General features: G+C 45.5%; 5 protein-coding genes, 1 long non-coding RNA gene and 1 pseudogene across 6 annotated transcripts; 3 read left to right on the forward strand and 4 right to left on the reverse strand.

The window, feature by feature from the left end:
* Positions 1-20,806: 20,806 nt before the first annotated feature.
* On the forward strand, positions 20,807-138,547 carry PPFIBP2 (PPFIA binding protein 2). The gene is made up of 27 exons (XM_060018439.1): positions 20,807-20,827; positions 23,491-23,588; positions 42,054-42,268; positions 74,404-74,496; positions 78,359-78,472; positions 90,531-90,662; positions 102,295-102,387; positions 107,079-107,190; positions 109,648-109,709; positions 110,811-110,886; positions 112,003-112,106; positions 113,990-114,057; positions 115,620-115,677; positions 116,604-116,645; positions 120,453-120,591; positions 121,773-121,805; positions 122,235-122,376; positions 123,048-123,176; positions 130,144-130,294; positions 130,573-130,684; positions 130,892-130,980; positions 131,293-131,415; positions 132,620-132,745; positions 133,411-133,599; positions 134,581-134,757; positions 136,921-136,986; positions 138,144-138,547. The coding sequence occupies exons 1-27, from the start codon at positions 20,808-20,810 to the stop codon at positions 138,210-138,212; spliced, it is 2,832 nt and encodes a 943-aa protein (XP_059874422.1). The 5' UTR covers position 20,807; the 3' UTR covers positions 138,213-138,547.
* On the reverse strand, positions 53,307-55,566 carry LOC132429099 (uncharacterized). Its single transcript, XR_009520285.1, has 3 exons — positions 55,205-55,566; positions 54,268-54,360; positions 53,307-53,568 (listed from the first exon to the last, which is right to left on the reverse strand). It is a non-coding gene; the product is annotated as an uncharacterized lncRNA (long non-coding RNA).
* A 9,618-nt stretch (positions 138,548-148,165) lies between the features above and the next one.
* CYB5R2 (cytochrome b5 reductase 2) lies at positions 148,166-157,422 on the reverse strand. Its single transcript, XM_060019676.1, is given in 10 exon segments — positions 148,166-148,326; positions 148,329-148,337; positions 149,220-149,319; positions 150,440-150,525; positions 151,242-151,325; positions 151,944-152,073; positions 152,348-152,454; positions 155,193-155,265; positions 155,516-155,596; positions 157,408-157,422. Coding segments are annotated over 10 exon segments (846 nt in total).
* A 17,739-nt stretch (positions 157,423-175,161) lies between these two features.
* OVCH2 (ovochymase 2) lies at positions 175,162-205,387 on the reverse strand. The gene is given in 15 exon segments (XM_060019677.2): positions 175,162-175,327; positions 189,676-189,862; positions 190,388-190,481; positions 193,228-193,358; positions 193,731-193,871; positions 194,643-194,767; positions 194,894-194,984; positions 196,689-196,712; positions 197,819-198,008; positions 198,649-198,800; positions 199,027-199,122; positions 199,473-199,645; positions 201,336-201,427; positions 203,081-203,190; positions 205,300-205,387. Coding segments are annotated over 15 exon segments (1,860 nt in total).
* Positions 205,388-210,798: 5,411 nt separating this feature from the next.
* LOC132429100 (olfactory receptor 5P4-like) lies at positions 210,799-214,739 on the forward strand. The gene is made up of 2 exons (XM_060017303.2): positions 210,799-210,809; positions 213,806-214,739. Exons 1-2 carry the CDS (start codon positions 210,799-210,801, stop codon positions 214,737-214,739), a joined length of 945 nt encoding a protein of 314 aa, XP_059873286.2.
* Positions 214,740-238,816: 24,077 nt separating this feature from the next.
* Positions 238,817-239,755, forward strand: LOC132429101 (olfactory receptor 5P4-like; annotated as a pseudogene).
* Positions 239,756-250,388: 10,633 nt separating this feature from the next.
* On the reverse strand, positions 250,389-251,329 carry LOC132430272 (olfactory receptor 10T2-like). Its single transcript, XM_060019679.1, is given in 2 exon segments — positions 250,389-251,053; positions 251,056-251,329. Coding segments are annotated over 2 exon segments (939 nt in total).
* Positions 251,330-267,389: the final 16,060 nt, after the last annotated feature.

Genomic DNA, 267,389 nt, shown 5'->3' on the forward strand with positions numbered 1-267,389 from the left:
GAGGGGTCATCCCACTCTTCCCTGCAGTGGCCAAACCTGGCCGCACCTGGAGGTGGCACCCTGGGCACCACACCTGGGGAGCAGGTGGAGGAGGGCCCGTTACCGCATCAAAGCTGGAGTCCCTGTCCTGTAAGCTCCGGGAGGTCCTGGGGCAGACAGGAAGACACAGGGTTGGAACTGTGATCTTTAGGTGGGCAAGGGGAGCTGCCATGTTGTGCCTTTGCTCAGAGGACAGAACTGAGGGGCCTTGGTGGTAACGGTACAGAGGATTAAAGAAGAGGCCGGTTTCAGTTTGGCATGATGTAAGAAATTCCACATAACTCAAGCTTCCCTCTAGGGCCGGGTGGCTGTTTAGCGCGTGTTATTGGAGTCTACCTGAAGAGGGTATTGTGCAGACAATACTGACTAGAGAGGAGTTTGTGAAATAACTGAGGAAGCAGACTTTGCCGAAAGGGTGTAGGTCTCACTAAAAGTACTGTAGGATTTGGGGAGGTGATTGGTGGCTTCTCAGCAGAGAGGTGACTGGCAGCAAATGTCGGGGGGAATGAAAGTGGAACGCTAGGGTAGGGCGGCCATGAAGCTGTGCAGAAGCTTCTCTATCCCAGGTCCTAGGCCAAAGTCCCACCCAGTACAGGCGTTGGGAGAGAGGAAAGACTCTGAGGAAGTGCCTTTGTGGGCGGGAACTTTGAGGTCATGACCCCAAAGCGATTGTACTGTGTGTATTCTCTGCTGATGCCTACCTTGGCCTGACCACCTGACTGGGGCATGAAGGCTCTTATGGACACATGGGCCCTCCCTTGAAGATCTCGAGAACACAGAGTCCTGGTACCTGCGGGACCAGGGCCATGTGGTCTGAGACAATGAGCTCACAACATCCAAGAGGTAATAGCGGGTGTAGGAGGGAGCGATCCGGGAGGGAGGTGGGCACGACACTGGGACTTCTGACCGACTGTCTGCAGCCCGGGTCACAGAACAAGCTTCCAGACCCGAGAGGGGACAGGGAAGGGCTGTGGGCAGCAGGGCCTTATTCAAGTGAGCTGAGGTTTTGGGTGGGGTGAGTGCTGGAGGATGGAGAGTGCTGCGGTTAAGCAACGTGGATGCCTGACGGGCACACAGTCCTGGCTGGGGTGGCAGGGAGGAGAGCCCGCCAAGGCTGGTAGGAGGGAGGCCAGGGAAGCCCCTAAATGAGAATTGGCCCACTGGATCTAGGAAATTCTTTTAGCAGCAGAGGTGGGGCATAATTCCTAAGTATTCTGGAGTCAATAGACTTGTGACCTCATTTATTATTTCAGTCGCCATTATTTTTTTAATTTTTTTTGTTTTAGCATCCTCCGTGCCAAGAACCGTTATGGTGGGAACACAAGATGAGTAAGACATGTCCCCTGCCTGGATGGAATTTAAGGAATGTACCCCTCATTCAAAATAGGCAGTAATAACTGCAGAGAAAACACAGTGAACGTTCAGAGAAAGGAGAGGTTGGGGCACCTGGCTTGCCGAGGAGGGGGCATTTGAGATATGTCTTGAAGGAAAGATGGACCAGAGACACCCCGTTCTATGGGGGTGAAGGAGGGCATTTCTAGCAGAGGGAACAGCAATGTACAAAGAAAGGCATAGGGCGGTAAGTTAAGGGGCACGGGTGGCAAACAGCCAGTGGTTTGGTTTGGCAAGAGCTGGAGGAGGAAGGGAGGCTAGACAGGGAACCAGGGACTGGAAATCATCATTTATGAAGCGCGCACCATGCGTCAGGCACTGAGCACAGACTCGTCGGTGCTCACTTACATCTCGCAGGAGCCTTTCAGGGCTTTAGCGGAGGAGGAAACTGACTCAGGATAAGTGACTTTCCCAAGGTTCCCTAGCTGGCAAGTGGTTGAAATAAAATCGATGCCCCATCTATCTGATCCCCAAACCCATGTTCCTTCCACTCTATCTTGCCGCCACCTTGACAGTCCAGATGATTCGGTCTTAAGTTTGCCACGAAGATCAGCTCTTCACGTTGAGGCAGGAAGATGGTCAGACGACATTAGCCTGTGAGAAGCACTTGGTGGACGTGGCCAGGTTGCCATGATGCACACCCGGCCCCAATGTGATATATACACGCGTGCACACACACGTATTTATAAGTAAATCTCTAAAAAATAGTAGGAAGTTGCACAGTTGTTCATGGTGTCACAGAAACTGACGTTTCCTGAGCGCTATAGGCAATTGCTGACTTCCTGGCCGAATTCCTCTATTTTCTCTCCCACTCAAAGTATATTAGAATGGGGCAAGATAACAGAATCTTCTCTAATTTATACAAAATAATTCCTTTTTAAAATTTTTTTTATTTATTTATTTTTGGTTGCGTTGGGTCTTCGTTGCTGCATGCGGGCTTTCTCTAGTTGCAGCGAGCGGGGGCTACTCTTCTTTGCAGAGCATGCTCTTTAGGTGTGCGGACTCAGTAGCTGTGGTGCACGGGCTTAGTTGCTCCGCAGCATGTGGGATCTTCCTGGACCAGGGCTTGAACCCGTGTCCCCTGCATTGGCAGGCAGATTCTTATCCACTGCGCCACCAGGGAAGTCCCTAAAGATTCCTGACTTTAGCTACCTTATCATTAGTAACAAGTTCCTTACATCCCACCTGTTGGAGCCCCCAGGGTGTCAGCCGTCGAAGGATGTTAAGCAAGATGGGGGATTGGGAGGGTGGGGGTGAGGATGAGAGAGAAACCTGGGCCATAACCCAGGTGGAGCTGTCAGGGTGGAGAGGAGGGGCTGACCTGTCTGGAAGTGTTTGCTGGGAGCCTGTCTGTGCAGGGGCATGGAGTGGGTGCTGAGAGCCTGCGTGAAGGGAGAGCATTGTTTCCACGGTGTCATGTTCAGGGTCTGAGCAGGTGGGCGCTGCTGGTGGCTGCCTGCCAAAGCTGAGGTACTTTCTTATCCTGTGTCCTGTGGAGCCAGCCGGTCCTCATTGCTGACCAGGTCTGCACAGGGCCACTCCCTCTGTCCAGCTCGGCCTGCCTCCTGGAGCTCGGAACCCAGACCCAGCTCTGCCAGCCACACCTGGCTTTCGTCCTCAGGGTGGACCTAGGATCTTTCAGGCTTCCTGATGGGAAGGTCTCCCTCAGCCTAGGGAGGAAGCCCCGAGAAGACCACCTAGGGAGGCCGGGGTGCTGAGGAGGGTGTATCTGGGCTGCAGTGTCTTGGGATCTTGTGTTACAGGGCGCTTGGGGGACAGAGCTGTACCCCCATGTCCCGCCTTTGAAAACGTAAAGGGCTACTCCAGGGTCACAAATCCAGTCTTCACATGTCGTGATTACTTACATTTGACAGAAAATTTTATTTTTTATCTTTTTCACCCCACCATGCAGCTTGCAGGATCCCAGTTCCCCGACCAGGGATTGAACCCGCACCACATCAGTGAGAGCCCGGAATCCTAACCACTAGGCCACCGGGGCACTCCTGAAAGAGAATTTTAAATAAAGCTGGTGACAGTCGAGTGAGGGATGGCAGTTGTGAGAGGGAGCCTGCAGGGTGTGTGAGAGACGCGTCCTGTTGCATCCCTGTCACACGCCCGTGCGGAGCCCATTCCTGAGTGACTTGGGGGTGCTCGCCTGTTTGGTTCTAGGTGTCTGAGAGTGAGACGCCCACTGGGCACAATTGGGGGCCTCTCTGGGACACCAGTACCACTCGGCCGTCCTCTCTCAAGGCCACCTCTGAGTTACTAAGGGTTCTCCCGACGCCAGTGCCTGGGGTCTGGGCCTTCCTGCTCCACAGATGTGGTCAGAATTTGGCCCTTCATCCTCCCAAGCCCTGGAGCCCAGCTTCAGCTTTAGCCGCCATGTTTGGGGCCCCCAAATCCATCTCCACAGCTGTGACTTCTCTGCCCGGTACCTGCCTTCAGATGGCCCGAGAACATCATAAACTCTGCCTGCTCACTGCCCCTAAGCTGGGTGCCTGGTGGGACTGGCAGAATGACTGAGCGAGGCACCCAGGGGCTGTAAGAGCACGCATGTCATCAATTCCCTTACCATTCTGCAAGGCCCTGCTAGAGAGACGCAGAAAGCACAGAGCAAGTGCGCTGCGCGGTACCCTAGGGTTCCCCTAATTGCAGGCTGGCCTCAAGAGATCTGGCAATTTCTCAAAGGGAGCCAGTGTTGCATATTTTTTTCCTGATCCCAACATTTAGGCCCTGATAAGAGGTCCATCTTCTGGAATAGTGCAGTGGGGACACGGTCTCTGAGAAGGGCCAGGCACTGAGCTGGGTGGTTGACTCTGCCCCCCTAACCCTCTGACCAGCCCTGTGTGAGGCAGGTGGTAACATCTTCATTACACAGTAACCTGAGAGGTTAATCTATGTTACCCAAGGTCAGAAACTAACGCAGCTCTAAGCAGTAGAGTCAGGATTTAAACCCAAGTCGGTCTTGACTCCCAAGCCTGGACTCTCTCTGTTGTATCTTGCTCGTCTCCTTCTTCAGGGGAGTGAGGAAGGAGCTGCAAAGACTCAGGGGTCCAGGTTGGGCTGGGCTCTGGGCCTCTGGTGTAGGTACTGCCTTCCCCTTCTGTGGTCCTTTTGCATCACACAGGCTTCTACACCTTTCACTTTGAGACTAAGGAACTGTTCAGGTGTCTCCCATGGGAAAATAATGGCCCTGCTTTGTGGAAAAGACGAGGTGAGAATGATGGGAGAGAGGCCTCTAGGAGCTGTCGCAGTTGCTCCCACTCCCCTGGGGTCAGAATGACAGACTTCCGGGAGCCAGACCTCATGGATCCCTAGGGAGGGGAGACCTCTTGCAGTGCAGTCCCCAGCCGGCTTGTCTGTGGTCTGTGAGTATGTGTGCAGATGGGGGATTCCTGGATCACTTTTCTTAGGAAAGTCCCTGGGCCACTCTCTGGCCTAAGTACTCTTAGCGGAGGGAAGTGATCTGAGTGGCAAGTGTCTTGTGACTGGTGAGCTGAGGTTAGGGGACCGGCTTTGCCCCTCCCTCCCCCCGTCATATGCTGGATTGTTGAATTGCCTTGAAGAGAAGAGGGCTGGGCCCAGGGCTCATGGCTCCTTGAATGCAGCGTGACAGCTGGTCAGGCTGCGGGGTCTTCAGGTTTCCTCCTTACAACATACCAACATCTGGTCTCACTAAATGGTCATGGTCCCCAGGCATGACCTGACTCGGAGCTGACTTACAAAGACGGTAGATAAAGGACTGTCAGGAACTGTCCTTACGTGGATGTTGTATAAGGTCTGGAGATGCAAAGCCATCTCCCTTAGACTGAGAGGGAAGAGGAACACCAGTGGATGAGAACAGAGACCCACGTCTCTGGAGAGGAGGCTGCCTTCTTCCCGTAGGTTTGTCCAGCGTGTATCCGAGATCAGATGGGGGCATGTGTCAGTTTGCTATGGCTGCCATAACAAAAATACCACAGACTAGGGGGATTAAGCAAGAGCAATTTATCGTCTCACGATTCTGGAGGCTAGAAGTCCAAGATCAAGGAGTCGGCAAGGTTGGTTTCTTCAGAGGCCCCTCTCTTTGGCTGTGGACGGTCATCTCCTCCCTGTGTCTTCACGAGGTCTTCCCTCTGTACCTGTCTGTGTCTTTATAAGGATACCAGTCGTGTCGGATTAGGGCTCACCCTAATGGTGTCATTTTTAACTTAATTACGTCTTTAAAGATCTTATTTCTAAATACATTCACATTCTGAGGTACTGGGGGTTAGGACTTCAACATCTGAATTTGGGAGAGGGGGATACAGTTCAGCTCATAACAGGATGTTTCCAAAAGCCTCAGTGAACAAGACTCGGTGTCATGATGAGGCACGGAGAGGCATTCACTGCTGGTCCTGCCAAGGGAACCAGGAGAGGCAGGTAGACTCAGCCCAGCCAGCGGAGGAAGTTTGATTGGCTTTGTCCAAAGGCTCAGCCCAGAAAGCCCTATTCCCTGTAGTCTGGGCTCTCTGGCAGCAGTGGGTTCTGCCTGGTGTCTTCACCTGGCTTCCATGTGGCCCTCAGCCCTCCAGTGAAGACAGAGCTGCTAATCTTCCACTAATACCCTCCAGCCAGGCCTGCAGAGGGAGCCCCCTTCTCCTCTGGCAGAGGCAGGAGCCAGACTGTTGATGCACACAGCCCATCTTTAAGGAAATTCTTTGGTCTCCTAATAATTTAAACTTTTTTTTTTTTTTTAGTGCAGAAGGAAAGCTATTGCATTGATTCAAAATTAAACTGTTTAACACTTGTTGAAATGAAGGTTCAAAATACAGAATAAATGTTGATTAATTCAATTAGTACTTACCAGGGGCCTGCGCTCCTCCCCAGGCAGCTTGGGAGGCTCGTAGGAGGTAGCTGGCTGCAGGCTAAAGTTATGCACGAGGCCCCTGAACACTCTAGATGATAGAGAAAACTTGCCAATTCAGATCCGTTTTTTATTTTTCTTGTTGCTTAGCATTCGAAAATAATAGAATGAGGAGAAATGCCTGGTTTTGTCATCCATTAGGGGAAGTTACATCTTCTCCCATCGATGCTTTGGGAATATAATTGCATTCATCAGTTAGCTCATGCCAGGCCCAAGCACGGTCAGGTTCCCCTTGTGGCAGAGCTGCCTTCACCTCTGAGCATAAGACCACAAAGAGAGGGGGCCTCGGGTATGGAGAAAGTAAGAAAGTGGATACTGGTTGCTGTTCCCTGAGGATGGACAAGTGAATAGCACATCCTCCTTGCTCTCAAGCATCTTAATTTGGAAGGGGAGACAGACGTATTGAGGAATCATATAAACAGAGCTGGAAAGGAGATGATGAACGTGAGTGCAAGTGTGGCAGGAGCAGAGTGGAGGCATCCACCACCTTTGGGCCCTGGGGGTAGCGGTGTCAGGAAAGGCTTCCTTGGGTTGGTGCATTTGGATAAGTTCTTAGAATGGGTGAGATTTGAAAATATAGGTGGAGAAAAGCATCCTAAAAAGAGAAATTAGAGAAAACAGGAAAAGTTTTCTGTATTTAGAGAGTAGCAAGTGGCTTGACCGAGAGCACGGTGAGTACCACGGGGAAGTGAATCTTTTTGGAGGACTTGGATGGCTGAGCTACAGAATGCAGCTTTGTTCCCGAAACAGTGAGGAACCACAGAGGCTTTGAGAGCAGAGGAGTAATGTCATGAGCTTTCTGAAACATACCCTGCCTTCTCTGGGAAAGAAGCGTTGAAGAAGAGTCAGCTAGAAGTAGGAAGTCTAGGAGAGGCAGCTTTGGAAATCCAGGTGAGAGATGGTGAGGGTCTGGACGGTGGTGGGATGAGAGTTTGGTCAGATGTTAGGACCTTCAGGGAGTCTGAATGGCACCGCAGAAAGAGCACCGTCTGAGTCGTCAGGAACTTAGGTTCAAACCTCAGTTCTGGCGGTCCTCAGCAAGGGAAGGTAGAATCTGGTATTGCCCTCTGGAAAAGCCCAGATCCCTGAGTGGTGGATTAAAAAAAAACAAAACAAAACTTTCGTTATTAAAAAAAATTCAAACATACAAAAAAGTAGAAGGAATAGTTTAGTGAATCTCCTTATCCATCACCCAGCTTCAACAGTAACCCCTCGCTGGTTCTGTGTTTTTAGGAGGCGTTTTTTGAGATGAAGCTTGGGAAGTATTCAAGCTGAGTTTGCATTGGAAGCATTTCTCTGAATCTGTCTACCATCAGGTCGAGGTGGTGGAACGACTTGATGGTCATTTGTTCCTCCCTGGGGCTAAATTTGTGTGCACATGCGTGCCTGTTCTCTGCTGTGACCGAGGCAGTGAGGGTAGCTGTCTTTGAAGGGTGTGTTCTGGGGCTGAGGAAACACACCGCCGGAGGCTCCTGTCAGTGGGGCAGGGTTCTGTCTGCCGCGGGGGGCAGGTGGGTGTGGATAGGGGAGAGGATAGAGGTGAGGATGGCGTGGGAGGCCAGCCTGCTGGGTCAGACACCCTCATCATCCATTCATCGGAGGCTGTTTGTGGCCTGGGGTCTGATTCACGCTGACCAGACCGACAAGGCTGGGCTATACACCAGACACCAATGGGCTCATTTGCTTTGGCAGGTGTCATCCAGAGGCTACAACAAATGCCTGCCTTCCTGGCGGGACCCTACCTGGGAAAGTGAATTACAGGGTCATCTGCAGGTGGCTGGGGAGCCAGGCTCCCAGACAGCACCATGTGGATGGTGGCGGGGTCACCCCAGGCTGCTCTGGGGCACCCTTGTTAGTGACGCTACTCATCCCCCCAGAGATGTAGTATCAGTTAGTTGCCAGTGGGCCACACAGACCAACTCTGACCAGTCATCCTTCACTGAGGGTGACCCAGGTAGGCAGAGCAGGGGTGTGTGTGGTAAGTGTACCACTTAAATGCCCTCTGAGTTTGGCATCAACTGAAAAATAAGACCACGAGTCAGACAAGTGGAGACCAAGATATCAGCTCCAGGGCTAATAAAGGTGCTTAGAGAATGTGGCTAATGGGATTCCCAGTGGATCCCTTTGCTGAGTCCACAGACCCACCTCTGTCTGGGACCCAGCTGGCTGCAGTCTTCCTCACGGGACAGGCCTCTTCCCTCTGGCGAGGCGGCCCTGGAAACAGAGGGAAGGATGGGGCTGGGCCCCTCGGCTCAGTTCCCTCTCTCATTCCCACCAATCAGATACTCAGCTTCCCCCCACAGCCACACCGTGAGAAGGTCCGGGAAGGAGAGACCGCCAGTGTCCTCCCTGTGGCTATCCCCGTGGCAACACGAAACAGAAACTAAATGAAGGCTTGAGCGTGTGTTGTGGGTCTCAGCAGAAGTTCTCTTGCACAGGTAGGGGTGGGAATGCTGTCATAGAGGAAGGAGAATCACCTGGGCCTTGAAAAATTAGTTCTGATGGCCAGAGACTGGACCTTCAGCTTGAGGAGACAGCATGGAAAGGGCACGGCAAAATGAGAATGCTCTCCTGTGGCTGGAGTGTCAGGAACTCAGAAGGATGTGGTTGGAAGGGACCAGGCTTGGTGAGGTAGTACAGAGTGGTTAAGAACATGACCTTGGGGTCAGACTGCCTGGGTTCAGATGCCACCTCTGCTGCTCCCTGGATGTGTGGTTTGACCAGCTTAACCTCTCAAAGCTTCAGTTTCCTCGTCTGTAAAATGTGGACAGTAATGGTTATGACTCTTGAGATATGAGATGCGTATAAATGCTTAACTCAAAGCAGAGTGAGTGCTTTATACATGACAGCCGTTATTATTACTGTCACATGTCCAGGATAATTTGTGGTTAGCCTTGGATGCCAGACTCCTGAGTTTGGACTGCTGTGGGAGAGGCCGGGTACCGTTCAGGTGAGAGGAGGCCCTCCAATACCTAGTTCTGGACACCTGAACCCATGCTGGGCCAGCTGGAGTGGGAAGGTTGAGATGGAGAAGCACGTCCCTGCACAGAGTGATGCCCAGGGATGTGGCCGCTGTTTGAAGGAGAGGGAGGGGGCAGGGAAGAGTCCCAGGGCAGTGCAGGGTGTACAGTTCCAGGAGGCTAGGAGCTTCCAAGCGAGGGCAGGGCCATGCTGAGAGTTTCTGAACATGCAGAATCTCAGGGGCTGCTAAGACGTAGCCATAAAGCTGATGCGTATTTGGGTGTTTGGGTCTGGAGTTTACAGGAGCGATCTAGCGTTATGAGTCATAACCATGGAAATGACGTATGGATTATCCAGGGAGAGACTGTAGAAGGAAACCAGAATCGGCCCCGGGGCAGTGAGTGGAGCTGAGATATAGGACATTTAGTGAAGGAAGGACCCAGAGAGCACTTTGTCCCAAATGCCAGAAGAGGAGAGTCCCGGGTTTGCCAAGGAAAGTGATCCCAGCTGACACTGACTGATTGCCGGTCTCATGTTACCTTCACAGCCGCTCTTGAGGAAGTACTTTTATTATTCTCATCTTATAGATGAGGGAGCGGAGGCGCTGAGGGTGAGCGTCCTGCCTTAGGACACGTGCATGGCGAGTGAGAGTCTGCAGCAGGGATTCTGAACCCAGGCGGTCCGGTTCTCCAGCTTGTGCTTTAACCTCACCCTGCACGTACCGCCTCTCAAGAAAATAACCAAAGTAGCTCGATGGACGAGAGAGCACATCAGGCACATAAGTGGAAATCTCATAGCGGTGGGCGTCGGAGAGAATGGGAGGTGAGCCCTTTGGCAGTGAAGCAGAGGAAGAGCATGAAATGGTAGCTGGGGGATGCGGGCCAGAGGACGTGTTCTAAGGTAGCAGAGGCTTTGATGTCCGTGGGGGCTGGGAGGAAGGAGCAGAAGAGGGGGAGATGTGGATTCAGCCTAGAGAGGGAGTAATGGAGAGGTTCCGGCCTCAGTGATGATAGGTTAGGGGATCAAAGGGCGGAGGGGAGGTTTGAGGTGGAGAGAAAGGGAACTGAGGGATTCCGTTTCTCATCAAAGAAAGATGCACGGCCGTTTGCCGAGGAGTCTGAGAGGAAGGAAGTACGAGCCTACAGATCCGGGTGCACGAGGGTCTGATGGAGCTGGACGCATTGCTCAGCGTCTGTCCGCGAGTCTGTCCGCGAGCGCAGAAGGAAGAAGCACTGCTCCCCGGCTCACTCTGCCTCTCCAGTCCTGACTTGCCCTGCCCCTCCCTCAGTCGGGGAGGCGGGGAGGCAGAGCCAGCTGGGGAAGTGGCAGGAGAGAGGTAGGCGGAGTTTCAGGGGATGGTCCTGCATGCTGACTGCTGACGCAGTAGAAAGACCTCCATCTTCACTGTCCAGAATGTTGGGGTGGTGAAAGGGGATACTGCGTCAGAGGAGTGGGGGAGGGTGTTGGAGAGCTCCTGAGGTGGGGGGGGTGGACAGGCTGCCATAGCCTGGTTGTACTTGGGGAGGGGCACCCAGAGAGCCCTGCAGGTTCCTCTGAGAAGGATCCTTCCCTCAGGTCCTTGGCTGCTTCTGCACTATTGCTAGAGAAGAATGGGCAGCTCCCTTCAGTGGTTTCCCTTGCCTAACGGGTAAAGGCCAAGCTCTAGAGGGTGAAATGCTGTGAGAGGACCTTCACAAGCTGGTCCCGGCCTCATTTGCTGCCACTCTTCCCCTGTTGTTCTCTGGCCACACAGAGCTACATGCATACCCCACCCTTCCCCATACCTTGGGGTATGCTCTTTACTCCTCTTGCAATGCCTTTGCATTAGTGCCTGCTGCCCACCTGGAGAAATCTCACTTCCTCTGTGAAGCCTTCTGAGACTGCCCACACTGTGCTGGTGTCTCGTTCCTCCTGCTGCTGCTGTGCCCCGAGCCTGCCGAGCTTCCCTCTCCTGGGAGCACACCTCCTGGTTTGTTGTTGCCCTGTGTGTGTGTGTCTTTCTCCCTGGGAATCCCCAGGGCCTCTATGGTGCCAGGCACCCGAGAGCTTCCCCTGGGATGTTCAGCAACTGAAACAAATGGATGACAAGGTGAACCTCGTTGTCCATAAGATGCTCAGGAAATGGTTGATTTTTGAAACTCAGCCTGTCTTTGAAACTAACTTCCATGTGATGTTTTCCAAGTTACTTGCCTGTTGATCTAGTCACATCGGAGAACTGACCCTCGCAGTTAATTGCCATCCGAACTTAATTTTAGAGAGGATGGGAATTTCAGGGAAATGATGTTTTTCTTCTCACAAAAGAATACCATGGCTGCTTTAAAATTAGACCATTAGGGGCTTCCCTGGTGGTGCAGTGGCTGAGAGTCCGCCTGCCAACGCAAGGGACGCAGGTTCGTGCCCCGGTCTGGGAAGATCCCACATGCTGCGGAGCGGCTAGGCCCGTGAGCCATGGCCGCTGAGCCTGCGCGTCCGGAGCCTGTGCTCCGCAACGGGAGAGGTCACAACAGTGAGAGGCCCGTGTACCGCAAAAAAAAAAAAAAAAGACCATTAATTTATGAATTTCTGAAGTCTACGTTGGCAAAAGCCAAAGTTTGTTGGCTTTGGCTCACAGATCCCAGATAGAGGCCCAATTCTAATGCAACCTTCACAGTCTAATCGACATGGATGAGAGATGAAAGATTTTTGGTCCTTGGTAGGTAAATAACATAGTCTTAAATTCATTTCCTTTTCCCCTCATAGCAGCTACCACAGGGTTTCACACATGATAGAGGGGCAAATAGTATTTGTTAAATAGATAAACCAATCTAAAAAAAATAATATATTGATTTTTGTGGGTTACGCATCTTTATGAGAATTGTTCTCCGTTCCGTGTATCTTTTTTCAGATAAGATACTGTCTTGTTAACAGTTGAAGCGGTGCAGCAGGCAGAGTCCCCATGAAGATACGCAGGGCAGCCATTAGCAGAGAGTCTCATGGCCCCACGTGTTTGAGCTCTTTTGGTTTGGACTTGGAAACCAGCTTCGTCGTCTCCCAGCTCTTTACTGCATCGAGCAAATCTGCAGGACAGGGCAGTGTGGCAGGGAGAGCAGGCGGAGACTTAGATGACAGACAGGCGGGACTCTGGGAACACTTCAGAGTCCGTGGGACCTCGGCACAGTCTTAATATCTTGTGTCTCAGCTGCCTCTTTTGTACATGGGGCTGATAATTGTACTATATCCCTCACAGGGCACTGTGTCACCAGGAAGATTAAGTGAGATAATGAAGGCAAAGGCTTTTTACTGGGGCTGCCGCGTCTGTTCACCCTCTGTGAACTTGCAGGCAGGCGGCTCTTACAGACAGGTGGAGACTGCGTGGCCCTGGAGGGAGCTGCTGTCATTCGATGGACTGCGGCCAGCCAGCTGTGGGGCTGGGGCAGGCCACCAGATCTCAGCTAGATCTTCCAGCGGGCGAGGTGTGTCGTCCGGCCTGGTCCTTCACATCCCAGCCCCAAAGGGGACTCTCTCGTTTATGTTTGCTCCTCAGAGCAACTCGTTCTGAGACTCTCAGAAGGAAGGAAAAGAACCTCCCAGCCCAGGTTCTCTGGGCACCTACAGGGAGTCCCACCGCAGTGAAGACACGGATGTACTTGTCTTCGGCACAGTTTTGAGGGGCAAACTGGTGGGAGGACTGGTGATGAGCTGTGCCCCCGGACGCTGTCTGGCTCCCCATCTCACTCTTCCCAAAGGCACAGGTCCCTGCCTGGAGCCACTCCCCCCGCCCCCCATCCCTCTCCTTGTCGGAGCACCTGTATCCTTTGTCTTTTGAGACAAAATATCCCTAAGAATACTTAGGGCAGCCCAACAGGGAGTGGCTGGGAATGCCCAGTGCACGCAGCTCACTCATCTGCCCAAACTGTTCCTTGGCAGGCGGGTCTATTTTAAGGCCCACGGCCTTGGTCACTGAGATTGCTGTGGCCTCTTTACCACAGTAATAAATCCTTGAATTGGGGAAAAAGACCAGCTTGGGGACAGAATGTCAAGAGCAGAAAATGGGAGGTGAGCACAGTCAGGAAGGTGAAGCAGGTGTTTAAAAATCTTGAGCAAAGGCATTGAGAGAAACTCGACATCGCCTCTCCTGGCTCCTTCAGCCTAGAGGGTCAGCTGAGCGGTTTGGGTGTGGGTGTGACAACCTTGCACTCTCTCATACCGGTTTCCCGGCCAGAGCCCGTGTCCCTCCTTGTGGGCTGGGCTCGAGGTGTCTCATGCTCATGTCTTTGGGGTGGTGTTTCTCTGAAGAAGACTGCCCTTTCAAGGAAGAGGAGGATGCCACTCCTGTGTCTGGGGGAACAGCTAAGCCAGGAGGGGTCCAGCTCACGGTGCCTAGAGGTGAGGTTCAGTACCTGGTGCTCACTGAATTCCTTAGAGAACGCTGTTCAGCTTTGGGACTGAGTCCCCTATTACATGTTGGTGGAAGAGCTGTTTGGGATCACGGGGCCCTGTTTAAAGGGCGGTGGTTTGGTGAGAAGGGCGAGTGCTTTTTAGGTAAGTGCTTAAATGGAAGCATCTGGGTTCAGGCGTGCCAAAGAAGGCTGCCGCAGGAGCGGTGACGTATGACAGGAGCAGGGCTGGGCTTCAGATGGAAGGGCCAGAAAGCCGAAGCTCTCCTTCCTGTGGGCTCGAGAGAGCCAGGCCCCAGCACAAGCGTTCTTAGGGATCTTTTGGAACTCGCCCAACAGGGAGTGGCTGGGAATGCCCAGTGCTCGCAGCTCACTAATCTGGTCCAGCGGGAAGAAGACACTAAGCAAGAAATATTGCATCTGTCCCCTGTCGCCAGCCAGCACCGCCAGCCTGCACCTAGGCTTAGGGCCCTTCAGGGATTCTGACTTATCTTGGCACCCACTGGGCTCAGCTTAACTGGCCCACTAATCAGAGCAGCTTGATCTGGGATGTTTAGGTGGGAATGAGAAGCCTTAGGTGTGAAAAACATTTCTGAAGCCAAGAGCTTTAAACGAATGCTTGTTATTAGGAGTTGCTGATACCACGATTCAACGGGGACAAGTTAAGTGTGCTTGTTCACCTTAAGTAGCATCCTTTTATTTTCTCCTGTGCAGTTTTTCTTAGGCTATTTAAGCTTCTATTCACTGACAAAAGAAACCGTCTCCACCTCTTCACTTTTATTAGACTCAGATATTCACGAAAGGCGGTCACCGGCTCTGACAGCTGCTTTCTCAGCAACCTGGCCCCTCTGCTCAGCTCTGACTCCCCTTCGTAGTGACAGGGTGTCTCTGTGTCTGGCTCCCCTGTCCTGATGGGAAGTTAATGCCCGTGGCCTTGTCCTTCAATCCTGATACAGTGTTGGTGTCTATAGGCCCTGCCGTGGCCCTGAGGCCAGGTGTGCTGCTTTTCTGCACTGTCAGGCCCGTCCCCGTGGGATCAAAGACCTCAGGGCTGGACAGGACCTCAGTCGGGCCTCGGGGTCCATGCAGACTTGCAGACTTGCCTGCCACCCCTAGGAGCCTCTCAGCTTCCAGTTAAGACCAGTGGCCTTTAGAAGGGAAGGCCAGGGATGACCCCCAGGTTTCTGGCTTGGCGACTGTGGTGGCATCACTGAGGTGAGATGGGGAGCAGTTTTGGGAAGGCCATCAATTGGGGTCCACTGAAAGTGAGGGCATGGAGAGGGAGGAGGGTGTCAGGTTGTAGGAAGGGGGATGGGCCACCTGCTGCTACTCCTTCTCCAAGCCCCCACTATCTCCCAGGCTTTAGTTTCCCACTGTTTGTTTGTTTTATTTTTTTTTTTTGCGGTACACGGGCCTCTCACTGTTGCGGCCTCTGCCGTTGCGGAGCACAGGCTCCGGACGCGCAGGCTCAGCGGCCATGGCTTACGGGCCCAGCCGCTCCGCGGCATGTGGAATCTTCCCGGACCGGGGCACGAACCCGCGTCCCCTGCATTGGCAGGCGGACTCTCAACCACTGAGCCACCAGGGAAGCCCCCCACTGTTTTATTTTATCAGTAATTAAAAGTTTCTTTGGGGCTTACAGAAGGGGGGATGCTCTCGGGGGCCCAGACCCGTGGAAGGCTCGCAGAGAAGATGGCTGTGCACAGCTTCTCTCACCCTTTTCCTGCAAGGTCAAAGAGATGCGGAGATCACATTTAGGTGGGCAGGGTCAAGCATGGTGTTGGGCTGAATCCTGCAGGCCTACAAGGCCTGTGCTTGCCCAGCTTCAAGACCAAAGAAATAGCCCAGAGTCAACAGCAGAGACATCGGTGGTTTAATGGACTGGGGAGCTCACATGTCTGAAGCAAGGTCCTGGAGCGACACCCCACCACGTGCAGCAGACGGCGGGCAGGACATGGTGGCAGTCTACGATCCTTGGGGAAGGGGAGATTGCCAGTTACGGGGGAAACTGACCTCAGATGGGCTTATTAGTTACCAGGGAAACCAGTAGAGGGGCACGCCCCTCACCACCCCTCTGGCAAGCTGTCATTAGCGGGGGCCTGAGGCAAGTATGTAGGAAGGTCAGTCATGTGCATAAGTTATGGGTAAAGCAGGCACTGGTTGGGCAGGGGATGTACAGAGAACAAGAGAGCATCCATCTTGAGTGGCCTAATCATACACATGGTTTTCTGGGAGAATTGGCTCGAAGAGAAAGTGGGAAGTTAGTAGGGAAAGCCTCTGGCATGGACATAAAAGCAGGAAAGCCACTGGTTCAGGCAGTTAACACCTAGAATCTGTCCCCGGATGATAAGACATTTGGCTGGGATGGGGCAGAGGTTTGCCAAGGCATATGATGAGAGTTAGAGTTGCAGCTGAGAAGATTGAGTGGGCGCGGTAAGAAGCATAATTCTGCCCCGGCTGGTGGTGAGCCCGCGAGACTCCTGACCAAGCAGAAGAGTGCCCAGCTGGGAGCTGCGTTTGCATTCCGTCAGTGGCTCGACTTCGGTCAGCCTCAGAATCACCTGGCGCGCTTCTCCTTCGATGAGCCTGGGCCTCGTGCTCCATTGGCTCTCCAGGTGATTCTGACAAACTCCAAGACTCGAGGGGCACTGAGTAGGTGAGCCCCTCATGCAGGTGAGTGAAGAGGCTGCCTGAGGCAGGGCAACCAGTCAGGCCCTTGCAGTCGAGGGGGAGGTAAGGCAGGGGCAGGTGGGGCTATGAAGCAGGTGAGATCACCTCCAGTGAGCCTTTGGGGAGAAGATGGCCTCTGGTCTGACTCGGTAGCACTCGGCGCCCCGATTTTGTCCTCTACACTGAACGCTTCATTGGTTTCTAGGGCACCCCTGTCTCGGTTCTCCTCTTCAGCCTCTTTCGTTGGTTCTCCTCCCTGACTGCGCGTTGGAGTGTTTCAAAGAGTCCTGGGGCCTCTTTTCTTTTTTTTTTTGGTCTTACACTACTTAACTTACTTCACACAGTTGTTTTAAATACCACCTTTATGCAAACGGCTCCCAGATTATCTCCAGCCCAGATTTCTCTCTGAATATCAGACTTGAATTTCCAAATGCCTACTCAGCATATCTCTCTAGGTATCCCGGGCATCTTAAACTGAATATTTCCAAAACCAACCTCCTGATTTTACCCATCCCTCCCTTCCCCACCCCCCACCCCCCGACTGTTGCTCCTGCAGTTCTCCCCGCTCTCCCAGGGGCTCAGGGCAAAAGCCTTGTAATCATGTTTCACCCATCTCTCTCATGCCCACGCCCAATCTATCAGTAGAACTTACTGGCTTCGCCCTCATAGAACATCTACGATAATCATTGTGGTCCAAGCTGCCTTTATCTCTTGCCTGGTTTTCTTGTGTTCACTGCTGCACCGCCCCACCTTCCCCACCCGCAGTTCAAGCAGCAGCCAAAATGATCCTTTTAAAGGGTAAGTTAGACCCTCCTGTGCTCAAAACCCTCCACTGGGCTCCTGTCTCAGAAGAAATTTGGAAGGGAGGAAGAACAGTGCCCATCCTCAGGCACATTGCTTAATCTGTTTGCTCCTCTGTAAAGGGGGAGAATAACTCCTAAGTGGCACGCGGGATTAAGTGAGATAATGTTGGATAAACTCTTAGTAGATAGCTAACAGACACCTGCCCAATAATACAGTAGCTGCGAGGAGAAAGGAGCGCACGTTAATCAAATCTCGACTCTGTGCCAGGCACACCACACATTTTATCTCTTTTAATCTTTTTGATTGTTTTTATTTTTATCACTACTATATATCTGCACAATTTAAAGGCTCAAATAATTGTATATGATTTGTTAAAGTAGTCGTCTCCCCATCTACCCACCCCATTGCCCTTCCTCAGGTGCAGCCACTTCAAACTCTTAGTATTTTTATCCATATGACTGGGAAAATGCTTGTTCTGCTACTTTATTACTTTTTTTCAGTTGTCGTTATCTAGTGACTTCTGAGTTCCCACCCTAGAAGATAAGGAATCAGCTCTCTCTCCAACCTTGTTCCCACCACTCACGAGGACTTTTCCATCTCCCCATCCTGCCAGTGCAATTTCTGTTAAATCCACACGTTTGTGATGTTTTATTGTAAGGACGAAGATTATTTTTACTTTTTGGTTTCCTCAGAGTTCTTTTGTCATTTGCTTGGTTTGCTATTTTCTTATCATGGAATTAAACAAATTCTTCACCAACTGTATAGATCTCTTAAGATGTTCAGAGGCATCAGGTGTTCTGTTAATTTCCTATTACTAAAGAAATCTCTCCCAGAGCCTTTGGAAGCCCTCCAACATGGACCAACTGCCCTCTTCTGCTTGCTGCATAGCTGTCGCCCCAGCATCACCCTTATGTCTCTTATCACATTCTCCATGTCCTTGTGGGTTTATGTCTTTCAAAATAAATTCCTCTTGTTTCAGTGGGTAGCTAAAGTAGATGTTTGACTTCAATCTCCTATATTTATCTGAGCTCTACCTCTTGTTTACTTTTGCCCATAATGAGATTGGTTTTATACTGATTTTACAGATGAGACAGTTGAGGCTCAGAGAGATTAAGTAATCTCTTTCAAGACCCACAGCCATTATGCAGCAGAGCCAGGTTTTAACTCAAGACAGTCTGGCTGTAAACCCTATGTTCTTACTTGTCCTTTAAAAAGAAAGTTAATGTTGGTCGATATGGGATGTGATTGAGAATGTAGGCACTGCCGTCAATTTTCTTTGTATGTCTTCCCCATCTTTATTATTGTTTTTGTAATGCTGAAAATGGCTTCTTGCTCTACTACCCCAAAGAGGTAAGTTTCCTATATCCTTTTTTTTTTTTTCCCTATATCCTTTTAAGAGGCCATCTCCTCAGCTTAGGAATAAAAACAAGTATTCCTTTAAATAACCATTTGAAGAAGGAGCCCCTGTGGTTTATGGGTGACCAGTAAATTGTGGGGAAGAGTCTTCGGTTTGTTGTGATGTGGTGATACTTCTTTACCACCTGTTGACCATTTGGGGCCAGGAGAGGTCTGAGATGAGTCTGAGTTTGGTGGTGGTGGGTTCCTGGCTGAGGGCTCCTTCCCCAGTTCTTGCTTTCCATGCAGGAATGCGGGCGCCCATCTGGCTGCAGCTGTGAGGAGTTGAGGTGCAGCCCTGGCAGGAGACCCTGGAGGGTACCAGGGACTCTAGATCTGTTCCTGATTCCTTCCTCCATCCAGGACAGTCCGAGCCTGCCCAAAACACTTGCATCCCTAACCACTTTTAGTGAGAGAAAAGTGGTTTATAAAATGGAATGGAAGCTTGCATTTCAGCATGGGTGGGACAAGTTAAGATTTAGTTGCCCAAGACTTACTTAGTCAGCCATTCCTGCCTCCTTCTGAGTCTCTGTTGCTGAGCATGGGGGTAGTTAATACCGTATCTAAGTTACCGCCTTAGAGTCCACCAGGTGATGGGTGACTAATTGTGGCTCACTTTCTAAACTTCACCTAACCGTGCCTCCTATTCAGATTCAAAGTGCCAAACCAGCCTCTGTGTGACGCAGATCATGTGACTCTGACACCTCTCACAGACGCTGTCGTAAAACGTGGCTGTTCCTTCCTCGCTGGCTGGTCTCACAGCTGCAGGGTTGTTTCCTCCCTGGCTGGTAGCAAAGAGGAGGGTCAAGCCCTGTGTTAGGGGGGCCCAGCATCAGGTACCTTCACAGGTGGGCAGATGACAGCCTCTAGAGAGCCCTGTGGGGGAGGGGAAGGATGCATGAGGAATGGACCACACCTTTTCTTTCCTTAAACAACATTCCCTACCTTATCTTTGCAGCTCAGGGTGAGCCAGTTTCTTGGTTTGAGAAGGCTACCTGCTCGTCAGGGTCAAATGCAGGGCTGTGTTAATAGTCCAAGTGTCCAGAGAGAATGAAAACCGCTTTCGGCCAATACAGCAACCGTCACTGGACTGAGCGTGTTAAGAGCGCCGCGTCCTCCTCTGCCTGCTCCTCTCCTTCCTGGGCTGGTGGGGCGCCCCCCTTCAAGTCTCTCAGCTCCTCTGCTGTCCAGCCTGGGTGGCTGCCGCAGCTCCCCTCTCATGGGTGAAGAACCTGGTTTCACCTCCATTCCCCACCACCTGCTTAGAGGCTGCCCTGCCTTTCGCGCGCCCCTTTGGAGTTTGCCCTGGATCCTGCTCTCTTTCCCAGCCCTTGGGTTGCTGCCTCTTGCAGATGTGCCCCCAGCCTCTTCACCTCACTCCTCTGCGGGGGGCCTCCTCGCACGCAGCTTCTGGCGCTTTGTGCACTTAAGCCCCACATCCCAGATGAACCTAGGCTCCCAAGGGAGGTGCCGTGTCTCTGTGGGGATGAACAGATACACTGAGCGCAGCCGGATCCCACGTTTGCCTCTGGGACCCACAGTTCCTTGAAAGCAGGGGTGCGTTACTGATGGGGAGCCCTAACCTTGTGAGGGAAGGAAATGGCTGTAGCTGCCAGCATGGGAATGGTCGGTGAATGGAATCGTGGCTTCCCTATTGCAGAGTGTCCGTGTTCACAGATGCGCCTGGAGGCCTGGCTCCTACGGCACATTTGGCCTTCAGCGGTCCCCCTTGTACCCCACACCACTGACCCCTCATAGCCGCTCTGCATCAGAGGCTGGCAGAGCCCGTTCTCCCTGCATCCTGCCGTCATCTCAGACCCAGAGCTGAGGTCGTCAGCCACCCAAAGCAGGTTCTGGCTCCCGAGCGCTTGCAGTCTTACTGGCCCAGGTCCTGGGCCATAAAGATGATATACCTTTGACTCATATTTCCCTTCACTCATATTTCACCAGCTCCTACGGATCCACCCAACTTGCTATCTGCCAGGTACAAACTCATCCTCGGGCAGAGGGCCCATGGGTCATCTGTCATGGCCCTTCTGTTGCAGGGGGCCTAGCTGGGCCCTCTGGGCTCAGCACCTTCTGACTGCTCTCTTACCTTTCACCCAGGTACTAAGGCCCCCAATGGAGCCAGTTTGCTGAAATATGAGGTCTTTTTAAAAATCTCTATCAAGTTTACATCTGAGGCCACTTGAGTTGCCAAGCACGGGCGTCCAGATCCCTGAAGCCGTGGGTGTAATTCCCAAGCTCCTCTCATTAATTGCCCTTATCACGCTGAAGTGAATTCCATGGAGGGTTTTGACTCATGGTGAGCAGCCGGATGTTCCTGTATAATTTCGTCAACCGTTCTGACATTTGCCAACTACATCCTGTCTTTACATGTTTTCCTGCCTTTCATGCACTGCCCCCTCTGCCTGGAATCGCCCTTGTCTACTGAGAAAGTTCCTACCCATCCTTTAAGGCCCAGGGAAACTACGTACCCGCCTCTATCCGCATACCTCACGCTGTGTCATCATTATTTGTTCATACTTCTGTCGTCTCCACTAGACTGCATGGTCCATGGGAGCAGGGATTAGGCCTGATTTATCAATATTCCCTCCAGTGTCCAGGACAACAGGGTTCAGGCCGTGTTGGCCACATGGATCCGTCTTTTATTCACAAATATTTACTCATAAACTCCCTTGTGCCGGTCACTCTGCTACGCGCCGGGCACGTTGGGGTGAGCAAGGCCAGTTAGCAAGGAAATGTAGATGGACGAGATTCTTCGGAGCCGCTGTGCTGTCAAGGGGCTTGCTTTAGATGCAGGTGTGCAAGGAAGGCGTCTCTGAGAAGAGACTTCAGAGCTGAGGCCCGAAGGCTGAGGACTGATGAGCCGTCCAGAGAGCTGGGGACGTGAGCTCAGGACAGAGGGACGGCAGGTGCACACTTGCAGAGGAGGAAAGGAGGCTTGGAGTCCTGGGGGAGCGGACAGGGACGGAGGCTGCCGAAGCACGGGGATCGAGGGGGAGGGCCGTGTGGGGCTGGCCTGGCCGGATCCTGCCGAGCTGCTTCCGTTAGGTCACAGTATGGACTTTGGATTTTTTTTTGCTGGGAGCGGTTGGGAAGTCCTCAGAGGGTAGGACATGTTTGAGACTTTTAATATCCCATATGGCCAAGCAGATGTGCCTGTGCTGAATGCTGCCCCACTTCTGCTACCTCCCCTTGTCCTGCTGCCTCTTCTCCACCCACATCCCCTCCCCGGCTTGCTTCTGTTCAGACCCTGAGATATGCGCCCACACTTGCTCCGTAGCGGTCTGGGCTGCTCCTTTTTGTAGGCCTGCCTGGTTCCTGCCACAGCTCTGAGGTGCCAGTGAGGTTCCACCCCCGCCGAAGCTCCTTTTCTCACTCCCCTGAGCTGGTAGCCTGACGGTTCTTGCACTGCTGAGGCTCAGCGCCCATTTCTGACCATTTCTGGGCCTTTGCACCTGTGAGTCACGCCCTCCCCTTCCACACACATAGCTTATCTTTGCGTGCTTATCTCCTCCAAAGGACCAGCCTCTTGGGCTTCTTTGGGTTCTCCCTCCCTGAACCTACCCCATTTTAGTTTAAAGTCCCTCATCTGGTGAGCTATCCTGGCACAAATACATCCTGAGATTATCTCCTCACTTTAAAAAGCAAAAAAAAAAGGCTGAAGTTTATTGAGCCCTTACTAACATGCAAGACATGCATTTTCAGTGAAATATTAATTACTCATTTAACCATGACATCAGCCCTGTGAGTTAGGTGCTGTTATCATCCCTATTTTACAGATGAGGATACTGAGGTTTGGAGATCACACAGTAGATGGCAGAGCTGGCTTTGAACCCAGGGTATTTAACTGTTCCTACCTGGTGCTGTCCAGTATGGTTCTTTGTGGTCCTGACATTCTTATCCACAGCATCTCCAAAGCCACTTTCCAGTGGTTGCTCACTTTCCTCTCTTCACTCCAAAGGTCTAACTTCATGGGTAAGATGAGCAGCAGAACCCCTTGTTCCCTGACCTGTGCCACCCTTGGGTCCAGGAGCTCTGCCTCTTTCCTCCGTCGCACTTAGGCCTATTGGGCACACCTGCCTCCAGTTGACAGACGTGAGCTAAACCTCTTCTTAGGATTACAAATGCTGTGGTGTCAGTCTCTCCCTGCCACCCAGGAAGGGGGCGGGAAGCAAGAAAAATGAGAAGAGGCTGTAAGAAGACAGTTGAGCCGAAAGGCCTTTCTAAGAGGCAGAGCTGCCCGGAGATGGGGCCAACTGCCGCCTCTGCCATTAGAAGGGAGACTCAGCGTTAGGGGAGTGGCTACACTGTACTTTTGGAGAAATTCTCCAGCCCTGGGAAGATGGGATTATGTACCTTGAATGGTGCTGGGTGGAGTAGAACTAAAATGGTAAGAGACAGTGCTCCTGGGTCCAGGGACAGTACTCTCCCCACAACAGCGCACCTGCAGCCTTCCCAGATGGGGCCCGTTGGCCCACTTGAGATGAAAGCGGCAGTTGAGGCCTCTCAGCCTGGGTCACACCTGCCCAAGGAGAGCATTGCAGGTGTGAGACAAATGCAGATAGAAGACCGCCCATGCCTGCTGCGACCCACGGCTGCAGGGCACAGCCCGGCTTTCTTTTCCCCAACCTTAGGGGAGCCTTGAGCCTCCCCCAGGGGCGGCTGGAGCTTCTGGAGCCGTGACTGTAACGATGGCAGGAGTGACAATCGCTGTCTCGCTGCTGCAGGTCGCTCCGGAGAGCCCTAGTGGCTTTTCATGACACAAGCACATGCGGAAGATTCATGGATTAGGAACACGTGTGCCTGGAGGGCGAAGCCATGGCGATGGCAGAAACCACACGTGGGCTGCCAAGATTCCTATGAGAGTGCGGTTGTGATGGTGGAATTGAGAGGGCTTGGCGGTCTTGGGTACGTAATGTGGAACCCTGTAATTTTTCCTTTGTTCTGTATTTGAATTTTCAGTGAGAAGGAGGAGACTAAGCAGGGAAAAGGACTCATGGCTTCTGATGCGAGTCACGTGCTGGAAGCTGCCCTGGAGCAGATGGACGGGATCATTGCAGGTATGGTCAGGGGTCCTGGCAACCCACAGCTCATCCTCCGCACTGAGAAACCGTTTCCTCTCATTGGACTTTTTTTTGGGTGCAGAGACAAGGCCCCTGTTGGATTTCTTTTATTTTACTGTGTGCGCCACCTCTTTTTTAACAGTGCAAACTTGGACTCTTTGATATCTGGTGTGAGTCTAGGGCTCTGTTGAGAGTACAGAGGCACCATCTTTTAGCATCTGTATAACTGTATCGCAGTTTGGATCCTGGCTGCAACAGGTGCAGTGAGATTGATTTTATTGTCAAGTTTTCAGAGCACATCATGGCTTATTACAGTCGAGCTGAAACTTGCAATCTCGCAGACTTTGCCCCGAACGCTGGTGTCAGCTCCCTTTCCCGGCTGGTCTCCAGTTTGTTTGAGAGTCAGGAAGCAGTTTTGTATTGATTCACCTAATCACCTGAAGAAGGTTCTATATGTTTTTTATCCATCGTAACTGTTTGGCTTCATGTTTGCCTTAGCCAGTTAGGATTATTCTCTAGACGAGATCCAGCAAAACTGGTTAATTGGAAAGGACTGCCAGTGGGCTGTTGAGCTGATTAACTCCTTGATGGGGACAACTGAAGCCCATACTGGTTAGAATAAGCCTGTCATTGTTGGAAATCTTTCCCTGCAGGCCCCAGGCCTTCTCTCTGTCCTTACCTGATACAGGTCAGTGGCCTTATTTGTTGACTGGGTGTGTTTCTTTGGGACTTTGCTCCTCATTGTATGGAGCTAGGGCTGCGGGAAGAAGGTTTGGGCTGAGTGTGGCTAGAGCCCAGGGCATGCACAGAGCACCGGGCATTGCCCCCTTGCCTTTCCTTCTGTCCTGCAGATACACCTGACACACTGAGGGCTCTGGGTGTTTGCACCTGGGATAGAGGACGTGTTCTACCTGTCATCTGTCAGGCTCTTAATTTCTCAGTGGACAGAAGGGTCCTTGGGAGGCCGTAACTAACATCCCACTTTTCAGAGGCTCCAGAGGTTGGAATGTCCTGCTCTAGATGAGGGTCCCTGAAGCCCTACTGAGAGGAAATGGCCAAGAGCATGGGTTTCCTAGCGGTCCTTTCAGAGAGTCGCATCTGGAAGCTTCCGGGGCCTCCTGTGCATTGAGATCAGAGCCACAGGGTCAGACTCTCAGACCATCTCAGGCTGTCAGCACTGCTGAGCCCCCAGCCAAGGGGCAAGGAAGAGACTTTGAGAGCCCCTGGAGTGAGCAGAGCTCTTGGATGGCTAGGACGGATAAATGGGACACCGCCTAGAGAAGGTAGCCTTGTGTGAGGTCAGTTCCTCCTCCTGCCTCCTAATTTCCCCACACAGGCATTCCTGAAATGACAAAATCTCTGGCAAAATCCCCTCTGTCTGTGGGAGAGGACTGCATGTCTGGATCCTCGGGGCCTTGCCTTGGTTGGGGCTCTGCAGTGGGTGTGGAGGGTGGGCCCTGGTGTGGGTCGTGTGGATCCCGGAACACCCATCCTTCTTGCCTTCCAGTACTACGTGCTCCCTCCTTCTCCCATTTCCTTAGGCCTCCACCCTGGCAGGCTTCTTCTGGAAGGGTTCCACGGACTTCTCTGGAACAGACATGAGAGTTTGCAGCGAGGTGGTCTAAGATGTCCCAAGGCATCCTTTGTGGGTTAGTCGGGGGAGCATCTGTAGCCAGACTGCTTGGTTCAGATCCTAGCTCTGCGTCAAGTTACCTGCATGAACCACGCCTCCGTTTCCTCACATTAAAATGGGAATAATAATAGAACCCACCTAAGAAGTTTGCTGTGCTTATACGTGTAAGGTGCTTAAAACAAAGCTTGGCATATAGTAAGACTATAAAATATTAGCTCTTGATAAATTAATGAGGGACAAAAAGTCTTTACCATGCTAAGTCTTCTCTAGGGACACAGCGGAGTTCTCATTTATTCAGGTCCTTATTTCACCCATCTGTGTTTTGTAGTTTTCATTGTCTAGCTAAGGCTTGTGCATGCCTCCTAGACTTGCCTGGGGTCTTCAAGATTAATGCATGGTCTCTGAGCAGTCTCTGCTCTGCTCTTGCCCCCTTGTAGCCTGCCTTCCACAGAGCAGCAGAATAATCAAATCACATCACTCTCCCCACAACTCTTCAATGGCTTCCCATCTCAGGATAAAAATCTGAAGTCCCGGGCTTCCCTGGTGGCGCAGTGGTTGAGAATCTGCCTGCTAATGCAGAGGACACGGGTTCGAGCCCTGGTCTGGGAGGATCCCACATGCCACGGAGCAACTAGGCCCGTGAGCCACAACTACTGAGCCTGTGCTCCGCAACAAGAGAGGCCACGATAGTGAGAGGCCCGTGCACCGCGATGAAGAGTGGCCCCCGCTCGCGGCAACTAGAGAAAGCCCTTGTACAGAAACGAAGACCCAACACAGCAAAAATTAATTAATTAATTAATTAACTCCTACCCCCAACATCTGGGAAAAAAAATCTGAAGTCAACACTCTATACGATTTGGCCTTTGGCTGCCTTTGTGGCTGCACCCCCTACACTTTCCATCTGGCTCATCTCCCTTTAGCACTGGCTGTCTCAGGGCCTTTGTGCTTGCTGTCCCCTCTGCTGGAATGTTCTCCTCCAAGTACACTCAGGTCAGATCTGTACTGAAATATCACTGTGTCTGAGGCCTTCCCTGACACTCTCTAATATAGCATCCCCACATCAGCCCCATCCTTTCATCCTTTTTTTATTTCTTTATAGCACATATCACCATCTGACCCATTACGTTCATATTTGTCTCTTTTTTTATTATGTGCCTCATGCATCAGAATGTAAGCTCTATGATGACAGGGGCTTTGTTGCTGCATCTTCAGTGCAACGCACAATAGGGGTTTAATAGATATCTGTCACGTGTACTTTATTTACTTTTGTGACTCAGCTCCCCTGTTCATTGATTAGGAGGCAGTTACTGGTTTCCGTGCCTGTGTTTTATCTGGCTGCATGCTGAACTTCGCTGATTATTTTCTCTACTTGTACCTTTGTTTGGCTGATCCTTTTGGAACAATCACTAATTTTCTCCAAGAGTCGGTGGTTGGTACCTCCCGTGAGCCATCTCTTCCGTAGTAATTGGCTCACACAGACGTTTGACGGGAGCTATTTGACAGAGAATGCAACACTGAGGTTATTAGCGAGTGTCTGGAGGGCATATGTGCTGTGCCATTTGCAATAAAAAGAATGATAATTACTGAATGCTTTTGTGTGGGATACTTTTCCTCAAGATTATTAAAACCATCCTCATTTTCAAGTTGGCTGGGCCAAATTGGGCCACAGAGCTTAGGGATTTTTGTAATTAATTAATGTAGACTGCAGAGTTAGATGGGCTGTGGGGATTTGAATCCCAGCTCAGCCACTCGCTACTAGCTGTGGAATCTTTGCGCGAATCGCTTAATCCCTCTCTGAGCCTCAGTTTCCTCATATATAAAACCGTGGCAATAACAGTACCCATCTCCTATTATTGGGAGGATTAAATGAAGGCAAAGAAGGCACTTAGCACAATGCCTGGCACTTAGCAAGTGCTCAGCTGCTCTAGGTTACTCTTGGTTTTGTTGATATTAGTACTGACGTTAGTTTTGCTGCCCAAGCTATAGTGCTGGTAAGTGACAGAACTAAAATTTGAGTCCAGGGCCATCTGAGCCTCTTCTGGGCTCCATTCATTCCTGGGTTGGTTTTATGGTGAAGTGTAGCCAAGCCCTGGGGTTCTGTGGGGCCATCTACAGGAGAGGAGAGTTAACTGGGTGGAGGGTCCGGTCCTGTTCTTGCCCATCCCCACCCCCACCCCCGCCCCCTCCCCTTCTCTTGGCCACAGTGGCTTTGCTGTCTTCTCTTACACATTCGACTTCCAAGTGAGGGCTCCTTTGCTTAAGGGTGGAGCAGCTGAAAGAAAGTTTGAAGATTGTGGCAGCAAATCATGATACACAGATCCTGCAGAAGTGACGTTTTTGTGTTAACATTAAAGTCGTCCTTTTTAAATTTCTATTCTCTCGTTCAGTTGAAATGGAAGGATGTCAAGTAGCACCACCAACACTTTCAACACTCAGTTGCTTTTGCATCTGTTAAAGTACTCAAGCAAGTGCGCGAGGACTGTATTCTCTCACTTTATGAAAACACAATTACACTTATTTCAGTGGAAGAAATTTTTATGGGCTTCCTGCATGCCCGAAATAGCAAGCACTTATGCAGAAACAAGAGGGATTCCTACTAAAATAGACACAATTCCTTCAATAATGATTATTAATAATCATAACACTATATAACAAGGACTTTCCCTTTATTAATTACTCTATAGTATGATAGGCTACTCTTCACTTTCCAAAACTCTTTCCTTAGGGCATGTGATACCGCTCTTGATGTAATTAAGACTTTAATGCAAAAAATGTGCCCCCGTCCTCCAATGAATGTAAACAGTGTAAATAGTGCAAGAGATTATCGCTCGTAGAAGCAACCGGGCCGGGAACACTTGGAGGACATCCTGATACACAAGTGCCAAGTACACCCCTGCAGGGCCACACATGGTGACCCTCATCATCTCAAGGCATTCATCTGCTCTGGAGGTATGAGAGAAGGAAATGCCTTCTAAGCAGAAGTAGGAAATGAAGCAGAAATGTGAAGTGAAACTCCTTGCTAAGATGGATTTTAGAAACCTGAATAAGTGTATCCCAGGTGTGGCTGTACTTAATTAGAACCCAAGAATTTTATAGCAGAAAGTTGGGAAGAGGTGACTGTTAAAAAACCCAGGACTCTTGTCAAAATGATTTGTTTCTAATACAAAAGACCATTGTTGTAAGTTCCAGTATGATGTTAACCTTTGATCTGGTCTTCCTCTTTATTAGTCCCTGTGATTCAGCCTACAAATAACACCATAATTGAATTACACTGTTGATGATCGAAATTGGACACTATACTGCTTAATTACACCCCTCTGGATAGCCCAGAGCAACTGCCGCATAAGCTAATTTTGCATAGGGCTTCATCTGTGGGCTAATGGGGTCAGCGGCTGCGTCTGTAATAGGACCAGAGAACCCCTGGTCAGGACCCAGGAGACCACTTACTCCTCTTTGCTGGGGCAGCAGGTTACTCCTGCAGTTATCTATGAGCTATACGTATTGATGAGGAATAGTTAGGAGGAATGTGTTTTATAACAGTTAAACAAAGAGGTTGCTCTGCCCTGGCCTTTCTGCCAGCTCTGATTAGTGTCTGCTTTTTTTTTTTTTTTAAAGACTGTGAGGGCAGAGAAAGTTCTGATCAAGACTGTGATTATTCACTTTGGCCCATGAATGATTTCAGCTGTGGTGTTAAAGGCTGATGATTGAGTCCAAGCTCTGAACATTTAGTTGGTCTTGTTGTACCCTCTCCGAGGCGGATCAGCATAGAGTGGTCATTGGCAACAAAGCCACCTGTTTCCCAGTCAGGACTCAGGTGCAGAGTCCTCTGCTATGAAACTGACCTGAGGAGAGTCAGGGTGGAATTTTAGAGGTGCCTAGCGGGCTGAGATGTCAAAGACTGCCCTTCGTGTGAAGAGGTCGGAATGGCCCACAGTGGGGCTGCGAGCCCTACTCAACAGCCATCATTCTGTTTTCTTCCCTTGCTGACAGAGCCCACCTCTCACTCCTTCATGGCTCTGTAGCCTCATTTTCTAATCTCTGAAAGAATGTGAGTAAAGTTGGAATTATCATTTGTTCCTTAAATCCTTGCTTATAGTTGTAATTATAGGAACTGACCTGTAGAACCATCTGGACCTTGTATTTTCTCATTGGAAGATTGTCTTTTTGTAACGGTTAGGGACAGTCAGGTTTTAATTTTTTCTCTGTTGAGTTTTGGCACATTATATTTTTCTAGATATTTGTGTATTTTACCAATGTTTTCCATTTTTTTAGCATATGGTTGCTTATCGTATTTTATCTTTTTAAGACCTGCTGCTTGTTATATCTGTTTTTTAATCCTAGTATTGCTTATTTGTGCCTTCTCTTTATTTTTTGATCAATCTTGCCAGAGACTTTTTTTTTTTACTACTTTTTTCAAAGAATTGACTTGTTTTTGCTGATCAGTCACCATAGTAGGTGTGTATATTATCTATTCTGTAAATAGTTAAATGTGTATATGTATCAGCCCAGGTTCTTCAGAGAAACAGAACCAATAGGGTGTGTGTGTGTGTGTGTGTGTGTGTGTGTGTGTGTGTGTGTGTGTGTGTATAGAGAGAGACACATAGAGCAAGAGACAGAGAGAGAGAGAGAGATTTATTTTAAGGCATTGGCTCACATGAATGTGGAAGCTGGCAAGTACGAAAATCTACAGGATAAGCCAGCAGCCTGGAGTGCCAGCGAAGAGCCAGTGTTGCAGTTCAAATCCGAAAGCCATCTGTTGGAAGATCCCCACTTCTTCTAGAGCAGGGATCCCCAACCCCCGGAAACCCCTGTTAGGAACCAGGCCACAAAGCAGGAGGTAAGCAGTGAGCGAGCAAAGCTTCATCTGCTGCTCCCCATGGCTCGCGTTACCGCCTGAACACCCGCCCCCACTCCTGCCACCGCTGGTCTGTAGCAAAATTGCCTTACACAAAACCGACCCCTGGTGCCACAAAGGTTGGGGACCACTGTTCTAGAGAGGTCAGTCTTTTTCTATTAAGATCTTCCACTGATTGGGTGAGGCCCACCCACACTATGGAGGGCAGTCTGCTTTGGTCAAACTCTACTGATTTAAATGTTAATCTCATCAAAAAAATACCTTCACAGAAACATGTAGAATAATGTTGACTTAATATCTGAGTACCACGGCCTAGCCAAGTTGACACATACAATTAACCATCACAGTATGTATAGATATATAGGCATTATGTATCTATGCTTAATATATATACATATTTAACTTCTTTGAACATCTGTTCTTTATTGTTTATCATTTTCTGCTCTACTTACTTGAATGTATCTGTTCAACTTAACAAATCAACCAATAATATATAACAATATGTATTTAAAATTGATTGCTAACTTAATTCTGTTGTGGTTAAAGTGTTTTCTGATACTTTCTGGAATTTATTGATACTTGCTTTGTAGCCTTGACGAGAACATTGCCAGTTTTCATTAATGTTCTATGTGTGCTTGCAAGGTGTGTGCATTTTCCAGTTATTATGTGCCATGTTCTATAATTGTCCATTACATCCAACTTATTTGAATCTTCTCTACCAATACTGTTTTTTTTTTTTTTGGTCTGCTTGATCTTACCAGTTTCTGAGAAATACTTATTAAAATCACTCTGCTAGATGGTGTATTTGATCCCCTATACTCGTGGACATTTTGCCTTCTATTTTGAAGGTGTTTTAAAATTTTTTATTTATTTATTTTTAAAAATTGAAGTATATTTGATTTACAATGTTGTGTTGTTTCTGGTGTACAGCAAAGTGATTCAGATATATATATATTCTTTTCCATTATAGGTTATTACAAGATATTGAATGTAGTTCCCTGTGCTATACACTAGGGAACTCAGTCCCTGAGTTCCCTCAAATTATACCTTGCTGTTTATCTATTTTATATTTATATATAGTGGTGTGTATCTGTTAACCCAAACTCCTAATTTGTCCCTCCCCACAGCTTTCCCCTTTGGTAACCATAAATTTGTTTTCGATGTCTGTGAGTCTGTTTTTGTTTTGTAAATAAGTTTATTTGTATCATATTTTAGATTCCACATATAAGTGATATCATATGGTATTTGTCTTTCTCTTTCCAACTTGCTTCACTTAGTATGATCATCTCCAGGTCCATCCATGTTGCTGCAAATGGCATTACTTCATTCTTTTTAATGGCTGAGTAATATTCCATTGTGTGTGTATGTGTATATATATCATATCTTCTTTATCCATTCACCTATTGATGGATACTTAGGTTGCTTCTATGTCTTGGTTATTGTAAATAGTGCTGCTGTGAACATTGGGGTGCCTGTATCTTTTTGAGTTACAGTTTTCATCTTTTCCAGATATATGCCCAGTTGTGGGATTGCTTGACCATACAGTAACTCTATTTTTAGTTTCTTAAGGAACCTCCATACTGCTCTCCATAGTGGCTGCACCAATTCACATTCCCACCAACAGTGTAGGAGGGTTCTCTTTTCTCCATACCCTCTCCAGCATTTATTATTTGTAGGCTTTTTGATGATGGTCATTCTGACTGTTGTGAGATGATACCTCATGTAATTTTGATTTGCATTTCTCTAATAATTAGTGGTGATATTGAGCATCTTTTCATGTGCCTGTTTGTCATCTGTCTTCCTTGGAGAAATGTCTAGGTCTTTCGCCTTTTTTTAATTGGGTTGTTTGTTTTTTTGTTATTGAGTTGTGTGAGCTGTTTGTATATTTTGGAAATTAATCCATGGTCGGTAGCATCATTTGCAAATATTTTCTCCCATTCCATAGGTTGTCTTTTCATTTTGTTTATGGTTTCCTTTGCTGTGTGAAAAGCTTATAAGTTTGATTAGGTCCCATTTGTTTATCAACTATTTTATTTTTTGATTTCTACTTGTCCCACTCTTTCTACACTTCCCTTACCCCCTTTTTTTTTTTTTTTTTTTTTTTTGTGGTACACGGCCTCCCACTGTTGTGGCCTCTCCCGTTGCGGAACACAGGCTCTGGACGCGCAGGCTCAGCGGCCATGGCTCACGGGCCCAGCCGCTCCGCGGCATGTGGGATCTTCCCCGACCGGGGCACGAACCCACGTCCCCTGCATCGGCAGGCGGACTCTCAACCACTGCGCCACCAGGGAAGCCCCCCTTACCCCTTTTTAATGTTTGGAAACATCAAATTGTTTATGTGTGTTCTTATTCCAGAATCGAGGCCGAATTTCCTTCTGTGGGGTGACTTTTTTCTAGTTGGTAGACTGAGGATATTGCCCTTTTGCATCCTGGCTTTATGCAGAGGTCTTCCATCTGACCTCTCCCTTTGCTCAGGCCCTAAGCTTTGTCTCCTGTCCTCAAGTGGCCCATTCAAGCTGAGGTGTTAAGCCACCAGGGAATTGGCCTGCAGGGCAAAAACACCAGCTCACATGCTCTCTTTCTCCTGAGCTACTGAGCTCTGAAAATTTCCTTCAGTTCAGTTGCTTTAAAAAGTGTATGTATGAAAAAAAAAAAAAGTGTATGTATGTGTGTTTTTTAATTTGGGGTGTCCTTTGGGATTTTTCTGAGCACAACTAGTCTGTTACCTGCCCTGTTGCAGCTATAATGCAGTTACCTTCCTTGCCTCATGGCCCCTTCCTCCATCTTCAAAGCCAGCAAGGTCAGGGCAAGTCCTCATGTCACATCTCTCTGACCCATTCTTCTGCCTCCCTTTTATGATTTAAGAGCTCATGTGATTAAAACTCCAGGATAATATCTCCATCTCATGATTCTTAATCACATCTGTAAAGTCCCTTTTGCCATATTAGGTAACAAACACATTCATAGTTTCCAGGGATTAGGATGTGGGCATCTTTGGGAGGGTCATTATTCTGTCTACCACAAAGATTAATAAATAACATTCCTTACAACACTGTAAATCAACTATACTTCAATAAAATATTTAAAAAGAATAACAGCCCATTATTCCCCTCCTATTTGGTTCCAGTCAAGGAACAGACAAAGGAGTCAGCCAGAAAGAGATCAAAATATCAGCTTTATCATGAGTTTCACTGATTAGGAAACTTAGCTTGACCTGAAGCCACAGTCAGGAAGGACCTTGAATCCACTCATCCTACACACATACCCCAAACTGAACTCAATCCCAGGCCACAGACTTCCACCTTCTGGGGCAGAGCTTGTCTCAGAAAAAGCTTCCTCAGAAGCTAATGCTTGCATACGGGGACGGGCAGCTCCAGAGAGAATTCCATCTTTTAGTTCTGTCATCAGAAGAGGCCTTCCGCCATTGAGGAAAAATTGAGTAAGGGGAGGCAGGTAGAAACCACTCTCCCCTCCCACAGAAATATGGAGACTGGAATAGTACCCATGATAGCGATTCTTGATTTTTTTTTTTTTTTAGTATTTATTTTTGCTGTGTTTGGTCTCCGTTTCTGTGCGAGGGCTTTCTCTAGTTGCGGCAAGCGGGGGCCACTCTTCATCGCGGTGCGCGGGCCTCTCACTGTCGCGGCCTCTCGTTGCGGAGCACAGGCTCCAGACGCGCAGGCTCAGTAGTTGTGGCGCACGGGCTTACTTGCTCCGCTGCATGTGGTATCTTCCCGGACCAGGGCTCTAACCCATGTCCCCTACATTAGCAGGCGGACTCTCAACCACTGCGCCACCAGGGAAGCCCGCGATTCTTGATTTTTGTCGAGACTTTGTGTATGGCCTAGTCTATAGTCAGTTTTGAAGAAATGCTTTATATGTGCTTGAGTACAACGTGCCACCTCTAGTTGTTTGGGGTATAGTTCTTTATGTGCCTTTTGCTGTTTTGATAATCGCCACTTTATTTTTTAATTTTCTTTTTAGGTCTGCTTGACCCGTCATTTCCCAAAGGAGAGGGTCTTTTTTACACACCATGGGATTTAGTTTTGTAAATTTGTGTTTAGGATTTGATATGTGAGTTCATCAGTGAGAAGACTCGTAATTTGCCTTTGTAGTACTCAGAACTTCTAAATTGTTCAGTTCCAGGGGCGCCTTTCACACTCTGGTCTACAAGTTGTACTGGCTGGCTCTCCTTATCGAGACAGCTGGGAGCAGTCCATCCTCTTCTCTACTGAACACCAGTTAGATTAGAATTATTCACTTCCTGAACATTGGCTAGAGCTAACTTGTAAAAGCATTTGGCCTGGTATTTTCTCTGTGGAAAAATATTAAATTATGGCTCAATTATTTATAGGTCTATTCAGATGATTTTTTTTGTTGTTTTTTATCATTTTATCCAGTGATTGTGTGTGTGTGTGAGACTGGTTTTAATATTTTGATCAAAAATACCTACTCCAACGCATGAAGTCCTGAGTTTCATTTTTTGAACACGTTAAATTTCACTCATTCATTGTCATAATTTTTTGTAGGTCTCTCTTAATAACATCAAAGAACTGGATTACTTTTTCTCCATTATTCATATTTTTGCGTTTAAATAGGTGTTTAGTACAAAATGGCTGACTAATAAGAAAAATAAATAAATAAAAAATAAACATAAATAAGTAAATAAATAGGTGTTTAGTGCATTTATAATTATTATAGTTACTAGTATATAGGTATGTGTGTACGTATTTCTCTGTTTTATGCTGTTGTTCCTTTTTAACTTTTTTTTTACTTGTTTTTGGTTTTGCCTTGCTGGCTTCTGTAATATTGATCAAGTTGTTTTTAAATCTCTTTTAAGAAGTTAAACATCTATTTCTACTTTTTTTTTTTTTTGCGGTACGTGGGCCTCCCACTGTTGTGGCTTCTCCCGTTGCGGAGCACAGGCTCTGGAAGCACAGGCTCAGCGGCCATGGCTCACGGGCCCAGCCGCTCTGCGGCATGTGGGATCTTCCCGGACTGGGGCACGAACCCGTGTCCCCTGCATCGGCAGGCGGACTCTCAAGCACTGCGCCACCAGGGAAGCCCTATTTCTACATTTTTCATGCTCATCCTTGCATTTTTTTAATGCTCACGTTTTAAACATACATCCTTAACACAAAGGCTAAAGATAAGTATCTTTATAGAATAATAATTCTGTCTTCCTCTTCAGTAATACCTGACTCTTAGAATGCTTTAATTCCCATCACTGCCCCATCTTCCACATTATTTTAGTTTTGTGTTCTGGTTTCATCTTGATTTATAGACCCCAAAATATTGTGCTATTTATTTATTCATTTATTTATTATTCATTGAACATTTATTTTTATTGGGTATCATAATGCATTATTTTACCTAATCCTTGTGAAACTTGTGAAAGATGAACAGTATTGCACCCCCCTTTTTTAAAAAAAAAAATTTATTTATTTGTTTGTTTGTTTATTTTTGCCTGCATTGGGTCTTTGATGCTGCGTGCCAGCTTTCTCTAGTTGTGGCCAGCAGGGGCTACTCTTCACTGTGGTGCACGGGCTTCAGGCTTCTCATTGCAGTGGCTTCTCTTGTTGTGGAGCACAGGCTCTAGGTGTGCGGGCTTCAATAGTTGTGGCTCGCGGGCTCTAGAGCACAAGCTCAGTAGTTACGGTGCACAGGCTTAGCTGCTCCGCGGCATGTGGGATCTTCCTGGACCAGGGATTGAACCCGTGTCCCCTGCACTGGCAGGTGGATTCTTAACCACTGCGCCACCAGGGAAGCCCCGCCACCCCCTTTTTACAGACAGGAAATTGAAGCATAGAGAGCTTAACTAGAAAGATTAATTAGGAAAAAATACAAGATCCATCAGATCTCAAAATCTAAGTTCTTTCATCGTCCCATATTATATAAACTAGTCTTAGCTCTCAAAGGAAGGTGTTGAAACAAAGACCTTAGGTCTAAGTAGTTGTTAGAGAATGTTCAGGACATATGGTCCAATGGTCTCCATTCTGGGTCTTCAGTGGAGGTGTCTGATGGTGCCCAGGACGCTGCAGATCTGTGTCTTGAGGGTGAAGCTGCAGCTCCTCTGGGATTCAAAGGCTCTGCCTGGGTAACAACTTGCTATAAATATTCTTGTCTCATGCATTTTGTCATACTGTGTACCCCTGAAGAGCTTCAAGAAGTAGAAAATAGTCCTAGAGGCCAGAAAGTCTGAGATCAAGGTGCCAACAGGGTTGATTTCTGGTGCGACATCTCTTCCCAGCTTGTGGGCTATCTTCTTCTCACTGTGTTCTCACATGGCCTTTCTTCTGCTGGTTTTGGAAGAGTCTTGCAGAGAGGCAGGAGGTGGCTGCAGCTGACCCTGGGAAACAGACCCTGGCTGCAGCCACTCTTGGGTGCTCCCCCCGCCCCCCCCCCGGATGTGTTTTTCATCCCACTCCTTTTTGGTTGGTGCAGTTTTTCCTGCTTCATGAAGTAGATCCTTTAAAATCCCTTCAGGAATAGCCTGCCAGTAATAAGTTGCACGAGTCATTATGTGAAAAATGACCTTACTTTAGTCTTAACCTTGAGTGGTAGTTTATCTTGTACAGGTTATAGGTTGGTAGCTACCTGTAGATATTATTTTGTGGTCATCGGGACTTTGCTGATGAGAAGTCTCTTGACAGTCTGTCTTTTATCTCTGGTTGCTTTTAAATTTCCTCTGTCCTTGGTGTTCTTCAGTTTCACTGCGTTGTTTCTAGGATGGGTTTGTTTTGATGTATCGTTTTTGGGACTCAGTGTGTGTCTTTTAAACTGAGAAGACTCCAGATTTTATTTGTGACAAATCCATAGCCATTTTCTCTTTGTTGCTTCTGCTTCACTCTATATACTTCCTTCCACTTTCCATTCCAGTAATTTTCTTATCTGTTATTTAACCTGTGCACTTAATTTCTCACTTGAATAATTGCATTCTTCATTTTGGTTTCCACGTGGTTCTTTTTCAAATTGTTCTGTGCTTTTCTCGCTCCTTCTTATTCTTTCATTAAAGTTTCTATTTCTCTCATTTTTTTCCTTCAATTATGTAAAACATATCATATATGTCCAAATAGATTCCCAAATAGACAAGTACTCATAATATTAATTTATTGATTAAGTTACTTGTATATTTATAAGCATTATGTAAAATAATTATGGATTTCTTATCTCACTGGCACATTTTTAATAATGATTTTATTCAAGCGTTTTACATTTATCTCCAACATACTGTGTTTATTATTATGAGAGCTGCTTGTTGAATAATTTTAGCATCCCAGAACAGTTGAAGAGCATGTGGGGATGTTGATAAAATGTAGAGGTGGGGTCTGAGAGTCTGCATTTCCACCAAGCTCCCAGGTAATGCTAGTGCAGCTGACGTGCACAGCACTTTTGATGTGCAGAGTTTTAGAGCAGCGGTCCCCAACCTTTTTGGCACCAGGGACCGGTTTCGTGGAAGACAATTTTTCCATGGATGGTGGCAGTGGGGAGGGGTGGGGGGAGGTGTTGGTTCAGGCGGTAATGCGAGCGATAGGGAGTGACGGGGAGCGGCAGAAGAAGCTTCGCTCGCTCGCTCACCCGCCGCTCACCTCCTGCTGTGCAGTCCGGTTCCTAACAGGCCACGGACCAGTACTGGTCTGCGGCCTGGGGGTTCGGGACCCCCATTTTCAGGCCCATCATCTTCACTTTTCAGTTGCTGTAAATACAGCACTTTAAAAATTCACATATGATGCTCTCAATAGATATTTCATCTTATGCCAGAGAACCCCCATCTGCATGATAAAGGATCTTTTTTTTTAACATCCACAAATAAAATATTTTATTTATTTTTCAACCAATGGTGTTGGAACAATTGAATAGCCATAGTTAAAAGAAAAAAGAACCCTGACCTAATCCTCATACTTTGTACAAAATTAACTCTGGATCAATCTTAAATCAAAATGCAAAATATGAAGCTACAGAACATTTAGAATAAAGCGTAGGAGAAAGTCTCTGTGACCTTGAGTAATACACACAAGTGTATATTAGACGTAAACAATAACGAATTTAATACAGTTTGGATGCAGGGTAAGGTCATAAAATCCTGTTGTACTTGCCAGGGAAGAAGGGAAAGCTTCACAGTGGGTAGTGGTCAGTGGAGGAGAAGCAAGTGGAGGGTCCCTTTGCAAGGGACATTTTTTTTTTTCTTGTGCCATTTTTCATTAAGTGTTTATTAGCCTTTGGGGGGCTCGTGATAATCTTAATTCAAATTTCATTGCATAATAAAGCGACAGGGACATCCTGCTCTCAGCATGACAGCCAAGGGAGCTCTACAGATCCGCTCAAATGTGAAGCTGGAGAAAATCAGTTTTTACAGAATGCAAAGAGCCTTTCCCTGGAAATGATCCTGAGCCATTTCACTGAAGAAACATTTATTCCATAGAATCTACCAGAACTTGGTAAGAACTATGAGCGTCTGTGGTCTTTGAACCAAGGTGTGTGCCCTCCCTCCCTGCTCTGGCTCAGCAGGGCAGAAGCCCACCCCAGGCTGGGGGAGCCACGCACACGGGGACCCCCGCTCCTGGCATCCAGCTGCTGGACTATCTTCCCGGGAGGGCAGCATGTCAGCGTTTCTCATCCTGCCCCCCAGAGATCTGTGTTTGGGGCTAAACACTGAGTGAATGTGGCTGAGAGGTGGGGGGGGGGGTCCCTTCTCCGGCTCAGACCCCCTCGTGGGACCAGACCGCACATTGGGCTCAGAGCACTGAGAATGCTGGTTCCCTGTTACCCTTGCTGTGGCTTGTGGCAGGTGGAGTGGTCCACGCAGTAAAAGATCATTTTTTAGAAGTTTATCTTGTATGTATATATTTCTAAATTGTTCAACATATATACTTTGTGTAAGTGAAGACGGGTTAAGTTATGCTGCAATAACAAACAGTCCCAGAATGTCAGCAGCTTGAAACAGCTCATACAGGTTCCCCCCGGGTCTACTTAGAGCTCTGGTCCACATCATCTTCCCTTTGGAACACGGGCTGATTCAGTCCCCACCGTTGCCAGAGACCAGAGCAAGTGAAAGAGATATGAGGAATTGTGCTCTGGTTCCTAAAGACTTTCTCCCAGAAGTGACACATATCACTTTTCATGTTTATTACCCAGAAAAGTCATGTGGCTGTGAGTAACTTCAAGGGGCAGAGTGTTATCCTACTATGAACTTAAGTAGAGGAGAACCAAAACATTTCTGAATAACCCTAATTACTACTACACACATACTTAGTTGCTTTTGAAAGCGATCATTAAAAGACCTTCAGTGAAATCCTATATTTGCATTTTATGTTGTCTTGCCTTCCCCTAACAATTACTGAATCTGTATTAAATTTTGGTTGTGGGTGCTTAAAATAAAAATTCTCAGGTTGTCCTCTCTAAACATCAAAATTTGACATTGATCAACGTTGATTTGCTAGTCAATGATTTCCACTTAGGCTGCACATTAGAATCACCTGGGGAGCTTTTTGTTATCCCAGGTCAGCCTTAGACCGATCAAATTAGAACCTCTGGAGGTTGGGACCCTGGCATCTGTAGTTTGTAAAACTCCCCAAGTGATTTCAGTCTGCATGTAAAATTGAAGTCCCCTGTGTTAATCTGTCTTCCCTAAAGAGTGCTTTGTTGTTCAAGATAAAGTAATTGAGAGATTGCCCCCAAAGAGAAACTTTATTTGGGTGTGAACATGAGGTGAGCTGCTGTTTTCTGAGACGTAATTTAGGGGTCCACGCCTTGCCTTATGTTATTGTCTCTTTTGTATTGTTTTGTTAAACCCAGGTATGAAGGCATGCATTTTCTTATTTGTTGCATCTGATAGTCCGATTTTGATGTATTTTCCTCTGTGATTGTAGTTTTTCCATAGGAACTGATCATCTGTAGGGAATGTATGTGGAGTATGGAACTGAGTCTTCTGGGTGACTGGTTTTTTGTTGTTGTTATTTCGGTCGCGCCACAAGGCTTGTGGGATCTTAGTTCCCCGAACCCAGGTCACAGCAGTGAAAGCTCTGAGTCCTAACCACTGGACCACCAGGGAATTCCCTGGGTGATTGTTGCCTTTGCTAATGCTGGGCCTTAGGAGTTTCACCATTCTGGACCATTTTCTGAGCCTGTGTGTTGATGAAATTGCCAAGAAATAGAAATTAAAGTCTTTTACGTGTGTATACATGTGGAAAAATAGACACAGATACACATGTACTCATACACATTTACACACATACACAATATTTGAATAGTAAGGAAGAATCCCGAGGATTTAGGGCAGGGAGGGGCCCAGAGAATGGAAGGAACTTGTCCAAGGCCAAGGAGTGATACAAAGTGAATGAAAATCTCAGTCTTCCCACCTACTCCTGGCCTGACTTATCCTCCATTTATAGATGTGTGTGTGTGTGTGTGTGTGTGTCTGTGTGTGTGTGTGTGTGTGTGTGTGAAGTGTGTCCGGGATGCAGAGGGATTACTTAGCATTTATTTGGAGATTGGGGGGGTCTCGCCCTGCTTCTGTTCACTTTCTTTCCTGACGTTGTTGGCTGTGGCCTCTCCTGGTCAACTCTAAATTGTATTTGCAGGAGCCAGAAAGCGCTGAGCACACATCAGAGTGTGGGTAGTAGGGCCGTTTCCTAGTTCCCCGGAGCCGTGGACTTGTTTGTGGATCGTGAGCCTCGACTCCCTCTATCCCACCCTTTCAGAAAGCAAACCGGCAATCAAACAGTAATTGTTTCCTTCTGTGTGGATTTCTCATTCCAAAGACTGCCATGGCAAGTAGGAAGTCGGCTTTTAAAAGAGCAGAGGAACCTGGAATTAGACGTCAGGCCTGCAGTGCAACCGTGGATGTGGTAGCCCTACAGCCCACATTTTCCAGCAAGAGTCCTGACTTCAAATATTTTATTCTGTTGGTTTTATAAACAATCCAAATGCCCTAGAACTTCCACTATGAACCATATTTTCTAAAGTGTTTCTTACTGATGAAAGAAGCACAGAAATCCTTTGTTAGACTCTGTTGCCCCAGTTCTGGTTTGAAAAATATATCACTGTACACATTATGCAAAGAAGACTTTTTTTTTTTTTAATGGTGGGGTTTAGAAAGGCAAAAACAGTCCTATTTGGGACATACCAGTTTAGAAAAAGACCCAGTATCCCAGATCTCTGGGGAAATCCAGGTACTCTTCCTCTTAGCTATTCATCCAAGCATATGTACAGACATTCAGTCCAGTTCCCCCTCACCATCTACTGGTCAGGGGGCGTGATAACTATGTTAGCTAACTGTGACAGGGGCTCTGCCCTCAGAGACTTCACAGCCCATAAAGGGAGATGAGATATGGATACACACAGTAATAGATACAAGTCAAAAGTATACCCTCTATATTCTATACCCTCTGAGTATGTCAGAGGGTATAGAATCTCCCAACTGGGAAGATCTAGAAAGATCTCGATTCACTCAACCTCACCAGACCCCACACAGCACCCCTTCCTCTGCATCCTTTGATCAGAGCGAGTCACTAGACCAGCCCGGAGTCAGCGTCCCCCTCAGGACGAGGGGAGTAGGATGCCCGCACGAGGATGGGATGGACTTTTGGTGGCCATCTGTGCAGTCTACCACATTAACGTAGAAGAGGACAAATTTATTAATATCAGAGCTGAAGACTGGCATCTCACCATTTTAGCGCACATGTCCTTGGTCGTGGGTGAGGTCTAGCTGTGCTTCCCCAGTTGTCTGAAGTTGCGAGCTTCCCTAAGCCAGTCCCAGTGGGCACAGTCATGTGCCTCTCTCATGCCCAAGCCAGGATGAAAGGTGATTTCTGCAAAGTTCACGTTGTGAGTGATTCTGCTGAGGCAGAAGTGGTTCCTCTAGGCTTCTTATCCATCCCTTTCCTCTCCCCTTTCACTAACTTTGCTGTTTATCAGTTCCTTGCCCGTGGCGTCCACCCTTCTTACCAAGGTTCCCGCCTCTCTCTTGTTCCAGGCACTAACACGGGGGGAGATATTAGCGATGGTGCCTGTGAGCCTGGACTGGCCTCCGCGGCTTCCTACATGAACCCCTTCCCGTTGCTCCGTCTCGTCGAGGACTTGAGGCTGGCCCTGGAGACGCTGGAGCATTCTCAGGAGAGAGCAGCCCTCCTGAGCCAGATCCCCAGCCCCACAGCTGCCTACCTAAAGGAGTGGTTCGAGGAGAGCTTGGTGAGTAGGCCCATGGCCTGGGTGGGGAACACGGTCACGGAGCCCCTGGCATGCCACCACCACCTGGGGCTGTTACTTCATCTGTGGACTGTCCAGTCTTTTCTTGCTTCCTGTCCAGATTTGGCCAACCCGCAGTGGGTGGTGGTCCTTCCCAGCAGAAGGGTAGGGCCTGGTCAAGCAGCTTAAGCTCCACAGTCAGCTTGCTTGGGCCCCTCCCGTTGTTCTCCTGAGAAGGGGAAATCCAGGGCCAGAGAAGAGCGAACATGGAAGGTTTTTCCCCCCAGACAGTACATGCACAATTTGCTGTGTTATAATCCCTAGCTGGGGTCTCTATTTTCAGCTGAACCCACCATGCCCCTCGTTTCTTACAACAGACTAGAACCTTGTTTCCTCATCCATCCCGTTATTGCTGCCCCTACTCTTCAGACCACCCTGCCCTAGAAGTCCTTCCTGCCCCTAGAGTGGAACGCAGGTTTCCTGACTCTCCTCCTGCCCTCTCTAGATCAATCCTGCACACCTGCTGGTCTCTAAGGGAAGCAGATGAGTAACCAAAGCTGTAAATTTTGGGCTTTTGTTACCCATCTCCTTCCCTGTGGAGACCAGCCAGTCAGCTTTAAAAGACGAGTAATATCTGGGAATGGGTAAGGCAAGGAACCAGTCCATTCCGGAAATGAGCTGGATTGGCACCCAGTCCAGGGCTGGGAAGCCAGAGGGAGCGTGTGATCATTACCTAAGCTGAGTCTGAGGATGAAAGCTGGGCTGCAGTCTTCTAAAGCTAGAACCCAGTGGCTCTGATTCAAACTTGGGAAGTATGCACAGAGATAGGATGACAGGAACAGGACCACTAAATTGGGAGGAGCAGGTTGATGTTGAAAACCACAGACGAAGGAGGTTGAGATCCTCTTTTCTGGAGGCCAAGTCATTTGTGATTAGACGGGTTATATCCCAGATGTCCTAGCTACTCCTGTTCAGGAGTCTGTCAATACAGTCTTATCCCCATGCCTTCCTCTGAGCACCGAAGAATTCTTTATTATATTCATTATATGTGTTGTTCAACATTTTCATTACATAGGTTGTCTGCCTGGAGTTCTGTAGTATACCCATGGGTAGGGAGAATAACAGCCTTTCAAAGATGTCTACATCCTAATGGCCAGAACCTGTGAATAAGTTACTGTATGTGGCAAAGGGGAAGGAAGCAGGTGGAATTAAGGTTGCTAATCAGTTGAGTTTAAAATGGGGAGAGCAGCCTGGATTCTCCAGGTGAGCCCAGTGTAATCACTGGCGTCCTTATAAGTGGAAGGGGCGGCAGAAGACTCAGTGGCTGATGGATGTGGTGGGGGAAGGAGTCGTCTGCCGCTGCTGCTGGCTTTGAAGGCGGAAGGGCCGAGAACTGAAGGATGCAGGCAGCCGCCAGGAGCTGGAAAACTGGGCTCTCCCCTGGAGCCTCCAGAAGGGAGAGCAGCCCTGCCGGCAGCTTGATTTTAGCCCAGTGAGATTCATTTCAGACTTCTGACCTCCAGAACTATAAGGTAATGACTTTGTGCTTTTGCAAGTCACTAAGTTTGTGGTAATTCGTTACAGTAGCAACCGATAATGCCCAGAGAGGAAGGTGAAGGTTGCCGGATGGGTCTCGGGTAGGCCTGTTACAGGTCAGGTTTGCAAGCTGGCTCCTCATTCCTCCCCCACATGAAGGCGGTTCTTGGGGGTCCTCTCAGACTTGTGCCGATAATGGGACAGAAGTCCCCACCTGCTCCTCCACTCACGCTTTTAACCAGATTGGGAGTTGCTGGGGGATAACTTCGGTAGTTTAGTTCTCCTTCCCACAGCAGAAGGATCCCCCTTTGCTTCGCTAGAGAGGAACTCTCTGGCTGTTACCGTACTTGCAGCTTCATGATGTTGATCCCGGCTTCTCCCCTGTCATGTCTCAGCATCTTCTGCCCACCTCTCTTTGCAGCTGCGGCTTTCTAGCTCACTTTACACCTGGCATGGGCGCCCGTCCCTCCCTGCAGTCCTGCTAAGTACTACTGACTCAGGCTGTAGTGTTTACAGAAAATTTTATAAAGCTTCAAGAAAATGATAGGTCCATAATTCCTCAGTCTGAAACCCTTGGGTCCACATGCATTTTAGAACTCAGAGCTTATTAAACTTTAGAAAGGTGAGACAGTGCATGTGTACTGCACAGCATGCGCCATCTCTAGCAGATACAGGGCAGGAAACGCGTGAACATTTCTTCAGCAAAACTTGTGAATATCTGCATGAAGTGGGATAAAGAAAGACTACAAATACATAATTTACAGTGACTGTATTTTTACCTTGTATAGATGTGCTTGAATTTATGGAACCATTTCTCTAATGTTGAATTGAAATTACTTTTAATCTTTCACTAATGATACGGCATTGCTGCACAGACTGTCTAGAAATATTTGTTGTTATATCGAAATATTTTCAGATAGAATCGTGAAAGTAGAATAATAGAGTTAAAGCAGGGTTAACGGACAAAATACAGAATGCTCAGTTAAGTTGGAATTTTAGATAAACAATGAATTTTTAATAAGTATGTTTCATACAGTTTGCTAAGCCTGGCAACTCTGATCAAAGATATTAATCTTTAAGCCTTGTGACACATTTTTCCAAACCACTTTTCAAAAAGGTTTTACTCATTTATATTTTCATTGGCAGGGTTTGAGGTATATCCTGATCAACAAGCACTAAGACTGAAAAAATAGCTTTACTAATTTCATAGGAAAAACGGCTTCATTTTATCTTTGCATTTCTTTGTTTAGTAGGAAGGCTAAATTTTTTTTATTAGCTAATTAGTATTCCGTATTGTCTCCAAACTTTTGGTCTCTTACCCCAATATGAAAAAAATTCCTTCTCCAAATACACATATTCGTATATGGAGAATTGTCCTAATATATGTAAATTATAAAACATAGTCCCAGATAGAAAATCCTTTTTAAAGGACAGGTTAAGGAAATAGCTCTAGAGACTTCCCTGGCAGTCCAGTGGTTAAGACTTCACCTTCCAGTGCATGGGGTGCAGGTTTGATCCCTGGTCTGGAAGCTAAGATCCCACATGCTTGGCAGCCAAAAAACAAAACATAAAAACAGAAGCAATATTGTAACGAATTCAATGAAGACTTTAAAAATGGTCCACATCAAAAAAACTTTAAAAAAGAAAATAGCTCGAATATTTTCTTCACACACCTCCCCACCCCCACCCCTCCAGAGATCACCTTGAGTCCCTTGGGTGTGCCTGCCCTAGTCTGGTCTGTTAATATTTTGTGTTCTCTCACCCCCCACCCCTATTAGGATTTTAGTGTTTTTCTTATGTTTAAATGACTTTTTACTAACCCTTTTCTTTGCGGCATTTCTTTTCCTCACTTTATTTTAAAACGTTATTTATGGTGGTTTTTTGAGGCAAAGACTTTAAAAGGATTGTAACTAATTTTATCGGTCTTTCCTGTTTGAATTTCTTCTTTTCTTTCTAGAAAGGCCCTGCCTGACCTCAGATCAAATAATATTCACCTGTATTCTCTCTCAGTAGGTTTAGTTTGATTTGTATCACATGGTTTACTTGAATTCATCAATCTTTTTAGTGTGTGGCATGAAGTATGGATCTAACTTCTATAATTTACCAAAAGAGATTCTTAAAAAATATTTTTGATCCCAAAGTAGTCGATGTGGTGTTTGGTTTTTGCAAGATGCATGGCAGGAAACAGCTTGTATTCAGACTTGCAGATCTGTTTTGGGGGCTATTTACAGTGGTTGGGGGAATGCTTGCCTTGGAGAGATTTTTCTAAAAGTTGTTGCATTCATAAAACTTTTGGAGTGGTTATGGCCATCAGCAACCTATGAATGGTGTACTTTTAGAGAGGTCAGAAGTTCATATAAACATTCCAAGAAACCAGGGCTGGATGTTTAAGGTTTTGATTCTAGACAGAGACCACCTGTGTGTATTTTAGGTCTCAGAGACCTAAAGTCATTTTACAAGGCACGCACATTCCATAGCAGGTCTTATCTGTGTGGAGATAGAAGCCAAGGCCGTGAAGAAACCCACTGCTGCTCTTTAGATTGGTTTTAGATTGCCTTAGGTTGGTACTTGTAGTTAGAAGATGTTGCTGTACAAGTTCTGGTCTATGGACCAGCAGTTTTGGTATCACTAGATAGCTTGTCTTCAAGAAAAAAAAAAAGAATTTGCCCCATCCACTGAACCATTTCCAGGTGATTCGTATTCACATTAAAGTTTGAAGCACTGCTTTAAACCAGAGACTCGCTTGAATTATTACCAAAAAAAAATCCCATGTGACTTAAAATTGGAGCTAACGAGGTAGCTCGAGGGCTCAGGCAGGTAGTCCTAATTCATGGTATCTGTACGTCCCTTGGGTGTTTGTGCTGTTCTCTTTCGTCGTAAACCTCAGTTACTGCTTTGTCATATGCTGGCCTGGCGTGATCCATCCCTGCCTTATGACACCTGTCAGTTGGGATTCTTTCTCAGAAAGTGGCATAAGCAGTAAGGAGTTTTAAATGTCGCTAACGAGATGTCCAGAGGATGGGCGGTCCCAGGGTTAAATCAGTGACTCTGGGATGACCTCAAGGGCTCCAGCTTTTCTTATCTTTCTCCCCACCATCCTCAGGTGTTGGTTCTTTCTCAGGTGTGTCCCCTAACAGTTGCAAGAAGGCTACTGCAGCTCCGGGCAGCCTGTCCTCACACACACACAGCTGTGTCCAGAGGTAGAATATGTCCTCTTTTTATAAAACTGGGAAAGATTTCTCTGAACCCCCCCCCAGCTTCTCATATGGTCCCAATGGTCAGGATTTGTTCGCATGCCCTAGCTGCCAGGGAGGCTGGGGAACCAGTGTTGGTGCTTTCACTGATCATAGTGGAAGGGGGGGGCGTCTGTCGGGAAGGAACCATGATGGAGGGGGGGAAATAAATGTCCCTTAGGCAGACAGCTCAGGGCGACTGTCACATGTCCTTTAGGTGTGATTTTATTCTTGTTGACTGACAAGTTCTTATTTGCTGTGTGTGTGTGTGTGTGTGTGTGTGTGTGTGTGTGTGTGTGTGTGTGTGTGTTAACCCCTGAAGGAAAGAATCTCATTGGCTTAACTCATAATTTTTGAGCCAAGCCCTCCAGGTCTATGAAGAAATGTTAATTGCAAAAGAAACAGAAATTCAAGATTTTCATTTATGCTCAGCTGTGTTTGGTTTTGGAAGATGCATTGCAGAAAACAGCTTGCTTTAGATTTGCAGATCTGTTTCGGGGTCTGTTTACAATGGTTGGGGGAATGCTTGCCTTGGAGAGATTTTTCTAAAGGTTGTTGCATCGGATTAGCTGCCCTTGGGTCAGGTCTCCACCCAAGGGCCAATAATTAGCTGGCGTGAGAGGGCAGGAATCGTGGTCTCCTGTTACTGTTCAACAGTAACTGTAACTGGGATGTTCAGTCACAGATACTGGTAGCTGTAGCACACAGAAATAGGGGCTGCTGAAGAGGCCGCAGTGGATGTGGGGAAGCGGTTGGCGGTTCGAGCACACAGCGGACTAGTCCTGGGCCCCCGCCCTTATGTCTTGAACGGTGAGGGAGCTGTGGTCCTAGTGCACCGTGGTCAGAAAGCCCGTGTGCGGGCAGCTGTTTCTTTACAGTGGGGCTGGTTCCTCCTTGCTGGGTGCTGGCCGGGCTGGACACAGATTGGCTGGCAGCAGCAGGGATTCTCGGCCTGGGAATAGTTACAAACAAGCCAGGCTCATCCTAAAGACAAGTGTCCGTGGAACAGAACTGCCCAGGATTCAGTGGTGCTAGGTGGTGGGCAAGCTTCCAGGGCTTTGGGGCCTAAAACAGGGTCCTCCCTTCCTTGGCCCCTAATAGAATGAGGAAAGGTGGGCTTCAGGCCTGGAAGGCATGTGCGGGGCTCTCTAAGCTGGGGTCCCTCTGGGACTTCAATGAAGAAAGGAACAAAGGGCCTTGATTCCCGTTACCCAACCAGGTCTGTTTGCCTGATGCACAGCAGGCCAAATGCTGCGATGCTGTGGTTTACAGCCAAGAGTTTATTCACAAGGCAGCCAAGGGAGAAGACAGGAGAATGTCTCAGATCTGCCTCGCTGAAGGCGAGGGGGTTGGAGTGTTTATGGGATAAGAGGGTGGTCTTAGGGGAGAGGTGATTGGAAGTAGGGAAGAAGTGAGGAAATCGGTGTTCTGCGCAGGTGCATCTGGGTTAATGCTTCTGCATATTCCAGATGGAGGCCCTTAGCATCATCTGAGGGTGGAGTTTTCCAGTCCTTTGATGTCAAAAGGCCATTCATTAGACATCTGCGCAGGCCCAGTTTTAGGGAGACATCTGCGCAGCCCCAGTTTTAGGGTGATGCCATCCAGTCCCTGGCCGGCTCACACTGGGCAGGAGCTGACTCCAAGTTCCTGTAAAACAGCTGGGCTGCATGAAGCTGGGCTGGAATGCAATTAAAGGGAGGAAAACAGAAAAAAACAAGTGAACTTAATGAAGGCAATTTACAAGCAAAGGGGTTTTAGCAAGCTGTTTTCTTATCTGTTGTTCTATAAGACAAGTTCAATCATTTCTATTATCAGCTTCTGTTACTCTATGGGGCACAGTTTCAGTATCTGAACTCTGGGCTTAGCCTCAGAAAGTTGGTGGAGTGCCAAGGCGCTTCGGATGGGGCTCCTGTATAGGAAAAGTTCCTGGAGACCAAGGCGAGCAGGGATCACGGAGCCTGGCCTGCAGAGAAGCATCAGTGAGGCTGTCCTGTGATAGCAGAAGAGTGTGAGCCGCTTTCATGGTTGGCAGACGGGGCCGAGCTCAGGGTCAGGACTTGTAGACGGTGAAGCTGAGGCCCGGGCTGGAAGGCTGCAGCATCTCTGCTGTGATGGGAATGGAGCTGAGTTCCAGAAAGGGGCCACCTTGTTCCTCTCCCTGCAGGTGCCCCCTAGGCCTGTGGTGACCTGGGGGATGAAGCCCTCAGGGAGAGTGGAGTCCGTAAAGGGCTGGTCAGCCAGCTTCCAATGGGCCCTGCAGGGCTGGGGGAAGTGGGCGGGTGACCCAGGTTCCTGGGAGATGCCCAAGCGATACCAGAGCCGGCAGGGTCTGCAGATGGAGCAGCTCCAGGGCCTGCTCTAATAGTCGGGCGCACACACTCATCATCTGCAAGGCATCAGTCTGTTCCACTGTTTCATTACTTCGGATGTGGGTCAGGGAGATTTTTGGTGAAGACCTGAGGCTTCGGGGGCTGAAGGTGAAGTCTGAAGAAAGGCAGGTAAACCCAGCAGCCGTGGAGCGTGGGCACGTCAGGGCAGAGCCCGGGCTCCAGGGCGGGGGGGCTTGGCAGAGACGCTCCAGAGGGGCTGTTCTCTGTGCCGCCCTCTGGGAGCAGCGTTCGTGGAGTCGGTGTGGCCTCCCAGAGGGCCCATGCTCTCCTCAGCCAGGGTGCAGGTGTCCTGGTCAGCGTGCTTGGGCAGGTGGAGGGGAGCAAACCAGGGTGAGGCGATGTGGAATGAGGCAAAAAGCCGGCTGTCTGCCACTCGCATGTGGCCACGGGTGAACCTCTTTTCCCTCTGGGACTCAGTTTCCCTACTGGAAATGAGAGCTGGTCTGACAGTCCGTCTGCAGGATCCGGCCACGCATTCCAGTCCTGCAGTTTACAGGCTATAGAGCGGCCCCCTGGTAGCCACCAGCCCCTGCCTTCCTCAGTCTAGACATTTAGGTTTGCAAAGGGGAGACAGGTTAGGGAGCCCCTCTAGGCACAGCTGCCCCGTGTCGGGGCTCGGCCGAGGCCGCCATCTCCGGAGCCGTGAAATGGGAGACCCTGAATCGGCAGCTTCCTCTGGGCCTGGCTGTAAGGGAAGTAAGGCCCCTCTGGGGTGTGTGCTGACCTGTGTCAGTCTGTCCGTCAGATGTTCGCGTGCTCTCAGCTACCTTCTTAACCAGTCTCTCCAGAAACAAAAAGCCCAGCCCAGGAGGGTGCACGGCCACCCCCGTTGTCAGCGCAGCCGCCGTGTCACAGATGGCGGCTCCTTCAGCTCCCGGCGCTCCGACGTTCCCGCTAGGTTCAGCCTGCAGTCTTTCATTCCGGCCAGAGAAGCAAATCTGCTCACCGTATTAAAAAGCCAGAGGAGTTACAAAAAAAAAAAAAAGGTGGGGGGGTGGGGAGAAGCTGTTTTACGAATTATAAACCGTGAGCTTGAGTTTCTTGTGCCCTGCGATTCGTCTCTGTTCTCCGCTCAGGGCCAGGAGCAAGAGATGGGTGGGGTATTTATGTGGCAAACATGTTCATTTTGAAAAGTCACAGACGGGAGTTTTATAGGAAAATCTTGGCTTTCTGGATGTTAGAAAAGGGGAAATTTGGTGATTGTTTTTCAAAAAAAGAGATAAGTGAAGCCTATGTGAGCCCATTTCCAGTGCGTGTTTCTTGCCCTCCCCACTATAGGTGTGAACTTGAGAGCTCAAGAGTTGTAGGTGTCAGCGCGCTCTTTCCTGTGCTTCTCTCCCAAGGGACTCCTGCTAGGCTGGTGTGCTGGTTGTGGGGAGGCTCTTTGTCCCTGTGCAATACTGGAAGAAGCCACTAGGTGGGAGTCAGGGACAAATGCTGGAAAGTCTAAAAGCCCAAGGAAGAAGGTATGGGCTTTTTGTGAGAAAATAGCTGCCTCCCCCGACCCCCTCCCAACGCTTAGAGGACATAAGTTCCTCTCATTAATGAGGCCGCTGGACAGTGTACCTGAGTCAGCTGGCAAAAAGAATTATTTTCCTTGGAACCCAGTGGATAAAGGGTAGGCCCGGGAGGCCTCAACTGTTTGTGGTGGGGGAAGGAGACCAGAGGGATGAGGGCCCATCCTGGGAGTGTAGACTTGACCTTCTATTGTCAAAGACGAGAAGATCTCTCCAAACACTTTTTTTTTTTTTTTTTTTTTTTGCGGTATGTGGCCTCTCACTGTCGTGGCCTCTCCCGTTGTGGAGCACAGGCTCTGGACGCTCAGGCTCAGCGGCCATGGCTCACGGGCCCAGCCGCTCCGCGGCATGTGGGATCTTCCCGGACCAGTGCACGAACCCGTGTCCCCTGCATCGGCAGGCAGAGTCTCAACCACTGCGCCACCAGGGAAGCCCTCCAAACACCTTTTAATTCCAGTGCCTTTTGCTGGTGCGCTATTAATTAGGGTGGCCTCCATTTCCTGACCCTGCGTCTGTCAGGCCCTGCCCTAGAGAAGTCTCCTGTACCTTGGGGGATTTTGAATACGTTTTTTTCCTGTCACAGCACCGCAGATTGGGGGCTTTCAGCCACTGCAAACTTAGCAGTTTTAATTTTCCTGGATTTTGGGTTTCTCTCCCTGCCGTCCAAGTAAATTGTACCTTACTAAATTCCAGAGATCTGGCTTCTTTCAGACTTGACTTGAGACTGTTTCAGTCCCTCAGAACCAATGTTTATAAATGATCAAGAATGTGCAAACACTGGTGAAAGAGCAGATAAATCCTTCCCCACTAAATCTCCTGCTTCAGGCCCAGGGGGCGTGGTGGGCAATGTTGCCTGGTTAGCATGATCTGAGGTCTGAGCATGTGGACACCCCCTCAACCCTCCGCCCGCAAAGAGGGCTTGCCGGCACACCACCGGGCCTCCTTCCCTTTCAGGCACCCGCTAGCAGGTAGGGAGGCTCCAGAGGAGTCCCACCTCCAGGCAGGACTGCTCAGTACACTGGGCTGCAAGACCTTCCGAAAGTAGTCTCCTAACCTCTTACTCCTCAGATATGGTCCTGAGACCAGCAAGATGAGCATCGCTTGGAAGCCTGTTCGCGATGCACAGTCTCGGGCCCCATTCCCAACCTGCTGGGTCCGAATCTGCATTTTCACAAGAAAGCCCTCTAGCCCTGGCGATGCACTAAAGATAGAGAAGCAGCATCCTCCCCCCGGGGTCAGCAGTCTATGGCCTGTACCTGGCCTGCTGCCTATTTCTTATTCCTTGTGAGCTAAGCATAATTTTTCTGTGTTTCAGTGATTGAGAAATCCCAAGAAGACAATTTTTTGATGTGAACATGATATAAAACTTGAATCTTAGCGTTCACCAAAAAAAGTGGAGCTGGAACACAGCTACCCTTACTGCTTTCCACATTGGCCGTGGCCGCTTTTGCGCTACGAATGGGAGTCGACTGTCACAAACCATATGGCCCACAAAGCCTAAATCATTTGCCATCTGGCCCTTTACGGGGACTGTGCTAACTCGTTTTGGAGGTGGGTCTTCGTGCTTGGACACCCTGGGGACCTGGGCTGTGGTGGCCAGGATGCCTGTTTCACAAGCAGGACTTACTTGCCAGCCCCGAGGAGCAGTGACCTCAGGCTAGCTCTTCCCTCTCCTCCCCTTCCTCTTCCAAGAGGCAGGCCCACGGTGCAGCGCACCTGTTGAAGGGCACAAGCCCGTCTGACTTACTAGGTCCGTCCTGACACCTGTCACCGTGGCCCAGAGGCCAAGGCTCAGGGCTGCACTGGAGCTCAGGATGCCAGTGAGAGGTCAGCGGAATAGCACGTGACCCCTTCTCGGTCCACAGTGGTGCCCAGTTAGATGCTGCTGACTCCTGGCCGCTGGCAGGAGGAGGAGAATCTCAGGAACTCCATCCCCAGTCATTCCCACGCATACATGGGATTCCGGCCAGATAAGTGACTTTCTTGGGTTCCCCTCCTGGACCCAGGGATAAGGAGGAGGGCAGTCTATATGAGTTCCCCTGGCCACTCTGGCCTCTTAGCTGTGCCTTTGCTCCCCAAATGCTCAGTTGCCTGCCCTTTGCCGTCAGCTGGCTGCCTCGTGTTCCAGTAGTGAGTTGAGTCTGGTCGACGTGAGTTGCTTTGGGGAAGGCTCCGAGGGCCACAGGGTCACTGTAATGACTCCTATTGATGTATACTATGTGGTTCCTGAAAACGTCTCTCCTTAGTGATGGATCCAGGGAGTCCCCGAGAGTCTCTCTACCTCACAGGGTGGTGCTATAGAAGTAGGACCGCCCCCATCCTGCCTTAATAAGGGCAGCCTGAATCTTTCTGAGTAACTACTTAGACCAGATAAAATCCAGGCTTTCCATCTTTTGGGAGTCATGGATCATTTTGATGACCTGAGGAAAATTATTTCAGAGAAATAGTGCTTTCTGTACATTTTATGAACGTACTCAAGGGCCTGTCTGACCCTCCGAAGCCCGTCTGTGGCCCGCGGTGAGGAGCCCCTGGCTGGGGTGGCCTTCGGAGTGAGGGGCTGCAGCCATGGCTTTGCTTCTAGACCTTTGGAGTGCTGTCTCGTGGATTCCGAGTTGAAGTGCAGTATACTTAGGGGTTTCAGGAAAAAAAAAGCCTGAGGTAAGAATTGCTACTTGAGGATACGGTAAAAATATGCCAAGAATTTAGCTGCAGCTTGTCTCCATTCCCTCCCTCCCTCCCTCCCTCCTTTGCCTTTCTCCCCTCCTCGCTCCCCACCCCCGTTCATCACACAGGAGTTGAGCTAATAGATGAAGCTGGCTCTGTCTTGTCTTCTCTGAGTCGAGCATCTTTACCCTGGGGAAGCTCGTTTTCTCCACATAGTTTCAGGTTTATCTTTCCAGTCTCACCATTTGAGCCTCACTCTTTCACGCGGAGAACGTTCAGGTTCTTACGGTGTGCTAGGAATCGTGCTAGGCGTGGAGATCAGAGCTGTGAATCAGGGCTCACACATGTGCTCCCGTCTGGTGAAGTGGTCAGACGTGTAAACAGGTGTGGTTCAGTGCCGCAGGGCAGGTGGTGACACGGGGCGGGGGGGGGGGGGGGGGTGGTGCCGGGAAGCCAGCTTCCCCAGAGGCAGGTCGGAGTCAGCGAGGCTGAGAGGCAGCCATGTTGCCGCCTGGTCCCCCTCTTTCCTCCTCTCACACCAGAACCTACCAGCGGACACTGATCCCCCCGCCAAGGGTGGGCAGACCTCTCCCCATACAGCCCCCAGATCAGCTGTCTTGCCTCTTCCTCCCCAGAGCCCCAGGAACACCTTTATCACGTACCGTGTGGAGGTTCTTTACCCAGGGCGAGAAGTTGGTTTCAGTTGCCTTGGATGCTGGGCAGATGTGTGCTGACCAAATGAATTCTTCATTGGACTTTCCCAGGTTTTTAGACAGAAAAAAGTAAAATGGCCTACCCACCCCTGCAGCCTTAGAGACCTTGACTAACGCATCCTATCCTAGTTCTGGGCAGGGAACCTTGGCGGGTGAGGCCCGGGCTGTACTCTGGAACTGGGCCAGAGACCAGAAGAAGGCTCTAGAGCTCAGGGCATGGGCAGCTGAGCCTGCTTTTCCTTTCTGGCCTCTGATCTGGGTGTGTCTCCAGGAATTTACTCCTCCCCTCGTGCCAGCTGCTGGCCACAGCCCTCCTCCTGCCGCCTCTGTGTTCTGTGTGGGCTGGGCCAGCCTGCCGGGGACTGTGTGTTTTCTGCCTTGTCCTCGGGCCCTGCTTCTGGGCTATGGACAGCGTAGATGCCGTGCTGAGCAGCATGCCAACACCCAGCAGAGCCCTCTCTTCAGGTGGGAGCTCCAGGAAACCCCCTGGTGACCCCCAAGGGCGCCGGGAAGGCCCACGCAGTCACAAGATGTGTGTCTGCAAGTCATTTCGGGCAGCAGAGCTCAGAGCCCTTGCGTGTAACCACAGTTCCCATTGCACCCACATCAAAGACTGCTTTCATAACCAGTCAGAGCCGAGGGCCACACGTTGAGGGCTGGGCAAGGGAGAAAAGCTGTTTTTAGGGGAGCTCTCAGGGGAGGCGGGAATGTGAGGAAGTGGGGGGCAGCCTGTGGGGAATGCTGGACAGACCACCCTGGCAAGCCAGCATGTGACCTGCCAGGAAGAAGGCAGATGCAGCTCCCCATCTCCTCAGCCTGCTGCCTTCCCGAGGCTCCCACCCAGAGTGCTCCCTAGATCTCACGGACACACGTGAGGTGGCCTCACCTGGCTTGTGAAGCAGCTAGTCTGGGCTGGGGACAGCCAGCGAGGTGGGCGCTTGACAGAAGCTCTGCCCCGTCTGTTCCCGTGCAGAATGCGGCCCTGGGGAGCCCTGTGGTGACGGCTGGCAGCAGAGGTCTCCCAGGCTGCAGCACCGGACGGCGCCCCCAGTGCCCAGGACGGCAAACCCCCAGCAGGGCCAAGAACGCAGACTGGAGCTGCTTCTGAATTTGTTCTTATTTGGAAACGACTGGCTTCCCTCAGGGCACAGCCCGACACCAGCCTGGAGGAAGAGGGGTAGGCGTGGGCTGCTGGGTGGGAGTCAGGCTGTGTGTGGGAACCAGCAGTTCCTCCAAGAGCAGCGCTTATTTTTAGTCTCTCCCCAGTCCCAAATAAACTGAGAGCAGCTGGGAGCCTGTGGGTAAATGCAGAGTGGAGCTGAGACAGGAAACCGGGGTCTCTCCCTAATGAGTTCCAGCCACTCCAGAAGGGGGAAGCCAGACGAGGAATTTTCTTCGGGACTGCTTCCCTCTGGCAGGCTCTGGTATTATCACCGAAAAGAATGTTCCTGTGTGTGTGTGTGTGTGTGTGTGTGTGTTTACAATTCCTGGCCAAGTCTGTCTCCCCCCGCCACCCTTCTGCTAGGTTCCCCTGCTCTACAAGCTCTGTGTCCCTGAGCTGGTGCCTGTGTGTGTCCGGGGGGGTGGGAGGTGGATACAGGAGCAGCACGGTCTGGTCTGAGCCACTGTGTCTCTGAAACTGTTTAGGGAAAGGCTGCCGGACGCAGGCCAGGGGACTTGGGGAAATTTGAACACAGCTTGACGTTCCTGAGGGCGGGGGGGGCAGAAGCAAGGAAGAGGAGAGAATTTGGTCTCTGGCCAGAAAAAGGGCTTTTTCAACCAAGGAATCTAACTGCTGACATGGGTACCCAGCATGGATGGGGACATTGATGTTTACAAGCATTTCGCGTGGCTGAAGAGGGTAAGTGACTGGCTGCTTTGTCTGGGTCTCCGTGGAGATGAGTGAGGGGAGAGACACTGTGTGTGTGTGTGCGGGCGCGCGCGTGCGTGTGCGTGTGTGGAGGGGGGAGGTGTTTGTCCGGCGAAGCCCTGTCGTGGCCAAGTTCTCCATGAGAATCTAATTATAGACACTAGGGGAGAAAACAGTCAGCTGTCTTTGTTTCTCCTCTGACATTCTAGTGAATGAGCCTCTGTGCAGAAAGGCAAGAATGAAGTGAGGAGAGTTCGTTATTTTAACTTGAGCACGTGAACGGTTGGAAGCTGCAGACACCGTGACCAGAAGAAGGTGCCCAGCACTTCTGGTGTGAGGATGCGGAGAGGCCGCTGCCTTTCAAACGCACTGGGTTCAGAAGTTGCTGGGCTTCTGCTCTGCTCGGAAGTCATCTGGTGTGGAGATTAGTCAGTGTGCTGTCAGCCAAAAGAGCCGCTGCGTTGCGGGGGGGAGGCTCTCGGAAGTCCTCTTCTGCGTGTTTCTCAGAGGCCAAGGGCTGGCGTTGCAAGTCGTTCCTGCCGACTCTGTAGGGGTTGAGCGTGAGAGTGTGGGGTGAGTGCTGGGGGCTGGAGTAGCGTCCGCACTCACAGAACCCAGGCTCACTCTTCTGTCACCATCTTTGAACTGCAAGGATGGGTATCCATCTATTTTCACACTGAGGCTGAATGTTTTCAGGGGGAGGAAGGGCAAAAGCAGCTGACAGATAAGAGACCTGACCTTGTAACTGTAGAACAGGAGGGACAGGAAGTGTCCGGCTCAGAAGGTCCCCGACCCCAGCGCCCCAACCCTGGGCCTGCTTTGGCATGTGCCCTCTGCACTTCTCACTCTGCAAATATTTATCAAGTTCTGGGTACTGGGTGTCCAGTGGTGAGCACAAAGTAGAACCAGTCTCTGCTCTTGTGGATCTCCCATCTACCGCTTGGGAGATGCCAGTTAAATAGTCCCAGGAAATAAGCCTGAAATTTACAAGTTGATAAATACAGCCAAGAAGGGGAACTGTTGGTAGCTATCATCAAGGGCTGTTACTGATTGAGAAGGAGTAGTCAGGGGCCCTCTTTGAGGAAGTAACACTTCATTGAAAACTGAAGAAGTAGGAGTGAGTCAGGTGGAAAATGGGGTGAAGAACACGTCTGAGCGTGGTGATGGTTAGGAGCTAGGGGTGGGTTCCGGATCACACAGGACACGGAAGTCCACAGTGAGGGTTGTGGGTGACGTCGTTTGTATAATGGGAGACTTGTAGTAGGGAAGTGGCATGAGATACGTTGGGGGATCTAATTTGTGTTTTATGAAAATTACTCTAGCTGTGATATGGTGTATGGTAAGCTGTGTCACGAAAAGTGAGGCAAATTGAACCAAATTAGAGAGCTCGAGGGCTTGTTGGGATCAACTAGTACAAACCCCTCATTTAAAAAAGCCCAAGAGGGGGGCTTCCCTGGTGGCGCAGTGGTTGAGAGTCCGCCTGCCGATGCAGGGGACACGGGTTCGTGCCCCGGTCCGGGAAGATCCCACATGCCGCGGAGCGGCTGGGCCCGTGAGCCATGCGCGTCCGGAGCCTGTGCTCCACAATGGGAAAGGCCACAGCAGTGAGAGGCCCACGTACCGCAAAAAAAAGAGAAAAAAAGCCCAAGAAAGGCTAGGAACCTCGTGGCTATTAGTGTTATGGCTATAAGTGGTGCAGCCTGATCTTGAGCCCTGCTCTCTGTCTCCCAGTCCAGTTCTCTTTCCTCATTTCTATGGCCAAGTAGGTAGAAAATTATGGGTTTGGAACCCAGCAGAAATCCTGTTTGTGCTCAGCCCCATCCCAGCTTTGGGATGGGGGCATTGCAGTCACCAGAGAGCATGCTGAGGTGACCAGACATTTTGGTAAAGGTTCACATCCATTGTCTTAAGAATTGAAAAAGCCTCATTGAAAAGGTTTTGGAGGAAATAGGTGAGAAGTGCAGTTCCCATCACTTACTCTTTATTTTCTTGTATCCAACTGAAGCTTTTTAACCAGGAGGTCTTAACAGCCGCGATGTGCCTGGGATTGTAGGTGCCATGTCCCAGCCGCTGGGACAGAGGTTGTACCTTTGTACCTTGTGCAGAAGTTCTGTCTGTGGAGGAATTAATTCTGCATGCGAGGCAATGTGAGGAGGTTCTTTCAGTCCTGAGACCCAGGCTGTGAGCTCTGACTCTTGGATGGTGGGAAGTCTGCTGGGCGAAGCTCGAAGTGAGGAGACTTCAAACCCCCTGGGAAAGACTCATAGCAAAACATTTTTCTTCTACTTTTAAGGAGCATTAAACACACACACACACACACACACACACACACAGTATTGGATATGTCATAGGCAGTATAATCAGTATCTTTCCTATTCTCTACCTGAAACACAACTGCCAGACTCTTCTTTTTAAAATCCCCTTTAAAAAAAAAAATTCCGGGCTTCCCTGGTGGTACAGTGGTTGAGAGTCCGCCTGCTGATGCAGGGGACATGGGTTCGTGCCCCGGTCGGGGAAGATCCCACGTGCTGCAGAGCGACTGGGCCATTGAGCCATGGCCGCTGAGCCTGCGCGTCTGGAGCCTGTGCTCCGCAACGGGAGAGGCCACAACAGTGAGAGGCCCGTGTACCACAAGTAAATAAATAAATAAAAATCCCTTTTCATCCTTTGACCCTGGTCGTAAGCCCCAGGATTTGCCCTTAGTCTGGACGAGAAAGCGGAGGCTTTTCTGCCTGCTTGGCTTTTAAGACTTTTTTTTTTTTTTTTTTTTTTTTTGGTGGTACGCGGGCCTCTCACTGTCATGGCCTCTCCCGTTGCGGAGCACAGGCTCCGGACGCGCAGGCTCAGCAGCCATGGCTCACGGGCCCAGCTAACCCGCGGCATGTGGGATCTTCACGGACTGGGGCACGAACCCGCATCCCCTGCATCGGCAGGCAGACTCTCAACCACTGCGCCACCAGGGAAGCCCTAAGACATTTTTTTAACCTGGCCTCAACTTACCTTTTTAGTTTCATCATTTATATCTATTTATATTTGTTTTAATTTCATCTCTTTATCTCTGACGAGCTCCCACATGTAGTCCCTGCCTTTTCTGAGCTTCTACCTCCATGTCCTCCTCCTAATTCCCACCCACTTCATCTGACTCCATCCGGGCTCTCCTTTTCCATCAGTCCTTTGCTGACCTCCTCCCTCTATTGCATGCAGTGGACTCCAGCCTGGGTGCCCAGCACTTTCCATCTGCCTGGCTCACCCACCCCCTTCCCACGTGCTTCCTCAAGCTGGGGTGGCTTGGAGAGCAGGTTTCTCTTAGCCCAGGTTTTTGAAGGTGGAAACATGCTGTTTCTTTCATGTTCCCACACACGGGGTGGTTCCAGCAGAAGAGGTGCCTGGATGAGGTGTGACCTGGTAGGAGGCTGGGAGCCCTTGTCCTTGGACCAGTCCAAGAGGTCAATGCCTCGGAGCAAGACAGTTTTTGAATTTTGGGACAGTAAGGGGAGATGCCTATGGCTAAGAAGGCCCAAAGCTAGAGGGGAAGCATTTGGTGAGAAAAGAGACATTGTCTTGTGGCCTTTGGAGGACGGGATACTGCGTACTGTTTTAGCTAAGAACATGCAGTTTGAAGTAAAGCCTGGGTTGGGCTCTTGGCTTTGCCACACTTACTAGCTATGTGATCGTAGGCATATTATCTCAAATCCTGGATTTCTTCATCTATAAAATAAGGTAATAGTGCCAGCCACATACAGGTTTTATGAGGATCAAGTAAGATAATGTATGTTAAATGCTTAGCAGAGAACCATGCACGTAGGAACATTCAATAAAAGTTAACTGCTCTTGGCCATTACCAGGAAGGAGGATATTGAAAGAGGAACAGATGGGACCAGTTTGCTTCTCTCCTAGGAGTGCATCTTAGGCCGTCATTCCTTCAGCTGAGGCCCCTTTCCACATTCCAGGTCAAGATCTCAAAGTAAAGACCGGCAGGAGACAGCTGGGACCTGGCCCACCATGAGTAGCGAGAGGCCCCAGGGGCTGCTGAGAGAAGGCTGACCAGGGCTGGTCCTCCAATGCCTTCCCCGACAGACAGATCCCTGGGACAAGGTAATCTCCTACCACAAGCATCCAGAGGGTCTCCGCCCCTCAGCTCTTTGGTTCCTGACTGACTCACAAACAGCTCACACCTGCCCTGCTTTGAGATCAGTGGCTCCAACCCACATAGTCCTGAAAGAGCCTCTCAAAATAGCAACAAAGCAGGGTCTGTGGAGTCCGCCCGCTGCCCTCTGAGCAGGAGTTTATTTTCCCAGGAACAGAAGTCCCAGCACTGTCAGCATCTTCACACTGCTGCTGGCTTCTAGGACTCTGCATCGGAGCCAAACTCCAAACCGAAGTCACAACCCCGTCCACCCCACCCCCGGCCCCTAAGAAAAAAACAAAAACGGAATCATCATGGCTCCCCCATGCAATTGGCTTGGGTTCTGTAGTACACAGTATGGGATGAACTCAAACTGCTAATGTGAGACTTTATTCTGTGTCATCTGGTGCTCAAACGGTTGATCCAGTAGCCTGGCCACTTGGGCCAAGAGAGCTGCAAAGACATCCTGGCCCCAGACATTGACTTGCCTTGTACTCAAGTCAGAGTGCAGTTAAAGTTGAAGTAGGCAGCGGCTTCTGTGAAAGCTGCTCCCACTGGCTGAGAACGCGGATCCTGTATCCAACTCCTTGGGTTCGTATCTCAGCTCTGTGTGACCTTGGACAATTGATTTACTCTCCCTGGGGCTCAATTTTCTTGATTGTAAAATATGGATAAATAATTCAGTGTATGTAAAGTGCTTAGAAAACGCTTCATAGATGTTATGGTGACGATGACCTCGGTCACAACTGACAGCCTCTGGTTACTCTAGAGCCATGCGCCCAAACTTGATTCTGGGCACAGAGATTTTTCAAGACCAGGAGGAGGATGATAGTGGGTATGGTTACTCAAGGGTTCTAGCTGTCCGCATTTTCCTAAGGGTACATCCCATCTTTAGCCAATGCACCCAAAATGTCCACCCATCATATTCCCCAGCATAATTTAGGAGCTAGAATTTTGCCATCTGTGACTCCTGTCTGCCAGCTATTCGGAGAGGCCCTCACGCCTCTTTCCCAGCAGGGTTTAGCAAAGGGGCATCATACCAGGGTCATTTGCTGAATAGCTTGGGCGGGTGCTCCGGAGCAGCACAGCCATTGGTAGTTCCATGAACTGGCATCGGCACTTGGGGGGCGGGGGTGTCCCTTGACTCATCCCTGCATTCTTCCCTCCCCCATCCCTGTATCAGCTCTTTCACACTTTTCCATTTGTCTCCAACCTTGTACTCCCCTCTCAACTGATGTCACCACCTACTTCATTGAAAAAAATTAGCCACACATAGATGAACTTCTCATCTTCCCTCCCCACCACCACAAAAGGTAACAGTGTTCACAGCCATCATTTCTCTTTTTTTAAAAGGAATATGAAAAGCATATTTTTTATATATAAATTTATTTTTGGCTGCTTTAAGTCTTCATTGCTGCATGTGGGCTCTCTCTAGTTGCTGCGAGCGGGGGCTACTCTTTGCTGCGGTGCGTGGGTTTCTCATTGCGGTGGCTTCTTTTGTTGCGGAGCACAGGCTCTAGGCGCGTGGGCTTCAGTAGTTGTGGCACGCGGGCTCAGTAGTTGTGGCTCATGGGCTCTAGAGCACAGGCTCAGTAGTTGTGGCGCACAGGCTTAGTTGCTCCGTGGCATGTGGGATCTTCCCAGACCAGGGCTCGAACCCATGTCCCCTGCATTGGCAGGAGGATTCTTATCCACTGCGCCCCCAGGGAAGTCCCCACAGCCATCATTTTTCAACTTCCTTTGGTTTCATGGGTCAGGAGTCCCTTCTCTCCACCAAGGCTATCCCAGTATCCTGTCCTCCTGATCCAGTGCTATTCCACGTCCTGGTGTTCTCCGATTGTTTCTTCTCTTTACTCTGCCCTGCCTCCTTGTCCCATGTCCTTGGCAGAAAACGCTTCTCCTTGATTCTTAGAGAAAAACAAAACTGTCTCTGACTATGTACTTTGTCTCTCCATGCTGCCTTATAGAACTTACCCTCCTTTCACCATCAGGAATCTTGAAATCAAGAGCAGGCTAAAAACAACATCTCTACTCCTTCCTGGTCACTCCCAAACCCACTTCACATTGGCTTTGTCCCTAAGAAAGCTTTCGAAGTCCTTCTATAATGTTCTTATTGCCTCTACTTCCCAAGCAACGTTTCCCATCCATTTTCCGTGGAATTCATTCCCATTTGGGCATCTTGTAGGTTTAATGAAATTCTTGTGACCAAAGGACCAGCTCCTCTCTTTGGCCCTTACCTAATCCCACATTTTCCACCTGTGGATCTTTCTCTTATGCTATTTGATTGATGAAATGCCTGGACCTTCTATCTCAGGAGCCAAGATGCATCAGGCCGTTTACTTCTAATGCCTCCAGGTGAGCTGAAACAGTCACAGTTGCTCCCCCATCCCCAACTCTGGCACCTGATGCTGCCCCTCTGTCTCCGACAGGTATTTTTAAGAATCATGAGTCAGTGTGTCTCTTGGAGTTGGCAAGATGAGGAAAGAGCACCACTCAAAGAGCCTCCTGTGTTTCCTCTGCTCCTGGCTTTAATATGCTCCCTTCACAAGATGCTAGCACACGTGTAAATACCACTTCTCCTACAGTCAAGTGCTGTAGGTTCCTTACGCATCCAGCCACCTGATCCAGAGAATTCAGCAAGGACTAAGCTTATGCAAGGCTCTGATCTTGGAACAAGATCTTGGTGAATCCAGTGCATTTCTCTCACCTCCAAATCCTGCTTCCCAGGATGATCAGTTAGGAGCCTTCATGTGCATCACACCAGCCCCTTGGTTGGAAAGCTTACAGATAGACTGTCAAGATATTTGTTTTCTGTGTTAGTTCTGGGAAACCAGAATATCTGAAGGGTGGCGATCGTGGCTTCATGGATAGCTTATCTGTATCAGGAGGACTCTTTCCAAAGATGCTGTTCTCTATTCTTCTGGGGGAATTCCTTCATAGCTTTCAAGACTCAGTCTTTCAAGTGGGGACTCCACTGTAAAGCCTCTCCTCTCCCTTGAAGGCATAATCGATTCGTCCCTCCCCTATGCCACTGCTGCTGGCTTACACACAACTAACTCTATTACTCAGCCATAAAAAGAAACGAAACTGAGCTATTTGTAATGAGGTGGATGGACCTAGAGTCTGTCATACAGAGTGAAGTAAGTCAGAACGAGAAAGACAAATACTGTATGCTAACAAATATATATATGGAATTTAAGAAAAAAATGTCATGAAGAACCTAGGGGTAAGACAGGAGTGGAGACACAGACCTACTGGAGAATGGACTTGAGGATAAGGGGATGGGGAGGGGTGAGCTGTGACAAAGCGAGAGAGAGGCATGGACATATAATACACTACCAAATGTAAGGTAGATAGCTAGTGGGAAGCAGCCGCATGGCACAGGGAGATCAGCTCGGTGACCGCCTGGAGGGGTGGGATAGGAGGGTGGGAGGGAGGGAGACGCAAGAGGGAAGAGACATGGGAACTATATGTACGTGTATAACTGATTCACTTTGTTATAAAGCAGAAACTAACACACCATTGTAAAGCAATTATACTCCAATAAAGATGTAAAAAAAACAAAACAAAACTAACTCTATTACAGTACTTATCACGTCTCGGTGTAAGACTACAGAGCTCTTTCAAGGCAGGGACTGCCTAGCACAGGGAGTGGCACCTAGTAGGTGTTCAGGAATAGGTAACTAAATGAAGCATAATTATGTGAACATTGGTTGACCAAGCTATTTAATTTGCTATTCATGAAATTTGCTTTGCTCGTCCCTGATAGTGATCATTTGATAGTGACAACCCCACCAGTGACACTTAGCCTCCCCTTATATATAATTGCAAGTAAGAGAGGTGGAGGGCATAAGGAGGTCAAGGTCAGGATAGGATCTCTCTCTTGTTGGGCTCCTGGTAGCTGAGGACCTGACTGTACTCTACTCACGCTGCATTTTGAAGAAACTTCTTTAACTCTGTGCCAGAGGTAGTGGATGGGCTTGGCTATTTCTTGTTGGGAAAAAGTGGTTTTATAATAACTGCCAGAAAGGCCTTAAATTCCTTAACCAAAACATCTAGGAGAAGTTTTCCTTTTTACAAGCACCTGCTTGCATTCATTCTGCTTGATTCCTTTGGTGATGGGTAACCTGAGCCATGTAATAGAAATTGTAGCTTCTATGATCCACTTCTTTAGTTTTTTGGTCCTTATTTTTTCAGGTCTACATTTTCCAAGTTTCTCAAAAGCTTGTTGTGTGAGTGGTGGTCCTGAGCTTGAAGTATAGCCTTAGTGACTTTGACATCTCCCCTGTGCTTGGCAGCTATGGCTCTCTTGAGGTGGGTTTTCTGGATTTGATATGATCCCCTTGACGGGGAGCTGCCTCACAGGGGAGCTGACTTCCTTAGGCTTTTCCCACACTCCGTGCTCGCATACCAACTGACACCGCCACGCGACCTCTCCTCCACACCACTTGTTTGTTCTGGAACCAGCTCTTTCCCCGTGTTCAGTGTAGTGCCATGCTGTCAGCAGGTCCCGTGGGACATTGCCCTCACCCAGCATCCCCGAGAGTGTACCAGAGCACACCTGGGGGGCACACAGAGGCCGGCAGAGGCCAGCCAGGCTGTGAAGGAGTCAGACTCCTGGGGATTCTGCACGGCCCCCATCCGTGCCACCAAGCACCCCCTCCAGAACTCTGCGGAGACCTAATGTGGCCGTCCCTTTGCCAAGCTACAGTGGAAGGACCAGGCCAAGAGCGAGCAAGCATCGTGGAAGCTGACCAGCCACTAGAGTCAGAGGGTGATGGCTCTGAGGGGGCTGCTGGGGGCGCGGGCACAGCTCAGCTGCAAAGCTCATGTTTAACCTAAATTTGATCTGACTTTCAGATTGGAACAGAAAGAAAAATGCAAGTGTTTATGATTAGTCATTATTAGCTATTGAAATTTTCACTGTGCTCATTATAAACTGTGTTCCTGTAGATGCAACTCCAAACATGGGCATCTTTTCAGAGACGATGGAAAGTGAACAGGTTCGAAGCTGTGCACCGCAGGCATGATTCCAGGGCTCTTAGCTAACAATGGGTTCTGTGTTGTCCCTTAGGCACTTTTTTTCTTTCCAGCCCGAAAGTATTTTGGTTATTGTTCCTTTGGGTTGTTTGTTCAGATCTTTAGATACTTCATAGGTGTCCTAATGAGAAATGTTGCCTTCTTTTGTTTTGCACAAAAAGAATGAGTTCATTAAAGCTGTCGGTGCAAGGGAAGAGCTGTGTCTTAACTGCATTTTGGTCTTTTAGTTTAAACAAACCCATTTCAATGAGTTCCGTGTTTCCACGATCATTCAAAAACTGTTTATATTACATGGAGGAAATATTAGAGCATCCTGCTCTAAAGAGCTTTCTGCACTTTTGTTCCCACACGTCTTTGTTTTTAATGACCTAACTGATCATCTGTGTCACTCTGTGAGGTATGATCTCCTCTATTGAAAGGATGGGAAGCTTGAGATGAGGTGACCTACTTGAGCTTGTGCGTGGCCAGTGCAGCCTCACCTCTTAATCGTTCCCAGCCGTCATTCTGCGCAGGAGGTCCTACCTTGTAGAGGAGAAGGCTGCCGGAATTCTGTACGTGAATATGGAAGCCCCCAACAAAGTCCCCAGGGATCCCCTGCCTTGAAATCCAGCTGAGCAAAGGGTGGGAACAGGGAAGCTGCAGCTCTCAGACCTGGCATTTGTACGGCTATACAGCACGTGTTAATTCTTTCAACGTAGCTTCTTAAACAGTTGTTAGGTGTTTCTATGTTCTTACAGCCCTTCATTTATTCATTTCCCATCCACCCTTATATCTTTAGCTTCCTGTTTATTTCTTCCTGTTTATTTCCATTTTTGTTTATTTCATCTCTCCCCGCCCCACACACACACCCAGTTGATGCCATGGGCCTGTTGCATCTTGTATCATTCCCTGAATTAACCTTCTTGTTCTGCTTGGGAAATAAGAATGGAGGCCCACAGGTGGTGGATAGAAAGTCATCCATTTCACACACAAAGGAGAATGGGTTCCTTTTTTATCCGCATGCATCCCACACAGACACGCCCTGTGCCACAAAGTAGATCCCTATTAGCCCTTGATGATAATCTTGGTTTTAACTATAGTTGGCTCAGAACTGACAATTCTGTCTTTAAATTTACCAGTTCAAGCAAATCAAGCAATGGTAGGTAGAATCCCTTTGTAATTCAGTGCTATATCCAAATAGCAGGAATGCTGTCTTGTAAATCTGTTTCCAGAGGAGTAAATTTCAGTCAATTGACTGATCACCATTTGAGACAAATGCATTAGCCAGGACTTTTGGTTGCAAGTAACAGAAACTCGGTTTGAACCAGTGTAGGCCAAGAGGGGACCAACAGGAAGGGCAGGGATGTATCATTGCCTTTGGACAGCATGAACCAGGGGTGAGAATGCCACCAGTCAGTCTCTCTCTCTTGGCTTTCATTTGTGTTTCCATGTGTGTTGGCTTCATAGCTTACTCCTGCTGCAAACCAACTTCCTCCACCTGGAAGAAGACATGTCCACTGACAACCTTTGAACCTTGTAGCACAACTACTACCATTTTCTGTTTCCAAGTTTAAAAATACAGAGGAAAGATTCCAACCATCTAAGCTTTGCATCAGGAGGTTGGAAGGGGTGAGAATATCTCTAAGGAGATGGCAGCCCTCACTCGTGCCACATAGTTATAGCAAAGGTAATGACCCCAGCCTGTTCCTTTCTCTTAGCAAGAGAGCGAGAGGGAAATTGACTAGTCTGGGGTTTTTGCAGCTAATGATAAGGGTTTTTAAGGTGATAAAGGTTTTTAAGGTGATTATCCTCTGATAATCACGTCCCTGATAAAAATGCAATGTCCCCCAAGATATGGAAAATCTATTTTATTTCTTGAGCCTGCTAGCATTCAGCTTGTGGTGCATGAGGAACTTAACCGAGAGTAAACTCCTTATTCACTGACCCGTGGAAGAGGTGGAGGCAGGACTCAGATTAGTCTAGTGTCTTTGTGTAGCCCCAAATGCCCTTTATATAGAGACTCTGTCCATACTGGAATCTTGGTGGTCAGTCCTGTGCTTCCTGGACCCACACGGTCCTTTCTCCATCCTCCCACTTCTCTCCTAATCACTGAGTCTGATTAACTGTCATGGTCAACTCCATGACCCCCAACCGAGGATCAGCCTGCACAGCTGCTACATCATCCTGAAGCCTCTCTCTTCCATTTAGAGATGGCTTAGAAGATAGCGCCACTGTAGGCTGTTGATAGCTGGAGCTGTATATTAGGCCTGCCCAGTCTCAGCATCAACAGTATTTTGGGTCTTCTAGAAAGAGGGCCACAGTCTGTAAGAGTCAAGGTGCTGTGTTGTCTCTGTTCCAGGGGACTCTCAGCAACGTCACCCCCAAGGCCTGGGGAAGACCTTTTTTTTTTTAATTGAAGTATAGTTGATTTATAATGTTGTGTTAGTTTCTGTTGTATAGCGAAGTGATTCAGTTATATAGATATAGACACATATTCTTTTTCAGATTCTTTTCCATTATAGGTTATTACAAGATGTTGAACATAGTTCCCTGTGCTATACAGTAGGACCTTGTTGTTTATCTATTTTATATACAGTACTGTGTATATGTTAATACCCAACTTCTTTTTTTTTTAATTTATTATTTTTGGCTGCTTTGGGTCTTCGTTGCTGCACGCGGGCTTTCTCTAGTTGCGGCGAGCGGGGGCTACTCTTTGTTGCCGTGTGCAAGCTTCTCATTGCGGTGGCTTCTCTTGTTGCGGAGCACAGGCTCTAGGCGCGTGGGCTTCATTAGTTGTGGCATGTGGGCTCAGTAGTTGTGGCTCACGGGCTCTAGAGCAAGGCTCAGTAGTTGTGGCGCACGGGCTTTGTTGCTCCACAACATGTGGGATCTTCCCGGACCAGGGCTCGAACCCGTGTCCCCTGCATTGGCAGGCAGATTCTTAACCACCGCACCACCAGGGAAGTCCCCCAGCTTCTAATTTATCCCTCCCCCATACCCCCTTTCCCCTTCGGTAACCATAAGTTTGTTTTCTATGTCTGTGAGTCTGTTTCTGTTTTGTGAATAAGTTCGTTTTTATCATATTTTAGATCCACATGTAAGTGACATCATATGATATTTGTCTTTCTCTGTCTGACTTCACTTAGTATAATAATCTCTAGGTCTATCCGTGTTGCTGCAAATGGCATTATTTCATTCTTTTTTTTAATGGCCGAGTAATATACCATTGTATATATACACCACATCTTCTTTATCTATGGACATTTAGGTTGTTTCCATGTCTTGGCTATTGTAAATAGTGCTTCTATGAACATTGGTGTGCGTGTATATTTTTGAATCAGAGTTTTCTCTGGATATATGCCCAGGAGTGGGATTGCTGGATCATGTGGTAACTCTATTTTTAGTTTTTTGTGTTTTTTTTAAAGAAAGGTATTTTAAATTTATTTTTATTCTTATTTATTTTTGGCTGCGTTGGGTCTTCGTTGCTGCGTGCAGGCTGTCTCTAGTTGCTGCGAGCAGGGCCTACTCTTCGTTGCAGTGCACGGGCTTCTCGTTGCGGTGGCTTCTCTTTGTTGCAGAGCATGGGCTCTAGGCACACGGGCTTCAGTAGTTGCAGCATGTGGGCTTCAGTAGTTGTGGCTCGCAGGCTCAGTAGTTGTGGCACACGGACTTAGTTGCTCCACGGTATGTGGGATCTTCCCAGACCAGGGCTTGAACCCGTGTCCCCTGCATTGGCAGGCAGATTCTTAACCACTGCGCCACCAGGGAAGTCCCTATTTTTAATTTGTTAAGGAACCTCCATACTGTTTTCCATAGTGGCTGTAGCAATTTATATTCCCACCAACAGTATAGGTGGGTTCCTTTTTCTCCACAGCCTCTCTAGCATTTATTATTTGTGGACTTTTGCAGATGGTCATTCTGACCAGTGTGAGGTGGTACCTCATTGTAGTTTTGATTTGCATTTCTCTAATAGTTATCTTGAGCATCTGGGGAAGACCTTGATGTGACGTTTCTGAGCTGTGTGTTATATTTGCCTCCAAGAGATCTGGGTTTTAGAAGATGGATTCCTTTATTCAAGACTTTGTCCAGCCTCTTGAGGGTAAAATTTTGATAGAAGCAAAGGGGGTTTAACTTCAGTAGTCTTGGCTAAAGTTTCTGAGTTATTGACAATATACACACACAAAGAACTCCCCGTGCTGATTTAGTTCTGTGACATAAGAGAGAGGGAGTATGTTTCCCTGTGGCGTTCTTCAATTAGCGCTGCAAGAGGACGTGGAAATGTCGATCTGTAGTTGCCATTTCACCTCCATAGGGTACGCAGATCCCTGGCCTTCACAATATCTCTTGGTCCCACGCAATATTATATCAGGTAACTAACGTGAATTATAGTTTCAGGCATAGCTTTGACGATGGAAAGTTTGGATGAGAAGATTCATTTTTCCCTCTGTCACATTTGTAGAACTAACCATCAAAACAGAAGAGAAAAACTTGATCAAATGTATGTATATCACACCTTAGTACATCAGAAGTCCACTGTACAGGTCTAGCCTAGGGGCTTAACATCATTAGTTGAGTAAAAATGACCTCTTTTTAATTTATATTTATCAGTGGGTTGAGCATCCTTAACAGGGTAGAACAGTATAGAACTCTCCTTTAGATCACTTGCCATCCCAGAGCGGGGAGGAATCAAAACTTAGCATGTAGCATCCTTCGGAATTCGGTGTGACTTTCTCCTCCTCAGTGGAATGCTGGCATGGTTCTCTCCATCTGACTTTATGCATGGAGAGCTGGGCAACTGCTCTATCACCAAGTTACCTAATAGAGAATACGGACAAGACTTTTCAGAGACTCCCAAACCTGGAATCACTCAAGGACCCAGTTGATGATCTCAGTATTGATCCCAGACTTCTACTACAATTCCACTGTTAGAATTAAGGAAGCAGGTGTAGCCTGTGAGAAAGCAAGCTCTTCTGAAAGTCAGGCAAAACAGAGCTGTGTCCCGACTCTGTCTTTTTAAACATGTTTATCAATCATTTTCATAACCTTCTGGCCTTTTATGCCCTGATGATGCAGCCATTTTATAATCCAAGAATGATGCCCCAAAGTGACTGAACCTGTTGCCCAATTACTGGAATAAGGAGTATGCGTTTATTCACTCAAAACTCAAATCCTCACCTTTGGCTAATAAATGTTGGCATTCAACAAGATGTTCTTCTTGGCCCTGTTCTCAGTTGCCTTCCAAGTTCTTCAAGCAGAGGTGTGTTTTATCCTGGTCTGTGCCCAGCTAAGGCTTGAGTGCAGTTTTCTTGAGAGCTGTCCATCTTCTGTAGAATGTGAAAACACAGCACTCTGAACCTCACCAAAAGCAAGGGATAACGATGTGGCAGACTTCTTTCTGGGACATTGCTTCCATCTTACTGTTGTTTAATACCTTTCAAAAGCTCGCTAGAGAACAGTGATTTTGGCCAACTGTATGAGAGGAAGATGCCCTGCTCGTCTACAATGGTGATTTGGGTCAAGGGAGGCACTTTTCTGCCACATGCAGCACTGCCACATGGGCCAGTGTGACTGCTGGGGAAGGATGTGCCCCTCAAGTCTGTTAGGGGAGGAAAAAAGCACCAAGAACTGTTCTAGCTACACAAACGGTGCTTCTAGATTTTAAAATATATTTTAATTACTCAAGTAAATAAACTTTTTTTTTTTTTTTTTTTTGCGGTACGCGGGCCTCTCACTGCTGTGGCCTCTCCCATTGTGGAGCACAGGCTCCGGACACGCAGGCTCAGCGGCCATGGCTCACAGGCCCAGCCGCTCTGCAGCATGTGGGATCCTCCCGGACCGGGGCACGAACCCACGTCCCCTGCATCGGCAGGTGGACTCTCAACCACTGTGCCACCAGGGAAGCACAAACATTTTTATAAGAAGCTCAAATATTAAAGCCCCTCTTGACCAAACCTCCCACTCCCAACTTTTCGTAGCCCAGAAACTTCCCCAAAAGAGAGCACTGTTGAGGGTTGTTCTGTAGCCTTCCAGACACTGGATCTATTTACCTTCATAGATACATCAGTACTTGCGGAGCTGGATGGTACTGTTTTCTAGTATCACACCGCGTGATTCTCTGCATCTTGCTGCTTTCACTATCCAATATGTCTTGTATTTCTATGATGGTTCATAAAAATCCGCCTCATGTTAAAATGCTACAAATTGTCCATAATACGGGTGAGCCACAGTTTATCCACTCCTCTATTAATGGATATTTAGGTTCAGACAGCATTTTTACACCCTATTTTAAGTGAACTTTCATACAATCACAATGTATAAAACAAAATTTATACTGATCTGTTCCTCAAGCTGTAACAGAGAGCCTACTGGTTTCGTACATGGTAACGTGGGCAAATAATCCATTTGTGCCTTGTTCGTATACTTTGTGTCTCAGTTCCTTTAAGTATAAAAATAGAATAAAAATAGTACCTATCCAGCAGAGTTGTGGGAAGGATTAAATGAATTAATATACGTAAAGTGCTCTCGACAGCGCTTGGCACATGGTGAGCGCTGCCTAAGTGCCCACTTTGTGTCTAGAGCACAGTACTTGGACCACATTGTATTGGTCTCCATAGAATTGCTTTGGTTTTTGGCCCACGTTATCCACTAACCTTTGACCTATTTTGAGAACATCACAGGAAAGCAGTGAGCTCTGCTGGGCTCTGTTTACTGTGAGGGTATCATCCCGAATGTTGTTTATCCCACTACGCGAAGTCTCTCTGTGGAAACAAGGGATGGTTCTCCCTTCCTTAGGAAGAGCTGTGCTTCTCCTAGGCAGTTAGCTTGACTTTGTCATACGGATCTGTGCATCTTTTAACTCAGCTGTGCTTCCCTTTTTCCATTGGCTGCTAGAGTAGATTCAGTTTTTATTTTAATCTACTTCTAGCATGTGTTATAGACTCTATGGCACGTAAGTTAACTGAACTTACGATATCAACTTCCTTCCTTCCTCTTTTTTCTTTTTTGGTCAACTAGCTGCCTCTCTGGGTGATTGCGTGGGTAGGTCTTTTATCGTACGAACACACTGCCCTCCATTTGACTGAGGCCCAGGTGGTGCGGTAGCTGGCCGGAGTCTTGTGGAAAGAGCCTTCCCTTCGCCTCCTGCTGGAGAAGTACCAGCTGCCAGCGGTGGGCGGCCCTGTGCATGTGCTGACTTTGGCACTGGCGCTGGATCCACACAGCTTCACTTGGGTGCCCGGGTCCTTTCTGTTCTCAGTCTCTCTCCTCTGAAAGTCACCATCATGTGAGTTCTTGGACAGAGAAGCAATTGACCTGCTGCTTAAGAGCTATTTCCTTTCCTTTCTTGTTAGGCTCTGAGAAATGTAGGTTCTAATTATATCTTTGGATACTAGTCAGTGTTTGACCGTGTGATGACTGGAATATTAATTAATGGAACAATAATAAACCACCATCAACACAAAGAAGCCATTAGTGATTGCTAAGGCCCTTTGTTTATGGTATGAAAGAGCTTCCCTAACACTGAACAAGATGCAGACTGGAGAGGGGCTAGACGAAAAGGCAGGGGAATGGCAGGGGTGCCCTGTCCGTCTGGCCTGTGCCTGGCACAGCTGCCCTGGGAAGTGGCCCCTGGGCTCACCCTCCCGCTGCACCTTCGACAGACAGCCAGTGCTTCCCTCACAGGTGACACTCCACAGCTTGAACGCAGATTTCTTGCTCCCTGTTTCTTTTTGGAACTAGGCCTGGCTCTGCCACCTGCCCTCACCTAGGCAGTGCACTGGGGAAGGGATGGGACGAGGGAAGGCAGGAGGTATCTTTTCCTAATGGGGCAGGTGGGGTGTGGTTGGAAAGCCCATTCTGAAGGTTGGAATGTGGCGAAATGGGCTCGGGAGAAGGGGACCACCTCTGGGCCCTTCTCTGTGCCTGGTGTCCTCTCTGGCATTCTCCTTTTACAATCGTGACTTTCCTTTGGGATATAGGATACCCGCCTTACGAACATTGGAACATTGACTCCTCTGGACCAGCCCAGGTGTCAAGGAGTGTCATTTCCCCGTTTAGCAATAAGATCTGCTTTTTCAGACCGCTGAGCCCCTGGATGGCCTACTGTGCGCCTCTGGTTTGGGCCCTTAAATTCCTCGTGGAAGAAGGGTGTAGTCGTAGCACTGGGCCAGTTCAGTTCCATTAGCAGCTACCTCCCTCCTCCCTGCCTACAGCCAGGGCAGACACACCCAGGAAGTGACTGCAGCTCCTGTCTCTAGCTCAGGGCATTTTATAAGCTTTGCCTCTCGACTGCCATCTCAAATCTCCCTTTCCTCTGTTTTCCATGGTTTCCGACTACTTGGTATTTCCTGTGTTTTCCCTCTGCTTGGCCCTTGAGATCCCTCTGGCTGTCATTTGGGTTCTTCTCAAGGCGTTTCATCTTAGCTTATTCCTCTCAGCTCTAACACTGCAGCAACTCCACGTGCCACCCTGGCTGCCAGAGCCCTTATTGAGGGGTGCGATCGGCCACTTCTGAAAGGGATGTGCGAGTAGATGAAGGGCCTTCCGTTTGGCATCCCTCATCCTCCAGGCTCCCTGCGATGTTCAGGATGGGCCTCCACGCCGTGAGGTGTGCCTCGGCTCTGGAGAACTTTGGCGTGAGAGTCAGGAGACAAGATCTGTGCAGGAGTTGTTCCCATATAGTTCCTCAGTGCATGGTACCAGCTCCCTGGTCTCAAAGAGTAGACCCTTATTGCTACTGGTGCTTCTGGCCGGCTGTGCCTCTAGCTAAACCAGACCCAACACGCCCCGTCACGCCAAGCACCGCCGGGTCTGGAGTTCCACCAAGGCCTTTCTAGCCAAAGGTGAGGTCACCCAGGGGGTGGTTTTTGCCACCTTTTATGGCATGCCTATCAGTGGCATCTGATCTGGTCCTCCTTGTAGTAGTTTTGAAATCCTGTGGTTTCCTGTTTAGGTGGGTGGTTTTGCATAGATAATGAGCGAAACTGACCTCACCAATTGCATACTTCATTTGGAAGTTGGTAAGATGTTTTTCCAGCCTTTTAAGTGTGTGTTTTTTTCCTCTTCCCTTTAGTCCCAGGTAAATCACCACAGTGCTGCTAGTAATGAAACGTACCAGGAACGCTTAGCACGTCTAGAAGGAGATAAGGAGTCCCTCATATTACAGGTGGGTCCTTTTTGGTGGGAACCAGCTTTTTCTGTTACCTCCAGCTCTGTAGCTGCCTTAAGTAGGAGGGAAGTCCAAAGGGTTTTCTCTGTTGGATGTTTCCTGCTCCCAAAGTGTATGTTTTTCAAAAGACTTTTCCTGAAACAAAGGAGAAAGTAACTGGGGGCACAGTTTAACTCTGGCCTTGGCTTTTGGGGGGCTGTGAATGGATTCATTTATTTATCACGGACTACAAGAGTATCTGCATCTATACACTGGAAGCTCTGTGGCCAGGCTGATTAATGGGGCCCTGTCTTCCAGAAGTCTTGCAAAGGAGATGTGTCCTCCTGTCACTAATACAGCAAAGCCTCTTAAAAAGCCCCAGGGTGGATGCTAACAGGATCAGGCCCAGTTCATCCGGAGCTGGATCGAGACTGATCACTTTGAGGCCAACCCCCCTGGAGCTGTTAACATGGGTTAATAAGCCTTTGATGACTCTCTTACTTTGAAGAAAGGAACTCCAAAACTTGTCAAAGACGTAGTTTCAGGTCTGAAAACTTGCATTGCATTCTGAAAAGTTGATCTTTCTCGTGGGATGCTTTTTGCTGAGGTAGGAGCCCTTTGCTGTGTTAGTTCTCAAACACATGAACCAAGCCTCAAGGTCTGGTATGCCTCAGACACTGTGATTGACAATTTAGAGAATAATAAGACTAATGTCCTAATCCCAGCTCCTTAAAAAGCTTGAAGGGTGGTGATTAAGACTGGTAAGTGGGATGGAAGCGAGGGGGCAGGGAGGGTTCTGGGATCCTCCCTAGACTATGGGCCTTAGCTTAGAGCACTAGAGTTAAGAGGCTGCAGTATGTTTGGCTTTTTTCCTTCTGTTTTACCTTATTTCTTTTATTCATTTCACTTCATTTTATGAATGTAGGTATAATATCTGATTATTTTAGAAACTTTGGAAAGTCAAAAAGAATTTAACATGTTAGCCCTTTCTTCCAGTCCTTTTCTTTTTTTCTGTCCTGCCCCTATTTTAAAAAATTAAGCTCAGACCAAATATACAATTACACAATTTTGTATCCTAGGTTTTTTTTTTTTCTTCACTTCATTGATTTGTTCATTAAAAACTATTTGCATGCCCACAACTCAGTGGATACTGGTTTTAGGTGCTGGGTTGTAGCAGTGAAGAAAATAGACTAAGTCCCTGTTCTCAAGCTTCCATTCGTGTGTGTGTGTGTGTGCACGCGCGTGTGTGTGCGCGCGCACGCGCGCACGTACATGTATGATAAACCAATTCACAAAATATTTCCAGTGATGATAAATGCTATGGAAAAAAATAAAGCAGGATAGGACTGTGTGGTCAGGGAAGACCTCCCCGATAGGAGGAGACTTAAGGAGCTGGGGAGGGAGCCCCATAGAGACTGGGAGAAGCACGTGCCAGGCAGAGGAGGTGGCTGGTCCAGCGAGCACCTTGAGGTAGGCATGTGCTTGGCGTGTGGGAAGAACAGGAAGGGGCTGTGTGGTTGGAGCTGGTGACCCTGAGAAGCCTGGGAACTGCCTACTGAGAGGTAGCAGGGGCCAGGTTATATAGCACGTTACAGTGCAGACACTTTGCGGGATGTGTAATTGGAACCTCCATCCCAATGACACAACTGATGGAAGAGCGTCCAGTTTAGAATTTTGCCACAAACAGTATCAAGCTACAGACGAATGAACCCGGAACCTTCATGGCTGAAATGAGACATTTCTATTTAGAGGGTTACAATTTAATAAAGAATTCCTGTGTGATAATCTCTCTGATATTGTAAAAATTCTGAATTCTTGAATAATCCTTAATGATTCCAGCACAACTGGAGAGCTGCTTATCAGTAAAGTCAGAAGTGGATCCTAATGGTTTCTGTCCCTCCAGGAGCTTGTGGACAGACTCTCAGAGCTGCTCTTACGTGCTCACTGCTGTCTCTAGAGGCTCCACGGAGCAGGTTAGACAGATCCTCAGAGTGGGGGGGCCACTTACTTGATTAATTCACAAGACAGCTCAGCCAGACCGAATTCATTGGAGCCCTTGGCCCAGAATGTTCTCCTGGGTTTACTTGTGGAAGAACAAGGGAAATCACACAGGGCAAAATACTGTTTTCAGGATTAAACAATAAATAAAACCAAAATCTTGTATTTCTTCATTAGAATGTGACTTCTTAATGCAAGGATTTTCATCTTTTTCTTTTTCCCCCACTTCTGTATCCCCTCGGTTTTTAAAATTATGCCTAGCATGTGGTAGGGGCTCAGAAAATATTTTTTCTTGAATAAAGGTCACATTTAGAACCTTTATACATTTTCTCCCAATTTTCTATACCTCTACATTCATAACCTAGACTGAGTATTCACGTTCATAAGGACCCCATAACCCGGTGTATCTCGAGTCTTAAGAGCAGCTGGGCTATGAGCTATAGAATGCCGGAGACCACGTTATTCGTCTGGGGTCTGGGTACCTATTCCGCTGGGTATCGCCAGCCCATGGCCCCAAGGCGTGGCGCAGACTCTCTAAGTGTTAATCATCCCAGTAAGATTAACCATGACACATCCCCAACAGAAACTCTGGAACCCAGGCAGCAAAGGCCACCCCTGGCATCCTACTCTTTTGAGATTAGAGTTAGTAGTTGAAAAGGCCAGGACGGCTGATCATGTTAGGCAGCGAGGATAAGACGCCCATTTTTGGATTATAATTGAAATGTTAGCACACCATGCATCAGCTCCAGGAGTATGTTTCAATAATTCATTAATCACTTAGGAACATAAAAATGGAAAGCTTAAAGCAGCCATATTCATTAAGATTAGTGCCTCTGTAAAAGGGAGCTTTATAATTCATAACTTTATTTAAGCATGCATAAGTGAATTCACATTAACTCATGCTCCAGCTATCATTCCTTTACAGACTGAGAAATAATTTATGATCATCTATATGTAAATGGTGATGAGTCAACCATTGGTTAGAAACCAAAAGGCTATAAGGGATCTCAATTTACCAGTCCTTGATTTCTTTATTTTGGGGGAGGTCACTCATGCTTTCTTCCTCTTCCTGCTCTGAGGCACCTTTTAATAATAATTATTTAATAGTAATATGGAAAAGGATTAATAATAAGGAAAAGGCTGTTTGCTGATAGGCTTTGAAAATTTCTCAGTCTGTATTTAGGGTATAATTTAAATGATTTATCGTAAATGGATTTTTATTTGCTAACAATTCCAAGAGATAGTCTCGATGTTCTTCAGAAAGACGACTGTTTTCCTGCCACTGTATGTGCAGCGTGGCTTGTGTATATTTATGACTTAGTCATGTTTTGGCCTGTGAAGCACAAAAACCTTCCTGCAGCCAAGTTTTGTCAGTGCTAATACATGCCCTTTACGTCCCGCATTCCTTAATTGCTTCAGAACCCTCGCCCGATAGGTGAGCTGTCCTCACACCCTGATGAGAGGGGTAAGGTCATTGGCTACTCTGCACAGAAGTTTGGATCGCGCTTCCACATGAGGTGGCAGGAGCCCTGGCGAGCCAGCTGAGTTATTCCTTGAGGTCGGGCTGCCCAAGGGAGCTCTGTGAGAGGCACAAGGAGCCAGAGGCCAGCCCAGAGGCTGCTCTCGTGGCTGCTGGGTGTTTTTCTCCTGAGTCTGTCAAGAGCAGGAAATGTGACCAACCTGGTCCAGGTGGTGGCTGGGACTTCCCGGCCAGGTGAGAAAACAACCGGGGTTCCCTTCATCCAGGACACTTTCCCCACTTACCACCCACCAAAACCAGCAGCCACTCTTCTCCCATCAAGAATCAGTGGCGTGGCTTCACGGCTCCCCTCCAGCGGGGAGCCGGTCCCAGCCTCCACCCTTGCTTTATTTCCTGGGACAGGTGAGCGTCCTCACAGACCAAGTGGAAGCCCAAGGAGAGAAGATTCGGGACCTGGAAGTGTGTCTGGAAGGACACCAGGTGAAACTCAATGCTGCTGAAGAGATGCTTCAACAGGTAAGGGTGGGTGGGACCCAGGGCCTTGGGTCCTGCAGCCGCTCACGCGGGCAAGCCCCTTTCTGGGTCCACGTTACAGAGCTCGCTGCTTCCATTCCCGTCCTGCCTGGAGGGGAGGGTTGGCTGCTTAGCCTGTGGTGTTTACACAGCAGGTGAAACCGGAGGGGGGGAGGGCAGGGAAGGGCTGGCCTGGGAGGAATAACTTGTTGGGCTGGTTTGACAGATTCCCAGGGCACTTTCTCCTGGCCTGGTTCAGTGCAGAGCTCTCTGCTGGCCATGTCCCCCTCATCTTATCACACCAACCACACCGGACACACTTAACCGGCTAACGCCTCATAACCAAGTAACCCACGGTTCGGGCATGGCACTGTTGTCGCCTTTGCCCTGTAAGTGGCATCTGGGGTTTTCGAAAGTCGATTAACTTATTTTGTGCCTCTTTCCTTCCCTCACTCTTTCCCCTCTCACTCTGTGTGGCTTTCTTTGATAAAATTGATCACATATTACATAAAATTTTAATATAATTTAATACATATTAAAATGAAAAAAATTAGCTGCTCTTCTACCATTCAGAAACATCTCTTAAATGTCTCCTTGTTTCTCTTTGGGCCTTTTTGTTATAGGTACATATAATATACAAAACACTATTTGCACCAGAGATATGATTTAGTCCTCAGCTTTTCTATGCTTAACGTCATAGAGTGAGTTTTTTTCCCACTTTTAAATTTTGCTGTATCGTTGTCTTTAATATCACTTAGACCTTTTTTACTTTTTTTTTTAGCAAAAGTATTATAATTGAACTGACTCTTCTTGAACAGTCTGACCCCACTGTAAATAACGAGCTGCAATTTTTAGGAAGTGGTGTTGACTTTTTATCAAGTCTTTTCAGAATCTGTTGAGATGCTAATTAGAAATTTTATTTTATGAACTCTAGTCATATATCTAATTTCCTTAACTTGCATCATTTTTGCACTTCAGTTATTTTGAAAAATAAACCATGACTGAAGTTTATGGGTGTATGCTTTGTAGGTCCTGGCATAGTACTTGGCACATAAAAGGTGCTCACTAATTATTTAAGGAATGAAAGTCCATTTCTTAAAATGAGTGGGTTCAATTAGAAGACTGCTTATAATCTCCCTCCCCCATCCCCCAAGCTCTAACTTTTTTTTTAATTGCTTTGGTCAGCATAAAATTCAAATTGTTTCTCCATAGCATAGTAATGAACAGAAGCTTTGAATATGACCTTTGGTCTTAGGGGTAAATATCTTAGTTTCTAGGTGCTTCTTAGCTTTGAGTGCATTTGAAGAACTTCTTTTAAAATCAATATTTTTATGCAAATGTCTTTGTAGAAACTAGTTCTGACAGCTTGGAAGCTGTTATTAGTTTATCCTTTCATTGCTGATTAATAAGTTACCACGTTCTTGGCCCCATTTGATTTTCTGTTTAAATGGTATGCCGTTTCTCTTGCTTATCGTATTCCCTGGAAATCCGAGTAGCAACAGCAGTGAATCTTTCTTTTTATTTACTCTTAAAAGTTGAATCTTTCTTTTGAAGACCCAGGAAAGAAAATAGCCTGATGGAAAAAATCTCAAATGGCACAAGAGCATTTTCACAAGAGTGCATGGGACAACCTACTAGATTATATTTTCAAGACAGCAAAAGATGCAGTTCTGGGGTGGGGACCAGGGAGGAAGATGACGGAGGGGCTGTTAAAAAAAAAAAAAAAAAAAGAAAAAACCTAGACAGAGACCAAGAAAATTTGCATGTGGAAGGGAACATGTCAGAAAAACGGCAGAAGACTGATGTTTCAGGAAGGCAGTGCCTGGTGAGTAACCACACGATCGGAGGTCAGAAAATGGCCCCATCGTGGTGCCTGAGCTCTCTGAGGTTGTCTTATCCTTCTAAGCATTATCTCATAGACTGGATTTTAGACTTTTAAAAAAGTCTTAAGCTCAACTGCCCCTTATATCCTGTTTATTCTAAATCTTCTTTCTTGTGTGCTGTGGCCGAGGTCGCGGTCGTGTGGTCTGCATGTACCGTAGAGGTGAACGTGTTGGCTTGCTATCTTCTGGAGTGCAGTAGCTCTTATTTGCTACCTCTGGGGTTGAAAGATCTTCCTGAACTTAACCAAGTTATTGTTATGCCCATAACTTTGACTGTATTCTCTCAGCCTTTCAAGGGTAAAATGAAAGGAGTGTGCAGTACTTTCCTGGAGAATTCTGAGTTCATGTCATAGGCATTTGAGGCTCCGCTCCCACTCATGTGTTCTCTGGGCTTGGTGGTGCCTGAACTGGAGATCATTGGGTTGCCAGCTCTAAAGGCCACATTGAATGTTCTGCACATGGTAATGCTTTCCGGAAATCTGCTTGATACTGTTTGAAAAGACGCTTAATTCTTGCATCACAATGCTGATGTGATGCCATCTATATATAGCGTGGAGTACATACGTAAGTGTCCTCTGAACTGGGGATAGGCAGAGACTTGCCTGGTTAGACTGTGATATCCTGGGCCCCAGGGCTCATGGTAGGAGCAAGCATGACTCACGTCCTTAAGGCAGAGAATGGAGGCAAACAATCACCTCTTTCTTTTTTTTTTTTTTTTTTAATTAATTTACTTTATTTTTGACTCCATCGGGTCTTTATTTTTGGCTCCGTCGGGTCTTTATTTTTGGCTCCGTCGGGTCTTTGTTGCTATGCACGGGCTTTCTCTAGTTGCGGTGAGTGGGGACTACTCTTGTTGCAGTGAGCGGGCTTCTCATTGCGGGGGGTTCTCTTGCTGCAGAGCATGGGCTCTAGTAGTTGTGGCTCATGGGCTCTAGAGCGCAGGCTCAGTAGTTGTGCACGGGCTTAGCTGCTCCGCGGCATGTGGGATCTTCATGGACCAGGGCTCAAACCCGTGTCCCCTGCCCTGGCAGGAGGACTCCCAACCACTGCGCCACCAGGGAAGTCCACAATTGCCTCTTTCTGCCAGCCCTGAGCCAAGCCTGGCCTCCTGTTAAAGGCCTGAGGAGCTCTGAAGGAGATGCTTTCACTGTCACAGCGTGGGGCCTCCTGACTGCCTATTGACACTGCTTCCCGTGGGGAGGCAGCTCCTGCTAGCCCTTACACACTGAAAACATCCTTTCTAAAGGAGCCAGCAATTCTAGCTGACCACCCGTGGAGGCCCATTACTGCTTTTCACAAGAAGCTGGAAATCCAGATGTAAAAATTTAAAGATCAGTCTTTCTATTTTAAAAACATTGGCAACTAATTTAAATGAAAAAGAAGTATTGTGTGAACCACACAATATTTATTGTACCTCTAGGCCAAGCCTGGCCCACAGATCCAGTCTGCAACCTCTATTCCAGACTCGCCCCCTTGGCTGGCTAGAAGACCTCTGGGGGGACTTAAGGAAACCCAGACCCAGCCAGTATCGTCCAAACCCTGTGCGTCCATGGGTTCCAAACCCCACTGCGCTGTCTCTCCCGACAGCTGTTCTGAGCAATGTTCCCCACCCGACTCACGAGCCATGGACCCCTCAGCCTGGCTTGGCCTGGTCCCCTGCTAAGTGCTGATCTCTTAGCTCTCATCTGTTTTCTTCTACACATTAACCCATCTGGCCTCTAGAAAGGGAGAGCATGAAGATCCATGGGGTTAGACAGGCAAACCAGGACCAAACAGAATCAGCACAGAGGCAGGGCCACATGAGCCACGCATAGATTATAGACACATTTGAGGGCAAAATATTTCTTGTCTGCAGCCTGTTGCAGGACACAGGGTGGGAACGGGGTAGCTGCAAGCGTCTCTTGGAGCTGCCTGTGGAAACACCTACTCTGATATGGTCTCTGACTCACTGAGCTATCTAGATTCCCCAGGGAGCCTTCCCCATTAGGAAGAGACATCTACCAGGAAGTGTTCAAGTGGGTCTTCAAAGGCCCACAGCCTGAGTCCATTTTCACCTCCATTTTTTTTTTTTTTTTTTTTTTTTGCGGTACGCGGGCCTCTCACTGTTGTGGCCTCTCCTGTGGCGGAGCACAGGCTCTGGACGCACAGGCTCAGCGGCCGTGGCTCACGGGCCCAGCCACTCCACGGCACGTGGAATCTTCCTGGACTGGGGCACGAACCCATGTCCCCTGCATCGGCAGGCGGACTCTCGACCACTGCGCCACCAGGGAAGCCCTTCATCTCCATTTTAAGCAGGTCAAGGCGTTGCCCAGCTGCATCTTTGAGGGCTGCACACTGAACTATCCGAGCCCAGATCCCAGAATAACACCCCAGGAACACACGTGTGGACCAGCGCCCTCCCCATTGTGATTGGCCTAGACCATGTTGGCAAAAAAATCTATCACAGAGAGAGTTCCTTATGCTCTGTGATGTATTTGAAGTCCCTGGTGACTTTTTCTAAAGTGGCCTCCATGGGTTCTCTGGGGTTCTGTCAGTTCCTGCACAACAAGCTCCTCTGCCTCTGATCACTGACCCTTCTCCAGCGGGTGATGATTTCAGGGAGGGAAGCCAATGCTGTCCAGTGGAGAAGAGGCCTTATACAGAGCTGGCAGCCAAATGGAACACTTTCCAGAGGCTGGCCCTTGACAGGTGTGATCAGTGCCAAGAGCAGCAGCCATGTTTAGTGCCAGAAAGAAGACAGGGTAGCGAACCCAAGCGGGGAGGAAGAAAGGATGCAAAGCTCCTTGTGAGGACACAGCCCAGCTTTGGGGAAACATGGAAGGACACCAGGCTCTATCTCAGTCCTCCAACCTGACCCAGAGCCCCAGGTGTCAGGCAACCTCATTGTGTTGGCTGCCTTTTAGGTGAGGTGTGGAGTGACAAATTTAGGGGATTTGGAGTCCATGGATGTGACTTTCTGCAGATTCACCGCTTGTGGTTGATCTGGGGAAGTCAGTGAACCTGTGTTCTTATTTATAGAGAACAGAGATGACAGTGTGGACTCTGCACTGCCCACCTCCTAGAGCTGTAGTACAGTTGTTCCGGTTTTGTTAAAGCTGGACTATTGGGCTTCCCTGGTGGCGCAGTGGTTGAGAGTCCGCCTGCCGATGCAGGGGACACGGGTTCGTGCCCCGGTCCGGGAAGATCCCACATGCCGCGGAGCGGCTGGGCCCGTGAGCCATGGCCGCTGAGCCTGCGCGTCCGGAGCCTGTGCTCCGAAACAGGAGAGACCCGTGTACTGTAAAAAAAAAAAAAAAAAAAAAAAAAAAAAAAAAAGAATGTATAAAACTGGACAAAACTGGACTATCACACAATGGCCAGGGGGTTACGGGACCCAGGACACAGGCCCAGTCCCTGCCCTTGAGTCGAGTGAGGGAACAGTGTGCCCAGGCGTGTGAACTCAGCAAAGCGTTGTCAGCACCCAGCTCATAAATTCCCGGAGAGCACCTTTAGGGAGGTGTTTCTACCTCAGGAAGGATATTAAACAGAGCTATGCACCTGACCCTGTGGGAGCACAAATCTGTCCGAGGAGACAGGACACTTGAGCGAAGAAAAAGGGGATTTGCTACTTATTCCCTAAAACTCCCCCTGGGAGATTTGTGAGGCAGAGATAACTGCTTTCCTCAACTTATCTCATTTGATGTTGGATCTCCAGACCATAGTGTGAGGTAGGTGCTTTACCTTTTTTTTTTGTTTCTTGTTTTTTTTTTTTTTTTAACAGATAAGGGGACTGAGGTTCAGAGAGACGATTTAGTTAGTGGGGACTGAGACTGGACTCAAACCCAGGTTGACTACGAGCCCCTCTCCCTGAAAGGCTTCCCGGCAAGGCCTAGGCCTCTTACTTCAAAGGACAGAGGGACATACTTTTCCTTTCAAGTCGTTCCATGGCCTGTTCTTTCATTCTGGTTTCAGGTTGCCAGTCTGGCTCCAGTCCCCTGTCATTGGTCAGAAACTCCCTGGGTCAGGTTCCACACTTAAAGTTGGAAGTAATCGCTTCAAGATGTGGCCCTTTAAGGAGAGCAAAGTTGAAAGGCAAATTCTCTTTATCAGCTCCAGTCAGACACTGAGCTTTGGGAAAAGGAAATGATGGTTTGCTCTGAGATGGAGGCTCTTTTTCACCTCCCAGAAAGGAGATGTATTTGTCCTTCTGGAAGAGGTTATTGGTAGTGGTGAAGTGAGGGGGTGAGTGATAATTTTATTAATTGGTTTTCTTCATTACCCAGTTTCATGGTCCTGCCTAGTAAGAAACACAAACCACCGTCCTCCCATACCACCCCGCTCATCCCTTGCCCTCTCTCATTTACACAGGCAGCCTTGAACCAATGAGGAGAGCAGACACTCCTGCTGCTTATGAAACCTCTGGCCCTTATCTCCAGCCCCCTGCCTCCCCATTCCCCCCCGACCCCATTACAGTAGCTCTGTGATTCCAAGAGATCCCAGCAGGATCCCACCCTGCAGGTCTCAGTAGGTGCCAAGCTTCGTGCTCTGGACAAACAGGCTGGACCAGATCACTGCGGTCTTGGGGATGGGAGCTGAGGATCCAAGAATGTTACTCTTAAGGGGTAGACAGAATAAAAGATGCCAGCAGCGAAGACAAAGGAGAAAAAAGAAAGGTCAGGAAAAGGGGACTTCCCAGGTGGTCCAGTGGCTAAGACTCCGTGCTCCCAATGCAGGGGGGCCGGGTTCGATCCCTGGTCGGGGAGCTAGATCCCGTATGCTGCAACTAAAGATCCCACACGCTGCAACTAAGACCCTGTGCAGCCAAAATAAAGACAGAAAGAAAGAGGTCAGGAAAATGGAAAGGGAGGGTGGGCTCGCACTAATGAGGGGAGGCAGGGTGAGTCAGTGGGTTGAGAGCTGAGAGGTGAAAGTTGCCTCGGAAAGTGGGGACGCTGGTCCCAGAGGCAGGGCTGTTTCTGTGCTCTGGGGAAGGCAGAAGCTGGGTTGCAGACATGCAGACGTTTTCCTGAGTAAGCGACAGGAAGATGAGGAAGAAGAGGCAGCAAAGAGTGGATTATGCTTTTCAGAGCTTGGCTGTGAGGGGGAGAGGGGAGGGAGGAGAAGAAGCTGGCGTTCACGCTCACATCACACTCGGAGTGCGTTTGCCTAGCCTGAGCACTAGGGAGCTGATGGTGGTCCCTGGAGGGGAAGGAAGGTCAAGAGGGAAGGTTCTTTCGAATGTCAGAAATTTGATCATGTTTATAGCCTGAGGGATGGAAGCTGATGGTGAGGGAGAGATTAAATGCCTGTCAGAGCAGATGATTAATGGGCCTACCCCAGAGTAGTGTAGACTTGGTGAGAACTTCCTCAAAGGCAGTACAGAGGGGAGGGAGGGCCCAGGTCCCTGTGAGCAGGCGGCGTTCTGCACTACCGGCTAGAGGGAGAAACAGGACCAGGACTCGGAGAACAAAGCCAAAAGCTACTGGTTAACCAGGGAGTTACCTGAATCTTCATTCAAGCTGCATGAGGATGGCATGGAAGACTGGTCAGCAACAGGAAGGTGGGTCAGGTGGAGCAACTCAGCAGCAAACTCTGGAATCTTTGTGTCCTTTAACATGTGCTTTTAATGTGCAACCTGGAAACTTATTGGGTTGGGAACAGTTTTTAAAGACAGAAGAACCTGACAGAGAAGTCGGCTGTGTGCAGTTATGTCAGACTAACCTCGGAAAGGAGGTGCAGGCTTGCCTTCTGTAAGACACGGATTCAGGAGAGAGGAATGAGAGACGATTCTGGGAAACTTTGAAATAGGAAGGATGTAAGTTCAGTGACTGATCAGATGATATCTTCAGTAAATAGGTTATTTAAGGAGAAGAAGGGGATAGGGTGGGGTTTAGGGCTCGAGGAGAATGGAAAAGATCTGGAACAATCTCTGAAAGGAACCAGCCAGAGATGAATATAAGTTTTGCCAGGCAGTGTTGGAAGATCGGCTGTAATTAGATAGCGTGAATTTGTGTGGAAACCAATTGGCATCATTAAGTGACTTACCAGCAATTCTCAGGCCGTGGGGAGTGGAAACATAGAAGTCTTTGAGGTTTGGCATGGAGTGGGTGCTGGTGAAGCGAGTACACTTCAGATCTAGGGGCAAGGATGAGTCAGGAAGAATTTTCTGATGCAGAAATGATACAACTGAAATGATAAGCCTTAAGGTACAGGGTGGGTAAGGAGGCAAATACTACTTAAAGGAAGTTGATAAACTAGGAAAATAGGGAGTTGTTAAGTAACTGGTAGCCACAGAAGAAGAAATTGAAGATGATTTGAGTGACTAAATGGGCCAGTTGAAAAGTCAGAGGATTGTGGCCAGAGGAGAGAATTTCAGAGTTGAAGATTTTAGAAGTGAAGGACACATGTTCCGGATCAAGACGAGGGTCAGGCTGTGGCCATACTACTGAGAAGCTGAACTGAGGTGGAAGCAAAGCCTGTCGGTGTCAAGGTCAAGAAATGTGAAACCAGGGTGAACCCTGAGTGAAAGATTGATTAACAAGGATAATCAGTGGAAATGGGGGACTATCTTGGGGTCTGGGTATTTGGGGAAAACGTGACTTAACTGAATGGTGCTGCCTTAGAGGAGGAGGAGGGCAGAGGTAGGAGATCTGGAAGAAGCAGTGTTGAACTGGGAGAAAGGTGTTCTGTAAGTTGGGTTGCTGGAGCAGAACGGCCTCTACTTGAGAGGACTGGGAAGGACGTGTCATGTCATGCAAATGTCAGGGTTCGGTTTCTGCTGGAAGTAGAAAGAGCAGTTTAGAATGTAGGGTATTTAAATCCTATTAAGACAACTAGGATAGAGGTCACAGTACATAACAGTGGCTGGAGGCCTTGCCGGGCCTGGAGATGGGGAAGTGGGGCTGGGCTGGGATAAGGCTGTCAAAGGCTGATTTTGAGTTCAGGGAGTAGGACAGTACTTGTTGATGACAAGGACCAGGGGTGATGATAATGAAAGGGGGAAGCACATGCTAATAGAATCTAGGAGACAGTAAGGAGAAGTTTTGTTATCAGTGGACTGTGTGCAATTAAGCAGCCCCAGGCTTCTCATTAAAACTTTGGTGTGTCTAATTGAAATGTCCACTTGGAATGTTAGTGTGACCAATCAGAACCCTGGCATGACCAATTGGAATGGCCATTGGAATTTTAATGCAACCAATTAGAATATTATCCTCATTAACTGGAACATTGGTATGACCAATTACAACCTGGCAGTTAAAACAGCCAGAGGGATTCTGGAAATCATGAAAGCAGAGTAGATTCTTAGCTTTCAAGAGAGATGCCTTCTGAGGCATTTTTACATTCCACCGAGGCAGTATCTTGAATGCTGGTCAGTAGACAACTGCATTAAATACCTTTTTAAGAGACTCAGGAGCTCAACAGGGGCTGTACTTTTAACTCTCCTATCCCTAGGCCTTGGCATCTGGTAGTTGAACAAATGATGGAAGTCTCATGGAAGAAGATTTTCTGAGTTCTTAGCACTCCAAAGCAATTGTTATTATCCCATGGACCTTGAGTTCTAGAATCGTCCCTTTTTCCCTTTGCACTGCTGGCTGGGAAGCTCACAAACACATTGTACTCCATCTCCAGCTGTGAATAGAACCTTAGGGTATGAGTTTTATGCCGACAGTCACTCTGGCTTCACCTTCTTTCCTTACCCGCTTTAATTTTTACGGTTTATTCTATTTATTTATTTTTCGGTACGTGGGCCTCTCACTGTTGTGGCCTCTCCTGTTGCGGAGCACAGGCTCCGGACGCGCAGGCCAAGCGGCCATGGCTCACGGGCCCAGCCGCTCCGCGGCATGTGGGATCTTCCCAGACCGGGGCACGAACCCGCGTCCCCTGCATCGGCAGGCGGACTCGCAACACTGCGCCACCAGGGAAGCCCTATTTTTTAACTTGAGTTGTCTATTTTGCAAACTACCTCAAATCATTTCTGGAACAAAACAGCTAAATGAAAGGATGGAGAGAAAGACACAGAATGAGGTGGTGGAGGCAAAGGGGAAGGTGGGGAAGAGGGAGAAGGATGTTCATAACGAGCAGGCGGCATTAGGAAGGATTATATCTTAAGATACTCAAGACCCAGAAATCCCATCTTCCTCACCCAGGGAAGAACATTTTTGGGCCTTTTATGGCCTGCGTAGCCTTAGCACCAGGCCCTAGTAGACAGTATGTGTTCAACAAATTCTTAACAGTTTGAGCAGCTCTTTCCTGGGCTCAGTGAATATTTGTTGATTGGCTTTTTTCAACACTTTTTTTTTTTTTTTTTTTTTTTTTTTTGCGGTACGTGGGCCTCTCACTGTTGTGGCCTCTCCCATTGCGGAGCACAGGCTCCGGACACGCAGGCTCAGCGGCCATGGCTCACGGGCCCAGCCGCTCCGCGGCATGTGGGGTCTTCCCGGACCGGGGCACGAACCCGTGTCCCCTGCATCGGCAGGTGGACTCTCAACCACTGCGCCACCAGGGAAGCCCCAGCATGTATTTTTTTATTTCCCTTGAAATTCTTGGACTTCTTTCTCTGTTTGGGAAACAATGGGATACATTAAACAGAAATGAGTTTTGAAGCCAAACAGACTTCGGTTTTAAAACTAACTCTGCTGTTGATTGGTGTGTGCCCTTGGCCAAGACAGGCCAGTCTCTGGGCCCGTTTCTTCATCTGTAAAATAGGGATAGTAATGTTGACTGCCACATCCCTGGGAGGGTTTACTGAGAGGATGTATGTAAAGTACCCAACAGTGTCTAGCACAGGGGAGGCACTCAGCGCATCTCTGTCCACCCACCCCCAGTCCCAACACTGGACATACTTAGCTGGCTAAGTCCTCCTGACCAAGCAGCCCGCAGTTCTGGCATGGCACTGCTGCTGCCTTTGCCCTGTAAGCCAGCTTCACGTCTGGCTGGCCCAGGAAGAGCTGGGCTCCTCAGCCCAGTACTAAGCTCATTTTGCTGAATTCCTTGGCTTCTGGATGCTCTCCCTCAGGTTAGCAGACGGACAGTTTGTAGCCCACCTTTCTGAGGTACTGATGGCCTTTTGCCCAGGGAGTCATGTTTTCCAAGTTAAAATCTCTGACCCATGCGGTTTGGTTTTATGAGTTGAGGACAGTTCAGAACGTGAAAGCATGGCTGTAGGGTCAGATTGTTGAAATGACTGTTCTTGTACTAGGGTTGGGTTGCCCAAGATGATAAGGAAATTTCAGACCTTGGCGGGATGTTGTGTCCTTTCCATCAGCTCATTTGGCCGGTTACCCTCCTAGCATCATATCATGGTCTCCTTGCCAGGACCTGTGTATCCAATGTCTCCAGGTGCCAAGATTTGGGATCTCACACAACATCGCCTTTTGCCAATGGAGAAATGTTACCCCAGGACTTTGGGAAGTGCTCCTGGCTTTTGAGGTCCTTCATAATTCCTAGTAGTGCTGAGCAGGTGTTTCACCTATCACCTTTGTTTTGTCTTATTTATGCTTATTAAGTGTATATATTAATGACAGGTTGTTGTCTGCTACTGTTTTAGGCTTGGCAGGACTACTAATAACCTCCCCAGTCTGTCCTCAAAATAAGCAAAGAACAATTTTCTTATTTACATTCTAGGAAAGATACATATCACATAAATAAGATTCTACTATAACCATTCAATAAATACTCATTGAATATCTACTTTATGTCCTAGCTCCCTTCTAGGTTCCTTGCAGTAAGGTCTTCCAATGACATGTGTGGAAGACTGGGCTGAATATTGACTGAGCCCAGGAGGTGACATGGAAACTTTGGTTTTGAAAAATGTAATGTTAACCTAAGCTGGTCCTTTGTTTGTTTTGGTGGAGAGGATCTGCTGCTTTGCCTTAAAAATAGACATGGAGAAATTTCATTCGTTGAGCAGACCCATCCGTTTTTCTCTACCTGGAAAGAATGAATGATGGTTTCTATGGACAAATGTGCTTTTTGAGAAATGTAGCTCACATTGACTCCCAGAGCACAGTGGGTAGCATCGGGCCATGCTACCCTTGAGTGACCCAGCATCAGCCCAGGTCTGTCCCCTATAGGACCGTGGCTCAGATGTAGCGGTTTCATCGTACAATGTAGAGATTGCCTTATGTCCTATGGATGGAGGTAGAGTCGTTCTTATTGCCATGGAGGTTTATGATTTTGAGGTCTGTTTTTGCCTGCAGGAGCTGCTAAGTCGTACATCTCTTGAGACTCAGAAGCTCGATCTGATGACTGAAGTGTCTGAGCTGAAGCTCAAGCTGGTGGGCATGGAGAAGGAGCAGAGAGAGCAGGAAGAGAAGCAGAAAAAAGCAGAGGTGAGTGTGATACACCACCTTCTAGGGGTACCCATACTGTCCAAAGCTCAGATCAGGGGAAGCTAGCCTAATGTGGCTTCGGCCCATCTGGTCAACCCCAAGCCTGGCAGCCACTGGGTGCCAGAAACATCTATGCACCAGAGACACAATGATCTGTTAATACCAAGTTATCAGGTTTTGCTGTGGCTGCAGATTTCAGCAGTGCCCAAACCACCCAGTTTTGGCTCTAAGGCTGTATCCTCCCTCAAGCTGCTGACAAGGATGGAAAGGGAAGCAGTAGTGGGGGAAGGATCAGACAAGACTTGGAGAGACCAAGATGTCTTCTGTGAGAGCCAAGGTAATGACCGCGTATTGGGATGAAGTCAGCTGCTCAGTAAGCCAGCATCGTTGTCCATGGAGTCTAGAGACATTCTTTGATGTGCATTTCACAGACCCAGATGCAACCCTTAGATTATGTGTTTCTTTCCTCCTGATGGCTCCTATGGGTGAGCCCATGCACAGGCTTTCTCTTAGAATGTTTTCCTGTATCTCGTTTTTGTTTTCTCAGGCTCCATATGCCATTGACTACAGCATGCCAGACTCTTTTTTTGGATAAATGTTTTGGATAAATTCTAGGCTCAGAGCTCAGAACAGTCCATTTTAACCTTAGATAACCACCTTCCGTGTGCCTCTACCTACAAGTTCCCTGTATTTGTACACTGTGCATTGTGAGCTGTGGAAAGAATAGCCTTTAGGTTTAGAAACACCTTGGCTCAATTACGGACCTAAATGCTTAATAGCTCTTTGAACTTCAGCAAGTGAACTACTTAATCTCTCTGAACTTCAATTTCTTTATCTGTAAAATGGGTAACTGTGTGATGAAGTCGAAAAAAAAATCACCAAAGCTAAGTCTCTATCATAGGATCTGGCATCCTCTCTTCCATTCAGGCACCTCTAACATCTAAAGGTGGACATTGTTCCATTCAGTTAAGCACCAACACCATCATGCCCGGAAACCTGGCACATTTCTGTGTTTACTGGGTAAACACTGGTGATTGAGACACTTCTAATATGTGGGGCATATTCCTTGCATTGCTTTTGAGAACATGCTCATTAGGAAGAAGTATAGTTGCCAAAAGAAAATTTATCTCCGTTACGCTGAGGACACTATCTTCTAGTGATGAAGAATGCAGGCTTTTGAATCCGACCTCTTGGCTGGAATCCAAACTCAGCTACTCAGTAGGTTTGCGATCTTAGGCAAGTAATTTAACCTCCCAAACCTCTATTTCTTCTTCTGTAAAATGGAGATAGCGGTACTTCCTGTTTGCTCAGTTGTTCCGAGGAAGGAATGAGATAATGTATGTGTGTCGTCCTTAGCGTAGTGCTGGATAACTAGCTTTTATCAGTTACTTACTGATTGTGTTTTTAAGCATGCGAGAAATGTAAATGTCGACCTAGCTACATTATTGACTTCTACGTTCACGCAGAGTCAAAGCTTATCTGTGTGAAGTGTTAGTTAAATAGACTGTGCTTCTTAAATGTTCAGGGAGAAGCAATTAGATTTTCTACAGGTTTAGAATTATTTTACCAATGTTTCAAAATGTGTGATCACGTGGGGATATACATTCAGGCTTGGGGGCAGAATTGAATAAACTCTGTAAGAAGGCTTAGAGTGGCAGAGACAACTCAAAACCGAGGGAGGGAGGGAGGGGAGGGAGCGAGGGAAACAAGGAAAAGAAAGAAAGGAAAGAGGGAGAGGGTTATTAGGTCACACAACTGGAATAGTCTAGGGTTTAAAAAGCTGATATCACTAGATCCAGCTGGCTTTACCGTGTCTTAGAAATCAGGCTTAGTGTCTCATTCGGTTCTGTTTTAGCCTTATTCTCAGGAAGGCTCTCTGTATGTGGTGACAAAGATGGCCGTCAGCAGCTTTAGATCCTACTAGCCTGGCAACCTCGGCAGAGAGAGACATTCTCTCTCTCTCAAAGATTCCAGCAAAACCCCAGGATTGCATATCAGTGGGCCAATTTGGGTCACGTGCCTGGTTCTGAACCAGTCACTGTAGGGGACATGGACCCACGCATGGGTGTGTGTGGGCACGAGAGTCAGTCCATGGTGGCAGAATGCTGAGTTAGTACCGAGCTGGAGCAGCTCAGTTCCTTTCTAGGGAAGGAAGGGGAGCTCCCACTTCTGGGCCAAGCACAGCTAAGGCAGTCATTCTACTGTTTGCTTTATTTTTTCTTTTCTGAAGGATTATTTTTCAATCCGAATCTTTGCTTTTGTTTTCCATTAGACTATTCGTGCATGAGGCACCATAGACCCTGAGCTGCTGGCCTCAGTCCTACCCGATAACAGCCCTTCCCAGTTGCTAGTACAAACATTAGGTTTCCACGTGGAGGAGTTTTTCAGGCTGTTCAAACTTGTGATAATCAGGGAACAACGGCCATATGACCTGAAGCAACATTCTCATTCTTGTCATTAAACATAATCTTTACTGGTATGCTCAGACTCTCTACCACTGTTTGTAACTGTCTGGAACACCCTAGACTTACAACCATGGACAGGGCTGCTGAAGCTAGCTGCACTACTGTCATGTGCGTGGTGGAGCTGTTTATTTTGAGGGAGACGTTTGGCTAGCTGGGGTCATCAAGGTTGTAGTTGTATGAATAAAGGGAATGTTGCTTCCCGTCCTACACTGCTGCTGTTTTTCCAGTGAATGTGCTTAGCCTAAAGCCTGATTGCTTGTGGTTTAAAAGAGGCAGGACTTTTCTGAGGTAGCCAGATCTGAAATAAACTTTCTCTGTGTGGCTCAGGCTTTATCCTAAGCAGGTATCCTGCCGCCCTGTAGTCAGCTGTGGAAGTGATTACAAATGTTTGTCTATAAACCCAAGGACTTTGAGGTGTAGGTTTCTTGTTAAATGGAGACAATCCTGATAGCCAGCCTCGCTCAGGAGTCCGTGGTGACCCTTATGAGATGTGGGTGAATACTGGACTTCCTGTTTACCTTTTCTCCTGAGCCTTTCGCAGTGGTCCTGGGTCATTTCAGGAGACCCAAGATTGGACCAATTGGGTTCACTCCTGAAAAGCAGGACTGCAGGAAAAGTGACCAACATGGAAAGTAAATACCACAGTTAGGGTGGCACATGAAGGAAAGAGATCCAGGGCAAAGGAAAACCTCGGGGTGGCCCACCTATCAAAGGCATGTCCCTTGGAGAGATCTTCCTTGGAGAAGGGCATGTGGCTTCCCTAAGCACTGGGGGTGCAGGGAGGCCTGCAGCTGGATCCCTCTGTGAGATCCAAAGGGTTATGCGTGTAGTAGCAGAGCAGCCTTTCTAGAGGGGAACAGGGATCCAGCATGTGCTTGGAAATGAAGTCAGCCCAATTGATCAGGGACATACATAAGCCTGAAGAGAACTGGAAACGAGCTCTAGGATTTGCTGGCAGAAAATGGAATGTCTTACAGCACAGGTGTCCTGCTTCCTTTCTTCCTATGGGTGGGACCTTGGAAGGGGAGGGATTCTGATTTCTGAACTGTTGCAATGGGAATGATGAACATGGAGTACAGAGCAAAGGCTGGGAAGATTGTGTTTGCTCAGAGAACAGCTGGCCTGACTTAGGAGAGTTTTATTATTCTTGTTTTTATTTACTCATTTTTGTTTGTACAGGAAATGTACTCCAACAATTCAGAAATTAAGAGTTCAAAAAGGTATATGCAGCAAAACCTCTCCTTCCCCAGCCAGCAGTCAGACACCCATGTTGTCAGTTTGTTTTGTATCCTTCGGAGTTATCTTATGCATGGACAAGCACATTTATATGGATAAATTCTTTCCCTCATATTTGCACAGATACACATTATTCTAGACCTTTTTTTTAATTGAGCAGTCATAGAGCTTGTTTCATATCAAGTACGTTAAAAAAAAACTTTCTCATTCATGTTTATGTTTACATATTATTTTACGCTCTGACTATGCCCTCATTTATTTAACCAGTTCTCTCTTGGGTGGACATTTAAGTTGTTTCCAAGTGTTTGCCCTTACAAATAATGCTATTGTGAGTAAATGTGTGAGGATATTGAAGTGGAATGGAAGGGTCAAAGGGTCCAACACACTTGACATTTTGACAGATGTGGAGGTGGTATTCCCACCTGCTATGTGTCAGAGTGCAGGACAGTATTAAACTGAGCATGAAGGAAGCGGGAGAGAAACAACTAAGTAAAGTTGTGAACAAGTTTAACAGGTAGGATGGGGTGGGAAAGACTATGATTATGGGAAGTGCCCAGTAGTTAGTTTCACATCGAAAAGAACCATCAAACAAACAAAAACTTTTTTTTTTTTTTTTTTTTTTTTGCGGGTACGCGGGCCTCTCCCGCTGCGGAGCACAGGCTCCAGAGGCGCAGGCTCAGCGGCCATGGCTCATGGGACCAGCCGCTCCGCGGCACGTGGGATCTTCCCGGACCGGGGCACGAACCCGCATCCCCTGCATCGGCAGGCAGACTCTCAACCACTGCGCCACCAGGGAAGACCCGAAACAAAAACTGTGACGGTTGGCAAAGCAAGAGTAATAAAGTGAGTTGAGATTACAGAACAGGGATTAGAACCTCATAAGTGTCACTTGGACTTTATGATGTGGGACCCAAGATTGAAAACACCACTACAAAAGGCTCGGCCCTATGGGAGAGAAAAGACCTATTAAGAGAGGAGAGGGGGGCTTCCCTGGTGGCACAGTGGTTGGGAGTCCACCTGCCGATTCAGGGGACACGGGTTCGTGCCCCGGTCCGGGGGGATCCCACATGCTGTGGAGCAACTAGACCCGTGAGCCATGGCCACTGAGCCTGCGCGTCCGGAGCCTGTGCTTCGCAACAAGAGAGGCCGCGGTAGCGAGAGGCCCGCGCACCGCAATGAAGAATGGCCCCCGCTTGCCGCAACTAGAGAAAGCCCTCGCACAGAAACGAAGACCCAACGCAGCCAAATAAATACATAAATAAATAAATAAACTCCTACCCAACACCTAGGTATTGAAGGGTTGGTTTTTGTTTTTGCCTTCCACCCCCCCCCCCCCATTTATAGTTTCTGCCCTGAATGTAGATAAAGAAACCAGGCAATCTGCCACTCTGGCTCTAATGCTGAAGCAAAGCTAGAAACTAGTTTATGAAGTGAAAGTGATGGGTCTCTTGAGAGAGTGGCCATTGTTATTTTGAGAGTTCATGACAGGGAGGGAGGGGAGAACGCGGCATAGCCAGACATGCACTGTGGACCTTGGAAATCATACCTTTGAAAGTTCAGAAATAGAAGCGATGACTCAAGGATATTGAACTACATAAAAATATACTTATTTCTGACTGTGCAACCTCACAAATAATATACCAATAAAAAGGAAAAGGTAGAGGTACCTTGCGAGGAACCAGTTTTCAAAGGGGCTTGTACAAAAGGTAGGAAGGACGGAGAAAAGTGCACGAACAGCATCAGGAAGCTCAAACCCCACTGAAAGGGACAGTTCTGAGGACAATGGGAAGATTTTCCTTTAAAGTTATGTTCTCAAGAAGATCAAAGAAAGAATGGGCTTGGTTCCACTGATACCTCTGACAGGTGCACAGAACTTAGGACAGCAGTCCCCAGGCTGCTTGTTTATAAGTGAATTTTAAGGAATCGGAGAAATCAAGTGAGTTGCTGAAAAACTGGAAGTAACCATTTTCTTCTCCTCCTCCTCCTTCTCTTTTTTCAAAATGGCAAAGAAAGTTAGAAGGGTTCTATAAAATTCAGTCTACTGAGTTTGAGGTCAACCCTATGATGGTTTGTGAGAAGACAAAGTAGGGATCTGTGTCCATTAAGAGTAAGTTACGTCTAATTGGCCTCATTGGTTTGGCCAGGAGTGCATCTTGTAGTGGTAGGCTGGGTAAATCCTCACTTCAGTGAGGCACTGCGAAAACATTGCTTGGGATAGTCTTGTGGATAATATAGAGGAATATAGGATGAATGCTAAAACAGGCATATCGGTACCCAAGTGATAATGAATAATATCTTAAGACTACCTCTAGGAAGATTTTTTTTGCAGAGGGTCATGTCATCTGCCTTTGGTCCTCCTGCCTGGTGTGCATTTTTAGTCCATAATTTAGCTGCTGATATTAGAAGGCCTTCAAGTTGTGATGACAGGAAGCCAAAGGAAACTAAGTGGATCGGTTGACATTGGGATTCATGAAGACCTACACAGACTGGAGCAATCCATAAGTTGGCAGGAAAAGAGTAAAAGAGAGGCCAGGAGAACCTGAGTAGTGCAGAGCTGCCGAAGGTAAGGAGTAAGACGAGGGAGCCACGCAGCCTGAGGACAGAGGATGCGTGTGTGGATCTGACCGCGAGGAGGGTGCTGACCCCTTTTGTGCTGGAGATAGAGCTCGAGCTCATCTGCCTGGAGAGTGGGGGTGGGGATGAGGTGATGAAAATCAGGGCCAACGGGTCTAGACCCCTCACTTGAGAGAGACAACAATGAAGGGAACAGGAGAAGAGTGAGGGCCGTGACGTTCTTGAAACTTACATAAGAGAGAGAAGAGCAGGTGTGAAGACTGGCAGGGCCAGTGACCAGGAGAGACTAAAGGTTCTGAGAGAGTGGCCAGTAAGGGAAGCATGCTGGAGGGTGCAGAGCCACTGGGCTTTTGTTGTCAGCGATCAATGTCACGTGGGCCTTAACTGTGTTGCATGACCTTGAGGTGTTTTCTGTTGCTCTCCCGGTTTCTCTCCTTCATTTCTTATGGCTCAAACACTTGGTGGCAAAAGGAGAAGCAGTGGGGAAAGTGAACTCACATTTATCGAAGGCCTCCGTGTGCCAGGGCACCGTGTGAGGTGTTTACCAAAGTCAGATGAGCAGGTGAAGCCAACCCTCTGACGACTGACTCTGGGGAAAGACAACGTGGGGCTGTCTCTGGGCTAACTCAGGTGCGCTAGCTCCAGGAGAGAGTGGCTGGGAGGCCAGGAGCCCGCTTATGACGGCGATGCCTGCATCTGCAGCTCTCCCAGTTCAAGTGGCATCGCTGGAGGGAGAGCAGGCTGGCGTAGGGGCCCTAGCAGTGCTCTCTCAGACCCAAGCTGCCATCCGGACCCTCAGTTTTCCTTCTACATTTCCTTCTACATTCTTCTTTTAGGAAACACTGTTTCTGTGGGGGATGGAAAACCTCTTTCTAGCATGCCTGGACAGTTCTCATGGTGCCAGGCGGCAAACCTCCCAGTACCAGGTGCCAGGGCTCAGAATGTCAGTAAAGGTGGGCAGAGACGGGCTAAACACTTTAAATGGCTGCCACCCACCCTAGGCTCTGTCGGGATCTGTTGCCAACTGTCTCCTTAACTCCATGCCCCGGCCCCGTCAGCTGCCCGCAGTCTTCCCCAGGCTCTTGGGTTTCTCGTTGCCATGAGTGGCACCATCCTCCACCCTGCCAGCCAGGCCCATGACTCCTCGTCCCCTTTACTTCCCCACACAGGCAAGGGATCTAGAACGCGCCTACTTCACGTCACTTAGACTCGTCCCATCTCTCTGTCTCGACCCAGGCGGAATTAGTCACTCACCGCTCCCGGGAAGCCCCATGGTCCTCTTGGTGTAGCACTTACAGCCTGTTGTGATTGCTATTTGCGTGTTTCTCCTCACTCACCTGCGAGCGCCATTGCTCACTGTGGCCTTGGGTCTCTGTGGAGTGACGCTAGATGTCTGTGGAGTAGATAAAGGAAAGCCCAGCAGAGCTGCTAGCGCAAGGGATTCAGAACCGAGTAGGTATGAATTCCAAGGGTTGCAGTTATTTTCCAAAGTTGCCATAAAAGGTCAAAATGTTCTTGAGGCTACAGAGGAGTCAGGTCTGGTGTCGGGTGTGAGGGAGCGTTTAGGGCTGGGGACGTAGTAGCGTGCGTGCGCGTGTTGTGCGCCGTATGTCCCCTGTGCACAGGTGTTGGCACGTTTGGGGAGGGCGTCGGCGAGTGTAGAAGGGATGCATCCGTATGTGATCCCATCTCCGCTCTTGCTAGACTCTGCGCCTCAGACGCTGTCACGCAAGGACGGCCCCCAGTATGGTACGAAGGCCATACTGCAGATGGGCCCACGGATGGGGCAGGTCAGGGAAAATGCCACGTCTTTTGGTTCCTGTGAAGAGAGCATATGGTCACGGACAGCGACCGCTGTGTGCCCCCTGCCGTACACTTCCATCCTTCTGTTCTGCTCTCCTAAGGAGTTCCGTGTCTGAGCGCTGACTGACCCTGCGTGCTTTTCTTCTCCTCTCTCTTCCTTCCTACAGTCGGTTCTGAATGTGATCGGTGAGCTGCAGCAGCAGATGTGTAGGCTGCAGCTGGACATCCACAGGCAGATTCAAGAGCGCCTCTCACTCAGTAGGGACCACCCTGAGGAGGTGGCAGCCGACGACGGTGCGGCCCGGCCCCAGCCCTGCGGCCAGGAGTGTGCCCGTTGGGAGGGGTCACCTGTAGGAACCACACTTAAGTATATCAGAGCATGCGTGTGTGTGGCATCTCGCTGGCGGAGGGGCTGGGGCTTCTCCTACCTGGAACAGCGTGTGCTGGCTTAACATGGATCCGTGGTCACCTCTGGGCAGAGCTTGGGACTTGCTCCCCTCGGGATGTGAGCTGAGCTCCGTGACCCTCGCTGAACGGGGTCTGAGCCGGCGAGGCCAACCCTCTGACCGGTGGCAGTACTCGTCTCTCTCAGGGCTGGGAATGAGGTGTGTCAGGTGCCCTGAGTGACGGGGCGTCGGTGTAAAAGCAAGCTTCGGGTCCCCTTCCCAGGTACGACTCAGACACTGGTTCTCCCTCCTGGGCTGGGAGATTAAATGAAGTTTCAGCTCCCATGATTTTTTTTTTTTTAATTTAAGAAAAAATGGCATCATAAAATAATCCTCTCAAGTTTATTTTTAAAGAGGTTTATCCCCAGTGAGAAAATAGAACACAAGTGTCCACAGGCTGTGACAACTCTCATCATCTGAATTTCCGGGAAAAGCTCTCCCGTGTGATCACATTTGAGGCCCTATGGGGTGTATCTGCCTGGGATTCTGGACTTGGCCCCTTGCGCTGGTGTCACCAGGTCCTTTGTGGTGGCAGCTGCACAGAGATGAGCCTGTGCTTCCAAGGCCCGCTATCGAAGAGGACTTGGAAGCCCAAGGGAAAGTCAAGGGCGTAGTAGCCATGTCTGTAGGAAGTTGCCATGGTCCATACTCAACTATGGGACATGTTGGAAATCTCCACCCAGACTTGGGCATGAGGGGAGGAGGCCTCGGTGGGGAAAAAATTGAGAGTCAAGATATAGGTGTAGATTTGGAAAGGGAAGCTCTGAGAGGGGTGCTGGGCATGCCCCCTGGTGAGTGGGTTACCCCAGAAAGACTTGTAAAAGAAGTTACACTGTGCACCAGTGTTTATAGCCCACGATGGGCAACAAATAGCTTAGAAGGAAGGGGATGTGCCAGAGAGGTCACAGAGCCTGGAGGTCATCATGCTCTGTGTCCCCACAGTGGCAGCTCCTCAGCAGGAACCTGCACACTTTCAGTTTTGCCATCAGCAGGCCTGGCGTCCCCTCAGGCAGGGCCAGAAATGTTCTCAGAAAATGATCCTGGATCTGCCACAAGTCACAACAGGCCTTAAAGTCTAATGTTGCAGATCACAGAGGCAGTAACCTTAGCTTGGAAGATACGTTTCTAAAAGGGCATCAACAAATGTTCACCTCATTTATAAGAAAATCTTAGCGAATCTCCCTGCACAATGCAAGTGTAAGCAATGGAACTTTCTGGTGGATTGTCTCAGGATTCAAAGGTCCGTTAAATGATGGCTTGAATTGCAAGTGTTCGTTCATCAAGAAATAACACATACCTAACTATGTGCCAGAGGTTAGCAAAGCTCACGGAGTTCACAGTGTAGGAGAACTAGCCATCAGCCATCACACCAGTAACTGTTTAATTGCAAATGATATAAGATTATACAGATGCCACAAGAGAGTATAGCAGAGGGACCTGATGAAGTGTAGAGGTTGGAATAGCTTTGCTCGTGGCGTCCTGAAGGATGGGCAGGGGTTAACCTGGCAGAAAGTTCCAGACAGAGGGAGGGAGAGGCATGTGTGAGGGCCCAAGTCAGAAAGAGGAACTAAAAAGTATCCAGCGTGGCTGGAGCATAACTGGGGAGAGACAGTAGCACAAGAGGCAGGCAGGGTGCTGGGTTAGGCCGGGCCGTACTGGTCGTGGGTTAAAGTTCATGGGCTTTTGAGGAGCAGGGAAGGGCCAGGATCAGATCTGTGCTGTAATTGTATCGTTCCCCTGGATGCCATGGGGGTCGATGGCTTCAAGAAGGGCAAGATGACAGAAGACCAACCAGTGGAGAGGCTGTCCAGGCTCTCAGCAGTAACTGCTAGTGATGCTAGAGTTGAGATAAAAGAGAGATTCAGGTGATTTCCTTGAAGGTGGAATTTAGAAGGCTTGGGGGGTGAGTTACGTATGTAGGGGGGGGAAGACAGAAGGAGGTGCCAAGGATGGAGCCCAGGTTTCTGGCACAGGATGGAGATGCCATTTAGTGAGACAGGGATGTCTGTGAGGGGGAATTAAGGGTTACACTTGGGTCATGACAGTCGTAAGATGCCTCTGTGCCATCCACGTGGAGATGTTGTGGGAAGTTTGTTATGTGAATCTGGAGTTCAGAAAGTCTATGGGAAGTAATCGCTTTTATGCTAATTTTTCTGATAGAAACCAGTCAGCAGGACCCTTTGTCCATTAAAGGAACCTAGGTTTGGGATAAGGGTGCTCAGCGGTGTCTTTACTAAAAAGGGGTACTTTAGAAAGCAGGGGCCCTGGGGTCAGAAGATACAGCCCTGATTTCCAGCTCCACCACCGGCAAGTTGTTTAAATGTCACTTCCCCACTCAGCAACCTTCAGAGGCTCCCTACTTTCTAAAGAATGGCATCAGATCGCCTCATATTCTCATCCCAAAGCCTTTACAGTAAGGCCCCACCGTTTCCCACTGAATGCTGCCCATCCTGTGCTCCAGCCCAGCAGGCTGTCTGCCCTCTCCCTGGACGCCGCCTCCCTCCCTCCTTTCTTCAAGCCAACCCCTCCTCTGAACTGGAACACCCAGACCGGCTTCTGCATTTCACACTTAGCATTTGTCCTTTTAGCGTTTTGTTTCTATCCTCCTGGCTGTCACTTCCTCTGTGAAGCCTTGCAGGAACACCGGCCTCCTCCCCTGGGTTCCTCGACCCCCAGCACAGACAGATGCTCCCTGTTAGCCTGCTTCCTGCTACTTTGTCTGTAACAAGCTGCCTCATTTCTGCATCTCTGTTTCTCTTGCTCCCAACTCCTACCTGTCCTTCCCCCTACACATACGTGCATGATTTGGGCATACCCCGCGGGGAACACAGATGTCAGAAAGGAGCGGGGAGAACAAGTTCTGCAAAGAAGAAGCAAGTTTTCTCTTCCTTTTGTCTGGAACTCCCTGGCCTTTGTTTTGTAACGGGCACATAGCTTTTCCTGAAACGAGGACCGTGTTTAAAGATTGGAGCCAGCCACGGCGTGGAGCCTGACGCGGTCGCTCCTGCCTTGGTATCCACTGTGCATGTGTTACCCAGGGTTGTAGATCCCAGGAGCAATCCTGTTCTTTAACCATCAGAACTCTGTCTTTCTTCGTCACCCCCCTAGGAGTTACTGCAGGAGCTCCGGCACCTCAAAATCAAGGTGGAAGAGCTGGAAAATGAACGGAACCAGTATGAATGGAAACTGAAGGCCACCAAGGTAAAAGGCGGTTCTGATGCCCAGTGGGGAGGGTCTGGGGTGTGCCATAGCCTAAGGCTGAGGAATGGGAATTGATCCCACTGTGTGTACACGCAACAGTGCCCAGATTGTGCGAGCAGACAGATTTAATCCAGGAGGGCTCTTTTCCTGGGGAAAGCCCATGAGATTATGAGCTGCTGAGGCTGCCAAGTCTCCTTCCTCTCTCTGTGTCCCATGGCACCCCCCCACCCCCCCACCCAGGCTGACACTGGGCCAAGCAGGGCCTCTACGAGTGAGTGATGAGTCCTAGGACAGATGAATGCCAACATTGTCTTAGCTGCATCATTTTAAATTTAGCAGCCCCTCTAATAATCAGTTTCTAGAAAGAGGTATGCTTTTATTTTTAGCAATTCCTCAGAATATATACTTGTCATATTTTTGTAACCAGATCATGTTTCTATTGAACTGGGGAGCTTGCTATCTAGAGGACACCCACGATACATTCTTTCGTGAAATAAATTTTATCCCTCCCTCCTTTGTTTTCGCTAATAGTTTCCTCCTTCATTTCCTCTAATAGTTGGAATGGATTCAGCCCACACATTTATTGTTTTGGCCAGAACGTTGTATTTTAAAACGTCGAATTAGCTGTCGCTTAGGCATTAGGAAATTTCACATATACAGTTAGGCTTCCATGCAGGCAGAAGCGTAACGCTTTGGGGTTGGGGGCGGGAAGCTCTAAAACCCTGAAGCAGTTTTTCCGCCTGAGGAGCTGGCCAGGCTCCCTCTGGTGGGTGGGTGCACGCCTGCCTTTCCACTGAGAGCTCTGCAGCGCCACCCACAGGTGTTACCACATGGTCCTGTAGGCATCTTCATCTTTACTTCTTAGAGTTTTCTTAACATCTAGTTTGTACTTTCAGTTTTATTTTTTCTATACCTTTAAATGATTCTAAAAACAATAACCGTTATAGATAATTTTAAACCACAAAAATTTAAAAGAATAAAAATCATTCGTAAACTGCCCAGGAGCTACCACTATTAATATTTCCTTCCAGGCATTTCTCTTTTTGGGGTCTCTCTCTCTCTTAATTTTGATGTTGATAATTTATACACAATTTTATACCATGCTATTAGAAAACTCCGAACATGATGTTGATGTCTGTATAATATTCTATTGCATAAATGTAATTTTCTCAACTGTTTTACAGATGAGGAAACTGAGGCACAGAGTAGTTAGGCAACTTTCCCAAGATCTTACAGCTAGTCAGCTCCAGCGCTAGACAATCTGCTTGATCATCTACTGCTCTGTTCTTATCTACGTGTCCCCTTGTGTGCACTGCGCTTCACACCCCCCAGTTCTAGGAGCACCATTTCTCTAAAAGCTCAGAACCTTCCATCCCCACGGTCCCCTCAAGCGAGTCCTGTCTTGGTGAAACCTTTGAAGTTGTACACTCCACCTTCTATTATAAAACCAAACAACTCATTTGAATCACCTAAGCGCTTCGCCTTGGCATGTAGACCTTTGAGATACTGTGGATTATTTAATAACCACCACGTCTGGAGACCCTCCTGTGTGCCAGAATGTGTCCAGCCCTTTGTACACATTTTCTCATTTGGTCCATAAAATAGCCCAGCGAGGTCTATTGATTTATTGTCCTCGTTTTCCTGGTGGGGAAACTGAGGCTCAGAGTGGCCAAGGTGAGGTTCTGGTCTGGATCTGTGTCATTCCAAAACTCATGCCCTTTTCCCTCTGTCATCCTAATTCCCTGCAGTTGAAACCTGCCTTGTTTTTGAAAGTTCTTCCATTTTCTGTGTAAAGCTTCTCAGTCCGTCAGTGTGCTTCATCTTTCGGTGCAGCGGCGGTAGGGCGGGGTCCCTGGGTTTAATAAGGCCCAGGATCTGCAGGGAGGCAGAGCCCCCATCTCTGCCTGGCTTTGTCCCAGGCCTCTCACCACACAGCTCCAGCCTCAGTGGCCATGGCAGTAGCATACTTTTCCCCATGGTCAGGTGCACGGCCTCTGGGCTGTGGTAGACTTCCCAGCTTAGGGACAGATACCTTTCTCAGCGTAAGAGAGGACCTGTCATTTCTGGCCTATTCTGTGAAAATGGGCACATGGGAGATTGGGCCCAGCCACTTGGTCTGTAGAGTTGTAAATAAATGACTTCACCCAGAGGCAGGCCTCAGAAGAAGAGCCTGGGCTCTGCCTTGATAGCATCTCATCACTGGTGTCCACTGTGGGGCCCGCAGACAAGAATCAGGCATCCGGATTCCTAACAGAGACCAGCTCTCACCCTGTCTACAAGGAAGGGGAGAAATGGGTGTGGAAGGTACAAGAAAAGTTAAGAGAATATCTTCCAAGAATATTCTGGCCCTTGTAGAAATGAGAGGCATTTGGATTGAGTCCCAAGGCTAATATTTTCAGAAGCCACTGTCGCCATCAATCGTAAGCCCATGGGCTCCAAGGCCCTGGGTTAGCTGTGCAAAGCTGCCCGTGGCCGCGAGTCTCTGCAAGCCGTTTGGTACAGCAGGACCCAGCTCTCTGTCCTCTGTGGGTGGAAACCAAGCAAAGGGACAGTGCTCTGTAGGGACTTTGGGTAAGGAAACCCACCCCTTTGCCACCTCTTTGTTTTTACATGGGCCCATTTTGGGGATGTTAGGGAAGGTTTGTCCAGAACCTTGAGGTGGGCTCAGGGAGCCCTCTCCCCATACGAGGAGCCCTCATCTGTGCTATTAACTCAGCTGCAGACAGCCTAGGCTGGGTGGAGCCCTGGCTTTCGAGCAGGCAGGGTTCACGTCCTGGCCTGGTCGCTGAATAGCTCTGTGACTTGGGAGTCGAATCCTTCCCTACTCCTGTTTTCTCCCCGGTGACATGCAGGGGTACTGCTTCCTCCCATGGTTTCCTGTGAGGATTGCGTGAGGGTTGATGTAAGAACGCAGTGAGCATGGGGCGATGGAGAGTAGGCTCTCAGCCCGTGTGTCCTGAAGATGAACACAGGCCTGTTGGGTGGAAGGGCCGCCAACAGGACCAGTGCTCATTTGATTACTTGACTTGTTCAAAAATGGCCTCGGGATAGGACGAGCCCATACCGTAACCTTGCAGAATAAAGGTGGGGCCCGACTGGGCTACCACATGGGGGGCGGGTGCCCAGAGTAGAAGCTTCTGCTGTGTGTGCCGTTGACTGGCTGGGAGTTGGTTCTCACCCCCTTTCTTAGTCTGTTTTGTTTTTTTCTTTTTTATAGATTTTATTTTATTTATTTATTTTTGGCTGAGTTGGGTCTTCGTTGCTGCACGTGGGCTTTCTCTAGTTGCATCAATGGGGGCCCCTCTTCATTGCGGTGCGCAGGCTTCTCACTGTGGTGGCTTGGCTTGTTGCGGAGCACAGGCTGTAGGCAGACGGGCTTCAATAGTTGTGGCACATGGGCTCAGCAGTTGTGGTGCACGGGCTTCTGTAGTTATGGCTCGCGGGCTTCAGAGTGCAGGCTCAGTAGTTGTGGCACATGGTCTTAGTTGCTCCACAGCATGTGGGATCCTCCTGGACCAGAGATCGAACCCGTGTCCTCTACATTGGCAGGCGGACTCTTAACCACTGTGCCACCAGAGAAGCCCCTCTTAGTCTGGTGTGATGCTCAGAGCACTAGCTAGTTATCCATAAGGGAAGGAGTAGGATGAGAGCAGCAACAGAAGTGGCATTTATTGAGGACTTACTATCTACCGAGCATGAGACTAAGTTGTTCATAACCCTTACCACATTTACTCCTTATTGCAGCCCCATGTGCTAAATGCTGTTTTCCTGGTTTTATAGATGAACCAAGACTCAGAAATGTTAAACCACTTACCCAACTAGGAAATGAGAGAATCCAAGTTTAACTCCAAAGCCAGCGTGCCTCTCAGGACGGGACCTACCCAGTTCTGACCTTCTAATCAGTATGGGAGCACAGGGACCACCTGGCTTGCTGTTACGTGTGCAGTTTAATCTGCTGGTAGAGACTTGGGAACCACCCAGTGCTGCTGCCCACGTGAATGTGTGTGTGCGCCTGTGTTGATTTACAAAAGTACGTCACTCAGCACACCTGAATGCTGTATGCAATGCTTGTACGTAATTTCATTTGGGTAAAGGAGCATAGATGTCTGAGGTTGGGCAGAGGCTGTGGCTGTGCATTCAGGGTGGGAGAGTTTGAGGGAGGGAACTCTTGGCTCACTCATTGTCTACTAGTAGCGATTTGATTTCCACTGTATTTCCTGTATGGGGTGGAAAAACGAAAGATGAACGTACTTGTTACAGTGGTTTACGGACATGCTACTGCAGAATATCTTGGGAGAAGGAAGACCGTGTCCAGAAAGAGAATATCCATCTTTGGACCAAGGGCAGCCCTCCCATTGAGCACGTTCCCACCTCCTCAGGCCTCTGACTTATTTTGGCTGCAGAAGGCATGGGAGGGAAAGAGCCTGGTCAGGCAGGAGGATGCAGGAGAAAGAGCAGGTGGATGGCCAGGGCCACGGGCATGTCCTCAGTGGCCAGGAAGAGCGCGTTCATTCCGCAGAGCTCCACCTTGTGGGGAGGGCGGTGAACACCTCTCACTGCTCACCTCTGGCAGCTTTGCTCCTAACTTCCTAATGTGTCCTCGGACCCACTGGCCCTGGGCTCTGACTTGAGGTATTTTGTCATGGTCTGGTAGTCCCTCTGAGCTGGTAGGATGGCTTTTTCTCTTCCAGGCTGAGGTAGCCCAGCTGCAAGAGCAGGTAGCCCTGAAGGATGCAGAAATTGAGCGTCTGCACAGTCAGCTCTCCCGGACTGCAGCTCTGCACAATGACCATGCAGAGAAAGGTAACTGGGCTGACTGTGACCGAATGCAGTTTGCCCTTTGGCCCTGGGCCCTCTCTTATAAGTGGGCATGTGTGTCTCTGGGTGTGTGTACTGCTGTGTGAGGAGGCATGAAATGTGCACGTACGTACGTACGTGTGTGTTCATGTGTGCACGCATGGGCCTATAAAGCCCAGCTCTGTTGTGGAATCATTACCATGAACCCCTCCCCTGTCCGGAGGACTCAGTGGAATCATTACCGTGAACCCCTCCCCTGTCCGGAGGACTCAGCTCTGAAGCCTTTTCTCAGATGCACGCTGACCATTGAAGCTCTCTGTGCAGCTGCCTCTGGGGCTTTTACTCTTTCCCTTAATTGAAAGGACTTGTCTTTGTGTTATTACCAAAGAAGAGGCTTTAGCAGTTCACTCAGTCGTTGAATGGAGCCCTGCCTGGTACTCACGTAAGAGCCTGAGGTTACAGAAACAGATTCGTTATTCCCCATCCTTTGGATCTCAAATGTTACCTCTCAGGAAGACCTTTCCTGGCCACCCTACCTCAACTAGGTGCCCCCGTTTTTCTCAAGCTCAGCACTCTTTCTTTCATAGTACTTATTGTAATTGATCAGTGTTTTATTTTGTGAGGTCTTATATAGACTGTCATCCTCCTTCCGGGGCAGTGACTGTGTCTCTCTTATTTGAGACCATATCCACAGAGCTTCACATGGCATTCAGCCCATGGCTCCTGAGAAATATTTATTGAATAAGTGAAAGGATGGTGAATGGTCCCTGAGGAGTTCAAGTCTTGCTGATTAAAAATAGAGACTAAATCCTCAAGTATTCTTAATGCGTATTTGATATTTACAGCTATTTGCCTTATACACAAAATGATCACACGCCCTCCAGCTTCTCCTCTGGCCCCCAGGCTGCAGAGCAGCGCTGGGGAGCCCTGTGAACTAGCCCCACTACAGTTGCAGCTGGGCCTCGGCACCAGCACCACTTAGCTTGGATCCCTGGCGGGGGTGGGGAAGCTGTGCAGCCCTGAAACAATGGCTTAGGCGGGAGGAGGAAATTAGTGACCCATGTGCTCATCCCTCTGCCAGCCTTTGTCTTCTCAAGCCACTGAGTATGTCACCTACTTGCCATGGCTTAATGTGGAGACCGGAGACCCCTGAGATACTCTAGACTGTCTGTGATGCTAAACTTGCATAGAGAGCTCCCCAGGCCCTGACTTGTGGGCCAGGCAGGCTTCCCCTGCACTCTGTGCTTCCCCACAGGCCTCGCCTTCCAGGCCCCACCGCATTCCATCACCAGGCGCCTCCTGGAGCTGGTGCTCGGGGCCTTGCTCTGGCTGCGGCCTGCCCAAGGCATCGAGGTTTGCCAGCCTTCGTCTGGAGTTTACTGCCCTCCCCTCCACAGACTGGGTTTCCAAGCTGATCTTTAGCCGTCAAGAGCCTAAGATAGTGAACAGCACTCTGCACATCCCTCTGAAGCTGAATCCCTACAACTAGTTACACAAAGTCCTAAATCCGTTCTTCCTATTCTTGCCGGCTGTAGCAAGCATCCCGAAAGGAGATGGGGTGACTACCTATTTCTGTCCCCTTGTCTGCTGTATTTCTCTTACGTAGACATCCCTATTCTCTGTAGTACCCAATCTGGGGACGGCTATAGGGCTTTACTTGGAAAAACTAGCTATGTGTTAATTCTTAGACCTCCACATGTTGGGCAGAAAGACCCCCAGCTCCTTTAGGCTTTAGCCTTTGACCTGGCTCTCCAGACTAGTTTGGGAAGAATTCGAGAGAGTCTCTTGGGGCCAAGGTGAGAGAAGGCAGTGTGTTGTCCACCACAGACTTACAAAGATCCCTTGGCCCATAGAGAAATTCTGTAGGCTTATGATGAACTAAGAGTGCTTTCCTTAACAGTAGCGTTTGTTTTAACATACTTATAGATCCAGCTAAACACTGTTAGTCGATTCCGACTGTGACCTTCTAAATTGAGCCAAGTACCTGACTCTTGTTTACATAATCATTCTTGCCCTGTCTCTGTTCAGCTATAGGCTTCCTTTTTTTTCTCATTTTAAATTCTCTTCTGCTACAATCCACGGGACAGTGTGATTCTCTTTAAAACTAGTTAGCAGCCGCCCAGGTACATGCCTACTCAAGTCATAGAGGATAAATGTCTGTTTCCTTGTGGGATGTCAGTTGTGAAAGATTTGGGGGTTCCTCTGTGTGACCCTTGAATCAATGGCATTTTGTTTTTTCCCCACAAATGTCTCTAAAGAGAAGACAAAATAGTAGGTTCATTAGTTTAATAGTCCAACAGATATGTAATGAGACTGACTCTATGCCAGACACCATCATGGGCTCGTTAAAGAAGTAGGGAGCCATGTGTAACTTATTCATATGGAAAGTCTTAGCATCTTAGCAGGTGGGAATAGTTGTCTGCATTTACGTAAGTAAATCTTCCTATACCTAAATTCTTTTAGACCAAGAAATCCAACGTCTGAAAATGGGGATGGAAACTTTGCTTGTTGCCAATGAAGATAAGGTAAGATGGCCACGGAGCGGCCCTGCCCTTTCCCTGCTGACATTCCTGGTTCTGTTTGGTCCTATTAGTCTCTGATATTTTGGACAGGGCTGTGACCATCAGACCACCGACTCAGGGAAGTGTCAGGAGAATGGCCTCTGCCTCCTAGACACATGGCTCAGCCACCTGTTTTTGGCTTTGATGCCTGGGAGCTTTGCCTAAATGGCATCTCCCAAAGGCAGAATAAAGCCATTCCTGTTCATGCAGGTGTAGGGAAAAAAAATACCACTGAGGTTACTGCCAATATCATAGCTGCTGCTCAGACTACTAGCAAAACTCAAGAACGGTTCACCAGTCTCCCACGTTCATGATCTGGTGATAGACCCATCGTAACTGGTGATGCATAATCATAAAATAGCCACCTCCGTAACTAGAGAGCACCTGTCTGGCGAAAACATCAGCTCTAAGGATCACAGCCCTGCATATTACAGACGAGGAAACATACTCAAAGTGCTAATGTAGGTTTGCCCAAGGTCAGGTAACAGTAGATAGCAGAGCCAGGGTCATACCCAAGTTTATCTAGCTCTGAAATCTGTGTGGCCTCCCCAAGTCCCCAGCCTTTGCTGAAAGAAATGATCTCCTCTGGGAATTTCCTCTATTGCGTAAGGAATTTCAGCCTCCTACGGAGCAAGTGAGAGTTTTGAGAGAAATACGACAGCTTTATTTTAGTCTTTTTTTTTTTTTTTTTTTCCACATAGCTGCAGAGGACAATACTCGGACTAGGAGGCAGATTTCAATGGCTATGTCAGGAGGGTAGGAAGACAATGAGTTTCCTGCTTCGGGAAATGTTTGAGCCCCTCGAAGGCTGTATCGAACAGGGAGTGTTTTATGACTAGAGATTGGACTCGTAGCCTTCAGGTAGAGGCAAGAGTGCTTGCAGCTGCTCAGGAGGTAGACCACTGAGAACCCAGGGCCTGGACACTGTGTTTCCCTTTGGAATATTCTATGGCTTCCACATAGCATTTCTTCTCAGTGTGCCCAGAACACAGCCAGGGCCCCCAGATGAAATCGCCAGGTGCCAGTGGTGTTGTTTACATAGAAATCTGTCTTGTCCTGTGACAGGACCGTCGGATAGAGGAGCTTACTGGGCTGTTAAACCAGTACCGAAGGGTGAAGGAGATCGTGATGGCGACTCAAGGTAAGAGCAAGGGGGAGCTTTGCCATTTTCTCCCCCACATATCCCATCTCTACGGTGTTAAATCCAGGGGCAGACCTGCCAGAAGAGTCCTCATCTTCATTTGGAGAAATGCTCTGCTGGAGAATGGAGCTGGTTAGACTGCCCTGGGTGGGGGGACACTGGCAGCCGTTGCTTGCCAGAAGCTGTGGCAAATGGCAGAGTCAGTTCAGAGCTTCCAGGAGCTACCCAGATCGCCAAGGAAAGACAGCCTTCAACTCGAGCCATTGGCGATCCCTACCCTTGGAAGATCTACGCATCTGCCCGGGACACCTCTTAGAGGCAGTGAGGGCAGTCAAACCTGGATCCGAAGGCAGCTTAATACCCTCGTTGGGGATTAGAGCCTCCCCACCTCCTGGAGAATCTAAAAGCTTCCCCAGCAGATGCCAGGACACTTGGGGAGCCTTCTTTGAGTTGCCGGGTACCTGGGTTCCCATAGGAAGTCACAGGGCAGTGAGAGCTGTTTGTGTTGCCCTGAAGAATCTTCTGAATCACACTTTTAATGTCCCTTTATGTTTTTCTTTGTCCTTTTTTTAATATAAATTTATTTATTTTTGGCTGCATTGGGTCTTCGTTGCTGCACGTGGGCTTTCTCTAGTTGCGGCGAGCGGGGGCTACTCTTCTTTGCGGTGCGCGGGCTTCTCATTGCCGTGGCTTCTCTTGTTGCGGAGCACGGGCTCTAGGCACACAGGCTTCAGTAGTTGTGGCTCGCAGGCTCTAGAGCACAGGCTCAGTAGTTGTGGCGCACGGGCTTCTCATTGCGGTGGCTTCTCTTGTTGCGGAGCACGGGCTTTATGCACACGGGCTTCAGTAGTTGTGGCTCGGGGGCTCTAGAGCGCAGGCTCAGTAGTTGCGGCGCACAGGCTTAGTTGCTCCGCGGCACGTGGGATCTTCCCGGACCAGGGCTCGAACCCGTGTCCCCTGCGTTGGCAGGTGGATTCCTAACCACTGCGCCACCAGGGAAGTCCCTCTTTGTCCTTCTTAATGAAGGAGAAACAACGTTAGGATTTTGTGGTACAATTATAGGTTTCTAAACAAGTCACGTGGTAGTAATTATCTCTTCTGCGTTAATGTTTCCAGGGCCTTCAGAAAGAACTCTCTCAATCAATGAGGAAGAACTGGAGGGAGGTTTCAGAAACTGGAACACTGCAAATAAAGGCCCTGAAGAACTTCTTAAACCAGAGGTACTGTGTTTCCGGTCATGATGTGGGGTTTCAGCAGGCCCCAGGAGCTTACCCTGGGCCTGGGGGAGGATCTAATCAGGTACCAGTCAGGTACGTCTCAGGTGTAAATCTTGACAGGTAGAAAAAATTAAATCAATGGAGTTAGCCCCCGAGGCCTTGGGAAGAGCACTGAGGCTGGGGAGCAGTCAGGGCCTGTGTTCCCGTTGGGAGGGACAGCATAGTGGATACTGGACTTCCCAGGATAGGAATTTTCTTTTTTAACTGGTTTCCTTGCTTATTTTTGCCTTTCCTCTCTGGACTATAAGCCTAGACCAAAGGTGTTCTTTGTTTTATTTACCACGGTCTCTCCAGGATCTGCAGTGATGCCTGGTACCCAGTAGGATTCAACAGATATTTGTTGAATGAATGAATGAATGCATATTGCTCATTTGGAGGGATAGCTGAACTTTTGAAGTGATACATTCCTATTTCACAGACAACGTCCCGCCCCTATAACCAGCATACAGATTTCCTTTTCTCTTGTTTAAAATTTGATCCAGTTCTATGAACCTCTCTGGACTTAGTCTAGATACACGTAGGCAAATTAACTCATAGATACAGATCTCAGATGAAGAAGGGGTTTCAGCCCAGGATCCAAAAGGTTCTGGAAACTCCAGAACAGTCACAATAAAAAGGATCTTAGCGGCCCAACTCAACCCTTTTAATTAAGGGAGGAGCAAAAGTGTCTCCCGGTGGCCCAGTTATGTAGTCAGAGCAGGCATCCCAGATTGCTGGCAATGATAGCAGTAACTGATGCCCAGTACCTCTGGGTGGTCCCTGTGATGAGCACTGCACGTGACTCACCTCATTTACTCCTCATGACCCCTTTGGGATTCTTCTTTTATTGTGTTGCAGCTGAGGCTCAGAGAAGGTAAGTAATCTGCTCTAGGTCACCCAGCAAGTAGATGGCAGAACTTGGACTTGAACGCAAAAGCCCAGGCGTTTAACAACTTACATACTATGATGCCAGGGTTCTTTCTATGGTAGACCGAAAAGATACTGGGATCTAGAGAATAGAGGCAGCCCTTGCAGACAGGAAAGACATCAAATTGTGTCCTTATCTTCCACCAGATTAGCTCACGTTCATTCCACCCTTGATACTCTTGCCTTTCTGGCCTCCTTGCTAAGCTCATTCTCATTTCTCAAGATTCAGCTCAAGTGTTCTCCCCTCTGAAGCCTTCCTAACCTTCCCACCAACAAGAAGGGTCCTCTCCCTCCCCTTTATCCCCATATTATATTATAGGTGTTGGTATCAGAGGGACATGTTGCATTGCTTTTTCATCCTAATTAACTTACCTGACTCCCTGATGTGGGCAGTGCTCGCCCCACACCCAGCACAGGGCCTGGCAGGCAGTAGATGTTGCTCGTGTTTGTTGATTGACTATGAATTACAGGGTTGCTCATTGCCAGCAGAAATCGACTCCGGCTGACCTTTGCCAACAAGGAATGTTTTTAAGAGGGTGTGCAGTGGCTCACTGAATGAAAGGAAAAGCTGGAGAACCAAGCTCAGAAACGGCAGGGGCAGCCAGGGATTCAGGTCTCAGGACTGACTTGTCAGGACTCCACTGCTAGAATGTGAACTTAGGCCCTGGAAGGAGAGGCAAGTTGGCCAAGGTTGTTCAGTATACCTTCCTCCTTGTCTACAGCCATACCACCCTGAACGTACCTGATCTTTTCCAGTATGTCTTCCTTTTTGGCATCTTAAAAAAGCAAGGCATTGGAATTGATGTAGCCACCAGGGGTGAAGATGTAACTCCCCAAGAGGAACTGTCCAAAAAAGGGGAAAGGATGGTGGGTAGTCTCCAAACAGTATCTGTCCAGTGACTCTTCCGTTTCCGGTGCAGGTATCTCCAAGAGGTAGCTCTCCCACGGCGGGACCACCCCCGCTACCGCAGAAATCACTGGAAACCAGGTAGGAGGCCCAAGCACCTCCGTGGAGCCACTGTGCTCTCAGGCCCCTCTCGGGGCTCCAGACGTGGCAGTGAGCACAGCCACCATGTCCTGAGCACACCTGTCCTCCCTTTTGGCCCCAGCAGTGGTCACAAGGGCCAAAATGCTGGAGCAGTCATGAACCTTGCCTACCTGCCCTGGCCACAGAGGGCCTTCCCTTCCCACAGGCTGAAGGTCCGGGTCGTTGTCACTGAGAAAAGACTTGGCCAGGGGTTGGGGCCTCAGAGAAGAGGTGGCTGCACCTCATCTGTGCCCCCTAGTGGTTCTTCAGAGCATCTTGTGAGGTGCACCTGTCATTCCCGTCAGCCCCTCTGGAACGTCCTTCCTGCTCTCAGGGAGTCTAGCCCTGTGACACTCCACATTCTCCAGGGAGGACCATTTCTCCTCACAGGGAAGTTGGTCCAGTTGCTTTGGGGAAGCTTCACGTAGCAATGAGCGTATCACAGGCTTGCCTGTGGGGTCACTTCGCTGCCCCCTGACTGATTCTCTCGAAAATGAACCTATCTCCAGTTCCCTACATCAGCTCTTTAGAACACATTTCCAGGTTACGGGGATCTGGAGCTTTGCTGCCGAGAGCAGGCTGCCTTTCGGCCAGGGTGTCTGGGGAAGACAGCCGCAAGCGTGGTGGGAGCTTCCCCAGAAGGGCACTGAGTCTTCAGAGGTCTGAAGCCTGTGCACTCTGACCCCCAGTTTCCAGAAAGCCATTGTTCCCTGAGCCTTTAGCCTCAGAGGAAAACGGCAGTGTCAAGGAGGGCCACTGGCCAGTCCTTAGTTTTGCAGAAGAAATTTGGTTGATGAGTTCACTCAGAAGTCGGCACTGAGTGACTCACACTGACCAGACTCACAAGAGACGAATGTACTAACAGATGCTGCTTTATTCATATGAACTGAGAAATATCACTGCCCAGGAGAATTGACACAAGGTAACCCTGTCGCCTCTCCTCTATCCAGTTGGTGCCCTTCTCTGCACAATAGCCCCGGAGAAAGCAAATTCCTCTGAGCAGACTGCTCAGGGCATACAGAGACAGAGCAGAGGGTTGGAGGATCCTAGCAGGTGACGCTTTGGAGCTGTGGCTGATGTGCTCGTCTCCACTCCAAGGCGGCACCACCTCCCTCGCTGGGTTACTGTCAGACTCACAGACAAGGCAGTATTGGCTTTTGACTCCACAGACGTTGGCCTTCTTTTATGACCACACAACAGCCAGCTCCCACCGATGCCACTGAATTGCGTGTATTCGGGGTTTTTGAGGAATGCCAAGGACTTTTGATTTGGATTTCGATGATGCTCTCATGCCCTCACCAAGACATTGTCAGACCAGGCCATCCCCAAAGTGGGCCGTTCTCATCTTACGTGTAATGGTTATGATGAGAGGGTGTTTTGTTTTGTTTTGTTTTCCTGCCCTTGACCCTAAGCCCAAGATAGACTACCAGTTAAACATTTGAAGTGTCTTCTGCGCGAATGATACCACGTAGCTCCTTCTCCAGTTACTGTTTCCTTATTGACTTTCTTTTGTGTTTTTCCAGGGCTCAGAAAAAACTCTCCTGCAGTCTCGAAGACCTGAGAAGTGAATCCGTGGATAAGGTCAGCCCATCAGTCTATCCATAAAGATGTCTGAGTTATTTCTTTGTGCCCAGCACAGTCCTGGGATTCACAGGCTGGGTGCTGTCCCTACCTCGTGCAAGCTTTTATCAAGTTTGCTGGGCAGGCAGGAATTACAGGAACATTCTGAGAAAATGTTCAGGTGCAGTGCAGCCCAAGGCATCCTAGAGGCAGGGCAAGTCAGGACACGCTACCTAGAGCTGGTGAGAGAAGACGCTGAGGTGGGCATGGGCAGGGGGAACGGTGCGGAGTAGGAGGGAGTAAGGTCAGAGCCACGAGTCAGATGGAGCCAGAGGACATCTCGAATCCGGGCCCTGTTTCTCCAGGGCACTTGGGAGTGTTGCACAGATTTTGAATGAGGACATAATGTGATAAAGGAGACCCCGGGGGTGGGTTATGGGATAAAGTAGATTGGAGAGGAAGCTTTTTAAGGAGTCTAGAAAGGCATGAGGAGGGCTTTGTGGCCCCTGACCAGGTGGGTAACCCCCATGCTGAAGGGGGGGTCACAGGCTCTTGAGCAGCAAGGTCATTGAAGATGCAGGGGTCCTGCCCTATAGACAACCTTCAGTGACCTTGCCGCATAGATCCCTTGATGTCCAGCAGTACGCCAGACTCCCTGGTGATACAGTAGAAAACCAGGAAGGATGGAGCTGGCAGTGGCTTTGCTCCCACGATCACGTGCCTCTCGCTCCCCCAGTCAGATTGCTGGCAGCTGCCCGGGGACATGTGTCCACGAGGTCGGACAGTGACCTGTGTTTCCTCCACGGATGGTGATGATCTGACATAAAGACGGGGAGGGAGGGGTGAGCCTGGCAGGTTCAGGCAGGCAGGTGGCCCTGAGTTGCTGTTGTGACTAACGCAGTTCTCCTTTTCTCCACATAACTGAAATCCTCCTTGCCATCCCATAGTGCGTCGGTGGGAACCAGCTGTCCCCAGTGGTAGAACCCAAGGTACATTAACCGCATGTCCCTTTCGTCTATGTGAGCTTGTGCTGTTTGCCAGAGGCTTTTCACTTAGCAAGTTACAGCTCTGGTAACCTTACGATATGTTAACCGTAAGGGGTATCAGGGTGACAGGAACGACGAAACTTCCTCTCCTGTTTTCTTTTTATTGTGCACCCAGCTGGATCCTGTGCTTTCATCTCTATTATCTGTGGGATAGGATTTCTTATCATCTCCTCCATCTTATAGGCTCTGATAATTCCTCTTTGACAAGGCAAAGTAGATCTGATCTCTGGGAAGGGGGATATTATGATCTCAGCACACAAGTAGAGGAATATGACAGCTCTCATCCTTTCTGCGCTGATAAGTCATGATTTAAAAAACCCAGGAGCACTTCCCTGGTGGCACAGTGGTTAAGAATCCGCCTGCCAATGGAGGGGACACGGATCCGAGAAGATCCCACATGCCGCGGAGCAGCTAAGTCCATGCGCCACAACTACTGAGCCTGCGCTCTAGAGCCCGCGAGCCACAACTACTGAGCCCACGAGCCACGACTGCTGAGGCTCACGTGCCTAGAGCCAGTGCTCTGCAACAAGAGAAGCCACTGCAATGAGAAGCCCATGCACCGCAACGAAGAGTAGCCCCCACTCGCCGCAACTAGAGAAAGCCCGCACGCAGCAACGAAGACCCAACGCAGCCAAAGATAAATAATTAAAACAAACAAACAACCCAGGAGCACACTCAGCCTCAGGTGCAGGGATCCTTCTGTAGCGTCCCCTCACATGGGTGTCTGGCCCTTGCTTTCTGTGACCGAGAGCTCATGACATTGTAAGACAGCCCCTGTGTTCTCTTCCAGCTCTGTCTGTTAGATCCATCTCTGGGCTTCCCTAGAAGGAGCATCTGTGGCTCGGCTCTCGCTGTGGAGTCCGTGGAGTGAGTCCGTCTCCCCTGCTCCTCACAGCTCTAGAACTGGAGTCCCTCAGCCCCTCTCTGAGCTACCATCTTCTCACGTGCACAGGGCAGAAGCCCTTCAAGTTCCTATTCTGTCACCTCAGGACGAGCACTTGGTCCTCGCTGCGTGCTCTGCGTCGTGCCCTGGGCCACACTTGAGCCTAATATTGTAGATGGGGTCTGCCCCGTGCACGCCTCGCTCCAGGGACTGGGGTCGTGGTTACTGCTGTCGCTCCAGACCCTGGGCAAAGGGTAATTCTCTGCGCCTCTGTTTAGTTCTGTCCTCGTGTGCTAGGCCAGAGGCAGGAATTGTTTATTATTATTCTTTATTTAGAAACAATAAAACTGAGGTTCTGAGGGCCTCAAGAGAGTGAGGGTTTGGCCCGAGTCGGTCTGACTCGCAGCCTGGGGTCTTCCCGCTCAGGTGTGCTACCTCTGTGCTGTTTTAGGGCAGCTGGGTCACCAGCCACATCTGCGCTCCCTGCCTGAGATTTCCATCCCCCACTCCTGTAACCAGGGTTATTCTTCTCAGGGACTGCAGGCGCAGAACCGACCTCAAGCATTTGTTTCCTCTGTGTCGTGTTCCGATGTTGCACCCCTTTCTCCAGCAGTGAGTCCTTCCTTCCTAGCTTCTCTTCTTGGCCGAGCAGAGCTGAGAGAGAGCCCTTTCCGTTGCCCTTGGTTCCTTTCATCGTCTTTCTCACAGGTCTGGGCCGCCTTTGAAGCCCGCCTTACAGGAGGCTCTGCCCTCTTTATATCTCAGTTCCTCAGCGACCTCCCAAGGCAGCCCACATGGGAGGCCTTGGTTGTCTCTGCCCTGTCTTAGGGAGGCCTGTGTGATGATGCAACAGGAGATCTGTTCCTGAGCCCTCCCCACTCCCACATCTCCTATATAATATGGAGCTGGGAGGCATGCCCTTCAGTTCTCGAAACTTTTTGAATTCTGCCTTCCCCACCATCAGTGGTTCCCGGGCCTGACTGTGCGTCAGAGTAATCTGAGATTCATTTTAAAAACACAGACTCCCGGGGTGCCCTGCCAGAGGGGCTGATTCATGGGTGCGGTTGGGACCTGGGAATGTATATTTACAAGTGTCCCAGGTGGTTATGAAGCAGCCCTGGCATGGGCTAGTATTTGGAAACTGTTGGTCTTGACCACAGGTCTGATCAGGTTCAACCTGTACCTCATGGGTCATCATGAATTTAAAAATTGTGTGCTCTCCATCTTTTAAGGTTCCAATTATTTCCACTTCACCAGCCAGTTCCTTCAGAATCCTTTGAAAATTTAGCCCACTATTCTCGTATCTCTCCTTTCTGAGATGATTTATAGAGGATTAGTATTCAGTGTTCAATGACTGAATTGGATTTCAAACAATTTCCAGGACATGCCTTTATAAGCAAACTGAATTCAGAAATTTATTGGGCACTTGGCTTTTAACTAAATGAAACTTCAAAAGATGTCGCCGCTGGGGACTTCCCTGGTGGCGCAGTGGTTAAGAACCTGCCTGCTAATGCAGGGGACACAGGTTAGAGCCCTGGTCCGGAAAGATCCCACATGGCACGGAGCAACTAAGCCCATGTGCCACAGCTACTGCAGCCCGTGTGCCTAGAGCCCGTGCTCCGCAACAAAGAGAGGCCACCGCAACGAGAAGCCCATGCACCGCAACAAAGAGTAGCCCTCGCTCGTGGCAACTAGAGAAAGCCTGCACACAGCAATGAAGACCCAACACAGCCAAATAAATAAATAGATTTATAATAAAAAAAGATGTTACTATCACTGAAGTGTCCCATTACTTTACTGACTTGTCAGTTCTGAAATCGGTTTTGTCTTTCTTCTTTTCTACTTCTGGGTCCGGTTAAGTGATCCACAGTTGATTACCTTGGTAACGTTGCTTTGATTTCTCTTTTCTTTTCACTCAAATGCATTCTGCTGTGTTTCCCTCAAGTTTGTGGATGTAGGGCGGCCCATTAAATCCTTCTTGACCAAACAAGCGCCATTCTTCTTCCCCTTTAAATCAACTTGTTTCTTTGCGACCCTTTCTGTGGCTGGGGTCCGAGCACGGGGCCCACCGCACTGGGGCTGAACCTCATGCAGACTGTGGTCCGAAGTTCCTGGGGAGCTCCGTGCTGGCATGTAGCCCTCTGGCCCGCTTCTGCTCACACCTCCCGAGTGTGTGCTTACCGTCTTGCTTCACCTTAACCTGCTATTTTTCAAAATAACTATCATCGTAATATATAAGTAATAGATAATATTATATATTCTAAACGTACAATAAAGCAATAGGTATAGCTTTTTTTGTGTGTGTGGGGTACGCGGGCCTCTCACTGTTGTGGCCTCTCCCGTTGTGGAGCACAGGCTCCGGACGCGCAGGCTCAGCGTCCATGGCTCACGGGCCCAGCCGCTCTGCAGCATGTGGGATCTTCCCGGACCGGGGCACGAACCCGTGTCCCCTGCATCGGCAGGTGGACTCTCAACCACTGCGCCACCAGGGAAGCCCATAGGTATAGCTTTTATTGGAATTCTGGTCTGTGTATTCAAAGCGCTTGAAGGGTAGTTCACAGCTGTTGATTCCTTGAGCCTCTGAGCGCGAGGCCAAATGGCAAAGGCTTCCCTTTCTGCTTGGACTCGGCTGCAGTCAGCCCTGGATGTGGGCTCAACTCTGTCCCCATCTCACTGTGTGGCTTTGGGCAAGTTTCTTTCTTTCTCAGAGCTCTGATCCCATTTCCTGGCCTGGAATAAATAATCTTTTTGAGGGGTCTTCGAGTCGGCCTAAGTTTAAAAATGGCTCTTAGAGAACGGGGAGTTGTTCCTGCATCCAGAGATTTCCTAGCTGGGTTTGAGGCTCTCTCTCCCTCTCCTTCCAATAGGACGGCCCTTTCCTGGTGGAGCACAAGTACCCCACGTTACCTGGGAAGCTTTCAGGAGCCACGCCCAACGGAGAGGCTGCCGGATCTTCTCCCACTGCCTCCCCACATGACCCTGCAGGGAGCGGCCTGCTGAGGCTGAGTGAGTGTCCAGGCGCCAGGCCTGGCGGGCTCTGGAGCCTCGGCCTTGGCATTTCCACTGTTGCACGAGGTCCCTGCACCCCCCGGCCATAGCCCACAATTGGAGAATGGGGGTGGGCACGGGTGGCTGGGACAAGTCCTACCTCAGGGTGGTCCCACGTCCAGAGGTGATTGCTGTCTGTCTGGGCACAAGGTTTCCTGCCAGAAACACGTCAGAGCCCAAGAGAACCAGGATGTGTACCCACCTTCTTTCCACCTGCAATTACTCTACCCCCATTGCCCCTCCTCCTGTCTTCCTTCTCTCTCCACCTGCTCCTGGCCTTCCCGTCATTCCTCTTTCCCTCCCGCTTAGACACCCCCGTCCCCCCTCCCCCCTCCCCGGCCCTGCCCCTTCCTCCTCTGTTCTCCTGATCTCTTTCCTGTCTCCGCCTTCCTCTCTGCAGCCTCCCTATTACCCATAGAATGATATCATGTGCTCTTCCGAGGGAGAGCGTTTCCTTAGAGAAGTGGGATCAGTGGCCACTGGGCAAGGCTGTCAGTCCCCAGGTATCCTTCTGGTGCTTAGCATCTGAAAGGGAGGTCTCTGCACAGTAGGCTGTATCGCCCCAATAGCAGCAGCAGATCAGAGGGGCCCAGAGAGGAACATTCTGGTCCCGACAGAGCCGTCCCTCCCCCTGACTCTTCCTCCCTGGCGGAGGAGGGCTCGGCTTCCCCACTAAGGGTTGGCTTCTGCCCTTGGCCAGTCCTGCCTTTGGCTGCAGGAACTCCAGATGAGTATGTCCTAGCGACACTCAGACTGGACTTCCTGCAGCTTCGGACCATTCTCGTCTGATCTAAGTGAGCTCTGGCACCCACATAGGAGCAGTGGGCGGCCCGGTGTATTCAGTCCCCGCTGCCCCCCGCCCCTCCCCGCACGTGGATGCCTCACCGGCCAGGAAGCGACACCAGGAGCATTCAGTCCCCTCACATAGGGCTGCCTCTCGCCGCCGTGACCCTGTAGGTCAGGCTCAGTCACCATTCACCTCCATCCTTCCTCGTGGGATTAGTTTTCTTTCTGTTTGAGTTTTTCCCTCTTGCTTGATGACTCTTGTTTATTTCTTTGCTTCCCTATAACTCTGTTGGGCTGGACTTTGGCCTCTCTTGCTTCTTCGTGTGGCTTCTCTGCTTCTTGGTTGGCTGGAGATCGTGGCCGGAGTGTCAGTGCCCCCGTGCTAGGTACTGTACCCTTCCAGGTGAGGTGGGGAGCGAGATTCCCTTATTTCCCTCCGGTGACACCCTCCCTTTCCTGAACATTCAGCCACGTCCCCCTCCTGCTTGTATTCCTGCATCTCCCTGGGGGAAAAGAGAGGAAGCTCCTTGCTGGAGTTACCCTGCAAGTTTTGGGACCCCGAACTCTTAGGATTTGAAGACATTCGCTCACCCAGATTTGAAACCTTAAGCTCGCTAACTCCCCAGAGAGAAAACCTGGAGTGTGCCTGAGCCCCTGCTGGTCTCTGAGATCTTGCTGTAAAGCTCTGTCCTAAAGGCAGAGCGGGGCAGACTTCCTGACTCCCACTGAAGGGCTGGCCCAGGCTCAGGGAAAAGGTTTACAGAGGTCACGTTCCTTCTTGTCATTCACATGTCATTCCATTCTTTCAATCTCAGGAGACACAGAAAGTGGTTGGGATGACACTGCTGTGGTCAATGACCTCTCACCCACGTCCTCGGGCACTGAGTCCAGCCCCCAGTCTCCCATGACACCAGATGGTAAACGGAGCCCCAAAGGCATCAAGAAATTCTGGGGAAAGTAAGTCAGTGATGACCGTAATTATATTGCTTGGAATTAATATTGTCCCCGAGTGGGCAAAACACCTCCATAACCCCCTGTATAATTAGATGCCGGAACAGCAGTGAGTACAGAGTGGTTATGTGTAGAGGAGACCTTGAATCACTTTTTAGGGCCCAGAGAAGGAGAACTATGAAAGGAGCCCATTAAATACAGCCGGTTGCCTTACGTGTCATTCACTTTAGGCATCCCTCCGTCCCACAGACCCTAAGCACATCCTCTGAAGCTTACATATGTGCTTTGGAGAGGTACATGGGTGAGACCAGTTTCTTCCTCTGCAGGACTCAGTCTGTGTCTTAAGAAATCTTTGAGGACAGAAAGATGAGTCCTTTCTGGCCCTGCTGACTGAGTCTGTGAAATGAGACAGAAACGGGGGCCTCCTCTCAGGCAGCAACCTGCACTTTGACCCCCGGGGAGAGGGGTCCAATCCCAGAGGCAGGGTTAGAATTGAGGCTGGGTCTGGCCAAGGAGCTGTCACAGGTCTTGATGCTGGACCTCTGGGGAAGCACCGGGAGGCAGGGGTTCCATCCCAGAGCCCCGTTATGGCTCGTGAGGCCCTGTGTGGGAGGCGTGCACTGACTACAGGCTTTCAGCCTGCCCTCTGACGTCTCCACGGATTCCTCTCCACACAGAATCCGAAGAACTCAGTCAGGAAATTTCAACACCGATGCCCCAGGGGTGGCCGAGTTTCGACGAGGTGGATTCCGGGCAACTGCAGGGCCAAGACTCTCTAGGACCAGAGACCCCAAGGGTCAGAAAAGGTAAGGCTCCCTCCAGTCCATCTCCAAGGAACTGTGTAAAATCCTGGCTACGCTGGAGTGGGAAGGGGGGCTGGATGCCCCAGAGCCTCCAGAGGTGGAAGGCAGGACCCCCTAGTGCAGAGCTTCTCGACCTTTCCCCTTTGACATGTGTGGACGTTGCTCACGCTTATTTATAGGTGCACGGAGGTAAAGGCAGAGGCTGCCTGTAGCCAGAGGTGCTGGGGCGGGAGGTGGCGCTCCGGCCCCCCTGAGAACCCCAGCAGCTCTGCACATCTGCAGTCCACTCTGGGCAGGGCCTTGGCGTGATAGGTTGAGAGGCTCCGCTGCAGCCATTCAGAGCACAGATGCTGGAGTCAGAGACCTGGGTTGGAATCTCTGCTTAACCACTTCCTGGCAGTGAGCCCTAAACCAGGTTCTGTAACTTCTCTATACCTCAGTTTTCTGATCTCTGAAGTGGGACGGGGGCGGGGGGGGGGGTGTCAAAAACAAGTATTTGTGAAAGTTCTTGTGAGGATTATGTGAGCTTCTGCACATCTAACCCTGGTATCAGCTGTCTGCCATTCAAGCGTCACCTTCCCCTGGGAGACTGGGGAGAGAACACCTGCCTCTGGGGCGGGGTCCCCTCCTTCCACACAGACCTCTACAGAAGGGTGCCGGGGTGCCAGTCTGCCCTTATCCCTCATGACACACTGTACCACACCTTCCTGAAGGCTTAACTGGAGGGAGTTGTAAAGGGATCAAAATGGGAAGTTTTGCATGACTGTTCCCATCACGCCCTAATGAAAAAGCATCAGTAATGAAACTTTCCCAGAGATCGCCCTGGTGGACCCCCTCCAGTCACCAGCTTTACCCCCCTTCCTCAGATCTCCCTGCTCTGAGAAGAGTGCCTCCCTTCCGACTTGCCCAAGTGAATCTTTACTCCTACGTCTCAGGGAAACCCTTTTCTGCACCCTCTGCTCCCATCAGATGATCCCCACGATACATTGTCTCCAGCAGAATATCTCCTAAAGTCTGAGTTGCTCAGCCAAGGTCAGGCTTCTGGGGGCCTCCCTCAGGATTGGACTGTGACATTTTAAATCTAACCAAACAGTGAACAGTTTAACCCTCTTAAATTTCATCCCCCTAAGACTGCCATATACCAGTGCCAAGTGCAGGTAATTACTGAGTAAGATGTGCACCACTCACGTGTTAATTCTAGAAACCATACAGTCTAGATCCCAGTGAAGGGGGAAGAATGCTTCCCTGGTGCAGCGTATCGTTCACAGACCTGACCCCCGCCAAAGAAGGGAGTACACACGGATGCACCCCGCTTCCCCACTCAGCTCCCCTCAGGCCCCTAGGCTTGGCCGGGAGCTCCCAGGCACACACTCAGGACCTTTGGCGAGCATCCCCAGATCCATCCTCCAGGTGCCTTACAGAGAAACCTGAGGATGCGTAGCCGCCTGGTTCTGCTCCTCCAGGATCGTGGAGTGGTGTTTACGCTTCTAGTCGCAAAAAATGCTCAGTAAACGTTAGCTTTTAGAGGCTAGAGAATCTAAGCACATGGTCTGAGAAGGCAGAGACCAACTCGGAGACATGAGAAAATGAGCCAAAGGAAGCATATGCATGTAGTCTATGAAAAGAGAATTCTCATCTGCTTGGCAGTCTTCTGGCCTCAGGCTGAGTGTTTCTGATGGTTCTGAGATGAAGAAATAAAGCCACCAGAGCTTGAGTGATGGATTTTTGTTCCACTTCTGGCTTTTCTTTAGGAATGGTTTTTTTTTTTTTTTTTTTTTTGCGGTACACGGGCCTCTCACTGTTGTGGCCCCTCCCGTTGCGGAGTACAGGCTCCGGACGCGCAGGCTCAGTGGCCACGGCTCACGGGCCCAGCCGCTCCGCGGCATGTGGGATCCTCCCGGACCGGGGCACGAACCCGCGTCCCCTGCATCGGCAGGTGGACTCTCAACCACTGCGCCACCAGGGAAGCCCTAGGAATGATTCTTGAAGGGGGAATCACTGGTCAGGGTGTAAAACTTTTCTAAGACCCTCAGGTATTTTTCCTTAGGGCCCATCCACCATCTTAGAAGTCCCTTTGGTATGGGGCAACCAGTGTAGGGAACCTTCTCTGCCGAAGGCGAAACTGCAGTTCAGCCACAGGGTTGCTTTGTTTGGGTGTCTTTGTGCTTTGTAAACAGTAGCAATGGATGACAAGGAGAATGGGAATGAAGGCCTGACGAGACTCTATGTTTATCACCACTCTGCTTACGGTAACAAAAATGAGTTTGCTGGTGGGAAGGAAAGGCTTTTATTACTCTTAAACAGAAATGTGATCTAATTATATGCTAATGTCCTCTGGTATTTATAGTGTGTAGATATTTAGGTATAGCCTTAAAAAAATTTTGTCACCAACATTCCTATAGGAAGTCTGTTGTTACTGAAAATCTCCAGCCCCAATCCGTTTTTTCCAGTGAAACAGTTGTTTTTTAATATAACACTTGATAATGACATTTCATAGGAACTCTCTCTCAGGTTATAAGAGTAAATTTGTTTATTTTCTCCCCATTTTGCAGATTTACGTTCTAGTCGGCCCTGCTGTGCAGCGAGTGCTTGTTGCACCTACAGCCTTGTCAGCATTGTTATTGCAGCTTTTGTTTAAAGTTCTAGTTTTATAGACCTCCAAAAATTACATTTTTATTATTTAGTTTACATGTTTGTTATCTTATTTCTTCTTTTGTGAACTGTGTGCATTTTTGCCCATTTTTATTTAGTTATTAATATCTTTTATTTAATATCTTTCTTATAGATTTCTATCTGTTCTCTACATATTAAGATACTAAGCCACATCTAAAAGTTGTAACAAATTATTTTTTAGGTTTGTTGCAGAATTTTACTTGGATATATGAAATTTTCAGGTTTGTGTATAATGAAGTTCATCAACTTTTCCTTTGTGATTTCTTTCATTATTTTGTTTTAAAATTTTTTGCTGATTGTTTAAAAAACTGGTTTTAAACCATGAGTTTAAAAAAGTGATTTTTTAAAACTTTACAAGTTATCTATTTGGGGATTTATTTTGGTGTGTGGTGAGAGAGGTTTTTTTCCCCCAAGAGAAAGCAGAGTGTAATGTTGAAGTCTTGAAAGCCACATGGCCGGATCCCATCCTTGTGGAGGCGTTTTCTGAGTTTGTCTACAGCGTGTATTGCCCTTAGGGACTCTAGCTTATGAGGGGTCTCTGATCAGACTGCTTCCCTGCTTCAGGCCCCATTTTACTGCCTTTCTCCCATATTCACTGTCAGTGTCAGGTTTATCATGAATGTAAGGAAGCTTAAGCTTCAACGTCAGTTACTTGCCTAGACCCCTTCCGTGGTCCAGAGAGGGTCCAACCGATGTATTGACAAGGCCGTGTGTTTTGAAATATTTTCATAAGTAAGATATTTTAAACAGTTTTAAGACTGCTGACTCTTTTCCAACTTACCCTTGGTCTAATATCTTTGCCTGATATCAGACGATGCTGGAATACCCATGGGCATTTTTGGGATCTGGCTATGGGGAGGTTGAGTTGGGGATCCATTTAGTTTGGGTTTAATGGGATTATGTTTATGTGGCTTGCAGTCACTTCATGTCTGGTTTACTTAGGTTTAGTTAATTAGCTGTCCTACTATAAAAATGGCTTCCAACGTGCCAGTGTGCCCAGCATTACTGATACAAAGATGCAAAGTCAGAGATCTTGTACCAAAATGAACTTGTCCTCTGGCATTTGGTTTCAGAAGTATGGGGTAGTGGAAAAAGAACGAACATTTGAAATTTGCAAAACCAGAAGCCAGTCTGTGGAAATTCTTTCCAATCATCAGATTTGCCAAATCCTCAGCAGGAGATTCGGTTCTCTCAGATGCTTAGTCAAAACAGGAGTCCTCCCTTTTCAGAAATGCACTTACTAAGGAAATATATACACACAGTTGTAAGTGTACCCTGTGTTCTCCGCCTACCATGGGAATGGCCTATTTGATAAATCTCACATCATTTTAACTGCAATTTGGAGGGATGTTTTGGAACATGTCAATAAAACAAGTGGTTTGGCTGTATATGAAAGGTACTTTCTCTGTCATCTCTAAATTACTTAATAGCATGCTCAGCTGTGGCCCTGGAAAAGCGTATGGGAGACCCTGGCACTGACAGAACCCCAGGAGTTAGGGAAGCCGGGTCTGCTACTGTAGGAGCAGCACAGGCTTAGGAGAGCAGAGACCGCTCACAAAGGGGGAAATGGGAAGACGATCGAGGGTAGAGGAGCATCAGAGCTCTAGGGTGTTATGAAAAGGTCTACAGGACAGAGGCTTTCAAATTACAGTCTCAAAAACACGTATTTCCCCTCGGAACTGAAATATCCCTCTGATACATAGAATATTTGTTTCTTTCCAATTCCCAGAAACCAGAAAATAAATGAAATTGAAAACTAATAGGATATGAAATAAAGGTGATAAAATGAGCATTGAAATTGAGAAACTATTCTGATAATTTAAAAACAAAATCCCAGATCAAACCAAAAGCAATAATTCACTAAGACCAACAGATAAATTCCAAACAAAAATAGTAAATAGGTTCCTAGAGTGTTGTTCATATAAACTGAATTATATGAACACATTGGCAAAAGATGAAAATTTCTTGCTGATTTTACATGATATACTGACATTGACCAAGATGATGTTGCCTAATATGCAACAGCCACAAGGACATTAAGTAAATGTTATCAATTCAAAGAATAGAATATTTAAGATTAGCACTAAAAACCTTGAACGCTGTGGAATTTTACAGCTCGCATCTAAAAGACAATTGATAGAGGTTTTCCTAAATTTGATGATTCAAAAAATGTATTTGACAATACCATTTATAAGTTGTGAAGCTAAAACTTAAAAAAACTATCAAAATAAAAGAATATTGGTCAGTCATGCTAGAAGAAAGATGGAAAGCTTCTCACAGAAAATATAGCCCCACCCCATCCACTCATTCAAACAACTGCAGATCGGGTTTCCACCGGTTGAATCCGTGGGTGCAGAACCCGCAAATACAGAGGGCTGAGTGAACTATGCCATTTTATATAAGGGACTTGAGCATCCCTGGATTTTGGTGTCTCCGGGGATCCCGGAACTAACCCCCTGGCAGATACAGAGGGACATCTGTTATAGAGTTGTTGACATATGATAAAGAATACGCACCCCTAACGTGAAGGTAAAGTACTATAGAGGTATAGCTAGGAGTTAATTAATAAAAATATTATTTTTCTGGATTTCATGATCTTTTTCAGTTGGATTAGGTTTGTAATTTTGTGTGATTTGTTTTCTTATTCTAAATAGTCATTTTGTTCCTAATCCCATATTCAAACTGTGTACTTTTCTTAGCGCGGCCCCCAAATTTTATAAGTTCCAGTTTTCACGAAGCCTGGATCTGCACCTATTCATGATTCATTAAAACCCAGGCTCCAGGCTGAGTGACCAGCACCTGCTCTAAGGTACACATCATCTCCAGCACTTGTTCTTAGAATGGTGCTTTATGGTCATCCTGGCCCTTTAAGGAACACCCACCCTCACTTTAAGAAAATTTTTGATGCCTCATCTAGGCATTAAAAAAAAATTTTTTTTAACCATTTTAGGAATACCTTCTTGGAAGGAATCTTTTAGAATAGCTAGTCTTCTATATTCCACGAATCCTCCTTTAAAAAATGAATATAGGGCTTCCCTGGTGGTGCAATGGTTGAGAGTCCGCCTGCCGATGCAGGGGACACGGGTTCGTGCCCCGGTCCGGGAAGATCCCATGTGCCACGGAGTGCCTGGGCCCGTGAGCCATGGCGGCTGAGCCTGCGCGTCCGGAGCCTGTGCTCCGCAATGGGAGAGGCCACAACAGTGAGAGGCCCGCGTACCGGGGAAAAAAAAAAAAAAGAATATAAAATTGCTTTGTCAACCTCCATGCCCCCCCTGCCCCCAAGAGTCAACTGGGATTTTGAGTGTACCATTACCTTTACACTTTAAATGAAACTGATGTCTTTAAGAACTGATGGCTTTGTAATACCCAGGCTTCCTGTCGAGGAACATGATCTAGCTCTTCATTTATTCATGTCTTTTTTTATGCTGCTTAGTTGTGTGTCATAGTTACCACCTCCCCCCATCCCCACACACGGTTACACAGGACCCACACATTCCTTATAGACAGATCCCAGACATTTCATAATTTTGGTTGCTGTGAGTGGATTATTTGAACAAAAATGTTAGTATCTGTGCATTGACGGTATATAGAAGATTGTTGATTTGTGTGTGTCATAAACATTAGCAGTGTATTTATAACCAGCCACCTTCCTGAGTTCTCTTGGGTTTTCTAGGTGGGCAATCATATCATTTGAAAAGAATGGCTTTCTTTTATTTCTGCCTTTCTAATAGCTATATTTTTGTCTCTTCTTAAATTTGCTGCAACTCTCAGACTAGTGTTACTAATGTGATAAAAAATACTGTCTTTTATTAACTTTAATGTGAATGCCCCTAGTGTTTCATTAGTAAATAAGGCATTAACTGTTGTTGATTGGAGGAAGGTTTTCTGTTTTTTTTTTCTTAATGTTAGATACGCTTTTCCTAGTTTTCTAAGCATTTTCCTGAACACGGTATTAAGCCCTGTGTAAAACACGATTCAGGTGTGGATCTTCATCCAAATGGGCTTTGGCTCGCGTGCATGTGCATGTGGACTGATAGCACACGTGAGCACACCTTCCTGAGGAGCATATAACTGCCCCAAGCTCCCGGCAGCTGCAGACCTGAGATTCAGACCAGGGGTTATCCCGGGAAACTCTAGAGTCTACCTCCGATGAGTGCATTGTCGTGGGATTTTGTTCAACTGGATCCCACGATGGGGGTTTTTGTTTAAACCTAGTCCCTTTTTGTGAGGCGCTGTTATGCTCAGCTGGAGCCCAGGCTCTCCCAATAACTGGGTCGTGCTGTTTCCTGCTTCCCAGTGATGCCAATGGCCCCTTCGCCCAGTGGAGCACAGAGCGTGTGTGTGCATGGCTGGAGGACTTTGGCCTGGCTCAGTACGTGATCTTTGCCAGGCAGTGGGTGACGTCTGGCCACACGTTACTGACAGCTACCCCTCAGGACATGGAAAAGGTAAGGGCTGAGCCCTGGGCTAGGGGGCTCCCATCTCTCCCCAAACCAGCGCACAGGGACGTGAGGCCCCCCACTCCTCCACTGCCCACCCACGCCCACACACAGGAGAGTTGACAAAGGAGGGCGAGATTCTGTCACTTCAGGTTGATCCCAGGGCGCTGGGCAGAGGTCCGCTTCCATGCTCCACCCAGGTGGAGTACCTCCACCGAGACACAGCATCCTCTGAGAGCCAGGCTGCCTGCTGAGATTTCACATCTGTCTTCATCTTTCACTTTCAGGAGCTGGGAATTAAGCACCCTCTTCATAGGAAAAAGCTGATTTTAGCAGTGAAAGCTATCAACACCAAGCAGGAGGAGAAGTCTGCACTACTGGACCACATCTGGGTGACACGTAAGGACAGGCATATGTGTGTTATGTTTCTGGCAGCCCCCTGGGAATGTGTGCCTCAAAGACAGCTGTGTCCTTGGGACAGGCAGACGGATTACTAAACTTTAGGGGAAATATAGCTGGAACTCAGAATGATAATGTGCTGCTGCCTTTTTTTTTTGGCATCCACAGTCTTCCATTTTCACAAATTTCACTTCCCTGTTTCTGTAGGTTGGCTTGATGATATTGGCTTACCCCAGTACAAAGACCAGTTTCACGAATCCAGAGTCGACGGGCGAATGCTGCAGTACCTGACTGTGGTGAGGATCCTTCCTCCAGTGTTTCAGTTGTCCCTGTGAACACCCAACTCAACTCAGGTGTCCCCATGGCGGTATTTAAACTTGATTCCACACCTCCCTCATATCCCTCGGGTCTAAAACAGTGTCGTTCGTCACATAAGAGGTCCCAATTAGCAGAGTACGAACCATTGCTCCAAGGACAGCTGTTACGTGTCCACATGCATTCCTGACGTGTAGTAGACCACTTGTCTGTGTATGGTCTGGGAAGGAGCCTCGGTGGGTGGGTGTCACTTTGGAAGCTCTGGTTCATCAACCAAAACTTTACTTTTCCAGAATGATCTACTTTTCCTAAAAGTCACCAGCCAACTACATCATCTCAGCATCAAATGTGCCATTCACGTGCTGCATGTCAACAAGTTCAACCCTCACTGCCTGCACCGGCGGCCAGCTAATGAGGTGAGCGCAGGACGCTGTATCTGTCCAGGTAGCCCTGAGCCGGGACACCTGTAAGATCGGGTGTGAGAAAACCAGAATGACATGGTCATAAAGTGGCTGCATTTTGGCCCATGGTGCTGCGGATTCTTCCCTTTACTAGGGCTTCATGGTGTCCCAACACGCCTGTGGCCTGAACTCTGCGTCCCACAGCAGCCACTAGCCCTCCAACTCCTCCCTCCTTTTGGGAGACATATGCTATGGGCTGGAGGGCGGTAGCAGCAAGTCTTTCAAAGCCATCATAGTGATTCAAGGAGATGAGGAAATGGAGCAAAGGGGAGGGAAGGGCGAGACAAAATGGAAAGACGGTGTCAAAGTAGGCAGAGGAGAGAAGAAGAGGAACCCATAAGTAACCAGACATTTCAGAACAGATCTCCCTACTCGTTGGTAGAAAATTAACTGACCTCCAGGCCCAGGCGCACAGGGAATCCATGATCAGGTTTTGCTAGAGAAGAAATGGTGGAGGTAAACACAGCAACCCGAATCCTGGGGAATTCCCTGATAATGTTTCAGGAACCTCGGAGTTCTGGGTGGGCCCCAAAGCTACAGGATTGTCAGTCACACCCCGTCTCCTATGTTCATGGGAGCCAAGACTAACCCTGCTGTAAGAGTAACTCAGCTTTCCAGGGGATTAAAAATTCATCTCTCTACTCTCCGTCCCCTCTTTTCTCCCTGTCGCACAAACACATTTTGAACCTTCTATATGTTAGGCACACTGCTGGGCATTTTGAAGACCCAGGTGCCACTTGAGGGTCCTCAGGTATAAGTATCTTAACATGTGTTCTCCCAAAACATTTGGCCACACCAGTGAGATCTCGATTCTATAAAACACTCAGCTCGTAACTGACAGTCCTCTTTAAAGTTCTGTTGAATCGCTGAATGAATAACTCCATGCTCTCGTGTATTAGTCCCAAAGTAACCAGAGTCAGGGAGTAACGGGATTCTGGAATCAGATATCTCAGTGCAGAAGTGCAAGTTCAATGAGAGCTTTATTTCTTGGAAACTGGGCGGGCTCTCAGGCAGCTGGCCTGGAGGCCTGGCTCTGTAGGCGTAAGGATTGTTTTCGGCAAGGCGTTCGGGGCCGGCTTACTCACAGGGACTGGCTCCACAGAGGACCCTGGTAGGACCTGTAGGCCTAACTTCTCCACTCTCCTTCTCTCTCTTACAGAGTAACCTTTCTCCTTCAGAAGTTGTGCAGTGGTCCAACCACAGGGTGATGGAATGGTTGCGGTCCGTGGACCTGGCGGAATATGCGCCCAACCTTCGTGGGAGTGGTGTCCACGGAGGTCTCATTGTGAGTGGCTCTTTGGGCTGGTCCACCTGCCTCGGGGACACCTGGGGTATTCAGAAACTGATGTCTTAAGGGCTAGACAGGCATCCCAGTAAGAAATGTTGATACTTCAGCTGAACCCCTTGCATAAACTGAAGTCTCAAAGTAGAATTTGATCATTTGTGGCTGAGAATTAATAGATTTCATGCAAACAAGATGGCTTCTGGAAAGACTTCCCGAGCCACAGACCCAGAGGACTCCAGGAAAAAGGGGCTGCATGAGAACCGCCTGTTAACCAGGCAGCTCCAGCTGCTGCTGGAGGAACACAGGGCTTGGGAGGGCGGGGGAGGCCACCAAAATGTACCCTCCTGCTTGTCATGAGACGATCTGCCTCAGCACTTATCTGTCAAGTGGCAAAGCCAGCAGGGAAAGGAGGAAGGGGTGGCCCAGTTGTCCTCCAGATAGACCCTGGGAGACAGCCTTATCTAAGAGGGCACAGCTCTCTGCTGGTTGGCCACAGAGCCAGGCCCTGGGCCAGGGAGACAGAGGGGAGGGGGACACGGGACAAGTGGGTGAGCCTCAGCCCCTGCCCCGGGGCCACCCGGGCTCCTGGGGGCCTGGTTCTCAGTGTCATCACCTAGAGCCACCGGTGGTCGCCACTGGGTGGCTTGTCTGTGCTTTCTTCTTAGATCCTGGAGCCACGCTTCACTGGGGACACGCTGGCCATGCTTCTCAATATCCCCCCACAAAAGACACTCCTCAGGCGTCACCTGACCACCAAATTCAACGCCTTGATTGGCCCTGAGGCTGAGCAGGAGAAGCGAGAGAAAATGACTTTACCTGCTTACACGCCGCTGACCACCACAGCCAAAGTCCGGGTGAGTCGCCAGGCCCTTTCTGGGGTGGCCAAAGGGGCCTGCCTTCTGGCCCTTGAGTTGTGTAGCAGCTGACCCAGTGCCTGGAGCCAAACCCAAGTGGGCTGCCTGGACAAGGAGGCTCTCTTGGCTTCTGCCTTGGTTTCTACCTTCGGTTTGATTTTGTCACTTTTGTTAGCCTAGTTCCCAGCCACTCTTGAGTCCAAGGGTGCGCAGGTTTCTTTACACAGAAATGACATACAGGCAGCATGGGGTCCTCTCTCCTGACACTGCCTTGACTCGCCGTGCAAAGCAGACAGGCTCCCGAGTGTGGGTTCCCTTTGGTCAGACCCATCCGCATTCCACATGCCACGTGGGGTCCTGGTCTAAGCTGTCTTGCCAACATAAGGAGTGTCCCTGTGGGTAGCCAGCCGTGGCCACCTTGTGCTGTGGAGGTGGCCAGCACACAGCCATCCAGAGGTCCCGAGGTCATCCAAGCACCAGCGCCGCTCACTGGGGCTCTGAATCCCACAAAGCCCGTTCCACCTGCCTGAGCTGTCCTGCCAACTCAGGACAAAGCTGGAGCAGGGAGGAAGGGCCGCCTAGGGCTGTCCGTGTGGCTTCCCAAGGTGCTGTGAACAGAAGGCAGGGGGTGCTCCACGTGTGATACCAAGTCCTCTGAGCGCAGCCTCTGTACAGACTGTGGCAGCCTCTGGGAACCCCCAGTTCCCCCGGGGAATGTGAACATCACTAGTGGGACAGCAGGGCAGGAGCTTCAGGCATGGCATCCTGGAGGAGCAGCCCTACTTGCTCACGATGATTTATCTGTTGGCTTTTCCCCAGAAGGGCAATTGCTTACAGGAGCTCTATTTTGTTAAGAGTTTTTCTAGAAGCAGTTTGCCTTATTCCTTTCCTCGTCGGCCTGTCCTAAAATGCATCGTCAGTAGGAGCTGCACACTAGCTTGATCATCTCTTTCTCATAGTCTTGTATCTGCTGTGTTTTAGCCAAGGAAACTGGGATTTTCACATTTTGGAAACATAAGAAAAAAGAAGTTCGATGAATCGACAGACTACATTTGCCCAGTGGAGCCCAGCAACGGTGTCGGTGACAGTCACAGGGTCTGTATTGGCTACCAGGGCCTCAGCCCCCTCAATGCCCCTGAACTGGATGGACTGGACCAGGTGGGACAGATTAGCTGATGCCTTTGTCACCTGTACTGTCTGTGTGTGCCGAGAGCTCACAGTAACTCCGTGTGTGTCACCATGTAACTGCACCTCACCCCCTGTGTCTGTGCATGACTTGCAGAAAACCTTCCAGCCCTTGTGTACCCGTGGGCCAGTCTTTCTCCAAATCCTGAGGGTGGCCAGGTATGGCGCTGCACCTTTGCTAAGGGGCCAGCCTTGGGGACTCGGGAGGAAAGACATAAAGATGCTTGTAGGTTTTCAGTAAGTCTGAATGTCTACCTTCAGCACCAGTGGCAATACCTGAGCTTGGACACAGGTCCGGAGACCACGGACAGTCCCGAGGCTGAGCTCTCGGGCCCTTCGGCTGTGCCCCCGTTGAGGGCAATCCCAAGTGCCTTAGGCCTGTGACCACAGTTTGGGCTGGGGCTGAAGGGACAGCAGCAGGGACTTCTGCCCCAGTGACAGTGGAACTGTTGCGCCTTCCTTCGGAGGCGGTCGCTTCTTCCTGGTAATAAAACCTATATTTATGTAGAAAACAAACTGCACGGCATCTTTGATCTTGTCAAGGGAAGTGAGTTGGGCGCAGCTAGAGATGGAATGCTGCTCATCGCGCAGTTCGAGAGCCAGCGCTGCTGAGCTGCGTCAGGATTTGTGGGTGTCCTGGGTGAGGGGGCGGGAGCAAGGAGGGACCCCCATCCTTTGGAGGTCTGTGGTGTCGCTTTGGGCTCCACTGCCCGGTGTGAAGCCGGGAGGCACTTGGTGTCTCACGTCCTGACTGGAGGTCACATCTGTCGTGCAGACCCCGAAGTCGGTTTCCATTCCAGCGGGATGGGCCACCTAGTGAAGGGGGCGTGGGGAGACCAGGTGGCATTGCTGGAAAGGCCCTCTGTTCTTTCACGTGTTGTGCCGCTCCGCTGTGACTGACTGTGCTGGGCCCGTAACCCCGTGGGGGCCGGTCTGTGTTGGCAGAGCTGGAACAGACCTGTCCTCCTGATTTAGAGGCTGACTAACTGATAATGGGTCTTCCAGACGGGCCTGGCCTGGCCAAGGACAGGGGGAGGGACACACCTGCCAGTCTGGGCTCCTGCTCATGAGATCCCAGTTAGTCCCAGTGCAGCTTTTGGCTCTACTGGGTCCCCGGGCCTCGTCTGCAGAAGCGCGACGGCAGCACCATAACGGTCTGGCGGATGGGGCAGGGCCTCATGACCCCAATCTGAACGCTCTGATTCTGTCCCAGATGGAGGCGATGTGAAGATTTGCTTCTTAAACTACCATGAGTCTCAGGCCATGGCCTCCCGGCCTCCCCTGAAGTCCAGCCAGCAAGAGATAAGGGCACAGGCTTGCCAGCTGGCATGGCCGGAACCGCTGAATGACAGGTGCTCCCCGGGGCTGATACCTGGGCACTGCAGTTCAGAGCCACAGTCAGGGCGGGCTTTGTCCCTTGTTTCTTATCGTGTCCTGGTGGGAGAATCTCCGCACGTGCCTGCTTGCAAACGCCGCATGGAACTGTTATGTCACTAGTTCTCTGTGCAGCCTCGAGCAAGGCCTGTACCACTTTGTGGGCCCCAGTTTTCCCACCTATAAAATGATGGATTATACGCGATGCCCTCAAAGGGCAAATCTACAATGTCCAAATAGGTTTGGGGAAGAAGGAGCAGGCCAGCATTTACCTGAGAAGGAGAGGAGGCAGGCTGCTAGGAGTGAGGACGCCCTGGCAGCTCCCTGAGGATGCCTAGCTATGCCTATACTGGGGCATCAGTGTCTGGGGTCCTGCTGGTACCAGAAATCTGCAGTGTGTTCAGCACCCTGACGGCCTTCATCCCTGCCACTCTCTGCTCCTGGAAGGAGCTGGAGCACTGAACCTGTGCTAAAGGGCCGCTCTGACACGGCCCGTCTGTGCCCTGCTCCTGTGTCCCCTTAGTGCTGGCGCCGGGGTGGGGACAAAGGAGAGTGTGTGTGTGATGGTGTGGGACACTGGAGGCTCTGCCTTTCCCCAGGGACAGAAGCAGCATGTGCTCCACCCGTCACTGCTCAGGGCCTGGCCCACTCCTTGCCCGCTCGCCTGCGGAGCACGCCTGAGCAGGATAGGACTTGCATGCCACCTCTGCGAATCACGAGCTCAGTCCACACGTGCTGACCAGGCTGCTGCCCACTTTACAGGTGGCCCCTTCGGAAGGCACCCTGATGCAGATAGGGCTCCTCTCCCAAGACATTCACCGCCTCACGGTAGGACTCTGACCCTCTCTCCACAGTCGGACAGGTGCTGGGGATGCCCCGGGAGTTTGGGGGTGGTGCTGGTCAGCCCCCGGGCCTACTCCAGAGCCTGTGGCGTCAGGGCCTCTGCTGGCGGAGAGCAGATGGGGCCGGGGGCTGGGGCTGGAGCCTGAACCAGGCGAGACGGAAAGCAGCCCAGAGGCCTTCTCTGTTGGCCTGCTGCCAGCCTTGAGCTGAAACCAGCTAAGGTGTGCTAGGTCTCAGGCCCTCTTCCCAGGCCCAAGGCTGGTGAGGAAACCAAGATGCTCAGCAGCTCTGGGTCACCTGCCTCGTCAGCCCAAAGCCCAGGCCTCGCCCCTGGCTTGGTGGCCACTGCTCTGCTCTCTCCATCCATGAGACATATATTTCCTATCATGCCTCTGGCTTCATGGACACCACAGGCACGTGAGCACATCCTGGCATGTCCAGGGGGGACAAGCCATACCATATGAAGCAGCTTGGACCAGGGGAGAGGAGGCACTCTGGAGGGAGGCTGACCTGGTCCCTGTCTGGGACCTCGGGCAAGTCACTCTCTCTCCGAGCCCTGGCTTCCCTATCTGTCAAGCAGGGCTAATATCCTCCTTGCAAGGCTGCTAGGCAGCCCGGAGCTGGTGGTAAAAGGCCAGTCACAAAAAAGATTGACATTGTTGAGGCCCTGTGCCTTCCAGGGCCTCACAGTTCCTAGACAGCCCCAGCACTGAGCCCACCGGCCGCAGCGTCCAGCCCGTTGAGGCCTTTGCTGATGTACTGAGGCAGGTTATGAAGGCTGTATCCCAGGGCAAGATGGTCAAGGAGGGGGCGGGTCTCCCCAAATCCAAACAAGATCACTGTTTTCAATTTGTTTTTTTCTTGGCTCACACACTGAAATGAATTCACCCAGCCTTGCGCTTATCACCTCTATAGGCCTTTGGTGGCCTTCAAATAGCAACTTTACTTCCAAAGGTAGGAGCACTTTATTGTTGACAGTGTTGTCTATTCTGAGCCAACACGTGGGGTGCCTGGGACCCCATGAACGTACAGGGCACTGGAGTCAGGGCCACACCCAGTGCCCCGCTGCTTCCCACATCGTGGCCGCAGGGCAGCCTTGACCAAAACGCTGTTGAACAGTGCCTTCGGCCGTGTCCTTTCAGACCATGCTCAGCCAGGACCAGCTGCTGACCGACTCCCGCCTGGCCGCTCCCAGCTCTGAGGACTGGTGATGACTGTCTTATCGCTGGCAGCCCAGAGAGGCACGTGTGACGGCCTGAGTCTGCTTTGATGGGGAGCTGGCCCATGGCCACCCGTGGAGCCCAGGCTGGGCTGCAGGGCATCTCCAACATGGGTGCTGATGGGACAAAGCGGGGCTGTGGAACAGATGTCCAGGAGGTGGCCCACATGTCTTCAACTGTGCTGTGCTCTTCGTTACAGCTTTTATACCTTTTGTACTTTTATACGTGGACTGCAGACCACTTTTGTGGGGAGGGCGATGCGATGCCAGCACAGACCCAATGACGCACGCCATCCCTGGTGACAGCTGGGGGTTCTTACACCCAAGGGGAAGGGCTGTGAGTCATAAAAGCTTTGCTGGAAAAATAATTCTGAATGTTCTGAGCAGGGCGAAATGGTAGGAAGCCCCCTCCTGGGCTGCTTCCATACAGAAACGCGTATTGTATTTCCTTTCCCAGGAATCTGGCTGGAGTGACAGCAGGGAAGGAGTAACGGACTCCCTTCCCGCTGTCCTCAAGCCACCCTTGTCTGCAATGGTGTCTCAGGGCTGTGGGGCCTCCCAGCACCTGAGCACAGGCGTCTTCGAAGCCTTTCCCTTCTCAGCCTCAGAGGCAACTGTCTGATCAAACGGCAACCCCCTCTCCCAGCCACCCCGAGGAAGGCCCTCAGGCACCCACATCAGCGTTTCCACCGCAACACATCTCAGGTATGCCCCACCTCAGGGAGAGGGACCTGCACACGGACCCCACACAGTCCCCTCCCAACCAGCCTTCCCCCTTAGCGATGGTCCTTCTTCCTCCCTCTGGCCTCATCTCTAATTTCCATGGTGGGTCTCCTACTTGGTCCCTCACCCTTCCTTTCCAGTTAGTCCCCTCCAGGTGTTCTCCACCCCATCCCCAGAGGGACCTTCCCAAAGCACTGTTTCATCCTGTTCCCTGCTAAGAACTCAGTTCCACAACTACCACAGATTAGCGTTCAAAAGCCTGAGCTGAATCTTCGGCCTTCCACGCTCTAGCCTGTGCTCCTGCCTTTCCCTCCCCGTGGAATGTGCTTTTCTCCTAGTCTCTGTCACGAAGCTGAATCCTGCCTGCTGAGGTCCAGAACAGCCCCAGCCTCTTTCAGGAAGCCTTCGCTGGTGTTTGTTAGGGTTGGAGGTGTCTCTCTGTCCCACGGTGCTGACCTTGGGCCCGAGCACTTCCTGGCTCACCTTGAAGTAACGTGTCACCTTTCTCCCCTTCCACACCTATCCTCAACACAACCTCACCGAGCACCGCTATGGATGGGTTCCCGTACAGACAGGAGTAAGACCCAGTCCTAGCCCTCTGATGGCCCAGGAGATCCATGATGCTAAGTTCATCCGCTCATTCCCTCACATGTGCAGGTTGAGTACCTCCCATTCTGGGCTAAGGAGCACTGGGGCTACAGGCATGAATGTCAAGGTCCTTGCCTGAGGGTGGGGATGGTGCACTGTGGGAGTACAGATCTGTTTCAGACAAGAGTGTGCTGAACGATACAGATGCTCCAATAGGAGCGCCTACAGCCCCAAAGAGCAAACTGTCATTTTTAATGGAGGGCTGGGGACAAGGACTGAAAAGCCTCCAAGGAGAGGTGCTACTTGAATTTTGAAAGATGAATCCGCTTCCTCAAGTATGCCAGAGGGGAAAGGCACTCCAGGCAGAGGGACCTGAAACAACCCAGCACATCCAAGGAAGTACCCGAGGTCAATATGATGAGAGCAGAATTTCCTGACCTCTGCACTGCTGTCATTTGGGGTTGGGTAAGTCATTGTGCTCGGGGCTGTCCTTGGCCTCTTAGCAGCATCCTTGGCCTCTCCCTCTACCCTCTAGGTGCCAATAGCACCCCTCTAGTTGGGACAACCAAAAATGTCTCCCCACAAAATCACCTCTAGCTGAGAACCAGTGGGCCAGAGAATGGGGTCAGAGTGGGAGGCCCAAGGAAGGAAGAATCGGGTGAGGTCAGCTGGAGCCAGATCGAGAAAAAGGCTTTGTAAGCCAGGCTCCTGAAATTTATCTTGGGGACCCAGGGTGTCCGGATACGGACTAGTGAAAGCAGTGAGAGGTTTAAAGCAGGGGACAGGCACGGTTGTGATTGGTGTTTAAGAAAAACATCTGAGGGTAGGACCTTCGATGTGCAGTGCCCAGCATTGATTGCAGTGCCCAGCCTTTCTCTGAGTAGGAAACTCATTAGGATGAGCTCAACAGGTGGACAGACGAAGGCTAAGCTGCCGCCTCCCCCCGTCCACCTGAGAGACGTCCTGTGTTAGGCCACCCCATGGGCACTACACAGCTGTACTTCACAGAATTCTCTCAAGCCATGTTCCTTTCTCTCTCCTGTATCCCTTTGCCCCACCCTCCGACGCACATACACGTGTGTAAGAAATCCTGTGACACCAGTTTTTGCAAAAAGGGAACACCTTGGAGTTAAACTCAGGTTTGAAGCCCAGCCCTGCCGCCTAATGGCTGAATGACCTGGGGATAGTAATTTCATCTCTAAGCCTCAGTTTCCACATCTGTAACTTGGAGAACAAAATCCCCACAGAATTTCTGGTTCATTATCAGAATTATATAAAATGAAGAGCGGGTGGGGAGAGCAGCCAAGATGGCAGAGTAAAAAGACCCAGAGCTCACCTCCTCTCAGGAGCACCCCAAAATCACAACTATCTGCAGAACAACCATCAATGAAAAAGACTGGAACCTACCAGAAAGGATCTTCTACAGCTAAAGACAGAAAGAAGGAACCACAACAAAACAGGTAGGAAGGGTGGGCTTGCAACATAATCAACTCCCATTTACACCCCCCCCCACCCCTGCTGAGGTGGGCAACTGAGGTGGGCAACCCGCAAACTGGAGAATAATTATATTACAGAGATTCTCCCACAGGAGCAAGAGCTCTGAGCCCATCAGGCTACCAAGCCCGGGGGTCTAGCACTGGGAAGATGAGCCCCACCAGAGCAATTGTTTTTGAAGGCCAGTGGGGCTTAATTGCAGGAGCCCCCTAGGACCAGGGGAAACAGAGACTCCACTCAAAGGGCACACAGCAAAAGTAATTTGGTAAGAGCTTGGGCCAGACCTACCTGCTGGTCTAGAAGGGGCTCCTAGGGGGTGGGGGCGGTCCACCTGGGGGACAGACACTGGTGGCAGCCATACTGGGGAGCATTCAGGAGGGTGAACATGGCTGATGTTGGCAGCTGACATCCTGGCTCATTAGCTCTAAGCCAGGCCCCACCCAACAGCCTACTGGTGACAACGCCTGGGATACCTCAGGCCAAACTAACTAGGTGGGGACACAGCCTCACCCAGCAGCAGACAGGCTGCCTACAGACTAAAGAGCCCACAGCTGCCTCTGGGCTCACTACTGCTAGACACAGTGCTGCCCACCAGAGGGCCAAGACCCAGCTCCACTCACCACTGGACAGGCACGGGCCCCTCCTACGAGGAAGCCTGCACAAACCTCTAGATCAGCCTCAACCACCAGGCAGCAGACACCTGAAGCAGGAAAACTGGTTCCCCAACGCAGGCCAGACCCTACCCTGGGACCAGCTGGGCCCTGCCCACTAGCAGACCCATGTAACCTTCAGGACACACAAGACCCCATATCCAACTGTGTCAGGAACTGGTGCCCCTTCCACACATAAGCTCTGGGGTCCCTGGGCACTGCAGCTAGACCCCAGGAAACAGCTCTGCCTGCCAGTATCTGGCACTAACCCCAGCATCTGGCTTCACCTGCCAGTGGGTGGGCAGCAGCCCCAGAGTCTTTGGGACTCTGACTCACCCACCAGTGAGCCACCGCTAGCCCCAGAGGCCCCTAGGGTTTCACAACCAACCAGACTAGGGCTCAACCAAGCCTCCCAGACTGCCTACATGGTCAGTCTACCACAACAGAAGGACCCACACAGCCCTCTTAGGGGGGAACCCTAGAGCATATGGCTTGGGTGACAAGAGGGATGTGCACTGCTGGGACGCATAGGATGCCTCCTGCAGAGGGCCACTTCTCCAAGGTTGAGAAACATAACTTACCACATACATAAAAATACAAACAGCAACATAGACAAAATGAGGCAGTAGAGGAAGTCACCACTGCTGAACAGAAAAAAGGGAAAAGAATGAAAAGAGGATAGGATGTGCACTGCTGGGACAACATCAAGTGCACTAATATTTGCATTATAGGGGTTCCAAAAGGAGAAGAGAGAAAGGGTTTGAGAAAACATTTGAAGAGATAATAGCTGAAAACCTCCCTAACCTGGGAAAGGAAACAGTCACCCAAGTCCAGGAAGTGCAGAGTCCCATACAGGATTAACCCACAGAGAAACACACCAAGACACGAAGCAAAATGACAAAAATGAAAGCTAACTAAAAGCACCAAGGGAAAAGCAACAAATAACATATGAAGGAATGACTGTAAAACTATCAGCTAATTTTCAGCAGAAACTCTGCAGGTCAGAAGGGAGTAGCAAGATATAAAGTGTTGAAAGGGAAAAACACAACCAAGAATACTCTACCCACCAAGGCTCTCATTCAGATTTGAAGGAGAAATTGAAAACTTTATAGACAAGCAAAAGCTAAAAGAATTCAGCACCACCAAACTAGCTTTACAACAAGTGTTAAAGGGACTTCTCCAGGGAAAAAAGAAAAGGCCACTACAGGAAACATGAAAATTATGTAATGAAACAGCTCACCGGTAAAGGCAAACATACAGTAAAGGTAGGAAATCAGTCACACACACAGCTAGCAGGGAGGTTGAGAAACAAAAGTGGTAAAACCATCTGTATCCACAATACACAAGGGATAAACAAAACAATTAGATGTAAAATACGATCTCAGAGTAATTGTGAGGGTGGGGAGAGTACAACTGCAGCGTATTTAAAATGCATTTGAAAGTAAGATCAGCAACTTAAAACAATTACGTATACATATAGACTGCTATACAAAAACCTCAAGGTAACTGCAAACCAAAAATCTATAATAGAAATACACACAAAATAGAAAAAGGAATCCAAACATAACACTAGTCATCAAGTCACAAGAGAGCAAAAGAAGAAGGCAAAAAAAGACCTACAAAAATAAGTCCAAAACAATTAACAAAATGACAATGAGAACATTCATATCGATAATTACCTTAAATATAAATAGATTAAATGCTCCAACCAAAAGACACAGAGTGACTGAATGGACACAGAAACAAGATCCACACATTTGCTGCCTACAAGAGGCTCATTTCAGATCTAGAGACACATACAGGCTGAAAGGGAGTAGAGGGAAAAAGGTATTCCATGCAAATGGAAATCAAAATAAGGCTGGAGTAGCAGTATTTAGATCAGCCAAAATAGACTTTAAAGACTGTTAAAAGAGACAAGGACACCACATAATGATCAAGAGATCAATCCAAGAAGCAGATATAACAATTGTAAGTATATATGCACCCAACATAAGAGCACCTCGATATATAAAGCAAATGCTAACAAACATAAAAGGAGAAATTGATAGTAACAATAATAATAGTGGACCTCAACACCCCACTTACATCAATGGACAGATCATCCAGACAGAAAATAAGGAAACACAGGCCTTAAATAACACATTAGACCAAATGGACTTAATTTATATTTATAGAGCATTCCACCCGAAAGCAGCAGAATACACATTCTTTTCAAATGCACACGGAACATTCTCCAGAATAGATCACTTGCTGGGCCACAAAACAAGTCTCAGTAAATCTAAGAAAATTAAAATCATATCAAGCATCTTTTCCAACCACAAGGCTATGAGACTAGAAACAACTACAAGAAAAAAAAACTGTAAAAATCAAACATGTGGAGGTTGTTACTAAACAACCAATGGATCAATGAAGAAATCACAGAATACCTGGAGACAAATGAAGATGAAAACACAACATTCCAAAACCTGTGAGATGCAGCAAAAGCAGTGCTAAGAGGGAAGTTTATAGTGATACAAGCTTACCTCAGGAAACAAGAAAAATCTCAGATAAACAACCTAACATTACACCTAAAGCAATCAGAGAAGAAGAAACAAAATCCAAAGTTAGTAGAAGGAAAGAAATCATAAAGATCAGAGCAGAAGTAAATGAAATAGAGACAAAACAGCAAAGATCAATGAAGTTAAAAGCTTGTTCTTTGAGAAGATAAACAAAATTGATAAACCTTTAGCCAGACTCATGAAGAAAAAAAGGGAGAGGACTCAAATCCATAAAATTAGATACGCTAAAAAGGAGAAGTTACAACTGACATCACAGAAATACAAAGGATCATAAGAGATTATTCTGAGCAATTATGTGCCAATAAAATGGACAAGCTAGAATAAATGGACAAAGTCTTAGAAAGGTACAACTCCCAAGACTGAACCAGGAAGAAATAGAAAATATGAACAGGCCAATTACCAGTACTGAAATAGAATCAGTAATTTTAAAACTCCCAAGAAACAAAAGTCCAGGACCAGATGGCTTCACAGGTGAATTCTATCAAACATTTAGAGAAGAGATAACACCTATCCTTCTGAAACTATTCTCCAAGAAACTGGAGAAAAAGGAACACTTCTGAACTCATTCTATGAGGCCACCATCACCCTGATACAAAAACCAGACAAAAAGATCACAAAAAAAATTATAAACCAATATTACTGATGAACATAGATGCAAAAATCCTCAACAAAATACTAGCAAACCTACTCCAACAATACATTAAAAGGATTGTATACCATAATCAAGGGGATTTATCTGAGGGCTGCAAGGATTTTTCAATATCCACAAATCATTGTGATACACCACATTCACAGATTGAATAAAAACCATACAATCATCTCAACAGATGTAGAAAAAGCTTTTGATAAAATTCAACATCCATTTATGATAAAAAATTCTCCAGAAAGTGGGCATAGAAGGTACATGCCTCAACATAATAAAGGCCATATATGACAAACTCACAGCTAACATCATACTCAACAGTGAAAAGCTAAAAGCATTCCCTCTAAGATCAGGAACAAGACCAGGATGTCCACTCTCACCTCTTTTACTCAACATAGTTTTGGAAGTCCCGGCCACAGCAATCAGAGAAGAAAAGGAAATAAAAGGAATCCAAATTGGAAAGGAAGAAGTAAAACCGTCACTGTTTGCAGATGACATGATACTATACATAGAAAATACTAAAGGTGTCACCAGAAAACTACTAAAAGTCATCAATGAATTCAGTAAAGTTGTAGGATACGAAATTAATACACAGAAATCTGTTGCATTTCTATACATTAACAATGAAATATCAGAAAGAGAAATTAAGGAAATAATCCCATTCACCATTGCAACAAAATGAATAAAATAACCAGGAGTAAGCCCAGCTAAGGAAGCAAAAGACCTGTACTGTGAAAACTGATAGGAGGCTGATGAGAGAAATTGAGGATGACATAGATGGAAAGACATACCATGTTTTTGGATTGGAAGAATCAGTATTGTTTAAATGACCATACTACCTAAGGCAATCTACAGATTCAGTGCAATCCCTATCAGATTACTGATGGCATTTTTTCACAGAACTGGAACAAAAAATTTTAAATTCATCCAGAAACACAATAGAACCTGAATAGCCAAAACAATCTTGAAAAAGAAGAATGCAGCTGGAGGAATCACACTCCTTGACTTCAGACCATACTACAAAGCTACAGTAATCAAAACAGTTTGATACTGGCAAAAAAAAAATGATACATAGATCAGGATAGAAAGCCCATAAATAAACCAACATGCTTATGGTCAATTAATCTACGACAAAGGAGGCAAGAATAGACAATGAAGAAAAGACAGTCTCTTCAATAAATGGTGCTGGGAAAACTGGACACTGACATGTAAAAGAATGAAATTAGAATATTCTCTAACACTATATACAAAAATAAACTCAAAACGGATTAAAGACCTAAATGTAAGACCAGATACTATAAAACTAGAGGAAAACATAGGCAGGACAGTCTTTGACATAGATCGCAACAGTATTTTTTTGGATCCATCTCCTAGAGTAATGGAAACAAAAGCAAAAATAAACAAATGGGATCTAATTAAACCTGAAAGCTTTTGCACAGCAAAGGAAACCATAAACAAAATAAAAAGACAACCTACAGAATGGGAGAAAATATTTGCAAATGGTGCAACTGACAAGACTTAATTTCCAAAATATACAAGCAGCTCATACAGCTCAATATCAAAAAAAAAAAAAAATCAGAAAAATGGGCAGAAGACCTAAATAGACATTTCTCCAAAGAAGACATATAGAAGGCCAACAGGCCCATGAAAAGATGCTCGACATCACTAATTATTAGAGAAATGCAAATCAAAACTACAATGAGGTACCACCCCACACTGGTCAGAATGGCCATCATCAAAAAATCTACAAATAACAAATGCTGAAGAGGGTGTAGAGAAAAGGGAACCCTCCTACACTGTTGCTCGGAATGTAAATTGCTGCAGCCACTATGGAGAAGTGTATGGAGGTTCCTCAAAAAACTAAAAATAGGGTTGCCATATGTTCCCGCAATCCCACTCCTGGTCATATATTGGAGAAGACTCTAATTCAAAAGGATACACGCACCCCAGTGTTCATAGCACTATTTACACAAGGCAAACATGGAAGCAACCTAAATGTCCATCAACAGATGAATGGAATATTATGCAGCCATAAAAAATGATGAAATAATGCCATTTGCAGCAACATACTAAATGAAGTAAGAGAAAGAGAAATATCATATGACCTCACTTATATGTGCATTCTAGAAAAATGATATAAATGAACTTATTCACAAAACAGAAATAGACTCACAGACATAGAAAGCAAACTTATGGTTACCAAAGGGGAAAGGGAGGGAAGGGATAAATGTGGAATTTGGGATTAACAGATACACACCACTATATATAAAATAGCAAAGATCTACTGTATAGCATAGGGAGCTATATGCAATACCCTGTAAAAACCTATAATGGAAAAGAATCTGACAAAGAATATATATATACACACACAACTGAATCACTTTGCTGTACACCTGAAACATTATAAATCAACTATACTTCAAGAGCAGAAGTAATAAAAAAAAATCAAGAGCATAAATGGTTTTATCCAGGCACAGATAACAAAGCAACAGCATGTCCTGACCACAAACAGATGGTGATAGTGAGCACTTATACCCTTTGCAATAAATATGAACGATTTAAGGAATAGCCTCAGGAACCTAATTGTGTTTGCAAGTTCAGAAGCTTCTGTACTAACCACCCCTACCTGACCACACCAGAATTGGGCCTGGCATTTAGAGGATCCTTAACAAAGAAGCACCCCTTACCTCCATTTGTGGTGTACAGTGCAGGGAGTCCAGGATTCTTGGAGCCCACGTTGACTATTGCCCTGATGTGTATTTTTAACACCATTTCCATTTCAAGGGTCTCCTACAAGAGAAGAAAGAGTGCACATGGAGGGTGCCTGAGCCCTCTGATAGGTGTGACCTTAAAAACAACACTCTAGAAAGAGGGGTTAAAGAGAAATTGGGAGTTGACACGACCCCCCCTTGGATTCTCCTGGAGTTCTGCCCCAGTATTTTTGACCATTGTGACCCCCCCCAAGGACACAAGATGCCAATTTACATGTGGGGCAGGTCAAGGCCTTCTACCTGTCTAGCAGGTCCCCCACAGAGCCACACTCAATGGCTATCTGCTTTGCACTGAATTTTATTTCACCAAACTATGGAAAAAGATACTGAAATGGAATTCCTTCAAGCCTCTTCAAGCAAGGAGGCCTCAGAAGCTACTTTAGAGAGGAGGGAGTGCCAGTGTACACAAAGACGCATTACGAGGGACTTTTGAACACTTCCCAGTATAACATGGTGAAGCTGAGCTCACTGTGAAACATGAACGGGACCAGGCAAATTTGCTAAGAGCAAGGGAGGCATTAGTAGGTGAAAATCATGTCCTTGGTGTAACCCAGTTTCTCCAAGTTAGGGTGCACGGCTCTCTGGATCAGGGGTGGTGGGCCACACACCAGGATGAACGAGAACCTCCCAGGAGGAGGGAGACGCTCCTTGATCGTGTCCTCAGTAATGAAGCCTGTCTGTACTTCCAGCCTGAGATTAAGCAGAAAAAAGCTGTCGCGGGGGCCAGGTTGCGTCCCTGACCCCAGGCCCCCTGCCCGCCCTCCCTCAAGCCGGGAAGAGGAACACAAGGCTATTCGCCAAGGCTTAGACATCTGCACTACTGCTCTCCGCAGAAAGCTGGGAGTAGAGCACGTGGGGGGCCCAGAGAGCCCTTTTCAGTATTTACCCCAGACCCCAGGCTCACTGCTGGGGCTCTGAGTCCCTGGCTGGTGTCTGCCTGCTGTAAGCACCGGCGCGGGTGAACGCCACCGTGAGACAGATGCACCGGGGTGCGGCGTGAATCGAGGCCGTGAGCAGGAGCTGTGCCGGGCAGAGGGTGCTGTGGTTGTTTGGGGACTGGCTCGTTTGGGTGGCGCCCTCTGCTGGGCAGTGAGCTGTATGACGAGGCAGGCACAGCTCAGCGCTAGGTGGGAGAGGCAGCCTGTCAGCGTGAGGGCTCTGCGGGGTGCAGCGTGTGCGGTGGCGGCCGGGGCTCAGCTTATGAGGACTGCTGCCCTAGGTGAGGTGCGGGGTGCAGGGTGAAAGGGTCAGTGGCCGTACAGGAGGCAGTGTGAGTGATGGCTCTGTGGGATGCCGTGTGGAGTGTGTGTTCAGGGTGGCCCGGGGCCTCAGAGTCCCCCCTGACGTTCAGAGCAGTGCGTGGAGTGCCGCTGAGATATCGGACACCTACCCTCTACCGCCCTTACAAGCAGGTCATCCCAAATCCTCTCTCCCTCAAATTCCTGCATTTCCCAAGTAGAGACATAGTCCAAGGCCTCAGCCACCCAGCCCAGAACCAACCAACCCAGGGACTGGCCCCTGACTGGGTCAAGGGTTGGAGCTGACCCACGGTGGGGACAACGGGGACCTTACCAACAGGAGGCCTGTCCAGGGTGTACCACAGGTTGAACTGCTTTGGGTGAGGTCTATCAACTTCTTCAAGCTCCTTTCTCACCAAGATCTCCTCCTGTGTCTAGAAAAGAAGCAACACGAGCCTCACCCCTCCAGGGCATCCTGCTTGCTCCCCAGACTCAGCACACAGGTCAGCACATTCCCGCCCCGGCCACCCGACTCTAGCTGGAGTGCTCCCTGCAGACTCTGGGCCAAAGAGTTCTGCTGAGGCTCCGACACAACAAACGCCCTCTTGTGGAGGGAGGCGCTGGGTGACTGCCCTCCAGCTGGAAGGCTGTGTCTAATCACCCCAGCCCAGCTCCTGCATCCACTCTGAGCGCCAGGCAAGGCAAACCGGACTGGCCCAGGATCTCCTGCAGGGAATGCGAGCAGCTAAGGCAGTGATATATGACACGATATATATAATCTACGGCACTGGAGAGCTACAGCAGAGGAAGACAGGCTGTAGCCTCCGCTGGGGAAAGTGCACAAAGCCAAAAGATCTGTTGCAGGCTCAGAGATGCTGCACACAAGACCTGGACCGTAAAACTCGTCATGATCCTTGTCCCAACAATTCCACTTCTGCGATTCTGTTTAACAAAATAATCCAAGCCTAGGCACAATTATTCATCACTGTATCATTTATAACTGTGAAAACTGAAAACAACCTGAATGGAGGAGAAGATTTAGTAATGATGGTGAGACTTGATATAGACTGATGAAAATATTTATAAAGAGTTTTAATGAGAAGAAAATGCCTGTGTGGTAATGTTGAGTAAAAAAAACTAAAAATGAAAAACAATATACATATAATTGTGAATATATAGCATGTATAGAGCAAACATAAAAAGAAGTAAATTATTTATATGCTTCCGTATTTTCTGAAATTTCCACTAAGGGCAAGGCAGCTATGATTTTACATTGGGAAAAGCACAGAATTATATATTAAAGAAAGAAGGAAAGCTTAGTGCTTATGGTTGTTTGGGGAGACAGAGTTGAAAAACAAAAACAAACGGAAAAACAGGCCTGGACTCAGCTTCTATGGCTGCCAGTCTCCCTACTTGAGCCCAGTGAGCCCTCCCATAGCTGCAGGCGCCGGAGCAGCATGACTGTGGTGAGTGGGGAGGAGAAGAATGCAGAGACCAGCTCAGCAAACAGTGGAAAATTCCTTCCTCACTCAAGGCTGACTCAGCAGAACTGACCTGGCTGGCACAGACGAGGGACATCCTGGTCTTGTCACTGGGCTTCTTGGTGATGCAGCGGATGAGCTGCAGCATGGGCGTAACCCCTGGAACACAGCTGGCAGGCAGGCCGGGTTTCCCTCCCCCTCTGGTGCTCACTGTCCCTGGTCTGCAGCAGCTTCACAAGTTTCCTTGGCCCCGGTTACTTCTCTCACTTCTGTCCCCAGAACTCAAAGAGCAGAACCACCCTTCATTTTGGTTTTCCCTTCTAATGCCACAGTCCATCAAAAGCACTTCTCATTTTCACATGGCAGCACTGGCTTTGAAACGACTGCATTTCACGTCTAGCTCCCTAACTGTCCGACTAAGGTGAGTCAGGCACCTGTCTGAGCTCTTCAGTGTCATCTGTAAAACAGATATAATGACAAGTAAATGTGATATTTTTTTAAATGCCCGTTACGGTGCCTGGCACGTTGCAGTTCTCCTTACACATTTGTTCTCGTCTTTCAGGCATTCATTTTCAAGGGATGGGGAGCATCAGGCTTGAACAGGATCCAGGAGCCCTTGGGGCCTGTGTGGCCCTGCCCAGCCTGGCCCCCAGCCTCACCTTAGAGGCTCCAGGGGCTCGTGCGGCAGCCACCATGTTGGTTAAGGGGAGCAGGGCGTCCAGGGTCAGTGTCAAGACCTGTCACTGACCCTGCATCCCCATCTCAAAGAGCCAGGGAAGGAATCTCTCACATCACCCCTTCTAGGACCAAATGACTCCCAAGTCAGAAAGGTCTCAGGGCTCACCCTGTGGATGAAGCCCCCAGTAGCCTCTTACCTGTGGCCCCAGCAATCATTCCCAGGTGATGGACCAGTTTATTTTCAAGCTCACTCGTTTTGTATGGTTTGAACGCAAACTTCCCTGAAAACACAGAGGATACTTCTGATGTCTACGGCTCTTGACTGAGAGCCCGCAAAACATCACTGAGTTCCTTGGGCCTCCCAGGAAGCAAGTCCACCTAAGCGAGTGGCTATGCCATTTTAAACCAGAGGAGCCAGCCAGGGTGGGCTCCTGAGCCAGCCCTGGCCCACCGGGGCCCAAAGTGGGAGTAGAGCCTGGGCATCCTTGGAGGAATAGCTGCACCTTTTCTTCTGAGGAAGAAGGAAGGCAGGCTGAAGTTAACATGGAGTGTCACACAGCACTCTCACCCACGGCAGCGAATGAGTAAGTGATGAGCGTGTGAGCAAACGGATGAGTGTGCATTCCATCCACCCACCCACCCATCCTCCACTTCTCAGCAACGCCAAGTGCCTTTCGTGCATCAGGCATCGTGCTGGAGACACAGTGATGAGGAAACACCAGATCACTCCCTTACCTTCATGAAGCTTATAATCTCATAAAGTGGGTGTGTGAATGAATGTATGAAGACTTCAAGGACAAGTCCACGTGACTCAAATCTGAGGAGCTTTCTAGAACAACGGAACAACCATAGGCATCTTCTTCCTCCTAGCTGGAGGCCCAGTGTGAACCCCCCAGTACCTGACCCATGATAGAACAGGCGCCCGGATGGCCCTTGAAAAAGGATGGTGTCCCCAGTTTTCATGTTCTCCAAGTACGGAGTCCTCTTCCCCCCTTCTGGATGATTAGGGTGTACATTTTTGAAGTAGATCTGAAAAATAAGGCAGCATGGCTTTCACAGCTTCAGCCCCGAGGCCACAGCCACACACAACTCAAGAATACACTTGCTACCAGAAACCAGGAAGAGCAAATCCTCTGCACGCACGGTTGCTCTAAAGCAACACCTGAAGACTTCACTAGGTCAGCAGCTTCACTGTTAAATGACACCGCTGGGAAGCCCTGTCCAGGGCACGTGCCCTTCTCCACCCACCACCCTGAACAAGCTTGTGACGGTGAGGCAGCTGGACATGGCGGGCATCATTTACCTTGATAATCAAGTCCACAAAGCCTAGATCCTCATCACTGGACACAGGCGTGTAAGCCCTGACCACCAACACACCATCAATTTTGGCCAAGAGATTAACATAGTTACCTACAGAAAAGGCACCAAATGTTAAGCCTGAGCAGGGCCAGCCTAAACAGGACCAGGGATTTCTCTAAAGGACTGAGCTTTGGTGGCGGAGGGGGTGCATAGCGCGACAGGGTGCATGGGAGGAGGGCCAAGCAGGGAAGGAGCCCAAGTCCAGGATGCCTAGATCCTAGGCCTGCCCTTCTCACTCCATGTGCAAGCCTGGACAAGTCACTTCACCCCATATACCTGCCCTGACTCCATCACAGCGTAGCTGTGAGCTTCACACACAGGAAGCCTACTGTCGGTGCAGGCTTACCGTGTCAAAGCGCTCTGTGGGGCAGGAAGAGCTAATTAAGGTTGGAGGCTGAGCATTAAAAATTGCAGAAGTGTTTCCTTTTTAAAGCAAAATATGTTGCCTTCATAAAGTCATTTCTTCCTAAACTGTATGTATCACTGGGGTCTATGAATGAATCACAGCTCCCTCATCTGTATCCTGTCCCCTGGCCTGGAGCAGGCCTGGCCGCACAGGTATGCAGGGCTCCAGGATTTAGGCATCCACGGACCATGAGTTCCAGCAGCAGCACTGTGTCTCCCTGGCCCATGGCTCTGCCGAAGGGCAGCAGTGAAGCTTTGAACCATGTAATTCTGTCCCCCCAGGGTAGACATGAACAGACCAGGGTGGCCAGAGACCTGTGGATCATGACTCCATGATCCAGTGTCACATGATGGGCTAGGCCACTCAGATTTCTGCTGCATCCAACATGGGAGACGTCAGTGACTAAGGCAATTAGTGGTGAGGGCAGAAGCTGCGATCAAGAGATGCCAAGGGGCTTCCCTGGTGGCGCAGTGGTTGAGAGTCCGTCTGCCGATGCAGGGGACACGGGTTCGTGCCCCGGTCCGGGAGGATCCCACATGCCGCGGAGTGGCTGGGCCCGTGAGCCATGGCCGCTGAGCCTGCGCGTCCGGAGCCTGTGCTCCGCAACAGGAGAGGCCACAACAGTGAGAGGCCCGCGTAATGCAAAATAAATAAATAAATAAATAAAAGGGATGCCAAGAGACAAAGGCAAGAGGAAGTTCTGAGCCAGAGTATCTGAGGGGGTAGAAGCTGTGTGTGCACAGGACAGAGAGAGAGGATATGCAGACAGAGCAGAGACCCAGGGAGAAGGGGGAGGAGAAGGGCAGGAGGGAGGGAAGGAGGAAAAGGAGGAGGGGGCACTGCAGGGGCAAAACCCAGTCTTTGAGGGGCCCCGAAGCCTGAGGTGCAAACGCTCTGGGTTAAGAAAGGACAGGCTTAGGATGGATAAACAAGGTCCTACTGTATAGCACAGGGAACTATATTGAATATCCTGTGATAAACCATAATGGGAAAGAATATGAAAAAGAATATATATATGTATAACTGTGTCACTTTGCTGTACAGCATAAATTAACACAACATTGTAAATCAACTGTACTTCCATAAAATTTAAAAAAAGAAAGGACAGGCTCAATGACTCTGGCTGTGCCCTGGCTGGGAACCAGGGACCCCCAGGAATAAACACCTGTGGCAGCTTCCTGCCGAGAACTCATCTGATACTGGAAACCTTAGAAAGCCTCTTTCAGATGCAGCCAACCTGGGCCTGGCCTGGCAGCAACCTCAGAGGAAACGGGGCTGCCCGGCTGGTCCCGCAGACCGCATCTCTAACCAGCTTCATTTCAGCAGGGCTGGCAAGCATGAGCGATCTCCGAGCCTCCACAGATTCTCCCAGAAGCCTCTAAATTACCTTGTGCGCTGACTGTGCACTGCCCACACCAGGGCTGAGAGAGTGGGTCATGACAGTTTCTAAGAAATTTTGTTTCTCAGAGGTTTTATTCTTCAGCCTTCTTGCCAATAGGGCTGGTCTCACCAGCCAGGCAGAGGGCTGGAAGGCAGGCTGACACCCAGCTCCCACGGATGAAGAGGGACAGAGGAAGCAGCAAGGAGGCTCAGGGGCCAGGCTGGCTGCCTAGTGGGTAATTTCATCACCTGAAGAGGTGACGTCAAGCTTCTGTCCCATGCACCCAGGACGAGTAGGCTGTGGATGAGGAACTCCACCAGGAAGGCCAGCAGCACAAAGTTTCAGGGCCTAGCAGAGCGCTAAGACCGACTCGGCCACCTGGTGGTGGTACAGGTTAGAAACGGGGTACCTCGGAACTCTAGGACTCCTAGGGCTCATATCCACAACGGGTCCCTCCTTTCGTGCATGAGTCTGAGGCCCCTGCTGAGAACCCACGTACTGGAGAGGAAGGGCACCAACCCCCTCCTGCCCCTCCAAACCTTCTGGGCCTTTCTCCTGACAGTAGGGGCACATCAATTCCTCCCGTCCATCCTAAGTGCACAGTACTTTACAGTTTCTGAATTTTCACATCCATCAGTCACTTAATTCTCACAACAATGCAAGTAGCAGACAGGCCTGGGAAACCCCATGTCATAGACAGTCTCAGAGAGGTTGACGGACTTGCTTAAGATTGCCCAGCAAGGAGCTGGCAATGGGATCTTAGACCTTCTGACTCTAGACTCAGTTCTTTTCAATGCTCATTAAGATACCGCTTTTGTGTCAGCCCCAACGGAACAATGAGAAAGGGAATGGACTGTCCCTAAGCCTATCTCCCTACCTCTTTTTGAGTTTATGTGGCTCAGGAAAGGTAGCAGGGCAACCTCTACACCTCAGCTGAGTTTCTGATAGGAGCAGAGTGCCCACAAGGCCCAGGTCCTGGTGGTGACACCAAACTCCACTCACCTACAGGAAGCCCTAAGGCATGGTCCGGCGAGGGCAGTCCAAAGCGGAACCTCCGAGTGTTGTAGCTGATTTGCTAACAAAACAGAAAACAGAGGCAGGCTCTGTCAGCCTTCTGGAAGTTTTGCTGGGCAGCTCAGATGCCTGGGAAAGGAGCTCCCAGCACATAATACACAGACAGTGGCAGTGGGGAGCAAACTAGAAGCCATGGAACGCCCATCCCACTGCCCTGGCCTCCCCAGCCAACACATTCCCCACCGCTTTGTCCTCTCACATCACCCCCCCATCCTGCCCCTGACAGCAGAGGGGGAGGGCTGACCCATCACCTCTTTCTCAGTCAGGGGCAGCAGGAACTTGGCTTCAGGGTGCTGTAAGGTGATAGGACGCCTCTTCTTTACATTCTTGTTCTTCAGGGCCAACAGGAGCACAGATCCCAATAACAGTGATGGTGAGGAGCAGGGACGTGTCATACCAGACACATGTGAGCAGGGCACCTCAGGTCCTGCCTGCCCCGGGCAGGGCAGCTCTCAGGCCCAGCTGCACCCGCTCCACACCAGGGGCATGTATGAAGCCGGACTGTGCCTAAAAGAAACTAGGCAGAGGTAAAGGTACTAAACTAGAAGGCAGGCTCAGCCTACGGTGGACCTGGAGGCTGGGAGGGGCCAGCCACAGATTAGACAGGAGGGATGCTTTAAACTCCCAGTCCGATGGCTCAGGAGTGCTAATGTCACCAGACCTTTCCTGCCCATCTGCCTCTATCCTGGCTACAGCCAAGGGTGCAAGCCCTGGCAGTCCCCTCCTTGAGGTGGAAGGGGTGAGGATGCTGCTTCCAGTACACAATTTGGAATGAGGGCCCCAACCCCCAGGGACAGAGCTAGGGAGGGGGGATTAGCTGCTGAGCTAAGAGGGATTGGGCTTGCTTCCTCCACTCCCCTCTTCCAGGTCTGGCTAGGGCAGGGGTAGGGGTGGGGTGAGTACCTCTGTTGCCAGAGCTGCTCCAGGTCTTTGCTCAAAACCCACCAACGCCCACTGTTAGCAGGAGTGAACATAAATTTTTAACTTGAAGGGTTCAGAGAAAAGAAAAGGAAGCTACACACACACACACACACACACACACACACACACACACACACACACACACAAGATGGAACCAGCTGGGACCAACAGGGCAATGAATCTGACTCCAACACACCCTGAGTCTCATCTTACTACATTAGCATATTAAATGACGCATCTATTGGTGGCCAGGACCTGACATTAAGGACCAAAAAAGGATAAAAAGGGGGTGGCACCCCAGTCCCTCAGAAAAAGCCCCGCCCCTTCCCCTGTAGACTATTGCATATGCCTCCACATAGCTCGCCTCACTCCTCCTCCCGTTGTCTTTACTCTTTAAACCCCTCCCACCAGCTGGGTGAGAATTTGATCTGTGAACTTAGTTCCCACCTCTCCATTCTTTGGCCACTGAATGAAGACTGTGCTGGGTCAATCGCAGCTTGGGTTTTGTTTTTTGCCTACTTGAACCCAAACAGAAAAAAACCCCTCCCTCGCCAAGGCAGAGAGCCTCCACTGGGCTAGGGCTGGAGCAGGGCCCATACGACTTAATTCGGTAACAAATTTTGGCGTCCAATGGGGGTCCCATTCCGTCTGGTAACTCAGGGCTTACTCGCCAACAAGGCAAGTTAAATAACTGGCCAGTTTGCTCCAATTCTGGATCCCTGAGCCAGTGAAGGCTACTAAATTAAGCCTGAGATCAAAAGGCAGCCAAGAATCAAGCGGGGCGCTCCCCAGGTTAAGACCCCACCCCCACCCCAGCACATCTCCAAGGACACTTGCTACAGATTGGTGTAGTGTCCAGGCGATGCCCAACACAGGAGGCGCTGACCCCGCTTCGGTCGATAAGGCCAATGGCGGTTGTAGGGGTTGGCTAATTAAGGGAAAGGATCCTGCCCACCTGGTTGGAGCCAGACCTCTGCCGAGAAGACTGGACTGGACAGTTGGTTGTCTAAATTGAGCCAATGCTCTGATAACGGGGGAGGCGAGACTGGACAATTGTTTGCCTGAATGGACTGGACGGGAAGCCCTCCAGGCCACCACATGGTGAGACCATCTTTGTTTTGTGTGTGCAACGTAAGTCCTAGTCTCTGTTCTTGATAAGGGTGAAACTTCAATCTCTGTTCTGTGTGGTCTTGTTTGCCCCGATGTTCTTGGAAATACTTACCACAACTGTGGGCATGGGTCGAGCACTTAAAGGCCACTAGGGCGCTCTCCACTGGAAGACTCCTGTGAAAGGATAAGTCTGTGACGGACCAGGGTAGATGAGCACTAGGTATCCTGCCGGCTGGAAGCAAATGTCCATGTAAGTTGGCACACTGCAAAGCACTCCCAGCCCTGACCCCTGCAGCACTCCCGACTCTAGGATATGGTCAAAAATCCAAAAGCACATCTTCTGTATTGGTTCGTCTTGCCCTAACTTGCCATCCTGGGGCAGGGTATATGGCTCTGTTGGGTAGGTCTCTCCCCATTACCCTCTATCACAGATCCCTAGGGATCCTTCCTCTGAGATAAAAACCCTTTAAAAATCTTATTTTTGCCAGATTTCCAGAAAATCGCCGTCTAGCCAGAGAAGGAAGAAGAGGACACCCAAGTCATCCAAAGTCCTTGGGTCCTTGCAGCTGAGAGTATAGAGAACTGCACACATTCCAAACGGGCATTCGGCCTCCCTGCCTGTAACCAAGCAGGGTCAAGCCCTTTTTGAACAAGCCTCCTTGACTGCCAGAGAGGCTCTCCGAGCAATTTATCTGATTAGAGAACGCTTATTTATAACCCATTCCTCCTTTACCCTATCTCCGAGGACTGCTCGCTGAAAGCACTCACCTACATTGGGTATCTCCTACAGTCTCACAGTAGGCCTGGAAACGTCTACTTGCTAACTTAGAGGGGACTTTATAACTAGGGCCCTCTTAGACAGCATCTCCCCTTCCAGCCCCTGTGAAAATTGGTTCAGATTTCACTTAGAGTGCCTAGACAACTTGGTGTGGGCCAGATCCTGTGGGATCTGTGTTGCTACCAACCCTAGGAAGAGGCCACTGGGAAGCTGGAAACAGAACAGAAATAAGGACTCCTCACTATGGGTAACCAAGCCTCTGTCCTGGCAAAATTGTTGCTAGGGTGCATTCTCCAAAACGGGAAATTCTTCGAGTACTGCCCACTACCAAAGAGACGGCTTATTTCCTTTTGCAACACCATGTAGCCCCAATATAAACTGGCAGATGCAGAAAGTTGGCCAACTAATGGCTCGCTAGATTATAATACTATTTTTCAATTGGATCTCTATCGCCAGCATTTAAAAAAATGAGATGAGATCCCCAGGTACCATGTTTCATGGCACTTAGCCAAAACAAGGGCCTCCCAAAAAAGTGCAAGGCTAGTTCAAATCTCATTCTCTCTCGGTTTTCCTCCCTCGGGAACTAGTCCAATGCACGCCCACAGAGTTCAGTACCAGAACTCTGAATCAGTAAGCTATTCCCCCTTTGGGAGGTCCCCAATGGAGAGGGGGGGGGGGCTGACCACCATGTATGTACCCCTCTCTTTTTCAGATCTATACAACTAGAAGGATCAATCCCAGGGTTTATGGGAAGACCCCCGAGGGAATCCTTAATTTAGTCTGGGGAATATTCCACTCTCATTTCCCCACTTGGGTGGATGTCCAAACCCTCCTAAAATATCTTATTCTCTGGGGAAGAACAGGCACTGATTATAACTAATGCAAGGGAGAAAGTGGATAAGACCAATCAAAATTATGCAGGGCACACCGTATAAGAGCTTGGAGTCCCAGCCATCCCCGACACGGACCCTGGGTGGGATCATCAGGAGGAAAACAGTTGGCAGAACCTCACACATTTCAGGGATTTGATTCTTAAGGGCTTAGTCAGCGGGGAAGAAACCCATAAGTTGAAGTAGGGTACAGGGAGTCATCCAGGGACCGGAGGAAAATCCCTCAGCCTTCCTTGAGTGCCTAAGGGAGTGTCTCCAAGTGTACGCAAATATAATCTGAAGCCGTTGGAAGGGCAGGCCACTCTTAAGTCCCAGAGGGCCCCAGACATTGTGAGAAAATTACAAAAGCTGGGGAGAGGGCCCACCATGCCCACTTCCCGGCTGGTGGAATCAGCACTTCGGGTGTTCAACAACCGGGATCTGGAGGCGAATGCAAAGGAAGATAAACGAGCAGAATGAACTGCCGGTATTCTCGCTTTAGCGATTCAGGGTCAATCGACCTCCCAGGAATGACGGCCCCCCAAGGGACCCTGTGACATCGACGAGTCACCCTGCATTTCGAAGACCACGCCCACAGTGGAGAGAAGGGCTTAAAACCAATCAGAGTGCAAACTGCATGGAGGAGGGTCATTGGAAGGGAGAATGCCCCAATGTCTCGGAAGGAAACTAGGTGGACCATTGTGTCCTGGCCCAACCTCACTGGTTGCGCACATAAAAGAAGAAGAGAACTGAAGGGGCCTAGGTGCTCCTCAGAGCACCCTGGAAATTACCCCTGAGAAGCCTCAGCTGACCCTGACCATAGGGGGTAAAAAGGTTGACTTTTTAGTTGACACAGGGGCCACCTTCTTGGTCTTGAACACTCGACAAGGCAAAATGACCAAAGATAAATGTAAGATCATGGGAGTGGAAGGGAAGCCACAGGAGTGCAATTTTATAGAGCCCTTTTAGTGTGCTTTGGAAGGAAAAATGTTATCTCACTCTTTCTTATATATCCCAGAATGCCCAATTCCTCTAATAGAAAGAAACTTACTATATAAATTGGGAGCTACAATTTACCTCAGAGACAAAAACCTTATCATTGAAATACCCAAGACCACCTTCTGTTCTGTAGCCCTAGCGCTACCGCCCTCTGACAATAATAATGGCCCAATTAACCTTGAGGGGATTAACCCCTCAGTATGGGCCCATGACAGAGCCCATACTGTTGGCAGAGCCAGGAGGGCACCACCAGTCATAGTCAAGCTGTGACCCAACTACAGTCACCCAAGTAGAAAGCAATACCCCTTAAACCAAAGAAGCCCTAGTGGGCATTAAGCCTATAATAGAAAGTTACTCAAACAAGGGCTTCTTAGATCCTGTCAGTCCCCTTGCAACACTCCTATTCTTCCGGTAAAAAGATCCAAAAAATGGGAAATACTGGCTAGTTCAGGACCTCCAAGCAGTAAATGAAGCTACGAAGGAAATTCACTCCTGGTGCCCAACCTGTACACATTACTCTCTACCCCAAACCCTGAGACGATCTGGTATTCACTGTTAGACTTAAAAGATGCCTTCTTTTGTGTGTCCTTAGCCCCAGTATCTCAATAGATTTTTGTATTTGAATGGCAGGATCCCTACAGCTCTAGAAAACAATCATTGTGCTGGAAGGTTCTGCCCCAGGGACTTAGAAACTGCCCCACCCTTTTCGTTAAGGTTTTAGCTAAAGATCTTAGTGATCTTGAGTTAGAAGAGCGAACTATACTTCAATATGTGGATGACATTCTAATCGCCAGCCCCACCAAAGAGCTTTCTGACCATAACACAGTTAGCACCTTATATCATCTGGCTGAGAGAGGATATAAAGTTTCAAAGCAAAAAGCCCGGATCTCCCTCCAGCGGGCAGAATACTTAGGATTTATAATAGAAAAGGGGCACGTGTTGCAGCAAAAATAGAAATGAGATTTTTCTGATAAACAAGGAAAATAAGCAACAGTGAACAGGCTGGGGAAACAGCATAAACAGGCCTGAAAGAGTTAAGCAATCTTGGTTATTCTTTAGCTGTTACTACAAACACCCACTTGTAGCTAGACTTGTCCTTCACAAAGCTAAACAAAGCTAATTACTCTCTGATTCCATATGAATTGTACCCTGCACCTGGCGTTTACTCTCTGCATTCTCTTGTAGCAAATTACCCCTTGTAGCTGTTTACATTTCAGAAAGAAGGTCTCAGGCCGATAACCCAGAGATGAATGGACCCAATTACCAGGCTGCCTGACAGCAGCAGTGACTGTTTTAAAATATTGCAAGAAGAAGAATGGAAGACCTTCACCACTTTGTTCCTTATCACTTATCCTGGACTGCAAGTTCCACCTATAAGACCCTCCGCAATTCCCCAAGACAGGGGGGCACAGTTCTTGAGGTGCTAGCCTACTGTGTCTTCCCTTCTTCCTGGCAAGAAAAATAAAGCCATCTCTCCCTTCCTCCAAAATCTCTGCCTCCGTATTTCTGTTCGGCATCGGTGCACAGGAAAGCTGAAATTTCGGCAACACACAGGGCACTATCTAAGGAGAAGAAGGAATTGGCTTGCCAGACGGCACCCTCTAGTATGAGAAAACAGCTCTGGGGGTTCCTAGGGATGGCCGGGTTCTGCTGTATAGGGATCGCCAACTTTGGCTTAGGTGCTAAGCCCTTGTATGAACAATTAAAGGGAAGGACCCTGACCCTTCTGAGTGGACCCCCAATTGTGACAGGGCATTCCCGGAACTGAAAAACCACCTCATAAGAGCCCCCGCATTAGCCTTACCCAACCTGAGCTGTCCCCTCCATCCATATATACTGAGAGAGGAGAAACTGCCCTGGGGGTGTTTACACAATAACTGGGACCTCTGACTCAGGTTGTAACCTATTTTTCTAAACAATTGGACCAAACCCCTAAAGGATGGCACCTATGCTTACAGGCTGTAGCTGCCACTGCTCAGCTTCTCAAAGAAGCTAACAACTTAACTTTTGGACAGCCCCTGACTATCTAGACCAGCGGTCCCCAACCTTTTCGGCACCAGGGACGAGTTTCATGGAAGACAGTTTTTCCACAGTCTGGCGGGTGGGGGTGGGGTGGTTTCAGGATGATTCAAGTGCATTATATTTATTGTGCACTTTATTTCTATTATTTTTACATTGTAATATATAATGAAATAATTATACAACTCACCAGAACGCAGAATCAGTGGGAGCCCTGAGCCTGTTTCCCTGCAACTAGATGGTCCCATCTGGGGGTGATGGGAGACAGTGCCATCGCAGCATGTTGCCTGCGTCCAATCTACTTGGTAATCTCGTTTTGGCTGCTGTCACTGCAGAAAACCCTGCTTCACAAAAACAGGATGTTGGAAATGCAAGCAGGCTTTTCAGTGCCTTTGTGGCAACCTCAGAATATTCCGCCTTGACTTAAATCCAGAATGTATGGAGATCTGAAGTTGTCTCACACATACTTCTAAGGCCACCCTCATTTGCGATCTCAAGCAGTTGATCCTCTTCTAGCACGGACCAAGTCGATTCACCTGGCTTATTCACAAATGGGTCATGGATCCATTCCTTCCCAGTTCGGGGGTCTTCTGTGATTGGGAAGTAATGCTCAGACTCTTTTGAAAGCTGAGATAGGTGATCGTGCACCAGCTGGGAGAAAGAAGGCCCTGGCTTAGTCTCTTTCAAAATCTGTTAATGTCTGAAACATGTCAAAAATCCCAGTGTTCACTCGTCACTCCCATAATTCCAGTTTGGCTTTGAATGCAGCCACTTTATCTGCCGACTTCAACACGGTTGTCCTTCTCCCCTGAAGTGACGGATTGAGTTTGCTGAGCAGGTTGAGTATGTCACACAAGTAAGCAAGTTTTGTGACCCATTCTGTGGCACCGAAATGTGCTGCCAGTGGTGACTGTTTTTCTAAAAGAAATCTCTGGAGTGGCTCTCTTAACTCAGAAACTCTGGCCAGTGATCTGCCTTTAGAAAGCCATGTCACTCCTGTGTGTAAGAGAAGACGTGTGTGCTCTGCGTCCATCTCCTCACAGAGCTGTGCAATCAGACGTGAGTTAAGGGCACGTACTTTAATGTGGGTGATAATCTTAATCACATCCTGCAAAACGTTGTTAAGTTCAGGAGACATTTTTCGCCTAGTCAGCATTTCTCTATGGATGACACAGTGTGTAGACTTACATTCAGAAGTGACTACTTTGACCCGAGTAGTGAAACCAGCAAGCCGTCCAGTCATGGCAGCTGCTCCATCCGTGCACATACTGACACAAAATGACCAGTTCAGTTTTCCTGATATGTAATCATTCAAAGACTTGAATAGTTCTGCAGCTGTGGTATTGGTTGGCAACAAAAGTGTACACAACATATCCTCGTGCACATCCTCCTGAAAAATATATCGCACAAAAACAAGCATTGTTGCCTTGCTGTCAGCATCGGTCGATGTGTCAACCTGGATGACGTACATGGTGACTCATTAATCCTCTCTAAAAACTGTGCCTCAATATCTTCTGTTATTTCATCAACTCATCTAGTTATGGTGCTAGCGAAAGAGGAACACGTGCCACCATTTGAACTGCAGCCTCTCCTGAAAGTTCACAACGAATGTCCTTAGCAGCAGGCAGGATCAACTCTTCACCAATAGTAAAGGGCTTCTTAGGTGTATCAATGTGGTTAGCCACTAAGAACGATGCTCTCAGTGCAGACACATTTGCTGAAGTGGTGGCCTTCAATAATTGCTTCTGTTCTTTGTGTTCACACTTTTTTCTTTTGAAAAACTCCAAAGGCTTGTCTTTTCATGCAGGGTGCTTGGTCTCCATGTGGTGAAGCAGTTTTGGAGGTTTCATGGCTTCCTTGGATGGCCAGTCACCACATATTATATAAAGCGGGCTTGGAGAATGTGAATCACCTGTTGCAATGAACCCATAATTTAAGTAGAACTCTTGGTATTTTCTTTTAAGTGCAGCTGTCTTTTTGTTGGCAGTCTTAGAGTCTTCTGCTATCTCATTATTGGGTCTTTCCCCTTTTTCAAAGAAGCTTTCCAGTGACATTTGTTTTTTACTCATTTTGGGTACTGTTAGCTTGTGGGCTTACCAAAACTGTGACTGAGACAAGTGCACAGTGTGGGAAAGAGGAGCAGACAGAAGTGGTAAATAAAATAATGGGCAGGCCACGTGCAGACTAAATTAAGTGTCGGATTCTGACTTAAAGCCTCCCACCAGATGCAGCTTAATTGTCACTTGACACTCACTGATAGGGTTTTGATATGAGTCTGCAAGCAAATAATTTACTATGGTCTCTGTGAAGTCAAACCTCTCTGCTAATGATAATCTGTATTTGCAGCCGCTCCCCAGCGCTAGCATCACCGCCTCAGCTCCACCTCAGATCATCAGGCATTAGATTCTCATAAGGAGCGTGCAACCTAGATCCCTCTCACGCACAGTTCACAGTAGGGTTTGCGCTCCTATTAGAATCTAATGCCGCTGCTGGTCTGACAGGAGGCGGGACTCAGGCAGTAATGCGAGTGATGCGGAGCGACTGTAAATACCGATGAAGCTTTGCTCGGGCACCTGCTGCTTACCTCCTGCCGTGTGGCCCGATTCTGGTCCATGGCCTGGGGGTTGGGGACCCCGGATCTAGACCTCCCATTGCCTCCGAGCCCTCATTAAGGAAAGCGGGGGCAGGTATCCCCTAGTTCTGAGGCAGGGGATAGATGGGCCCCAGGCTGAGCAGCTGAAATTTGTCTCCTGAGGACAGACACTTCAAGATAAACACAATGGCAGGAGCAGAGAGGAGCTAAGCCCTGCTTGGGTAAAAAGATAAGGAGGTTACATACTTCTCATTCTTGAGGTCAAGAAGACCTCCTAAACTTCCCATGAGCAGAAATGATGCTCAGGGGTCAGGGAAGGGAAGGGATGCTAACCCATAATATGTCCTGCCAACCTCCCAGAAACCCTCACACTGGACTCCATCTTGGCTAAAAGATGTGAGCACACATGGGGGAGCGCCTGAGTCAGATCAGATACGGGAAGGGAGCAAGATGACTGGCCAGAGGAAAACAAAGACCCATAAAACTGACGCTATATAAGCAATTTAAGACACCCCCAAAGCGTGACTCTCTCTCTCAACCCACCCGTGTGTCCTTTTCACATGTACTCTGCTTCTAATAAAAGCTTTACCCACTTCACTACCTTCCGTCTCTCTGCTGAATTCTTTTTTTAATTTACTTATTTTTTAATGTTTATTTTCGTATTAGTCATCCATTTTATACACATCAGTGTATACATGTCAGTCCCAATCTCCCAATTTATCACACCACAACCCCCACCCTCCAACTGCTTTCCCCCCTTGGTGTCCATACGTTTCTTCTCTACTCCTGTGTCTCAATTTCTGCCCTGCAAACCAGTTCATCTGTACCACTTTCTAGGTTCCACATATATGCTTTAATATATGATATTTGTTTTTCTCTTTCTGACTTACTTCACTCTGTATGACAGTCTCTAGATGTATCCATGTCTCTACAAGTGACCCAATTTCATTCCTTTTTATGGCTGAGTAATATTCCATTGTATATATGTACCACAACTTATTTATCCATTCGTCTGTCAATGGGCATTTAGGTTGCTTCCATGACCTGACTATTGTAAATAGTGCTGCAATGAACATTGGGGTGCATGTGTCTTTTTGAATTATGGTTTTCTCTGGGTATATACCCAGCAGTGGGATTGCTGGGTCATATGGTAGTTCTATTTTTAGTTTTTTAAGGAACCTCCATACTGTTCTCCATAGTGGCTGTATCAATTTACATTCCCACCAACAGTGCAGGAGGGTTCCCTTTTCTCCACACCCTCTCCAGCATTTGTTGTTTGTAGATTTTCTGATGATGCCCATTCTAGCTGGCGGGAGGTGATACCTCATTGTAGTTTTGATTTGCATTTCTCTAATAATTAGTGATGTTGAGCAGCTTTTCATGTGCTTCTTGGCCATCTGTATGTCTTCTTTGGAGAAATGTCTATTTAGGTCTTCTGCCCATTTCTGGATTGGGTTGTTTGTTCTTTTTAATATTGAGCTACATGAGCTGTTTATATATTTTGGACATTAATCCTTTGTCTTTTCAATAAGTGGTGCTGGGAAAACTGGACAGCTACATGTAAAATAATGAAATTAGAACACTCCCTAACACCATACACCAAAATAAAGTCAAAATGGATTAGAGACCTAAATGTAAGACTGGGCACTATAAAACTCTTAGAGGAAAACACAGGAAGAACACTCTTTTTTTTTTTTTTGCGGTATGGGGGCCTCTCAAAAAAAAATTTTTTGAATAAAATTTTTTGAATAAAATTCATTTTCTTCATGATGCCACACAAACTTAAACTGAATTCCTGACTTCAAATTTAAAGAAGGCTTCCATTTTTCAGGTGCCAAAGCTGAGGCCCAGAGATGTCAAATGATGCTCTTGGAGAAAGGACTCTGATTGGGTCATTTGTGTTGAGACTTCAGTCTTTCGCAGCCTGCAGTTTAAGAGCAAGTATAACTTTCTTCCATGGTGGGAGAGAACTCAGAAAGTATAGAAATGTAGAAAGGCTCCTCTTTTCTCTGCCTTTCCTCCTGTTACTGTGTATCACCTGCCGTGTTCCCCTCTAAGTTCTCTTCCCCTCTTATCTGTTAAGGAACATTGCCCCAGCAATTCTTCCATCTTTTCCTCTCATTATCAGTTCCTTCTCTCTACTTGATAATTCCTGGCAGAGTACATGTGTTCTGTAATTTTTCTCATATTAAAAAAGTCATAAAACCTTCTCTTGACTTCCATATCCACATTTAGGTGCTACTCCATTTCCGTGTTCTCAGTTACAACAAAATTTCTTGGAAGAGTTACTTATACTTGCCATCTTCAATTCTGCCCATCAAATTCTCTCTTGAGTTTACTCCTGAAAAAGTTTTCACTCTCACCACTCCTTTAAAACTGCCCTTGTTGAGATTTCAATAAACCCACATTGCTAAATGTAATGGTCAGTTCTCTGTCAATTCCTTCTCATTTTCCCCCAAGCCCGTAAACGCTGAAGTGCTGCAGAACTCAAATCTCAGTTTCCTTGGTGATCTTGTCCTATGTCATGAGTTTAAATAACAACAATATGCTGATGGTTTACATATGCAGGCTGGATCTTCCCCCTGAACTCCATGTTCGTATATCCATCTGTCTACTTGGCACCTCCTCTTGAATGACCATAGGCAATTCAAACTTCACGTGATCAAATACAAACTCCCAATCTTCTCCCAGAATTCTTGTACCTTATAGTCATCTAAAGAAGTCATCTCAGGAGGAGAACACCCGAGATCAATAGAGTCATATATAAATAGTTCAAATCCTTCCTATGCCACATTGGTTAATGTACATTGTTCAGAATTTTTCATTTCAGGAAATGGCGACATCATACTTCCAGTTGCTCAGGCCAAAACCACTGGGATAATTTTTTACTTCTCCTTTTCATACCTCACATTCAGTCTCTCTGGAAATCCTGTTGGCATTTACTTTAATGTATATCCAGATTCTACTTCTCACCAGGTCCACTGCTACCATGCAGATGTCAGTTTCTTGCCCTGATTATTGCAGTAGCCTCCCGACTGACCTTGCTTTGTCCCGTGCCCTCTCCCAACAGTCTAGTTTCAACATAGAAGCAAGAGTGAACTTGTTAAAATGGGCTTAACTGCTACTCCACTTGATGTCCTCTCATTCTACTTGGAGTAAGAGCCAATGTCTTTACACTAGCCCATAAGGTCCCACAGAAGCTGCCTTTCCCACCTAACTTCTCTGATCTCCCTGTGGTTATGCCTCTCCTAGCATACTGACCTTCCAGTGGGTTTTTATACATCTCAGACATGCTCCCACCTCAGGTTTTTAGCACTTGCCGTTCTCTGCCTAGAATGCTCTAATCCGCACATATCTGCCTAGCCTTCACCCTTACCACCTTCAGGTCTTTCCTCAGATGTCTCTTCATCAGTTCTTCCCTGACAATAGATTTTTTCTAATTGTAAATATCCTTCTATTTAGCATTCACTATCCCTCATCCCTGATTTATTTTACTCGATATCACTTATTCTCAACTGCTATATTTTTTACTTCTTTGCTTATTATCTGCCTCCCCATCTCCATTAGACTTTTTTTTTTTTTTTTGCGGTACGCGGGCCTCTCACTGTTGTGGCCTCTCCTGTTGTGGAGCACAGGCTCCGGACGCGCAGGCTCAGCGGCCATGGCTCACGGGCCCAGCCGCTCCGCGGCATGTGGGATCTTCCCGGACCGGGGCACGAACCCGCGTCCCCTGCATCAGCAGGCGGACTCTCAACCACTGCGCCACCAGGGAAGCCCCCCCATTAGATTTTTGTCCATTTTGCTCACTGAAGTATCCCTTGTGCCTAGATACCTGGTGCAGATAGAGCCCCTTACAAATGCCTGTTGATTAAATGAAGAGATAAGCCTAAGAAGAATCTAAAGAACACTCATACCCCATCAACCCAAAGAAAATCCTACTAAGCCCTTGGAATACATCATTTTAGAGTTCTTATTCTGGATATTTATATTCTGAATTGGACAGAAATTAGTGGCATAAAAGCAAGTCAGCCTCTCCCACCACTTAAATTAGGAAAAATAGACCAAAACTTTTTCAAGATGCAAAAAGAAATATAAAATGCTCCAGAGGGACTTCCCTGGTGGTGCAGTGGTTAAGACTCCACGCTCCCAATGCAGGGGGCCCGGCCGGGTTCTATCCCTGGTCAGGGAACAAGATCCCACATGCATGCCGCAACTCAGAATTCTAATGCCACAACTAAGGAGCCCGCCTGCCGCAACTAAGACCTTGCACAACCAAATAAATAAAAAAAATGCTCCAGAGTGTATTAAAGTTATCGATAAATAGCAACGGCTGGAAATACTCATTTTTGACCATACTTATCATTTCAACTACATTATCATGTTCACAATCTTGTTCCAAGTCAATTTGATTTCACTCAAAGCAATTTGAAAGCACAATCTTGTTGGAATGGGTTTCAGGATGCAAACACCTCAGATTAATACAGTCATATATCAATAGTTTAAATTTTCCCTATTCCACTTTTGTTAATGTATATTGTTCCAAATGACTATTATTCTGAGAAAACTAGAATGCCTACTATGTGTGTTGACTGTATATAGGGGCAAACTCATGTGGCCCTAGAGCTCTTGAGGATGGCCTAGAATGGAAGCATAATGAGTGAGACTAGCTTTCTGTAATAGGTGGAGCTTTATTAACCATCCTTGAATGTCTACTATGTGCAGGCACTGGGCTAGCCTCATTACAAGCCAGGACATTCTTTATAAATAGATGATTGAGGATAATAGGGAACACCTGAATCTGATCACATTGTTTAGGGTGTACTGCACTGTGCATAGCACCATTGTCTTGTCTGTGGTTAAGAAAACTATGGTCTGAGCCATTATTATAGTCTATCCTGAAGACAGACAGTGTTAACATGAGATGGGTATTCATGGAGCCTGAAAGAAGGGAAATCAGAGAGCAGGTGTTTGCTACCCTGCCCAGCGTCATGAGCATTCTGCTTACTGAAACGGTGATGGGAGAATGCTTTGGTAGGTCTCTCCCACACCTGGATGAGATGCCCCTGAGGATGACGTCTGACCTTTGTTGGCCATCAGAAAAGTTTGGCAGCAGAAGTTGGGAGGGGTGGATGTACATATCCCATATCCCATATTACATTCACTAGAAGTGAATTGCCCCAGTCCCACATTAATACACCCACCTCTGTGTTTATATATCCTCCCGTTGAGTCTGGGACTCATTTCCTGTGAGCCTCGTCACAGCGAGCACCTTGACACGGTTGAGTTTCTGGGCCGACAGGGCTGAGGACCCGGACTCTTAGGGCACCTCCAGGACTCTGCTTGAGGAGCCAGACCCCCTCCCTGAAACAGAAACAGTTTTTTCATTGGCTCTTAAATCAAGCTTCAACAGGCATGAGGACCTCATTTCTTGCTTATTTTTTGATCCTGTGCCCAGAATCTTAAGTGTAACATAGAAATTAACCCCAACAATTATGGTGTATGGACTAACTATAAGACATAGTTAACGTCCTTATGTATGAGCGGGTTTCAGCTTGAGTCTGAGCTTCAGACTTTTCCAGGGATGTTTGAACGGGTGGGATGGAATTAGTGTTAGACCTGCGCGGTCTCCTAGGAGTTTCGACTCGCCCAGGAAACAACAAGAGTCGGAAATCGATGCAAAACGCAAGAGGTTTATTGAAGGCCGGTGCACCGGGGTTCCTTGGTCCTCACGCAGGAGGTCGAAGAAGGAACCCCTTTTGGGCGCGAATATGTCAGTTTTATAGGTTCCCACTTCCCCGTATGTAAATTATAGATTTGGTTGTGTTCTCCTGCTGATTGGTCCCGGCTTAGGCTCGGACCAGAGAGGGAACTTATCCCCAGCTGTCTGATTGGTCTTTGACAGACACCTATTTTGTTTATCTCCCTCCTTCTCCCCAGCTGCCTGATTGGTCTTTGACAGACACCTATTTTGTTTATCTCCCTCCTTCTCCCCAGCTGCCTGATTGGTCTTTGACAGACACCTTTTTTACATTTTGTTATCTCCCTCCTTCTCGGAAGGGGGCCGGACATCCTGGAAATTCACCCATTGTCTAAGAAGCCCCTATTGTCTGGAGAGTTCTTAATCATTAGCTGGAACAATGTCCCTCGAGTCCCACATTAGCAGAAGTCTATTTGCTTAGGGCTGAAGAGACTCCCGAGGAAGAATTTATATCGGGGGAAGAATGATCCAGGTATAAAGAGTCTGAGGAGATGAAGAAAGCTTAATCATCTTAAGGGGGCTATTCTGAGAACATCGTGGTGTCTTCCATTCTTTTTTCTTCCAATTAGAAAAAATGTAGTAAAATACACATAACATAAAACTTACCATCTTAACCATTCCAAGCGTACAGTTCAGTGCTGTCAAATACATTTTTATTATTGTGCAACCATCACCACCATCCGTCTCCATAACTTTTTTCATCTTGCAGAACTGAAACTCTAACTCCCCATTCCTTCCTCTCCCCAGCCCCAGCAAGCACCTTTCTACTTTCTGTCTTTATGATTTTGACTATTCTAAATATCTATTATAAGTAGAGTCAAACAGTTTTGTCTTTTTTGACTGGCTTATTTCACTTAGTATAATGTCCCACAGTTTCATCTATGTTGTAGCATATGCTAGAGTTTCCTTCCTTTTAAAGGATGAATAATATTCCATTGTATGCATATACGACATTTTACCTAACCATTCATCCATCAATGGACACTTGGGCTGCTTTCATGTTTTAGCTATTATGAATAACGCTGCTATGCATGTGGTTGTACAAATATCCCTTCATTGTCTCCCATTATTGACTCTGCTAGACTCATCCCAGAGAAAGCAAGGGTGAAGTCCTTAAACCAGAACTGAAAGAAGAATTTCACTCAAGTCCCTATTAAACAGCAGGATCCAAGCAGTGCTCATGGAGGGTGGCACAAAGCAGAGAGACGTTCTCCCTCCTTTCACCAAGGAAATGACACCACTGGGGCTCCACTAACTCAGTGGAGAAGAGTGGGGACACAGAGGAGTGTGGTGGCAGTGGCCCTGAGGGCTGGTAACTGAGCAGGGAAATGCAGTTCCTGGTAGATCTAGGTTGGGAGGTGGAAGAACCACACTGCCTGATGGGAGCAGACTTGTGATGATCCAGAAAAGGAAAGGATAGGAGGATATTTCTGCTGGGGTCCAGGAGGGTTGGGCACTTGTAACAGCTGATTATGCCAGAGGCTGCTCTCTGCAAACTGATAAGGACCCCTGATGAGAATTAAAGGTTTGTGGGTCATCAATCTTGATATGCAAGCTGTAGATTAATCTTGTGATATATTTTGTCTGCTAATTTAACTTTAATGTATGTTAATAAGTCTGGTGAGAACTGAGGAGCAATAAAGAATGCATGATTCTTCCCCAAACAGGATGAACTAAATCTTTTGAAGCCATAGAATTGCCTGCCCTACCCCATACTGCAACCAGTAGTGATTCAATTCCAGAAGCAAGGAAAAAGGAAACCAAACCCCTGAAAATATAAGGGGAGGATGCTTTTCCTTATCTGGAGTACAACGTTTCTGAAAATCCAAAGGAAGCTTTTTTAGAAAGGACTATTCAATTCTCAAAAGATGGTTCTTGAAATTATCTACAGGGGGTCTCTGAGGATCCCGAAGGTTCTAACCTCCCATGGTCACAGCAGCTCCACCAGGGGCCCTTTTGTCAAGCCACCAGGTGACAACCAGAACCTTTCCCACAGGCTGCCAGCTGCCCAGTCCCCCAGGAGTGCTGCCAAAGAGGAGAGAGATGGTGGGTGGAGAACTTACCCAGAAGGAATCCTTGCCTCCCCCAGAAGGGAAGCCAGCACCAGTGCCCTCCAGCGCATCTGTGGAGCGAGGGACGCACAACACACCTAGCAGGCTTCAGAGGCAAAGATGGAGACGTTAAGCTGCAGAAACTTGTTGGACATCTCTCCACCTTGAAGGCAAGGAATCGCTTTTGTTAAAGTCAATTAATGTCTAGGAAAAAAAGCAGAATATATTTTCAGGGGATATTTGTGCATTTTATCCATAAAGACAAAGGGAAAGAGGATTCTACTATGCGGATTAGAAGGTATGTGATGTTTCTCGGCAAGCTGTCAAAGAAAATTATATTACCCGAAACATTTATAAGAAGTGATGGCTATGAGAAAAAACAGTCCCCTGGAAGACTGACGCTGAGAAATAAACGGTTATTAGGGTCATGCTAGCGTATGAGTATCTACGTCCTTGACTCCTGCACCCAGAAGCATCAGCAGCCCAGAGACTAGCCACTGTACTTCGGGACCATCCTTCTGAAAAGGAAATCTATCTCTGTTGTTGCCTCTTTGTCACCTCCTGTTTATTCTCCTTCTTTAGCCATCAGACCACGGAATCCTGACTTACTGAGGTTACCCACAACATGCCAATGGCCAAATCAAAAGGCCTCTTTTCCCATTCTTATAGGACTAGATTTTGTGCAGCATTTCACATTATTGACTACCCTTCTTCCTGAAACCTAAGCTCTCTCCCCAGCTTCCATGCTCTGTCCTGCTTCTCCCCCTGCCCTTCTGCTCATTCCTTTCAACTTCTTTCCTCAGGTTCTCCTGTCCCTTTGCTCCTTTTCCTCCTAAAATAGCCTTTCTCAAGGCTGCAACCCTCACCCATACTTGCTACCTCTCAAATCACATCATCCTTGGCTGCTTTCTTAATCCCTAGACAACTGTAGCTGGACATCCCACAGGTACCTCCAAAATTACCAAACACAAACTTAATTCATCTTCACCCCTCACACCCTCCCTATATCTGCTACTGCTATGATATTCCCTTTCTGGTTCTTTTCTTTCCTCCATTTTAAGCATTATTGGTCATCCAACCTTTTTTTTTCTTTCTTTCTTTTTTTATTGGTCATCAAATCTTACTGAGTCTGTAGAAACAATGTTTTGGGAAATTACTTTTTCCTCCTTGTCACTCTTGTAGTCCTCATCATATTTTATTTGGGCTCTTATATCTATGCATCTCCTCAACTGCCAGATTAATTTTTCTTTAGTACAGGTTTTCTTTTCTGCCTCCTCTGCACGCGAAGGGCAATAGTTCCCATCACTGGGCTATAAGATAGAGTCTAACCTTAGTGTTACCGAACCCAGGTCTGGCTGCTCACCGCTTGAAAGCCAATTCTCGACGGACAAGTGTTGGTAGGAAAGGAAAGCCTGCTTTATTTCAGAGGCTGGCAACAGGGGGAGAGGGTGGACTCCTGTCTGAGAACCAACTCCCAATTGCTGCTCAGGGGACAGGGGCTTTTAAAGGGGAGTTTCAGGGTTGTAGGTGGAGGGAGGGAGCAGAACAGCACAGTCAGCTCTGACAGGCATCCTCAAATCAGTAATGTGGTGGTCTGATCAGCGCCATCTTGGTTGTTTTAAGTACGTTAACCTTTAGCTCCAGGGTTTGTTCCCATTTCTCTGAGGTCAGTTCTCGGAATTGTGTGAGCGGAGCAGCTTATGTCACGGCTTCAATTTGGTCATCATGTCGTCAACCTCCTCCACCTGGCAGGGTCTTCGGTGTCTGCAAAACAGTTAACAGGATGTGGCTCAGAATATTATCTATAGCCCTTAAGGAGGAACTAAAGGTCCTTGACTATGCTTAATGATTAAACTATTATTATTTGGTCTCCTTTGACTGTTTTCCTTTGTTTCTGCATTTTCTCACTTCTCTGATTAAACTTATTCTTTGTCTAAAGTTTTTCCACAGACAAAAGGCAGGCTGAGGACATACCGGGGGAGGCAAGGACCATAGGGTCCTGCTCTGTTTCATTAGCACCAAAATAAGACCCTTCACAACTGGGACTCAGGCTGTAATTTTAAATAAACTCCCCTCAATTCCCCCTGTCAAAGCACCCACCACATAGAACTGCCACCTTTGCCCTGACTATCCCTCTGCTTAGCCTTTCAAATCCTTAGTTCATGTCAAACCCTCTGAATGGAATGCCTTCCCTTCTCTGTCTCCCTGAAAAACTTCTGATTCTTTTAAGGCCCAGCCTACATGTCTAATCCTTAGTTAAGCCTTCCCTCATACTCCTAGGAAGTCACTCCCTTCTCTGTGTTCCCTCTGAACATACTGCTCCCATCTGTTACAGCGTTTATCACCTTGTTCTGGGGACGGTTACACACAGTTCATAAATTCTACGCTAGAAATCACAGATTGGGTTGTATTTGCTTCTGCATTCCCAGAGCCTGAGAGTGTGGCAAGAAGATGGCGCGCAAAGAAGACCTGCACGTGACCATGTGAAAGAATGAATGACACGAGGGATCAGTCTCAGGGCAGGAAGGGTGGCTTCGCACCGGAGCGGTGCGGAATTAGTCCCAAAGTGGGGACAGTGCAGAGATGACTGTGCTTAAGCCGCGTCAAGCACAGGCTCCGTCTCGGCAGTTGTGGGACTCTGTCACTTCGACTTTGCAAGCCTCAGTTTCTTTTCTTTTCGTGAACGTGGGGTAAGTGTCCTCGCCTGTTCACACCACAGGGGCAGTGTGAGAACCACTGAGAGAGGTGTGTAAGTAAGGAGTCTGTGAAGGGCTGCAGGGATGGAAGTTTCCCAGGACCCTAGTGTGAGGGCTGATCGCAGACCTGGATGAGGGCGCCCATCCTGTGGCTGTGACCACAAAGGTGCCAATTCAAGTGAAGCGGGTCCACCAGTTGCGGCGTTGCCAAGTCATAATCCACAGTGGTGCTGCGGGAGCTAGGGTGGCTTACAAGGTGCGTGATGGACCTTTTCTCGTAAGACAAAAAGAGCGTAAAATAGACCCACTGAAGAAGGGAGGCTCGTGGAGCTTGGGTGCTTGAATTCTCCCCAGAAAGGAAACAACTGGAAGTGTGGGTACCTGGTCACCATGTGGGATGGTGTGGGACCCCCCCTTGTGTTGTAAGTGCCCGCATGGCTCCAGGTGGACGAGGGTGTGAGAGAGGGTTTCCTAAATGACTGTTGCTCATTCTACAGTCCTGCAGGGCTAGGAACGGGAAAAGCTGACCTATGGGCAACAGAAGGTTCCCAGGAGAAGAAGAGGACCTCCATTGTGAAGCTAGACACAATTGACAGACCTGGAGTTGGCTCTTCAATCCTCCCTATTTCTCTCTTTATAAAGGGAAAGAAAATCCAGTCCAAATCCTGTATTCTTCACCAGAAACATCTATGACCAAACCCAGGTCAGCACCATGGGAACCACATGATCTAGTGGGGCTGTGGCACTCAGAGCGAATGCTGGTGGCCAGGAGAGGAGGGAAGCTCTGAGGTCTCTTACCTGAGGGGAGCCTTTGGCCAAATCATAGATGTTTGCATTCACCAACCAGGCAACTAGAAAGTAAGAAGAAAAGAAATCGAAGGTATGGCCTCATTAAAAAATATGGGGTTGGGAAGTGGCTCTCCAAGGACCCCTGGAATCAGAGGGAAAGCAAGGCCGCCATCTTGACCATCACAGTGAAGGCAATAGCCGGCCCTTCCAGCAGCCCAGTGAGGCTCTAGAGAACGCTGTCTCTTCTATGTATGTAGATGTTCCTACGGCTCAGAAACATGACGCAGTCTGTCTGACACCACTTCATGAGTTAAGAGCTCTAAGAGGGGAGACCTTCAAGATGGAGGAGGAATAAGACATGGAGATCACCTTCCTCCCCACAAATACATCAGAAATACATCTACACGTGGAACAACTCCTACAGAACACCTACTGAACGCTGGCAGAAGACCTCAGACCTCCCAAAAGGCAGGAAACTCCCCACGTACCTGGATAGGGGAAAAGAAAAAAGAAAAAAACAGAGACAAAAGAATAGGGATGGGACCTGCACCAGTGGGAGGGAGCCGTGAAGGAGGAAAGGTATCCACACACTAGGAAGCCCCTTCGCGGGCGGAGACTGCAGGTAGCGGAGTGGGGAAGCTTCAGAGCCACGGAGGAGAGCGCAGCAACAGGGGTGCGGAGGGCAAAGTGGACAGATTCCTGCACAGAGGATCGGTGCCAACCGGCACTCACCAGCCTGAGAGGCTTCTCTGCTCACCCACTGGGACGGATAGGGCTGGGAGCTGAGGCTCGGGCTTCGGTCAGATCCCAGGGAGAGGACTGGGGTTGGCGGTGTGAACACAGCCTGAAGGGGTTAGTGCATCACGGCTAGCCGAGAGGGAGTCCGGGAAAAAGTCTGGAGCTGCCGAAGAGGCAAGAGACCATTGTTTCGGGGTGCGTGAGGAGAGGGGGTTCAGAGCACCGCCTAAATGAGCTCCAGAGACGGCACAAGCCGTGGCTATCAGCGCGGACCCCAGAGACTGGCATGAGACGCTAAGGCTGCTACTGCAGCCACCAAGAAGCCTGTGTGCAAGCACAGGTCACTCTCCACACCCCCCTTCCGGGGAGCCTGTGCAGCCCGCCACTGCCAGGGTCCCAGGATCCAGGGACAACTTCCCTGGGAGAACGCATGGTGCGCCTCAGGCTGGTGCAACGTTCCGCGGCCTCTGCCGCCGCAGGCTCACCCTGCACTCCGTACCCCTCTCTCCCCCCGGCCTGAGTGAGCCAGAGCCCCCTAATCAGCTGCTACTTTAACCCCATCCTGTCTGGGCGTGAACAGACACCCTCAGGTGACCTACACGTAGAGGCGGGGCCAAATCCAAAGCTGAACCCTGGGAGCTGTGAGAACAAAGAAAAGGAAATCTCTCCCAGCAGCCTCAGGAACAGTGGATCAAATCTCCACAATCAACTTGATGTACCCTGCATCTGTGGAATACCTGAATAGACAACGAATCATCCCAAATTGAGGAGGTGGACTTTGGGAGCAACTGCAGACTTGGGGTTTGCCTTCTGCACCTAATTTGTCTGGTTTTATGTTTAACTTAGTTTACTATTTAGAGCTTAATATCATTGGTAGATTTGTTTATTGGTTTGGTTGCTCTCTTCCTTTTTCTTTATATATAGATACATATATTTTTTTCCTTTTTCTCTTTTGGTGAGTGTGTATGTGTTTGCTTCTTCATGTGATTTTGTCTGTACAGCTTTGCTTTTACCATTTGTCCTAGGGTTCTATCTGTCCTTTTTTGTTTTTGTATTTTAGTATAGTTTTTAGCGCTTTTTATCATTGGTGGCTTTGTTTTTTGGTTTGGTTGCTCTCTTCTTTCTTTCTTTTGATTACATTTTAATTTTTAACAATTTAAAAATTTTTTTCTTTTAATACCTTTTTATTTTATTTTATTTTATTTTCCTTCCTTCCTCCCTCCCTCCCTCCCTCCCTCTCTCTCTCTCTGTTTCTTTCTCTCTTTCTTTCTTTCATTTTTTCTTCCTTTTCTTCTCAGCTCTGTGGCTGCCAGTGTCTTGGTGCTCTGGCTGCATGTCAGACCTCTGCCTCTGAGGTGGGAGAGCTGAGTTCAGGACACTGGTCCACCAGAGACCTCCCGGCTCCATGTAATAACAAATGGCAAGAGCTCTCCCAGAGATCTCCATCTCAACGCCAAGACTCAGCTCCATTCAATGGCCAGCATGCTCCAGTGCTGGATGTCCCATGCCAAACAACTAGCAAGACAGGGCCACATTAGCAAAGAGGCTACCTAAAATCATAATAAGTTCACAGACACCCCGAAACACACCACCAGACGAGGTCCTGCCCACCTGAAAGACAAGATCCAGCCTCATCCACCAGAACACAGGCACCAGTCCCCTCCACCAGGAAACCTCCACAACCCACTGAACCAACCTTAGTCACTGGGGGCAGACACCAAAAGCAACAGGAACTATGAACTGCAGCCTGTGAAAAGGAGACCCCAAACAGTAAGTTAAGTGAAATGAGAAGACAGAGAAACAAACAGCAGATGAAGGAACAAGGTAAAAACCCACCAGACCAAACAAATGAAGAGGAAATAGGCAGTCTACCGGAAAAAGAATTCAGAGTAATGATAGTAAAGATGAACCAAAATCATGGAAATAGAATGGAGAAAATATAAGAAATGTTTAACATGGACCTAGAAGAACTAAAGAGCAAACAAACAATGATGAACAACACAATAAATGAAATTTAAAATTCTCTAGAAGGAATCAACAGCAGAATAACCAAGGCAGAAGAATGGATAAGTGACCTGGAAGATAAAAGAGTGGAAATAACTACCACAGAGCAGAATAAAGAAAAAAGAATGAAAAGAATTGAGGACAGTCTCAGAGACCTCTGGGATAACATTAAACGCACCAACATTCGAATTATAGGGGTCCCAGAAGAGGAAGAGAAAAAGAAAGGGACTGAGAAAATATTTGAAGAGATTATAGTTGAAAACTTCCCTAATAGGGTAAAGGAAATAGTCAATCAAGTCAGGCAAGCGCAGAGAAACCCATACAAGATAAATACAAGGAGAAACATGTCAAGACACATATTAATCAAACTATCAAAAATTAAATACAAAGACAAAATATTAAAAGAAGCAAGGGAAAAAACAACAAATAACATACAAGGGAATCCCCATAACGTTAACACCTGATCTTTCAGCAGAAACTCTGCAAGCCAGAAGGGACTGGCAGGACATATTTAAAGTGATTAAAGGGAAAAAACCTACAACCAAGATTACTCTACCCAGCAAGGATCTCACTCAGATTCGACGTAAAAAATTAAAAACTTTACAGACAAGCAAAAGCTAAGAGAACTCAGCACCACCAAACCAGCTTTACAACAAATGCTAAAGGAACTTCTCTAGGCAGGAAACACAAGACAAGGAAAAGACCTACAATAATAAACCCAAAACAATTAAGAAAATGGTAATAGGAACATACATATCAATAATTACCTTAAATGTAAATGGATTAAATGCTCCAACCAAAAGACATAGACTGGCTGAATGGATACAAAACAAGACCCGTATATATGCTGTCTACAAGAGACCCACTTCAGACCTAGGGACACGTACAGACTGAAAGGGAGGGGATGGAAAAAGATATGCCATGCAAACGGAAATCAAAAGAAAGCTGGAGTAGCAATTCTCATATCAGACAAAATAGACTTTAAAACAAAGACTATTACAAGAGACAAAGAAGGACACTACATGATGATCGAGGGATCAATCCAAGAAGAAGATATAACAATTGTAAATATTTATGCACCCAACATAGGAGCACCTCAATACATAAGGCAAATACTAACAGCCATAAAAGGGGAAATTGACAGTAACACAATCATAGTAGGGGACTTTAACACCCCACTTTCACCAATGCACAGATCATCCAAAATGAAAATATATAAGGAAACACAAGCTTTAAATGATACATTAAACAAGATGGACTTAATTGATACTGATGGGACATTCCATCCAGAAACAACAGAATACCCTTTCTTCTCAAGTGCTCATGCAACATTCTCCAGGATAGATCATATCTTGGGTCACAAATCAAGCCTTAGTAAATTTAAGAAAACTGAAATCATATCAAGTATCTTATCGAACCACAGCGCTATGAGACTAGATACCAATTACCAGAAAAAATCTGTAAAAAATACAAACACATGGACGCTAAACAATACACTACTAAATAACCAAGAGATCACTGAAGAAATCAAAGAGGAAATCAAAAAAGAACTATAAAAAAGTGACAATGAAAACACGACCACCCAAAACCTAAGGGATGCAGCAAAAGCAGTTCTAAGAGGGAAGTTTATAACAATACAATCGTACCTCAAAAAACAAGAAACATCTCATATAAACAACCTAAACTTACACCTAAAGCAATTAGAAAAAGAAGAACAAAAAACCCCAAAGTTAGCAGAAGGAAAGAAATCATAAAGATCAGATCAGAAATAAATGAAGGAAACAATAACAAAGATCAATAAAACTAAAAGCTGGTTCTTTGAGAAGATAAACAAAATTGATGAACCATTAGCCAGACTCATTAAGAAAAAAAGGGAGAAGACTCAAATCAATAGAATTAGAAATGAAAAAGGGGAAGTAACAACTTACACTGCAGAAATACAAAGGATAATGAGAGGTTACTACAATCAACTATATGTCAATAAAATGGGCAACCTGGAAGAAATGGACAAATTCTTACAAAAGCACAACCTTCTGAGACTGTACCAGGAAGAAATAGAAAATATAAACAGACCAATCACAAGCACTGAAATTGAAACTGTGACTAAAAATCTTCCAACAAACAAAAGCCCAGGACCAGATGGATTCACAGGTGAATTCTATCATATATTTAGAGAAGAGCTAACACCTACCCTTCTCAAACACTTCCAAAATATAGCAGAGGGAGGAACACTCTCAAACTCATTCTACGAGGCCACCATCTCCCTGATACCAAAACCAGAAAAAGATGTCACAAGAAAGAAAACTACAGGCCAACATCACTTATGAATATAAAATCCTCAACAAAATACTAGCAAACAGAATCCAACAGCACATTAAAAGGATCATACACCATGATCAAGTGGGGTTTATCCCAGGAATGCAAGATTCTTCAATATATGTAAATCAATCAATGTGATACACCATATTAAAAAGTTGAAGGAGAAAAACCATATGATCATCTCAACAGATGCAGTAAAAGTTTTTGACAAAATTCAACACCCATTTATGATAAAAACCCTCCATAAAGTAGGCACAGAGGGAACTTATCTCAATATAATAAAGGCTATATCTGACAAAGCCATAGCCAACATCATCCTCAATGGTGAAAAACTGAAATCATTTCCTCTAAGATCAGGAACAAGTCAAGGTTGTCCACTCTCACAACTATTATTCAACATAGTGTTGGAAGTTTCAGCCACAGCAATCAGACAAGAAAAGGAAATAAAAGGAATTCGAACCGGAAAAGAAGAAGTAAAGCTGTCACCGTTTGCAGATGACATGATACTATACATAGAGAATCCTAAAGATGTTACCAGAAAACTACTAGAGCTAATCAATGAATCTGGTAAAGTAGCAGGATACAAAATTAATGCACAGAAAACACTTGCATTCCTATACACTAATGATAAAAATCTGAAAGAGAAATTAAGGAAACACTCCCATTTACCATTGCAACAAAAAGAATAAAATACCTAGGAATAAACCTATCTAAGGAGACAAAAGACCTGTATGCAAAAAACTATAAGACACTGATGAAAGAAATTAAAGATGATACAGATAGATGGAGAGGTATACCATATTCATGGACTGGAAGAATCAACACTGTGAAAATGACTATACTACCGAAAGCAAACTACAGATTCAATGTAATCCCTATCAAAGTACCAATGGCATGTTTCACAAAACTAGCACAAAAAATTTCACAATTTGTATGGAAACACAAAAGACCCCGAATAGCCAAAGCAATCTTGAGAAAGAAAAACAGAGCTAGAGGAATCAGGCTCCCTGGCTTCAGACTACACTACAAAGCTACAGTAATCAAGACAGTATGGTACTGGCACAAAAACAGAAATATAGATCAATGGAACAGGATAGAAAGCCCAGAGATAAACCCATGCATATATGGTCACCTTATTTTTGATAAAGGAGGCAAGAATATACAGTGGAGAAAAGACAGTCTCTTCAATAAGTGGTGCTGGGAAAACTGGACAGCTACATGTAAACGAATGAAATTAGAACACTCCCTAACACCATGCCCCAAAATAAACTCAAAATGGATTAAAGACCTAAATGTAAGGCCAGACCCTATAAAATTCTTAGAGGAAAACATAGGCAGAACACTCTATGACATATATCACAGCAGGATCCTTTTTGACCCACCTCCTAGACAAATGGAAATAAAAACAAAAATAAATGGGACCTAATGAAACTTAAAAGCTTTTGCACAGCAAAGGAAAACATAAATAAGAAAAGACAACCCTCAGAATGGGAGAAAATATCTACAAATGAAGCAACTGACAACGGATTAATCTCCAAAATCTACAAGCAGCTCATGCAACTCAATATCAAAAAACAAACAAACCAATCCAAAAATGGGCAGAAGATCTAAATAGACATTTTTCTAAAGAAGATATACAGATTGCCAACAAACACATGAAAGGATGCTCAACATCACTAATCGTTAGAGAAATGCAAATCAAAGCTACAATGAGGTATCACCTCACACCAGTCAGAATGGCCACCATCAAAAAAATCTGCAAACAATAAATGCTGGAGAGGGTGTGGACAAAAGGGAACCCTCTTGCACTGTGGGTGAGAATGTAAATTGATACAGTCACTATGGAGAACAGTATGGAGGTTCCTTAAAAAACTAAAAATAGAACTACCATACAACCCAGAAATCCCACTACTGGGCATATACCCTGAGAAAACCATAATTCAAAAATTATGTACCACATAATGTACCACAATGTTCATTGCAGCTCTATTTACAAAAGCCAGGACATGGAAGCAACCTAAGTGTCCATCGACAGGTGAATAAAGAAGATGTGGCACATATATACAATGGAATATTACTCAGCCACCAAAAGAAACAAAATTGAGTTATTTGTAGTGAGTTTGATGGACCTAGAGTCTGTCATACAGAGTGAAGTAAGTCAGAAAGAGAAAAACAAATACCGTATGCTAACACATATATATATATAGAATCTAAAAAAAAAAAAAAAAAAAAAGGTTCTGAAGAACCTAGGGGCAGGACAGGAATAAAGACACAGACGTAGAGAATGGACTCGATGACACGGGGAGGGGGAAAGGTAAGCTGGGATGAAGTGAGAGAGTGGCACGGACATATATACACTACCAAAGGTAAAATCGATAGCTAGTGGGAAGCAGCCGCATAGCACAGGGAGATCAGCTCGGTGCTTTGTGACCGCCTAGAGGGGTGGGATAGGGAGGGTGGGAGAGAGACACAAGAGGGAGGAGATATGGGGATATATGTATATGTATAGCTGATTCACTTTGTTATAAGGCAGAAACTAACACACCATTGTAAAGAAATTATACTCCAATAAAGATGTTTAAAAAAATGGGGAAAAGTAAATCACAATTTAAAAAAAAGAGCTCTAAGGGGAACATAAACAAGTCTCGCAGTTGCATTCTAGTGTCAACATGGGTTATAGCTGTGCCTGTCCATCATCTGCAGGAAATATCTCAGAGTCACGGTCCCCAGTCCCTGGTCAGCCTGCCTGTCTGGGTCAGCTGAAGTGACTCAATAGGGTGTAGCCAGAAAAATAGGGCCATTACAAAAATTAACTGTTTTCTAAAATAAAAACTCTATAAAATGATGATACTAGCTAGTCTAATTTTTTTTAAGATTTTAAAAATATACAAAATTGGAAAAGTAGCAAAGATCACAAAAGTATATAAGGAAATGTTTTGCACAGCACAAAGCAATTAGTAGGAAAATCTGAGTGTTATAGCTATCACTAGGAGATTATAAATTGTCAAAATTGAGTGAAGGTGAAAATTTTAAACCTAAAAACCAGTAACAAGGAAGGAACTAAACAAGATGTTTAGTATATGTAATCACATGACATCATTAGTTATTATTCCCCCGTTATAAATTTATGCAAAGCATACAGAAGGAAAAAGAAAAGAAGGAAAGCTCTAAGAGAAAGTTGCTGAGAGTAGATCTTAAAAATTCTCATCACAAGGAAAACCAATTGTAACTGTGCGTGGTGGTGGAAGATGACTATGCTTATTGCAGCGATCATTTAGCAAAAATACAAATATCAAATCATTTTATTGTACACCTGAAACTAATATGTTACATGTCAATTATACCTCAATTTAAAAAAAAAAGGAGAGCTCTCGAGTTCTTTTCATGAAGAGCACTGATACCAAAGTCTGACGGAGGCAGACGACAAAAAGAAAACTATAGCCAGCGGTTCTCAAATTTTGGGTCTCAGGACATCTTTACACTTTGAAAAAAATCACTGAAAATCCTAAAGAGCTTTTGTTTATGTGAGTAATATTTACCAATAGTTAACATACTAGAACTTAAAGCAAAAGTTTTTTAGATTATATATTAATTTATTTAAGATAACCATAATAAAACCATTAAGTTAATACATAATGACATGTATTCAAGTAACTACGTCTTTCAAAATAAAAACTTTAAATAAGACTGGCATTGTTTCACATTTTTTCAAAACCATTTAATGTCTGGCTAAACAGAACACAGATGGGATTTCCTATCTGCCTTTTACACGCAATCTGTTGAGATATCACATGTTATATAGTCTCTGGAAAACTCTACTGCATACTGGTGAGTGAATGAGAGTAAAAGGGGATAATAATGTCTTAGTATTACTATGAAAATCGTTTTGATCTTTTAGGGGGTCTCCCCTAAAAGGATCTTGGAGATCCCCAGCGGTCTCCAGATCACATTTCGAGAACCTCCGCTATAAGTCAATTTCAGTCATGAATGTTGATGCAAAAATCTAAGTGAAATATTAGTAAAAGAGCCCAGCAGTACATTGAAAGACGAATGTACCATGTCTAAGTGGGATTCAGGGATGTAGGAATGTTAGGAAATCTATTAATACAGATTTAATATACTAATAAGTCAAAGGAAAGAATCAATCATTTCAACAGATGCTCAAAGTATTTCACAAAATTCAATATTCATTTCTGATTTAAAAATCCTAGGAACGAAGATATGATAAAATAAGTGTATCTCTATCCAACAACCAGCCTCATGTTTAATTAAAATATACTAGAAACTCAAGGTGAGGGGGTAGAAATTTCCTGAGCACTCAAGGAACTCACGTTCTCGCTGGGGAGGCAGATTGCCCATGATGGTGGTTGAACGGGGAAGCAGCAGCAGACCCTGATGGATGTCAGAGGTGGCAGATGAAGAATTAATGATCAGCCAACTTAAACCACGAGCTCTCACCATGTTCCACTCCCTGGGTATACTTACATATTGGTGAAGCAATGAGCATGGGTGACTACCCAGGTTTCCCAGAGATGCCTGGTGGCAATCTGCACACTGACCCGCTATGACCAAGAGCGACTGTTGGCCTCCTGCCTCCCACAGTCTGGCTGGAAAGGGATCTGGAAGTGGGAGGGGAAGTGGCTCCACAGAGCCCACCTGGAAGGGGGCCAAGAAGGCATATCTTCGTTACCCATGGGTCCTCCTCACCGTCAAGTCCAGGTCTGAGCATCTCCCTTGTGCTGGAAACTCTAACAGACACCTGGGAATAATGAGAAATGCTTATTGTATTCTAGAGAGATTTATATATATACATAGAGAGAAAGAAATGGATGTTTCACCCAAGAGTAACACATCAAGCCCACCCTTGACTTCCCCCTCTTCTTTGCCTCAATTATCTACTCACCAAACACTTTAGATCCTATATTCACAAAATATCTTGCATCCATCTCCTACCTTTGGGCTTGGGTCTTCAACATTGCTCACCTGGACTACTCTCCCTGGGGTTCAGCTTTCCCTGTCCTCCTCCCACTCCCAAATTAACCACCAAAGAGCACTTGTTTTGATCATGTCACTGCCCTAGCCAAAACCATCCCAGGGTTCCTCACAGTGTTGGGAATAACGTTGACATCCTATTTATCTTTGTGGGTCCCAGTCAAACACCGGTGTCCTAATCATCTCAGAAGTTATTTCAGTATTTTCTTGTATTGTGTTTTTCTGTGCACATTTCCCCTTTTGTTGTCAATTTTATTAAAGTATAACATACACACAGAAAAATACTCAAGCAATAAAATACTTTGAATGTTTTTCCAAGAAGTACAACCAGAACCCAGATCAGACTAGCAGAATCTCAGAAGACACTTCAGGAGACCAGCCCAGTCACTGCTCCTGCAAAGCGTAACTGCTATCCTGACATCTAACACCATATATTAGTCTTGAAGGCTCTTAGTTTTACATAAATCTACTCTCTATCTGTACATATAAGCTTCATTATTAGGATATAAATTCCTCGAATATAGGTTAGTACCTATCCTGTTCCTCTTTGTATCCTGCCTCCCCCACTCCCTGGTCTCTGGTACAGAGATTTGTCCAGAGAGGACACCAAATCAGTACCAAGCCAGTGTGATGGGTTGTCAACAACTGAGGAATATAGGTGAAGGATAAACAGGTGGTCATTGTATTATTCTTCCATCTGTTCTGTAGATTTGCAAAATTTCCAAATAAAAAGCGAAGGAAGGACAAAATTACTTACTGAATGATTCAAGGAATCCAGGTTAGGTGTGCTATTTAAAACAGGACACATGTAAATTCCTGTTCTTGTCCTTAAGTTTTTATGTGTATTTGTATAAGGGAAGAAGGCCCTAAAGTAGGTGTGAGTTCAGGGAGAGGGAATCAGGAAAATTCCTCTTGTTGAGCTTTCACACCAGGAGCTATTTCTGGATTAGTTTGATTCATCAAATATTTATGTGGCATCGCCTGTGTTCTGGGCACTATGGTAGGTGCTGTGGGATAAAATGACCAATAAATCTAGCCAAGTGTTGTAATGAGACTCCTTGGCAGGTACTGAGAGAAATGGCTCTGCTGAATATATCGCCCCCTGGTGGCCAAGAACAGGAACCACCGCAGACACACTTTACAGTTTCTTCCCAGGATATATACGCATCCTGAGGTCCAAGAAGCAACAACAAAAAGACTCAGACGGCTTCTATCCCTCCTCATTAAAAGGAATACTCCTCTTCTACGTTCTCTATTACTTTGTGTTCTACGTGTCAGATAATTTGTAAAACTAAAAAAATTTTTTAATAATTAAAAATTAGGTGCTTGATCTTTCTCTTGACAAACGATCAAAATGGCAAACTCTGAAAGCTTCCTTGTCAGTGGATGTCACGGAGGAAACAAGGAAAAGAGAAAGCCCAGCGCTCCTCAATGCTCACCAATGTGAAGACATAGCGGTTCACTCACTTCTTTTCCAGCGGATGGCTCTGGTGAGTCAGACCACAACCTGGCACACTATTTAGCCATCCCTACTGAATGAATCACTCAAGATGGGAATTTTGATTCTGTGACCGAAAATATTTTGGGGTTGCTTTGAGCAAAAGGGACAGTGACCACATCCCATCCAGCTCTATGTGATGGTTTTCGTGATGCGGCAACTTGGCCAGGTTACAGCCCCCGGTTAGTCAATCAAACGTTAGTCTAGATGTTGTTATGAAGGGATTTTGCATATGTAATGGAAGTCCCTCATCACTGACTTTAGGTAAGGAAGATCATTCTGGATCATCTGGGTGGGCCTGACGTCATTAGTTGGAAAGGCCTTGAAAGCAGTGTGGAAGCTTCCCCCAGAGAGAGAAGAAATTCTGCTTGTGGAGAATGGCCTCAGCCCATGCCTGTGGAATTCCAGGGTCCTGTGACCTTCCCTTTCTGCCTGCTTGCCTTATGGACTGACTTGCTTAGTCAGCTCCCACAATCGTGTAAGCCAATTCCTGGTGTATTAGCTTGCTAGGCAGGCTGTAACAAAATATCACAAACAGGGTGGCTTAGAAGACAAAAATGTATTGTGTCACAGTTCTGGAGCCTCGAGGTCCAGGATCAAGGTGTTGGGCAGGTCGATCCCTCCTGAGGGTGGTGATGGAGAATCCACTCCACGCCTCTCCTCTAGCTTCTGGTGCTTTGCTGGCAATCTTTAGCATTCTTTGGTTCACACATGATGTATCACTCCCATCTCTGCCTTCATGTCCGTATGATGTTCTCCGTGTGTGCGTGTCTCTCTCTCCAAATTTCCCCTTTTATAAGGACACCAGTCGTACTGGATTAGGGCCCACACTAATGACAGCATTTTAACTTGCTTGCCTTTGTAAACACTCTATCTCCAAAAAAGGTCACACAATGTGACCTTAGGTACTGGAGGTTAAAACCCCAATATATCTTTTTGGGGTTCTTGGTTGAACCGAGAGTAATAAAATCTGTATACTTCTGGTAGTGACTTTCTCCAAAACAGCTTACCAGAAGCACTGGATCCTTCAGGTAGTACATCCCATGTCCCCAGAAACACTGATTCATTCTCTAATCCGGAGATGTAAAAATCTGGGTATAAGCATGATATAGCTGCTCAGCTCACACAAACAAGGCCAATGTTTGGGATTTATCAGAAAATTATTATTGTTAGAATTCTGGGACATCTCAGCCAGTTAGACTCTATGGGTATTTGAACTGGAAAGTGGAGTATTTTAACTATAACCTGGCTTTCCCATAAGCAGCTGTTTACCACCCAATAAGAATGAACAACTTGAGAAGCCAGTAACTGGCTTTGTAGGATTTGGACAGAGTGCTCATGGGGTGTGAGAGCTTGGAAGGAAGCTGTGTCTTCAAGTGTCTAGGGACGGGGGGTTGGTGAAGATACTTCACATTTCTGAGCCTCTCTCTGTGTCACACACACACACACACAGACACACACACACACAGACACACACACACACACACACACACACACACACACACACTTGCTTGTGGCCCAATACACATCATCTGATTTAAGCCTCACTACATCTTTACCGGGCATGTATTATTCTCCCGTTGTAAGACTGAGGAGGATGAATCCTAGATGACACTTAGATCACACTTCTAGTAAGGACAGGCCAAGATTCAGACATACAGCTGATCTTCATTCTTCACGGATTCTGTATTTTTGAATTCACCTACTCGCTAACACTTGTTAACTCAAAACCAATACTCATGGCGCTTTCACGGTCATTCATGGACATATGCAGAGCAGTGGAAAATTTGAGTCACCTGATCACGTGTCCTGGCTGAGGTCTCGTGAGGCCACACTCTGCCGTCTTGTTTCAGCTCTCATACTATAAACAAGCGTCCTTCCTGCGGTCTGTTAGCGCCCCTCTTTGTTTTGCTTTTTACATTTTGGGGCTTTTTGTTGGCGATTTTGCTGTTCGCAATGGCCCTAAACATAGTGCTGAAGTGCCATCTAGTGTTTCTAAAAGGGCAAAAAGCCTGGGTTGTGCCTTAGAGAGAAAATACACGTGATGGACCAGCTCCGTTCAGGCGTGAGTTATAGTGGTATTGACCATGAGTTCAGTGTTAATGAACCAGCAATGTATAGTAAATAAGGTGACTTGAAACAGAAACCCACATAAAAGCAGAGGCTGAGAGGCCCCTAACTCTGAACTTCCCCAGGAGCAGTGGTTCAGGATTCACAGATTCAGTGAATCATGAGTTGATTATATCCATGCTGGTCTCTAAATGCTGCCCTTTTTACCACAGCAGGAGGATGAGACTTGAGACCTGAGGAGTTGGTGCCTCAATCTTCTTACCTGTTTTAGGAACGAAGGAGACTGTAGCCTGGAAGCCTCTGAAGGTCATGTTTTCATCGGACTGGAAGCTGATGGACATCACCCTGGAGATGCTCACCACAGGGGCGGGGACAACAAAGCCACACAGTGGAGCTGGTTCAAGCCCAGCCCCGGCATGACATGGTCAAGGGCCCAGCAGACAGACGTGGCACTGGATAGAAGAAAACAATTGTCCTTCAGGTAATTGTTAAGAAATAAACCTTTCCAGTGTATGTCACAATTCATTTCCAAAATAGAAAGGCAGAGTGCTCCTTTGTACTGTGTATTTAACCCCGTCAACATTTCAATTCTGTTTATCTCCCAAACACTCCCACTGGGAATGCCACTAAGGGAAGTTGTTCCAGCCACAGGGCTTATTTCAATGTCACTTTCCCCTCTGACCCCTACTTCATTGTGAGCCTTCCACATTTTCTGATCAAATCGTTCTTCTTCGATTCTCCCTGAAGCTCTTCCCGCCCCTGATGGTGGAGAAGGAGGAGAGGTGGTGAGAGCATAAGAAGTGATGGAGATGGTGCAGGGGAATGAAGGAACATTGAGCCACATTCCCTAAAAGGAGTCCCAAGAAGGACTGGGTCCAAATGCAAACCAGGGAAGCCGAGGCTCCCAGGGAACACAAACCTATTTCTTTCTTCCTTTCTACATCCCTGTGCATGCTCACATAGTCGGAAGTGCAATCCCCACTTTCTTCTGCTTCCAGGTTCTGAAAGGAAAGCTGAGAAGACTCCATGTTACATCCAGAGTAAACAATATGAACGCATTACCTCACTTTGATCAAGGAGAGGAATCTGGATTGTTCAACTCACTCTACAGCATCATGACCTTAGATGAGAAATGTAACGGGGCATTCATGAGCGGGTTACATGACTTAGGAAATGATGCTAAACCCCAGGCTGCCAAACCCTCTGAAACATCTAAGCACCCAATCACAGGCTGAACAGAAGGGTGGGGAAACGTGCAAATATTTGAGCTCCCCAGTTCCCTCCTTGGAGGAGCAAAGAAACAGCAAAGAACAACATTTGAGCAATCTGATAGCCCTGACTAACTGAGAGGAGCAGTGGGAGATAGAAATGATGAGGTAGCAGCTTAGATTGTTTATACACAAATGATGCGGATTCAATGGAGCCCGAGCACTTGGCAAAAGACACAGGCCTGCGCGGCTAGGACAGAAGTGGAAGGAAAGGATGATTCATGGTGAACGAGACATGGGGAGGAGGAGACGTGTCAGAAACAGGATCCGTTCAAACATTTCTTAAACCCCTACTGGGATACTTTCTGGAAACAGACCCTTTTTGGTTACTCTGACCATTGTGTCTTATGGAAAGGGTTTTAAGAAAATTACATAAATCTTCTTGTTTGTTTGTTTGTTTTTTGGGTTTTTTTGTGGTACGTGGGCCTCTCACTGCTGTGGCCTCTCCCATTGCGGAGCACAGGCTCCGGACGCACAGGCTAAATGGCCATGGCTCACGGGCCCAGCCGCTCCGCGGCATGTGGGATCTTCCCGGACCGGGGCACGAACCCGTGTCCCCTGCATCGGCAGGCAGACTCTCAACCACTGCGTCACCAGGGAAGCCCCCATAAATCTTTTTTAAACCAGAAATTTCCATCACAGGGGATCTAGAATGCCTATAATAAATAACTTACAAGAAAACTTAAAATATTTCTAAAAGTCAGATATACCTGTTCCTTTAGTATCAATAATATTTAAAATTTAGAATTTAAAATGTTTGAAGTTGGTAAACAGAACTTGTAGAGCAATAAAATTTATGAATAATAATAATAATTTAAAAAAGACCCTTTTCTCTTCGAGTCAAATGGTGTGCACATAGTTACGACTTGTCCTACCAACTTACAAATGACCGTCCCGGGTGGGTCCTGCAGGCTGATGCTGTCACTGGCCCAGTGTGAGTGCATCTTTTCACGGATGCACAGCACTCAGTGTATTTTATTGCATAGATGCTTTTGAATCACTTCTAGCTCTGATTTGTTCAGATTTTCAACTAAATTTTGTCTTCTTCCTCCTTCCAGGCGTACGCTCATACTTAAGATTTTCTCCTGTCAGTAACACAGTTTCCCTTAATCCTGCTTCGTCCTGAACTGTCTGCCTTGACTCTGTTTGGGTTTCAGAAACTTTTAGAAAGACAACAGCTACACTTGTCTCACTTACTCTGTGTCTCCTTCTCCTGTGTGATCTTGTTTCTGCACCTAACATCTGATTTCACCTGACCTTTCAGATGACACCTCCCGCACCTCTTCTCTACTGTTCAATTGTCCATCCCAACTCTTCTACCTTTTTATTGGGGGATGAGATGGGGATTGTATAACGGGTGCTTAGTCCTCCCTCTCTTTATTTTTCAAAAAAGTTTTGTCTTTTTACTTTGTTAACATTTAAAAGCACATTTGAATAGAACAAAAGGTTTCAGAGCTGTACAATGGTTTCTCTGCAGAAGGAAGAGAGAAAGAAGGAAGGAGATCAAGATCTATCAAGAAAGAGAGAGAGAATGGAAGGAAGGAAGGAAGGAAGGGAGGGAGGGAGGGAGGGAGGGGGTCCTCTTTCTCTTTAAACTCTAACTTGCTGTGGGAAATCCAACCTATTGGCCATAACTTTTTGTTTGTTTGTTTGTTTTGTTTTGTGTTTTGAATTAAAGGCTTCATTCTCTGGACTGTCATAACACTGCACCAATTTGGTTCTATTCCTGGGTCTCAGATCTCTTTTGGCCTCTTAAATATACAAGAACTTTGAGGTCTTGTTCACCCTTACTCCTTACCCGTTATTTTATAGTTTACTTCGTCTCCATATACTCTCTTGCTTTCAATTATTATTTTAAGAGAAAGACTTCTAAATAATGCCTAATTCCAACGTCACCCTGACTGCAGTGTCATCTACCTGAAGGCATTTCTGCAGATGGCCCACTAGTGTTAACTGAACAAATACACAAATGGCCACAAACACCGCGAATCAAAGGCTGAATACACTCTGTATCCTGACATTCAAAGCCCTCCATGCTTCCATCTCAGCCTCGCCTTCCACCACCCCTCCTGCTATACCTTATGCCAGTCCCTGAAACTGTTCTGCACTGCACTTTTGTTATCCACTCTCCACAAACTGTTTTGTTAGCAGTTTAATTAATAAGGAAGAAATGCTTGTTCCTAGAAAGGACTAGACACTGATGAAACAAGTTACCTGGTACAAAGATTAAGGCCACATTTCAACAAAATGTAAAGCACACAGTTGCCACCTAGCGGTAAGTGTGGGTAGTTACAGTAGAGAATAGGCTAGTCTGTTAGTCAACCAGTATCAATAATATTTATCAAGAACCTTGTGTGCCAGGTGCTAGGTTCTATTCTAGGTACTAGGGATACAGCAGCAGATACACCAGATAAAACGTCTGCCCTCACGGTGTTTATGCGAGCGATTCTCTGGAGATCCTCAGCAAAGTAAGGGTAACCAGGGTCAGTACCTTAACGAGGTGATGTTAGGGGGCTTGAAAAACCCAGTTGCAGCTGGCCATGTTGCTGTAGTCTTCAGGATAGTGAAGACTCTGTATGAGGCCTTCTTCAAAAAGGATAGTTAAGGAGCTGCAGCCTGACTCTGCAACACAAGGGAGAATGTCCAAACAATGGCATCACCGCGCACAGAGGGATCCTCTGTTCTCCCCCTTGTGTCTCCCACGAGTGATGCCTGAACTGACTCTTAAGGCAGAGCCATCAAGAAGGGGGAGGTCGCGCACTGGTTCCCGAGAACTCATCAGGCCCTCTCAGCTCGCTTGGGTAGGCGACAAACACGCTTTAGCAGGACTGCAGAAGGAGCCCCTGCACCTGCATCTCACTTGCCTTGAGCTCCTCTCTGCTGTGGAGCTCAGTGGGCCTTGGGTGGGGGCTCCCTACCCCTCATCTCATTCCTATGGGTCCTCAATTTCTGCAAAAGGAATGCATAGTGTGTGATAAGAGTAAACGGTTTTACCAGGAAGGTAGTTTGGTTTAAGAGCTTTATACGTGAGATTAAACCCAACAGCATAGTCTGTGGCATCAGAGGTGAACCTCAGCCTTATAGCATTGGAGCCAACGAGAACCGATGAAGCCAGGCTGTTCCCACAGAATTTCCCTGCAACGTAAGAATGAAGCGTTTTGGTTCAGAGCCTAGAAAACAGCACCCATGAAAAGACTTATGGGGAACTGAACTTTCATGATAGTGCAGGCTTGTCTAAATCAGGGTTTCTCAACCTCAGCACTACTGACATTTTGAACTGGAACGTTCTTGGTGTTCAGGCTGTCCTGCACATTGTAGGATGTTTTGCAGCAATCCTGGCCTCTACCCACTGGATGCCAGTAACATTCCCTCTCGTTGTGATAACCAAAAACGCTTCTAAGACATTGCTAAGTGTCTCCTGGGGGAGGGAGGGGGTGGGCAAAATCACCTGCAGTTTAGAACCACAGAAACACTCCTGCATTTCTGTTTCTTGTATAAGTAACCTTTATCTCCTCCTTGTGGCTATCTGTTGGCATCTTCCTTCTGAACTGGACGAGGCGGGTAATGGTCATTTTCACGCGTAGGAGAGCAGCATTCTGCCCAGGAGGCCCCAAGGGGCACTGCTATATGTCTACATTTTACTCCTGATGGGCTCCAGGTCTGGCAAATGAGTCTAGGAAGCCTGTTTCCATGGGCAGCAGATGCTGTAAGTGAATTGCACTGTGGCCCTTACAGCCCTCACACAGGCTCAGATTTTGTTCCTTTCCACTGTCAACTCTTAAGTCTCAAAATTGGAGACAGGAAGTGCGGTACTTATAGATGCCTCAGGGCCAGACATATTGTAACCAGGCCCCATTAAGTCCTCCTAGCACTAGTGTCCATTCGACAATGTGAAAATCCACTCACCAATAAGTGTGTCTTCTAAAGAATACATTGACAGGTAATTGTGGTGACAAGACTCTGCATCGAAGTGGGAAAAATTGAGGAGCACGTGCATTCCCTCTGGTACAAACAGGGTCCAGACACACAGTCTGAAGGTAGCTACATTGAGAGGGTATTATTTCTAGATGGAAAGCGACTGTCACAGTCCAATGAGTGGGGCAGAGTCAAACTGGAGGTGGGAGTCAAGGGCAGGGGAGGCAGCGGGGGCTACTCACTGCTTGCTCTCATAATACAGGAAGGGGCTTTCTGGGAAGTGCAGCTCCCCTTCTGATGCTCTGATCACAGGGTCCTGCTCACTGCATGAGGCTGGGAGGGAAAGCCACGCGAATCAGCGCTAACAGTGATGGCTATAGCCACAAGAGCCCTTTTCCCCCAGAACCTGTACAGACACTGGGGCCTCCTGGTTCTCCTTCACACACGCTTCCTTTCGTGGAGACACGAGATCTTTTGCTATCTTGGCTTCTATGATGCCTTACTTTTTGTTTCTTGTAGATCCTGCCTAACCTTGAGATTCTATGATTTCTTCTTCTTTACTCTTCTTTCTTTGACCCCATAATTCCACTCTATAGATGCAGGTATTTCCTAGGTTCTAAGTTTTCATTTCTCTCTACACGAGCCCTCTGATCCACTTCATTCACACCATCAGTTTCAACTATTATCTCTACCTGAACTTCTGATTTTTCAACCATCTCCTAGATATCCCCCCTGAAACTTAACATGCTACAAAAGGACTTCCTCTCAGTCTGCAAAACTGCTTCCACTTCTGATTTGATTAGCTTATGTGCCCTTTTCTTAGCTTTCCATGCTCAGAACTTTGGTGTCATCCTTCATTCCTTCCCTCCCTCACCGCTCGTAACCTTAGTGACTATCCTGGCCTAATTCATCCTGTTTCTATGCCCTCCTTTTCATTCTCTGGCCATTGCCCTCGTTCAAGCATTATATTCTTGTCTCTTGAACTAATGCATAATCTCATAAGTCCACCTTGAATTATTGATATTTTCCTCTCCAATTTATCCCCTATGTGCCGTTCTTATAGCACTAAAGTATAGCTCTAATCTGTTTATCTAATTAGTCAACTTCCTATTACTCAATAAAGTCAAAATTTTCTTGAATGGTGTTCAAAGTTTCCATATTTTGTTCTCAGGTTACCCGTTTAATCTTCTCCCTCATAAAAACTCATCACATAGCCTACACTTCAACTGATTGACTTACTGGGTCTCTATTACATCCTAAATTTTCATATCTCCATATTTTAGTATCCATCTTCTGATAAGGATGATTCCTTAAGCTGGAATATTTTTCTTTACCTATATCCCATTTCCAACGGACAAAATCCTACTCATCCTTTGTTCTTTAAGGTTAAGCTTAAAAGATGTCTGTGCTCCAAAGTCTCCCTTGTATTTTTTCCCCCCAGCTAGAAGCAGCCACCCACTCCTCTGAGCTCTCAGGGTACTCTTTTTCCACTTTGCTCTTTGGAGATAGCCCCACAGACTCACAGAACCACTGAAGATTTGAGCTAAAGATGCCTTTGAGACCACCTGGTCCAAACTCTTTCCTTTTTGGATGAGGAAACTCAGGTTCAGAGGTAGGAAGGAGCCTGCCCAAAGTCACAGACTGAATTCATTTCAGACCTGCAATGTAACCCTGGGGGTGAGTTCCCTATTCTTTCAGGACAAGGTGTGTAGCTTCCGGACCACATCTGCCATGCCCCACCTCCTCCCTTGTGTCTTGGATCCAAATCTGGGATTTGCCAACTGTTTGCTGAATTGAACTGGAGCTCTGGATTGACAAGTGAACTCAGAGGGAATGTTGTGCTCCTGCTGGGTGAAGGGATGAATTCACCCTCCCTGGCTGGGGATGAATGGCTGTGTGCTCCTAGTGATGGTTTTATACCTAGTGATTATGGAGAGCTCTTGCAGAGGAAGACTTTTGATTATAAAGGAACCGATATTCAGAAATCCTAGAGATTAATTCATGCTCCTGGAAGAACAGGCTACAAGAAATACCCACCTCTGGAGTGCTTTCTCAGCTTCCCTGGGAAAGAAAAAGAAAGATGCAATTCGAGGTTGTGATATCCTGAGCAATATTTCAAGAAGTTGGCATCTCCCTGGCTCAAAAGTGCAGAGGTTGTTAAGTCAATTTGCAACTAATGAAAATACAATCTGTGGAAAGAACAGAAGGGATAAATTGACAAAGCAGCAAAGTGGTCTTTGTGCTTTAAGAAGATGATTTCACTCTCTTTATTAAATGGACTGCTTAGCTTGGGGATTACACAAAGCAAGAAGAGGTCATCTGGTCTACCCCTCTAATTTTTCATGGAAAGGGAGGCTAGAGATGGAAATAACACACCCACAACTGCTGGACAGCTACAAGTTGAACTGAGGACTCCGAAACCTGCTAGTGTACCGTATACTTGAACACAAACCCAGGTTCTTCCTGAACTAATTTGAATTAACCCCTTTGGGAAAGAATAGAAGTCCTATTTTAGGCTGGAAGCCACCAGTTAAGAAAACAACTAAGTTGGATTTGGAGGCAAAAATGAAGTTTCAATTAACTCACTGGTGAATCTGGTAGAAGGATGTATATAGACCCTGGCCTTTTCAGACTTATGGTACCTGGCTCTATGCCAGGCCTTCTCAACCACAACACTACTAACATATGGGACTAAATCATTCTTTGCTGTGGGGGAGGGCTGTCCCGTGCACTGTAGGATGTTTAGCAGCATCCAGAGCCCCTACCCCCTAGATGCCAGTGGCACCCCTGTCCCCTGTTGTGACAACCAGAAATGTCTCCAGACATTGTCCCGTGGGGCGCAAAATTTCCCCTCCTTGATAACCACTGATCCATGCTATAGCTTGCTGAATCTTGCTAGCGGAGTTGAGAAGTGGTGAGACAGTTTCAATCAAAGGCAAATTTGACAAAGTCTAGGATGGATGTATTCACGTTTCATTGAATATTTGTACACTGTACCACACATCATAGTTTACCCTTGTTTTAGACTCAGTAAATACCACAGTCCTTATGTGAGACACTAAGAACAGAAGCAGAGGTTGTCTGCTCAGTGGTCCTGACTTGCGTAGCCTCTGCTGATGCTCTCTCTCTTTCCCTAGCTTCTTGACCTTATGTTCTGGCTTGGTTACCAATTTGGATGTGTTTGTGGATCCAGGGAAGCACTTTGGTAAGATCTGTGAAGATCCCAGGGGATCCTTGATCATCTTTCTGCAGGTTATTTCTCCAACCTCGACCACAGCCCAAACCCCAGGAAGTCACACCAGCCAGAGTCCAAGTCCCTTTCTTATTCCGGCACATGAGGGAACCTCCTGAGTCTCCCTGTAGGGAGAAAAGATCTCTGTTACTGTCACTGTCAGTGTCTGTGCCCCACAAAGGTGCTAGATGAGGATTAATGCATTTCTTCACTTCTAATACTTTGGACTCAGGGGCCTGGGAGAAGAGGCAAGCACAATTCACAGTCAATCGTCAAATACCATTGGAGCCTACCAAGTCCACCTCCTTCTTCCCCATCCTAAGCTTTCATCAAATATCAGATTGTTTCCTTCTCCTGTCTCATCCTACAGACTCAGAAAAGTCTTGTCCAGTAGGCGAATCAACCTCAAGTTTGGTCAGCAGGAAGGATGGAGGGAAAAAGAAAGCTCCCATTATACACAAACTGGAAATCTCTAAGTAGGAAAGCATCACCTATCCTTCAGGGCCGGAGTACCCTAGTTCATTGTTGGCATCATCTCCATTATTTGGTCTTTTGGAAAGAGCAGAAGATCGCCTCTGAAAGCACAGTCTCTGCTAAAAACAGGTTGTTTAAACTGTCCTCTATTTTGACTTGACCTCCCTTTTCAGTCCTGATCCTTCTTTCCCGAGTCCAGGCTTGCCTACAGCCTTCTTTCAGCCCCTCATCTGATGACAAAGCTGAGGGAAGCCCTGCCTGGGACCTGTCAGCCCAACCATTCCTGCCTACCTGACATGCATCTCTTCCTCCATCTGGGAAGCCTGCGCAGAGAAAGGTCCGCCCACTAATGGGTTTCTGTAAGGTCAACAGAGCTGTAATACACTCATCCTGGGTCAAAATGGGCAGGTTCACTTCCTGCAAGACTTGTGGGACGACGCCATCTAGAAAACACAGAAATGAGAACCCCAGCAAGGCGCTCTTTCACCTTTTCTGCATTGAAGATGCCCCATTCAGGTTTGTGTCTTTTGGAAAGACTTGAATTTCGAAGTACAATGTGATAGTCTCTATTTTAAAAATGTCTACACAACTGTCTTTTTAAAATAGATTAAAAATTCTCTTTTCTGATTACCAACCAGAAACTTCTGATACGAGCATAGGAGTTCTTACTTTCATTCAAGCGTCCCCAGCCTGTGGTTGTACAAATAAATCCAGGCTCAAATTGTTCCCCTGGCTCTGGAAGACACACGGGTCCCACAGACTGGTCTGCAGAAAAGAGCAAGGCAGGGCTTGTTTCATTCATGGAGGAGAGGATACCATAGCCACTCACCAACTGGCATCTAGGTGGTTCCCAAAGAACTTGCGATATCTCTGTCTGGCACCTCCAGGGGTTACTTGTGAAACAAAGTAACGGACTCCACACGATCCTATATCTAAAGCCACAAGCCAAGAGGGTTTCAGGTAGGGGAGCCTCCAGCTCAAATTCCTGTCTCAAAGTACATGATTCAGAATTCTTGGGCATATGCTGCATAACTTAGACTGTAGGGAATGTGCTATGGAACAGAAGTTCTGGAGCACATGGGGTAGACAATTCAGAGTGAGCTTCAAATGTTTACCAAAATGGAAAGCTCCAGCCATCTTCAAAAGAGCAATATCATAATCCATTGGTTTCTTGGTAGAGAAATAAGGGTGTATGATGATGCTTTCAATGGTGAGGGTTTGCTCTCCTGGCTCTATATAGCTCAAGTCATATTCTCCAGCAGTAACGTTGAAAGTTGATGCAATATTTCTATGAGGAGGAAAGAGTAAAATGGATGGATTTCAGTGAACCTCTGAGTACAGTTGCAGTGGTTGACAAAATGACTTCTTCAAAGTGACATGGATAGGGGCTTCCCTGGTGGCACAGGGGTTGAGAGTCCGCCTGCCGATGCAGGGGACACGGGTTCGTGCCCCGGTCCGGGAAGATCCCACATGCCGCGGAGCGGCTGGGCCCGTGAGCCATGGCCGCTGAGCCTGCGCGTCCGGAGCCTGTGCTCCGCAACGGGAGAGGCCACAACAGTGAGAGGCCTGCGTACCGCAAAAAAAAAAAAAAAAAAGACATGGATAGATAATGTAGGTGTGAAGCTGATGAACAGAGAGAGTGAGAATGATTCCAAATGTAGAGGTTCCCAATGTGAGTGAGGGACTAGTAAAAAGTGGCCTCATATGGAGCCAATAATATGATAAATTGAATACCTTGCAGTGTTACTTGTTAAATGCCTAAGGGTGTATATACAGTATAATTCAGTGGTCTAAAGCTATGTTCAGCTACCCCAGATGGCTGGCCTGGCCTCAATATCAGTGAGATCCTTTGGGAGTTTCTGGTGATTCCCATGAAGTATGCTGCTTTAATGTCAGAGATCTAATGCATAGTGCATACCATGAAAGACGTAATAGCACCGTAATTCTGATGTTCCAGAGGGTATGCACACTCAGGGCTTTGGGACTGATTAGAGCAATGGGAAGTGGGGATCTTCCCCTACTTCCTTTATGTTTGTAATTTAGAGATCTAGCATGACACGGGAAACACCATTCTATTCCTCTTCTACCCGCAGCAAAGTTATCTGAAAGGAACTTGATAGGATGCATTGAGGTGGATTAAGAGCTTTGGGCTTGCCATCTCTGGGGATCTAGAAGAGATGAGTTTATACAAAATTGGAAAAGACATCATTTTCTCTTGGTATATTTCCCTGGCTCTTGGCTATATTAAATACCAAACCTAATACATAGCAACTCTCTAGCCTAACCACCTGCCACATTGCAGTGAAATTATCAGTTGACTCTTTTTTAGACTATCAACTCTCGGGGGGGCAGGAATCATATCTTAGTCATCTTTGTATCTTTGATACCCACTAGTGTCCAGCACTGAGTAAATATCCAGGAGATGTTTGTGGAGAAAGAGGGCAAATAGGGGGATATATAACCTTCATTGCAGCTTTATGCATCAAGAGCACTGGCAACAGTAGAACATTTGGAGCATACAAGAAAATGGGTAAGAGACGGAAATTGTTAGAGTGAAGTTCAGAGAGGCAGGGTCAATAGGAAAGAAGACACAGGAGCCTTCTTCGTGTTTTACTGTCCTCCCTTTGTTTTGTTTTATCCATTTATTAAGATGCATAATGAACTGGATGCTTTTTTTTCACTGAAATTTAAGAAAACTAGGAGAGAACTTTCAGAACTCTATCTTTGAGATGCTTTTTTTCTCACGTGGATATTATTCTTTATTAACTTCTAGCCCATTTTAAATAAGGAATGAATGTTTTCTACCAAGTTGTGTACCCTCGGACAATGACCTTGAGCCCTATCTGTATTATGCAATTAACATGTTCTCCCCTAAGGCATACATCACACCATTCCATATTTTAAAAGAGTTATTGCTGCTGATTCCCAGGGAGTAGAAGGGTAATCTGACCTTCATCAATGGGCTGGGCTTTCCATACCTGTTTGCAACACAGTGAGCAGCTGTGATCACCCACTCTGGAGAGATGATGGTCCCACCACAGACATGCTTCTGCCTTCGTTTCAAAGACACCTGAATTGCAAAGACCTTAAATAGGAGTAAGTTAATGCCCTGGGATCCCCCCAAACCTGGAGACTGAGCATATTCTGAAAAAGAGACCCAGATATCTTACTCATAAATATCAGAAATCATGGACTGTGAAGTGGTAAACCAATCACACTATAGCTCAGAAAGAAGAGCAATGCTGGAACCAGAAGATTCCTACTGCTGGCCCACAGGAGAGGTAGTTACCTTGAGATGATTGGCTACAAGGTTTTAGTAAGTTGGTAATGAAAATTGTGGGTATTTATTTATTTACATGATAATGTTTACCGTCTGTTACTCTAACAATATGAATCATATCTGTGAATGAAGAGAAAGAAAAAGAAGCATAAGATACAGAACAGACCAGATGAAGAAGTTTGGGAAAAAGACAAGGTGAGGGCTAAGGGAGTCTTCCAAAGTCCGTTCCAGTTCCTCTAAGCCTCTTAGAGAAAGAGTCTGGATTTACAACTGTCTTATAGTTTTTAACTATTTGACCTCTACAACTGCTTCAAGCTTATTTTTAATCTGTCTCTACAACAGATTTTCTATCTTTGGCTTGTCCTGTTCATGATGTTTGGCTTGACTCCAACACGACTTATAGGGTACAAGCAAATACTTTTAATTCCACTGTTTAAATTAGAAAAGAAGCAATTTATTAGAACTGTCTCCTTTTTGAACAAAAATTATTCAATGAGCAATTGAAAACGAAATTAATACAGAGAAAAGGCTAAGAACAGAATAAAGCACAAGTAAGTAAAAGTCAATGAGTCATCCCTGACTATGATTTGAATACGGACTTCTGAATTGACGAGCCAACCAACTGACCAAGTAAGAATTTGATCAATCAACTCTTCAAACCAGGTAATTAATTCATCAGGTAATCAAATGACAATGATTCAGCCATTCCATCATCTCACTGATCACAGACTCAGTCAACCAATCCTTACCAAATATCCATTGATCTAAAAGTTAATATGACTGACTCAAGAGAAGTAAAAATAAAGAGCTATTGTTCTACCTACAAAATGAAGAGGTAAGAATATAGCATGGCTCCCAGGGTAAAGAAAATTGGGAGACTTTCAAAGACAATAAATGCCTTAGGCTAAGGGCAGAAGCACAAAGGCATTCTATGGCATAGGAGGAACAGGAAATTAGATTGAGACAGAATTCTTAGGACACTAACTACCACGGAGGCAGCACTCTTGATTATTCCCTGAAGGGTCCTATGGTATAGGTATGAATCTTACATCCCAAACATAAAAGTAGACCTATGGCTACACCTTCCCTCATCACCTTTAACTATAACAAGATAAGTATGTTTTAAATATATTTATTGAATCAGAAAATTATTTTTTAAATTATAAATTTGAAGCGGGGTTTTTGTATTAGGGACTGAAAGTCTGGGATGGCATTTCCAAATTTTGGAGCAAGCCAACAGCGCTTGTGACTATTCTGAACACACCTTTTCTAGAAGTCAACTGATGGACATCAGGAACGTCTTGGATCCTTGTACTAACTCATGAGATCTCTGGTGATGAACTAAGCAGAAGAGAGCATACTGATGAGCAGCATGGGTTCTGAGAGATCCAATCCTGAGACAGCTCATAATCCAACCACAGGAGAATGTTCCCTGAGACTCACCTGCCAAGGGTAGGAACCCTTTTCCACTTGTCTTCCCCCAACAATGCGACTGAAAATGTTAAGGTAATTCAAAGGCCGTGACTGAACCAGACTCTGCCCACAAGTGGGAGCTAGGGGGAAAAAAGACGATAATTTAGTGATTAGATATATCTCTTAGGACTGAGGGGTACAGGAAAGTCTTCTGAGCAAGAAATACTATAAGACATGGAGCATGTGGCAATGCTATAAAATGGCTTTAAGTTATTTGTGGAATTTGCTGTGATTTGCGGTACAAGGGGTTGTTCCACTTTTTCACATAGGACGTGCATATCATGAAGAGATCTACTTTTCTGACATGAAGATTTAGGGCCTCAGAGGTAGATCTCCGCTGGGTTAGCGTGAATACAGTCCCCTTTTGATACTGAGCCATCTGACCCCTTAGAGGCTCCTCACAGCACTCTGTGCTTCTGTGACATTTATCACATGCTCTTATGGTAATCCTTCAACCCCACCAGACTGTGAGCTCCTCAGAAATAGGAACTTAATCTTGAAATACCTGTATCTACAGTATCTAGTGCAGCTCCCGATTCATGGAAGTTGCTCAATTAATTGGTTGAATGGTTAATACTATAGTCTGCCTTAGACTGTAATTTTGTTTGCATCTTTTCCTCTGCTTCACCCAAGAGACTAAGTCTGAGATCATGTGTGCCTGGCACACAGTCAAATATTGGATTTAATTTGCTATAAGAGTGGAAAGTATCAGGTTGTTCAATGATAGTGGAGTAGAGGGAAGACAGTGTCCTGATCCACACACCAGAATGGCGTTAGGGTAGAAGGGTTGCTAGGTAATGGGAGAAAGAACTCTTTCCTTTTTGTGGAAAAGATCTTATCCTTGAAAAAGTTGCATTTACTTATTTATTCTCAATATTTGTTCTGCTTTTTTTTGTTTGTTTTGTTTGTTTTTGACTCTTCAGCTAAGAGAGGGGCTAGATTAAGATGCTGAAGACTGCCTGGTAATTTAAGGATGGTCCATGCTCTGTCCCTACTGCAGGTCCTTCTTTTCTACATGTTGTCTAGGAGGGCCTAGCATGCCCTGTCTCATAATAATCCCACTTCTTTACATAGTTGAATTCTCTAATCCCTATTCTTCAGCTTGGAGATCACTTCAACTGAGAACTCTTCCTTGATTTCCTCAAACTGTGTTAAGTGTTTCTCCCCTGTAGTTCCTCTCCCCTCTTATAGTTTCTGCCATGCAGTATTATGATAATGAATTGTTTGTCTCCTTCACTGTACTATGAAGTACTTAAGGAAAAAAAAAAAACCTATGTTTTATTCATCTCTGTATTTCCAAGGTTTAGCACATTCCTAGCATACAGTAGACACTTATAAAAGTTGGAAGAACAAATGATTTTTCTTGAAAATATATCCTTGAAAGCATAGCTATTTAGATTAATATGTTAAAATATACAAAACTCTTTCAAATAACTTCTCATTTAAGCCCCATTCTCTGCCTGTGAATCAAGCACTATGACCCTCACATTACTGATGGGAAAATGAAGAATCAAAGAAATACACAGCTAATTAATGACAAAGCATGGATGTAACATTGTCTTTTGATTCTGAACCCAATACAGGTATAATATTGAATCAAAGCTTATTTTCTAGCTGTTTCTGTTGACTGAATCATAAATACCTTAGACACAAAATTTAGTATTTCCTGAACTAATTGAAGCAAAGATAGAAAACATGATAATTCTTGAGGTTAGTACAAATCTGACTGCGAAGAAGCCTGCCAAGAACTGTTCTCAGATTATGTTACTTGAGGAAAAAAAGACCATTTACATATATATAAATAATAGACTACAGGAAACATGCTTCATATTTCCCAGCAATATAATTTTTTAAAAGATTACAAATGCTTCCAAATTTATGCTGATTTCCAGAATTTGCTACATGAAAGGAGATGGGATTGTGGAATGTGTCCAAATAAGTGAACAATTCCAGTTTTCTCCAGATCAGTGCAACTTGTCCAAGTTGTATTCCATTAATGTTCTATTCAGTTTAATATGATGATTGCAGGAGAGAAATCCAAATTAATTACATGAAAACTAATTAGATCTCCAAAATATATTTGTCTCTCCTGTTCTCCCAAAGGAATATGGAGTGGAACTGTGAGAGCCATTGCCAGCAAAGTTTATTTCTTCAGATAAAGGTAGTTACAGAGATCATTTGGAACTTACCTTTGGGGAGAGAGAGAGTTGCAGATTTACTCTGTTCCAAACAGATCATTCCAAGCAGTAAAATGAGCTTATTCTTGCTCATATGCATTTTGAAACTCAAGAGTTTTCCCCTGGAATTTTAGAGAGACTAAAGAGAACCAAAACAGAAAGCCTTGTGAGAGCAGCAATATACCAACTTAAAACAAAGTTACTCATTAACCAAGACACGAGGCATTCAACCATGTCCGTATGATGTTTCTGAATGTGGTTTCTTGCAAAGATCTTTGCAAGATGTGGGGAGTCAACCACAGAAGCATAGTCTTGCTCAAGCAATAGTACATGTCCTATTACACCCACATCCATTCATTGCTTCCCCCAGAGTCTATCTGGCTAGCCAAGTGGTTGGTGCCGAAGGCTTCCATTTGCAAACATTACTTGCTTCTTGTGACTGGTTTCCACTTTCTACAAGAGGATTGAATATCAAAGTTGTCCCTGTTGGCAAGGATAGGCTTTCCTACATGCTTGCAAACATCCCATCAGAATATGCTAAAACATTTATCTTTCTCTTGTTTTCCAAATGTAAATGGATGGTTATAGCCAGGTGTTAGAGGGAAGACAATTTGGTAGCACACTCGGGAACTCAATTTAGGATACTGTCCATTGAGGCATTTGTGAATCCACATTCTTTCACCATTTTTGTGTGTTTCTGGAAGGCAAAAACTAAATCACTTTTGCTTCTAAACCTGGTAGATGATGTGGTATGGGGGAAGTGGCTCTGATTACATTCATCTTCCTTTTCCTTGGCTGAGTTTTGGGGACGTGGTCAGTGTGTAAGAAACACTTGTGGATTGGCCATTGCCATGTATGAGCACACCGGAATGTGAGTTTTTTTCTGTCACCTTTTACAAATTACCTGCCCCAAACAGCCATTGTCAAACCAGAAATCCCTTTCTTGTAGCAAATTTTGCCCTTCTACAAAATAAATCTATAAGAACATAACACATACAACTAATATACATGCAAAGCAAATAAGTTTTAAAACCTAAAATTTGGTGAGAACTGCAAATTTAGGGAACAGTCAAGACTACAACCTTATGAAAAGAAGGACACGCAAACACCAATTGAGGATTTATCCACAAATATTCAGTAAGAAAATAGTATCTCCAAAGTGCTGAGCAAAAATAACTATCAACTTAGAATTTTATGCCCAGCTAAGTGATCATCTAAGAATAAGAGTGAAATAAAGATATTTTTAGGAAAAAAAAAAACACTTGAAAGGATTTACTAACAGCATACCATTGCTAAGAGAGCCACTAATGCAGAAAGTACATCAGAAGACAGAAATTAAGTCCAGGAGGAAGGAGAGGGATATAAGAGGAAATGATGAATAAAGAAAAAATGGGTAAACTGTATGCAAATCTAATCAAGCATAAAGTAACAACAGTAATGACTAATTTGAGATTATATGGTGAAGGTATCTAGTTGTCTATCCAATATATAGTCTCCCTTTTTTTTCTTGGAAACAACCCTGATTTTGTTGGGTTCTTCAAAGTGCCCAATTTAAAAACAAAACAAAACACATTTTCCAGCTTCCCTTGCATATGATGAGGCCTTGTTACTCAGTTCTTGTTGTTGATTTAGGGTTCATGGAATGTTCTATAAAAAGGTTAGATGGACTCAGCTGACATAAACATTTTGGCTCTGGACTTTTTCCCTTCCTCCTTCCTGAAAAATGAACAAAATGGTTAACGCTGGAGCAACCATTCTGTAGCCCCAAAGCAAGAAGCACAAGGTAAAGATGGCTGAGTGGGAAGATAGAAGTCTAGGAACCTAATATTTTGTGGAGCTGCTGCATCAAATTTCTCATTATGTGCACAAATAAGCCACAGTTGTTAATTTTTAGTTTGCCTAATTATCGGTGACATCAAATGTATTTAACAGTAATTAGTGTTTATTTTTCCATGCATTGCAGTTTTGTATCCTTTGCTCATATTTCTACTTGGTTGGTTATCCTTTCACCTTTTTGTGATGGAAAACTTAAAATCTCTAAAAAGTAGAGAGAATAGTATAATTAACCTCCATGTACCTATCACTCTGCTTCAACAACAACCCACATTTGGCCCATTTTCTTTCTTTTACAACTTTCTCACAACTCTATGATCTTATACATATTTTTGAAGTATAGTTAACTTACAATATTACATTAGTTTCAGACGTACAACATAGTGATTCAAAGTTTTTATAGATTATACTCCATTTAAAGTTGTTATAAAATATTGGCTATATTCTTTGTGCTGTACAATATATCCTTCCAGCTCATTTATTTTATACATAGTAGTTTGTACCCCTTAATCCCCTACTCTTATCCTGCCTCTACCCTTTTCCATCTCCTTACTGGTAACCACTAGTTTATTCTCCGTATCTGTGAGTCTGTTTCTGTTTTGTTATATTCATCTTATTTTTTAGGTTCCACATACAGGTGATAACACACAGTATGTCTTTCTCTGTCTGACTTATTTCACTAAACATAATATCCTCGAAGTCCATTCATGCTGTTGCAAATGGCAAAATTTCATTCTTTTTATGGCTGAGTAATATTCCATTATATGTATGTATGTGTGTATATATATATATATATATATATATATTCCACAACTTCGATGGTTTCCTTTGCAGTTCAAAAGCTTTTTGGTTTACTTAGGTCCCCTTTGTTTATTTTTGCTTTGTTTCCTTTGCCTTAGGAGACAGATCCAAAAAATATTACTACAATATATGTAAAAGAGTGTTCTGCCTATGTTTTCTTCTAGCAGTTTTATGTTTTTTCAGTCTTACATTTAGGTCTTTAGTCCATTTGAGTTTATTTTTGTATATAGTGTGAGAAAATGTTCTAATTTCATTCTTTTACATGCAGCTGTCCAGTTTTTCCAGCATCATTTATTGAAGAGACTGTCTCTTCCCTGTATATAGTATTGCCTCCTTTGTTGTAGATTAATTGACCATAAGTGGTCATATTTCTGGGCTCTCTATTCTGTTCCATTGATCTATGTGTGTGTTTTGGTGCCAGCACCATACTGTTTTGATGACTGTAGCTTTGTAGTACAGTTTGAAATCAAGGAGCGTTGATACCTCCAGCTTTGTTGTTCTTTCTAAACATTGTTTTGGCTATTTGGGGGTTTTGTATTTCCATACAAATTTTAGAACTATTTTTTCCCTAAATAGTTCTGTGAAAAATGCCATGTTTATAGGGATTGCATTCAATCTATATATTACCTTGATAGTATGCTCATTTTAAAAATAATAATTATTCCGGTCCATGAACAAGTTGTATCTTCCATCTGTATTGTCTTCAGTTTCTTGGTCAGTGTATTATAGTTTTTAGAGTACAGGTCTTTTAACTCCTTAATTAGATTTCTTTCTAGTTTTATTTTATTCTTTTTGATGCAGTGGTAAATGGGAATGTTCTCTTAATTTCTCTTTCTAATAGTTCATTGTTAGCATATAGAAATGAAAAAGATTTCTGTATACTGATTTTGTGTCCGGCAACTTTACCAAATTCATTGATGAGATCTAGTAGTATTTTGGTTGTGTCTTTAGCATTTTCCATCTGTAATCTTCTTTTGAAACAAATCCCAGGCATTATTTTATTTCATCTATAAACAATTCAATATATATCTTTTTTTTTTTTTTTTGTGGTACGCGGGCCTCTCACTGTTGTGGCCTCTCCCGTTGCGGAACACAGGCTCTGGACACGCAGGCTCAGTGGCCATGGCTCACGGGCCCAGCTGCTCCACGGCATGTGGGATCTTCCCAGACCGGGGCACGAACCTGCGTCCCCTGCATCGGCAGGCTCAACCTGCCAACCACTGCGCCAGTGGTTGGATCTCAATCACTGCGCCACCAGGGAAGCCCAGTATATATCTCTTATATATAAGGACTCATTAAAAACATAACCACAATAGCATTAGTAAATCAAAAAAATGATAATTCTTTAATATCAAATATTTGGTGTTTGAATTTTTCCAATTGTCTTACAATATATATATATTTTTTACAATTGCAGTGAGTTAAAATCTAAAGGTCTACCCATTTCATTCAGTTGCTGTATCTAATTGTTAAGCTACAGCTTCCTTCTCTCTTGTTTTTGCAATTATTTTTCTTGAAGAAATTGGTTATTTAGTCCTATAGAATTTTCTACATTATGTGCTTCGCAGATTACATAGCTATTGCCTTTATGACCCCTGTGTGAACTGTGAACTGATAGGTACATCTAGATAGTCTTAATCACATTGAGGTTAGATTTTTGGCAAGAAATTTTATAGTAGGGCTGTATATTTCCTATTGCATCATATCATGAGGCACATAATATCTGGCTGTCTTTTCTATGATTTTAAAATTAGTAAGTAGGTTCAGATTAATTCAGTATAAAGTCCTTCATATTCTTTTCATTTAATGACTTTAAACAGCCCTTGAAAATCATTGCCTAGATCCATTATTTCATTAGTGGTTAAAAAATGATGATATTGTAATTTTATCATTCCTTCTGTGTTTATCAACTAGAACTATTTTATAAAGGTTTTCCTTTCATCAGTTATAGAAGCACCTTAGAGTATATTTGATATGTGAAAACAAATCCTTGGTTTTCTTTTTTCTCTATGAATCATTTTGAAGAATAATGAGTTCATTTCCTGGCATCCTCCAAAGATGATCAACTAATATTTCTAGCATCATTGTGAAGTAACGTACATATTACAATCTAAATAATCCCATAGAATATCATTCCACTAGATATTCAAGAAAATCCCAATCTTTGTTTATATTTGGATAAATATGTTTTTATCCATATTTTCAATTATGGAATATAAGATTCAAATAGACTTTCATAGACTTTCCCAAGGCTACACAACTAGTAAATGCTAGAGTGCTGATTCACCTTTTTTTTTTTTTTAACATCTTTATTGGAGTATAATTGCTTTACAATGGTGTGTTAGTTTCTGCTTTATAACAAAGTGAATCAGCTATACATATAAATATATCACCATATCTCCTCCCTCTTGCATCTCCCTCCCTATCCCACCCCTCTAGGTGTCCACAAAGTACTGAGCTGATCTCCTTGTGCTACGTGGCTACTTCCCACTAGCTATCAACTTTACATTTCATAGTGTATATATGTCCATGCTACTCTCTCACTTAGTCTCACCTTACCCTACCCCCTCCCCGTGTTCTCAAGTCCATTCTCTACATCTGCATCTTTATTTCTGTCCTGCCCCTAGGTTCTTTAGAACTATATACATATATATATATATATATATATATTTAGATTCCATATATATGTATTTGCATACGGTTATTTGTTTTTCTCTTTCTGACTTACTTCACTGTGTATGACAGACTCTATGTCCATCCACCTTACTACAAATAACTCAATTTCGTTTCTTTTTATGGCAGAGTAATATTCCATTGTATATATGAACTATAACTTCTTTATCCATTCATTTGTTGATGGACACTTAGGTTGCTTCCATGTCCTGGCTATTGTAAACAAAGCTGCAATGAACATTGTGGTACATGACTCTTTTTGAATTATGGTTTTCTCAGGGTATATGCCCAGCAGTGGGACTGCTGGGCCATATAACAGTTCTATTTTTAGTTGTTTAAGGAACCTCCATACTGTTCTCCATAGTGGCTGTATCAATTTACATTCCCACCAACAGTGTTAGAGGGTACCTTTTTCTCCACACCCTCTTCAGCATATATTGTTTGTACATTTTTTGATAATGGCTATTCTGACAGGTGTGAGGTGTTACCTCATTGTAGTTTTGATTTGCATTTCTTTAATGGGGTTTAGAGACCATTTCACTAATGGGTCTGATTAGTGATGTTGAGCATCCTTTCATGTGTTTGTTGGAAATCTGTATGCCTTCTTTGGAGAAATGTCTATTTAGATCTTCCTCCAACTTTTGGATTGGGTTGTTTGTTTTTTTGATATTGAGTTGCATGAGCTGCTTGTAAATTTTGGAGATTAATCCTTTGTCAGTTGCTTCATTTGCAGATATTTTCTCCCGTTCTGAGGGCTGTCTTTTCATCTTGTTTTTGTTTTCCATCACTGTGCAAAAGCTTTTAAGTTACATTAGGTCCCATTTGTTTCTGTTTTTATTTCCATTTCTCTAGGAGGTGGGTCAAAAAGGATCTTGCTGTGATATATGTCATAGACTGTTCTTCCTATGTTTTCCTCTAAGAGTTTTATAGGGTCTGGCCTTACATTTAGGTCTTTAATCCATTTTGAGTTTATTTTTGTGTATGGTGCTAGGGAGTGTTCTAATTTCATTCTTTTACATGTTAGCTGTCCAGTTTTCCCAGCACCACTTATTGAAGAGGCTGTCTTTTCTCCATTGTATATTCTTGCCTCCTTTATCAAAAATAAGGTGACCATATGTGTGTGGGTTTATCTCTGGGCTTTCTATCCTGTTCCATTGATCTATATTTCTGTTTTTGTGCCAGTACCATACTGTCTTGATTACTGTAGCTTTGTAGTATAGTCTGAAGTCAGGGAGCCTGATTCCTCTAGCTCTGTTTTTCTTTCTCAAGATTGCTTTGGCTATTCGGGGTCTTTTGTGTTTCCATACAAAATGTGAATTTTTTTGTACTAGTTATGTGAAAAATGCCACTGGTAGTTTGAAAGGGATTGCATTGAATCTGTAGATTGCTATGGGCAGTAGAATCATTTTCACAATGTTGATTCTTCCAATCCAAGAACATGGTATATCTCTCCATCTGTCTGTATCATCTTTAATTTCTTTCATCAGTGTCTTATATTGTTCTGCATACAGGTCTTTTGCCTCCTTACGTAGGTTTATTCCTGGTATTTTATTCCTTTTGTTGCAATCGTCAATGGGAGTGTTTCCTTAATTTCTCTTTAATATTTTTCAGCATCAGTGTATAGGAATGCAAGAGATTTCTGTGCATTAATTTTGTATCCTGCTACTTTACCAAATTCATTGATTAGCTCTAGTAGTTTTCTGGTAGCATCTTTAGGATTCTCTATGTATAGTATCATGTCATCTGCAAACAGTGACAGCTTTACTTCTTCTTTTCTGATTTGGATTCCTTTTATTTCTTTTTCTTCTCTGATTGCTGTGGCTAAAACTTCCAAAACTATGTTGAACATAGTGGTGAGAATGGGCAACCTAGTCTTGTTCCTGACCTTAGAGGAAATGGTTTCAGTTTTTCACCATTGAGAACAATGTCGGCTGTAGGTTTGCCAGGTGTGGCCTTTATTATGTTGAGGTAAGTTCCCTCTATGCCTACTTTCTGGAGGGTTTTTGGAATTTTGTCCAAAGCTTTTTCTGCATCTATTGAGATGATCGTATGGTTTTTCTCCTTCAATTTGTTAATATAGTGTATCACATTGATTGATTTACATATACTGAAGAATCCTTGCATTCCTGGGATAAACTCCACTTGATCCTGGTGTATGATCCTTTTAATGTGCTGTTGGATTCTGTTTGCTAGTATTTTGTTGGGGATTTTGCATCTATGTTCATCAGTGATATTGGCCTGTAGTTTTCTTTCTTTGTGACATCTTTGTCTGGTTTTGGTATCAGAGTGATGGTGGCCTCGTCGAATGTGTTTGGGAGTGTTCCTCCCTCTGCTACATTTTGGAAGAGTTTGAGAAGGGTACGTGTTAGCTCTTCTCTAAATGTTTGATAGAATTCGCCTGTGAAGCCATCTGGTCCTAGGCTTTTGTTTGTTGGAAAAATTTTTTATTTTTTATTATTATTATTATTTTTTGTGGTACACGGGCCTCTCACTGTTGTGGCCACTCCCATTGTGGAGCACAGGCTCTGGACGCACAGGCTCAGCGGCCATGGCTCACATGCCCAGCCGCTCAGCGGCCTGTGGGATCTTCCCAGACCGGGGTGTGAACCTGTGTCCCCTGCACTGGCAGGCGGACTCTCAACCACTGCGCCACCAAGGAAGCCCCAATTTTTGCATTTTTATGATTAAAACTACTCATTGATTTTTTGTTAGGTGAAAAGACTTCTTGATATTTTTTACATTTGTATATTACTCTTTTGCGCTCATGTGGCTGGTATAATATACACATGTAGGCATTTTGTCAACATATTCTAATATATACCTTACTCATGTATGACTATGAAATGTATTCTTTTGTTAGGTCTATACAGTACCTAAAGTATAATTAATAATACAATTGCTGTAAGTGTTCATTCAACAACCTGAATTGATCAAATGATACAAACGTGAGTGCTGTGTTCTGATCTGAGTCATTGGTCCCTTTGTGAGTATCTCTGGCCTTAAGGTAATGGACATTAATATTCTCAAATCATGCATAATGTAAATACATTTGGAAACATTTTGTAAAGTGAAAGCATTAGACAACAGTGAGGTCGATGTTTTGATTTTCTGATAGGTTGGCTGGTAAAGTAAATATATTAACTATGAGATCATTCAATTCATTTTAATATCCACTGGGTTTTATTTCAACAGGCATCATTTCAAATAAGACAGAGCTTGGAAACCACACAATGATGACAGAATTCATTATTTTAGGGTTAACAGAGAATCCTATACTTTGTTCCATCTTCTTTGTGGTTTTTCTTGGAATCTATGTTGCTACCATGTTGGGCAATACCAGCATAATCATGTTAATCCAAAGAAGCCCTCAGCTCCACACCCCAATGTACCTTTTCCTCAGCCATTTGGTCTCTGTGGATCTTGGGTACTCCATCAGTCACACCTATTATAATTGTGAGTTCCCTAAAAGAAAGAACTACTATCCTGTCACTGGCTGCATAGCTCAGCTTGGCTCTGATGTTATCTCTGGAACAGCTGAGTGCTTCCTGTTGGCTGCCATGGCCTATGATCGTTATGTGGCCATCTGCTTCCCACTTCTCTACTCTACACACATGTCTCCCAGGGTCTGCATCATCTTACTGATTGCTTCCTATCTGGGAGGATGTGTGAATGCTTCATCATTTATTGGATGTTTATTGTGTCTGAGTTTCTGTGGACCAAATAAAATCAACCATTTCTTCCGTGACCTGCCATCATTAGAGAAGCTTTCTTGTACCCATGTTTATGTTGCTGAAATATCTCCTGCTATCTCAGCTGGGTCAATCACTGTAATCACACTGTTCACCAAAACAGTTTCATATCTGTACATCCTCCACTCAATCCTGAAGATACACTCTACAGAGGGAAGGCACAAGTCCTTCTCTACTTGCACTTCCCACCTCACTGCAGTTACTTTGTTTTATGGGACAGTCACATTTGTTTACATCATACCGAAGTCGAGCCACTCACCTGAACATATTAAAGTGGTGTCTGTCTTCTACACAGTGGGGATCCTCATGTTGAACCCTCTGATCTACAGTCTGAGGAACAAAGAGGCGAAAGAGGCCATGAGAAAATTGATAGCTAGAATACATCAGTCATTTTGAAATGAATACAATGTGAATCCAGAAACTACAAAACAATAATTTCAGGAACATATGTGATAGGCGTTTATGTTGTCCATTAGTCTTATTTTATGTGAAGAACTATCTTAAATATAAAATACCTGAATGTCGATTAATGCCAGCTTTAATTTATAATTTTCTAGAGTCACAAAGTATAGCATTTTCACAAAAATCTGCTGGGTTCAAATTAAGTGTGTATATTTCAGGATGAAGCTACCTGGAGAAACATAGTTACACTTTTTCCTCTCCTCTGTTCATTATTTAGGGAGTCTGATTAGAGGGTGTTTTCTTTTTCTTCTGTTAAATTATACATTTAAAAAAATATCACCTTGTAAATTAACATCTCAGAAGGTATCATGAACTCAATTGGAAATGCAACTGATGGTGGTGTTGACAGGCCAGGTTACTTTCTATGGAAGACTTGGTGTCTCTTATACAGGGTTATCATTATCTTTGGAAATAGTGATGCTGGGATCTAGAAAAGTTTCATTCCCACCTAATGTAAGCCAGACCAAAATAATTCCACAGTATTGCCACCAGGAGACTAGGTCCAGATAACAAAGAAGGAACTCTGAAGGCTTAGCCTTTGAGAGTTCCGTTAAGTTTTTCCTACTACTCAAAGGTTTGTTTGCAAAGGTTGGCTTGCAAAGGTCTGTCTTTGAACCTTTGCAGACAAGCCTTTGAGTAGTAGGAAAAACTGCTGGGGAGTGGTGGTGCGGAGGGGGCTGAGGCCCAGTGGAGCTTTCTTTCAGCAAGCTAGCTGGTATTTCCAGGGCATAAAATTACAGATTAAGATGCTCAGGCTGATGCCGGCATGAAATATGCATGCCATCTTTCTTTGTAATATCTCTCAAGAAGGTGTTTATTGCTACCACTTCTGTCACTGCCTTATTCTAGGTGTGCAGCATAAGCCCTGACGGCTGGTGTTATTTGTCTGTTTGCTTTGGTAAAAGGCAAGTGTCAGATTCAAGCTTTAGTGACTGAGGCAGCCATTTCAGATATTTTGAATAAACATTGCCAGCCACACAACTAAAGAACCAGGCTGACCCCCACTCCCAAGCTCCTTAGATAACTGACCATTTGGACTACTTGTATTTTCTCTTCACTTGCTTTACATTCCTGCTCTTATGTTTCAAAGTCACCAATAAAGAGTGAGCCCGTTAAACCCTAGGCTCCCATTCTCTACCCCAATAAAAGCAGAACCCTAAGATCTCTCTCTCTCTCACTCTATCCCATGACCCTGTGCGACGCCAGGTGTGCTACATGATTTCCAGAACTTGTAAGTAACAAGCTTTGTCTCTTTCAAAGTTTCCTGATGGTTATTGCTGAAGGCATCTTGCAATAAGAACCACAAGGTCGTCACAGAGCACCGAGCTGAACTCCCTGTGCTATACAGCAGGTTCCCACTAGCTATACATTTTACACTTTAACATATTTATGTCAAACCTAATCTCCCAATTCGTGACGACCTAGATGGGTGGGGTGGGAAGGATGGGAGGGAGGTCCAAGAGGGAGGGGATATAGGTATACATATAGTTGATTCACTTTATTGTACAGCAGAAACTAACACAACATTGTAAAGCAATTTTACTCCAAAAAAAAAAAAAAAAAAAAAAAAGAACCACAAGGACCGGTCCAACCACAAGGGTCAGGGATATGAAGACAATCTATGGAAAGAGCTGGCTTAAAGGAGTCCCAGTGACTCAGCTCTTTGGTAGACAAAAAGTTATGTATCCACAGTTGTTAAAAAGGATAACATCAGGACCTCCCCTGTGGCACAGTGGTGAAGACTCCACGCTCCCAATGCAGGGGGCCCGGGTTCAAACCCGGGTCAGGGAACTAGATCCCACACGCATGCTGCAACTAGGAGCCCACTTGCCGTAACTAAGGAGTCAGCGAGCTGCGACTAAGGAGCCCTAGAGCCGTGACTAAGGAGCCCACCTGCTGCAACAAAGACCCAGCACAACCAAGTAAATAAATAAATTTCTTTTTTTAAAAAAAGGATATCACCATAAAATCCAGGGATAGACACAATTTTTCATAAACAAGTACGCAGTGTTCACTCTCATCTCCCTGGGCCTCTTATGTTAAGCATTTTAAAATATATATATTTATCAGCTATTTGTATGTCCTTTTTTGTATAATGTACCATCAGGTCTTTTACCACTTTTATTCTCAGATTGAACTTTTGTTATTTATTTGTTCTTATAATCTGTCTACAAATCCTTTTGTCAGATTTATACATAAAAGGTATACCCTTATTTTGAAGCATGCCTTGTCACTCTCTTAGCTGTATGTTTTGATGAACAAAAGTTTTAATTTTAATGGTCTAATTTATCAATTTTTTTTAATGTTTAATGTTTTAGTGACAAGTTCAAGAAATCTTTGCCTAATCCAAGGTCATAAAGATAGTCTCTCATGTTATCTTCTAGAGGCTTTATACTTCTGAAACTAAGCATTGAACAGCAATTTTAGATTTTTTTTTTTCATCTATGAATGCAATAACATCTATTTGCTGTGAAGCTGTGTGGGACTATATGATTTCTCTCTTATTATCAGCTCCTCCTCTGTTGCTGCTTTAGGTAACATGCTTGGAGCATAAGGGAAGGGAATTTTGGGGTGAAATGATTTGTCTTTGCATTTGGCTTTCTTCTAAATTTCTATCTGTCCAGACAGTTTACACTGTCACCCAAGAATTGGCTGATGCCTTCTCATCCCTTCAAATTGTCTCTCAATGACAGACAAGACTATGCACTTGTCCTTAGGTGTGCAACCTGCTCACCTATATGGATGTCAATTCATCAGGTGTTTTTTTGGTTTTTCTGTTTGGTTTTTTTTGCGGTACGTGGGCCTCTCACTGCTGTGGCCTCTCCCATTGCGGAGCACAGGCTCCGGACGCGCAGGCTAAATGGCCATGGCTCACGGGCCCAGCCGCTCCACAGCATGTGGGATCTTCCCGGACCGGGGCACGAACCCGCGTCCCCTCCATCAGCAGGTGGACTCTCAACCACTGCGCCACCAGGGAAGCCCCATCATTAAGGCTTTCTTGAATCCTCTACTGGTTCATCAAATATATGGGTATGATTTTCATTTCATCAAGGTTTATCTTGTTACCGTATGATCAAATGTTTTTCACATCTTTGTACATCCTAATTCAGAGATGCAAGTACAACTTTGATTGATTTATGAATACTAAATTAATCTAGAATTCCTGGAATAAACCCAACTTTGGTTGCTCTTTTATCCATTTTATTATCGTTGGATTTGATTTGCTAATACTTGGTTTAGGATGCTTGCATCTATGTTCATGAGAGAATTTGGCCTATCATCTCCCATTCTTGAAATGAAATTTTCAGGTGGGGGTATCAAAATATAAAAATGATTTGGAAAGGGTTTCTTTGTTGTCTATTCTCAAAAGAACTTTTACAGGATAAGTGATATTTATTCCTGTAATATCTGTAAGACTTCAATGCTGAAGCCATCTGGGCTTTCCAGTTTTGTGGAAAAGTTTTTCACTGTAAGGCTCATTTTCATTAAAGAATACAGAAATATTTAGTTTCTCAGTTTATTTCTTTGTCATTTTTGTTAACACATTCTTCAAATTAGTTTTCCAATTCCTTTATATTTTAAAATTATATCTTATTTTTATTTTCTGTAAGATTTGTAATGTTGCTCCCTTTTCATCTCAATATTGTATTTTCTATATATATTAATAAATCTTGCTAGTGGTTTATCAATTTTATTAGCATTTTCAAAGGATGAACTTTTGATTTGTGCCTTTCTGTATTGTACATTAATTTTCTATTTCATAAACTTATATTCATCTTTATTATTTTATTCTTTACTTCTTTGGGTTTAATTTAAAGTTCTTTATTTAAATACTTGAGAAGGCTTGAGAAAGACATTTTCATAATTTTCAGTCTTTTTTTGCAATATAGCATTTATGGTTATAAATTTCCTTATAGTTGTTTAGTGGTGTCCAGTAAGATTTAACGTGTTGTATTTTAGTTATCTAACTGAACACATCTAATTTTTACCATGATTTCTTTCTTAAATTTTGTATTATTTACAAATATATTGTTTATTTTCCAAAATTTTGGCTATATTCATTCAAGTTATATATATTGTTGACAAAGGATGTATAATGAAAGATTTAAATACCTGAAAAAAAAATTGAGACTAGATTTGTGATCAACTTTTGTAGTAAAGTTGTTATCAGCTTAAAATAGGTCATTATAACTGTAAGATATTTTATGTAAACTCCTTAGTTACACAAAAGAAAAAGAGAAAGGAATCAAAACATATCAATTTAAAAATACACACATAACGAGATGAAGAAAGACAGCAAGAGAGAAAAAGTGGGATACAATAACTATCAGATAAACTGAAAATAGTTAACAAATGGCAACAGTAAATCCTCCATCAATAATCACTTTAAATGTAAATGGATTAAACTCCCCAGTAAAAAGACAGAATAGCTGAATGAATAAAAAATCAAGATCCATATAAAAATCAAAAAATTCACTTTAGTGGCTCTGCTAATATCAAAGTAGACTTTAGGTCAAAAAGACTTTTGTCTCTAGAAACAAGAAGGATGATTACATAATGATAGAAGGATCACTTCAACGGGAAAATATAACAATTATAAATATATATGAACTCAACATCAAAACACCTAATTATATGAAACAAATATTGATAAATCTGAAAGAAGAAATTGACAACAATACAATCATAGTATTTTTAAATACTTCAATTTCAATAATGGATAGAACATTTTGACAGAAGATCAATAAGAAACAGTGTATTTGAACAATACTATAGACCAAATGGGCCTAACAGACACATACAGGACTTTTCATCCAACAGCAGAAGAAAACACATTCTTCTCAAGCAGACGGAATATGCTTCAGGAATGATCATGTATTAGGTCACAAAAAGTTTTAACAAATTTAAGAAAATCGAAATTATACTAAGTATATTTTCCAACCACAGTGGAATGGAACTTGAAATCAATGACAGCAAGAAAAGGGGAAAACTCACAAATACATAGAAATGAAATAACACACTGTTGAACAACCACTGAGTCAAAGAGGATATCAAAAGAAAATATAAAAATATCTTGAGGTCAAGATGGTGGACTAGGAGGACACAGAATTCACGTCTCCACACTAGGGCACCTACCAGGCACCGGTGACGAACCACGGACACCTAAGGGGACGGGAGGAAACGCCAGTGACCAGGTAGGACGTGGGGTGTTAGGGAGAGAAGGGAGGAAAAGTGGAGGCGGGAGGGGACTGGTGCCCCTGAGGGGCAGTTGGAGGAGGGGAAGGGATCCCACACCCGAAGGGGGAAATTGGGGGACCACTGGGGGGGCAGAGGATTAAAAGCGAGTGTGGCCAAGTTTCCCCTGACCACTTGGGCCCCCAGGAGCCTGCCAAGATCCCAGATCTGATGCTCTGCCCACCAAGGCCCACTCCAGGCGTGTGGGTCCTGAGGGAGTGGGAGGGAGGGATCTGAGAGCAAAACTAAAGGCCAGACCTCTGGGACCAGCAGCCCTGAGGGGCGCTGGGGGAGGGAAGGAGTTCCTACACCCACTGGGACACACCTATGGTTGGGGTCCAGGGGGGATGGGGGAGACCCGGGGGTGGGGCACAGAGGAACGCGAGGGAAAGTGGCCAGCGCGTTCCCTGTCCACTTAGGCACCGGGGAGCCTGTTGGGCTCCCAAGCCTAATCCTCTGCCCTCGGAGCCTCCCTCCTTCTGTGCAGAGCCCAAGCCCCACCCCTACGCCCCCACCCAGGGCCCTACATCTACACTCAGAGACCCCATCTGGGACCCCCTCCTACCTTGCTGGGCCTAAACCCCACCCACACACCCTCATCCAGGACCTTACCTCCAAACTCTGGAACACCACATTCGGGAGGCCCCCCTTTGGACGTGCTGCCTCTCCCCTTCCACACAGGTCCTAAGCAGAGGTCTCGCCCCACCCTAAACCCTGCCTCTGCCTAAGTTCCACCCCGCCCCCGCCTAAACTCTGCCCCCATAGACAAGGCTTTTTTTTTTCTTTTTTCCTCTTAGATTGGGGTTCTGTTTTACCTTGCTGTTGATTCATTTATATTTTTATTTATTCTAATAAATCTTTTATTTTTCTAATTTTATTTTATTCTTTACACTTTGTTACTGTTCTGCTCCTTTTGGCTTGTTCCCTATTTTTTTTTTCCTCTTTTTTCTGTTCAGGTTTTGTTTTACCTTGTTACAGTTGTTTCAATTGTATTTTTATTTTTCCTAATACATTTTTTATCTTTCTAATTTTATTTTATTTTTTATCCTTTATTATTGTACTGCTCCGTTTTTTCTTTTTATCTTTTTTTTGGCCACAACACATGGCTTGCAGGATCCTGGTTCCCAGGTTGGAGGTCAGGCGCGAGCTCCTGTGGTGGGAGTGCTGAGTCCAAACCACTGGACTAACAGAGGACCTCAGACCTCAGGGAATATTAATCAGAGTGAAACCTCCTGGAGGTCCTCATCTTGGCACCAAGACCTGGCTCTACCCAACTGCCTGCAAACTCCAGTGCTGTACACCTCAGGCCAAGTAAACAGTAAGACAGGAATATAGCCGCACCCATCAAAAAAAAAAAATGAAACTACAAAACAATATGTTACAGATGAAGGAGCAAGGTAAAACCCTACAAGACCAAATAAATGAAGATGAAATAGACAACTTACCTGAAAAAGAATTCATAACGATAGTAAAGATAATCCAAAATCATGGAAACAGAATGGAGAAAATACAAGAAACGTTTAACAAGGACCTAGAAGAACTAAAGAGCAAATAAACAATGATGAACAGCACAGTAACTGAAATTTAAAATACTCTAGAAGGAATCAATAGCAGAATAACTGAGGCAGAAGAAAGGATAAGTGAGCTGGAAGATAAAATGGTGGAAATAACTGCCAGGGAGCAGAATAAAGAAAAAGGAATGAAAAGAATTGAGGACAGTCTCAGAGACCTGTGGACAACACTAAACACACCAACATTTGAATTATAGGGGTCCCAGAAGAAGAACAGAAAAAGAAAGGGTCTGAGAAAATATTTGAAGAGATTATAGTCAAAAACTTCCCTAATATGGGAAAGGAAATAGTCAATCAAGTCCAGGAAGCACAAAGAGTCCCATACAGGATAAACCCAAAGAGAAACATGATGAAACACATATTAATCAAATTTTTAAAAATTAAATACAAAGAAAAAATATTAAAAGCAGCGAGGGAAAAGCAACAAACAACATACAAGGGAATCCCCATAAGGTTAACAGCTGATCTTTCAGCAGAAACCCTGCAAGACACAGGAAGCGGCAGGACATATTTAAAGAGATGAAAGGGAAAAACCTACAACTAAGATTACTCTACCTGGCAAGGATCTCATTCAGATTCAATGGAGAAATCAAAAGCTTTACAGACAAGCAAAAGCTAAGAGAATTCAGCATCACCAAACCAGCTCTACAAAAAATGCTAGAGGAACTTCTCTAAGTGGGAAATACAAGAGAAGAAAAGAACCTACAAAAACAAACCCAAAACAATTAAGAAAATGGTCATAGGAACATACATATCAATAATCACCTTGAATGTAAATGTATTAAATGCTCCAACCAAAAGACAGAGACTGGCTGAATGGATACAAAAACAAGACCTGTACATATGCTGTCTACATGAGACCCACTTCAGACTTAGGGACACATACAGACTGAAAGTGAGGGGATGGAAAAATATATTCCATGCAAATGGAAATCAAAAGAAAGCTGGAGTAGCAATACTCATATATCAGATAAAACAGACTTTAAAATAAAGACTGTTACAAGAGATAAGGACACTACATAATGATCAAAGGATCAATCCAAGAAGAAAACATAACAATTATAAATATTTATGCACCCAAAATAGGAGCACCTCAATACATAAGGCAAATACTAACAGCTATAAAAGAGGAAATCGACAGTAACACAATAATAGTGGGGGACTTTAACACCTCATTTACACCAATGGACAGATCATCCAAACAGAAAATGAATAAGGAAACACAAGCTTTAAATGACACAACAGACCAGATAGATTTAATTGATACTTATAGGAAATTCCATCCCAAAACAGCAGATTACACTTTCTTCTCAAGTGCACATGGAACCTTCTCCAGGATAGATAACATCCTGGGTCACAAATCAAGCCTCAGTAAATTTAAGAAAATTGAAATCCTATCAAGCATCTTTTCTGACCACAACACTATGAGATTAGAAATCAATTACAGGGGGAAAACACAAACACATGGAGGTTACACAATACATTACTAAATAACCAAGAGATCACTGAAGAAGTCAAAAAGGAAATAAAAAAATACGTAGAGAAAAATGACAATGATAACACGATGATCCAAAACCTATGGGCTGCAGCAACAGCAGTTCTAAGAGGGAAGTTTATAGCAATACAAGCCTACCTCAAGAAACAAGAAAAATCTCAAACAAACAATCTAACCTTACACCTAAAGGAACCAGAGAAAGAAGAACAAACAAAACTCAAAGTTAGCAGAAGGAAAGAAATCATAAAGATCAGAGCAGAAATAAATGAAATAGAAACAAAGAAAACAACAGCAAAGATCAATAAAACTAAAAGCTCGTTCTTTGAGAAGAAAAACAAAATTGATAAACCATTAGCCAAACTCATCAAGAAAAAGAGACACAGGACTCAAATCAATAAAATTAGAAATGAAAAAGCAGAAGTTACAACAGACACTGCAGAGATACAAAGCATCCTAAGAGACTACTACAAGCAACTCTACGCCAATAAAATGGACAACGTGAAAGAAATGGACAAATTCTTAGAGAGGTATAACCTTCTAAGACTGAACCAGGAAGAAACAGAAAATATGAACAGACCAATCACAAGTAATGAAATTGAAACTGTGATTAAAAATCTTCCAACAAACAAAAGTCCAGGACCAGATGGCTTCACAGGTGAATTCTATCAAACATTTAGAGAAGAGCTAACACCCATCATTCTCAAACTCTTCCAAAAACTGCGGAGGAAGGAACACTCCCAAACTCATTCTATGAGGCCACCATCACCCTGATACCAAAACCAGACAGAGATACTACAAAAAAATAAAATTACAGACCAATATCACTCATGAATATAGATGCAAAAATCCTCAACAGAATACTAACAAACAGAATCCAACAATACATTAAAAGGATCATACACCATGATCAAGTGGGATTTATCCCAGGGATGCAAGTATTCTTCAATATACGCAAAACAATCAATGTGATACACCATATTAACAAATTAAAGAATAAAAACCATATGATCATCTCAACAGATGCAGAAAAAGCTTCTGACAAAATTCAACACGCATTTATGATAAAAACTCTCCAGTAAGTGAGCATAGAGGGAACCTACTTCAACATAATAAAAGAAATATATGACAAACCCACAGCAAACATCACTCTCAATGGTGAAAAACTGAAAGCATTTCCTCTAAGATCAGGAACAAGACAAGGATGTCCACTCTTGCCACTATTATTCAACATAGTATTGGAAGTCCTAGCCATGGCAATCCGAGACAAAAAAGAAATAAAAGGAATACAAATAGGGAAACAAGTAAAACTGTCACTGTTTGACAATGACATTATACTATACATAGAAAATCCTAAAAATATCACCAGAAAACTACTAGAACTAATCAATGAATTTAGTAAGGTTGCAGGATACAAAATTAATGCACAGAAATCTCTTGCATTCTTACACACTACCAACAAAAGATCAGAAAGAGAAATGAAGGAAACAATCTCATTTACCATCGCAACAAAAAGAATAAATACCTAGGAATAAACCTACCTAAGGAGGGAAAAGACCTGTACTCAGAAAACTATAAAATACTGGTGAAAGAAATCAAAGATAACATAAACAGATGGAGAGATATACCATGCTCCTGGATTGGAAGAATCAGTATTGTGAAAATGACTATACTACCCAAAGCAATCTACAGGCTCAATGCAATCCCTGTCAAATTACCCATGGCATTTTTCACAGAACTAGAACAAGAAATTTTGCAATTTGTATGGAAACACAAAAGACCCCGAATAGCCAAAGCACTCTTAAAAAAGAAAAACAGAGATGGAGGAATCAGGCTCCCTGACTTCAGACTATACTACAAAGCTACAGTAATCAAGACAGTATGGTACTGGCACAAAAATATAGATCAATGGAACAGGATAGAAAGCCCTAAGATAAACCCACGTACATATGGTCACCTTTGATAAAGGAGGCAACAGTATACAATGGAGAAAATACAGCCTCTTCAATAACAGGATAGTGGTGTGGTGCTGGGAAAACTGGACAGCTACATGTAAAAGAATGAAATTAGAACACTCCCTAACACCATACACAAAAATAAACTCAAAATGGATTTAAGACCTAAATGTAAGGCCAGACACTATAAAACTCTTAGAGGAAGACATAGGCAGAACACTCTATGACATAAAACACAGCAAGATCCTTTTTGATCCACCTCCTAGAGTAAGGGAAATAGAAACAAAAATAAACAAATGGGACCTAATGTAACTTAAAAGCTTTTGCACAGCAAAGGAAACCATGAACAAGACAAAAAGACAACCCTCAGAATGGGAGAAAATATCTGCAAATGAACCAACTGACAAAGGATTAATCTCCAAAATACACAAGCAGTTCATGCAGCTCAATATCAAAAAAACAAACAATCCAATCCAAAAATGGTAGGAAGACCTAAATAGACATTTCTCCAAAGAAGACATACAGATGGCCAAGAGGCACATGAAAAGATGCTCAACATCACTAATTATTAGAGAAATGCATATCAAATCCACAACGAGGTATCACCTCACACCAGTCAGAACGGCCATCATCAAAAAATCTACAGATAAATGCTGGAGAGAGTGTGGAGAAAAGAGAACCCTCCTGCACTGTTGGTGAGAATGTAAATTGATACGGCCACTGTGGAGAACAGTATGGAGGTTCCTTAAAAAACTAAAAATAGAACTACCATATGACCCAGCAATCCCACTACTGAGCATATACCCTGAGAAGACCATAATTCAAAAAGATACATGCACCCCAATGTTCATTGCAGCACTATTTATAATAGCCAGGACATAAAAGCAACCTAAATGTCCATCAACAGATGAATGGATAAAGAAGATGTGGCACATATATGCAATGGAATATTACTCAACCATAAAAAGGAATGAAATTGAGTTATTTGTAGTGAGGTGGATGGACCTAGAATTTGTCATACAGAGTGAAATAAGTCAGAAAGAGAAAGACAAATACTGTATGCTAACACATATATATGGAATTTTAAAAAACGGTACTGACAAACCTAGTGGCTGGGCAGGAATAAAGATGCAGACGTAGAGAACGGACTTGAGGGCACAGCGGGGGAAGGGGAAGCTGGGATGAAGTGAGAGAGTAGCATTGACATATATACACTACCCAATGTAAAATAGATGGCTAGTGGGAAGCTGCTGCATAGCACAAGGAGATCAACTTTATGCTTTCTGACGACCTAGAGGGATGGGAGAGGGAGGGTGGGAGGAGGCTCATGAGGGAGGGGATATGGGGATATATATATATATATATATATATATATATATACACACACACACACACACATACATACATATAGCTGATTCACTTTGTTGTACAGGAGAAACTAACAGAACAGTGTAAAGCATCTATACTCCAATAAAGATGTGAAAAAAAAACCTTGAGACAAATGAAAAGGGAAATGCAACTTAGGATATGCAGCTGAAGCAGTACCAAAAAGGAAGTTTAGAGTGATAAATATCACATTAAAAAAGAAGAAAAATTTAAAATAAACAACCTGACTTTACATCCCATGGAACTAGAAAAAGAAGAAAAAACTAAACCCAAGCAGAAGGCAGGAAAAAATAAAAATCATAGCAGATGACTTTCAATACTCCCTGAAAGGAGTTCAGGGTGGAGAGGAGAAATGAGGCACTCTGTGCTCTGGAAAGAACTGGGTGAACAGGTCTTCAGATAGTTAGATATTTTCAGGAGTCGATTTTATGAGCCCAATTCTTATATCTCCTCATAACTAGAAAAGCACTAAAATCCTTCATGATGACGTCTGCTCCTCATGACTAGCAGAAACCGTCTGCAAAAAAATGTGTGCTTCATTGCATGTACCGCCCTTTCACCAAATTCACATATATACTGACCTTTCCCCCCAGTCTCTTCGGAGCAGTTTCTCAGAGCTATCTGAAATGCTGTCTCCTGGGCCATAGTCCTCACTTTGTCCCAAATAAAACATAACTCATAACTCAAAAAAAATTAATTAATTAAAGATCATAGCAGAAATAGAGAATAGAAAAATAATTTTAAAAATCTACAAAATTAAGAGTTGTATTTTAAAAAATAAACAAAATAGAGAAATCTGTAGCTAGACTAGGGAAAAAAGAGGGCTCAATAAATAAAATCATAAATGAAAGAAGAAACTTCCCTGGTGGTGCAGTGGTTAAGAATCCACCTGCCGATGCAGGGGACACGGGTTTGATCCCTGGTCCAGGAAGATCCCACATGCAGTAGAGCAACTAAGCCCGTGCACCACAACTACTGAGCCTGTGCTCTAGAGCCCACAAGCCACAACTACTGAAGCCCACACACCTAGAGCCCGTGCTCCACAACAAGAGAAGCCACTGCAATGAGAAGCCCACACACCGCAACTAAGAGTAGCCCCGCTCGCCGAACTAGAGAAAGCCCATGCACAGCAACGAAGACCCAATGCAGCCAAAAATAAATAAATTTATTTAAAAAAAAGTGGATGCCTCAGAAATAAAAGGTATTATAAGGGATTACACAAACAATTATGTGTGAACAAATTGGATAACCTAGAAAAAATACATAAATGCTAGAAACATACAACTTATCAAGACTGAATCAAGAATAAAGTTAAAATAGAACTATCATATGATCTAGCAATCCCATTTCTGGATATATACCTGAAGGAAATGAAAACATCATCTCAAAGAGATACATGCACTCCCATGTTTATTGCAGCATTATTCACAATATCCAAGACATGGAAATAACCTAAGTGTCCATCAACAGATGAATGGATAAAGAAAATATTGTATATATATATATATATATACACACACACACACATATATCATAATGTATACATACACAAACACAATGGAATATTACTCAGCCATAAAAAAGCTATCCTGGAGACTTCCGGGAAGATGGCAGAAGAGTAAGACGCGGAGATCACCTTCCTCTCCACAGATACACCAGAAATACATCTACGCGCGGAACAACTCCTACAGAACACCTACTGAACGCTGGCAGAAGACCTCAGACCTCCCAAAAGGCAAGGAACCCCCCACGTACCTGGTTAGGGCAAAAGAAAAAACTAAACAGAGACAAAAGGATAGGGACGGGTCCTGCACCAGCGGGAGAGAGCTGTGAAGGAGGAAAAGTGTCCACACACTAGGAAGCCCCTTCGCGGGTGGAGATTCGGGAGGCGGAGTGGGGGAGCTTGGGAGCCGCGGAGGAGAGCACAGCAACAGGGGTGCGGAGGGCAAAGCGGACAGACTCCAGCGCAGAGGATCGGGGCCGACCGGCACTCACCAGCCGAGAGGCTTGCCTGCTCGGCTTTTGTCGGAGCGCCGGGAGAGGACTGAGGTTGGCGGCGTGAACACAGCCTGCAGGGCGTTGGTGCGCCGCGGCTGGCCGGGAGAGAGTCCGGGGAGGGGTCTGGACCTGCCGAAGAGGCAAGAGACTTTTATGTCCCTCTTTGTTTCCTGGTGCACGAGGAGAGGGGATTAAAAACGCTGCTTGAGAGAGCTCCAGGGACGGGCGCGAGCCGCGGCTAAGAGTGCGGAGCCCAGAGACGGACATGGGACGCTAAGGCCGCTGCTGCCGCCGCCAGGAGGCCTGTGTGCGAACACAGGTCACTAGCCACGCGCCCCTCCGGGGAGCCTGTGCAGCCCGCCACTGCCAGGGTCCCGGGATCCAGGGACGGCTCCCCGGGAGAGCGCACGGCGCGCCTCAGGCTGCAACGTCACGCCGGCCTCTGCCGCTGCAGGCCCGCCCCGCACTCCGTGACCCTCCCTACCCCCCCGGCCTGGGTGAGCCAGAGCCTCCGAATCAGCGGCTCCTTTAACCTCGTCCTGTCTGAGCAAAGAACAGACGCCCTCCGGCGACCTACACGCACAGGCGGGGCCAAATCCAAAGCTGAGCCCCTGGGAACTGTCAGAACAAAGAAGAGAAAGGGAAATCTCTCCCAGCAGCCTCAGAAGCAGCGGATTAAAGCTCCACAATCAACTTGATATACCCTGCATCTGTGGAATACCTGAATAGACAAGGAATCATCCCAAATTAAGGAGCCCTGTGGATGAAAGGCTCTTGGTGCTGCAGCCAGGACTCAGTGCTGTGCCTCTGAGGTGGGAGAGCCAACTTCAGGACACTGGTCCACAAGAGGCCTCCCAGCTGCACATAATATCAAACAGCAAAAATCTCCGAGAGATCTCCATCTCAACGCCAGCACCCAGCTTCACTCAACGACCAGCAAGCTACAGTGCTGGACATCCTATGCCAAACAGCTAGCAAGACAGGAACACAACCCCACCCATTAGCAGAGAGGCTGCCCAAAATCATAGTAAGTCTACAGACACCCCAAAACACACCACCAGACGTGGACCTGCCCACCAGAAAGACAAGATCCAGCCTCATACACCAGAACACAGGCACTAGTACCCTCCACCAGGAAGCCTACACATCCCACTGAACCAACCTTAGCCACTGGGGACAGACACAAAAAACAACAGGAACTACGAACCTTCAGCCTGCAAAAAAGGAGACCCCAAACACAGTAAGATAAGCAAAATGAAAAGACAGAAAAACACACCGCAGATGAAGGAGCAAGATAAAAACCCATCAGACCTAACAAATGAAGAGGAAATAGGCAGTCTACCTGAAAAAGAATTCAGAATAATGATAGTAAGGTTGATCCGAAATCTTGGAGATAAAATGGACAACAGAATGGACAAATTGCAAGAATCAGTTAACAAGGACCTAGAAGAACTAAAGATGAAGCAAGCAACGATGAACAACACAATAAATGAAATTAAAAGTACTCTAGATGGGATCAATAGCAGAATAACTGAGGCAGAAGAACGGATAAGTGACCTGGAAGATAAAATAGTGGAAATAACTACTGCAGAGCAGAATAAAGAAAAAAGAATGAAAAGAACTGAGGACAGTCTCAGAGACCTCTGGGACAACATTAAACGCACCAACATTCGAATTATAGGGGTTCCAGAAGAAGAAGAGAAAAAGAAAGGGACTGAGAAAATATTTGAAGAGATTATAGTTGAAAACTTCCCTAATATGGGAAAAGAAATCGTTAATCAAGTCCAGGAAGCACAGAGAGTCTCATACAGGATAAATCCAAGGAGAAATACGCCAAGACACATATTAATCAAATTGTCAAAAATTAAATACAAAGAAAACATATTAAAAGCAGCAAGGGAAAAACAACAAATAACACACAAGGGAATCCCCATAAGGTTAACAGCTGATCTTTCAGCAGAAACTCTGCAAGCCAGAAGGGAGTGGCAGGACATATTGAAAGTGTTGAAGGAGAAAAACCTGCAACCAAGATTACTCTACCCAGCAAGGATCTCATTCAGATTTGATGGAGAAATTAAAACCTTTACAGACAAGCAAAAGCTGAGAGAGTTCAGCACCACCAAACCAGCTCTACAACAACTGCTAAAGGAACTTCTCTAGGCAAGAAACACAAAAGAAGGAAAGGACCTACAATAACAAACCCAAAACAATTAAGAAAATGGGAATAGGAACACACATATCGATAATTACCTTAAATGTAAATGGACTAAATGCTCCCACCAAAAGACACAGATTGGCTGAATGGATACAAAAACAAGACCCATATATTTGCTGTCTACAAGAGACCCACTTCAGACCTAGAGACACATACAGACTGAAAGTAAGGGGATGGAAAAAGGTATTTCATGCAAATGGAAACCAAAAGAAAGCTGGAGTAGCAATTCTCATATCAGACAAAATAGACTTTAAAATAAAGACTATTAGAAGAGACAAAGAAGGACACTACATAATGATCAAGGGATCGATCCAAGAGGAAGATATAACAATTGTAAATATTTATGCACCCAACATAGGTGCACCTCAATACATAAGGCAAATACTGACAACCATAAAAGGGGAAATCGACAGTAACACATTCATAGTAGGGGACTTTAACACCCCACTTTCACCAATGGACAGATCATCCAAAATGAAAATAAATAAGGAAACACAAGCTTTAAATGATACATTAAACGAGATGGAGTTAATTGATATTTATAGGACATTTCATCCAAAAACAACAGAATACACATTTTTCTCAAGTGCTCATGGAACATTCTCCAGGATAGATCATATCTTGGGTCACAAATCAAGCCTTGGTAAATTTAAGAAAATTGAAATTGTATCAAGTATCTTTTCTGACCACAACGCCATGAGACTAGATATCAATTACAGGAAAAGATCTGTAAAAAATACAAACACATGGAGGCTAAACAATACACTACTTAATAATGAAGTGATCACTGAAGAAATCAAAGAGGAAATCAAAAAATACCTAGAAACAAATGACAATGGAGACACAACGACCCAAAACCTGTGGGATGCAGCAAAAGCAGTTCTAAGGGGGAAGTTTATAGCAATACAAGCCCACCTTAAGAAGCAGGAAACATCTCGAATAAACAACCTAACCTTGCACCTCAAGCAATTAGAGAAAGAAGAACAAAAAAACCCCAAAGCTAGCAGAAGGAAAGAAATCATAAAAATCAGATCAGAAATAAATGAAAAAGAAATGAAGGAAACAATAGCAAAGATCAATAAAACTAAAAGCTGGTTCTTTGAGAAGGTAAACAAAATAGATAAACCACTAGCCAGACTCATTAAGAAAAAAAGGGAGAAGACTCAAATCAATAGAATTAGAAATGAAAAAGGACAGGTAACAACTGACACTGCAGAAATAAAAGAGATCATGAGAGATTACTACAAGCAACTCTATGCCAATAAAATGGACAATCTGGAAGAAATGGACAAATTCTTAGAAATGCACAACCTGACAAGACTGAATCAGGAAGAAATAGAAAATATGAACAGACCAATCACAAGCACTGAAATTGAAACTGTCATTAAAAATCTTTCAACAAAGAAAAGCCCAGGACCAGATGGCTTCACAGGCGAATTCTATCAAACATTTAGAGAAGAGCTAACACCTATCCTTCTCAAACTCTTCCAAAATATAGCAGAGGGAGGAACACTCCCAAACTCCTTCTACGAGGCCACCATCACCTTGATACCAAAACCAGACAAGGATGTCACAAAGAAAGAAAACTACAGGCCAATATCACTGATGAACATAGGTGCAAAAATCCTCAACAAAATACTAACAAATAGAATCCAACAGCACATTAAAAGGATCATACACCATGATCAAGTGGGGTTTATTCCAGGAATGCAAGGATTCTTCAATATATGCAAATCTATCAATGTGATAAACCATATTAACAAACTGAAGGAGAAAAATCATATGATCATCTCAATAGATGCAGAGAAAGCTTTTGACAAAATTCAACACCCATTTATGATAAAAACCCTGCAGAAAGTAGGCATAGAGGGAACTTTCCTCAACATAATAAAGGCCATATATGACAAGCCCACAGCAAACATCATCCTCAATGGTGAAAAACTGAAAGCATTTCCACTAAGATCAGGAACAAGACAAGGTTGCCCACTCTCACCACTCTTATTCAACATAGTTTTGGAAGTTTTAGCCACAGCAATCAGAGAAGAAAAGGAAATAAAAGGAATCCAAATCGGAAAAGAAGAAGTAAAGCTGTCACTGTTTGCAGATGACATGATCCTATACATAGAGAACCCTAAAGATGCTACCAGAAAACTACTAGAGCTAATCAATGAATTTGGTAAAGTGGCAGGATACAAAATTAATGCACAGAAATCTCTGGCATTCCTATATACTAATGATGAAAAATCTGAAAGTGAAATCAAGAAAACACTCCCATTTACCATTGCAACAAAAAGAATAAAATATCTAGGAATAAACCTACCTAAGGAGACAAAAGATCTGTATGCAGAAAATTATAAGACACTGATGAAAGAAATTAAAGATGATACAAATAGATGGAGAGATATACCATGTTCTTGGATTGGAAGAATCAACATTGTGAAAATGACTCTACTACCGAAAGCAATCTATAGATTCAATGCAATCCCTATCAAACTACCACTGGCATTTTTCACAGAACTAGAACAAAGAATTTTGCAATTTGTATGGAAACACAAAAGACCCCGAATAGCCAAAGCAATCTTGAGAACGAAAGAAGGAACTGGAGGAATCAGGCTCCCAGACTTCAGACTATACTACAAAGCTACAGTTATCAAAACGGTATGGTACTGGCACAAAAACAGAAAGATAGATCAATGGAACAGGATAGAAAGCCCAGAGATAAACCCACGCACATATGGTCACCTTATCTTTGACAAAGGAGGCAGAAATGTACCGTGGAGAAAGGACAGCCTCTTCAATAAGTGGTGCTGGGAAAACTGGACAGCTACATGTAAAAGTATGAAGTTAGATCACTCCCTAACACCATACACAAAAATAAGCTCAAAATGGATTAAAGACCTAAATGTAAGGCCAGAAACTATCAAACTCTTAGAGGAAAACATAGGCAGAACACTCTATGACATAAATCACAGCAAGATTCTTTCTGACCCACCTCCTAGAGTAATGGAAATAAAAACAAGAGTAAACAAATGGGACCTAATGAAACTTAAAAGCTTTTGCGCAGCAAAGGAAACCATAAAGAAGACCAAAAGACAACCCTCAGAATGGGAGAAAATATTTGCAAATGAAGCAACTGACAAAGGATTGATCTCCAAAATTTATAAGCAGCTCATGCAGCTTAATAACAAAAAAACAAACAACCCAATCCAAAAATGGGCAGAAGACCTAAATAGACATTTCTCCAAAGAAGATATACAGAGTGCCAACAAACACATGAAAGAATGCGCAACATCACTAATCATGAGAGAAATGCAAATCAAAACTACAATGAGATATCATCTCACACCAGTCAGAATGGCTATCATCAAAAAATCTAGAAACAATAAATGCTGGAGAGGGTGTGGAGAAAAGGGAACCCTCTTACACTGTTGGTGGGAATGTAAATTGATACAGCCACTGTGGAGAACAGTATGGAGGTTCCTTAAAAAGCTACAAATAGAACTACCATATGACCCAGCAATCCCACTACTGGGCATATACCCTGAGAAAACCATAATTAAAAAAGAGTCATGTACCAAAATGTTCATTGCAGCTCTATTTACAATAGCCCAGAGATGGAAACAACCTAAGTGTCCATCATCGGATGAATGGATAAAGAAGATGTGGCACATATATACAATGGAATATTACTCAGCCATAAAAAGAGACGAAATTGAGCTATTTGTAATGAGGTGGATAGACCTAGAGTCTGTCATACAGAGTGAAGTAAGTCAGAAAGAGAGAGACAAATACCGTATGCTAACACATATATATGGAATTTAAAAAAAAAAAATGTCATGAAAAACCTAGGGGTGAAATAGGAATAAAGACACAGACTTACTAGAGAATGGACTTGAGGCTATGGGGAGGGGGAAGTGTAAACGGTGACAAAGCGATAAAGAGGCATGGACATATATACACTACCAAACGTAAGGTAGATAGCTAGTGGGAAGCAGCCGCATAGCACAGGGAGATCAGCTCGGTGCTTTGTGACCGCCTGGAGGGGTGGGATAGGGAGGGTGGGAGGGAGGGAGACGCAAGCGGGAAGAGATATGGGAATATATGTATATATATAACTGATTCATTTTGTTGTGAAGCTGAAACTAACATACCATTGTAAAGCAATTATACTCCAATAAAGATGTTAAAAAAAAAAAAAAAGCTATCCTGCCTCATGTGACAACATGGATGGACTTTGAGGGCATTAAGCTAAGTGAAATAAGTCAGACAGAGAAAGCCAAGTACTGTATGTTCTCACTTATATGTGGAATCTTAAAAATCCAAAATCATAGAAATAGAGGGTACAATAGAGGCTGTCAGGCTCTGCGGGTGGGGAAACAGTGAGATGTTTGTCAAAGGGTACAAACTTCCACCTATAAGATGAATAAGTTCTGGGGATCTAATGTGGAGCATAGTGACTTTAGTAAACGGTACTGTAAAGTAAACGATACTTGAAAGTTGTCAAGAAGGCAGATCTTAAATGTTCTCATCACATACACACACAAAAAGATAATTATGTACGGGGAGGGAGGTGCTAATTAACCATATTGTGGTAATCATTTTGCAATATATATGTGCATCAAAACATCACATTGTATTCCTTGAAGTTAATTATGTTACAGGTCAATAATACCTCAATAAATTTGGGGGAAAAAAAAGAGAAAAAGAAAGCCTGAACAGACCAATGACATATAAAGAGATTAAATCAGTAATCAAGAACCTTCCAACAAAGAAAAGCCAAAGATAATGTGGCTTCATGGGTGAATTCTACCACACATTCAAAGAAGAATTATACTAATTCTTCTTAAACTCTTCCAAAAATAGAAGCAGTGTGACCACCTTCAAACTCATTTTATAAGTTCAGCATCACCTCAATAGCAAAGCCATACAAGACACTACAGGAGTCATCTTCTTCATGATCATCCTAATGACCATATCTGGAAATCTCAGAGTAAGCTTGTCCTTAGCCAGGACAATTAGGTAAGAAAAAAAAAAAGGTGTACAAATCAGGAAAAATTGTCCCTGTTTGCAGACAACATAATTTTATATAGAGAAAGCTGGGAAGTCCATCAAAAAATTGCTTGAACTAATAAACAAATTCAATAAAGTTGCAAGATACAAAATCAACACATAAAAATCATTTTCATTACTCTACAATAACAGTGAACTATCTGAAAAGGAAATGAGGAAACAATCTCATTTACTATAATACCAAAAAGAAGAAAATACCCAGGAATAAACTTAACTAAGGAAATGAAAGACGTGTATACTGGAAACTGCAAAATATTGGTAAAAGAAATTAAACAAGACTCAAACATTAAAACATCCTGTGTTCTTGGGTTGGAAGACTTAATATTGCTAAAATATCCATTCTACCCAAAGCAGATTCAATATATCCGTATCAAAGTCCCAACAGAATTTTTTACAGAAATAGAAAAAACAATTCTAAAATTCATATGGAACCACAAAGAACCCCAAATAGCCAAAATAATCTTGAGAAAAAAGGACAAAGCTGTAGTCCTCACACTTCCTGATTCCCAAATATATTACAAAGTTACAGTAATTAAAACAGTATGGTACTGGCATAAAGACACAATACAGACCAATGAATAGAATAGTGAACCAAAAATAAACGTATGCATATACAGTCAACTAATTTTTGACAAAGGCTTCAAGAATACCCAGTGGGCAAAGGATAGTCTCTTCAATAAATAGTGCTGGGAATACTGGATATCCCTAGAGAATAAAATTGACAATTATCTTACACTATACAAAAAAATCAACTCAAAATGGATTAAAGACTTAAACGTAAGACCTAAAACTGTAAGCGTAAAACTCCTGGAAGAAAACATAGGGAAAAGGATTCATGTCATTGGTTTTGGCAATGATTTCTTTGATACCAAACCAAAAGCACAGGCAACAAAAACAAAAGCACAGGCAACAAAAATTCACTGACTACAGCCACATTTCAGAAATGCCACAAATTTTCACAACCATATTAGTCATGTTGATCTAATAATCAACTTCAAGGATAGTAAAATGTTATGTTTTACAATTTAATTAAACCGAAATTTTCACTTTTTTCCATTTAACTAAAAAAATTAATGGAACCTGAGGGTATTTAGAAAATATTTTACTTATACACTTTTACATAATCATGTTTACATGCTATTTCTCTGCCCCAGTAGATGTACACATGTAATTTCTCTATCCCAAGTGATTCTCAATGAAGTTTTCCAAAACAAGTGAAGTAATTAATTTGTAATTACAAGTGAAATAGGTGATTTTGGCCTTATCCTAAATGACAACCTCACTTAAATATGCCTTTGCTGTACAGCAACAATTCCTTGGAGACTATCACTAGTGTTGCAGTGGATGTATCACTAGTTCATACTTGTTCATTTTTAAGGATACAGACATATTTGATTCTCTTCTATGTACCAGAAATTACAAGTGGTTATTTCAAGCAAACTATTAGTAATTGAGCATTTATTTCTTGTGTTAACAGTGCTTGGAGTTATCACCCACATCATGTAATTTAACCCAAGAATCACATGAGGTATGTATTATCTCCTTTTTACAGGTAAGGAAAAAGAAGAGCAAACATTTCTTGTAACTTGCCTATGATTTCACAGACAGCAAGAAGCAGAGCTAGAAACTGATCCTAGGTCTGCATGGCTCCAAAGTCCATGGTATTCTGCATGTCACTTTGCCTTCCACGCTGGTACTCATATCCAACTTTGAAAACATTTGTGTGTTTCATACATCTATTTTCTTTAAAGATATAAAATTCGTTTCAGGTTTGGGTCTTTGTCTAATTAAAAAAGCCAGACCTTGATAATTCATATACATAATCCTAGTACCATTCATACTATAACACACCATTGTCATGATTCACATGTAACACTGAGTAGAATGTGCATGGTCACTGACAGTATGTATGTATGTTTTCTTAATTCTTAAGATAGAGTTTCTTGAAAAAACAAATTATTCATAAGAATATGTTGATCTTTAAATTAGAGGAGTCATGGGGATGACTGAAGGTAACTAACACATTCTCACCTGCCCCTGATCATGTGATCTATTTTGAAGTAAGGGAGCATTATTCTGAAATACTAATCTTTCTTTCAGTCTAATTTCCTACTTTCCTTGCTGGCTACCTCTATTCCTACCTCCATAACTACCCCTTCCTCCCATCCTCATCATATGCCCCTACTTCTTATTTCTATATAGTTGCTTAATAGAACTGAAGAAACCAAAACTTAACTAACCCAAGTCCCAAAATATTTCAGTTCACTTTGCATTTAATCCTCGCCCATAAAAATATGCAGACTCTTCTTATTGTTTCATACAATCCCGTAAATATGAAAAGGTATGGTATAGAAGGTAAGTCCTGGAAGATTCTGCAAAATATCCACGATGTTTATCTCATCAAAACAGTAAAAATTCGATTTGCCTTCCATCTTGAACATGGACACCTTCTTGCCCCCGCTATCAAATATTATAACTAAGGATGTGATATTTTTTATTCCCGGAAAAAGATCAAGTAAGAAAGAGATGTCAAAGTCAACATCATATTTTTTGGCCCAATCAGTTGCATAAATGGAGATAGCATTTACTAAGGCAGACATTACTGAATAGAGGCACATTTGGGATGGGGCTGGAAAATCAAGAGCTGGTCTTTCTTTGAAAATGTAGGTTATTTACAGTTCATGTTATTACAATCGATACTGCTGTAAACATTCTTTTACATATCGCCCATGCACATGAGTAAGATTTATACAGCTTCTTCTGTGTTATCTGGGTTGGATCTTCTAATTGTCAAACAGAGGAATCATAATCTTTGCTTTGGCTTAAATAAAGTAAAAATAAATAAAGAGTATATAGATAGGAGTAAAATAGCTGAGTCCTAAGGTAATCAAGTCTTCAGTTTCAACATTTTCATGGAAATTGAAAAGAAAATTTATATGCACAAAGTATTCTATAAGTGAGGCAAATTTACCATTTAACTTATTTATAAGGTTATATTTAGGTTATGTTTAGGTATATAAATGCGGGGTCATTTCAGTCAATTTAGTCTCCACTGGTTCTGATTTCACTAGGCACTGTTAAATGAATAGATGGAGACTGCAAACCATACAACAGTGACAGAGTTCATTATTTGGGGATTAACAGGTAATCCCAAACTATGTGTCATCTTTTTTGAGATTTTTCTAGGAGTTTATACAGTTACCGTAGTGGGAAATATTAGCATAATCATCTTAATCCGAAGTAGCCCACAGCTTCCCATGCCTATGTACCTTTTCCTCAGCCATTTGGCCTTTGTAGCCATTGGGTACTCCACATCAGTCACACCAATCATGCTGATGAGTTTCTGAAGAGAGAGAACTGCCATCCCAGTCACTGGCTGTATAGCTCAGCTTGGCTCTGATGTCACCTTTGGGACTACAGAGTGCTTCCTGCTGGCCACCATTGCCTACAATCACTATGGGTCCATTTGCTCTCGCCTGCTCTACTCCACCCACATGTCCCCAGTGGTCTGCTTCTTCCTGTTGGAGGCCTCCTACTTGGGTGGATGCATAAATGCTTCTTCATTTACAGGCTGTTTGATGAGTCTCTCCTTCTGAGGACCAAATAAAATGAACCATTTTTTCTGTGACCTCTTCCCACTCTTGAAGCTTTCTTGTGGCCATGTTTCTATTGCTGAAATATCTCCTTGCCATCTCTTCTGCATCAGTTCTCATAAGCACACTGTTAACCATAATCGTGTCCTACAGCTACATCCTCCACTCAATCCTGAAGATGCACTTTACTGAGGGGAGGAAGAAGGCCTTCTCTACCTGCATTTCCCACCACACTGCAGTCACTTTGTTTCACGGGACAGTTTTGTTTGTTTATGTAATGCCCAAATCGAGCTATTCAGCTGATCAGGTCAAAGTGGCATCTGTAATCTACATAGTGGTGGTTCCCATGCTGAACCCCCTCATCTGCAGTCTGAGGAACAAGGAGGTGAAAGAGGCTATGAGAAACTAATGGCTAGAGCATATTGGTTTTCCTGAATTAAATCAGATATGAATCTATAAATAACAAACCATTAATTTGGGGAACATTTTTGATGGATATTTTAATGGTATTTATCATTAACTTTATCACTTTTATAGTGATAAGCTCCCATAAATATAAAAATCCAATGTTTACTTCTATTTATAAAGTGTATCATTAACATGGATGTCTGCTTGGTTCAAATTAAATATAGAATTTTCAAGTTAAGAATACCTTTGGAGGGCTTCCCTGGTGGTGCAGTGGTTGAGAGTCCGTCTGCCGATGCAGGGGACACGGGTTCGTGCCCCGGTCCGGGAAGATCCCACATGCCATGGAGCAGCTGGGCCCGTGAGCCATGGCCGCTGAGCCTGCGCGTCCGGAGCCTGTGCTCCGCAACGGGAGAGGCCACAATAGTGAGAGGCCCACGTACCGGAAAAAAAAAAAAAAAAAAAAAAGAATACCTTTGGAAAATAATTTCTACTTAAAATTCCATTTACCAATGATAGAGTCCTATTTAAATGGAGAGAGATCTCAACCAAAGATCAAATTTACTTGAATACCATCTTGTAAAATAACATTCAGGAAAGAAACTTCTCCCCAACAATGTATAATAGGTGACGATATTGACAAGTCAGCAGTTAAGGGTACTTCCTTTAAAGGTACTGCCCTCCCTTGGTCAATGGATATTTCAACTTTTGGAAACATAGATGTTAGTGTCAGAAAAGCTTTTATTTATTTTTACTTTATTTAAGCCAAAGCAAAGATTATGATTCCTCTGTTTGACAATTAAAAGATCCAACACAGATAACACAGAAGAAGCTGTATAAATTTCAGCTGACTCCTCTCATAGGTGGTCTTACCAGATGAATACTAGAGTAGGATTTTGGACGCTGACATTTCTTTGGAGTGGGAGGCTGGGATGTTGGGACTTTCTTTTAACAACAGTCGAAAGGTAGGAAATATGAAATTTTGTTTTAGGCAAAGAATATCCACCACACACTTTGTACTGCTTCTCAAGGAGTTGTCCACTGTCACTACTTCTTCCACTGTCCTTTTTGAAGGTGCTTATGATCCAATTTGGTTATAGCAATTGTCTCTAAATTGATTCCCTTCCTCCTGTACTCCGTTCACAATGCTTATGATTAATATTTTAGCTAGTATATTTTATTTCTAGCATATTAATAATGTCAGACAAATTCTGAGACCGTTTGGAAGGATCACTTTACAAGCTGACTTCCTATTCCTGGGCTCTTCACTGACCAGATCAAGGAAATTTTCTGCCTGGAAGCCTCTTTGTGGGATTTCTCTGGTCCTGTTTCCCCATTCATACTTCTTACATCAATTACAGGCCTATAACCCCACCAGTGCAATAATTCTGGGGCAACAGCCAGCACAGACATTGTCCCCTGCAAAGAGAAGGAACTCAAAGGTATGACCTCAGTCTTGGAAAGGGCCATCTTAGAGTTCTGGTGGGTGCTCTGCACTCTGGTGGTTGATGTTTTTTATTGACTGTTTCTAGCAGTCTTCCTCTTTACATTTCCCACTATTTCTTGCTTTTCACGAGCTTATCCTTAGCCCTCTGCCTTTCTCTCCATCCCCCATGGTCTTCTTGGGTGAGCTCATCTTCTCCCATGAGCTCAGCTGCCACTTGTGTGGTGACAGTATCCCTATCTCCAAATACAACCTTCCTTGGAGGACAGATGAACTTCTTCACTGGCCTTTTCCTCAAGACTCTCGAACTCGTTGTGCCCTCACTGAAGTTTTTATATTTCTCCCCAAACTATTCCTTCCCTTCTGTTCCTTTCTCAATAAATGGCAACTCTTTTTTAAAAAAATAAATTTATTTTTATTTATTTATTTTTGGCTGTGTTGGGTCTTTGTTGCTGTGTGTGGGCTTTCTTTAGTTGTGGTGAGCGGGGGCTACTCTTTGTTGTGGTGCGTGTGCTTCTCATTGCAGTGTCTTCTCTTATTGTGGAGCACAGGCTCTGGAGCACAGGCTCAGTAGTTATGGTGCACGGGCTTAGTTGCTTCGTGGCATGTGGTATCTTCCCGGACCAGGGACTGAACCCATGTCTCCTGCATTGGCAGGCAGATTCTTAACCACTGCACCACCAGGGAAGTCCCAATAAATGGCAAATCTTTGTGAGGTTTAGTACTCCAACAAATTTGGGGTAACCCTCACTGCACACCCATCAAAATGGTCTACTCCCCTCCATCCCTTTCCTTCTCTCAGATGAAATACATGTCACATGTTGACCTCCTCCTTATCTATTTTGTGTAGGCACATAAATAGTCCCCGACTGATTGTGATAAATCCACTCATTTTTCCTTTTTATTTCCACTCTAAGGGAATTCAAATAATTCAATCACCCAGATGTAGGGAGTGAGGTGTGGCACTATTACGGTCTTTATTGGAGAGGATATACATTGCCATTCTTTTTCTAGAACTTCCAAGATTGCCAGCAAACCACTAGAATCTAAGCAAGAAGCATAGAGCAGATCCCACAGCCCTCAGGAGAGAACCAACCGGCCGACAACTTCATCTTAACTTTCAGCCTCCAGAACTGCGAGACAATACGTTTCTGTTGTTTAAGCCACCTACTTTGTGGTACTTTTGTTATAGCTGCCCTCACAAACTAATACAATTGCATAGCTAGTTTTCCCTTCAAAATCTACCATCAGCTAATTTAATCCTAGAGGAATAGGAAGTGCAAGTTTAGAAATATGTCAGGAATGTTATGCTAACGGATGTCGCTCCAAAAGGGGAAAAAAGAATATTAGGAGTGGTACAAAGTATCTTCCCTAAACAGTGTGTCAAAAACTAAGGATCAAGAACACCCCTGTGGGGACAATAAAAAACTCCCTTTGTAAGATTTTTTGGGGGAAGTTCCCTACTTATTATGGATTATACATTGTTACATAGAAGGTAGGATTTGATTGGGGAAATTTTAAAAGATCCTGAACTGTTGTGATATTAAAGGATTCTTAGTCTATATAAATTTCAGGAAGATTTTCTTCTTCTGAAATGGACTGGGACTTATGAAGTCATTGACATTTCCCAGATTCTCTAAAATACTCACTCTGTAGTGGAGTGCTGGAGAAGACTGAAAGCAAAGGGGCAAGAGGTAATTTCTCAGGGGCGAGGAAATCATTGTATATTGTGATTCGGTTGGTGGTTATACTTGTCAAAGTCATCAACCTGTATATTTAAATTCTTCATATGTAAATTATACTTCAATAAAGTTGCTATTTTAGAAGGTATTACAAGAGAGTACTCTTTCCTTTTCCCATTTTAATCTGAGTCTATAGGAAGTGGTGATAGTATCATCATCTACCTACCCATGTAAGCCAATTGAGTTTCTTAATTATTTCTCAAAGATGTTCCCTTACCTAGTGTACCTTCTCTAGTTTCCTATATATTTATTCTTTTTAGTGACCTTCATTCCTTTCTTTAAACCTTACACCTATATCAGCATTAATTTTACTTCTGCTTTAAAAAACACTTTATTACTTCTTCTTTTAATGCAGGTTTGCTTGTGATGCATTTTAACAGATTTTTTTAATCATAAAAAACGTCTTGGGCTTCCCTGGTGGCGCAGTGGTTGAGAGTCCACCTGCCAATGCAGGGGACACATGTTCGTGCCCCGGTCTGGGAAGATCCCACATGCCACGGAGCAGCTGGGCCCGTGAGCCATGGCCGCTGAGCCTGCGCGTCCGAAGCCTGTGCTCCGCAACGGGAGAGGCCACAGCGGTGAGAGGCCCGCGTACCGCAAAAAAAAAAAAAAAGTCTTTATTTATTTTTAACATTTTTATTGGAGTATAGTTGCTTTACAATGGTGTATTAGTTTCTGCTTTAACAAAGTGAATCAGTTATACATATACATATATTCCCATATCTCTTCCCTCTTGCGTCTCCCTCCCTCCCACCCTCCCTATCCCACCCCTCTAGGTGGTCACAAAGCATCGAGCTGATCTCCCTGTGCTATGCGGCTGCTTCCCACTAGCTTAGCTATTCTATGTTTGGTAGTGTATATCTGTCCATGCCACTCTCTCACTTTGTCACAGCCTACCCTTCCCCCTCCCCACATCCTCAAGTCCATTCTCTAGTAGGTCTGCGTCTCCATTCCCGTCTTACCCCTAGGTTCTTTAAAAAAGGTCTTTATTGCACCTTCATTTTTGAGAGATATTTCTATTTTAGGTAGAATTCTAGGTTACTAGTAAAAAAAATCTTTGAGCACTTTTAAGATTTAATTTTCTTGCTTCCATCAATACTTTCCAAAACTCAGCTATTAGTCATTTGATTTTTTTTGAAGGGAATATGTCTTTTACTTCTCCTCTGGAAGCTTTTAACATTTTTCTTTTGTTTTGGGCTTCCTGTAGTCTTTTTATGATTTCCTTGAGTGTGGTTTTTCTTATACTTATCATGTTTGGAATCTGCAAAGTTTCTTGAATTTGTAGCTCATGGTCCTTCATCAGTTTGGAAAATTATCATTGAATATTTCTTCAGAAATTTCTCTACTTTTTTCTAGAAGTTCATTACACATATGTTAGATCTTTTCATAATTTCTTATACAGCTCTCACACTCTTTTTGTATTTGTGATGATTTTTTCTTTGTCTTGTAATGTGTATGTTTTCTACTAACCTACCTTTCAGTTTACTAATCATCTTTTCTGCTGTGTCCAATCTACTATTAACCCAACCGCTGAATTCCTAATTTATTTTGTTTTTCATTTTTAGGATTTAAACTTGATTCCTTTTCTTTTTGTATTCATTTCTGTGGTGTGACTCTTCATATTATTCCCCTATTTTTCTTAGATGTATTATTAATATTTATTTAAGTACCTGGTTTTTATGCATTTGGTCCTATCTTGTGGCATATCGTATCTTTTATTTTAATTGATGAGCAATGTGGATAAAAAATTTTAGAGGTTCTAGATGAGATTATCTTCTTCTGCACTGTTTCCAATTTTATTCTAGCAGAAAAATAAAGCACTGGCTTGATCCCTTTGAGGAAATGAAAATAGAGTGCCCAAAGGGGTCATTCACATAAAAAAAGAACTGATGCCTCCATGTACAGTATAACTCCTAAACTTACATCCTAATAGAATGTGGTGGTTGGGTGTTGTACTTTGTTGGGGATAATCTATTTCTGGTTTGACCTTATTTCTAGGATGCAGCAATTCCTCCTAAGGTGTAGTACTGCAGGACTCTCAAATAAAAGCATAAGGTGTTGTGGGGCCCTCTACCTTAAACAGCCTATCTATCAAACCAGCAATGCAAAATGCCAAAATCTCTGCTAAGATCGTCAGGCTCTCACAGGCTGATTTCCACTTGGTGTTTGATATCTCAACAGCCCAAGTGCAACTTGGGAGTAGTCAAATTCCATAATGAGGAATTATATGTAGAATTTCAGGCTCACTTCTCTATAGCTTTTTCCTCTACAGGATCTTGGCCTCACAAGTCTTAGGTGTCTTTGACCTCAAAGTTCTATGTACTTACCCTACCTCACTGCCAAAAGCCCCAGGCTGTGTCTTTTTGCTCAGTCTCTATTCCTCATAATATCATTTGGCAAATGCATTTATTAGTGAGGCTCAAGAAAAGCTTTACCAGAGAAATGACATATAAACTGACACATAAGGAAAAAAAGAGTTAACTGGTCATTGAGAGCTGGTAATGCAGTTGCAGAAACTTTGGTGGGTGGGTAAAAGTAGTGATGTGGGAGGTTGAACTAATTATCCTTAGCTCAAAGTACAGTGTCTGGTACACAGCAAGCATTCAACAAATGTCTGTTGGTTAAACATTAACTCTAATTCAATGAATATTTATTTAGTGTCTCTTTTATTTCTAGCATGAGGTTATGAACTGAGGAAACAAAGTTAAATAGGTTATGTGCTTTTCTTTCAAGAAGTTCACAACAAAGAAATGTTTCTTAAAAATACAATGGTTTCCATTCAAGCGGTATGAATAAAGTGCTAGTTGACATGTTCTTTTAACCTTTAAAACAATTTTAAGATGTTTTAATTTTTTTAATAAAATTTATGATTTAAAGTTTTCAGCATGATTTTCTTTTTTTCAGTACACGGGCCTCTCACTGTTGTGGGCTCTCCCGTTGCGGAGCACAGGCTCCGGACGCGCAGGCTCAGCGGCCATGGCTCACGGGCTCAGCTGCTCCGCGGCATGTGGGATCTTCCCGGACCGGGTCACGAACCCGTGTCCCCTGCATCAGGAGGCGGACTCTCAACCACTGCGCCACCAGGGAAGCCCCAGCATGATGTTTTGACATACATATACATAGTGAAGTGATAAATATAACCAAGCTAACATACCCATCTACTCACATCTCTATCATTTTTAGGTGTGATAAGAGTAACTTAAGTTTACTCTTAGAAAATATCCAGTATAAAATACAGTATTATCAACTACAGTTATAATGCTCTACATTCGATCTCTAGAACTTATTCGTCCTATGTAACTAACTTTGTACCCTTTGACCAGCATCTCCCCATTCCCTTCATTTCCCCAACTCTGGTAACTACCATTCTATTCTCTGCTTCTATGAATCTGACTTTCTCAGATTTCACTTATAAGTGAGCTCATGCAGTATTTTTCCTTCTGTGTCTGGCTTACTTCATTTAGCACAATGTCTCCAGGTGCACCTACGATGTCACAAATGGCAAGAGTTCCTTCTTTCTTTTTTTTTTTTTTTTTTTCACGTGGTGTTTAAATCTGTTTAATTCTTTATAGGGGCTTTTTTTTTTTAACATCTTTATTGGGGTATAATTGCTTTACAATGGTGTGTTAGTTTCTGCTTTATAACAAAGTGAATCAGTCATACATAAACATATGTTCCCATATGTCTTCCCTCTTGCGTCTCCCTCCCTCCTACCCTCCCTATCCCACCCCTCCAGGCTGTCACAAAGCACCGAGCCAATATCCCTGTGCCATGCGGCTGCTTCCCACTAGCTATCTACCTTACTACGTTTGTTAGTGTGTATATGCCCATGACTCTCTCTCGCCCTGTCACAGCTCACCCTTCCCCCTCCCCATAACCTCAAGTCCGTTCTCTAGGAGGTCTGCGTCTTTATTCCTGCTTTACCCCTAGGTTCTTCATGACATTTTTTTCTTAAATTCCATATATATGTGTTAGCATACGGTATTTGTCTTTTTCTTTCTAACTGACTTCACTCTGTATGACAGACTCTAGGTCTATCCACCTCATTACAAATAGCTCAATTTCGTTTCTTTTTATGGAACATCAGCTAAAAACCGTTTTACAAAATAAAAAAAACTACTGGATTCATACAAAGATGACTGAGTAGAGGCAAGCAAGATTCAACCTAACTAGTATTTGACCAACTCTGTTGTGTCTGAACCGTAAGAGCTCCACGGAAGAAAGAAAATGCCAAGTAGCACATCAAACCTTTGGGCCACAACCAAAACACAGCATCTTTTCAAACAGAAGCAGTAGCCAAACACTGCCCACCTGGATATGTTCAAGGATGCTGACGACAATCGCGCCTGCTGCCTCGGCACCGCTGATCCACACCAAGGGGGAAAAGCACACACAACTGCTTTTCAGCACACCGACGTTCCACACACAAGTTAGTTTATTAAGCCCGCAGGTTCCTTTTCATCAGAGGACATTCGCAAGGCCATGACTTCCCCCGGCTCCCCACCGCCCTTGCGGCAGACTGGACGTGCACGGCCCCGTGCTGAGTCGCGCACACCCCTCCTGGCTCCACGCCGGCGCACTCTCCTGGAGAACTGAGGGCGGTGCCCTGGGCTCTTCCGGCCAGATCTGTCCGGAAGCCAGTCCTAGAGTGACAGGAGCCACACCTGCAGGTCTGTCCCACTGACCGGCCGCAGAGGACCAAGCTGGGCCCACGGACCTCGGTCTGGACCGTGTCGGCTGGTCATTCTTGCCTAGGGTCATAGGCCAACAGCCGCTGTCCTTCCTGTGCTGAACAACAAGTGGTCGGCCCAGAATCAGCGCAGGAAAAGCTGGCTGCCGTTATTACTGTTGCCAGTACTTAAAACTAGTGGAGGCTGGGCTTCCCTGGTGGTGCAGTGGTTAAGAACCCGCCTGCCGATGCAGGGGACATGGGTTCGAGGCCTGGTCCGGGAAGATCCCACATGCTTTCCTGCTCATCACTGCACCAGCGGGTCACTCCCACCTGCTACCGTCACACACCTGGCAACCTCGTGTTCCAGGGCCAGCCAAGAAATGAGACCCCAGCAGGCCCCTAGTTCCCAGCAGGCAAACTCCCCACTAAACTACTACTGCCTATAGCCGTGTTCTCGAGGCTTCAGAGCCGGGAAGGTGCGGAAAGCATAGCAATCCGCGGCGCCCCCAGCCCCGGCCCCACGATGCTACGCGGAGGCGCCGGAACCTCGCCGCACCCACCCCCGCCAACACAAGGGACCTCTGCGCCCGCCTATCCCGCGGACCCGGGCGCACATTCTACCATCGCGACCCACGATGGAGACGCGGGGGGTCGGGGTTCGGCCGGCGGCGGGCGCTGGGGCGGGCGGGGACCCGGGCCCGGAACCCCAGCCCGCAACCCCACCGTCCCTGTAGCCCGGAAAGCCCTTCTTTCTTAATGGCTGAATAATATTTCATAGTGTATATATTCTACATCTACTGACACAATCATGTGGTTGTTATTTTTCATTCTATTAATATGGTGTATCACACTGATTGATTTTCATATGTTAAACCAACCTTGCATCACAAGGATAAATACCATTTGGTCAAAATTTTGAGTCTTAAAATAATGAATGAAATTAAAAGTTTAGATAATTACATGAGGACGCAGAGACTTTTACACTAAACAAGGACATTTGTGAAAATGGAATGGTGAAGTTTATGAAATGGTTGGTCAGAGAACCTCTAGCCAAACTTTAATTCAATGTTGAGCCAAGAATGAGAACTGTAGACCCAATAGGCTCCGACACCACCTATAGTCAATGGAGCCATGATCTGAATCTCAGCTGCAAGCCTTTTGGGAGCTCTCTTCACCAGTATTCACTTATTCACAACTCTCAGCTTCATCTCTTTGAAATTCTCTTTGTTTGCTGGGGTTTCTCCTATACGTTTTACGTTCATTCTGGAAATCTCCTTTCTATTCCACACATCAACTTTTCCCAGAGTACACGCTCCACCTCTCCATCTTAACTAAACCTAGTTGTCCGAGGAGGGCACATAGGCTTCTCAGCAATATTGAAGAGAAGCTGCTCACTCCTATTCTACAGATATCTGCACACAATGTCGACATTCTCCCAGCTCCTTACCATATTTCTAAATCATTTACTGGCAATCTGCATGACAAAACATTTTACTCATTGACACAAATACTATCCAGATATGAAACAATATACTGTTGCTTTCAGAGTCTTTTACTGACCACCCAGTTTCTTCTCATTTATTAAAGACTTTGCCACCAGCCCCTTGATTCTTTCTCCCATCTCGGTCCCTCACTCCTGCCACAGCATTGGTAACATCCCTCACCATATGGATTTGCCATTAGACAATGTGACCTCAAAATGCCAAGCCCTCCCTACAGCATCTCCCTAAGTAGCCACGTGAGAACCTTACGACAATGGCCTCGATGAGATTCAGTTATTTATAGCACCTTCCACCTCTGTGGTTTTCATAAATTCCAAGCTATTTATCTTTGTCTATGCTGTAACTCAAACAGCATTTGAATTATTTGCTTTTTGTGGAAGTTCATTTTGAAACCATCTAGTCTACTCCTTTGTTGGGGGTTGGAAAGAATAGCTCTTTGACAGACGTCTATATTATTCCTGGAATTTGGTATGTTAAAAATGCATATTTCTTCTGCAGTAACTTTCATCATTTTTTTTTCAGAAATTCATCCATTCCCATCTAGTTTCCATGTTTCTTTGAATAGAGTTAAACAGGTATTTTCTTAAAATGGTTTGAGGGTGGGATAGGGAGGGTGGGAGGGAGGGAGACGCAAGAGGGAAGAGATATGGGAACATATGTATATGTATAGCTGATTCACTTTGTTATAAAGCAGAAACTAACACACCATTGTAAAGCAATTATACTCCAATAAAGATGTTAAAAAAATTTTTTTAATTAAAAAATAAAAAACGTTTTGAAATTTCTCTGCATTGTGGTCTTTCACTCATTTCAACGCTAAATTTGTGTTTGTGCTTTCTCTTTTTTTGATTAAGTAAATCAGTGATCTTTCTCTTTCCCCGCCTTCTCTCTCTGTCTCTCTCTCCCTCTCTCTTTCCTTCTTTCTTCTTTTCCTTTTTAATATAATTTTCTTCCTTCTCCAAAGGAAACCAAAATTATGAAAATAGAGTATTCTAAAACATTTTTGATACATTTACTACATACATATGTGCATGTGTATATGCATGTATGTGTATATCTGTATATGTACATATATATGTAATAATATTTTAGAATATTTTATTTCCTTTTAAAATATTTTAAAACTACATCTGGTTTCATAGTAAGAAAGAAGTGAGACCAGAGCATATCAGGCAGTTAGAACACACTTTAATTGCTCTGTATACAAAGTGATGATTTTTATTGGAAGTACTCCACTTTCTCCACTTTCTCTACTTTATCAATGCTCTGTAAAAATTTTAAAAAGTGTTGAGAGCTCTTTTATTTACCATCTAGGGGAAAACCTACATATATTGCCTAGTACTTTCTTTAGGGATATTTTCACTTCTTTGTTTCTTAGACTGTAAACGATGGGATTAAGCAGAGGTGTCAGTACTGTATATGTCACAGGCATCAGCATATCTTCACGGAATGAGTCACTGTCCTTGGGTCTCAGATAGACAAAGCCAGCAAATCCATAGTGTATGCACACCACAGAGAGGTGGAAGGAGCAAGTGGAGAAGGCCTTATACCTCCCCTGGGCAGATGGCATCCTCATAACTATGGACCCAATGAAGACACAGGAAATCATAATGAAAATAAAGCTCCCCACCAAAACAAAGGCAGAGAAGGCAAGAAGAACCTTTTTCTGAAAAAAGGTGTAATCCCAGGCAAGGGAGACTACAGATGTAACGTCACAAAAAAAGTGCTTGATGGTGCTGGAGTCACAGAACGACAAGTTGAATACTACAAGGACAATGCACAGTGACACCACAATCCCAGTAACACAAGAAGCTGTCATGAGCTGACAGCAGATCTTTTGGGTCATCAAGATGGTGTAGCGCAGCGGGTTGTGAATAGCAGTGTAATGGTCATAGGACATGGCAGCCAAGAGTAAGCAGTTGTTAGCTCCCAAGCCAAAGAAGAAAAACATCTGTGTGCCACGCTCAGAAGAGAAATGGTCTTGCTTTCTGATAGCAAGTCCACTAGCATGCGGGGGGTGATTACCATAGTGGTACAGGTTTCTGAAAAGGACAAACCACAGAGGAAAAAGTACGTGGGGGTGTGAAGATTGTGACTGAGCTTGATGGCCACCATTATGGACACATTTGCAACCAGGATGGTCACATGGGAGAAGAAAATCATCACGAAGGAGAGATCTTGCCTGTCTGGGAAACTGGAAAATCCCCACAGAAGGAATGTGCTCACTGTGGTATGATTGTCCATCCTCCTGGTGCACATAACAACTCTCCTCCAAAGGTGCAGAGGTTCTTGGGGTCAAGACTCTGATAAGATTGTAGAAAGCACTGATGCCACCTGGCCTTTAATCGAGGACATTGACAGACAACTCTTAATGAGAAAGCCTGAGAAATGGAAGTTAAATGTACCTGGCTGAATTCCAGGTCAGGACTCAGAGTGATGAAGAAAAAGATTCTCATAGGAGAATGTATGTAAATGCCATAGAGTAGCCCCAAATATATTCTGGGAACCCCCTAATTTATCACCCCTTTCTATCTTCTACAGTCAGAATCTGAATGAATGAGGGAAATATGAAAAAAAAAAAGTTCATTTTCTCACCTACAGGAGTATGAGGAGTAAAGGGCATACAATGTTTATGTGTGGTCTAATCACAGCCTGGCATACATATGTACTTAACAATGTTGAATGAATCAATACTAACTTAAGGAGAAGTAAGGAAAATTTTTCGAATGGCTTCCAAACATTTTTGGAAAATAATTCTATCCTCAGAGGTGCTCTCCAGAAGGCAGTGGCTGCTTGGCTGACAATTATGCCAATGACTTAATAAGAGAATTTACCATTTTGAAATTTGTACTATTTTCTGTACATAACAATGAGTTGAAGTGGAGTTTTTCAATAATTGTCTGTCATTCAGGCAGATCTTGGAAGCAAAATGGTTATGGAGGACTATTCTCATCCTGGATGGCTCATCTGGTTCATGATGTTCTGATCAATTCCTGAGCTTTCAGGAAAACTTCCAGGATAAATCTAGCTGATATACTGGTGGACAGGACTTCTTTGCAGCACAGCTCTTTTAAGAACTCAACTTCCTCAGGTCGTTTTCATCCACTGTTAAAATTATCCACTCTGTGTTTGAGATGACAGCATGAAAGTAACATACAGAGTTTCCAAACAATACATAGCTTGGTTTCAGGCACTAGGGAATGAAAGGAAAACAGTGAGAAGACATTGGTGTGGAGTTGTAGGGTGGGGAAAGACTGGTAGAGACAACACTGGAAAGTATTTTGTAGGATGCACAAAGCTTGAAGAAAAGAGAAAATATAGTTTTATCTGGAAAGTCTGTGTGTTCTTTATGTACTGAAACACTGGAAAAAATTTACAAGGCAGTGATGCAGGTAACCAGTATTTATTCAAAATCTGAAATATACTGGACAATACGCTGTGTGTTTGATAGAATTTTCTCACTAGGTTTCTCCCAACAATTCTGTGTGGTAGGTATTTCAATCCTGATGCTACAAACATTGAAACCAAGGTACAGGTCGCTTAACTGACTATGCAAAGTCAATGAATTAACTCCAAAAATATTTATTTGATGTCTATGATGTATTAGTCAATTCTCTGATGGGAAATATAACATGTGATAAGACACATATGACCTCTCCTATCTCAGACTGAGAAAAATGCCATGAAGAGAATTAAAGGAAAGTGATATGAGACTGTGGGACTAGGTGGCTACTTCCAATTGTAGAGTCAGGAAAACCTTTTCTATGGAACTGATACTTACTTTGCGACTAGAATTGTTAAGAATGCACCATATAAGATCTAGGGGTAAAACATGACACTTGCAGGAAACACTACTGCAAAGACCCCATGGTGGGAATGAGCTTGACATACTTAAAGAATATCGAGATAGCCAATGTAATCAGACCATCTCTCTCATTTATTCTCTTAAATACCTTACGAGATAAATAGTAGTATTGTGTTCATGTTTGAAATAAGGAAACTATGGCTTAGGGAGTTACTTAATTTGTGAAGGTGATAAAGTTTGTTAAAGGAGGAGCTGGTATTTATACCCAGGCAGAGTCACTTGGGAGAAGACCTTCTTAACTAGTAAAGTTAAAGTGTCCCTGTAAGTGCCCTAGCATGGCATTCAAGGTTTACCTGTCCATCTCATCTTCTGCCACCAACCTCCTCTACATGGAAAGCATCCCATCATCTCCCAAGCATTGAAGGCCCCTTGGTGGCTCTCCTACTGTGCACACATTGTTTCTCTATTTGCAGTGTTCTTCCCCCCTGCTTCTTAAACCACAGTCTTTGTTTCAAACCCAGTTTAAATGTCACCTCCCTAAATGTAAATTGGTACAACCACTGGGGAAAACAGTATAGAAGTTTCTCAAAAAACTAAAGCTAGAACAGCCATATGACCCAACAATTCCACTGCTGGGTATAAAACCCAAAAAACCCCAAAAACGCTAATTCAAAAAGACACATGCACTCCAGTGTTCATAGTATTATTTACTATTCCCAAGGTATGGAAGAAAGCTAAGTATCCATCAACAGATGAATGGAAACACACATGTATACACACCATATATATACACGCACACACACACACACACACACAAATGGAATACTACTCATCCACAAAAAAGAATGAAATTGCCATCTGCAGCAACATGGATGGATTTTGAGAACGTTATGTTAACTGAAATAATTCAGACAGAGAAAGACAAATACTTATGATATTACTTATATGTGGAATCTGAAAATACAACAAAGTAGTGAATAAAACAAAAAAGAAGCTGACTTACAGATATAGTGAACAAACTAGTGGTTACCAGTGCAGAGAGAGAAGGGAGGCAGGGCAATAAAGGGGTAAGGTGGGAAAAAGGCTTATTATAGGATTATACAAAATCACGTGTGTGAAACTTTTAAAATTGAAAAGCACTATAGAATTTAAAGAATCTTTCACTCAATAAAATAATTTCATTACACATATATATGTTACAGAAAAATACAGTTTCATCTTGATTGCTTTTGAATTTTATTAAAATGGAATTCTACAAAAAAAAGTCACCTTCCTACAAAATCATCTTCAATCACTCTGATTGAGTTAATGAGTTCTGTGTTCATATCTGATTGTATTAGGATGACATTTTAACATATCTATCTGACTTCTATACTAGTCAGAGCAGAGGGCTATTTTACCATTTCGTATCCTACCTGCAGCAAAATACGGTAAATATAAAGGTTTATGTCATGAGAGTTCAGTGAGTAAATGGAGTGCCATCTTCCCCCAGGAAGCTTCCCTTGTTTTCTTTCTAGATGCACTGACTAATTATTTCCAATTAAATTGTTTTCTCTGTCATTTAGTTAAATGGGACATGTACTAAATGTTGTTCACTGTCTCTTTCAATACATTTCAAGATCCATTAAGATATAGCCACATCACCTAGCAATGTGATAGTATCAATACATACCAACACAACTTACAACAAACCCACAGCTAATATAATACTCGAGGCTGAAAAGCTGAAAGCCTTCCCACTAAATTCTAGAACAAAACAACGATGCCCACTCTCATCTCCTCTATTCAACATAGTATTGGAAGTTGTAGCCACAGCAATTAGAAAAAGAAATAAAAGGTACCCCAATTGGAAGGGAAGAGGTAAAACTGTCACTGTATGCAGATGACATGATACTCTATCGAAACCCTAAAGACTCCACATAAAAACTATTAGAACTAATAAATGAATTCAGCAAGGTAGCAGGATACAAGATTAATATACAGAAAACTTGCATTTCTTTATACTAACAATGAAATATCAGAAAGTAAAAAAAAAAAATCCCATTTAAAATTGCGGCAAAAAAATACTTAGGAATAAACCTAACCAAGGATATGAAACACCTATATGCTGAGAACTAGAACACTGATAAAGGAAATTGAAGATGATACAAAGAAATGGAAAGATATCCCATGCTCTTGGATTGCAATAATTAATATTGTTAAAATGGCCACACTACCAAGGCAATCTACAGATTTAATGTGATCCCTATCAAATTACCCATGACATTTTTCACAGAGCTAGAACAAATAATCGTAAAATTTATATGGAACCACAAAAGACCCAGAATTAACATAGCAACTCTGAGGAAAAAGAACAAACCTGGAGGCACATCCCTCCCAGACTTTAGACAATACTACAAAGCTGCAGTAATCAAAACCACATGGTTTGGGCACAGAAACAGCCATATGATCAATGGAACAAACAAAGACAGCCCAAAAATAAACCCACACACCTACAATCAATTAATCTTTGACAAAGGAGGCAAGATGGTACAATGGAGAAAAGACAGTTTCTTCAGCAAGTGGTATTGGGAAAGCTGGGCAGCCCCACGTAAATCACTGAAGTTAGAACACTCTCTCACACCATACACACACACACAAACTCAAAATGGCTTAAAGATTTAAATATAAGACATGACACCATAAAAATCCTAGATAGAACAAAGGCGAAGCATTCTCAGACATAAACTGCAGTAATATTTTCTTAGTTCAGTCTCCCAAGGTAATAGAAATAAAAGCAAAAAAAACACGAATGGCACGTAATCAAAATTATGCTTTTGTACAGCAAGAAACCAAACAAAATGAAAAGACAACCTATGGAAAAAAAAAAGACAACCTATGGAATGGGAGAAAATATTTGCAAATGATGCTACCAACAAGAGCTTAATTTCCAAAATATACAGACAGCTTACGCAACTCAATATCAAAAAGCCAAATAACCCAATCAAAAATGGGTAGAAGACCCAAATAGACATTTCTCCAAAGAAGACATACAGACGGCCAACAGGCACATGAAAAATAGCTCCACATTCACTAATAATTAAAGAAATGCAAATCAAAACTACAATGAGATATCATCTCACGGCAATCAGAATGGCTGTCATTAAAAAGTCCACAAATAATAAAACACTGGAGAGGTGGTGGAGAAAAGGGGACCCTCCTACACTGTTGGTAGGAATGTAAATTGCTGCAGCCACTATGGAAAATAGCTGGGAAGTTCCTTAAAAAACTAAAAATTGAATTACCATATGATCCAGAAATTCCAGTCCTGTGCAATATTGGGAAAAGATGAAAACTCTAATTCGAAAAGATACATGCACCCTTATGTTCATAGCAGCACTATTCACAACAGCCAAGACATGGAAGCAATCTAAATGTCCACTAACAGATGAATGGATAAGGAAAATGTGACATATATATATATGTGTGTGTGTATATATATATATATATATATATATATAATACACACACACATACACACACAATGGAATATTACTCAGACATAAAAAAGAAAGAAATAGCACCATTTGCAGCAACATGGATGGACCTAGAGATTATCATACTAAGTGAAGTAGGTCAGAAAGAGAAAGACAAATTATATGATATCACATATTTAGAATCAAAAAAAATACAAATCAACTTATTTGCAAAACAAAAGCAGACTCACAGGCATAGAAAACAAACTTATGGTTACCAAAGGGGAAAGGGGAAGGGAAGGGATAAATTAGGAGTATGAGGTTAAAAGATACATACTACTATATATAAAATAGAAAACAACAAGGATTTACCTTATAGCACATGGAACTATATTCAATATCTTGTAATAACCTATAATGGAAAAGAATCTGAAGTTGTACACCTGAAACTAACATAATGTTGTAAATCAACTATAGTTTAACAATAAAAAAAACAGGCAAAAGACTAGGAAACTAGGGATGAAATTAGTTTAAATAAATAAATGCATGACTCAGCAAAGAAAAAAAGTAAATACACACCAGTATTTAATACATGTTTGTTTAATGAATAAAGTGTATTTCCCCTCTCCCCCTCTAAACTTGGAACAAAGAAAAGAGGACTATTACCTTCCGGCCTGGACAATATGCTTCACTTCCTGTGGCATCAAATAAGACACAATTGCCATAACTGCTCCTATAATAGGGAGCATAGAGGAGGAACCAAGATGGTGGAGTAGAAGGACGTGCTCTCACTCCCTCTTGCAAGAACACCAGAATCACAACTAGCTGCTGGACAATCATTGACAGGAAGACACTGGAACTCACCAAAAAAGATACCCCACATCCAAAGACAAAGGAGAAGCCACAATGAGATGGTAGGAGGGGCACAATCACAGTAAAATCAAATCCCATAACTGCTGGGTGGGTGACTCACAAACTGGAGAACACTTATACCACAGAAGTCCACCCACTGGAGTGAAGGTTCTGAGCCCCACATCAGGCTTCCCAACCTGGGGGTCCGGCAACGAGAGGAGGAATGCCTAGAGAATCAGACTTCGAAGCCTAGTGGGAACTGATTGCAGGACTTTCACAGGACTGGGGGAAACAGAGACTCCACTCTTGGAGGGCACACACAAAGTAGTGTGCGCATCGGGACCCAGGGGAAGGAGCAGTGACCCCAGGGGAGAGTGAAACAGACCTACCTGCTAGTGTTGGAGGGTCTCCTGCAGAGGCGGGGGCGGGGGGGCGCTGTGGCTCACCATGGGGACAGGGACACCGGCAGCAGAAGTTCTGGGAAGTACTCCTTGGCATAAGCACTCCCAGAGTCTGTCATTAGCCCCACCAAAGAGCCCAGATAGGCACCAGTGTTGGGTTGCCTCAGGTCAAACAACCAACGGGGAGGGAACCCAGCCCCACCCATCAAGAGTCAAGTGGATTAAAGTTTTACCGAGCTCTGCCCACCAGAGCAACACTCAGCTCTACCCACTACCAGTCCCTCCCATCAAGCCTCTTAGATAGCCTCATCCACCAGAGGGCAGAGAGTAGAAGCAAGAAGAGCTACAATCCTGCAGCCTGTGGAACAAAAACCACATTCACAGAAAGACAGACAAGATGAAAAGGCAGAGGGCTATGTACCAGATGAAGGAACAAGATAATACCCCAGAAAAACAACAAAATGAAGTGGAGATAGGGAACCTTCCAGAAAAAGAATTCAGAGTAATGATAGTGAAGATGATCCAGGACCTCGGAAAAAGAATGGAGGCAAAGATCGAGAAGATGCAAGAAATTTTAACAAAGAACTAGAAGAATTAAAGAACAAACAAACAGAGATGAAGAATACAATAACTGAAATGAAAACTACACTCGAAGGAATCAATAGCAGAATAACTGAGGCAAAAGAATGGATAAGTGACCTGAAAGACAGAATGGTGGAATTCACTGCTGCAGAACAGAATAAAGAAAAAAGAATGCAAAGAAATGAAGACAGCCTAAGAGACCTCTGGGACAACATTAAACGCAACAACATTCACATTATAAGGGTCCCGGAAGGAGAAAAGACAGAGAAAGGACCTGAGAAAATATTTGAAGAGATTATAGTCGAAAACTTCCCTAATATGGGAAAGGAAATAGCCACACAAGTCCAGGAAGCGCAGCGAGTCCCATATAGGATAAACCCAAGGAGAAACACGCCTAGACACATAATAATCGAATTGTCAAAAATTAAAGACAAACAAAAATTATTGAAAGCAGCAAGGGAAAAATGACAAATAACATACAAGGGAACTCCCATAAGGTTAACAGCTGATTTCTCAGCAGAAACTCTACAAGCCAGAAGGGAGTGGCATGATATAATTAAAGTGATGAAAGGGAAGAACCTACAACCAAGATTACTCTACCTGGCAAGGATCTCATTCAGATTCGATGGAGAAATCAAAAGCTTTACAAAAAAACAAAAAACAAAAAAACCTTTACAGACAAACAAAGGCTAAGAGAATCCAGCACCACCAAACCAGCTCTACAGCAAATGCTAAAGGAACTTCTCTAAGTGGGAAACACAAGAGAAGAAAAGGATCTATAAAAACAAACACAAAACAATTAAGAAAATGGTCACAGGAACATACATATCGTTAATTACCTTAAACGTGAATGGATTAAACACTCCAACCAAAAGCCACAGGCTTGCTGAATGGATACAAAAACAAGATCCATATATATGCTGTCTACAAGAGACCCACTTCAGATCTAGGGACACATACAGACTGAAAGTGAGGGGATTGAAAAAGATTCCATGGAAATGGAAATAAAAATAAAGCTGGAGTAGCAATACTCATATCAGATAAAATAGACTTTAAAAGAAAGAATGTTACAAGAGACAAGGAAGGACACTACATAATGATCAAAGGATCAATCCAAGAAGAAGATATAGCAATTATAAATATATATGCACCCAACATAGGAGCACCTCAATACATAAGGCAACTGCTAACAGCTATAAAAGAGGAAATTGACAGTAACACAATAATAGTGGGGGACTTTAACACCTCACTTACACCAATGGACAGATCATCCAAAATGAAAATAAATAAGGAAAGAGAAGCTTTAAATGACACAATAGACCAGACAGATTTAATTGATATTTATAGGACATTCCATCCAAAAACAGCAGATTACACTTTCTTCTCAAGTGCGCACGGAACATTCTCCAGGATAGATCAAATCTTGTGTCACAAATCAAGACTCAGTAAATTTAAGAAAATTGAAATCATATCAAGCATCTTTTCTGACCACAATGCTATGAGATTAGAAATGAAATACAGGGGGAAAAAACGTAAAAAACACAAACACATGGAGGCTAAACAATACGTTACTAAATAACCAAGATAACACTAAAGAAATCAAAACGGAAATCAAAAAATACCTAAAGACAAATGACAATGAAAACATTACAATCCAAAACCTATGGGATGCAGCAAAAGCAGTTCTAAGAAGAAAGTTTACAGCTATACAAGCCTGCCTCAAGAAACAAGAAAAATCTCAAATAAATAATCTAACCTTACACCTAAAGGAACCAGAGAAAGAACAACAAACAAAACCCAAAGTTAGCAGAAGGAAAGAAATCATAAAGATCAGAGCAGGAATAACTGAAATAGAAACAAAGAAAACAATAGCAAAATCAATAAAACTAAAAGCTGGCTCTTTCAGAAGATAAACAAAATTGATAAACGGTTAGCCAAACTCATGAAGAAAAAGAAGGAGAGGACTCAAATCAATAAAATTAGAAAAGAAAAAGGAGAAGTTACAACAGACACCGCAGAAATACAAAGCATCATAAGAGACTACTACAAGCAACTCTATGCCAATAAAATGGACAACCTGGAAGTAATGGACAAATTCTTAGAAAGGTATAACCTTCAAGACTGAACCACGAAGAAACAGAAAATATAAACAGACCAATCACAAGTAATGAAATTGAAACTGTGATTAAAAATCTTCCAACAGGGCTTCCCTGGTGGCGCAGTGGTTGAGAGTCCACCTGCCAATGCAGGGGACACAGGTTCGTGCCCCGGTATGGGAAGATCCCACATGCCATGGAGCGGATAGGCCCGTGAGCCATCGCCACTGAACCTGCATGTCTGGAGCCTGTGCTCCGCAACGGGAGAGGCCAAAACAGTGAGAGGCCCGTGTACCGCAAAAAAAAAAAAAAAATCTTCCAACAAACTAAAGTCCAGGACCAGATGGCTTCACAGGTGAATTCTATCAAACATTTAGAGAAGAGCTAAAACCCATCCTTCTCAAACTCTTCCAAAAAATTGCAGAGGAAGGAACACTCCCAAACTCATTCTATGAGGCCACCATCACCCTGATACCAAAACCAGACAAAGATACTCCAAGGAAAGAAAATTACAGACCAATATCACTCATGAATATAGATGCAAAAATCCTCAACACAATACTAGCAAACAGAATCCAACAACACATTAAAAGGATCATACACCATGATCAAGTGGGATTTATCCCAGGGATGCAAGGATCCTTCAATATACGCAAATCAATCAATGTGATACACCATATTAACAAATTGAAGAATAAAAACTATATGATCATCTCAATAGATGCAGAAAACGCTTTTGAGAAAATTCATCACCAATTTATCATAAAAACTATCTAGAAAGTGGACAGAGAGGGAACCTACCTCAACATAATAAAGGCCATATATGACAAACCCACAGCAAACATCATTCTCAATGGTGGAAAACTGATAGCATTTCCTCTAAGATCAGGAACAAGTCAAGGATGTCCACTCTCACCGCTATTATTCAACATAGTTTTGGAAGTCCTAGCCACGGCAATCAGAGAAGAAAAACAAATAAAAGGAATACAATTTGGAAAAGGAGAAGTAAAACTGTCACTGTTTGCAGATGACATGATACTATACATAGAGAATCCTAAAGATGCCACCAGAAAACTAATAGAGCTAATCAATGAATTTGGTGAAGTGGCAGGATACAAAATTAATGCAAAGAAATCTCTTGCATTCCTATACACTAATGATGAAAAATCTGAAAATGAAATTAAGGAAACACTCCCATTTACCACTGCAACAAAAAGAATACAATACCTAGGAATAAACCTACCTAAGGAGGTAAAAGACCTGTACTCAGAACTATAAGACATTGATGAAAGAAATCAAAGATAACACAAACAGATGGAGAGATATACCATGTTCTTGGATTGGAAGAATCAATATTGTGAAAATGACTATACTACCCAAAGCAATCTACAGATTCAATGCAATCCCTATCAAATTACCAATGGCATTTCTTACAGAACTAGAACAAAAAAAATCTTAAAATTTTTATGGAGACACAAAAGACCCCGAATAGCCAAAGCAATCTTGAGGGAAAAAAAGGGAGCTGGAAGAATCAGACTCCCTGACTTCAGATTATACTACAAACCTACAGTAATCGAGACAATATGATACTGGCACAAAAACAGAAATAGAGATCAATGGAACAGGATAGAAAGCCCAGAGATAAACCCATGCACCTATGGTCAACTAATCTATGACAAAGGAGGCAAGGATATACAATGGAGAAAAGACAGTCTCTTCAATAAGTGGTGCTGGGAAAACTGGACAGCTACATGTAAAAGAATGAAATTAGAACACTCCCTAACACCATACACAAAAATAAACTCAACATGGATTCGAGACCTAAATGTAAGACTGGACACTATAAAACTCTTAGAGGAAAACATAAGAAGAACACTCTTTGACATAAATCACAGCAAGATCTTTTTTGATCTACCTCCTAGAGTAATGGAAATAAAAACAAAAATAAACACATGGGACCTAATGAAACTTCAAAGCTTTTTCACAGCAAAGGAAACCATAAATAAGACGAAAAGACAACCCTCAGAATGGGAGAACGAATCAACGGACAAAGGATTAATCTCCAAAATATATAAACAGCTCATGCAGCTCAATATTAAAGAAACAAACAACCCAATCCAAAAATGGGGAGAAGACCTAAATAGACATTTCTCCAAAGAAGACATACAGATGGCCAAGAAGCACATGAAAACCTGCTCAACATCACTAATTATTAGAGAAATGCAAATGAAAACTACAATGAGGTATCACCTCACACCAGTCAGAATGGGCATTCAGAAAATCTACAAACAACAAATGCTGGAGAGGGTGTGGAGAAAAGGGAACCCTCTGGCACTGTTAGTGGGAATGTAAACTGATACATCCACTATGGAGAACAATATGAAGGTTCCTTAAAGAACTAAAAATAGAATTACTATATGATCCAGCAATCCCACGACTGGGCATATACCCAGAGATAACCATAATTCAAAAAGATACATGTACCCCAATGTTCAATGCAACACTATTTACAATAGCCAGGTCATGGAAACAACCTAAATGCCCATCAACAGACTAATGGATAAAGAAGTTGTGGTACATATATACAATGGAATATTACTCAGCCATAAAAAGGAACAAAATTGAGTCATTTGTTGAGACATGGATGGATCTAGAGACTGTCATACAGAGTGAAGTAAGTCCAAAAGAGAAAAACAAATATCGTATATTAATGCATATATGTGGAACTTAGAAAAATGGTACAGATGAACCGGTTTGCAGGGCAGAAATTGAGACACAGATGTAGAGAACAAACGTATAGACACCAAGGGGTGAAAACCATGGCGGGGTGGGGGGTGTGTGTGATTAATTGGGTGATTGGGATTGACATGTATACACTGATATGTATAAAATTGATGACTAATAAGAACCTGCTGTATAAAAAATAAATAATAAAATAAAAAACAAACAACCCAATCCAAAAATGGGCAAAAAACCTAAGTAGACATCTCTCCAAAAAGACATACATATGTCCAAGAAGCACATGAAAAGCTGCTCAACATCACTAATTATTAGAGAAATGCAAATCAAACCTACAATGAGGTGTCACCTCACACCAGTTAGAATGGGCAGCATCAGAAAATCTACAAACAACAAATGCTGGAGTGGGTGTGGAGAAGAGGGAACCCTCTTGCACTGTTGGTGGGAACATAAACTGATATAGCCACTATGGAGAACAGTATGGAGGTTCCTTAAAAAACTAAAAATAGAATTACCATATGACCCAGCAATCCCACTACTGCGCATATACCCAGAGAAAACCATAATTCAAAAAGACACATGTACCCCAATGTTCATTACAGCACTATTTACAATAGCCAGGTCATGGAAGCAACCTAAATGCTCATCGACAGACGAATGGATTGAGAAGTTGTGGTACATATACATGATGGACTATTACTCAGCCATAAAAAGGAATAAAATTGGGTCATTTGTTGAGACATGGATGGATCTAGAGACTGTCATACAGAGTGAAGTAAGTCCAAAAGAGAAAAACAAATATCGTATATTAATGCATATATGTGGAACCTAGAAAAATGGTACAGATGAACCGGTTTGCAGGGAGAAATTGAGACACAGATGTAGAGAACAAACGTATGGACACCAAGGTGGGAAAGCAGCGGTGGGTGGGGGTGGGGGTGGGGGGGTGATGAATTGGGAGATTGGGATTGACATGTATACACTAATATGTATAAAATGGATAACTAATAAGAACCTGCTATATTAAAAAAAATAAATTCAAAAAAAAATTTTTTAATAAAAAAGAATGTAGAAAGCATCTATACATGCGTTGGCAATGCTACGTGACATTATTCTTAAAACTATTTAGAGAGAAACTATGTTTAGTACACATCAAACAAAATAAATACTAAGGAGAACAAGTGGCATATTGAAGAGGGGTTAACAAATGCACTGAAGTATAAGCATGGACGCTTTCTGGAGAATATGGATTTTTTCCCTATAGCCTCTCAACTAACCTTAGTAAAAATTCTACCATCACTAAGCTCAGGATGCAAGTTGGGGCATACAAAATTTTTAAAAAGTCTCTGCTCTGTGTAGTACAGGATTCAAGCACACACACGCGCGCGCACACACACACACACACACACACACACACACACAAAACAACCCAAACAACAACCCAAACAACAACAAAAAAAACCCAACCTCCTGGGAATTCCCTGGCAGTCCAGTGGTTAGGACTCCACGCTTCCACTGCAGGGGGAACGGGTTCGATCTGTGGTTTGGGAACTAACATCCCACATGCCACATGGCAGGAAAAAAAAAAAACAAACCCAACCTCCTCACAATAAAATGATGTAAACCTAAAAGAAGAAATGACTAACACACATAGGGAGGTTTGAGGAGAATTCCGAGGGACAAGACATTTCAATTGTCTTTCTAAGAATGCTGTTTTTAGCAGTCATAAAAGGGCAAGAAGAACACTACAACTTACAGAAAACAACATGCACAAAGTAGAAGAGTCCCAAAGGATAAACTGTTTTTTGCAAACAGTGGGATGGTCCCCATATAGGGGAAGTTTGAGGCAGGAAATGTGGTTAGTGCAGTTGTACTGAGGGAAGCCTTATAATCAACTAGCCAAGCAACTGGCTCTCTAGACCCTGACTGCCTTGCTGTGTATATGTTATACATGTACACTTACCAGCTATATCACTTCTGGCAGATTAAGTAACTCTCCAGGCCATAGGTTCCTCACTACAAACATGGTCATGATAATGGCACTTATCTCTTGGGACAGCCGTGAGGATATATGAGATGGTGTAACTGAAGCATGCAATGAAGCCTAGAAGTTATTAGAATTATCTACTTTGTAAGCAAAAGGTACCTAAAAATCTAAAATGGAATGTACAGTGATTGTAGATTGGACGTAGAAAAGCTGGTAGCAGGTGAAGGAAAGGACTGGGAGAGGGAAAAAGTAGAGGCTGTGGCAAAAATCCATGAGTGAGGAAGTAGAATGCGGGAGACATTTCTTATTCAGGATCCTGGAATCTAGAAAATGTGGACAACAAGAGAGGATGAGGAATCAAAGTAATCCAAGCTGGGTCCTGAAAAATGAGTAAAAGTCTACAGGAAACAAAATGGAGGAGGAGAAGTTGTGGCAGAGGGAACCCCACATGCAAGGGCACAGCAGCATGAAGGATCATGATGTGTTTGGAAAAGAGAGCGCACTACTGTCTGCTTTGAGTGTAGGGTTACTTAGAGGGATGTGGTGGAAACTGAGCCAGGAGCAGCGTCTAGGGATCCATTTGCGATGAGCATCAAATATCATGCTGGGGTATTTGGATTTCCTCCTATAAGCAGTGTATAGTCATTCACTGTTTTTGACACTATTAGTGACTTAACTGTTTAGGAATCCAATATCTGGTCACCATGTAGTGAATAAAAATGCAACAGATTTGTGACTAATAGAAAACTACAGAGGCACCATATTCACCCTATCGGATAGGTCGAGGACAATGGCAGAGAGAAAAAAACAAACAACAAAAAAGGTGATGGCAAAAGGACATCTGGAATTTTGGAAGTGAATTTATGTATATAAAGGTGAGGAAGAAATCAAAATTGGGGTCTGACGGTAGCTCTCTAATGACTGCAACTAACTCAAATAGGAAGTACAGGAGAAAAGTCTGACATGTGGGGGAAATATGACCAATTCTGTTCTGAAAATCTTACATTCAATACTAGGAGGACATTTTGGCCCGGGAATGTGCCAAAGAAAATTAGAGACTCCTTTACGGTAGAGGTTAGGATCGCAGAGTTATACAAGGTGAGTGATAGCTAAAGCAGTAAGAATGGAAAAATGTTTCCTTTAGAGGAAATAGACTGGAAAACCTCCTGAGGAAAGAGAGTGGCGTGGTCTCAAAGACAAGCCATTTGGGTCTAGCCTGAAGACCGCTTAGGCAGATGAGTGTCCCACCTTAGGGTCTCTGAGTTAGCTGTGAAACATGCCAGTAATGCTCTCTCCCCTGATCTTCACCTGTTGGTTGCTTTTGCCATTGTTTTCCATTTAAGCACATCGCCTCCTCAGAGAGGGCTTCCTTGACTCCACAAACCAAAGCAGTCATTCACTCTTTCATCACAGAGATCCTATGTGTCTGGTTACATTTTGTGTTTCCCATGTATAAAATTGCCTGGCCCATCACATGCATTCAGTCAGTATGTGTTGAATAAATTCACGACTTCTATAGTCACTTAAGCACTCTATAACTCACTTTATGTTTTATAAAATCGAAATGAAATTCCAAGCACATAGACTTGTGAGGATGACATGAGACATCTCTAACCCCAGCATATTGCCTGGCACATTATAGGTATTAGGTGGGTGCTGGTTACCTGGCCTGAATCCTCTTGTATTCTTTGCCCATAACTACAATGCAAAGAGAAAAGAGCAACCCTTCACATCACAATATATTTGTTAGTCCTACAGAATAATTTCCAGCCTATGTTTCTTTCTCTTGCATACTCCTTCATTTTCCACTGCTGATTCCTTACTATTTTTCTTCCCCTTCACCTTTAACAATGACTGAAGTTAAAATCAAAATTCCATGGAATGTCTTCATGTCATTTTTCTGCCCTTACCTCTTTAAGATTGGAATAATAAATAGTTGAAATAAAAATATGATTTACAAAACTGATCTGAGGAATTGGAGTTTATTCCATTCAGGTCTGCACTTCAAAGCAAACCACATAACATGTATACCTATTAGAAAATGTCCTGGAGGTTTTGCTAAAAAATCCAAAATTTGATTAGAACATCATGACCAGAATATGCCACTCTAAATGAGACAGTGCCTTCAAAATCATTTTGACGCCAAGCTAATCCATTAACATTATATTAGGCATCTGAAAAGACCTTCAATGAGAAATTATTAAGAACTTAAAATTATTGACATGTATTAAGAACTAATGATATTTTAAATCTCAAGCTTTAATTATTACCATGAATAGGAGCCCAGTAGAAGTTACAAGTTAAATTCATTTATGTGGTCAGGTCACTGTCACAATTATTACTTTTAGAGCCAGTACATGGTGAAACACTGATGGAGAGAGGATTTC

The sequence above is a fragment of the Delphinus delphis genome, chromosome 8 (genome assembly GCF_949987515.2).
Source record: "Delphinus delphis chromosome 8, mDelDel1.2, whole genome shotgun sequence".
NCBI lineage: Eukaryota > Metazoa > Chordata > Mammalia > Artiodactyla > Delphinidae > Delphinus > Delphinus delphis.

Coding starts and splice junctions, on each gene's coding strand:
- PPFIBP2 (XM_060018439.1), top strand. CDS start 20,808: ATGGAGGGTTTTGACTCATG. Junction 90,663..102,294: donor AGAAGCAGAAAAAAGCAGAG/GTGAGTGTGATA, acceptor TCACCCCCCTAG/GAGTTACTGCAGGAGCTCCG. Junction 115,678..116,603: donor GAAGTGAATCCGTGGATAAG/GTCAGCCCATCA, acceptor GCCATCCCATAG/TGCGTCGGTGGGAACCAGCT.